Source organism: Anomaloglossus baeobatrachus, chromosome 6 (genome assembly GCF_048569485.1).
Source record: "Anomaloglossus baeobatrachus isolate aAnoBae1 chromosome 6, aAnoBae1.hap1, whole genome shotgun sequence".
Lineage (NCBI taxonomy): Eukaryota > Metazoa > Chordata > Amphibia > Anura > Aromobatidae > Anomaloglossus > Anomaloglossus baeobatrachus.
Window position 1 is genome coordinate 422,460,915 of NC_134358.1, and position 288,358 is coordinate 422,749,272.

General features: G+C 45.6%; 2 protein-coding genes and 1 long non-coding RNA gene across 5 annotated transcripts in view; 2 read left to right on the forward strand and 1 right to left on the reverse strand.

Moving 5' to 3' along the window:
* The first annotated feature begins 27,011 nt into the window (after positions 1-27,011).
* Positions 27,012-125,752, forward strand: ZDHHC3 (zDHHC palmitoyltransferase 3). Of its 3 annotated transcripts, none has more exons than XM_075315166.1 (7): positions 27,012-27,185; positions 51,936-52,266; positions 85,738-85,862; positions 92,304-92,400; positions 100,659-100,740; positions 102,779-102,909; positions 124,550-125,752. In XM_075315166.1, the coding sequence occupies exons 2-7, from the start codon at positions 51,964-51,966 to the stop codon at positions 124,802-124,804; spliced, it is 993 nt and encodes a 330-aa protein (XP_075171281.1). In that variant the 5' UTR covers positions 27,012-27,185; positions 51,936-51,963; the 3' UTR covers positions 124,805-125,752. The 3 variants fall into 3 exon arrangements, with proteins under 3 accessions (XP_075171281.1, XP_075171283.1, XP_075171282.1); XM_075315168.1 differs by lacking the exon at positions 124,550-125,752 and adding an exon at positions 109,645-113,604; XM_075315167.1 differs by lacking the exon at positions 27,012-27,185 and adding an exon at positions 48,771-48,840.
* A 26,264-nt stretch (positions 125,753-152,016) lies between these two features.
* Positions 152,017-219,259, reverse strand: TGM4 (transglutaminase 4). Its single transcript, XM_075315170.1, has 14 exons — positions 219,206-219,259; positions 197,350-197,529; positions 196,728-196,834; positions 196,414-196,546; positions 189,206-189,324; positions 176,195-176,302; positions 175,760-175,934; positions 174,114-174,252; positions 173,052-173,155; positions 164,950-165,201; positions 158,499-158,795; positions 155,202-155,368; positions 154,213-154,349; positions 152,017-152,299 (listed from the first exon to the last, which is right to left on the reverse strand). Exons 2-14 carry the CDS (start codon positions 197,525-197,527, stop codon positions 152,158-152,160), a joined length of 2,058 nt encoding a protein of 685 aa, XP_075171285.1. The 5' UTR covers positions 197,528-197,529; positions 219,206-219,259; the 3' UTR covers positions 152,017-152,157.
* The window catches only part of LOC142243339 (uncharacterized), a 150,628-nt gene continuing 54,822 nt past the window's right edge, over positions 192,553-288,358 (forward strand). The window contains exons 1-2 of the long non-coding RNA XR_012724351.1: positions 192,553-192,702; positions 202,720-202,795. This is a non-coding gene — a long non-coding RNA (uncharacterized LOC142243339). The remainder of the gene's footprint in view (positions 192,703-202,719; positions 202,796-288,358) is intronic.

Consider the following 288,358-nt stretch of genomic DNA (forward strand, 5'->3'; position numbering starts at 1 on the left):
TGCCAGACGCCGGCTCCTGCTCCCTCTGCTCGCTTCATTTCGTCGCTCTCTCGCTCGGGAGAGTGACGACCAAAAAATTAAGCTGGACATTCAGCAACGAGCGGCGACCTCACAGCAGGGGCCAGGTCGTTGCTGGATCTCACACACAGCGACAGCGACGGGACGTCGCTGCAACGTCACAGAAAAATGGTTGACGTAGCAGCGACCTCGTTGTCGTCGCTGTGTGTGACACCAGCTTTACATCCATTCTCGAGGTAAGTCAGATAGCCCCATACACATCATATTGTTGTCTGATCCGGGCAATTTTAGCCCTATGTTTATGGGAGCTTTCATGTAATCTGTATAAGGGCTTATTCAAACATCTATGAACGTCAGTACAATCTCTGAACACAATGCATGGACTGGCTGAGCCGTCCTTATAGACAGTGCTGTGAGCTCAGAAATCATGAACCTCAGTGCAGCAACTCCGCTCTAGTCACCTCTAGTGAGATAGAATGGAGTTACTGTACAGGGGATGTTCCTTACAGACAGTGCTGTGAGATCAGAAATCATGAACCTCAGTGCAGCAACTCCGCTCTAGTCACCTCTAGTGAGATAGAATGGAGTTACTGTACAGGGGGACGTTCCTTACAGACAGTGCTGTGAGCTCAGAAATCATGAACCTCAGTGCAGCAACTCCGCTCTAGTCACCTCTAGTGAGATAGAATGGAGTTACTGTACAGGGGATGTTCCTTACAGACAGTGCTGTGAGATCAGAAATCATGAACCTCAGTGCAGCAACTCCGCTCTAGTCACCTCTAGTGAGATAGAATAGAGTTACTGTACAGGGGACGTTCCTTACAGACAGTGCTGTGAGATAAGAAATCATGAACCTTAGTACAACAACTGTGATCTAGTCACCTCTAGTGAGACAGAATGGAGTTACTGTACAGGGGACGTTCCTTACAGACAGTGCTGTGAGATCAGAAATCATGAACCTTAGTGCAACAACTTTGATCTAGTCATCTCTGTGCTGGGCAGTGTTGTAACTTAGAATTTGATGGGCCCCAATGCAAAATTAGGACCTGCCCCCCCCAACACAGATACACTGGGTACAGGATAATGACACCGACACTCGGGGCATGGGATAAGTGACGCTGACACTCAGGGTGCGGGATAATGAAGTTAACACTTGGCTCTTTCCCTCAGCACTCAGGTTTCCCATGATCTGAAATCCCTCTATCATCATCCAGCTTTCCTATGTTCTGATATCCATCTTGTCCTCAGCACCCAGCTTCCCTAGGCTCTGCTATACATCTTTCCCTCAGCACCCAGCTTTCCCATATCATAGCATCGTAAAGCTGGGTGCTGCGGGTAAGAGCCTCTTTCCATCAGCACAAAACGTTCCCATCCCAAGCTTATGTTTTTGTCCCCCCTCGTATATATAGTTCTCCAAATACTATAATGGCCCCCACATAGCCTTCCATATAGCATATTGGGTCCCACGTAACCCTTCATTTTACTAGAATGCGCCCCATAGTCCTCCTTGTATTATAATGCATTTCCCATAGTCCTCTATGTATAAGGTAACTCTTATAGCCCTCCAATTATTATACTACAACTCCCATAGTCCTCCATGTATTATAATTCACTCCATAGTCCTCCATATATTATACTGCACCCCATAGTCCTCCATATATTATAATGCACCCCCATAGTCCTCCATGTTTTATAATGCACCCCCATAGTCCATGGATAAGGTAGCCCTCATAGGCCTTCATATATTATAATGCAGCCCCCATAGTCATGCATGTATTATAATGCACCCCACAGCTCACCATGTATTATAATGCAGACCTCATAGGCCTCCATGTATAATAATGCAGCCCCTCCATATATTATAATAGTAGCTGTCATATACCGTCCCCCAGGCCCACCCACCCAGTTCCTTGACCACTTTTCAGCCTGGCTGCCGCACTTCATGTCCTCAGAATTACCAACCCTCATCCTAGGAGACTTTAACATACCCATGACCAGCCCCTCCTCCCCATCTGCATCCCAGCTTCTATCTCTCACCACCTCCCTTGGCCTCTCACAGCTCTCATCTTCTGAGACACATGAAGATGGTAACACTCTTGACCTGGTCTTTATCCGCCTCTGCTCAATCTCTGACTTTGACAACTCATCTCTTCCCCTCTCTGACCACAACATCCTCTCCTTCAAGCTCACAAACCCTCGTCCACCCCAGTACACTCCCACCTATCACACATTCAGAAACCTACAGGCCATTGACTTTCAGACCCTTACAGACTCTTTACACTCATCACTGTCCCCTATCTCCTCACTTTCCTGTCCTGATCTGGCTGTAAACCATTACAATGACACACTCAGAAATACCCTAGACCAAGTAGCACCCCTCACCCTCAGAACCTCCAAACACAGAGTAAAACAGCCTTGGCTCACTTCCCAAACTCGATTTCTCCAGTGATGCTCTAGGAGTGCCAAACACATATGGAGGAAAACCCGCACACCAGAAAACTTCATCCACAACAAGTTCATCTTAAGGACCTACAACTCTTCCCTTCACCTCGCCAAACAGACCTACTTCACCACCCTTATTTCCTCACTATCCAACAATCCAAAAAAGCTCTTTGACACCTTTCACTCCCTCCTCAGTCGCAAAGTACATACCCCCATCACAGACCTTCATGCTGATGACCTGGCCTCATATTTCACAGATAAAATAGAAAACATCCGCCAGGAGATCAGCTCCCAGCTACCAAGCGTTGTGAATCCCATCCCTCCATATATCCCATCAAGCTCACTTTCCACATTTGACCCAGTCACAGAGGAGGAAGTCTCCAGGCTCCTCTCTTCTTCTCATCCTACCACTTGCCCTACTGATCCCTTTCCCTCACACCTACTCTGGTTGTCACCACTCACCTAACTAAAATCTTCAATCTCTCTCTCTCTTCGGGTATCTTCCCCTCCTCCCTCAAACACTCTATCATTACTCCATTATTAAAAAAACCCTTCCCTTGATCCGTCCTGCACAAGCAACTACAGACCAGTCTCCAATCTTCCCTTCATCTTCAAACTCTTGGAGCGCCTGGTCTACTCTCGCCTCACCCGCTACCTGTCCTCTCACTCTCCTCTAGATCCTTTACAGTCTGGCTTCCGCCCTTTACACTCAACAGAAACTGCCCTTGTCAAAGTGACCAATGACCTATTGACTGCAAAACATAATGGTGACCACTCTCTGCTTATCCTTCTTGACCTCTCTGCCGCCTTCGACACTGTTGACCACCATCTCCTTCTCTCTATGCTCCATTCTATCGGCCTAAAGGACACTGTGCTCTCGTGGTTCTCTAACTATCTTTCTCGCCGTTCATTCAATGTATCATTTGCTGGCTCCACATCTTCTCCTCTTCCTCTCACTGTTGGGGTCCCTCAAGGTTCAGTCCTCGGCCCTCTTCTTTTCTCCCTCTACACTGCCCCAATTGGAATGACCATCAGCAGATTTGGTTTTCAGTACCATCTTTATGCTGATGACACACAGCTGTACACCTCATCCCCTGAGCTCACCCCCGCTGTACTACAGAACAGAAGTGACTGCCTGACTGCAGTTTGCAATGTCATGTCTGCTCTCTATCTCAAACTTAACCTTTCCAAAACTGCCCGCTCCTGCCGCTTGCACCTCAAGAACATCTCTAGAATCCGCCCCTTTCTCACAATGGAAATGACAAAAACACTCACCGTGGCCCTGATCCACTCTCGCCTTGACTACTGTAACTCTCTATTAATTGGTCTCCCCCCAACTAGACTCTCTCCTCTACAGTCCATCCTTAATGCAGCAGCTAGGGTCATCTATCTGGCTAATTGCTACTCGGATGCCTCTGCTCTGTGCCAGTCATTGCACTGGCTGCCCATATATCACAAGATCCAATTCAAACTGCTTGTTCTCACCCACAAAGCTCTCCACAGTACAGCACCCCCTACATCTCCACCCTCCTCTCTGTCTATCACCACAAAGCTCTCCACAGTGCGGCACCCCCCTACATCTCCACCCTCCTCTCTGTCTGTCTCTGTCTCACCCCACCCGTTCTCTACGCTCTAAAAACGACTTTCGACTAACATCAACACTAATCCGAACCTCCCACTCCCGGATCCAAGACTTCTTCCGAGCTGCACCAATCCTCTGGAACGCTCTACCCCAAGAAGTTATAATGAATCATAACTTACTCTGCTTCAGACGCTCCCTAAAAACGCATCTTTTTAGGGCGGCCTATCACACTCCCTAATCTAATCCAATTCACACAGTGCCTCTACAACTTCTCACAACATAACCTCACGTCAAACTCCATGCCACCCAAATGCATCTCAAGATTCAGGCCCACTGGTCCAGGAAGCCATTATCTATTCCCCATTTCCTTGAAATTGCTGGATTGTCATTGTAAATAAGCACTTGTACCTTGCCCCCCCCCACCCCACCCATATCTCATTGTAGATTGTAAGCTCTCACGAGCAGGGTTGTCTTTTTTTTCCCCTCTAAATATTGCATTTTCTATTACTGTTATTACTGTTACTTGTTTGTATATGATCCTCCTGAATTGTAAAGCGCTGCGGAATATGTTGGCGCTATAGAAATAAAGATTATTATTATTATTATTATTATTAATATTATTAATACAGCTCACATAGTACTCCATGTATTACTGTATAATGCACTCCCCATAGTCATTCATGTATTATAATGCAGCCCTCAAAGTCCTCTGTATATTATACTGAACCCCATTGTCCTACATATACTGCACCCCATAGCCATCTATGTAAAATTCACCCCATAGTACTCCATATATTATACTGCACCACATAGTTCTCCATGTATTATACTGCACCCCATAGTACTACATACAGTTAGGTCCACAAATATTTGGACAGTGACACAATTTTCGCGAGTTGGGCTCTGCATGCCACCACATTGGATTTGAAATGAAACCTCTACAACAGAATTCAAGTGCAGATTGTAACGTTTAATTTGAAGGTTTGAACAAAAATATCTGATAGAAATTGTAGGAATTGTACACATCTCTTTACAAACACTCCACATTTTAGGAGGTCAAAAGTAATTGGACAAATAAACCAAACCCAAACAAAATATTTTTAATTTCAATATTTTGTTGCGAATCCTTTGGAGGCAATCACTGCCTTAAGTCTGGAACCCATGGACATCACCAAACGCTGGGTTTCCTCCTTCTTAATGCTTTGCCAGGCCTTTACAGCCACAGCCTTCAGGTCTTGCTTGTTTGTGGGTCTTTCCGTCTTAAGTCTGGATTTGAGCACGTGAAATGCATGCTCAATTGGGTTAAGATCTGGTGATTGACTTGGCCATTGCAGAATGTTCCACTTTTTTGCACTCATGAACTCCTGGGTAGCTTTGGCTGTATGTTTGGGGTCATTGTCCATCTGTACTATGAAGCGCCGTCCGATCAACTTTGCGGCATTTGGCTGAATCTGGGCTGAAAGTATATCCTGGTACACTTCAGAATTCATCCGGCTACTCTTGTCTGCTGTTATGTCATCAATAAACACAAGTGACCACGTGATCACGTTGCCTCCACCATGTTTTACAGAGGATGTGGTGTGCCTTGGATCATGTGCCGTTCCCTTTCTTCTCCAAACTTTTTTCTTCCCATCATTCTGGTACAGGTTGATCTTTGTCTCATCTGTCCATAGAATACTTTTCCAGAACTGAGCTGGCTTCATGAGGTGTTTTTCAGCAAATTTAACTCTGGCCTGTCTATTTTTGGAATTGATGAATGGTTTCCATCTAGATGTGAACCCTTTGTATTTACTTTCATGGAGTCTTCTCTTTACTGTTGACTTAGAGACAGATACACCTACTTCACTGAGAGTGTTCTGGACTTCAGTTGATGTTGTGAACGGGTTCTTTTTCACCAAAGAAAGTATGCGGCGATCATCCACCACTGTTGTCATCCGTGGATGCCCAGGCCTTTTTGAGTTCCCAAGCTCACCAGTCAATTCCTTTTTCCTCAGAATGTACCCGACTGTTGATTTTGCTACTCCAAGCATGTCTGCTATCTCTCTGATGTATTTTTTCTTTTTTTTCAGCCTCAGGATGTTCTGCTTCACCTCAATTGAGAGTTCCTTAGACCGCATGTTGTCTGGTCACAGCAACAGCTTCCAAATGCAAAACCACACACCTGTAATCAACCCCAGATCTTTTAACTACTTCATTGATTACAGGTTAACGAGGGAGACGCCTTCAGAGTTAATTGCAGCCCTTAGAGTCCCTTGTCCAATTACTTTTGGTCCCTTGAAAAAGAGGAGGCTATGCATTACAGAGCTATGATTCCTAAACCCTTTCTCCGATTTGGATGTGAAAACTCTCATATTGCAGCTGGGAGTGTGCACTTTCAGCCCATATTATATATATAATTGTATTTCTGAACATGTTTTTGTAAACAGCTAAAATAACAAAACTTGTGTCACTGTCCAAATATTTCTGGACCTAACTGTATATTATACTGCACCCCACAGTCCTGCGTATATTATACTGCACCCCATAGTTTTCCATATATTATAATGCACCCCCATAGTCCTATATGTATTAGTAGTTTTCCGTTTGTGAACCCTCCCCATACACACCTATTGCCAATCCACATCGTATATATAGCCTGGGTCTCAGCTTCCCATACACGGTAAGTTTTTTAACTGCATGAGAGGACACACACAAGCTAGGGACCCCCACGTAGAGAAATACTTTGGCATAGTGTTGGGGCTCTATTGCATTGATCAATTCAGTAGCTAAATTTCTCTTCATTCATATATTCATGGCAGTAATGCAGGTTCCATTTTTCACATTTCATTCTTACAAATAGCTATTGGATTTTTCATGTCAGTATTCACACAGCAGTTTCTGCTATTACATGTATTCCCCTTCCATAGTCACTGGTGTGCATGCCTTATCTCCCCATAGTGATGTTTTTTAGGTTTTTGCACCCAGTTCAGACATAGAATGGAGTTCCAAACGTTATTCCTTAATGTTAGGAGGATATCTGTCTGTGCGGGTAACTATTACTGTGCAGAATTATTAGGCAACTTAATAAAAACCAAATCTATTCCCATCTCACTTGTTTATTTTCACCAGGTAAACCAATATAACTGCACAAAATTTAGAAATAAACATTTCTGACATGCAAAAAAAAACACAAAAAATTAGTGACCAATATAGCCCCCTTTATGATGACACTTAACAGCCGACTATACATAGATTCTGTCATAGCTTGATCTGTTTACACTCAACATTGCGTGCAGCAGCCGCCACAGCCTCCAGACACCACAGCCTCCAGCCACCACAGCCTCCAGCCACCACAGCCTCCAGACACCACAGCCTCCAGTCACCACAGCCTCCAGCCACCACAGCCTCCAGACACTGCTCCCAGAGGTGGACTGTTTTCTTTCCCTGTAGATTTCACATTTTATGAGGGACCACAGATTCTCTATGGGGTTCAGATCAGGTGAACAAGGGGGCCATGTCATTATTTTTTCATCTTTTAGACCTTTACTGGCCAGCCACGCTGTGGAGTAGTTGGATGCATGTGATGGAGCAATGTCCTGCATGAAAATCATGTTGTTCTTGAACGATACTGATTTCTTCCTGTACCACTGCTTGAAGAAGTTGTCTTCCAGAAACTGGCAGTAGGTCTGGGAGTTGAGCTTCACTCCATTCTCAACCCGAAAAGGTCCCACAAGTTGATCTTTGATGATCCCAGCCCATACCAGTACCCACCTCCACCTTGCTGGTGTCTGAGTCGGAGCGGAGCTCTCTGCCCTTTACTGATCCAGCCTCTGGCCCATCCATCTGCCCATCAAGAGTCACTCTCATTTCATCAGTCCATAAAACCTTTGAAAAATCAGTCTTAAGATATTTCTTGGCCCAGCCTTGACGTTTTATCTTATGTTTCTTGGTCAGAGGTGGTGGTTTTTCAGCCTTCCTTACCTTGGCCATGTTCCTGAGTATGGCACACCTTGTGCTTTTTGATACTCCAGTAACGTTGCAGCTGTGAAATATGGCCAAACTGGTGGCAAATGGCATCTTGGCAGCTTCACGCTTGATTTTCCTCAATTCATGGGCAGTTATTTTGTGCCTTTTTGTCCCGGAACGCTTCTTGCGACCCTGTTGGCTATTTGACATGAAACGCTTGATTGTTAGGTGATCACGCTTCAAAGGTTTGGCAATTTCAAGACTGCTGCATCCCTCTGCAAGACATCTCACAATTTTAGACTTTTCAGAGCCCGTCAAATCTCTCTTCTGACCCATTTTGTCAAAGGAAAGGAAGTTGCCTAATAATTAAGCACACCTTATATAGGGTGTTGATGTCATTACACCGCACCCCTCCTCATTACACCGCACCCCTCCTCATTACAGAGATGCACATCACCTGATTAACTTAATTGGCAGTTGGCTTTCACTATACAGCTTGGAGTAGGACAACATGTAGAAAAAGTATCATGTGATCAAAATACTAATTTGCCTAATAATTCTGCACACAGTGTATTGTATTATTCACCCCATAGTTCTTAATGTATTCTAATGCAGCCCTATTGTCCATGTATAAGGTAACACCATTAGTCCTCATATAATGCAGCCCCCATAATCCTATATGTATTATAACGCATCCCCATAGTCCTTCATATTGTATTATGCAGCCCTATAATCCTCCATATACAGTGCTTACAAGTAGTATTCAACCCCCTGCAGATTTAGCAGGTTTACACATTCGGAATTAACTTGGCATTGTGACATTTGGACTGTAGATCAGCCTGGAAGTGTGAAATGCAGCAAAAAAGAATGTTATTTCTTTTTTTATTTTTTTTTTTAAATTGTGAAAAGTTTATTCAGAGGGTCATTTATTATTCAACCCCTCAAACCACCAGAATTCTGTTTGGTTCCCCTAAAGTATTAAGAAGTATTTCAGGCACAAAGAACAATGAGCTTCACATGTTTGGATTAATTATCTCTTTTTCCAGCCTTTTCTGACTAATTAAGACCCTCCCCAAACTTGTGAACACCACTCATACATGGTCAACATGGGAAAGACAAAGGAGCATTCCAAGGCCATCAGAGACAAGATCGTGGAGGGTCACAAGGCTGGCAAGGGGTACTAAACCCTTTCCAAGGAGTTGGGCCTACCTGTCTCCACTGTTGGGAGCATCATCCGGAAGTGGAAGGCTTATGGAACTACTGTTAGCCTTCCACGGCCTGGACAGCCTTTGAAAGTTTCCACCCGTGCCGAGGCCAGGCTTGTCCGAAGAGTCAAGGCTAACCCAAGGACAACAAGGAAGGAGCTCCGGGAAGATCTCATGGCAGTGGGGACATTGGTTTCAGTCAATACCATAAGTAACGTACTCCACCGCAATGGTCTCCATTCCAGACGAGCCCGTAAGGTACCTTTACTTTCAAAGCGTCATGTCAAGGCTCGTCTACAGTTTGCTCATGATCACTTGAAGGACTCTGAGACAGACTGGTTCAAGGTTCTCTGGTCTGATGAGACCAAGATCGAGATCTTTGGTGCCAACCACATACGTGACGTTTGGAGACTGGATGGCACTGCATACGACCCCAAGAATACCATCCCTACAGTCAAGCATGGTGGTGGCAGCATCATGCTGTGGGGCTGTTTCTCAGCCAAGGGGCCTGGCCATCTGGTCCGCATCCATGGGAAGATGGATAGCACGGCCTACCTGGAGATTTTGGCCAAGAACCTCCGCTCCTCCATCAAGGATCTTAAGATGGGTCGTCATTTCATCTTCCAACAAGACAACGACCCAAAACTCACAGCCATGAAAACCAAGGCCTGGTTCAAGAGGGAAAAATCAAGGTGTTGCAGTGGCCTAGTCAGTCTCCTGACCTTAACCCAATTGAAAACTTGTGGAAGGAGCTCAAGATTAAAGTCCACATGAGACACCCAAAGAACCTAGATAACTTGGAGAAGATCTGCATGGAGGAGTGGGCCAAGATAACTCCAGAGACCTGTGCTGGCCTGATCAGGTCTTATAAAAGACGATTATTAGCTGTAATTGCAAACAAGGGTTATTCCACAAAATATTAAACCTAGGGGTTGAATAATAATTGACCCACACTTTTATGTTGAAAATGTATTAAAATTTAACTGAGCAACATAACTTGTTGGTTTGTAAGATTTATGCATCTGTTAATAAATCCTGCTCTTGTTTGAAGTTTGCAGGCTCTAACTTATTTGCATCTTATCAAACCTGCTAAATCTGCAGGGGGTTGAATACTACTTGTAGGCACTGTATAATGCACCCCTAAAGTCCATGTATAAGGTAACCCAATTAGTCCTCCATATAATGCAACCCCCTAAGTCCTATATGTATTAAAATGCACCCCATAGTTCTTCATATTGGATTATGTAGCTCCATAGTCCTCCATGTATAATGCACCCCTATATTCCATGTAAAAGGGATCCTTCATATAGTATTATGCACCCCTTATATTCCTGCATATAGTATTATGCACCCCTTATATTCCTGCATATAGTATTATGCTACCCTTATATTCCTTCATATAGTTTAGTACACGCCTTATATTCCTCCATATAGTAGTATGCACCCCTTATATTCTGCCATATACTAGTATGCAGCCCCCATATAGTGCACCACCATATTGTGTGCCCCAATATAATATTGTGCGCCAACATATAGTTATATGTGTCACGCTCCCCGGTGCCCGTGCCATGCTCCCCGGTGCCCGTGCTACGCTCCCCGGTTCCACTGCCACGCTCCCCGGCTCCCCTGCCACGCTCCCCGGCTCCTCTGCCACGCTCCCCGGCTCCTCTGCCACGCTCCCCCACTCCCGGACCTCGCTTCCCCACTCCCGTGCCACGCTCCCCGGTCCCCTGCTCCTCAGCCTCCATGCTCCCTCACCTGCGTCCTCCAGGCAACCCGGTCCCCGGTCCCGGCGCCCGTCTGCTGTCCTGAGCCGGCCCGGCACTCCTGCCTCCTGTACACCGCATCCTGCTCTGGCTTCTGGCACCCGGGCCTCGCGCATGCGCATTAGGGCGTGCGCGCGGTCATTGACCTTTTCTTAAAGGGCCAGCGTCCTCCAACAGGATATTGAAGATGCAGGTACAGGGTATATAGGGGGTTCCTTTCCAAGTGGGCGGGGCCTGTTCTTCGTGTTTGCTAAGCTAGGAGTCAGGTCTCCCTGTGCCATTGTCTCGTACTCACCTATCTCTCTTGTAGAGCCGCTCCTGTCCCGCCAACTGGTCCTGACGGTTCCAAAACCCCGAACGGACTGTCCGCCATCTTCTCAGTCCCTACCGTCTCCGATTCCTGGATCTGTGCGGTGACCGATCTCCCCGTTCCGCTGGTTCTGGACCCTGCCTGACATCATCTCGGCCTCCGAACCTGCGCTCCGTCACCCGGACTACCTTCAGAGACTCCGTGATCCCAGGGACTTCTACACCCACTCCTCTGAACGGACTGTCCTGCTACCCGTAGTGCTTCGGCTACCGGGCACCTTGCCCTCGGTTGGGTGCTCAGTCCAGTGGATCCACCTCCTGGGCCTACCCGTCATCCTGGTCCTAACAATATGCAGCCCCATATACTATTTTGCAACCCCAATAAATGCTTCCCCATAGTCCTCTGGAATTCCTGATTAAATACACAAATATACTCACTTCTCCTCATTCAGCCACTGCCCCAGTCTCCTCAGCGTGTGTCCACTGTTATGCCACTCTGACATTTTAGCACATCAGTGAGCAGTAGTGACGTCACTGCTAGAGATGAGCGATGTTCGAGGTTCACCAATTTCATGTTCGAGTGATTTTTGCTAAAAGCTCGACAGTTCGAGTTACGTTCGAGAACGGTTCGATCACCAAAAAGCCTAGCTAGTTACTAGCTGGCTTTTCACTGTAATAGTGTGAGTCACTCTGTGATTCACACTATTATCAAATTTCAGCTTATAGTGTGCGGGGGGGACGGGGTTTAGATCTGTGCTACTGCAAAGTGCTGAGAGAATGCCGATCACCATTTATTAATTTTTTTTTCCCCTAACCGCGCGTGCAGTGGAGCGTTCCAAGCTGTCAGCAAATCACAGACACAAACACAGCTAAGTTGATTTTTGCCAGACAAGCAAGGGCATGTGTCATAGGCTGTGCATGTCACATGTCCTTAACCTATAAGATACGGCCATTTTCCCCTTCGCCGCTATTATCTGTCTTCTGCGTGTGGGTGACAGTCACCGCTCACGCTGCTGCTGCTGCTGCTGTGTGCGCTATAGAGATACAGTGCAATCTACACAGCGCTTTAGGGATTAGGGACTGCTGGTTATTTCAGCCCTTTTCAGGGCTGATTTACAGGCATTCATAGCCATAGCTGCTAAGCATGTCCGTGCAAATGCGGTGTAGGGCTTTAGATAACAGCGTCTGGCTACCTCAGCTCAGGCAATTCCTTGCTGCATTTTTTTCATTAGCAGGGATAGAAAGTGAGGCTTCCTTTGATGTCCTGCTCCCCAGAGCACCCGTGCATTCTACCCACATGCACATTTTTGCCACGCTATTTTATTTGCCCAAGGAGCTGACACTTTTTGTGCCATCCTAAAAGTGTCTGGAATACTACCTTAGTGTTCCTTTGCTGTCTTGCTACCTACAGCACCCGTGCATTATACCCACCTGCCCTTTTTGCCATGCTATTTTATTTGCCCTAAGAGCTGACACTTTTTGTGACATCCTAAAAGTGTCTGAGATAGTACCTTAGGGCGGCTTTGCACACTACGACATCGCAGGTGCGATGTCGGTGGGGTCAAATTGAAAGTGACGCACATCCGGCATCGCATGCGACATCGTAGTGTGTAAAGCCTAGATGATACGATTAACGAGCGCAAAATCATCGTAATCGTATCATCGGTGCAGCGTCGGCGTAATCCATAATTACACTGACGCGATGGTCCGATGTTGTTCCTCGTTCCTGCGGCAGCACACATCACTGTGTGTGAAGCCGCAGGAGCGAGGAACATCTCCTACCGGCGTCACCGCGGCTTCCGTAGGATATGCGGAAGGAAGGAGGTGGGCAGGATGTTCACATCCTGCTCATCTCCGCCCCTCCGCCGCTATTGGCCGCCTGCCGTGTGACGTCGCTATGACGCCGCACGACCCGCCCCCTTAGGAAGGAGGCGGGTCGCCGGCCAGAGCGACGGTCGCAGGGCAGGTGAGTGCGTGTGAAGCTGGCGTAGCGATAATTTTCGCTACGCCAGCTATCACAAGATATCGTACCTGCGACGGGGGCGGGGACTATCGCGTGCGACATCGCAGCATCGGCTTGCGATGTCACAACGTGCAAAGCCCGCCTTAGTGTTCCTTTGCTGTCCTGCTACCCACAGCACCTGTGCATTATACCCACCTGCCCATTTTTGCCATGCTATTTTATTTGACCAAAGAGCTGACACTTTTTGTGCCATCCTAAAAGTGTCTGGAATACTACGTTAGTGTCCCTTTGCTGTCCTGCTACCCACAGCACCCGGGCATTCTACCCAACTGCCCATTTTTCCCACACAATTCTAATTGCAAACTGTGCTGCCACTGTTAGGGGCATATTAAAATTGTCTGGGATAGTCAGTGTTGGTTCTTCAGCTGTCAATAAAGCTAGACCACCGCTGCAATCTACAGCACCTCTCCATTTTTGCTACCACATTTTAAGTGTCCAATCTTTTCGCTAACAAAATGAGTGGCAAAAGGACAGATGCTGGTGGAAAGGGGAACAGGCGTGTTGGAAAAGGAAAAAAAGTTTGTGTCCGTGTGGTAGGTGGGAAAGCTACATTAACATCTGCTGAAGAAATGCCATCTTCCAGCAAAAGTAAGATGTCTACTACTTTCCGTGGACAATCCGATGTGCTTCCTTTTTTACGGAACCGAACAACTGTAACAAAGGTAGATGATGCACAAAAAAAGAACAAGCTTGAATGGATCTCAAGTGCTTCAACAAGTGGCCTCTCCTCCACCTCAACTTCAACATCCAAAAAACAACAGTCCTCTGAGTTGTCATCCCAATCGCACTTGCTTTCTCCCAGCTCTCAAGTCTCCACCCGCCCTGAAGAGTATGGTGTAACAGAGATGGCTGAGTCTGCAGAGCTGTTCAGTCACACTATAGCCTCTGGGAATCAGAGGTCTGTTGCCAAGCTATAGTGAGTACAGACCAGGAAATGGTCTGCAGTGATGCCCAGAAGCTTTGTGAGTCTGATTCAGGCCTTGATGACCAAGTTTCTGAGCATAATGTAGACCCTCATTCCCAAACTGTAACACCTGTTGGTAGAGACAATGAGGAACATACTGATGACGATGAGACGCAGATACCAGATTGGGATGACAACTTAACTTGATAATGAAGTTCTAGATCCCACTTACTGTCAACCCACAGTCAGGCACTCGAGGAGGACACCAGAGGCGGTGGAGGAGGATGCAACTGATGACGAAGTTACCTTGCGCCTTCCTGGACAGAGTCGGAGAACTGGAAGCACGTCAACAACTGCGTCCTCAGCCACAACTCTGCCTCTGAGCACAAGTCGGGGTGGCTCTGCAGGTCGCATGGCCTCTAAGCCTTGCCTAGCCGGGTCCTTTTTTGACCTTGCAAAGGATCTCCCAAATCATGTGACCTGTAAAATTTGTCACCAATCTATAAGTAAAGGGCAAAACCTCACCAGTTTGACAACTTCTTCCATGAATCGTCACATGAATAACAAGCATAAGTCCCAGTGGGAAGCTCACCGTGCTGCAATGCGGCCTAGCGGAGTGGGCCAACCACCGCCTGCCCCTTCAAATTCCTCCGCGCGCCCTTCATCTTCTATGACTGTGGGGACAGCTGTCACACATGTTTTTCCACGCAGACCTTCCACCTCTTTAACCGCAACAGCCAGTTTGCTTGGCAGGTTGTCAGTTGGTTTGGAAGGGGAAACAAGTGCTGGTGTAGAGCTCTCTCAGACATCGAGAGCATCAACTTTGGATGAAGGCAACATCATGTCTCCGCCTGCACTTTCCTCACAGATCTGCAGTTTTCCAGGGACACCCTACTCACCACCGTCTCCACACAGCAGCCAGATCTCGGTCCCTCAGATGTGGACAAATAAAAGGCCATTTCCTCCGAGCCATGACAAAGCTAAGAGGTTGACTTTCACCCTCTGTAAGCTCTTGGCTACCGAAATGCTGCCTTTCCACCTGGTGGACACAGAGGATTTTCAAGACCTTATATCAGTCGCAGTGCCCCAGTGCCAGATGCCCAGTCGCCACTACTTCTTCAAGAAATGTATGCCTGCGCTACACCAGCATGTCGCACACAACATCGCCGCTTCCTTGAGAAACTCTGTGTGTGACAGGGTGCATTTCCCCACCGATACTTGGACCAGTAAGCATGGACATGGGCGTTACATGTCGCTGACTGGGCACTGGGTAACTATGGTGAGAGATGGTGAGGGGTCTGCTGAACAAGTCTTGCCGTCCCCACGACTTGTGCGTCAATCCTCTGTATGTCGAAGTTCCTCCACTGCTTCTGCCTCCTCAACCTCATCTGGGTCCTCCACCTCCGCCCAAAGCCTGTGTGGTCAGGCCACCCGCGTTGTAACTGTGCACAAGGAATCCCACACACCTCCTTACTATGCTGGCAGTAGAGCTCAACGGCATCAGGCGGTCTTTACGTTGAAATGTCTGGGAAATAAGAGTCACACAGCTGAGGAGTTGTTGTCAGCTCTGCACTCAGAGTTTCGTAAATGGTTGTCTCCACTCAACCTGCAGCCAGGTAAGGCCGTGTGCGACAATGCTGCAAACCTGGGTGCGGCCCCTCGCCGGGGCAAGGTGACACACGTGCCTTGTATGGCTCACATTTTGAACCTTGTTGTCCAGCAATTTTTCACCCACTATCCCGACCTAGATGGGCTTCTGCACAGGGCACGGTCACTCTCTGCTCACTTCCGCCGTTCAACCGCCGCAGCTGACCGACTTGCATCGCTGCAGAGGTCTTTCGGCCTGCTGGTTCATCGCCTGAAATGCGATGTGACGACACGCTGGAATTCGACTCTCCACATGTTACAGCGACTGTGGCAGCACCGCCGAGCCCTGGTGCAATACGTTATGACGTATAGCCTGGGCCAACGAGATGCAGAGGTGGGGCAGATCACGCTGATGGAGTTGTCTCAGATCAAGGACCTATGCACCCTTCTGCACAGCTTCGACATGGCGACGAATATGTTTAGCGCTGACAATGCCATTATTAGCATGACAACGGAAGGGTTAACAAGATCTACAAGGACCAGACGTTCATCATCACCAAGGCGGCAGGCATGGGACAGTGGGGGAGAGGGATTAACAAGGGCGCATGGTAGCAGCCAAACTGTTTAGGAAGGGGCAGGAGCCCATGAAGAAATGGAGGACGAACTGTCGATGGGCATGGAAGACTCAGCTGATGAGGGAGACCTTGGTCAAATTTCGGTTGTTCGAGGTTGGGAGGATATGTCAGAGGAAGGCAGCATGGTTATCACCTCGCCGCCACCAACACAGCAAGGACTTGGTCCGCAGGGATGCGCAAGACACATGAGTGCCTTCTTGCTGCACTACCTTCAACATGACCCTCGGATTGTCCGAATTAGAAGTAATGATGACTACTGGCTTGCCACACTCTTAGATCCCCGGTACAAGTCCAAGTTTTGCAAAATAATTCCAGCCATAGAAAGGGACGCACGTATGCAGGAGTATCAGCAGAAGCTGTTACTCGATCTTAGCTCGGCTTTTCCACCAAACAACCGTGCAGGTGCAGGGAGTGAATCTCCCAGTTGTAACTTGACAAACAGGGGACTGTCTCGTCATCAACAGTCAAACCGTACCAGCAGCACCGTATCTGGTGGTAACAGCAGTTTTATTGAATCGTTCCATAATTTTTTAGACCCTCCTTTGCAAGGCCACCAGAGACAAGAAGTCTGACACATAGTCAACGGCTGGAGAGGATGATACAGGAGTATCTCCAAGTGAACATCGATGCCATGACTTTGCAAATGGAGCCTTGCTCATTTTGGGCTTCAAATCTTGAAAAATGGCCAGAGCTCTCCACTTACGCCTTGGAGATCTTGTCATGTCCCGCGGCCAGCGTTGTCTCTGAATGTGTCTTCAGTGCTGCTGGGTGTGTGCTGACAGATAAGCGCACGCGTCTGTCCAGTGACAATGTGGACAGACTAACGTTCATCAAGATGAACAAGTCATGGATCAGCAAGGACTTTGCTACCTCGGTGTCATCCTGGGGAGAGTAAAGGCTTGTGGATTTGGATTGTGCTTGATGCAAGTCAACATGTGAAGTTTACAACTAGGGCACAAGTGATGCCACTGAAGTGGTGTGTGTGGGGCCCAATTTTTGGAAAAAAGGGAGACTCCGCTTGGAGTCCCCTTGCTGTGTTTTTAAAAATGATCCAAGATGAACAAGTCATAGTTCAGCAAGGACTTTGCTACCTACCCCGGTGTCATCCTGAAGACAGTTAAGGCTGGCGTATTTTTGAATGTGCTTGATGCAAATCAACAGGTCAAGTTTGCAACTGGGGCACAAGTGATGCCACTGAAGGGGTGTGTGTGGCCCAATTTTTGGAAAAAAGGGAGACTCTGCTTAGAGTCCCCTTGCTGTGTTTTACATGATTTTAGAAGGGCGTGCCATGCCTATATCTGTGTCTCCTCCTCTTTTTCCTCGTCCAGCTGTGTTGTTTTCGCATGAGTATATGTCCTTGTCACTTTCCCATGTGTTTGTGGTATGTTGTGAGTTGTTTGTCACCTTTTGGACACCCTTGAAGGTGTTTTCTATGTGTTTTTAGGTGTTTGCCTCCCATTGTTTTCAATGGGGTTCGAGAGGTTCGTCAAACGGTTCGTCGAACGGCACCTCGAACGGAGCCTTCAGAGGCTCGCTCATCTCTAGTAACCGCAGTCCTCCATGCTGAAACATCAGTGTCTCACAGACACATAGTAGTAGAATGATTAGAAATAGAGTGTTCTGCTCCTCCTCGCATTGTTCCTTTCAATTGAATTGGCATCTGTGATGGTGATGCCGATATAAATGAAAGTACGATCGTCGGCAGGAGGTCCACGGGGCCACAGTGACTCACGGGCCCAATCTAGACAGCTCACTAGTGAATCATCTAGAATGGAGTGGCAAAAATGAGGTGCTCAAAATATTCACTCTGATCTAGACGGCTCACTACTGAAGCAGCTAGAACGGAGTGGCTAAAATGAGGTCCTCAAAAAATCCACTCTGATATAGACGGCTCACTACTGAAGCAGCTAGAACGGAGTGGCTAAAATGAGGTCCTCAAAAAATCCACTACGACACAATGTGGATATTATGAGGACTTTCAGCTGCGCTCTGTTACGCTTTTTGCTTTGAGGCTCCTCCAACTCTTCGAAAAAATCCATTGCAGTCACCTCAGTACCAAATGTACCTAATGTAGTGGCTAAAATGAGGTCCTCAAAAAATCCACTCTGATATAGACGGCTCACTACTGAAGCAGCTAGAACGGAGTGGCTTTTTTGAGGTCCTCAAAAAATCCACTACGACACAATGTGGATATTATGAGGACTTTCAGCTGCGCTCTGTTACGCTTTTTGCTTTGAGGCTCCTCCCACTCTTCGAAAAAATCCATTGCAGTCACCTCAGTACCAAATGTACATAATGTAGTGGCTAAAATGAGGTCCTCAAAAAATCCACTCTGATATAGACGGCTCACTACTGAAGCAGCTAGAACGGAGTGGCTAAAATGAGGTCCTCAAAAAATCCACTACGACACAATGTGGATATTAGGAGGACTTTCAGCTGCGCACTGTTACGCTTTTTGCTTTGAGGCTCCTCCCACTCTTCGAAAAAATCCATTGCAGTCACCTCAGTACCAAATGTACATAATGTAGTGGTTAAAATGAGGTCCTCAAAAAATGCACTCTGATATAGACGGCTCACTACTGAAGCAGCTAGAACGGAGTGGCTTTTTTGAGGTCCTCAAAAAATCCACTACGACACAATGTGGATATTATGAGGAGTTTCAGCTGCGCTCTGTTACGCTTTTTGCTTTGAGGCTCCTCCCACTCTTCGAAAAAATCCATTGCAGTCACCTCAGTACCAAATGTACATAATATAGTGGCTAAAATGAGGTCCTCAAAAAATCCACTCTGATATAGACGGCTCACTACTGAAGCAGCTAGAACGGAGTGGCTAAAATGAGGTCCTCAAAAAATCCACTGCGACACAATGTGGATATTAGGAGGACTTTCAGCTGCGCACTGTTACGCTTTTTGCTTTGAGGCTCCTCCCACTCTTCGAAAAAATCCATTGCAGTCACTTCAGTACCAAATGTACATAATGTAGTGGCTAAAATGAGGTCCTCAAAAAATCCACTCTGATATAGACGGCTCACTACTGAAGCAGCTAGAACGGAGTGGCTTTTTTGAGGTCCTCAAAAAATCCACTACGACACAATGTGGATATTATGAGGACTTTCAGCTGCGCACTGTTACGCTTTTTGCTTTGAGGCTCCTCCCACTCTTCGAAAAAATCCATTGCAGTCACCTCAGTACCAAATGTACATAATGTAGTGGCTAAAATGAGGTCCTCAAAAAATCCACTCTGATATAGACGGCTCACTACTGAAGCAGCTAGAACGGAGTGGCTTTTTTGAGGTCCTCAAAAAATCCACTACGACACAATGTGGATATTAGGAGGACTTTCAGCTGCGCACTGTTACGCTTTTTGCTTTGAGGCTCCTCCCACGCTTCGAAAAAATCCATTGCAGTCACCTCAGTACCAAATGTACATAATGTAGTGGCTAAAATGAGGTCCTCAAAAAATCCACTCTGATATAGACGGCTCACTACTGAAGCAGCTAGAACGGAGTGGCTTTTTTGAGGTCCTCAAAAAATCCACTACGACACAATGTGGATATTAGGAGGACTTTCAGCTGCGCACTGTTACGCTTTTTGCTTTGAGGCTCCTCCCACTCTTCGAAAAAATCCATTGCAGTCACCTCAGTACCAAATGTACATAATGTAGTGGCTAAAATGAGGTCCTCAAAAAATCCACTCTGATATAGACGGCTCACTACTGAAGCAGCTAGAACGGAGTGGCTTTTTTGAGGTCCTCAAAAAATCCACTACGACACAATGTGGATATTATGAGGACTTTCAGCTGCGCACTGTTACGCTTTTTGCTTTGAGGCTCCTCCCACTCTTCGAAAAAATCCATTGCAGTCACCTCAGTACCAAATGTACATAATGTAGTGGCTAAAATGAGGTCCTCAAAAAATCCACTCTGATATAGACGGCTCACTACTGAAGCAGCTAGAACGGAGTGGCTTTTTTGAGGTCCTCAAAAAATCCACTACGACACAATGTGGATATTATGAGGACTTTCAGCTGCGCACTGTTACGCTTTTTGCTTTGAGGCTCCTCCCACTCTTCGAAAAAATCCATTGCAGTCACCTCAGTACCAAATGTACATAATGTAGTGGCTAAAATGAGGTCCTCAAAAAATCCACTCTGATATAGACGGCTCACTACTGAAGCAGCTAGAACGGAGTGGCTTTTTTGAGGTCCTCAAAAAATCCACTACGACACAATGTGGATATTATGAGGACTTTCAGCTGCGCACTGTTACGCTTTTTGCTTTGAGGCTCCTCCCACGCTTCGAAAAAATCCATTGCAGTCACCTCAGTACCAAATGTACATAATGTAGTGGCTAAAATGAGGTCCTCAAAAAATCCACTCTGATATAGACGGCTCACTACTGAAGCAGCTAGAACGGAGTGGCTAAAATGAGGTCCTCAAAAAATCCACTACGACACAATGTGGATATTATGAGGACTTTCAGCTGCGCTCTGTTACACTTTTTGCTTTGAGGCTCCTCCTACTCTTCGAAAAAATCCATTGCAGTCACCTCAGTACCAAATGTACATAATGTAGTGGCTAAAATGAGGTCCTCAAAAAATCCACTCTGATATAGACGGCTCACTACTGAAGCAGCTAGAACGGAGTGGCTTTTTTGAGGTCCTCAAAAAATCCACTACGACACAATGTGGATATTATGAGGACTTTCAGCTGCGCTCTGTTACGCTTTTTGCTTTGAGGCTCCTCCCACTCTTCGAAAAAATCCATTGCAGTCACCTCAGTACCAAATGTACATAATGTAGTGGCTAAAATGAGGTCCTCAAAAAATCCACTCTGATATAGACGGCTCACTACTGAAGCAGCTAGAACGGAGTGGCTAAAATGAGGTCCTCAAAAAATCCACTACGACACAATGTGGATATTAGGAGGACTTTCAGCTGCGCACTGTTACGCTTTTTGCTTTGAGGCTCCTCCCACTCTTCGAAAAAATCCATTGCAGTCACCTCAGTACCAAATGTACATAATGTAGTGGTTAAAATGAGGTCCTCAAAAAATGCACTCTGATATAGACGGCTCACTACTGAAGCAGCTAGAACGGAGTGGCTTTTTTGAGGTCCTCAAAAAATCCACTACGACACAATGTGGATATTATGAGGAGTTTCAGCTGCGCTCTGTTACGCTTTTTGCTTTGAGGCTCCTCCCACTCTTCGAAAAAATCCATTGCAGTCACCTCAGTACCAAATGTACATAATATAGTGGCTAAAATGAGGTCCTCAAAAAATCCACTCTGATATAGACGGCTCACTACTGAAGCAGCTAGAACGGAGTGGCTAAAATGAGGTCCTCAAAAAATCCACTGCGACACAATGTGGATATTAGGAGGACTTTCAGCTGCGCACTGTTACGCTTTTTGCTTTGAGGCTCCTCCCACTCTTCGAAAAAATCCATTGCAGTCACTTCAGTACCAAATGTACATAATGTAGTGGCTAAAATGAGGTCCTCAAAAAATCCACTCTGATATAGACGGCTCACTACTGAAGCAGCTAGAACGGAGTGGCTTTTTTGAGGTCCTCAAAAAATCCACTACGACACAATGTGGATATTATGAGGACTTTCAGCTGCGCACTGTTACGCTTTTTGCTTTGAGGCTCCTCCCACTCTTCAAAAAAATCCATTGCAGTCACCTCAGTACCAAATGTACATAATGTAGTGGCTAAAATGAGGTCCTCAAAAAATCCACTCTGATATAGACGGCTCACTACTGAAGCAGCTAGAACGGAGTGGCTTTTTTGAGGTCCTCAAAAAATCCACTACGACACAATGTGGATATTAGGAGGACTTTCAGCTGCGCACTGTTACGCTTTTTGCTTTGAGGCTCCTCCCACGCTTCGAAAAAATCCATTGCAGTCACCTCAGTACCAAATGTACATAATGTAGTGGCTAAAATGAGGTCCTCAAAAAATCCACTCTGATATAGACGGCTCACTACTGAAGCAGCTAGAACGGAGTGGCTTTTTTGAGGTCCTCAAAAAATCCACTACGACACAATGTGGATATTAGGAGGACTTTCAGCTGCGCACTGTTACGCTTTTTGCTTTGAGGCTCCTCCCACTCTTCGAAAAAATCCATTGCAGTCACCTCAGTACCAAATGTACATAATGTAGTGGCTAAAATGAGGTCCTCAAAAAATCCACTCTGATATAGACGGCTCACTACTGAAGCAGCTAGAACGGAGTGGCTTTTTTGAGGTCCTCAAAAAATCCACTACGACACAATGTGGATATTATGAGGACTTTCAGCTGCGCACTGTTACGCTTTTTGCTTTGAGGCTCCTCCCACTCTTCGAAAAAATCCATTGCAGTCACCTCAGTACCAAATGTACATAATGTAGTGGCTAAAATGAGGTCCTCAAAAAATCCACTCTGATATAGACGGCTCACTACTGAAGCAGCTAGAACGGAGTGGCTTTTTTGAGGTCCTCAAAAAATCCACTACGACACAATGTGGATATTATGAGGACTTTCAGCTGCGCACTGTTACGCTTTTTGCTTTGAGGCTCCTCCCACTCTTCGAAAAAATCCATTGCAGTCACCTCAGTACCAAATGTACATAATGTAGTGGCTAAAATGAGGTCCTCAAAAAATCCACTCTGATATAGACGGCTCACTACTGAAGCAGCTAGAACGGAGTGGCTTTTTTGAGGTCCTCAAAAAATCCACTACGACACAATGTGGATATTATGAGGACTTTCAGCTGCGCACTGTTACGCTTTTTGCTTTGAGGCTCCTCCCACGCTTCGAAAAAATCCATTGCAGTCACCTCAGTACCAAATGTACATAATGTAGTGGCTAAAATGAGGTCCTCAAAAAATCCACTCTGATATAGACGGCTCACTACTGAAGCAGCTAGAACGGAGTGGCTAAAATGAGGTCCTCAAAAAATCCACTACGACACAATGTGGATATTATGAGGACTTTCAGCTGCGCTCTGTTACACTTTTTGCTTTGAGGCTCCTCCTACTCTTCGAAAAAATCCATTGCAGTCACCTCAGTACCAAATGTACATAATGTAGTGGCTAAAATGAGGTCCTCAAAAAATCCACTCTGATATAGACGGCTCACTACTGAAGCAGCTAGAACGGAGTGGCTTTTTTGAGGTCCTCAAAAAATCCACTACGACACAATGTGGATATTATGAGGACTTTCAGCTGCGCTCTGTTACGCTTTTTGCTTTGAGGCTCCTCCCACTCTTCGAAAAAATCCATTGCAGTCACCTCAGTACCAAATGTACATAATGTAGTGGCTAAAATGAGGTCCTCAAAAAATCCACTCTGATATAGACGGCTCACTACTGAAGCAGCTAGAACGGAGTGGCTTTTTTGAGGTCCTCAAAAAATCCACTACGACACAATGTGGATATTATGAGGACTTTCAGCTGCGCTCTGTTACGCTTTTTGCTTTGAGGCTCCTCCCACTCTTCGAAAAAATCCATTGCAGTCACCTCAGTACCAAATGTACATAATGTAGTGGCTAAAATGAGGTCCTCAAAAAATCCACTCTGATATAGACGGCTCACTACTGAAGCAGCTAGAACGGAGTGGCTTTTTTGAGGTCCTCAAAAAATCCACTACGACACAATGTAGATATTAGGAGGACTTTCAGCTGCGCACTGTTACGCTTTTTGCTTTGAGGCTCCTCCCACGCTTCGAAAAAATCCATTGCAGTCACCTCAGTACCAAATGTACATAATGTAGTGGCTAAAATGAGGTCCTCAAAAAATCCACTCTGAACGGCTCACTACTGAAGCAGCTAGAACGGAGTGGCTTTTTGAGGTCCTCAAAAAATCCACTACGACACAATGTGGATATTATGAGGACTTTCAGCTGCGCTCTGTTACGGTTTTTGCTTTGAGGCTCCTCCCACGCTTCGAAAAAATCCATTGCAGTCACCTCAGTACCAAATGTACATAATGTAGTGGCTAAAATGAGGTCCTCAAAAAATCCACTCTGATATAGACGGCTCACTACTGAAGCAGCTAGAACGGAGTGGCTAAAATGAGGTCCTCAAAAAATCCACTACGACACAATGTGGATATTATGAGGACTTTCAGCTGCGCTCTGTTACGCTTTTTGCTTTGAGGCTCCTCCCACTCTTCGAAAAAATCCATTGCAGTCACCTCAGTACCAAATGTACATAATGTAGTGGCTAAAATGAGGTCCTCAAAAAATCCACTCTGATATAGACGGCTCACTACTGAAGCAGCTAGAACGGAGTGGCTTTTTTGAGGTCCTCAAAAAATCCACTACGACACAATGTGGATATTAGGAGGACTTTCAGCTGCGCTCTGTTACGCTTTTTGCTTTGAGGCTCCTCCCACTCTTCGAAAAAATCCATTGCAGTCACCTCAGTACCAAATGTACATAATGTAGTGGCTAAAATGAGGTCCTCAAAAAATCCACTCTGATATAGACGGCTCACTACTGAAGCAGCTAGAACGGAGTGGCTAAAATGAGGTCCTCAAAAAATCCACTACGACACAATGTGGATATTATGAGGACTTTCAGCTGCGCTCTGTTACGCTTTTTGCTTTGAGGCTCCTCCCACTCTTCGAAAAAATCCATTGCAGTCACCTCAGTACCAAATGTACATAATGTAGTGGCTAAAATGAGGTCCTCAAAAAATCCACTCTGATATAGACGGCTCACTACTGAAGCAGCTAGAACGGAGTGGCTTTTTTGAGGTCCTCAAAAAATCCACTACGACACAATGTGGATATTAGGAGGACTTTCAGCTGCGCTCTGTTACGCTTTTTGCTTTGAGGCTCCTCCCACTCTTCGAAAAAATCCATTGCAGTCACCTCAGTACCAAATGTACATAATGTAGTGCTAAAATGAGGTCCTCAAAAAATCCACTCTGATATAGACGGCTCACTACTGAAGCAGCTAGAACGGAGTGGCTTTTTTGAGGTCCTCAAAAAATCCACTACGACACAATGTGGATATTAGGAGGACTTTCAGCTGCGCACTGTTACGCTTTTTGCTTTGAGGCTCCTCCCACGCTTCGAAAAAATCCATTGCAGTCAACTCAGTACCAAATGTACATAATGTAGTGGCTAAAATGAGGTCCTCAAAAAATCCACTCTGATATAGACGGCTCACTACTGAAGCAGCTAGAACGGAGTGGCTTTTTTGAGGTCCTCAAAAAATCCACTACGACACAATGTGGATATTAGGAGGACTTTCAGCTGCGCACTGTTACGCTTTTTGCTTTGAGGCTCCTCCCACGCTTCGAAAAAATCCATTGCAGTCACCTCAGTACCAAATGTACATAATGTAGTGGCTAAAATGAGGTCCTCAAAAAATCCACTCTGATATAGACGGCTCACTACTGAAGCAGCTAGAACGGAGTGGCTTTTTTGAGGTCCTCAAAAAATCCACTACGACACAATGTGGATATTATGAGGACTTTCAGCTGCGCACTGTTACGCTTTTTGCTTTGAGGCTCCTCCCACGCTTCGAAAAAATCCATTGCAGTCACCTCAGTACCAAATATACATAATGTAGTGGCTAAAATGAGGTCCTCAAAAAATCCACAACGACACAATGTGTGAAATTATAAGCACTTTCTCGGTTGCGCTCTGTTACGTTTTTCGCCGTGAGGCTCCTCCCACTCTTCAAAAAACTGAATTTCAGTCACCTCAGTACCAAATGTACATAATGAAGGCTACAGAGAGATCCTCAAAAAATCCACTCTGCTCCAATATGGTAAGTTATGAAGACTGTCAGCTGCGCGGTTCCGTTTTTCCTTGTGAGGCTCCGCCCACTCTTTTAATGTCAGTCCTGCGGCCACGACTTGTGGAAATATGGTAAAATTAAAATTCCAGCAAAACTGAACAATCAGCGCTGTGTATGATTATTTATATTGTAAAAAGCAATAATAAAATGTAAGTTATAATAATAAAGAAAATGAAAATTTGCCCTTTGGAAAAAAATAATAAATAAATATAACAGTGTGAGCATCTAATAAATAAAAACATGAAATCATTCCAATTATAAATCTGATTCCAGCCCCTGCTCTGAGGCCTGGAGACCCTGCTGTAGAAACTGAACTGTGTTGTATGGAGAAAAGATCACAGAGATCATCAAAAAATCAACTCTGATCTAGCCACCTCACTAGTGAAGCAGCTAGAACGGAGTGGATAAAATGAGGTGACTAAAAACATGTGACTGCAGCGAGGCCTCAAGAAATCAACTCTGATCTAGTCACTTCAGCAGTGAACCGGCTAGATCAGAGTTGAAAAAATGAGGACCACAAAAAACCCACTCTGATCTAGACACTTCAGTAGTGAGCCGGCTAAATCAGAGTGGAAAAAATGAGGCCTCAAAAAATCAACTCCGATATAGACGGCTCACTACTGAAGCAGCTAGATCAGAGTTGATTTTTTGAGGACCACAAAAAATCAACTCTGATCTAGACGCAACCCAGAAGCCATGCTGCAGCGCTCCCTGCTTCCGCCATCCACGTCAACTACGTCATCAAGGCGCGACTCACGGGCTCTCACACACAAACCCCTAGCAACATGACGTCATCACTTGCTGCCGAGCCTCCTGCTCCACACTCCCCTCCCCTTCTCAGTGCTGTGCGCCGTGGTGGGTGCGGCGGCAGCGGTGCCCTCTGGTCTACCCCTCTCCCCCACCCTCTCAGTGTGGGTGGGGAAACCCCGGGGCTGTCACCGGCCTGTTATAAAGAGGAAGCAGCGGAGACGTTGTGAATGGTAAGGAACGGTAGTGTGACTGGCGGTGTATGGCAGGCTGCAGCGCAGAGGGGGCAGCTGGCACCCACATCTATCTATCTGTCTGCTATATGGCTATTGTTTTCTATTTACTGTCTCATATGTGTCATCTGTTATAGCTGTAATATCTATATATTCACCCAGGAAGAAGGAAAAGTGGCATTATGGACATCACAGATTGGTGGACATGTTAGTGAGGAAAAAATGGAAACTAGATTTTCATAACATCTTGCTATATTCAGTATTGAGTGTGAGCGCCACATGCAGAAATCCCTGCACTTATACCCAGTGTCTGCACCCACTGAGGTTATTAATGGTCATCTGAGGAATGTCCTGCCACAATGAGTGTACTTGGTCACATAAATCATCATGTATAAAGCTCCGGCACTCCTTAGAAGAAATAGCAAAAAAGTCAACGTTTCGGTCTACATCAGACCTTTATCAAGGGATCTATCAGACTGACAAGGTAAACATGAAACAAAAAAAGAAAGAAAAACAATCAATATACATTCAGGGAATATTTCATCATAAAGAATATGGTACAAAAAAGGGGGGGACACAGCATATAGAAATGCAGCATTGTGGTAGCAAGCATATTATGATATACATGTATGCAACGGCACGTTATACCCTGGACAAAAAGAATCAGAATTACATAAAAATACAGACAATGTATGAACATGTAATACAATGTATGGATGTCGTAACTAGTAGGTAATAACCAGCTAATATCTGAACATACCTAGAGTACTGTAGAAATGAATATGCACCAACGGATAATAAGCGTAATCATCAGTTGCGTCTGACAGTAGGATAGGATACTATATGAAAGAGTGAATGGAAAAACTCTAAGGTACTTGAAAATGTCCATGGTAAACAGTGTAAACATTGAATTATGATAAGTACCTGTGATTGTGTAACCCAGGTAGTTTTATCACGTTAATTCATGAGCAATAGGAAGAGACTCGTGTCTTACACCTTGGGGGCAAGATACTGTTTGTAATCTAAGTAAAAAAAGGAAGAGTCAAGAAGGAAAGGTACAAAGCCCTACCAGGAGTCATATGAGGATTATCTAGGATCATACCTGCGCATGTGCTGGCGGGCAAAGAAAGGAGGAGGGGGAAACCCAATTCTATATGTAGGGTATTAAGCCCAAAGAAGTAGCCTGTTGGGAAGGAGAGAGGTGATGAGATGTACTAGTGTTTATCTCCCTACTCAGTCATATGGAGAACTATACGTTAAACAGTAAGATAAAGAGCTAAGGTACCTGAATAATCAGGGTTGAAGTCACAATCACAGTCGTTCTTGGTCAGGGGTAAATCCCATATGTTCCCAATCGAGCAATAAGGGATATTATATGGCTAATGGCAAGGCACCCAAAAAAGGGGGAAAAAATTATAATGAGGTAATGACCCCACAAGGGGTTAATCTGACTAGAGAAGGAACTAACATGTACCAGGGAACTATTGGTGTGTTTGTGTATCCTCTAAATATGTCCGCTGTACACATGCTTAGACAAAGGCTATAAATAATGTACCTGTCATATCGAATGTATGAACTTATTATACTGTGGAAAGGCACAGTGGCAAGTCTTCAATAATATCAGATGAAGAATCTAATAGAAGGAATGGAGAAGATTACACGTGTGTATCAATAAAAAGAGCAGGAGCTGTGGAAGGAGGGGGGAAAAATTACACAATCACAGGTACTTATCATAATTCAATGTTTACACTGTTTACCATGGACATTTTCAAGTACCTTAGAGTTTTTCCATTCACTCTTTCATATAGTATCCTATCCTACTGTCAGACGCAACTGATGATTACGCTTATTATCCGTTGGTGCATATTCATTTCTACAGTACTCTAGGTATGTTCAGATATTAGCTGGTTATTACCTACTAGTTACGACATCCATACATTGTATTACATGTTCATACATTGTCTGTATTTTTATGTAATTCTGATTCTTTTTGTCCAGGGTATAACGTGCCGCTGCATACATGTATATCATAATATGCTTGCTACCACAATGCTGCATTTCTATATGCTGTGTCCCCCCCTTTTTTGTACCATATTCTTTATGATGAAATATTCCCTGAATGTATATTGATTGTTTTTCTTTCTTTTTTTGTTTCATGTTTACCTTGTCAGTCTGATAGATCCCTTGATAAAGGTCTGATGTAGACCGAAACGTTGACTTTTTTGCTATTTCTTCTAAGGAGTGCCGGAGCTTTATATATGTTTCTGAGATTTATTTTTCTCCAGAGCACCCGACTAGATAGTGAGCCAGGCTTATTTTTTCTATTCTACATAAATCATCATGGTCCTCTGCTGGCAGCTGCCTTTGTAATTGCTGACCATTGACATTCTTAATGTTCTGAATGGGAGACAAGTCTGAAGACGCTGCAGGCCATGGTAGCACGTTTAGGGCATGCAGACTGCTCACAGTAAAACAAGCAACATATGGGCTTGTTAAGTCATGTTAAAAAATGGGCTCTTTTGGACAAAATAGTGACTGTACCGCTGGTTCCATGACCAAATCAATGTTACGGCGAGCTCTTTGTCTACCTGGAATGAAGACAAAGGGTCTGGCTACCATACATTATACCACCATACCCCATAAGCCCGGTAGTAGAACAATATAACGGATCCTGTCATGAAGATCTCTTCACTGACCTCACCCAACTGCTCTCAAAGGCTACCAGGGATCAGAGCAAAATATAAATTGATGTCTCTCACATTTGTCTTGGATGCTGTGCTACACAGAGATCGATCTAGTGACCACATGGGCAAAGCTATAAAGAGGCCTTCAAGAGAGAACGTGAGCGTGTCCCAGGAACCTGTTTTCAACATGATAACACATGGCCACATGTTGCTGGTGCTACTGTGAGCAGCTTCCATGGTCTACACATGCTACCTGCAGCATCTCAAAATGTCTATTTCATTGAGCACAACTGGGGTGTCATGAGTCAACAATTTCAAAGGGAGCTGCCAGCAACGGATCTTGATGATTTATGTGCCCATGTGCATTCAGTATGGCAAAACATTCTCAGCCCACTAATAACCTCACAGAGGGCAGTCAAGGTGTGTGAATGCATGTATTGGTGTGAGTGGCGCTCATATTGGGTAATGAATAAATCTAGATATTTTGAACATTTTGCTTCCATTATTTTTATCAATTTGCAAAATCATTAACATGTCTATCCTTCCTGTGATTTCCATAATTGCACGACTTATCCTTCTCAATGTTGCAGTTTCAATGCGGAATAATGTATTTACTTTATGTATATTCCATACATTGTATTTTAGATCTATTTATTGTGGCTGTTATCGATCTCTGTTTTGACCGTTTATTGTATAACAATAATGATATGTGATTTATCATCTATTTTGCATCTTGTCTTAGGTTGTGTGTCCAGGATGAGTTTTTGGTTGGCAAACTCTTTTCAGTTGATGTATCCCCCCATATATAATAGCCTGTATTCGCCAGTTGCCATCTCTGTTCTAGCAACGTCGGAGTCTCGTCTCCTGGGGTTTGCATGATGTTATGACATGTGATCCCTGCTGCCACTTCACTTTCACTTCCTTCAGATTGAGCACAGTAGAAGCTGCCACTTCTTCCAGGTGTCAGTTTTGTTCAAAGGTAGTGCGTGTGAAGCGTCCGCTGATTGGTTGCAAGGCTCACGTGGTATAACTACGTCACGCAAGCCCCAGGAGACCAGGCACCAACGTTGCTGCACTAAAGACTGGCCGTCCACAAATAAAAAAAAATGTGTTCCGTCTGTTGAACAAAATGAACAGAACATGTACGAAAAAATCAAAATGAGCCCTTAGGATGAGTTCAGATGTGGCAGATGTCTTCTGTTGAGAATTGTGCAGCAAATGTGCTGTGATGAGAGAAATCTTTGGTAAAAACTCATAACATTTCAATAAAATAATGACCATACTGCAGGTCAGAAAATACACACCACCTTCGCTTTTCCACTGATTTTACAAATCAGCATTCGTATGTTTTGGAAATGTGGAACGTTCTGTAACCCATCTTATTTTCTGGGTAACTGTGCCCTACACAGGGATAAAGGACTCCTTTCAGGTTATTATTTTGTCTTCCATAATTGAGGCTTCCTTAGGAGATTTTTCTGAATTGTGAGTATATACCCACAATGTTGTTTCACTGAAAGCAGTTCTTTTATTCTTATAAGGTAAGGCGCAAAGTTTTAAGAAAGAAGGTGGCACAGCGCCCAGGGATCAGGTATAAGCTGCAGTATCATTAGGAGATTGGCATGACCGGAAGGCTGCCTGGTATTGCATTACACGATGGTGAAATGTCCTTCCACTTCACAATATAACTGAACAAGCAATATCATTGTCCATTGCTGGGCTGCTTTTCTACTCAAATCTATGACCACAGCAATAAACAGACTGAATGGAATCATCAGTGCAATATTCCTCCAAGAGGAGAGATCTTCTCATGTTATCACCTACTCCATTATCATTTCCTTCAATTCGTCACTATCCTTAGGGTATGTTCACATGAGACTTGTCTATTGAAGTGGGAGCAGTAATAAAATCTGTTTGGGGTACTTCTCACATAGCGATCTCGCTGTGTGTGACACTGAGCAGCGATCTGGCCCCTGCTGTGAAATCGCTGATCGTTACACACTGCTCTGGTTCATTTTTTGGATGTTGCTCTCCCGCTGTGAAGCACACATCGCTGTGTTTGACAGCGAGAGAGCAACGATCTGAATGTGCAGGGAGCAGGAGCCAGCTTCTGACAGCCTGCGGTAAGCTGTAACCAAGGTAAATATCGGGTAACCAAGCGAAGTGCTTTGCTTGGTTACTCGATATTTACCTTGGTTACTAGCGTCCGCCGCTCTCAGGCTGCCAGTGCCGGCTCCCTGCTCCCTGCACACGTAGCCGGAGTACACATCGGGTAAATAAGCAAAGCGGTTTGCTTATTAAAGCGATGTATATTCTGGCTAGGAGTGCAGGGAGCAAGCGCTTGGTTACCCGATATTTACCTTAGTTACCAAGCGCAGCATCGCTTCCATGCGTCGCTGCTGGCTGGGGCTGGTCACTGGTCGCTGGTGAGATCTGCCTGATTAACAGCTCACTAGCGACCATGTAGCGACACACCAGAGATCCTGACCAGGTCAGATCGCTGGAGCGTCGCTAAAGTGTGACGTTACCCTTAGTTTTATGACCACACTGAAGGCAGCAGAAGATAATGCTAGACATGCTGATTTCTGGGGTTTTCTTGTTATATGGTTAAGTCTTGTAGTTTTTTAAATACTTACATTTGCATGTCTTGTGTGGATGGAGTTCATTGTGATGATGAGCACAAGCATTGTCTTTGGTATCATTGTCTTCTCCACCCTCGATGTACAGATTGACCACTTTCTCCCAATGCACAATAAGGGCTTGTGCAGATCACCATATAACTTGGATGAGTGCTATGCCTTGTTTTGACGGATAGGACTCATCCCCATATTAGTCCGAGGAATAGGTCGCATCATGCACGATTTGCCTCCGGTTCGGATGGCACTCACACATTCAACTTGATGGGTCTGTAGCAAAAAATTGAAGCGCACTCATATTATTGTCCACATCTGAGAAAAATGGATCTCACTCTCAGAATGTAATCATAGTCTGATCAGCATAACTGGACCGTTTTTCTCGGATGTGGAGAATCCGGTCGTGTGACCCGAGCCTAATGAGGAGAAAGGGTAAGTAAGGGGAGCAGGGATAGCCTCGTTGCTTTTAAATATGAGGTGTAGATTTTTCCCAGAGATAAAGGACAGACATATGTAATAGATGAAACTCTTAAATCCTCATCATCAGAGAGGGCAGCAGGGGTATATCCATGATATACTTGATCTCCAATATGTATTCCAACTTTAGGGTATGTGCACACAGCGTTATATAGACGTGGGCACAGGTGCCAAATTTTCCAAGGCAAAGCCACTTCACTAATACACCAGCAGTCATTGTCTTAAGGCGGTTCCACCATTGTTCTTGCTGCGGCTTTCACAATATACTGGCTTATATAGCAAGCGGGTGTATAGAGCATCCGTCAGCTAAAGCCGCCGTGTAGATATTTATGGCATATCCAGAGTATATGCCATAAATGTCTGATGTGTGTCCCACCTCTGGGACCAGCATCCCTCTTTAGATCTCCAGACTGACCTCTACGTCCAGGAGGAGAAAATAGACAGGTTGTGGCCCATGTGCATCTATGGGAGTTTAGGAGACTTTTGAGAAAGCATCTCTTTAGTTAACATTGATCACCTACACCGCTGGGTCCATAAGTCTGACAAGGACAGCTTCTGCATGGGAATCCATTCTCTTGTGAATAATCAGCAGAACGTTAGGAAGACATTGAGGTCTGCAAGCATATTAAAGTTAGCAGAACCTACTGATTATATGTAATGTTTGTTGGGGGGCTCTGACTTTCCCCCAACAGGTGTTATCAGGGGAATAACAATTGGGCATCTAGAATTACACCACCGGATCCTTTTGCAGGAGACCGTCTACTACCAGAGTTGTCTGCCAGCTGCTTGCCTCCATACACTATGTACCTTTATTAAAGCCTTACTTTTGTTGACCACATACAAACATTGAAGACTGATAGAAGCAAAGGTAATATATGTTTCTGATTTTCCAAATACATTGGGAAGTTTGTTCCAATCATCTACTACTTTTTGAGGAAAATAATCATTTTTTACATTACTTCTGGTCTCCCCACAACTAGTTTCAGATATTTCTTTTTGTTATAGTATATTCCTGGGCTATAACCGATGGGCCCTTAGGGTAAGCCCAGATATGGCATTCACTTAGCGGATGCATCCGCAGGACGCCTGAGAACATGAGTGGCCCGGTGCTCCTGTGGTTCTCAGATTGGCCTCTAAACAGTTGTTTGATTTTCCATTTTTTTTTTATTCACAAAACCATAGGATTTATTTAATTCATACACACATCAGTTTTAAAAACGGGTCCGTGTCTCCGATCCGTGAGACTCCGAGCTGGTTCTATTTTCTCAGACTCAGCCATTAAAGTCTATGAAGAGCTGTGTAAACCAGATGACGCACACAAGGCGGACTGTACCTCACAGTCACAACTGAATTTCAACCTTTTTAAACGGATCTATCGCTAAAAGTCCATGGATGAAAAAAGTTCAGACAGTCGATCTGCTTTAGGCTACTTTCACACATCCGGTTGTAGCAGTGCGGCACAATCCGGCGCTCTGCTGAAAAAACGAAACCTTTTTTTTTGCCGCCGGTTTCGTTTTTTCCAGCATTGACTTGCATTGGCGCCGCATTGTGCCGCATGGGCTTGCGTTCCGGACGGTTTTTGCCGCATGTGGCAGATTTAGCCGATGCGGCGGCCGGATGGAACATTCCCTGGCATGTTTTTTGCTCCGGCAAAAAACCCGCATCGTGCCGCATCCGGCCACTGCGGCGCATTTTTCAATGCATGCGGATGCGGCGTGATGCGGCAAAAACCGCATCCGTACGCCGCATGCGGTTTCTTCCACTGCGTATGCTCAGTAGTGTGCCGCAACTGGAAAAAAACGGATGGGCCACATGTAAAAACTTATGCAAAGGATGCGGTGTTTTCGCCGCATCCGTTGCATAGGTTTCACAGCAGGATTGAGCCGCAGTGCTCAAACCGGATGTGTGAAAGTAGCCTTAATGAGAATAAAATGGATGAGAAAGGAATGGAGGGAACTAAGATGATAGCTGAGCAAAAAAAAAAAGGTCCATCTCTCTCAGATGGTAACACGCACACGAATCTGTGCATATAGCCTTTGGCGGGGTTCAGATGGGCATATGTTGCAGTCTATATAGAGCCCAGTCTTCAGACCCGCAGTCAGTTCGGACATTGCAATCCTTATACAGACCGAGAAATCCTGTGCCGCCATCGTCTTGTCACCACTGCCCTGCACAAATAATTTGGAAGGGAAACGACTACTTTATCTGTAACTGCACAGCGGGTTGTTTCCTTTTACCTGATTGTGTAGGGAACCAGCGAGAAGCCCATAGCGTAGCTGCTGGAGAATGGGCCTTAGGGGTGCTTCACACACAGCGAGCTCGCTGCCGAGATCGCTGCTGAGTCACGCTTTTTGTGACGCAGCAGTGACCTCATTAGCGATCTCGCTGTGTGTGACACTGAGCAGCGATCTGGCCCCTGCTGCGAGATCGCTGCTCGTTACACACAGCCCTGGTTCGTTTTCTTCAAAGCCGCTCTCCCGCTGTGACACACACATCGCTGTGTGTGACAGCGAGAGAGCGACAAATGAAGCGAGCAGGGAGCAGGAGCCGGCGTCTGACAGCTGAGGTAAGCTTGTAACCAAGATAAACATCGGGTAACCAAGGTGGTTACCCGATATTTACCTTAGTTACCAGCCTCCGCAGCTCTCACGCTGCCTGTGCTGCCGGCTCCGGCTCTCTGCACATGTAGCTGCTGTACACATCGGGTTAATTAACCCGATGTGTATAGCAGCTAGGAGAGCAAGGAGCCAGCGCTAAGCAGTGTGCGCGGCTCCTTGCTCTCTGCACATGTAGCTGCATTACACATCGGGTTAATTAACCCGATGTGTACAGCAGCTAGGAGAGCAAGGAGCCAGCGCTCAGTGTGCGCGGCTCCCTGCTCCCTGCACACAGCGCTGGTAACTAATGTAAACATCGGGTAACCATACCCGATGTTTACCTTAGTTACCAGTCTCCGCAGCTTCCAGTCGGCGGCTCCGTACAAGCGCAGCGTCGCTTGCACGTCGCTGCTGGCTGGGGGCTGTTCAGTGGTCGCTGGTGAGATCTGCCTGTTTGACAGCTCACCAGCGACCATGTAGCGATGCAGCAGCGATCCTGACCAGGTCAGATCGCTGGTCGGATCGCTGCTGCATCGCTAAGTGTGAAGGTACCTTTAGACATTGTCTGACTGTAGATTGAGTTATTGGACACCATTACTAAGTAACCAGCTAAACTCATCTGATCACAAATCTGTCTTGGCTTTGAGGCCTTCCCAGCACAGTCTTACAAGTGTTAGGCTATGTGCGCACTTACCGGATTTTGCCGCGGATTTTTTGCGGTTTTGCTGCATGTTTCGCTGCAGAAAATGTTCATAACATCTCTGCAGTGAATCACCAGCAAAACACACAGCGACGACGACAACGACGTCGCTGCTACGTCACCATTTTCTGTGACGTTGCAGTGACGTCCCGTTGCTGTCGCTGTGTGTGTCACTGAGCAGCGAGCTGGCCCCTGCTGTGAGGTCGTTGCTCGTTGCTGAATGTCCTGCTCCATTTTTTGGTCGTCGCTCTCCCGCTGTGAAGCACACATCGCTGTGTGACAGCGAGAGAGCGACGAAATGAAGCGAGCAGGGAGCAGGAGCCGGCGTCTGGCAGCTGCGGAAAGCTGTAATCACTGTAAACATCGGGTAACCAAGGGAAGACCTTTCCCTGGTTACCCGATATTTACCTTCATTACCAGCCTCCGCCGCTCTCACGCTGCCAGTGCCGGCTCCCTGCTCTCTGCACTGTGACATGTAGCTGCAGTACGCATCGGGTAATTAACCCTATGTGTACTGTAGCTAGGAGAGCAAGGAGCCAGCGCTAAGCAGTGTGCGCGGCTACCTGCTCTCTACACATGTAGCGACGTTATGATCGCTGCTGCGTCGCTGTGTTTGACAGCTAAGCAGCGATCATAACAGCGACTTACAAGGTCGCTGTTACGTCACAGAAAATGATGACGTAACAGCGATGTCGATGTCGTTGTCGCTGTCGCTATGTGTGAACCCAGCTTTAGATGCCACAGATATGTTATTAGAGGAGAGAGTTAATATTTCCTAAAACTAACAAACCCCACCCCCCACCAAAAAGACAAATTAACCTTGTAATTACTGGCAGTCATCTGAAAGCAGGAACCTGATGATGACATCTGATGCTTCTGTGGAGCACAGCGATCAAGCTCCAGAAAGTTCCTGGATTGTTTGCTTCCTCATAAATATTCAGAGCTGTCTCTGTTGGCATCTAAAGACAAAATCTGTAACACAATATGTACAGAAATGTGTAAATGACAAAACCACTGTATAACATAAAACAATAATATTAGGTGATATAGATGTTCTTTCCAGCATTGCACAGAGGCCATGCGTCTCCCCTGTACGGATCTGCACAGAGGCCAGGCGTCTCCCCTTTACAGATCTGCACAGAGGCCATGCTTCTCCCCTTTACAGATCTGCACAGAGGCCATGCTTCTCCCCTTTACAGATCTGCACAGAGGCCATGCGTCTCCCCTTTACAGATCTGCACAGAGGCCATGCGTCTCCCCTGTACGGACCTGCACAGAGGCCATGCGTCTCCCCTGTGCGGATCTGCACAGAGGCCATGCTTCTCCCCTTTACAGATCTGCACAGAGGCCATGCGTCTCCCCTGTACGGATCTGCACAGAGGCCAGGCGTCTCCCCTTTACAGATCTGCACAGAGGCCATGCGTCTCCATTTTACAGATCTGCACAGAGGCCATGCGTCTCCCCTGTACGGATCTGCACAAAGGCCATACGTCTCCCCTGTACGGATCTGCACAGAGGCCAGGCGTCTCCCCTGTACGGATCTGCACAGAGGCCAAGCGTCTCCCCTGTACGGATCTGCACAGAGGCCGGGCGTCTCCCCTGTACGGATCTGCACAGAGGCCGGGCGTCTCCCCTGTACGGATCTGCGCAGAGGCCGGGCGTCTCCCCTGTACGGATCTGCGCAGAGGCCGGGCGTCTCCCCTGTACGGATCTGCGCAGAGGCCGGGCGTCTCCCCTGTACGGATCTGCGCAGAGGCCGGGCGTCTCCCCTGTACGGATCTGCGCAGAGGCCGGGCGTCTCCCCTGTACGGATCTGCGCAGAGGCCGGGCGTCTCCCCTGTACGGATCTGCGCAGAGGCCGGGCGTCTCCCCTGTACGGATCTGCGCAGAGGCCGGGCGTCTCCCCTGTACGGATCTGCGCAGAGGCCGGGCGTCTCCCCTGTACGGATCTGCGCAGAGGCCGGGCGTCTCCCCTGTACGGATCTGCGCAGAGGCCGGGCGTCTCCCCTGTACGGATCTGCGCAGAGGCCGGGCGTCTCCCCTGTACGGATCTGCGCAGAGGCCGGGCGTCTCCCCTGTACGGATCTGCGCAGAGGCCGGGCGTCTCCCCTGTACGGATCTGCGCAGAGGCCGGGCGTCTCCCCTGTACGGATCTGCGCAGAGGCCGGGCGTCTCCCCTGTACGGATCTGCGCAGAGGCCGGGCGTCTCCCCTGTACGGATCTGCGCAGAGGCCGGGCGTCTCCCCTGTACGGATCTGCGCAGAGGCCGGGCGTCTCCCCTGTACGGATCTGCGCAGAGGCCGGGCGTCTCCCCTGTACGGATCTGCGCAGAGGCCGGGCGTCTCCCCTGTACGGATCTGCGCAGAGGCCGGGCGTCTCCCCTGTACGGATCTGCGCAGAGGCCGGGCGTCTCCCCTGTACGGATCTGCGCAGAGGCCGGGCGTCTCCCCTGTACGGATCTGCGCAGAGGCCGGGCGTCTCCCCTGTACGGATCTGCGCAGAGGCCGGGCGTCTCCCCTGTACGGATCTGCGCAGAGGCCGGGCGTCTCCCCTGTACGGATCTGCGCAGAGGCCGGGCGTCTCCCCTGTACGGATCTGCGCAGAGGCCGGGCGTCTCCCCTGTACGGATCTGCGCAGAGGCCGGGCGTCTCCCCTGTACGGATCTGCGCAGAGGCCGGGCGTCTCCCCTGTACGGATCTGCGCAGAGGCCGGGCGTCTCCCCTGTACGGATCTGCGCAGAGGCCGGGCGTCTCCCCTGTACGGATCTGCGCAGAGGCCGGGCGTCTCCCCTGTACGGATCTGCGCAGAGGCCGGGCGTCTCCCCTGTACGGATCTGCGCAGAGGCCGGGCGTCTCCCCTGTACGGATCTGCGCAGAGGCCGGGCGTCTCCCCTGTACGGATCTGCGCAGAGGCCGGGCGTCTCCCCTGTACGGATCTGCGCAGAGGCCGGGCGTCTCCCCTGTACGGATCTGCGCAGAGGCCGGGCGTCTCCCCTGTACGGATCTGCGCAGAGGCCGGGCGTCTCCCCTGTACGGATCTGCGCAGAGGCCGGGCGTCTCCCCTGTACGGATCTGCGCAGAGGCCGGGCGTCTCCCCTGTACGGATCTGCGCAGAGGCCGGGCGTCTCCCCTGTACGGATCTGCGCAGAGGCCGGGCGTCTCCCCTGTACGGATCTGCGCAGAGGCCGGGCGTCTCCCCTGTACGGATCTGCGCAGAGGCCGGGCGTCTCCCCTGTACGGATCTGCGCAGAGGCCGGGCGTCTCCCCTGTACGGATCTGCGCAGAGGCCGGGCGTCTCCCCTGTACGGATCTGCGCAGAGGCCGGGCGTCTCCCCTGTACGGATCTGCGCAGAGGCCGGGCGTCTCCCCTGTACGGATCTGCGCAGAGGCCGGGCGTCTCCCCTGTACGGATCTGCGCAGAGGCCGGGCGTCTCCCCTGTACGGATCTGCGCAGAGGCCGGGCGTCTCCCCTGTACGGATCTGCGCAGAGGCCGGGCGTCTCCCCTGTACGGATCTGCGCAGAGGCCGGGCGTCTCCCCTGTACGGATCTGCGCAGAGGCCGGGCGTCTCCCCTGTACGGATCTGCGCAGAGGCCGGGCGTCTCCCCTGTACGGATCTGCGCAGAGGCCGGGCGTCTCCCCTGTACGGATCTGCGCAGAGGCCGGGCGTCTCCCCTGTACGGATCTGCGCAGAGGCCGGGCGTCTCCCCTGTACGGATCTGCGCAGAGGCCGGGCGTCTCCCCTGTACGGATCTGCGCAGAGGCCGGGCGTCTCCCCTGTACGGATCTGCGCAGAGGCCGGGCGTCTCCCCTGTACGGATCTGCGCAGAGGCCGGGCGTCTCCCCTGTACGGATCTGCGCAGAGGCCGGGCGTCTCCCCTGTACGGATCTGCGCAGAGGCCGGGCGTCTCCCCTGTACGGATCTGCGCAGAGGCCGGGCGTCTCCCCTGTACGGATCTGCGCAGAGGCCGGGCGTCTCCCCTGTACGGATCTGCGCAGAGGCCGGGCGTCTCCCCTGTACGGATCTGCGCAGAGGCCGGGCGTCTCCCCTGTACGGATCTGCGCAGAGGCCGGGCGTCTCCCCTGTACGGATCTGCGCAGAGGCCGGGCGTCTCCCCTGTACGGATCTGCGCAGAGGCCGGGCGTCTCCCCTGTACGGATCTGCGCAGAGGCCGGGCGTCTCCCCTGTACGGATCTGCGCAGAGGCCGGGCGTCTCCCCTGTACGGATCTGCGCAGAGGCCGGGCGTCTCCCCTGTACGGATCTGCGCAGAGGCCGGGCGTCTCCCCTGTACGGATCTGCGCAGAGGCCGGGCGTCTCCCCTGTACGGATCTGCGCAGAGGCCGGGCGTCTCCCCTGTACGGATCTGCGCAGAGGCCGGGCGTCTCCCCTGTACGGATCTGCGCAGAGGCCGGGCGTCTCCCCTGTACGGATCTGCGCAGAGGCCGGGCGTCTCCCCTGTACGGATCTGCGCAGAGGCCGGGCGTCTCCCCTGTACGGATCTGCGCAGAGGCCGGGCGTCTCCCCTGTACGGATCTGCGCAGAGGCCGGGCGTCTCCCCTGTACGGATCTGCGCAGAGGCCGGGCGTCTCCCCTGTACGGATCTGCGCAGAGGCCGGGCGTCTCCCCTGTACGGATCTGCGCAGAGGCCGGGCGTCTCCCCTGTACGGATCTGCGCAGAGGCCGGGCGTCTCCCCTGTACGGATCTGCGCAGAGGCCGGGCGTCTCCCCTGTACGGATCTGCGCAGAGGCCGGGCGTCTCCCCTGTACGGATCTGCGCAGAGGCCGGGCGTCTCCCCTGTACGGATCTGCGCAGAGGCCGGGCGTCTCCCCTGTACGGATCTGCGCAGAGGCCGGGCGTCTCCCCTGTACGGATCTGCGCAGAGGCCGGGCGTCTCCCCTGTACGGATCTGCGCAGAGGCCGGGCGTCTCCCCTGTACGGATCTGCGCAGAGGCCGGGCGTCTCCCCTGTACGGATCTGCGCAGAGGCCGGGCGTCTCCCCTGTACGGATCTGCGCAGAGGCCGGGCGTCTCCCCTGTACGGATCTGCGCAGAGGCCGGGCGTCTCCCCTGTACGGATCTGCGCAGAGGCCGGGCGTCTCCCCTGTACGGATCTGCGCAGAGGCCGGGCGTCTCCCCTGTACGGATCTGCGCAGAGGCCGGGCGTCTCCCCTGTACGGATCTGCGCAGAGGCCGGGCGTCTCCCCTGTACGGATCTGCGCAGAGGCCATGCGTCTCCCCTGTACGGACTTGCACAGTGGGATAGGAGGTACAGTAAGGCCCCATGCTCACGCTGCAGTTTATGATGTGTTTTTGGAACAATTTTGTGGTAACTAAACTGCATCATTTTCCTTCCCCATCAAAGGCTATGAGATTTGCTGTGTGCACATTGCTTTTTTTTTGTGGTGAAAGCAAAACTGCAGCATGTGACTTCTATTTGCGTTTTTCCCTACGTTTTTCACCCAATGGTGTTATAAAACGCATCAAAACCGCATGCGTGTTTTGATGCGTTTTTGTGACTACCGGGTGCAGTTTTCTGGTGAACACAAAACTGCAGCGTGCGGGCATATCCTTAGGCTATGTTCACACACTGTGTTTTTTAACCGCGTTTTTGGTGCACAAATTTCTTGAGAAATTCTTGTAACCTTTCTGCAGACATTCCCCAGCAAAACCTATGGCAAAAAAAAATAGCTGTGCACACTGCGTTTTTTTCCTAAGAAAATTCTTTTGGTAGATTTTCTTAAGAAAAAGAATGAGCATGTTACTTCTTTTCTGCAGCTAACTGCGTTATTCACTCCATTGACTGTAATGTAATCATGAAATCACGCAGGGAATAACGCAGGGAGCAAGTTAGTGTGTTATTCCCGCGTTATTTCGTGTTTTCGAGACATAGTGTACATCCCTGCCCTGCGTTTTGCAAGGAAGTGATGTCACTAGGAGAGGAAGAGGAAGTTCCTCCATTTTCAGTGTTGGCATTAAGTAGTGATCTCACACTCACACACAGACACATACATATATAATGCACACACACATAGAAATCAAACGTACATATTAAAAAAGAAAAACAAAAAAAAAAACGTGGGCTCCGCTGTATTTTTACCGTCCAGCCAGCAGGTAACCCCACACTGGCGGCCTGGTATTCTCAGGCTGGGGAGGACGAGGGACATGGTTAATGCCCCCCCCCTGCCGCAGCCGAGAATATCAGCCCGCAGCTGCCCCGAGAATGTCGCATCCATTATGCGACAGTCCCGGCGTGTTACCGGCTCTTCCTGTTGCCGTGATGCGGTGGCAATCGGCATAATATGTAGTTAATGGCAACCAATAGCTGCCACTAAGGCTGCTTTCACACTACGTTTTTTTAACATGCGTCATGAACGTTTCTTTGCTGTAAAAGTGGATCCTGTTTTTACAAAGAAAAACGCATGCAAACACATGTGTTATTTTGCAGGATCCTGCCACTTGAAGTTTATGGGCAGGCATTGAAGCCATGTGATCGGGAGTGAGGGGAACGTGATAGACTGGGAGCCGGCATCTGACAGCTGCAGACGCTGGTAACCAAGGTACACATCGGGTAATTAAGCGAAGTGCTTTGCTTGGATACCCGATATTTACCTTGGTTACGAGCGTCCGTAGCTGCTAGGAGCCGAGGTGCCTGCTCCCTGCACACGTAACCAAGGTAAACATCGGGTAACTAAGCGAAGTGCTTTGCTTGGTTACCCGATATTTACCTTGGTTACGAGCGTCCGCCGCTCTCAGGCGGGGGAGAGAGAGAGGAGAAAGAGGGAGGAGAGGAGGGAGAGAGAGACTGATCACACCAGGCTGGTTTCTGGGCTGGTTTCTGGGCATGCTCAGTAGAGAAAGCCGGATCCTGCCTATCAGCATGCCAGTGTTCACATGCGTTTGCGTGCAGTATAGTCAGGATCCAGTGAAAAACAGTATTTGGACACAGCTCAAAAACGCTACAAGTAGCGTTTTTGAAAAAAGATAAAAAACTGCAAGTCGCTGGATCCTCACTATAACGCACGCAAACGCATGTGAACGCATGTTGACGCAAGTGCATTGCAAATGCATTGAAATGAAAACGCATTTGCACTGAATCCGTTTTTGCGTTAAAAAAAGTTCATGACGCATGTTAAAAAAAGTAGTGTGAAAGCAGCCTAAGTCCAAGATTAGTAATGGCAGTGTCTATGACACGCCGTCACTAATCTGTAAGTGAAAGTAAAGAAGCACTCACACACACACTGAAAAATCCTTTATTTTGAATAAAATACAAAAAGCCCCTCCTTCTCCACTTTAGTAAACCCCCCTGAACACAGCTCCGACGTAATCCACACCGATGTCCTGCGGCGCTTCCAGCACTGCTCCAGCCGCCTCTGACAGTTCTTCACGCAGCCTCGTTTAGTGAGCGAGTGCTGAATGCGGTTCCCTGAGCGAGGCTGCGGGTAACTCCAGGACATTTCTCACGGCCGGTAATGTGAACACATTACCAGCCGCGAGAACTGCAGTGTTTCCACAAACATCATAAATAAAGCTGGAATATCTATCCCTCTATTATTTATATTTCTATATTATCTATCTATCTGTCTATATTATCTATCTATCTATATTGTCTATCTATATTATCTATCTATCTATATTATCTATCTATCTGTCTATATTACCCATCTATCTATGTTGTCTATCTGTCTATATTACAGTCATATGAAAAAGTTTGGGCACCTCTATTAATGTTAACCTTTTTTCTTTATAACAATTTGGGTTTTTGCAACAGCTATTTCAGTTTCATATATCTAATAACTGATGGACTGAGTAATATTTCTGGATTGAAATGAGGTTTATTATACTAACAGAAAATGTGCAATCCACATTTAAACAAAATTTGACCGGTGCAAAAGTATGGGCACCCTTATCAATTTCTTGATTTGAACACTCCTAACTACTTTTTACTGACTTACTAAAGCACTAAATTGGTTTTGTAACCTCATTGAGCTTTGAACTTCATAGGCAGGTGTATCCAAATCATGAGAAAAGGTATTTAAGGTGGCCACTTGCAAGTTGTTCTCCTATTTGAATCTCCTATGAAGAGTGGCATCATGGGCTCCTCAAAACAACTCTCAAATGATCTGAAAACAAAGATTATTCAACATAGTTGTTCAGGGGAAGGATACAAAAAGTTATATCAGAGATTTAAACTGTCAGTTTCCACTGTGAGGAACATAGTAAGGAAATGGAAGAACACAGGTACAGGTCTTGTTAAGCCCAGAAGTGGCAGGCCAAGAAAAATATCAGAAAGGCAGAGAAGAAGAATGGTGAGAACAGTCAAGGACAATCCACAGACCACCTCCAAAGACCTGCAGCTTCATCTTGCTGCAGATGGTGTCAATGTGCATCAGTCAACAATACAGCGCACGTTGCACAAGGAGAAGCTGTATGGGAGAGTAATGCGAAAGAAGCCGTTTCTGCAAGCACGCCACAAACAGAGTCGCCTGAAGTATGCAAAAGCACATTTGGACAAGCCAGTTACATTTTGGAAGAAGGTCCTGTGGACTGATGAAACAAAGATGAGTTGTTTGGTCATACAAAAAGGTGTTATGCATGATGGAGGCAAAAAAACACGGCATTCCAAGAAAAGCACTTGCTACCCACAGTAAAATTTGGTGGAGGTTCCATCATGCTTTGGGGCTGTGTGGCCAATGCCGGCACCGGGAATCTTGTTAAAGTTGAGGGTCGCATGAATTCAACTCAGTATCAGCAGATTCTTGACAATAATGTGCAAGAATCAGTGACGAACTTGAAGTTACGCAGGGGATGGATATTTCAGCAAGACAATGATCCAAAACACCGCTCCAAATCTACTCAGGCATTCATGCAGAGGAACAATTACAATGTTCTGGAATGGCCATCCTAGTCCCCAGACCTGAATATCATTGAAAATCTGTGGGATGATTTGAAGCGGGCTGTCCATGCTCGGCGACCATCAAACTTAACTGAACTGGAATTGTTTTGTAAACAGGAATGGTCAAATATACCTTCATCCAGGATCCAGGAACTCATTAAAAGCTACAGGAAGCGACTAGAGGCTGTTATTTTTGCAAAAGGAGGATCTACAAAATATTAATGTCACTTTTATGTTGAGGTGCCCATACTTTTGCACCGGTCAAATTTTGTTTAAATGCGGATTGCACATTTTCTGTTAGGACAATAAACCTCATTTCAATCCAGAAATATTACTGAGTCCATCAGTTATTAGATATATGAAACTGAAATAGCTGTTGCAAAAACCCAAATTGGTTTAAAGAAAAAAGGTTAACATTAATAGGGGTGCCCAAAGTTTTTCATATGACTGTATCTATCCCTCTATCTATCTATCTATCTATCTATCTATTCCCCTAAATACCTATCTATCTATTATCTACTTATCTATCTATCCCTCTATTATCTATCTACCTATATATCTATTCCCCTAAATATCTATCTATATCTGTCTATCTATCTATCCATCTACCTATATATCTATTCCCCTAAATATCTATCTATATCTGTCTATCTATCTATCCATCTACCTATATATCTATTCCCCTAAATATCTATCTATTATCTATCTATATCTATCTATCTATCCCTCTATCTATCCCTCTATTATCCCTCTACCTATATATCTATTCCCCTAAATAGCTATCTATTATCTATATCTATTATCTATCTATCTATCTATCCCTCTATATATCATCTAGCTATCTCTCTGTTATCTATCTATATTATCTATCTATTTTTTTATTTATTTTTTTTTTCATTTTCAATGTGCTTTATTGCTGTAAAGGCATTAAAAAATGTAGGGACCAACCTGAAAAAAACGCACCTGCGTTATTGGTGCGTTTTTTAACGCCAGTGCGCTAATCCTTCACTGTCAAGAAATTTCTTAAGAAAAATCATTTTTCCTAGTGTGAACGTAGCCTAATGGCCCCATTTAGTACAGCGGGAGCTCTATTACAGCTCTTTCCAGCAATGCCATAATAAGACTATGTGCAGATTTTTAGGTTGTGCCCACCTAAGCACTCTGTTGCTGGACCAGTAATATAGGTTAGCCATGCTGGGACCTGCTAGCTCATGTGACACCTCTCCCCCTGTGTAAGCAGGAAACATTGTCCCTGTACAGAATGCCAGAGTCATGGTGGACCATGTCTATTTCCAGGGTTATGGCCAATATACCAACACGTTAGAACTTACCAGTATCACCACATCATGGGAATCCTCTATCACACCACATTCCTGAATAAGTAATCCTCAGTTAGGCCCTGTCCCTGGAAAACGGAATTTTCTTAAGAAAATTCCGCAGGGTCTGAAAGATTACCGCGCCCGCGGTAAATAACCGCGGCAAACCGCACCCGAAAACCACATGCGGTTTGCTGCGGTTTTACCGCGGTATTGTTCGCGGTATTGCCGCGGTTTTGCCGCATGCGGGTTGGTACATGTGCTTTAATGCATTCAATGCAATAAAGCACATTGAAAAGAAAAAAAAGAAAAATAAAAGTAATTTCCTTCTGAGATAGACAGCAGACAGATAAATAGACAGAAGAATAGACTGATAGAGGGATAGATAGATAGAGTCCCTGTGAGCACACGCTGCATTTCTCCCGGCGGTAGTGTGTTCATATTACCGCCTGCGGGAAATGACCTGTGGTTTCCTCTCTGCTGTCTCGCTGCGAGGCTGCATTCAGCGCTGTGTCAGTGTCAGTCGCGGCTGGATGCAAGCATCGCAGGGCGTGGATTACGTCGGAGCTTTGTTTTGGGAGGGGTTAATAAAATGGTGAACCAGGGGCTTTTTTGTGTTTTATTTAAAATAAAGGATTTTTCGGTGTGTGTTTTTCACTTTACTTACGGGTTGATCATGTCAACTGTCACTTAGACGCTGCCATGATCAAGCCTGGACTTAGTGGCGGCGATCTAACACCATTAACTCCTTATATTACCTTGATTTGCCACCGCATCACGGCAACAGGAAGAGCCGGGGACACTCCGGTACTGCCGCATAATGGTCCCGGGGCAGCTGCGGGCTGATATTCTCGGCTGCGGGAGGAGGGGGCATTAACCCTGTCCCTCGCCCTCCCCAGCCTGAGAATACCGGGCCGCCGCTGTGTGCTTACCTCGGCTGGACGGTAAAAATACGGCGGAGCCCACGTGTTTTTTTTTTTCTATGTGTCCGTTTGCTTTCTATGTGTATTCTATATGTCTGTGTGTGAGTGTGATCTGTGTGTGTGTTCTATGTCTGTGTCTGTGATCTGTGTGTTTACTCTGCTCCGCTTTCTCTTCCTGTCATAATGACATCACTTCCCTGCAAACCGCAGGCAGTGATGAACATTACCGCAGGTAAACCACGAAATACCGGAGGGAATAACGCAGGAAAACGCAATGATTCGCACAGAATTTGTTGCCTGCGTTATTCCCTGCGGTATTTCACGATTACATTGCAGTCAATGGAGTGAAATCCTGCAGCAACGTGCGGAAAAGAAGTGACATGCAATTGTTTTTGCTGCGGGAATCCTGCAGCAAAACATGCAGCTGTCAAAATCCGCATAGTGCGCACAGCATTTTTGTTTCCCATATGTTTTGCTGGTGATTCACTGCAGAGATGTTATGAACATAACATGCAGCGAAACATGCAGCAAAACCGCAGGTAATCCGCGGCAAAAACCGGCAAGTGCACACAGGGCCTTAGGCGTCGTCTCCACTTGCTTATTGCTTTTGACGCGAGAGCATCGGATGCAATATGGTAATGGCCCTCAGCTCAGGCTCTGCTAGTGCTATTATACTGTGCCCTGATCTGGCAATCAGATCACGGTTGCGGAGAAGAGGGATAGAGTGCCTTCTCCCTCTTCTACGCTGCTTGTCTGTGTGTATATTGCACTGTACTCTGATGACATCCGAGTGCAGTGCGATGTTTCACACGCTCCATTGCCTTGTATGTGTGCATGTGAAGCAAGACTCACCGCCAATAGCAGCATGCTGCGATTCTTTTCTCATATTGATTTTCCATGAGAAAAAAAATAGCAGATGGATACTGCCCCATAGTTTTACACTGGTGCGAGTGCAATCCGATGTTTTATTGCACTGGTCCGTGTAAAACGTAATTGGAACTGAGACCTTAGTTATACTTTCCGTAGGCTTTTTTCTTTTTTTGAATGACAGTGCTTACTTTTTACCCAAATATCAGCAGACAGTGTGAGCCCCTAGTTGCTTGGCTGATGTGGATCAATGTACACAGGTGCAGTGTGGTGCAGCATATAGTACTATTAGGTGTTTGAGTATATAGAGGTGTAGAAATTGTTTCAGCCTAAATACAGTATTAGATTATCCTGACCACAACCTGTTCTCTGCGAGTGGTTCCTTCTAGTAGGTAGAGTGTGTAGCCGGATCATTGTTCCTGGATGTCCCTGTCTGGGGCGGGTGTGAAGGGCTGGGCTGGGACAGGTTTAAGGAAGTGACTTGGAAGGAAGAGCTGCACTTTGTTTCCTGGTTGCCGGCAGCACATTTCTAGTGACAGGCGTCTAAATGGCCACAACTTGGATCTAGGTTGGTGAGGTGCCTTCTGATTTCTCTCTTTTTGTGTCTAATTGATGTATTATCTATATGGACGCGGTTGGATTGCTTGTCTGTCACTTAGTGATACTAATGTATTATGCAGGTTTAGTGTGTAACATGATGATCCCCAAATCCTTCTTGTTTCATGCATTTAGATATGTCAGAGAATATTAGATCAGGATCTTTGTAAGATCCCCTGATAAATTTACACGAATGGGCTTCATGCACCTCCTCCTATGGGAATTTTGAGTAGTGGGCTTCCCGGCTCAGGATCCTCACCTCTTGCCAAATTGTCTCACTGCCCTGCACCACAGTCTTGTGATTCTAGTGGGCTCTGAGGCCTCATTCAGATGACTGTGTGACACGCATTGTATCCTTTTTTTTTTTCCATGGAAACCACACATACCTATTATAACCTATGGGACTATTTACATGGACTGTATATAGGTGTAAAATGCACGGGGATGTCCATTTTTATTGGCAGCACAGATGACAAAGGCCAATACAAATCTATGGGTTCGTGACAAACATGTACCACATATGGATGGCGTTATTGTACAGTCCATGTAATGTACGTGTTTAACATTGAGAAGTATAGGAGAAGCTTTGTGTCAATTGTTTCAGCCTGTTTTTCCACCCATTCAATTGAACAGGATAAAAATGCATGCCAAAAACAAAAAATAGCATTATTTTATTCAGTGGCTTTCCTACCAACACTGGTTTTTGCTACAGAAAAATTTTATGCAAATACTTAGCGTGTGAATATAGTGTTATTCCACAGGGTATACCAGTACTTAGTCTCTGGGGTAACACTTTGTGACCTGCTTATTGACAAGGGTCTCCTCTAACAGTAGGAATTTTCCGATGTGGAAAACCTCTTTAAGGGTTAATCCCAAAATTGTAAGATGTCACCTATCCTATAGTAGGGGATAATTTGCTGATTGCTGGGGGTCGAACCTCTAAAACCCCTTGTGATTCTAAGTTCAGGGCTCTGGAACCCTATAAGTAGGAGATAACGTGGGATTTTGGGAATGACGCTTTAATGTACAGTAGGACCTCAGCACAACCCCTGATGGTGCTGACTCCATTCATTTTCTTTTTCATGTTGTTAGCTTTAAGGTCTGTTTAGTAATTACTCATGGAGTGAAACTACCGTACCTCTATGGCTGTGTGTTGAATCCAGTCATTCAGTGGGGTCTATCAGTACAAATGTTTATGAGGGTCAAAGCATCTTGTTTTGCACTCTCTCCCATTAACAGAAATGACTTGGAGGCTAAGACATTGCTATTGGTAAGTTAGCGGATGGATGACGTAACAGTTCCCGACAATCTCATATCTGTAGGCGCCTATAGGATCCATTACTGTTGTGATTATTGCTTGCTCACATCTGGACATTGGATTTCTCCCACACAGAAGCCTTTATAATCAATACTAAACGTGGGGCTTTGTTCAGTAGAGCAAGCACTAATACCTTGGAGATTGTAGTGTCTATTGTCTGTACTTCATCCTGACCATACTTGAAATTCACAGTCTATACAATATTTGTTAATTGTCATTCTGTAAACTAACCCCCCCCCCAAAAATTGATATTAAATGAGCTGTCACCCCAAACTGACCATTTTTGCTGTCACCCCAAACTGACCATATTTTATTCCTGCTGCTCCCCTTAGTAATTAGTTTTGTTTTTAATTCACCATACGGTTCCAGAGATATGGGCCTATTTTGGTGGCTTTTACCAAGGAAGCGGTGCTTACAGACTAATAACACAGAGCAACCTAAAGACACCCCCCTGGGAATCCTAGAAGACACACCCCCTTCATAAAAAAAACCAACAAATAGTAGTAAACTAGCAAAAAACAATATTCAGGGGAGCGGTGGACACACAATAGGAGCACAAACTGGTCATCTTTGACCTAATGACAGGTCCTCCTTAAAAACTACACGTTTTGGAGAATGGTTAAGGGAAAAGCTTGACCCGCAGAATTGACTCAACCTCACATGGATTTCCCCACATGTCTCAATTTGGACCCAGATTTCAAAGGATCTAAATACATAGCAGAAAATATATTCAAGGTGTTTTAAAAGCCCCCATAGGGATGGCATGACGTTAGGAATATGTTTATTTGCCAATGTATATCACTACTGCCTATCTATGTCTATAGGCACGTTGTGTACAAAGTAGGCTAGGTAATGTCTTATTGTTCTCTGGGAGCTGCACCAATCGGGAAAATGGAGAATTTGTATCCCTGACAGGGCACCATTATTGCCGTTAGAATGGAGCGGCAGCATGCATGCCCAACTGGCCTCCCATTCATGCTATGTGGGGCTGCCAGAGATAGCCGAGTGCAGGGCCGCCCCATAGAGAATGGATGAAGTGACTGTCGGATGTATACTACCGCTCCATTCATTCAGACTCCCACCGATCAATTAGTTATCTCCTATGTTGTGAATGTGTTATAACGTGTTTTCACCAGAGAACCCCTTTAGTATAAATTACTCTGCTCATGGTATGTGTTTTGAGGACAAAATATACTATAGACCTTATGTAAGTACTGACTAGTCCACTAATATTCGGAGAAACTGTTGCATATTCGCCATATGTCAGGGATCCTCCACTACTAACAAGGTAATCTTAATAGGCCTTGAGTGGACTGAGAAGACAAAACTCTATACTCCCCTCCTTGATTGGCTCCATACTATGCCCCCCGCCGGTCTCCTTCTACCAATATCCAACAAAGGTGTCCAATGACCACTGGAGCCAGTCATCACCTGCTGATTGGCTGGAGCCTTGACATTCTGTCCACACACTTTTTTCTTGATTGTCTGCAGAGGTCACTTGACACAGACCACAGAATATATTAATGGCTGGAGCACAGTGGAGGAGCAGGAGGTGAGTATAGTTTTGTTTGTTTTCTTACACCACTCTGGGCCCATTAAGATTAATTTGTTCAGTAATGGACAACCTCTTTAAATGCAGATACGTCTGTACTTTAAGGCTTGGATTGCAGTTATGGAGAAAAGTATCATTCACCACTGGGTGTCTATGATGCCTCATTTCTTGGATATTAATTCTCATTCTCTTGTAGGCTAAAAATATGGACAATAAAGCTTACCATGCCAACCCCAAGCCACCGCTACCGGGATATTGAGAGGACAGCAGAGTACCTCCAGCCAGAGAAGTGTCTCCCACCACCAGTAGACAACTCCATGGCTAAAGTGTGGTTCATCAAGGATGGCTGCGGCATTGCTTGTGCCATAGTTACCTGGTTTCTGGTTTTCTATGCAGAGTTTGTGGTTCTTTTTGTTATGCTGCTGCCATCCAAAGATTTGGTTTATAGCACAATCAATGGGATTATCTTCAACATGCTGGCATTCCTAGCTCTGGCTTCTCATCTACGCGCCATGATCACCGATCCTGTAAGTATGAAATATCAGTTTCTGGCTTCACACTAAGAGTTATGTTATGTAATCTGCACCCATAAATGAGAAAGACACTAAATAATGATAATTGAACCAGATAACGGCTTTGCACGCTGACGGGGATGGCACATAAAATCTCAAGGTGTCCAAATATCCCTTACTTCTATGAACCCAAAAGCAGAATTGCCTTCTCAGCATTGGCATCCCGGTCCCCTCCATGGAGTACATGGTTCACTGCCGACAAAGAGGAGTCTTATAACGCTTAGAAATTGTGTGCAAATGGTTCACATGCAGTAAGGAAAGCGACATGTATTTGACTATTTTCCTCCAGTTTTATCTGTGACTTTTTACATTTGAGATGACAGCTACTGTGTTTCCCCAAAAATAAGCCCCACCCTGAAAATAAGACCTAGCAGGAATTTTCAGCATTTTCAGCGCAAGTCTTAAATGTAAGCCCTACCCCGAAAATAAGACCTAGTCACAAGTTCAATAATGAAGTGTCTATGCAGCTAAAAAGTTAAGGAATCCTGCAGGACACTTCATTGTAGACAGCAGACACCCTCAGAAGAAAGAAGACACCGCAATCATACCCTCCAGACGCCAAACGGAAGGACCTACAGTGGAACGCACACCCACACACGTCAGATCATGCACATCAGATCACACACACATCAGATCACACACATCAGATCGCACACACAATCACACATCAGATTGCAGCCCTAGCTCATATTTCAGGGCAAAAAAAATATATAAGACCGTGTCTTATTTTTGGGCACGCGCAGTATCTGCCACACTATTATTTGCACATTTTACAATAAAAACTATAATTTTTCTAAGAGAGTCAAAGAGTTGGAACTGGATATGCAGGTTCCAAAGTAAATAGTTTGGGGAAAAAAGATTATAAGAAAAGACTTATACCGTGGTACACATTATGCTATCTACTTAAATGGAATCTGTCAGCAGGTTTTTGCTACCTCATCTGACACCAGCATGACGTAGGCATAGAGATCCTGAATACAACGATGTATCACATAGATTACTGAGTGCAGCCGTTCTGACACAATCAGAATTTTTAGCTTTAGTTATGTAGCAGAGCTGAGAGAGCTGTCCCTGCCCACACCAGACTCTCCATAGAGATTGCACATTGACAGTGAGGTGTCAATCAGAGGAGTGGGACAAGTCACTGTCATAGTGTGACGTTCTAGTCCTGTAATGATAAGGTTCCTGCTGCTTAAACATAGCAAATAAACAAAAGATCCTACTGTGATAAGACAGGCATCCCTGAAATTTCTATGTTAACCCTTTCGGCATGCTGTCTTCAGCTTACATAGCAAAAACCTGCTGACAGATTCCCTATGAAAGGAATGTAGTCTCACAAAATCCTCAGAAACTTTTAAATTATTTAATTCAGATGTTTTGTGTAAATTTTATTTCTTTACATTTTGGTAATGTTTATTATTTGTCTGTCCAGAAGGCCACACGGACATTAGTAGCAATAGATTGACTCAGACTCTCTATAGTTTTGTTGGAGAATCTATTGCACATGTTCTAATTAGAGTAATACTCATTGTGAAGGGACGGGAAAGAGGCGAGCTGTGACCATTGCTTATTGTGAATGGTGCACTTTGTGTTACCTTTCATCATAATCCTGTCTGCGATGGTATTGGGACTTCTGAAAAGTCTTTTGTGGTGGACATAAATTAGTTCAAACTTAGGCTTAATGGCCATTGTGAAAATTGTAAAATTCATCAATTTCCTTATCACAATTCTTATTAAAAAAAATGAATTTGAAAATGAAAATCACACCACACTGTGGAAATGTTTTAGGCAGATGTGTAAAAAATGCTGACTCCTACCTTACAACGGAGGGTATGACACCCTAGCTTAGCTTGGCGCCCCCGTTCCGTGTCGACTCACCCTAATTCTGGTGTAGCCCTAGACAAGGTATGGGATAGTGCACTAAAATTAAAAAGCCACAAGGGGCAAAGGAGGGGAAGGAAAAATCAAAGATTCTCTCCACCATTACACCCTTAAGCGGGCTTTACACGCTACGACATCGCTCAAGTGATCGATTTAGCGATGCCGTTGCGTGTGACACCTATGAGCGATTTTGCATTGTTACAAAAACGTGCAAAATCGCTCATCGGTGACATGGGGGTCCATTCTCAAATATCGTTACTGCAGCAGTAATGAAGTTGTTCCTCGTTCCTGCATCAGCACACATCGCTGCGTATGACACCGCAGGAGCAAGGAAGCTCTCCTTACCTGCGTCCCGGCCACAATGCGGAAGGAAGGAGGTGGGCGGGATGTTACGTCCCGCTCATCTCCGCCCCTCCGCTTCCATTGGGCGGCGGTTCAGGGACGCTGCTGTGACGTTGCTGTGACGCTGAACGAACCGCCCCCTTAGAAAGGGGGTGGTTCGCCGGTCACAGCGACGTTGCAGGGAAGGTAAGTCCGTGTGACGGGTCCGGGCGATGTTGTGAGACACGGGCAGCGATTGGCCCGTGTCGCACAACTGTTGGGAGCGGGTACGCATACCGCAGTGTGTAAAGCGGCTTTTAGGCTATGTGCGCACTAGAAAAGTGATTTTTTTTTTTCTCAAGAAATTTTCTTGAGAAACTTCTGGGAGTTGAAGATTACCGCAGCTGTGTTTAAAAAAAACGCATTGCCACGTTTTTTCCGCAGGTTGGTCCCTGCGGTTTTTTATGCTGTAACTGCAATAAATAATATAGATAATAGATAGATAGATAATGGATAGAGGAAAAGATGGATAGATGAATAGATAGATAGATAGATAATAGATGAGAAAGACTTATATAATGTCCCACCTCCCTGCGTATTCTAAGCTGGCACCCTTTAGTGACTTTCATGCGGCACTAAAGGGTGCTTAGTCTTGTATTTAGCCAAAAAATAAATAATAAAAAAAAAAAGACGTGAGGTCCCCCATATCTTTTGTAGCCAGCTAGGATAAAGCAGACTGCTGCAGACCACAGCTGGCAGCTTTACCTTGGCTGGTAATCCAAAACAGAGGGCACCCCACGCTGTTATTTTACATTAAATAAATAATTTAAAACAAAAAACGTGGCGCCCCCCCCCCCCAAATAGGATCACCAGCCAAGGTAAAGCGGACAGCTGTGGTCTGGTATTCTCAGACTAGGGAGGTCCACCGTTATTGGACACTCCCCAGCCTAAAAATAGCAGGCCACAGCCGCCCCAGAAGTGGCGCATCCATTAGACGTGCCAATCCTGGCGCTTTGCCCCGACTCGTCCCATTGCCCTGGTGCGGTGGCAAACGGGGTAATATATGGGATTGATGCCAGATGTGTAATGTCACCTGGCATCAGGCCCTGGGGTTAGTGATGTCAAGCGTCTATCAGATACCCGACATCACAAACCCAGTCAGTAAGAAATAAAAAATAGACAACAAAAAAAGTTTTATTTGAAAAAACACTGCCCAAAACATTCCCTCTTTCACCAATTTAATGAAAAAAACAATCAATTCCAGGTCCATCGTAATCCAATAAGGAGGTCCCACAATGATCCATACCATAGTCACTGTCTCAGTCAATGAAGAACAGAATGTTTCCCATTGGCTGGGAGAGTAGTGCAGTGACCTGAGATTACATCAATAGGTCAGCCCAGGTCACTGCAAGGGATGACGAGCGCTGCTGTCAGGCGGTTAGATGAGATCATTACCTGCTGTGACGATCTCCTGCAGTCCTGACGTCAGCGCTGTCACTGACTTCTATGCCCGCCGCGTTCTCAACAGTATCAAGAGAGCCCGTGACATCAGCGCTAGTCACAGTCTCGGGCCGCCCGTGAGACGGGCATAGAAGGCAGTGACAGCGCTGGCGTCAGGACAGCAGGAGATTGTCACAGCAGGTAATGATCTCATCTAACCTCCTGACAGCAGCGCTCATCATCCCCGCGGCTGCCAGCACTGCAGTGTGAGAAGCTGATACTGCTGTGTGGGCAGCCGCGGGGCTGGCAGGGAGCGGGACACAGACTGCACGGGCACCCGACGGAGGTCACACGGAAGTGCTTCCATGCGGCGTCCAGGGAGTGTGATGTGTGTGTTTACTCTCTGCTCCGCTTCCTCTTCCTGTTATAATGACATCACTTCCCTGCAAACCGCAGGTAGTGAGGGTATACCGCACATCATTTGCTACCTGCGGTATACCCGCGGTATTTCGCGATTACATTACAGTGAATGGAGTGAAATACCGCAGGTACCTGCGGAAAAGAAGTCACATGCACATTTTCTCAAGAAATTTTCTCAAGAAATTCTGCAAAAAGAATTGTCGAGAATAAAACGCAGCGTGCGCACAGCTATTTTTTTTCCCATAGGTTTTGCTGGGAAATGTCTGCAGAAAGATTATAAACATTTCTCAAGAAATTTCTGCAGCAAAACCGCGGGTAAAAACACAGTGTGCGCACAGGGTCTTACACCCTACAGACAGCATAACTTAACTTATAAAGTAAGCTGAAATAGTGCACCACTTCACACACCCAGCCCTCCCGGACTAATACACCTGAACATAACAAATGGCACTTCCTTGAAATGGAGAATATTGTGTAGATGGAAAGGGGTGCACTTAGTAGGTTCCAAAGCCAAGAAACTAAGTATAGACACAAGGCACTCCCAAAATTCTTGATGCTGTGATTTTATTTATCAGTGGATGTGCATAAATAACGTTTTCGATCACAGAAGACCTTCATCAGTTCCACATGGGGAAACTGGATGGTGCTCGTGTCACAGCGCGGAATCCACCGCTGAATGGGGGCTGCATGCGGTGGATTCCGCGCTGTGACACGAGCACCATCCAGTTTCCCCATGTGCAACTGATGAAGGTCTTCTGTGACCGAAAACGTTATTTATGCACATCCACTGATAAATAAAATCACAGCATCAAGAATTTTGGGAGTGCCTTGTGTCTATACTTAATACACCTGAACAGACCATAAACAAGAGGGGTACATCACATGCATATCCGCACCGACAATTAAGGGAAGTGTATCTGCATAGCAGAATGCATTTGGTGATTGTTTTTCATTGTGTACAATTTGCTAAATCCTGCTCCTGATCTGGGGACATCAGCATGCAATGTGCCCCTTTTCTCTATGGTCTGTTCAGGTGTATCAGTCCGGGAGGGCTGGGTGTGTGAAGTGGTGCACTATTTCAGCTTACTTTATAAGTTAAGTTATGCTGTCTGTAGGGTGTAATGGTAGAAAGAACCTTTGATTTTACCTTCCCCCTTTGCCCCTTGTGGCTTTTTGATTTTAGTGCACTATCCCATACCTTGTATAGGGCTACACCAGGGCAAGCTAGAGTGAGTCGACGTGGAACGGGGGCGCCAAGCTAAGTTAGGCCTAAGACACACGACATGAAAATCGGATCGAGTGGAATGCGATAAAACATCACATTCCACTCGGACCAATATTACCCTGTGTGTCAGCACGCATTAGCGATTTTTTTCTCAGCCCTAATCAGACCGAGAAAACAATCGCAGCATTCTGTGAGTTTAATGCGATCCTAGATTGTCTCGCACCCATTCAAGTCTATGGGGCGAGAGAAACATTGCACTGCACTCATGGTACACCTGTGTACCGCGAGTGCAGGTCGAGAATGGCAATAGCCGGCTATGGAGGAGAGAGGGAGATAAATTCCTCCTTCCCCTCCTCAGCACTGGTCCGCCCCCGCAGCTGTTGTCCGATTGCATGATCTTGGGTTGTTTTAATTGACAATAATAATCTTTTAGATTTTAAGGGATTTTTCTGACATTTCTGTTAACCCTATTTATGTAATCCCATACACATTGTACTTGTTAAATGTAATGCAGGGGTCCCCATCCTGTGACTCTGGAGCCACATGTGTCTTGCGAGACCGTGATGTGTGGCTCCCAGCTGTCTGCCAGATTGGGGGATAAGCACTAGGTCTAGTAAATAGCTGAGAAGAGGGTGACTTAGGTGGGTTGCTCCACATAGAAGAGCAGACCTGAATGGGGGTAGGGTAGGAACCCCTGGATCTTAATATACTGCTTTGGTGTGATCTCTATGGAAAAGCTTTGGCTGTAATTATATCAGTAAGGCTGGGGCCACACGGGGCACTACTGCGATGCTCGCATGAGACTCGGCTCGCGCTGGCAGTACAGCAGGAGCCGAGTGTCATACGAGTCTGCCTGCATCTGAGGTCCGATCATGTGAGCAGACCTCAGCTACGGGGGGCGGGCCGGCACGGAGGAGGGGGGGGAGGGATTTCTCTCCCTCTCTCCTCCGTAGTCGCCTATTGTCATTCTCGCACTGCACTGGCGGTACACCAGTGTACCGCCAGTGCAGTGCGATTTTTCTCTCCCATTCACTTGAATGGGTGCAAGAGAAAGAGTCTCAGCTTACAATCGCAGCATGCTGCGATTGTTTTCTCGGTTCGATTAGGGCTGAGAAAATAATCGCTCATGTGTGCTGTCACACAGGCTAGAATTGGTCCGGGGGGAATGCGATGTTTTATCGCACTCCAGTCTCACCGATTTTCTTGCCGTGTGGCTTAGGCCTAAAGGGGGCTCTGGAGCTGGTTGTGGCTCGCGATCCTCTCTGAGCTGAATGTGGCTGTCAATAGTAGAAAGGTTGGGGACCATTGATGTATAAGGGCAGCTTACATGGCTTGTCGAGTGGTTCATGAATTGTACAAAGGTTGTACAAAGGTTGATGCACTTGGCCTCTGCATTAGCCATGATGGAGAAGGAGCTGGCTTCACTAATGTCCTGAACCAGACAACTAGACCCATATCAAACACAAGGAAAATGAGGTAGCTGGGTCTCAAAAGAAACTTAGACTTTTAGGTTGCAGATCCAGGAGAGGAGGCCTGAAAATGCATGATTTTACATGTCATAGCAGTCTTCTAGTTGTAAGTTAGGGAAAGCTGGTTTTACCAGTGACGTCACACAATAGTTTGTAGTCGCAAATGAAAAATCCATATGCTGGTCGTTCTAATGATGTTTATGAAGGATGGGAACAAGGAACAAAGGGAGTATACGGAATATACTTGGCCTTCTGTATCCTGGATGGTACAGTGCATAATGTACATGGTGTAACAGTACACAATGACGTTATACAGCACATTGTACTAATACTAGAACCAGTGCGATACCGGCCCATAGGCTGTACTGAAATGTAACTTCAGCAGTGAATAGAAATGAGCTGCAATAAACCTCTTGGATTGCTCTATGGCATTGGTCACTCATTCTGTAGAAGAAAGCATGCGTTACAGGTAATTAAAAAAAATGTCTTGAGACACCTACACATTATAAGGCTGCTTTCTTTATTAGTCATTACTACATTTAATGCACTTCCAGGTAATTAGAATGGTATGTAGTTGGATGGGTATAATCCGATGCTTTATATAGTGTTGTCCTCGTTTCTACATAGTGTCATAGTGAGTGTCACAGTATCTCGGTTACTCATTACGGTGTTCCTGTCATCCTAGATGACCTCATGTCTGTGGATGTATGATATATGATGGTAATACTAGAACAAACAACTTAGGACTCACAAGTAGTGCTTGTAGTCCTGGGAAAGAAGGTAGTGACTTGTAACACAAAAATTCCAATAATGTAACCATTATTTGCGGTCTGATTCAACAATTTTTTTGGGAATGTTTTATTAGGTTTATAATGGAAAACTACAAGATATGTCCTCTCTTCATCTTGAGACATTTGACAATATGTAGTTTACTGATGCCCCTGCCGCTTCTGTTCCTCCTGGCCGCCATTGATCATGGTTTGACACTGACATGTAAACGTGGCAGCCAAACACTTGATTCAAGGGTGACTTTGCTTGTGTCTGCTGCAGTAGTCTTTAGTCCTCCATGAGCCAATCTTAGGACAGTATCACACATTTGTGTTTTGGACCTCGATGTATGGACCAGCCTGAACTTGACAGTCTCCTAGGCATATATATTATGAAATTGTGGAATTCAGGTCAGGACACCCACAGTCCATGTGTGCATCTTGGTCCAAAACATGTGTGAAACCGAAATTACAGTGCTGATGGTTGTTGTTGTTGTAGCCAAAGGCCTTAGGCTGCGTGCCCACGATCAGTGTTTGCAGCGTTTTGGATGGAGCAAGCTTCAAACACTGCATTGTACAGTACAAGCATAGTGGATGAGATTCCTAGAAATCCCGTGCCCGCTGTGCTTGTTTTTTCCCACAGCAAACACTGACCTGCGGTGAAGCTTTCCAGATCACAGCGTGTCAATTGTTTGCTGCGGATTCGCATCCGTTCTCCGTAGGGAGAACACAAGTGAGAGCGCAGTGCACTGAACCCTTATCGTGGGTACAAGCAGCTGCGGTCTCCTGCGGAGGAGACTCACGGCCTCACAGGATAGGATCCGCTGCATCTAGGACATGGCGAGTCCTGATCGTGGGCACATACCCTTAGAATGTTTTTAAATGATTGTAGCAAAAATCACCTTTTTCAATAAAAAAATAAGTCCTTTATTTTTTCAAGTTGATAAAAAACTATATGCTAATGATATGCAAATGATGACAAATTTGAAACATTTTCAAATCATGTTAATTTAGAAATCATGCACCTACATGCCGTTTTCTATCTGTGAGGTCTGGAGATGCTGCAGGCTTTAGTCGGATACTTGAACCACGTAGGCTGCTCCCTGTAGCAGGGCGGGATTTCCCATTAGGCACAGTAAACACCTAACCTAGGGCCTACGAATTTTATAGGACCACGAACTGTAGAAAAGAAAGATCCTAAGGTAAAAAAAATAATGTGACCTAATATATTTTTATGTGATTTTAACAGGAACTTCCAATAAACTAAAATCATACAATATTGACAACATATTGAAGCGTAAATAGTTCTTAATGTGCTTCAGGTTAGAAAATGACCGTTCTCCTTCAGCATTAGACCCAAGTATCGATAAATAAATTCTGAAAGCAATTGTTACGTCACCACCGGAGTCCGCTCCAGCGACTTCTGCTCCGATCGCCAGGTGACACTGTGTTCCTACCGTGGATGGTGCTGGTGATGGGAGAGGAGTTGATGCCAGCGGCATTGGTGGGCGCAGGCTCCGATCATCCACTGGGCTGGGTTATCTTGGGACCTGCAGTACCACTGACTGACTATAGGTGGCGTGTTTCTTCCAGCTGAAGTTGCCAGTGTTCAGCTACAGCCAATGGGAAGACACCACACTCTTCTTAGTTCCCCTCCTGTCTACTGACCTCTGCCAGAGATAGTTCTGATTTCCTGGCTCCTGATCCACCCTATTCTGTTTAGTGATTCCTGTGTGCTGACTTCTGCGTGTTTTCTGACTACCCTTCTGCCTGCTGTTTTTGTACCTCGCTGCCCGATCCGGATTTGACCTCTGCTACGTTTTCTGATTACGTCTTTGCCTGCCGATTCTGTCCCTGTTCTGCTATTCCTGGTTTGACCCTGCCTGACGACTACTCTCATCGGACTGCAGCCTTCCACAGGTAGTGATCTCCAGGGCCCTGTGTAATTCCAAATCCCTGTAGAGGGGTTAAAGGGTTTCAGGGTTCTGGGGGTACTGCTTGGTGAGTGGCTTCCTTCTAGCCTGTCCATTACATCCCATCTGAGTCTGTTGATTCAGGCAGGCGTTACAGCAATGTGAACATTGGGAAAACTGGAAGTCAGGTTATCTTTAATTTGAGATCTCACCATTTGAAGAACTGACTTTTTGTCCTTCTACAAAGTAGAAAACATTAGAAACTCATCAACAAAATCCTCCTCCGAGTCTCATGGATACATGTTAGGTAAGGATGGTTGACCTTAGGGAGATCAACATCCAGCACCGCAGAGCACCATCACATGATTTCTCAACGCAGTGATTCTAGAGCAATGCCCCCTGGGAAATATGCAAAACAAGGAAGCCGCGGAGACACCATCACATGTTTCTCAACGCTGGCAGGTAACTGACCAGGTCTTTCACCGGGAAGGAAAAACCACGGGAAGGGCAGTCTCCAGTCAAGGAAACCACCTATACCAAAACATGTGATGGTGTCTGTCTTTAGTTTAATTTCATCTCGTGACACGGTCTTGTCTGTGAGGGAACTGAATGTATCACATAATTCACTGTAGGCCAAACGCCTTAAGGCCACTTTACACGCTGCGATATCGTTACCGATATCGCTAGCGTGGGTACCCGCCCACATCTGTTGTGCGACACGGGCAAATCGCTGCCCGTGTCGCACAACATCGCCCAGACCCGTCACACTACTTACCTGCCCGGCGACGTCGCTGTGACCGGCGAGCCGCCTCCTTTCTAAGGGGGTGGTTCGTTCAGCGTCGCAGCTGCGTCACTGAACCGCCGCCCAATAGAAGCAGAGGGGCGGAGATGAGCGGGACGTAACATCCCGCCCACCTCCTTCCGCATAGCGGCCGGGAGGCAGGTAAGGAGAGCTTCCTCGTTCCTGCGGTGTCACACGAAGCAATGTGTGCTGCCGCAGGAACGAGGAACAACTTCGTTACTATTGCAGTAACGATTTTTGAAAATTGGCCCCTATGTCACCGATGAGCGATTTTGCACGTTTTTGCAATGATGCAAAATCGTTCATAGGTGTCACACGCAACGGCATCGCTAATGCGGCCGGATGTGCGTCACCAATTCCGTGACCCCAACGAGTTCGCATTAGCGATGTCGTAGCGTGTAAAGCCCCCTTTATCCTCATCTCTGTCATTAGTACGTCAACAATAGTATAAAATGCTTGGACTCAAAAAGTGTCTCGTGCAGTTATTTCCTTTTCTGTTTCTTCTTCAAACAAGATATTTATTTAGCATTTTCTGTCTAAGCTTTGTTTATACTCTGCATGTAGAAGAAGCTCTTCTGCAGCCTTTTCAAACTCAGAATTTTTCTTCACTTCGAATATTAGCCAAGTATTGCAAAAGTTTGTCATATTAGTTAGCGATTGTGCATAACTCTATACCAGGTTCTTGAACTGCTTTGTTTACCAAGTTGATGTTTCTTAACCACTTAACGACCGCGGGCAATAATGTTACGTCCTAGCGGTCATAGTGTTAATCCCACTGGCTGCCGCGGGTAGTCGTGGGGGATCCACGCACATGTCAGCTGATTTGTACAGCTGACGTATGCCTTGAAGGCACGATTGGAATCACTATCCAGTATCCACCCTTACCTGCTAACCTCTTAAATGTCACTGTCAAAATGGGACAGCACCATTTTAATGGCGATCGCAGTAAAGGTTTACTCACCGCCCGCCACTGGAAGTCACGGGACTTGATCACGTGGATTCAATGGTTGTCATGATAGCACAGGGTCATGTGATGACTTCTGTAGCTCACATGACTCAGGTCCTGTAACCAGCAGGTTGCAAGAGATGAGCATTTCTCCCAGTCTGAGCGGTGCTGCTCTAATCAGGAGAAATAAAATCAGTGATCAGACTGCTGATCCTTATAGCCCCCTAGGGGGGACTAGTAACCAAAAAAAAAAAAGTTTAAAAAAACCTAAAAGTTCAAATCACCCCCCTTTCACACCATTGAAAATTAAAGGGTTTAAATATATACATACATTTGGTATTGACGCGTTTAGAAATGCCCGATCTATCAAAATATAAAATTAATTAATCCGATCAGTAAACAGTGTAGTGGCAAAAAAATTCCAAACAACAAAATTATGTTTTTTTGGTCGCCGCAAATTTTGCGCAAAATGCAATATCAGGAAATCAAAACTTAGCATCTGCGTAAAAATGGTACCGGTAAAAACTTCAGCTCAAGACGCAAAAAATAAGCAGCCACTGAGTCACAGATGCCGAAAAATGGGAACGCTACGGGTTCATAATGTGAAGACCACCTTATGTCTGATAACTTTTTCACTGAAATTGTATTTTCAATTGTTTTAAGTCTAGACCATCTTTGTGGCGAAGCTGCAGAAAAAGAATATAGTGCTTGTGATATGCCGAAAAAGTTAACAGCAGCCAATGAGCTTTCTGTTCCCACTAAATTACTGTTTCCAATGGAGTATGGAAACTTTCCATACATTTTGTATTTAAAGGGAAGCAATCACCAGGATTTTGGTATATAAGCGAAAGCCAGTGCTACACTGGACTATCAGGCTGATTCTCTACATACCTGTAGTGGTCAGCTCGGATGGTTAGGTTTTGAAATCCAAAAAAGTAAAGTTTATAACATTAGCCGCTTGTTGAGTGACAGCTGCACTGGAACAGATCATATATTCCTAGTGCTCCCCTCCCTCTATTAGAATTAGCTTAAGTATTATACAAACAATAATACAAAGTGTTACTTTGGTTTTGGACGCAATGGTAGCCAGAGGAGACCATCTGGGCAATACCAATAAGGCCTAAAACACACTTCCGCAAAAAAACGTCCGTATGATACGGTCCGTTTTTTTTTAGGGTCCGTGTTCCGTTTTTTAGGGGCGTTTCTCCGGTACGTATGGCATCCGTGTGATGGCGTATGCGAGCCGTGTGTGCGTGTGGAATGTCCGTATTGACTAAAAATACGTACGTGTGCTGTCCGTGTGCTGTCCGTTTTTAAAGGCCCGCATTGTTACCCAATTAACGATTTTAATCATTCATCATGAGATCCTGGTGTTGTTGTTTGCTTTCTATTGACCTGATAGATTGGTAACAAGTGTTTCAGATTTTGTGATGAAAAACGGACACGGACGATACGTGCTGAACACGGACATACTCCGTGTGCGGTCCGTGCAGGCACGGACCCATAGACTAAAGCGGGTCCGTGCCTGCGTGCTGCCGGCCAAAAACGGACATGTCGTCCGTGTAGAAAAGCGCACACACGTACTTACGACACGGACACACGTTCCGTGTGATTTTTACGTGTGTGTGCCATCTACCATTGAATAACATGGGTCTCCGTGTGTACGTGTCTCCAGTACGTGCAAATACGTACCGCACACGTACAAAAAAAACGGATGTGTGTTGCGGGTCTAAGAGAGAGTTATGAATGAATATGACAGGTTCCCAGGAGTCTTTTTCTACATGACATCACCAAGCCAAATGCTTTTTGTGCTACTGTGAGCAGCCTGCGTGGCCTAACTGTGCTCCATAGCCTGCAGCTTCTCCAGACTTGTCTGCCATGTAGCACATCTGTGATGTCATTCAGCAGCAATTGCAAAGTGGTATTCCAGCAGCAGATCTTGATGATTTGTGTGTCTTCAGTCTGACAGAACATTTCTCAGATAACCATTGATACCATGCCAAGTATATACAGTGCTGGCCAAAAGTATTGGCACGCCTGCAATTCTGTCAGAAAATACTCAGTTTCTTCTTGAAAATGATTGCAATCACAAATTCTTTGGTATTATTATCTTCATTTAATTTGCCTTCAATGAAAAAAGAAAAAAAAATTTTCATAAAGCCAAATTGGATATAATTCCACACCAAATATAAAAAATGGGGTGGACAAAAGTATTGGCACTGTTTGAAAACTCATGTGATGCTTCTCTAATTTGTGTAATCAACAGCACCTGTAACTTACCTGTGGCACCTAACAGGCGTTGGCAATAACTAAATCACACTTGCAGCCAGTTGACATGGATTAAAGTTGACTCAACCTCTGTCCTGTGTCCTTGTGTGTACCACATTGAGCATGGAGAAAAGAAAGAAAACCAAAGAACTGTCTGAGGACTTGAGAATCCAAATTGTGAGGAAGCATGAGCAATCTCTAGGTCCATCTCCAAAGACCTGAAAGTTCCTGTGTCTACGGTGCGCAGTGTCATCAAGAAGTTTAACCCCTTAACGACCGCGGGCCGTAAAATTACGTCCTAAAGGACATAATCTTACTGCCCGCGGTCCTCCGGCGGCAGCATGCCGCGATCGGCACACATCTCAGCTGATTTTCACAGCTGAGATGTGTGCCTGCTAGGCACGAGCAGAATCGTTATCTGCTCGTGCCGATTAACCCCTTATAATGGCGCTGTCAATACATGACAGCGCCATTATAAGCGCAATCGCGGTAAAGTTTTACTTACCGCCGAAACCGGAAGTCACGTGACGCGATCACGTGACTCCCGATAGTTGTCATGGTAGTACAGGGTCATGTGATGACTCCTGTACTACACATGAATTGGTTTCACTTTCGCTGTGCCCGGGGCACAGCAAAAGAGAAAGACAGCGTATCTGCTGTTTACAGCCTTCCAGCTGTGATCAGCAGATACTGCAGAGCGATCGGAATGCTGATCGCAATAGCCCCCTAGGGGGACTAGTAAAATAAAAAAAAAAAGTAAAAAAAAAAGTTTTAAAAAATTAAAAAAAAACAAAAAAACCTAAAAGTTCAAATCACCCCCCATTCGCCCCATTAAAAATTAAAGGGTTAAAAAAATAAAAAATATACACACATTTGGTATCGCCGCGTTCAGAAACGCCCGATCTATCAAAATATAAAATCAATTAATCTGATCAGTAAACGGCGTAGCGGCAAAAAAATTCCAAACGCCAAAACGACGTTTTTTTGTCGCCACAACTTTTGCGCAAAATGCAATAAGAGGCGATCAAAACGTAGCATCTGCGCAAAAATGGTACCGTTAAAAACGTCAGCTCGAGACGCAAAAAATAAGCCGTCATTGAGCCTAAGATCCCGAAAAATGAGAACGCTACGGGTCACGGAATATGGCGTAAAACGTGCGCCACTTTTTTCGGACAAACTTCCGATTTTTTTTTAACCCCTTATATAAAAGTAAACCTATACATGTTTGGTGTCTACGAACTCGCACTGACCTGAGGCATCACACCCACACATCAGTTTTACCATATAGTGAACACAGTGAATAAAATATCTCAAAAACCATAGTGCTATCGCACTTTTTTTGCAATTTTTCAGCATTTGGAATTTTTTTGCCATTTTCTAGTACACAATATGGTAAAACTGATGGTTTCATTTAAAAGTACAGCTCGTTCCGCAAAAAATGAGCCCTCACATGACCATATTGACTGAAAAATAAAAAAGTTACGTCTCTCAGAAAAAGAATGGCGAAAAAAAAAAACGGAAAGCGAAAAATCGGCCGGTCGTGAAAGGGTTAAAGCCCATGGCACTGTAACATCCAAACAAGTTCAAGCTGCCCTGCAGTCCGAGGGTACAACAGTGTCAGCCCGTACTATCCGTCGGCATCTGAATGAAAAGGGACTGTATGGTAGGATACCCAGGAAGACCCCACTTCTTACCACGAGACATAAAAAAGCCAGGCTGGAGTTTGCCAAAACTTACCTGAGAAAGTCTAAAACGTTTTGGAAGAATGTTCTCTGGTCAGATGAGACAAAAGTAGAGCTTTTTGGGAAAAGCCATCAACATAGAGTTTACAGGAAAAAAAAAAGAGGCATTCAAAGAAAAGAACACGGTCCCTACAGTCAAACATGGCGGAGGTTCCCTGATGTTTTGGAGTTGCTTTGCTGCCTCTAGCACTGGACTTCTTGACCGTGTGCATGCCATTATCAAGTCTGAAGACTACCAACAAATTTTGCAGCATAATGTAGGGCCCAGTGTGAGAAAGCTGGGTCTTCCTCAGAGGTCATGGGTCTTCCAGCAGGACAATGACACAAAACACACTTCAAAAAGCACTAGAAAATGGTTTGATAGAAAGCACTGGAGACTACTAAAGTGGCCAGCAATGAGTCCAGACCTGAATCCCATAGAACACCTGTGGAGAGATCTCAAAATGGCAGTTTGGAGAAGGCACCCTTCAAATCTCAGGGACCTGGAGCAGTTTCCAAAGAAGAATGGTCTAAAATTCCAGGAGAGCATTGTAAGAAACTCATAGATGGTTACCGGAAGTGGTTGTTCGCAGTTATATTGGCTAAAGGTTGTGCAACCAAGTAATAAACTATTTTTTCCTATGTGTGTGTTTTTTTACTTTACACTTACCAGGTTAGTAATGGGGGTATCTGATAGACCTCTCTGCATTACTAACCCCTGGGCTTGATGCCAGCTGACAGTACACAGCTGACATCAACTACATAACCCATTACCCCGATTTCCACCCCACTAGGGCAATCTGGAAGAGCTGGGAGAAAGTGATAGTGTTGACGCATCGAATGTATTCACAACTTTTGGGGCAGCTGCCGGCTGTTATTTTTAGGCTGGGAAGGGCCCAATAATGAAAGACCTTCTCAGCCTGATAATATCAACCCTCAGCTGTCTGCTTTACCTTGGCTGATTATCAAAACTAGGGGGATCCTGTAACAACGTGTCCCTCCCCCGCCTGTGCTCATGGTGTAAGAGTCTGTCTCTCCTTGACTGTCCTGTATGTACTACTGGAGGGGGATTGTTTGTTCCTCTCAGCATGGGACTTCTCCAGTCAGCAACTTGGTAAACAAGACAGAGCCAGGAGTCTAAAGTCCATTCATGTATCAAATGCCATCAAATGTCCGGGCGGAGTTGGGCCCACCTTAGGGGCTGATCCCAGGAGAGAACAATGAGACCCATGTTAGGTTAGTTAGTTGGATCTCGGCTGGAGAAAGGCGAGGATCTGTGCTGAGGGCAGGTCCTTGTGCCTGTGTATGGACTATGGGACATTGAAGATCAGCTGCTACGTGGCATTGTGTTGTGTCCGCCACGCTATCGGATTTAAGGAACACATCTAAGGACTGTTTTGCATCTTCCTTGGCATTGGATTGCTGTGTGGCGCCCCGGATCTGTTTTCATTGTGTGGACTCATTGTGGACTCTAAAGAACCATTTGGATATTGGATGTTTTATGCTGCCTGCCTCATTAAATCTTCTTGGATTGTTCATCGGTCTGGTGTCCCTTACTGCTCTGTCACATACCGCGTCACAGATCCCACGTAATTTTTTTTAAATTATGTAACTCCTATCCACATTTGTTTGCAGGGCAATTGTCCTGTTCTTACCCCCATGTTGTTTCCTGTTGCAGCCCCCTAGCCCTTACTATGAGCATTTTACTGCACCAAAGTTCAGGTCCCCTTGACTTCTATGGAATCCAGGGTCAAGTTGATTCAAGTCCGGGTACCAAAGTTCAGCCATATCCGGCAAACCTGATCATCCACGGGGGTCTGCTTGTCTCTAGTTGCCACAGATAATTCCTGCCTATTATAGTCTATGAGGCTGGTAACATGTCAACATCTGTTATTTTTAACCTCATCTGGGTCATGAAAGTCATAGACAGGTATCAGATGGCCTCCGTGTACAATCCGTGTTCTGTCCGTAATTAACATTGCAAAGGATAGAAGATTTGTAATTTATTTATGCAACATTTATGTGAAAAATAAAGATGGTAAAAACGGACACATGAACCTCAGGGCTCATTCACACTCAGTTTGTCATGTACAAGTGCTATCCGTATTTTTCATGGACAGCACTCATTCTTATGATAGTCCATGGGACTGTTCACACGTCCATGATTTTTTGTGAACCAAATGGTCTTGGCAAAATTGCAGAAACATGTCCAATCCAATCTGAGCTATGGATCCAGCTTGGCAATGAAAGTCTATAGGTCTGTTAAAAAATTGGACAGCACTTTTTTTTTTTTCTCTAATCGGTTAAAAATTGATGAAATTCAGATGAAACTGTACTGTAAATCAGTGATGCAACTTGGTTTGTTTTCTGTTTGTTTTCTATGTGGAAAAAAACCTGATGTCTGAGTCCAAATTGTGATAAAACTTAGGTCCATAACACTGATGACACTCGGACTTTTTTTTTCTATTTTTTTTGCGTAGGTGAAGAATTATGGACGTTCAAGTGAGGCCTTATGGGTCTTTCAATGCAGTATCACTTACAGGAAAAAAATATATTTACGGTATTTTTATTGCACAAAAGGAACAAAACAAAATGACCTGCGAGTAGAATTGTCTCCCTTATGATAGAGAAGATATCTTATTTAAGGATTTGTGCAAATTAGATGAGAATATGTATTCTATCGTACTCCTAAGGCTATGTTCACACACTGCGTCTTTTCTAACCACAAACCTGCAGTGTTTTTGTCCCCAAGAAATGCACCCATGGCAAAAATGCATGCGTTTTTACCGCATTTTGCCCAATGCGTTTTTTAGGTCAAATCTATTGACTGGAAGGGCTCAAAATCGCTGGAAAAACACAAAAAGAATTTTTTAATTATTTATTGTACTGCACAATATAGACCCGCCCACCGGCGGCTGTGATTAGCTGTAGTAAGACAACTGTCACACAGCGTGGGGGCGCGTCTGACTGCAACCAATCATAGGCACTGGTGGGTGGGGGAAGCAGTGAATATGAGATGACCCTAATGAGCGGCCGACGCTTTCAGAAGCAGGAGAGGCCGTGGGAGCAGTGTGACAGCCGCGCCGCATCGGTGAGTATGAGGTAGAGAGAGAGACCGACAGAGAGAGACTGAGAAACCTGCGTTTTTGTTGACAAGAACGGATAAAAAATGCAACCAAACTGCAGTGCAAATGCACAGCTAAACATTTTGGTTGCGTTTTGACACATCTCATTCATTTCAGTGAGTGGAAAATGTTCACAAAACGCAATGAAGAAGTGACTCGCTGCTTTTTTTTACACAATGATTTTGACAAATATTTGTCAAACAAAACGCTGTCTAAAAAAAAAACGTACGAATGGAAATTTCTGATTTATCATAGACTTTGCTGGGGAAGCAAAACACATGCATTTTGTCATTGACCTGGTGCAGTTTAAAACGCAAGAAAAAGACATAGCCTAAGGCTATGTGCGCACTGGAAAATGGAATTTTCTCAAGAAAATTCCGCAGGTATTCAAAGATTACCGCATCCGCGGTAAAAAAACGCGGCAAACCGCACCCAAAAAAACGCATGCGGTTTGACCGCGGTATTGTTCGCGGTTTTTCCGCGTGCGGGTTGGGATGTGCTTTATTGCATTCAATGCAATAAAGCACATTGAAAGAAAAAAAAAAAAGTAATTTCACTCTGAAATAGATAGATAAAGAGACAGAAGAATAGATAGAGGGATGGATAGATAGATAGACAGACAGATAGAGGGATAGATAGATAGATAGATAGATAGATAGATAGATAGATAGAGGACAGATCGCTGCATTTCTCACTGTCGGCAGTGAATTCACATTACCGGCCGTGGGAAATGCCCTGGAGTTACCTCTCTGTTGTCTCGCTGCGAGGCTGCATTCAGCAGTGTCTGTGTCAGTCGCGGCTGGATGTAAGCAGCGCAGGACGCCGGAGCTGTGGATTACGCCGGAGCTTTGTTTCGGGAGGGGTTAATAAAAGGGTAAACGAGGCTTGTTTGTTTTATTTAAAATAAAGTATTTTTCTGTGTGTTTATTCACTTTACTTACGGGTTGATCATGTCAGCTGTCACATAGACGCTGCCATGATCAAGCCTGGAGTTAATGGCGGCGATCCGCCACCATTAACCCCTTGTATTACCCTTACTGCCACTGCTACACAACGGCAGGAAGAGCCGGGGACACTCCGGTAGTGCCGCATAATGCATGCGACAGTCCCGGGGCAGCTGCGGCTGATATTCTCGGCTGCGGGAGGTGGGAGTGAGGCGGGGGACATTAACCCTGCCCCTCTCCCTCCCCAGCCTGAGAATACCGGGCCGCCGCTGTGTGCTTACCTCGGCTGGACGGTAAAAATACAGCGGAGCCCACGTTCTTTGTTTTCTATATTTCCGCTTGCTTTCTATGTGTGTTCTATGTGTGTGTGTGTGTTCTATGTCTGTGATGTCTGTGTGAGTGTGATCTGTGTTTGTTTACTCTCTGCTTTGCTTCCTCTTCCTGTCATAATGACATCACTTCCCGGCAAAACTGCAGGCAAGCGATGTACATTACCGGAGGTAAACCGCGAAATACCGCAGGGAATAACGCAGGAAAACGCAGTGAACCGCACAGAATTTGCTGCCTGCGTTATTCCCTGCGGGATTTTACGATTAATATTGGAGTCAATGTAGTGAAATCCCGCAGCGACGTGCGGAAAAGAATTGACATGCAATTGTTTTTGCTGCGGGAATCCCGCAGCAAAACATGCAGCTGTCAAATTCCGCCTAGTGCGCACAGGATTTTTTTTCCCCATAGGTTTTGCTGGTGATTCACTGCAGAGATGTTCTGAACATTTTCTGTAGCGAAACATGCAGCAAAACCGCAAAAAATCCGCGGCAAAATCCGGTAAGTGCGTACATAGCCTAAAAGATACAGTGTGTGAATATAACCTACAAACATACAATGCTCTGGTACAGTAAGCAGACACTTGTTATATGTGTGGAGCAAGCCTCACTTATCAGGGCACATATTTACCAGCAAGGTGTGTCAGATCCTCGGTAGGAGAAGTGTAGCTGGTGTAAGAGCACTTAGTGATATCTTAGTCCTTTTCTAGAGAAACAAAGTTTGCATCAATGGAAAATAAATATTTGCTAAGTAATTTTGCATACTTTTTTTATGCTTACACCACTTTTCAAAAAAAATGAAAAAAAGAGCCTTAAGATATTGGCTTAAATTGTTACATTATATTGCAGCTATGGCTACAAGAGATGCTTTGCATTATTCAGTTGTGCATCTCGTAAGTCTTTTTATTTGTTTGGGTTTTTTTATAGGACTGTATTCCCCTTCCCCAGTAGTATACTTGCCCACCAGTGTTTTAATCCTTTGTGAGCATCTTGTGCCCGTAACTTCTGACTGCCCGGAAGTCAGAAGTTGCATCACAAGCTCTCAATACAACTCTATGAGAGCGAAAGCTAGGCCCTCATAGACTTGTATTGATTTATTAACTCCGGCGTGTTCCAGCAAACACTGTAGTTGCCAGCAGGACACAAATCACCAGAGACCAACAGGAGCGATGCTGGAAACAGATGAAGACGGCTGTGTATAGTACTGTCTAAAGCGCTACTCCAGAGGGGAAATACATTTAAAAAAAAACCACGCTGCAATGGTGGGTTAAGGTTGGCATTAGTAGTGCAGTCTTACTATAAGGCTATGTGCGCACAGTGCGTTTTTCGTGGCGTTTTTGGCCTCAAAACTGCATGACTTTGCTTCCCCAGCAAAGTCTATGAGTTTTCATTTTTGCTGTCCGCACACAACTGTTTTTTTAAGCTGGGTTTTTTGAGCTTAAAAAAAAAAAATGGACATGTCAATTCTTTCCTGCGTTTTTCTGCGTTTTCCCCCCATGCAATGCATTGGAAAACCGCAGAAAAACACAGAGATCAAAAACGCAGCAAAATGCAGCGAAAACGCACCAAATCGCGGTAAAAACGCATGCGTTTTTTTACGCGTTTTTTCGTCGCGGGTGCGTTTTTGTGCATTTTTAGCGGGCAAAAACGCAGCGTGCGCACATAGCCTAAGGTCTCTTTTCCACTTGCGATTTTCTTGTGCGAGTGTGATACAATAAAACATCGGATTGCACTTGCACCAGTATTAATCAATTAGGCAGTGTCCTTCTGCTATTTCTAATGTCAGCATGCTGCATATGGTTGCGTATATCGCACCAGATATGGGTGCGAGAAAAATATCACACGGCATTACATTCGCATGTCATACAGATCCTTTGTGAGAAAAATCTACACACTCGCACGACACTCGCATGCCATACGGATGCTAGCAGAGAAAAAAACGCACACCATATGCATGACACTCGTCCACGTTTTCGGGATGAGTATTGCAGTGATTATTTTATCGCAAGTGGAAAAGAGCCCTTAATAGTTCCAAAGATCAACTTAAAGGGAACCTGTCAGGTGCAATATGCACCCAGATCCACGAGCAGTACTGGGTGCATGTTGCTAATCTCTGCCTAACCATCCCTGTATACACTAGCATAGATAAAGAGATCTAAACATCCCATATGATATGCTAATGAGCGCAGGAGCTAGTCGCAAAGATGTTAGTTCCCTTGGCTAATCGGCCCCCTTAGCATGTTACTACACCCCTGTGGGCGTGCTAACATGCTAATGAATACGCATTAATCTGCTGCCGTCGTGTCAGGCTCCTGGATTTTGGCTCAATGTGCATGATCCCGGACTTCATATGGCCTTCATAGGCCCCTGGCTGCCGTGGACCCATCAGCACTTTGTGATCACTGTAAAGGCCCATTTACACACTACGATATCGCTAGCGAGCGTTCCCGCCCCCGTCGTTTGTGCGTCACGGGAAAATCGCTGCCCGTGGCGCACAATATCGCTAACACCCATCAACATACTTACCTTCCTAGCGACGTCACTGTGGGTGTCGAACAACCTCTTTGTTAAGGGGGAGGTTCGTGCGCCGTCACAGCGACGTCACACAGCGGCCGACCAATAGAAGCGGAGGGGCGGAGACCAGTCGCATTAACGACACGCTCACCTCGTTGCCGGAGGACGCAGGTACGGTGTTGTTCGTCGTACCCGGGGCTCACACGTAGCGATGTGTGCTGCCTCAGGAACGACGAACAACCTGCGTCTACAACGACCAACGAGATTTTGAAAATGAACGACGTGTGATCAATGATTAGGTGAGTATTTTTGATCGTTAACACTCGTTCGGAGCTGTTAAGGGGGTGTTACACGCAAAAGTGCCTGCCCCCGTCGTTTGTGCATCACGGGCAAATCGCTGCCTGTGGTGCACAAAATCGTTTGGAGCCGTCACACGTACTTACCTGCCTAGCGACGTCGCTGTGGCCGGCGAACCGCCTCCTTTCTAAGGGGGCGGTTCGTGCGGCGTCACAGCGAATTCACTAAGCGGCCGCCCAATAGTAGCGGAGGGGCGGTGATGAGCAGCCGTAACATGCCGCCCTCCTCCTTCCTTTCGTATTGCCGGCGGCCGGAGGTAAGCTGCAGTTCGTCATTCCCGAGGTGTCACACGTAGCGATGTGTGCTGCCTCGTGAACGACGAACAACCTGCATGCTCAATGTGACGACACAGACTTTTTCAATGTGTGTCGTGGGTTAAATTTCTTACATAAAGGCCCCGTCACACTAAGCAACATCGCTAGCAACATCGCTGCTAACGAACAACTTTTGTGACGTAACAGCGATGTTGCTAGTGATGTTGCTTAGTGTGACATCCAGCAACAACCTGGCCCCTGCTGTGAGGTCGTTGGTTGTTGCTGAATGTCCTGGGCCATTTTTTAGTTGTTGCTGTCCCGCTGTGAAGCGCAGATCGCTGTGTGTGACAGCGAGACAGCAACAACTAAATGTGCAGGCAGCAGGAGCCGGCTTCTGCGGACACTGGTAACCACGGTAAACATCGAGTAACCAAGAAGCCCTGTCCTTGGTTACCCGATATTTACCTTCGTTACCAGCCTCCTCCGCTCTCACTGTCAGTGCCGGCTCCCGCTCCTTGCACGTGTAGCAGAGTACACATCGGTAATTAACCCCATGTGTACTGTAGCTAGGAGAGCAGGGAGCCAGCGCTAAGCATTGTGCGCTGCTCCCTGCTCTGTGCACATTTAGCTGCAGTACACATCGGGTAATTAACCCGATGTGTGCTGTAACTAGGAGAGCAGGGAGCCAGCACTAAGTGGTGTGCGCTGCTCCCTGCTCTGTGCACATGTAGCTGCAGCACACATCGGGTAATTAACCCGATGTGTGCTGTAATTAGGAGAGCAGGGAGACAGCGCTAAGCGGTGTGCGCTGCTCTCTGCACGTGTAGCTGCGTGCGCTGGTAACCAAGGTAAATATCGGGTTGGTTACCCGATATTTACCTTAGTTACCAAGCGCAGCATCTTCCACGCGGCGCTGGGGGCTGGTCACTGGTTGCTGGTGAGCTCACCAGCAACTCGTGTAGCCACGCTCCAGCGATCCCTGCCAGGTCAGGTTGCTGGTGGGATCGCTGGAGCGTCGCAGTGTGACATCTCACCAGCAACCTCCTAGCAACTTACCAGCGATCCCTATCAGGTTGGATCGTTGTTGGGATTGCTGGTAAGTTGTTTAGTGTGACTGGGCCTTTAGCCAGACGTATTGTTCTTCTGTGTGTTAATTCATGCTTGCTAAACTATTGTTTCTGCTAGACCCCTCTGAGCGTCCATTGTAATGTAGTTGTGTATTGCTAATCTAATGTAAATTACCTCAGTGGCCATTGTCAGTTTGTGGATTGCAGACTCCATGTAAATATCCTCAATCTTTCTGTCCACATCATTTAAATGAACATTATCCATGCAGCTTGAAATTCATCCATTAAAGGTCCAGTCACACTAAGCAACTTACCAGCGATCCCAACAACGATAGGGATCGCTGGTAAGTTGCTAGGAGGTTGCTGGTGAGATGTCACACTGCGACGCTCCAGCGATCCCACCAGCAACCTGACCTGGCAGGGATCGCTGGAGCGTCGCTACACGAGTTGCTGGTGAGCTCACCAGCAACCAGTGACCAGCCCCCAGCCCCGCGTGGAAGATGCTGCGCTTGGTAACTAAGGTAAATATCGGGTAACCAACCCGATATTTACCTTGGTTACCAGCGCACGGAGCTACACGTGCAGAGAACAGGGAGCAGCGCACACTGAGCGCTGGCTCCCTGCTCTCCTAGTTACAGCACACATCGGGTTAATTACCCGATGTGTGCTGCAGCTACATGTGCACAGAGCAGGGAGCAGCGCACAATGCTTAGCGCTGGCTCCCTGCTCTGCTAGCTACAGCACACATCGGGTTAATTAACCCGATGTGTCCTGCAGCTACATGTGCACAGAGCAGGAGCCGGCACTGACAGTGAGAGCGGCGGAGGCTGGTAACAAAGGTAAATATCGGGTAACCAAGGACAGGGCTTCTTGGTTACCCGATGTTTACTGTGGTTACCAGCCTCCGCAGAAGCCGGCTCCTGCTGCCTGCACATTTAGTTGTTGCTCTGTCTCTGTCACACACAGCGATCTGTGCTTCACAGCGGGACAGCAACAACTAAAAAATGGCCCAGGACATTCAGCAACAACCAACGACCTCACAGCAGGGGCCAGGTTGTTGCTGGATGTCACACACAGCAACATCGCTAGCAACGTCACAAAAGTTGTTCGTTAGTAGCGATGTTGCTAGCGATGTTGCTTAGTGTGACGGGGCCTTAAGAGAAGCAACCTTGTACAACCAATCCGATAAGGGCACAGTATATCCTAAGGGAAGACTCTGGCTATGAAAGGGGACTTCTTAAGGGGGCTTTACACGCTACAATATTGTTAATGTTTTGTCGTCGGGGTCAAGTTGTTAGTGATGCACATCTGGAGTCATTAACGATATCGCAGCGTGTGACACTGAGTAGCGACCTTAAGCGACCTCAAAAATGGTGAAAATCGTTCACCATGGAGAGGTCGTCCCAAACTCAAAAATCGGTAAGGGTTGTTTATCCAGGTGGTTCATCGCTCATGCGGCAGCACACATTGCTGTGTGTGACACCGCAGGAGCGAGGATCGTCTCCTTACCTGCCGCCGGCCACAATGCGGAAGGAAGGAGGTGGGCGGGATGTTACGTCCTGCTCATCTCCGCCCCTCCGCTTTGATTGGCCAACCGCTTAGTGACGTTGTGGTGACGTCGCTGTGATGCCGAACGTCCCTCCCCCTTGAAGGAGGGATTGTTCGGCAGTCACAGCGACGGTGCCGACCAGGTAAGTATGTGTGACGCTGCCGTAGCGATAATGTTCGCTGCGGCAGCGATCACAAACAATCGCATGCGCGACGGGGGCGGGTACTTACACTACAAATTGCTAGCGATATCGCTACCGTGTAAAGCTCCTTTTAGAGTCACCAGTCGTTGATGGATGTTGCACGATCCAGTCTAAGCTCTTAGGAGCTGGCTAGGGGATCAGAACCAGGATGCCTTGTGGACTCGGTCTAGGGACTTTGGCTCCGACTAGAGGATCACTTGTCTACATGACTTCAATCTAGGGACTCTGATTCTGATTGGAGACCATAACCACAGTCTAGGGATTTCGACTCTGGCTGCCAAGATTATATCATATCATCATACCAGAGACTACTTAAGGAAGAAACCCAGGTTGGGACAATTTGGTCACCTGGCTGCAGACTTTGCAGACCTCAGCCAGCTTCCTAAATCTGGCGTTATTCCATTCTCGGTGGGTGCTCGCCAAAACCGGGGTGCTGCTGGATTAGAGTAAGTAGCCCTGGAAGCTCTGAGGCACGGACAATCTAATCCCTTGTGAGCTAGCGGAAGGGTGAGACTCTGTTGCCTGTTACATTTGTGTGTTTTTCTGGTTATGTGCTATGTGCCGTTAATTGTTTGGGGATCCAATAAAGTCTTAATATTGTGATTCCCTCACCCTGTGTTGTCTGAGTAGTGTTCCCCCCACGGTTAAGGAGGTCGGGCGTTCAGTTGCGATGAGCCCTGGGCCATGCTGTCTTTCTAAAGGTGGCTGGCCCAGCGGACGAGAGCACCCACTGACCCCGTGTCTCCACAATTGGTGGCAGCAGTGGGATACTACTCAGCCTTGTTTATCCAGGGGAGTTGCAGAGGACTAGTGTTCTCAGACACCGTCCAGGGCTCAACAAACAGGAAGACACAAAAGTATACCCAGCAGGCCATAGGGGAGGCATTCAGGTTTCGGACACTGCCATGTCCAACCCCACCAGCTCAGCCATGGGACAAGGACCAGAGAGGAATTAAGACCGCAGCAGTAAATTGATGCTACAGGTTCTGTGCCAGATGCAAAAGATTGACTGCAGGAACGCTGACACTCTGTCAGACTTGATCCGGAAATTAGTCCGTTGGGATGCCCAGAATGATGTAGAGGACGATGAGGATCCCGCCGATATTGACCCAGAGGATTTAAACTATGTGCCACATCATGGATCTAGTAACAATCGGGAATCAACTTGGTCCCATGTAGCCCGAGCCACAGAGTTGTTGGCCGCATTGGGGCCTAAATCCTCAAGAGAAGAGAGGGCTTGTGTTCTGGAATTTGTTTATGGGGTTCCAGCTGCCGTACTGCTAAGGGGCACTTTGCACACAACGACATCGCAAGCCGATGCTTGCAATGCCGAGCACGATAGTCCCCGCCCCCGTCGCAGCAGCGATATCTTGTGATAGCAGCCGTAGCGAACATTATCGCTACGGCAGCTTCACATGGACTCACCTGCCTTGCGACGTCGATCTGGCCGGCGACCCGCCTCCTTATTAAGGGGGTGGGTTGTGCGGCGTCATAGCGACGTCACACGGCAGGCGGCCAATAGAAGCGGAGGGGCGGAGATGAGCGGGACGTAAACATCCCGCCCACCTCTGTCCTTCCACATAGCCGGCGTGAGCTGCAGGACGCAGGTAGGAGATGTTCCTCGCTCCTGCGGCTTCACACACAGCGATGTGTGCTGCCGCAGGAACGAGGAACAACATCGTACCTGTCGCAGTCGCGTAATTATGGAATTCCCAGACACTACACCGATGATACGATTACGACAATTTTGCGCTCGTTAATCGTATCATCTAGGATTTACACACTACGATGTCGAGTGCGATGCTGGAAGTGCGTCACTTTCGACATGACCCCTCCGACATCGCACCTGCGATATCTTAGTGTGCAAAGTGCCCCTAACACCAGCCGCTCTAGAAGGATGGTCCCGCTACCCAGCAGAAGCTGCACCAAAACAAAGACCTACAAACAGGGCCTGTAACTTGCCCAATCTACGGCACTGTTATACATGTGGGCGCATTGGACATATGGATAAAGATTGTCTCCAAAACCGAGGCGTCATGCTTGGAGCCCATCTGCCAGCTCAGCCGGACAAGGTCTGTGATATACAGAGCCAGGGACTACGAGACACTGATTCCTCCATTACCCTGGTAAGCCCAGTAATTGTTTCCCCAGAAGACCATTTACCAGATTCCCAATTATCCATCTCCCTGGCTTGTTTCTGCCAGACCCCTCTGAGCGTCCATTGTAATGTAGTTGTGTATTGCTAATCTAATGTAAATTACCTAAGTGGCCATTGTCAGTTTGTGGATTGCAGACTACATGTAAATATCCTCAGTCTTTCTGTCCACATCATTTAAATGAACATTATCCATGCAGCTTGAATTTCATCCAAGAAGAGAAGCAACCTTGTACAACCAATCCGAAAGCGGCACAGTATAGTTGCTGGTTATGTGTTATGTGCCGTTAATTGTTTGGGGATCCTATAAATGCTTAATATTGTGATTCCCTCACCCTGTGTTGTCTGAGTAGTGTTCCGCCCACGGTTAAGGAGGTCGGGCGTTCAGTTGGAATGAGCCCTGGGCCATGCTGTCTTTCTAAGGGCGGCCAGGCCAGCAGACGAGAGCACCCACTGACCCCCGTGTCTCCACACTCAACATTCAACGATTTTTTAAAAAGGAACGACGTGTCAACGATGGACGATAAGGTGAGTATTTTCCATCATTAACAGTCGTTCCTTGCTGTCACACGCAACGACATCACTAACGATGACAGATGTGCGTCACGGAATCCATGACCCCGGCAATATATCGTTAGATCCGTCGTTGCGTGTAATGGGGCCTTAACACGCAACGACGTCACTGACGCCGAATGTGCGTCACGAATTCCGTGACTCTGACGACATATCGTTAGCGATATCGTTGTGTGTAAATGGGCCTTTAGCCCTGGAACGTTGACAGCCATGTTGGATCTCTTTAGTTATTGTTGAATGGCAGCTATGTAATAAAGCTAAAACATGGTCTGTAGATTGATGGCCATAAATATGTGGGAGCTCTTCCTAAGAGATTAGAATAAATCAGAAGTCTTGCAATTTTCATACTGATCACTAGGCCTAATCATTGCCTCTACTTCCTGTTCTGTACAGATCGGGATTTTTCACCAGTCTCATTATCATCACAGGCAGGATTATAATGAACAGTAACCTTTCTATATACAGTAGATTACACAGCATCCTCCAATCACACTGTAAAGTCATAGATTACCTCCTGACAATGACCTTTGCCGCCCAGTTTTGAGTTTAAGATTAGTATCTCAGAGGCATCTATATATAATGTCCATGTGCCCATCAGGAAGTAGAAGTCTAAGGCCCTGTGCGCATGCTGCGTTTTTTACCGCGGTTTTGCTGCATGTTTTGCTGCAGAAAATGTTCAGAACCTTGCTGCAGTCCTACCCCAGAAAAACCTATGGTAAAAAAAAAATGCTGTGCGCACACTGCAGTTTTTCCGCAGTAAAAAGAATGTGCATGTCACTTCTTTTCCGCATGTACCTGCGGTATTTTACCCCATTGATTGTAATGTAATCATGAAATACCGCAGGGAATAACGCAGGTTGCAAATTATTTGTGTTTTCCTGCGTTATTCTCACGGTATTTCACGTTTTTCGGGACATAGTGATCATCACTACCCTGCATTTTGCAAGAAAGTGATGTCACTAGGAGAAGATGAGGAAATAGAGCACAGAGAAAATACACACATATCATACACACACTCACACACACACACACACACACACACACAGACACATACATATATAATGCACAGACACATAGAAAACAGCAACGTATGTTCGGAGGGCTGGTATTTGGCCAGATACAGCTCCCCATATAAAGTCTATAGGGACCAGAATCGGGCACAAAGGGGTAGGAGCAAGCACTTCATACTCGCCGATCACCGGGCGGCTGTCACATTGCTGCTGCGGCAGCTCTTTCATCTTCCAGAGCCGCCGCTCATTAGGCTCTTAACATATTCACGCTTTCCCTGCTCACCGGTGGCTGTGATTGGTTGCATTCAGACGAGCCCCCACGCTGAGTGACAGCTGTCTCACTGCAACCAATAACAGCCGCCGGTGGGTGGGTCTATAACGTGCAGTACAATATATAAATACCAGCCAAGATAAAGCCACACGGCTGAAGGCTGGTATTCTCAGGATAGGGAACCCCATGTTATGGGGAGCTGCCCAGCCTAAAAAGATCAGCCAGCAGCCACCCGGAATTGCCGCATCTGTTAGATGCGACAGTCCCGGGACTCTACCCGGCTGATCTTGATTGCCGTGATGCAGTGGAGTTAATGAATAAGGAGTTAATGGCAGCCCATGGCTGCCACTAAGTCCAAGATTAGTAATAGCAGCGTCTATGACACGCCGTCATTAATCTTTAAGTGACAGTAAATAAACACGTACCCCCAAAAATCCTTTATTTGAAATAAAAGACAAAAAATCCCCCTCTTTCACCACTTTATTAATTTCCGAAAAGCCCTCCAGGTCCGACGTAATCCACACAAGGTCCCACGATGCTTGCATACTGATCCAGCGGCGTCTGAGGCTCAGTGCAGCCTCATTCCGTGAACGAGATTGCAGGGGTAACTCCAGGTCATTTCTCACAGTCGGTGATTGATATAAACACATTACCGCTCACGAGAACTTTAGGGCCTCACAAGCGGTAATAGAGTGACGTCACCGACCGGCAGTGACCCTGTGAGAACCCAGATCCAAGCTCCCGCAGGGTCACTGCTGTATCACAAATACTGTTGGCGGTGGAGGGGAATGCATACATCAGAAATAAAAGCTATAATATCTATCAACCTATCCATCATCTATCTATCTATCCATCTATTTATCGATCTATCCATCCATCATCTATCTATCCCTCTATCTGTCCATCCATCCATTATCCATCCATTTATCTATCCCTCTATATATCCCTCTATCTATCCCTCTATCTATCCATCCATCCATTATCTATCCCTCTATCTATCTATCCCTCTATCCATCCATCGATTATCTATCCATGTATCAATTATCCATCTATCTATCTATCCCTCTATCTATTCATCCATCTATCTATCCCTCTATCTATCTATCCATCTATCCATCCATTATCTATCTATCTATCCATGTATCCATTATCCATCTATCTATCTAGCCATTATTTATCCCTATTATTATTATTATTATATTATTATTATTTATTATATTATCCCTCTTTCTATCCCTTTATCTATCTATCTATTCATTATCCATCTATCTAAGAAGGAAATGACAACACAACCGCAGCGGTTATCGGGTGCGGTTTCCTGTGTTTTTTTGCCGCGGGTGGGGTAATCTTTCAGAGGGTGTGGAAATTTCTTAAGAAAATTCCATTTTCTAGTGTGCACAGGGCCGTAAAGTGGCTGCCCCACCATTCTCCTAGTCTAGTAATGGTGGATTATTGACAATGTATAGAATTCATGTGGTATTATATATGCTATGGATTTCTTTATGTATTGCAGATAGCTGATTTATATATACATGTTACTTCAGTGATCGCTGCTTATCTCTATTCTTCTCGTTCACATGGTCACTTTTTCAGTTCAGGAGCTACTTTACAGATTTTTTTAGCAAATACAACCTGTTTGCATAATAGGTCCCAAGTACAGGATTTGTAAAGCAAATTTCTTGCCTGATGTCAGTGGTTGGGTTGTGAGCGGTCTTGGTTTCAAAGCCAAGTCACAAAAATGTGTAATACATAAAAGCTGGAACAGTTCACAATCGGAATCCAGAAATCTGAGATAAAAACAAGGAGAATTGTTGTATTTTACATTCTGTGTGTAATTTCAAGGCATCACATCAAACTGGAGCATGTATTCACAAGGGAGTGAAATAAATATTCATAGTATGAAAATCCTTCACCAGTGCCTGCTTTTGATGGTTTTATGAGGAATTGAAGCAATGGCATGTTGACACTGTACGTGGCAGAAACATGTGGCCATCAGTAGTGCAGCTTCTGGCTTTAGGGGTACTTTGCACACTACGACATCGGAGGTGCAATGTCGGTGGGGTCAAATCGAAAGTGACGCACATCCGGCGTCGCTATCGACATCGCAGTATGTGAATCCATTTACATACGATTAACAAGCGCAAAAGCGTCATTATCATATGATCGGTGTAGGGTCCGACATTTCCATAATTTGGCATCAACGACGGTACGATGTTGTTCCTCGTTCCAGCAGGCAGCACACATCGCTGTGTGTGAAGCCGTAGGAACGAGGAACATCACCTTACCTGTGTCCACCGGCTATGCGGAAGGAAGGAGGTAGGCGGAATGTTACGTCCCGCTCATCTCCGCCCCTCCGCTTCTATTAGCCGCCTGCCGTGTGACGTCGCTGTGAAGCCGCACGACCCGCCCCCTTAGAAAGGAGGCGGTTCGCCGGCCAGAGCGATGTCGCAGGGCAGGTAAGTACATGTGAAGCTGCCGTAGCGATAATGTTCGCTACGGCAGCTATCGCAAGATACCGCTGCTGCGACGGGGGTGGGGACTATCGTGCACGGCATCGCAGCATCGGCTTGCGATGTCGTAGTGTGCAAAGTACCCCTTAGTCCTGGACCCGTAACAATAATTTTACACTATCTTGCCAGTAGGACTATGGGATGTTGATAACTTGCTGATCGGCGGAGCTGCTCCGATCGGCACAAAAGGTCACTTATAAATCACAAAATAGACCAGCAAATGTGACGCTTGATTGTTACTCCATTCTCTTTGGGGCTGCTGGAAAAAGCTGAGCACAGCGATCAGCAGCCCCATAGGAAATGAATGGAGCGCAGGTCACACATGCGTACTGCCGCTCCATTCTCAACTTTCCTGTTCTGCCAATGTATGCAGCTCTGAGGAGTTGGACCCGCACCAATCAACAAATTATAACCTGTCCAGATAACCCCTTTAAGGTCCTTTTAAAATGGCTGCAATAACCTGTTTTCCGGTGGAAATATGGCAGCACTCGGCTGAGAAATGAGCCGATCACATCTTTTATGAGAGCTAAAAAATTGTCTTCGGCAGCACATCTACTAATGTAAGCAGAGGATGTGCTGCTGTCAATATACATAGAGTATGGGGCCAACCAAACAAAATAAACAATTGTCCGTTCCTATGCAGTTTGTATCAGTTTATGAAAAAGGGTCTTAAGGCTATGTGCGCATTGAGTGTTTTTCGCGGCATTTTTGCAAGTTTTTTGGGTGCGTTTTTGCCCATTTTGGGGCTCAACACTGCATGATTTTGCTTCCCCAGCAAAGTGTGTGACTTTTCATTTTTGCTGTCCACACACAACTTTTTTTTTGCTACGTTTTTGAGCTAAAAATAACAAAAAATGGACATGTCAATTCTTTCCTGCGTTTTACTGCGTTTTTCACCCATGCAATGCATTGGAAAGGTTTTGGTAGTCCAGTTGTGCCAGTTTCTTCAGAAGATCTTTTAGTTCCAAAGTTGTGCGGTACATTCTGGTATCCTCCATTTTTAGTTACAAGTGAACCAAAACCAAACCAAAACCAAACCCTTTTCACTTGTAACTAATATGCATTGGAAAAATGCGAAGAACAAAAACACAGCCAAAAACGCACCAAAACACTGGAAAAACGTATCCAGTCTTTTTCCGGTGTGTTTTTGCAGCGGGTGTTTTTTTGTGGCCAAAAACGCTGTGTGCACACATAGGCTTAATAGGCACCGTTTGACTTTATGTTGTTGATTGATGTTCATTACATGCATAAATCTGTATAGGTGGCTCGGGAAGTCGTAGAAAAAAAAAGTTTGATTGTACAGTAAAGGACATTTTTTTCCGCTTTCCTACTTTTCTCCTTCTAGGTATTTTTAATATTAAAATAACGTTTTTCTGGTTTTTATTTTTTTGCACAGGGTGCTGTTCCTAAAGGAAATGCCACAAAGGAATTCATTGAAAGCCTACAACTCAAGCCAGGACAGGTGGTTTACAAATGCCCGAAATGCTGCAGTATAAAGCCCGATCGGGCTCACCATTGCAGGTAGTAACAATGGGAATAGATTGTGCTGATCTCCTTATGTAAAGCCTGTCATACAAGACATTCAGAGGGTCTGATAATCGGTGAATGACGAGTAGTCCTCCTAACCACTCCTTAACCGTGTCCAACCCACGGCACAGGCTGGCTATCAATGCTGCCCAACACAAAATCATACATTTACTGAAAACATTGCGCTTATTTTGGGACTATATTTCTCCATGTCGCATATAGTAAACATTCGTACCATCTCGCTATTTGTATGAATGACTGGTTTCAGTTCTACCCTGCTGGGCGGCTTCCAGGGTTTTATCCTCTAAGAGCAGAGGGTAGAATTACTACCATCAGGTTTTACATGTACTCAAGTCAGCTATTATTCATAAGATGTCAACCCAATAATGTGCCATTAGGTATTTAATGTCATTTGCAAGTCAGTTAAGCATACTTATTTGATTAATAAGGGTACTTCAACACCTCAGTGCTTCACACATTCCCTGCTGGGCTTTTCAATTAGGCCTCCTCCTTGCCCGGCCTTTGCAGCTGGGAGGGTTCTGGAATTGCCCAAATAGGCACAGACTGGCTATCTGCCCATCTGAGAAGAGTCGGCAGCTTTTCATTTTTCTGCAGAGAAGCACTGTTTTGCGTACATAGTGTTCAGTACCAAATGCTGCTGCAGTGAGCGCACACTAGGCTTTATAAAACCCGTTGCTAGCTAGTGTCAGGACATTCTTTGTGGGCAGGGTTAGTGGTCTGCTCTCCTGTCCCGCACCCACCATTTCAGCTGTGCAGCAACAATTTGAGCCTAATCTGTTTTTGCTTGTGTAAGGCATGTTGCAGCCTGTAATTTCCCCCATGTGCAAGGGTATGGGTGAAGTAGTGAGATACTACCTATATGATATCTACAGCAGAGTGTTAGTATATCATGTGTGGTGTATACAGCAGTCTCAATGCATCCTATGTGATTTATACAGCAGTCTCAGTGTAGCCTATGGGATGCATACAGCAGTCTCAGTGTATCCTATGGGATGTATACAGCAGTCTCAGTTTATCCTATGTGATGTATACAGCAGTCTCAGTGTAGCCTATGTGATGTGTACAGCAGTCTCCGTGTATCCTATGTGATGTATACAGCAGTCTCAGTGTATCCTATGTGATGTATACAGCAGTATCAGTGTATCCTATGTGATGTATACAGCAGTCTCAGTGTAGCCTATGGGATGTATACAGCAGTCTCAGTGTATCCTATGGGATGTATACAGCAGTCTCAGTTTATCCTATGTGATGTATACAGCAGTCTCAGTGTAGCCTATGGGATGTATACAGCAGTCTCAGTGTATCCTATGGGATGTATACAGCAGTCTCAGTTTATCCTATGTGATGTATACAGCAGTCTCAGTGTATCCTATGTGATGTATACAGCAGTCTTAGTGCCAATACATCAATGGTGTGTTTATTATCGTCTATGTCTGCAAGCATATGGAAAAATAAGAATAAGTCCAAGACAAACTGTTTGATGGGGCAGAGAACTTACTGAGAATTGTAACTACTTCCAGCAAGACAGATATTGATTCATCAGTTTCTCAAATACAATGTCAAATATCTCACTAGAGGATGCCAAAAAGTTGGATATCCCTGCATTACACTAAAGTAGCACTAAAAGTCTGCTGGAATGATGACCCTGGGGCTTGCCTTCCTCCTTACTTCTCATGATTAACGTCTGTACAAGCCTCCTGTGTATTTTCTATGTAGTGTTTGGTTGCTGTTGGATATTATTGAGGGCAAGGGGGTAACAATTTCATGGTTGATATCGTTAAAAAAAAAAAAAACTGGCCCATCTTGTCCAAGCTAAAATTTAACTGTGTTTATGCAGAGGATGACAGATGCCCTACGGGGCTAATGCTAAATATCTATTATGCAAACAACTTCCTGCTCAACTCTAATTATTGCAATTAGGATAAATCTCTGGATCAACAGCCCAACTGGAAATATCTAGTAGATGTGACAGGCGACTCTATTACTGTCACATAGGCTGTATGCCTCTTATGAACTATTGGTGCTGGTATGTATGAGTTAGTCTCTTGTGGTGTTTGGCGGCTCTGTGGAGCTGTGATGATATTGCTTAGTCATTTTATTAGCAGATATGCTTTAATTGGGGGAATAGCGATTAGCCCTATGTCATCAAATCTGGGTGAGGTGAGATTAAGTGGGATTTACCAAATTGAAGCTTTGGAGCCAGATGTAAAACCTCGCTAGATAATCGAACTCTATTAAATACCTACATTCAGAGGAGTAACATGGCAGGCAATCCTCAGTGGTCCTGACAATAGTGATTATTGCAGGCGTGGGGCAGAACATCATTTTACAATTTGGATATGGCAAATGGAAAATCAGCTTTTTTTAATTTCCTAATATTTAATTTGGTAAAAAAGGGGGTGATTTTAACTTATATATTTTTTTCATACTTGTAAAAAAAAAATAAAATAAAAAATGTGTAACTGTATTAAATAGTCCCCTTAGGGGACTAGAGCCTGCAATGGGCTGATCACTTGTTTTATATACAGCAGTGCAACAGCATTGCTGTACATAGAAGAAATCACAGTCTCCTATGAACGCCAGCCATGGGCTGGTTTTCACACTAGTAGTGTGATGACAGACATAGGGATGTTCTGCAGACCCCTGACTGTCATGACAACACGTCGCAGGAACGCTGATGAGAGATCAGAACTATGTGTCCCCCCCAATGAAGGCGAGGGTTAAATGTTGCTGTCAGAGATTGACGTCGGCATATACCACCCGCACCTGAAGGCTGAATAATTCAAGGAAAGATGCGGGCTCAGTGTGCAAGAGAAACAACTAATGACATAATTAAGGGGTTAAAGAGAATTTAAATCATGTTTTTATTCATAGCACTTATCATTACCGATGAATGAAGCGTTTCGATGCAAATTAAAAAAATTGGCAATCGATTTTCAGAAATCTAAAAAACAATGACTTCTGCCATTTTACACATTGCAGAAGATCCATCAGTCACAGAAGGCTGACATGATCCCACGCTGACTTCCCCATAATGCCTTGGAGCTATCACATAACCTAGTATAGCACCACGATTCAGTCACAGTAGGATGATGTTGCCTCTAAGGCTATGTGCACACGTTGCATTTTTTTTGCTGCATTTAAACCTGCAGCGTGTCATTGTCAAAATGCATGCGTTCTGTTTCCCCAGCAAAGTCTATGAGAAGTCAGAAAATTCAGTGCACATATTGCTTTTTTAAATGCAACGTTTTGGATGCCAAATATTTGACAAAATCGATGCATTTAGAAAAGCAGCATGTCACTTCTTTTATGCATTTTGGTTGCATTTTTTATGTAAAGCGCTGTGGAATTAATAGCGCTATATAAATGAATAAAATTATTATTATTATCCACCCATTGAAATCAATGAGGTGTGTCAAAACGCAACCAAAATGTTTAGCTGTGCGCTTGCACTGCATTTTTGTTGCGTTCTGCATGCTTTTTTGACAAACAAAACAGGTCTTTTGGTCTCTCTCTCTCTCTCGCTCTCTCTGTCTGTCAGTCGGTCTCTCCCTCCCTCTCTCATACTCACCGATCACCGGCACGGCGCTGCACAGCTGTCACACTGCGGCAGCTTCTCCAGCTTTTGAAAATGCCGGCCGCTCACTATTCCATCTCATATTCCCTGCTTCCCCCGCCCACCAACACCTATGATTGCATTCAGATGAGCCCCCACGTAGAGTGACAGCTGTCTCACTGCAACCAATCACAGCCGCTGGTGGGCGGGTCTATATCGTGCAGTAAAATAAATTAAAAAAAAAACAACAACGTGCGGTTCCCCCTATTTTGATACCAGCCAAGGTAAAGCCACACAGCTGAAAGCTGGTATTCTCAGGATGGGGAGCCCCCCAGCCTAAAAATATCAGCCAGCAGCCGCCCGGAATTGCCGCATCCATTAAATGCGACAGTCCCGGGACTCTACCCGGGTCATCCCGAATTGCCTTGGTGCGGTGGTAATCTGGATAATAAGGAGTTAATGGCAGCCCATAGCTGCCACTAAGTCCTAGGTTAATCATGGCAGGCGTCAATGAGACACCCCCCATGATTAATCTGTAAGTAAGAGAAAATAAACATATACACCCAAAAAATCCTTTATTTGGAATAAAAGACAAAAAAATCCCACCCTCTTTCACCACTTTATTAATCCCCAAACACCCCTCCAGGTCCGACGTAATCCACACGAGGTCCCACAACGCATCCAGCTCTGCTACATGAAGCTGACAGGAGCCGCTGTAGAGCACCGCCACTTCTGTGAGTTCCACAGGGCAAATGAAGTGAGCCGCGCTATCAGCGATGGCGTCACTCAGGTTACCCGCGGCCACAGCTCTCAGGTGGAGGACTGCAGCTGGCCGTGGGTAACCTGAGTGACGGCACCGCTGATCGCGCGGCTCACTTCAGTCACTCAGGGGATTTGTGGTCATCGGTGAGTCCTTCACCTGTGATCGCAAATCAGGCTGCGGCACACAGACAGAGCCGCGGGATGACAATGAAGTCGGGTGAAGTTCATCAGAGTTCATTCTGATCGCGCGGCTATGTCTCGCAGCCAGCCATGCTCTATGGAGATGTAGCAGAGCCGAGTGGGACCGCACTGTCAAAAATGCACCCAAAATGCATTCAAAACGCATTCAAAATGCATGTGTTTTGGATGCATTTTTTTGTCAAACGCAGTGTTTACAGTTGTCCAGTCTGCCAGAGGGTGAGTTTTTTTCTGCACTTGACAGAACGCAGCGTGCGCACATACCCTAACAGTGACACCATCTCACTGAGTCATTGTGCTGTACAAAACACTCTGACATCAGGAGGGACCATTTTTTATATATTTGTTAGTTTAAAAGAAAAAAAAAACATGAAAAGCAGTGTGACATTAATGGCAATATTTAGCCAAGTAGATAAAAGTTTATAAGTACACTCCGGTATTAAATGAGCTGTTGGTTACTTCCAGTTACCATCTGTTTCAATGGTGAGGTCACGCTCACATTACTAAGGCTGTCCTTGCCTTAAAGAGATTGAAGGGTGTTGGATATAACCATAGGAGACCTCAGACTTTTATACACGTCTTTTGAGGGGATTTAGAGTACCCGCTAATTTATTTGCCACATATTGAATTTTTGGGAACAATTAGCTGAACCTATCCATATTTTGAAAATATTTGATCATCTATACTATCTATAATATAAACTTCAAAAGTTTCCCAAATTTCACCCTTACCCCAAGGCCAAATAATATTCGTCTATTGCTGTTCTTTTCAGCAGACGCATGGACATTAGCAACAGTGGACTGACTTTGATCCTTTTTGTTTGTATACAGTGCCTTGCAAAAGTATTCATCCACCTTGGAATTTTTTGTATTTTGCAATCTCACAGCCTGGAATTTCCATGGTTTTTTAGGGTTTGCATCAATTCATTTAAAGAATATGCTTGCAAATGTAAACATTTGGTTATCATTTTACTGGGTAGCAAACAAAAAATAGGACAAAATAACTGAAATCTTCAGTGTGCCTAAGTATTCACGCCCCTAAAGTCAGTACTTTGTGGCAATTACATCCTCAAGTCACTTTGGATAAGTCTCCATGAGCTTTCCACATCTTACCACTGAGATTTTTGCCCACTCCTCAAGGCAAAACTGCTCCAGCTCCTTTAAAGGGAACCAACCAGCAGGATTTTACTATATGAAGTAAAGACAGTGCCATACTCGCACTAAGATGCTGAATGCAGGCATACTTGTTGTAGAAAGATCGGACGCTGGGATGAGGAAATATCTTTAAAGTTGCAGAAATGCACTGCACTGTGACTGATGGGTGCAATGGGGGGTGGCTCTTTGTGGGTTTGGTCCTCGGCTTTAATCCCTTCTCCGGCATCCTCCTATCTTGCCCCCTTTTCTTTTTGATTATCGCACCACCATCGCTGTTATTGGCGGCGCATGCGCATTGCCACAGTAATTATGACTCTGTATAACCCAGTCCACTCCACTCATTGGCAGATTTAGCCTGTGCACAGTGTACACAGAGAGCTGGCAATCACTGGTATGGTGGGGTTATATAAAGCTCATGACTGTTTCACTTCCCGGCAGCATTTTACTAATCGTCTGGTGATAATCTCCTGCTGATAAAACAGTGATTCTATCAAAACTACACTAAGTAGCCCAGTAAGTGACACATCACTGGATGTCTCTGTCACTGTTACGGTGCTCTTAGAATAAGTGGCAAAAACCTGCTGACAGATTCCCTTTAACATGAAAAACATAGTGATTTTGTCATGGCTTCATTAGACAACGGTAGTTTAGCATAGAGGAAATCTCTTCCACCTCTAAATGTCTTTAAATATATATGAATCTTTTAATTCTTTATCATTTTATCGTTTCACTCTCTTTCCCTAGTGTATGTAAAAGATGCATTAAGAAGATGGATCACCATTGTCCATGGGTTAATAACTGCGTGGGAGAAAACAACCAGAAATTTTTTGTTTTGTTTACTGTGAGTATCTGATACTAGACGCTAAAACTATTGATATGCCAATAATATGTCAGTTTTTCAATGGGGTTTTATACATCAGCACTTTTAAAGGTATTGTCTCACTAACAAAGTACATTTTAATCAGTACATCTTGCAATAAAAATAAATTTCATAATTGGGCATGGTAGATAATCCTATATACAACCATGGCCAAAAGTGTTGGCACCATTGGAATAGTTCCATAAAGTTGAGTAGTTCTCCCAGAAAATTATTGCAATTACACATATTTTGTTATACACATGTTTATTTATTTTGTGTGTATTAGAACAACACAAAAAAAAGGCAGCGAAAAAGGGTAAATTGGACATAATTTCACACACAACCCACAAAATGGGCTGGACAAAATTATTGGCAGCTTTAAAAAATTGTGTGGGTAATATAAAAATCACACCTGAAACCAGATAAAAAGGGGAGGCGCTGACTCAATCTTTGCATAGTGTGTCTGGGTGTGCCACCCTAACCATGGAGAGCCGAAGGAGAAGAAAAGAACTGTCTAAGGATTTGAGCACCAAAATTGTTGAAAAATATCAATAATCTCAAGGTTAAAAGTCCATCTCCAGAGATCTTAATGTTCCTTTGTCCATGGTGAACAACATAATCAAGAACTTTACAACCCATGGCACTGTAGCTAATATCTCTGGATGGGGATGGGAGAGAAAAATTGATGAAAAGTTACAACGCAGGATAATCCGTCCGGATGGTGGATAAGTAGTCCCTATGAAGTTCCAAAGAAATTCAAGCTGTCCTGCAGGCTCACAGTGCATCAGTGTCAGCGCAAACTATAAGTCCACATTTGACGGAAATGAAACGCTGAAATGGCAGGAAACCCAGGAGGATCCCACTGCTGACACATATACATAAAAAAGCTACACTGCAGTTAGCTAAAATGTACGTGACTAACACAAAATCCTTCTGGGAAATCGTCTTGCGGACAGATGGGATGAAGGTAGAGCTTTTTGGTAAAGAACATCATTCTACTGTTTACTGAAACCATAATGAGGCCTATAAAAAGAACACAATACCTACAGTCAAATATGGTGGAGGTTCAAAGATGCTTTGGGGTTTTTTGCTGCCTCTGGCACTGGATGCCTTGACTGTGTGCAGGGCATCATGAAATCTAAAGACCACCAAAGGAGTTTGGGTCTCAATATAGTGCGCAGTGTCAGAAAGCTGGGTTTGCAGCCTAGGTCATGGGTCTTCCAACAGGACAATAACCCCAAACATACTTAAAGAAGCCCTCAAAAATGGATGGAAACAAAGCACAGGAGAGTTTTGAAGTGGCAGTAATCTAAATCCCATTGAAAACCTGTGGAAAGATATTAAAATTGCTGTTGGGAGAAGGCAATCTTCATATATGAGAGACCTGGAGCAGTTTGGAGAAGAGTGGTCCAAAACTCCAGTTGAGAGGTGGAAGAAGCTTGTTGATGGTTTTAAGGAGCAATTGATTCCAGTTAAATTCTTTGCAACCAAATATTAAGTCGAGAGTGCCAATAAGTTTGTCCTGCCCATTTTTGGGGGTTTGTCTGAAATTATGTTCAATTTGCTTTTTTTTTTACTCAGGTTTTTTTTGTGTTGTTCCAATACTCTCAATAGATAAACAAGTGTATAACAAAATGTGTAATTGCAATAATTTGCTGTGAGAAATACTTCATTTTCTGGAACAATTTCAATGATGCCAACACTTTTGACCATGACTGTATGTGCCTCTGTTATGTGCTGTGTAATGGCTGTGTCTGACCGTACAGGAACATGGTCTGAATGTAACACAGCTCCTGGGCAGGGGAAGACACAGGAGACTATACAGATAGGTCAGCATATGTTCAGAGCTGATTTTTTTCTGTGAGGTAAAACAATTCCCTGCCTTATTTTAAACAGCATTTCTGAGGAAATTCCTCATGGGCAATGGCATCCAGTATACCCCATAGCCTATAATTAAACGGGTTTTCCCACATCAAAGTACTTTTTATTCAGTAGATCTTGGAATAATAAGTATCACCTTTGGATGTGGATTTTATTTCTGTGAGGTAAAACAATTCCCTGTCTGTTTTCAAACTGTTTCTGACCATTCTAGGCAAAAACAGTCCTTGTGTTCAAAACTACAATTGGGAGAAATGAGATCAAATCTGACATGTACAGTAAATGCATATTTCTTTGTCGCTCCATTGGGAGACCCAGACAATTGGGTGTATAGCTTCTGCCTCCGGAGGCCACACAAAGTATTACACTTTAAAAAGTGTAACCCCTCCCCTCTACCTATACACCCTCCCGTGCATCACGGGCTCATCAGTTTTATGCTTTGTGTTGAAGGAGGCACACATTCACTCAAGCTCCCATTTTAGTCAGCAGCAGCTGCTGATTGTATCGGATGGAAGAAAAGAGGGCCCCCAACAGGGCCCCCGGCATGCTCCCTTCTCACCCCACTAAGTCGGCGCTGCTGTTAAGGTTGAGGTACCCATTGCGGGTACAAAGGCTGGAGCCACATGCCGTTTTTCCTTCCCCATCCCTTAGAGGCTCTGGGAGAAGTGGGATCCTAACCGGTCACCATTCACTGGGACCGGGCTCCCTCCGCAGCCCCTGGGGGAATCTGCTGGACAGGAGACTGGGTATCATCAGGGACAAGCCCTGCATCTAAAAGGTACTCTGTGTCCCCTTGGGGACGGTGCATGGAGCGCCTGTGTTACAGACGCTGCAGCGGCTGCTGTTTTTTTGTGACGACCGGGACTACCGCGCCGACCGCGCCTGTTTGCCGGCCGCGTTATTAAATTTAGTCCCCGGCTTCTGCGGCCTAGTACCATAACTCCCGCCCCCGGGCCTGCCAGTCAGGGGTAAGGGCGGGACGGTCGACTGGACGTCGGCAGTAAGGGCTGGAGCATACTTAGGTGTCCCCCCCCCCCTCACTGAGCACTGTGGGGCACCAGATTCCCGCACTTTATTAGTCACCGCCCACGGCTCCCTCCTCCCCTGAGAGCTCTGGCAGCCATTTTTACAATCACTTCTGCCGGTGGAGGATTTCAGAACGAGCTCTGCAGCTCTGGGAGGCCCAGGCAGGGAATCTGGTGGACACACAACCGCTTTGGGCGGTCGGTAAGCCACACCGGTTACCCGGTGCTGGCCCCCCTAGGGTGCCGAAGTGTATATATATATATATATATTTGTATACATTTTCTCTGTTCGGTCGCATTGTTTTGCTTTTGGCTATATACCCTCACTGATCACTCTCAGAGGAGACAACAGCATGTCGTCCGCAAAGAGCAAGGGTGCCAAGGCACAGGCTTATTTTGCAACCTGTACCTCTTGTGCGGCTATGTTACCTGCAGGTTCCACCTACCCTCACTGTGTGCAATGCTCGGCCCCTGTGGCACTCACTCAGCCGGAGCCTCGGGCACTGGTGGGACCCTCGGCTCAGGTAGAACCGCCGGCTTCCACTGTCCAGGTGGCAGGGACAGAGTTTGCAGTTTTGGCTAAGAAACTCTCTGAGTCGCTTTCACAATCCATGGCTCAGTCTATGGACAGATGGTCTGCTAAGATACTAGAAGCCTTGCAGTCCAGATCGGTAACACAGGCCCCGGGCACTGTGAGTTCATCGCCCCCAGGCACCTCTCGGTCGGCGCACAGAGTGCTCCTGGGGTGACACCTAGGTCCCACGGGGAGGACTCCGACACGGACCGCAGTCCCAGACCGGCTAAGCGGGCTCGCTGGGAACCTTCCCCGACTTCATCACGCTGTTCGGGGTCTCAGCATGAGGACTCTCTGGAGGATGAAGCGGAGGTCGCAGCTCAGGGCTCTGATCCTGACGTTGCTCTCAATCTTGATACACCTGAAGGGGACGCCATAGTAAATGACCTTATAGCGTCCATCAACCAGGTGCTAGATCTTTCTCCCCCAACTCCACCTATAGAGGAGTCGGCTTCGCAACGGGAGAAACACCAGTTTAGGTTTCCCAAACGTACACGGAGTGCGTTTTTCGATCACTCTAACTTCAGAGATGCTGTCCAGAAGCCCAGAGCATTTCCGGACAAGCGCTTTACTAAGCGCCTTAATGACACGCGTTACCCCTTCCCCCCTGACGTAGTTAAGGGTTGGGCTCAGTGTCCCAAGGTGGATCCTCCAGTCTCTAGACTGGCGGCTAGATCCGTAGTATCAGTGGCAGATGGTTCATCGCTCAAGGATGCCACTGACAGGCAAATAGAGCTCCTGATGAAATCCATCTATGAAGCCATAGGCGCGTCTTTTGCTCCGGCCTTTGCAGCCGTGTGGGCACTCCAAGCTATCTCAGCTTGTCTGTCTGAGATTAATGCGGTCACACGTACCTCTGCTCCGCAAGTTGTGTCTTTGACTTCTCAGGCGTTGGCCTTTGCGTCCTACGCCATGAACGCCGTCCTGGACTCTGCGAGCCGTACAGCGGTAGCGTCCGCCAATTCGGTGGCAGTCCGCAGGGCCATGTGGCTACGCGAATGGAAGGCAGATTCTGCTTCTAAGAAGTTCTTAACCGGTTTGCCATTTTCTGGCGACCGTTAGTTTGGCGAGCAATTGGACGAAATTATTAAACAATCCAAGGGAAAGGACTCGTCCTTACCCCAGTCCAAACCAAACAGACCTCAGCAACGAAAAATTCAATCGAGGTTTCGGTCCTTTCGGCCCTCAGCCAGGTCCCAACCCTCCACGTCCAACAGGTCAGAGAAGGGCCAGAGGAACTCTTCTGCATGGCGGTCTAAGTCACGTCCTCCAAAGACCGCCGGAGGAACCGCCTCCAAGGCGGCCTCCTCATGACTTTCGGCCTCCCCAAACAGCATCCTCGGTCGGTGGCAGGCTCTCCCGCTTTTGCGACGCCTGGTGGCCACATGTCAAGACCGATGGGTGAGAGACATTCTGTCTCACGGTTACAGGATAGAGCTCAGCTCTCGTCCTCCGACTCGTTTCTTCAGAACATCTCCACCCCCCGAGCGAGCCGATGCACTTTTTCAGTTCGTGGCACTGCCTTTCGGCCTGGCGACAGCCCCACGGGTCTTCACCAAGGTCATGGCATCCGTGGTGGCGGTCCTACACTCTCAGGCCACTCGGTGATCCCTTACTTAGACGATCTCCTAGTCAAGGCACCCTCCCGGGTGGCATGTCAACACAGCCTGACCATTGCTCTGGAGACTCTCCAGAGGTTCAGGTGGATCATCAATTTCCCAAAGTCAAAATTGACACCGACCCAATCACTGACTTACCTCGGGATGGAGTTTCATACTCTCTCAGCGATAGTGAAGCTTCCGCTGGACAAACAGCGTTCGCTGCAGACAGGGGTGCACTCTCTACTTCAGGCCCAGTCACACCCCTTGAGGCGCCTCATGCACTTCCTAGGGAAGATGGTGGCAGCAATGGAGGCAGTTCCCTTTGCGCAGTTTCATCTGCGTCCACTTCAATGGGACATTCTCCGCAAATGGGACAGGAGGTCGACGTCCCTAGACAGGAACATCTCTCTTTCACTGGCAGCCAAAACCTCTCTTCAGTGCTGGCTTCTTCCCACTTCTTTGTCGAAGGGAAAATCCTTCCTGCCCCCATCCTGGGCTGTGGTCACGACGGACGCGAGCCGGTCAGGGTGGGGAGCGGTCTTCCTCCACCACAGGGCTCAGGGAACCTGGACTCCGACAGAGTCCTCCCTTCAGATCAACGTTCTGGAGATAAGGGCAGTGTATCTAGCCCTAAAGGCGTTCCATCGGTGGCTGGAGGGCAGGCAGATCCGAATACAGTCGGACAACGCCACGGCGGTCGCGTACATCAACCACCAGGGCGGCACACGCAGTCGTCAAGCCTTCCAAGAAGTTCGGCGGATTCTGCTGTGGGCGGAAGCAACAGCCTCCACCATCTCCGCAGTTCACATTCCGGGCGTAGAAAACTGGGAAGCAGACTTTCTCAGTCGCCAGGGCATGGACGCAGGGGAATGGTCTCTTCACCCGGACGTGTTTCAAGAGATCTGTTGCCGCTGGGGAACGCCGGACGTCGACCTCATGGCGTCTCTGCACAGCAACAAAGTCCCGGCATTCATGGCACGGTCTCAAGATCACAGAGCTCTGGCGGCAGACGCGTTAGTTCAGGATTGGTCGCAGTTTCGACTGCCTTATGTATTTCCTCCTCTGGCACTGCTGCCCAGAGTGTTACGCAAGATCAGGTCCGACTGCCGCCGCGCCATCCTCGTCGCTCCAGACTGGCCGAGGAGGTCGTGGTACCCGGACCTGTGGCACCTCACGGTGGGTCAACCGTGGGCACTCCCAGACCGACCAGACTTGCTGTCTCAAGGGCCATTTTTCCATCTGAATTCTGCGGCCCTCAACCTGACTGTGTGGCCATTGAGTCCTGGCTCCTAGCGTCCTCAGGGTTATCTCAAGATGTCATTGCCACTATGAGACAGGCCAGGAAACCAACGTCCGCCAAGATCTATCACAGGGCTTGGAGGATCTTCTTATCCTGGTGCGCTGATCAGGGTTTTACCCCCTGGCCGTTTGCCTTACCCACTTTTCTTTCTTTCCTTCAATCCGGAATGGACAAGGGTTTGTCTCTCGGCTCTCTCAAGGGACAAGTATCGGCGCTTTCCGTGTTTTTTCAAAAGCGTCTAGCCAGGCTTCCGCAGGTCCGCACGTTCCTGCAGGGAGTTTGCCACATAGTCCCACCTTACAAGCGTCCGCTGGAACCCTGGGATCTTAACAGGGTGCTAACGGGTCTTCAGAATCCACCTTTCGAGCCGATGCGGGATGTCTCTCTATCACGCCTTTCGCAGAAGGTGGCCTTCCTAGTGGCAGTCACATCACTTCGGAGAGTGTCTGAGCTAGCAGCGTTGTCATGCAAAGCCCCCTTTTTGGTGTTTCACCAGGATAAGGTGGTTCTGCGTCCGGTCCTGGAATTTCTCCCTAAGGTGGTATCCCCTTTTCATCTCAATCAGGATATCTCCTTACCTTCTTTTTGCCCTCATCCAGTTCACCAATGTGAAAAGGATTTGCACTTGTTAGATCTCGTGAGAGCACTCCGGCTCTACATTTATCGCACGGCGCCCCTGCGCCGTTCTGATGCGCTCTTTGTCCTTGTCGCTGGCCAGCGTAAGGGGTCGCAGGCTTCCAAGTCAACCTTGGCTCGGTGGATCAAGGAACCGATTCTCGAAGCCTACCGTTCTTCTGGGCTTCCGATTCCTTCAGGGCTGAAAGCCCATTCTACCAGAGCCGTAGGTGCATCCTGGGCATTGCGGCACCAGGCTATGGCTCAGCAGGTGTGTCAGGCGGCTACCTGGTCGAGTCTGCACACTTTCACGAAACACTATCAGGTGCATGCCTATGCTTCGGCAGATGCCAGCCTAGGTAGGCGAGTCCTTCAGGCGGCGGTTGCCCACCTGTAAGAGGGGGCCGTTTTCGGCTCTTTTTATCGAGGTATTCTTTTACCCACCCAGGGACTGCTTTTGGACGTCCCAATTGTCTGGGTCTCCCAATGGAGCGACAAAGAAGAAGGGAATTTTGTTTACTTACCGTAAATTCCTTTTCTTCTAGCTCCTATTGGGAGACCCAGCACCCGCCCCTGTTCCCTTCGGGCTGTTGTTCTTTTGTGTACACATGTTGTTTATGTTGAATTGTTCTTTTGGTTCATGGTTTCAGTTCTCCGAACATCCTTCGGATTGAATTTACCTTAGACCAATTTATAAGTTTCCTCCTTCCTGCTTTTGCACCAAAACTGATGAGCCCGTGATGCACGGGAGGGTGTATAGGCAGAGGGGAGGGGTTACACTTTTTAAAGTGTAATACTTTGTGTGGCCTCCGGAGGCAGAAGCTATACACCCAATTGTCTGGGTCTCCCAATAGGAGCTAGAAGAAAAGGAATTTACGGTAAGTAAACAAAATTCCCTTCTATATAGTTGTGGTGTGGTTATAGTGCAGCTTTCAACTGGACCATTTCTCCAGGTGAACCCATCCTTATCGGGTCTGCATACCTTATCGCGTTTTCATATATCTCAGGGATATACAGGAACATAATCGGCGGGGTTCTAATTTCTGGAACCACCTCCGATCACATAGGAATGCTAGCATCTGTCCAGCTTCTTCCTCCCTATCTGAGTATGTCTTGTCCATGCCTGTACATCAGGTCTTTCATTAAAGTGCAGGACCATAGAGGTGAAGAACTAATAATGTAGAGCATCTTGTGAGATATAATTTTGGTTTGTGGATGTCTTAGGGTTGATATTTTCTCTTTTTCAGATGTACATAGCCCTGATTTCCCTGCATGCCCTCATCATGGTAGGGTTTCATTTCCTGTACTGTTTTGAAGAAGACTGGACAAGTGAGTAAATATGCAGTGAAAAATGGCATTGTAACCTGGCACAAACTCGGTATATTCGGGGTGAAGCTCTATTCTAGTCACCTTTTGGTATGACCTCCCCAATGCCTACAGAAGCCTTTATCGCTTCGGTGGACTTTCCACGGAAGCTTTATTAATGGGCTTGGCAAACATTCTAGAAATGTTTTCATAAGGGTTATTCTGGAATCATTAAGTGATGGCATATTGATAAGATCTGACCGGTGAGTAAAGCGAGGGCAGTGCTGCATCCTTTTCTGTTCTTCTACATAGCGGCATTCCCAGCCACGAATTGCAGCACAGCCTCACTTACCTGAGCAGCTGGGTGGTTAGTCGCACCACAGTGCAGGAACAAACTGTGAATGGGGGGGGGGGTCACAATCATTGTAGGGGTGTTCTCAAGTTTAAAAGTTATCATCTATCCACGGGATAGGGGATAACATTCAGATTGCTGGGGGTCCGACCTTCATGGCCCCCCACCAATCCCTAGACCAGGCCTGGAGGGAGCAGAGGTTGCTCATGTGCACTTCCGCTCCATTCATCTTTAATGGGAGTGCTGAAGATAGCCAAGCACAGTGCATATCCTATCAATATGGCATCACCCATTGTGATGGAATATCCCTTTTAAGTATATTTTGAAAGTGTTACCTACATTTTTATTTTATAAATCAATAGTACACATGAAAATAAGCAACTTTGTAATGTATGTTATCAGACAAATCTGCTTATTTCTCTGCCAGAATAGATCAATCACTATCAGATTTCTCAATTCTGGGGTAAAATCTGTATTCAGTGAAAACTTTCCCATCACTGAGATAGGAGATGGCAGTTGGTGCTGATGAGATTCTATAGAGATAGAAGAGGGAGGACTGGGCGGAGCTTTGCCTCTAGCTCCTCCCTCTTCCTCTAGCTCCACCCTCTGCCTCTAGCTTCACCCCTAATGACTGATCAGTTCTGGCAGAGAAAGAAGCAGATGTGTCTGATAAGATATATTACACAGTTGCTTATTTTCATGTGCACTATAGATTTATGACAAAAAAAAAAATTAAAACAACGGTTACACTTTAACACTAGAACTACTGAGGTAGTCATTTTGACTACTTTGCACTATGTATTTCTATATAGGTGTCACGAGTCCAGTAGTTCTAGTGTTAAATATATGTAAAATAATTGATGAATACCTTTCCACATTCTGTCTATTTTAGTTGAAAGCATTCAGTGTGATGACACCATTAGGGTCTGTGCGCAGTGAGAAATTTGTGTTTCTTAAGTAAAATCCGCATTATCTGGCAGAATTCCGCACCTGCATCAAAAAAAATGCACCCAAAATCTGCATGAGGTTTTACCGCGGTTTTGGTGCAGTTTTTTCGCGGGTTGGTCCCTGCGGTTTTTAACCATTATCATTGGCAAAACCACAAGTACCTGCGGAAGAGAAGTGACATGCTGCTTCTTTTTGCTGCAGAAATTCTGCAGCAAAACCTGTAGGGAAAAAAACCGCAGTGTGCACACAGGGCCTAACTTTGGTTTGATAGATGGTGTGAATATGTGTACAGTGTAGATCCGAGGACTCTCCGTTCAGTTAGGGAGCCAGATGTTGCAGTTGGTACCTCTATGACAGAGTATTAGCTCTCCTGACATTAACATCTCCTCAAAGCCCAGATCTCTAATACTACTCAGTGACACATAAGTAATGTCAGGCTTTCTCCTGACCCACAGTATATATCGGCTGCTACAGGTAGATCTGGTCACTTCTTCTGGACAGTGGGTGATGAGATAAAGGGGTAAATGAGACCCTCCCTATTTCTGCTGGGATTCACACATTTGGAATATATTTTTCTTTACTGAAATATATCTTTACCTTTTAATAATTGAAATGCGTTTTCCTTGGGAGGATTTCCATTGTTAGATCATCACACAAATACACGTCGATAAGTAAAATCCTTCCTACTATGATGTAAGAACCTACGCTCACACGTAGTGGACTACCCATCCTCTAATCTCTGCTCCGGTCTTGTTCCCATAGAGTGCAGCTCCTTCTCTCCACCTACCACAGTCATCCTCCTTATTCTGCTCTGCTTTGAAGGTTTACTGTTCCTCATCTTCACTGCTGTGATGTTTGGCACCCAAGTACACTCCATCTGTACTGATGAAACGGTGAGTACCTCTTCTGTCCTTGTCTCTGCTCTTTTATACGAGCGTTGTTCAATGAAATCCTGTTATATACTTTATTAGTATCAGGATAACGTTGTCATCAGGAAACCTCAGTTAGTCACAAACACGTTTTAGGCTCGGATCACATTTCCTCTCTTGTGATCCCTTCAGGAAGCATAAAAACATAAACGGAACATTCAGCTGTAGCGCCCATTGCATGGGTTTTCATGTTTCTTAAAAGGATATCAAATTGCAACCCTTCCATCCACTATACATTTTTGGATGGACCAATAAGTCTGCACAACTTTTTTTGTCCTTCCCTAAAAAATGGATAGCTGGCCTTATGTCCTTGGGAAATGAATCATAATGCATGGACACTCCTTATGTCATCAGTATAAAAGATCAATTATTTAGCACAGTAAAAATGGATCCACACAAAATGCAACAAAAACAGAAATGGAAACCAAAGTTGATGGAATATGTTTAAAAATGGAAACTTTGGCTCCAGTTTGGTATCCGTTTGCATCCTTTCTTTGCTTTGTTTTTTTTTTTTTTACGTCAATTTTTTTTCCACTAGATCCATTAACAGATGGACCCCAATGGTCTTGTAATCAGTTTTCAGATGCCCATACACATTAGTGTAGAGTTTTACAAAATAGACCTAATCTATGTTGATCAGCTCAAAAATCGATCGCTCAGTGGGTGAAATTTGTAACGTACAGCTTGTAATCGCCTAGAGAGAAATTGGACATGTTCAACTTTTCTTCAAGTTAATTTGAATAACTCTTCAAGTTTATTTTAATGTTTATTTTAATCATTAGATCTTGGAATAATAATAATTTCCACAATTAGATGTGTTTAATAAAAGTGTTCCTGTGCTGAGATAATCCTTTTTTTTTTTCTTTTATAAATTTGTTTTATTGAAAACTGTCACACAACAATAATACCAAGAGATGTCTTCAGAAGTAGTAACAATAATAATAAAACTATAAAACTTTTTGCTGCCCTAGGTTTTAGAGGAGGAAAATGTGACACTGTTATGAGGGTAATGTCCCCCAATTCTGTATTAATGTCTCCCATTCTGGGCCCCTATCAGGTATATATGTCCCCAATTCTAATATATATGATCCCCCATCCTGGTATATACGATCCTCACCCTGGGCCCATCCTGGTATATATGTTCCCCATCCTAGTATATATGTCCCCCATCATGGGCCCAACCTGGTTTATATGCCGCTTTTTTAACACAAAAATAAAATATTCTACTCACCTTCCCTCCACTCCCTTGTGCGCGACGTGCTCTACAGATGCCGACAACTGACTTCGGCGTGTAAGCTATGAGCAGTACATGACGTCACTGCTATACGCCCCCAGATACACACTGACGTCAGTTGCCAACTAATCCAGAATGAATATCCACGCTCCACACCCTCGTAATCCTGCCCGCCTCTCGGCCCTTGCTTTTGTGAAAATTAACACATTTTCATGAGTATGCTTGTGAACTTGTCTCCAATACGTGTGATAATGGAAACCACTCATACTGGAAAGATGGATCCGTGAAGAGGCCTAAGGAATGTTTTGGTCTACAGGAGGTCAGGGAAAAGATAAAACCCTCTGGATGGCATTCAGGATAGCAGGAGCTACACTCCAACACGTTTGCTTACAGCATGCGCATACCCACATCCCCATGCTGAGATAATCTTATACATACAGTATGCCCCCGCTATGTACTGTGTAATGGCCGATTGTGACCATACAGGGACATAGTCTGATCATACCACATCTGCTGGGCAGGGGAGGAAGCAAAATAGAGCATTCAGATAGTAGAGCATGGGATCACAGCTGATTCATGATGTGAGGTAAAGCATTTCCCTGCCTATTTTAAAAAAATGTTTTACTTCAAAGAAAGAATTATTTGCAGTCCCGTGCTGTAATGTCTGTATACTTTTTTACGTCCTGCTTGGCCCAGGAGCTGCGGTATGATCAGACCACGTCCCTGTACGGTCAGACACGGCCATTACACAGAACATAACAGGGGCATATATAAAATTATCTCAGCACAGGAAAAAATTGATAAACCCATCCAATTGTGTAAATTATTATTATTCCAAGGTTTATTGATTAAAATGAACTTTGTTTGCGAGAAAACACTTTTATGTAATAAAAGTCTGTATGGCTGCTTTGTAACTATTCCTCCCCAGACAACCATACATTCAACCAACCAGTATTCTGCCTCTCTATAATGTATATGGCTAAAAACCAAAAAGTTGACCAGCACCTTAGAACAGAATAAAGCAATTGTGAATAGGTGTAAGATGCTATGTCTGCATAAATGCATAAGAGTACAGCTGCACTCTGTAAGCACTGATATATGTAAACATGGAATATATAACATTTGGACTGAATTACTGCTAAATAAAATATGCTTATTCTTATAAAATAAGGTACTTCACACACACATAGGCCAATTCATGAGACCCTACCAATGTGACAAGGCGTAACATCCTTTGATTATCTAATTTTTATGGTCTTTGCCAAGTGGGCATTACTTACCGGATTCCCTGGGGTGTGTCTCTAGATTCCTTGGTAAAGACCATAAAAATTAGCATTACGTAAAAAGCCCATATCTCTGGATTTCAACGTATTTTGCTGCAGATGAATTGATAACTCAGCCCTCTGACTATTAATCTCAGGGTGACCAGATATCCGCCTCCTTTCTGCTGGCTTCTCCCAGTTCACAGACACTAATGTTTGGTACAAGCCTACCTATATTTGCTGTTTATTATAGGATGCATAATTATAGTAATAAGCACACACTAAAGCTAAAGACACTGTTTTATTGGCTTTTAACTATCACAGATGATGGCAGTGGTTTCTAATTCCTCACTGTGTTTCCTAACGTCTCTACTTTTGCATTTAACTTTATTCTTGGTGTTGGATCCTTATTTCCAATATGGTGGCTCCATTCTATTCACCTTTTATGTGTGGCATTGCATCCTTTACATGGCACTCTTATAATATTACTGTTACTTAGGTTGATAACAGTTGATCACTTTGTTCAGGGCACTAATGCTCCAGCGATATGCTAATATAGAATAAGAGTACCGTATTTTTCGCTTTATAAGACGCACATGATTATAAGACACACCCTCAAATTTGGTTACGGAAAAGAGAATTTTTTTTTTAATGTTAAATGGGGTCCATCTTATAATGCCAGTGCCAGTCTAACAAATCATATAGGGTATATGTCCCTCATAGCCCCCCATCCTAAAATTAGACCCCTTAATCTGGATATGGCCCCCTTAATCTGGATATGGCCCCCTTATATTGAATATAGCCCCCTTGTGCTGGCACACGTTCCCCTGTGCTGCCTATGGCCCCTTATGGATTGCACACGTTCCCTGTGCTGCCTATGCCCCCCTATGGATTGCACACTTCCCTCTGTGCTGCCTATCAGCCCCTATGGATTGCACACGTTTCCCTGTGCTGCCTATGGCCCCCTATGGATTGCACACGTTCTCCTGTGCTGCCTATGGCCCCCTATGGATTGCACACGTTCCCCTGTGCTGCCTATGGCCCCCTATGGATTGTACACGTTCCCCTGTGCTGCATATGGCCCCCTATGGATTGCACACATTCCCCCTTTTCATGCCTATGGCCCCCTATGGATTGCACCTGTTCCCCTGTGCTGCCTATGGCCCCCTATGGATTGCACATGTTCCCCTGTGCTGCCTATGGCCCCCTATGGATTGCACATGTTCCCCTGTGCTGCCTATGGCCCCCTATGGATTGCACATGTTCCCCTGTGCTGCCTATGGCCGCCTATGGATTGCACCTGTTCCCCTGTGCTGCCTATGGCCCCCTATGGATTGCACACATTCCCCTGTGCTGCCTATGGCCCCCTATGGATTGCACGCATTCCCCTGTGCTGCCTATGGCCCCCTATGGATTGCACACATTCCCCTGTGCTGCCTATGGCCCCCTATGGATTGCACGCATTCCCCTGTGCTGCCTATGGCCCCCTATGGATTGCACATGTTCCCTGTGCTGCCTATGGCCCCTTATGGATTGCACACGTCCCTCTGTGCTGCCTATCAGCCCCTATGGATTGCACACGTTCCCTGTGCTGCCTATGCCCCCCTATGGATTGCACACGTCCCTCTGTGCTGCCTATCAGCCCCTATGGATTGCACACGTTTCCCTGTGCTGCCTATGGCCCCCTATGGATTGCACACGTTCCCCTGTGCTGCCTATGGCCCCCTATGGATTGCACACGTTCCCCTGTGCTGCCTATGGCCCCCTATGGATTGTACACATTCCCCTGTGCGGCATATGGCCCCCTATGGATTGTACACGTTCCCCTGTGCTGCCTATGGCCCCGTATGGATTGCACACATTCCGCCTTTTCATGCCTATGGCCCCCTATGGATTGCACCTGTTCCCCTGTGCTGCCTATGGCCCCCTATGGATTGCACATGTTCCCCTGTGCTGCCTATGGCCCCTTATGGATTGCACACGTTCCCCTGTGCTGCCTATGGCCCCCTATGGATTGCACACGTTCCCCTGTGCTGCCTATGGCCGCCTATGGATTGCACCTGTTCCCCTGTGCTGCCTATGGCCCCCTATGGATTGCACACATTCCCCTGTGCTGCCTATGGCCCCCTATGGATTGCACGCATTCCCCTGTGCTGCCTATGGCCCCCTATGGATTGCATACGTTCCCCTGTGCTGCCCCTGGCCCCCTATGGATTCCACATGTTCCCCTGTGTTAGATATGGCCCCCATGCTGCTGCCCATAGTAAAATAAAACATTCTTTCCTTGCCTCCTCCAGCGCTGTCCTCCCTCCTGTCTACTTCCGTGCTTCTGTTCTTCCACTTCCTGGGTCTCAGTGACGGTCATGTGATCAGCACAGCAGAGTGATATCCTCTCTGCGTGCCTGATCACAGTGGAAGCAGAGACACCGGGAGACACGCTGGAGGGGGTAAGTAAAGCTTTTTTATTTTAGGATGAACAGCAGCATGGGGGCCATATCTAACACAGGGGGGGCATGTACCACCACAGGGGGGCGCAGGCTCATATAATATGCACCGCTCCCCCAGCCTGTCACTGCGGTGCGGTTTCAGCACCACAGTGATGGACAGCGGCTGTGCATATTATATGAGCGGGAGCAGGAGATCTAAGGCTGCCGCCCGCAGCGTTCACCTGCCCCAGCAGCGCTCCAGAGCGGACCCTGCAGTGAGTATGTATGTATATGTATATATATAATATATATATATATATACACACACCCCCCCGTATATTCGGCTTATAAGACGCACCCCCTATCCCCCAAAGTTTGGGGGAACAAAAGTGCGTCTTATAAAGCGAAAAATACGGTAACTTAGACTCTAGCTCAAAGAGGATAATATAAAACAAACAAGTGCTTACTTGTTAAATTAATTCCCGTCATTGAAATGATGCAGCTCTAATCCTCCCTGCTAGTAAATATTTACTTGGCTGCATCAATGATGTGCCATCTGCCACATAAGACTACGGCAGCAAATAATTGGCTTTAGCAATGTACTGGTGGGGGGGGGGGGGAGATGGAGCAATAGGACACCCCACCCCTTAGACAGATTTCATGGTTTGTATTCCTGTGAGTCTGTTGAGTTTGAGTCAGGAGACCCTCAACCATTTTGATGATTGTGGTCTGTACACAGACCCTAACAATCAGACATATGAAATTGGCCTAAGACAAATTTTGCCCTATTGGTTTGTTATCTGTAGTGATTTCAGGGCTCTAAGTACTGAGCACTGTGCCTCTAGATCCTGTGGCTTATCTTGGAGAGCTGACTACAGATCGTGCAATGTACAGCCTACATAATTGGTGCTCCAAGGAAAAGCAAAAAGAGCCAAAGGGATATGATGCTCAATGGGGTGCCACAAATCTTTTTAGCAATTTTGTAGGTTTGGTGTCCACACCAGTGCCAATAATCATTTCTGTTAACAGAAGTATGTGCTGGAACCGATGAAGGTTTATCTTTGGCTTCTGATCTACACTTGAACACGCACTACAATGAAAGCATTAACGGAGATACATTTAGAGTTGAAATGTTACCACAAGTGATGAGCGAGCACTACCATGGTCAGGTTTTCGGTACTCGAAACAAGCAGGTCGAACACTCAGACGGGCTTGGCTCATGTATGAAGTATAATGGAAGTCAATAGGAAGCTTGAGCATTTTTACGAAAGATCTCCTAGAAAAATGCTTGTTTTCCATTATACTCAGTACTCAAGTCGAACCCGTCCAAGCATCTGACCTGCTCATTTTGAGTACCAAGTACCCGTGCATGGTAGTGCTTGCTCATAACGACTTACCCCATCTATTCCATAATGTATTAATACTGAGGTTGCGGTAGATGTATGTTCTATGCACATAAGCTTGTGATGTCTGATGCTTTCTGTAACATTTTATTCTCTATACTAAAACTATAATCCTCTCAAACATATATTTTATGACTGCTCTGTGGTGTTGGTGGCCTAGATTTTTGCACTAAGTATTTGATAAAGATACAGTATTCCTAGACTTTACATACAATCTACCAATTTCTTGTCCTTTTGTTTTGGAGCTCTAAACGGCTCCTCCAACTTGACCCATTTCATAGGACTACCAAGAACTCATTATCATTATATAGCCCTGTGACATTGAGCCGTAGTCCTCCATCTTTACTGAAAGTTTGTGATCTTTTTATTTTCAGGGAATAGAACAGTTGAAAAAGGAAGAGAGAAGATGGGCTAAAAAAACAAAATGGATGAACCTGAAGGCAGTATTTGGCCATCCGTTCTCAATAGCATGGCTTAGCCCCCTCGCCACACCAGACCAGGGAAAAGCAGATCCCTACCAGTATGTGGTATGAGGATTTCTGTGCCAGCTTTGCCGCACAGAAAGGCATCACAATTACTTCCATTTACCAGCTTGACATTGAATGTTTCACAAAAATACAACTCTATTTTTGAAATGGCCAAGAGGTCCTGCTGAGAAGAAGCCGCCAACATACAGCAGTTTTGTTTGCTCCTGTTTTCTGGAACCTTTTGTTCATTATTATTTCTTTGATTCTCTGCTTCACAATAACAGAATGATTGTCTCTTCTCTTTACTACTTCCAGCTCTGCTAACCAACCTGACCTAACTTTGTCTGCCATCATTTGCCATAGCTGACTGTGCCAACTAACCACTAACTTGTTCTGGACCTAGTCATTAGGATGAATTGTTTCTGAGGAAAACTTGAATTTGGTGATGATTGCAAATCTCGAAAATCTTGTATCGATGGAGGATGAAGACACATCTGTTATCGCAGACACTATTATCACTTGCAGTAGTATTATGGGTTTGGAAGATTCTGGGACATTTTTATAGCAGCTATATATCCATTCTCTTGTGAGAAGATCATAAACTATTGACATTAGAAAAGGTTCTTTACAATGTCCACCTAAGCTAAATAATGCTGGGGTGGAAGGAGGAATGGTGAGTCCACATATAACAGATGAAAATCACACCAGAATGTAGATTTACAGTAAATCCACACAGTTTTTACATCAGTTGGTAATGGTTGCACAGTTTAACAGATTTATCCATGCCACCATTAACATTGGTATGAAAACCACAACGATTTGCAGTAAAACTCCATTTAGGTGGGATTTTCAACCATATTGTGCTGCACTTGTTCAATGTATTATTCTAAGTGCTCTTTTATCAAGTATATATTTGGATTTTAAATGTGTTGTCATCAAGATGGGCTGTATGGACTTAAAATATATTAATTACCACATTTTTAATACACTCTATTTATCAATTTTGCACTCTGCACGTATTGCCAGTCGATTTGGTCACTGACATGATTGGGTTGGGTTGTCTGCAAAGCTTGGCCATGGAGCAAGCAAACCAACAATATAGAAACTGGTAAATAATTTACACTTATATTATATTCCCATCCATACAGCCCAACTTTAAGAAGTCGTAAAACACCTTAATTATTGATATCTATTTTACCATCTTAGCATCACATTTCTGAAATAGACCTTTTTTTGAGCCATGGTCTTGTGACCTAAGCCTTGCCCAGATTTTAAAAAAATGGAATAAAAATGGCAGATGGAAATGAATCATTGTGGAATTGAATCAGAATTTATTTGCGCTTCTCCAAGAAGCTCAGATAAAGCGTTACTATAACTTTGGTCCGCTCAGGCTTCTGCTCCGTCTTGTGAGTGACCAATAATAATGTAAATTAATTTTACTTTTTTAACACATTTCCGTATGTAAAGTCCTGTCATCTCCCACATCTAGGAGATTATGTCGATTTATGTGACAACTGGAATTTTCTTTGTGCAATTCAAGCATAAACTATAAATTTAGCTTTTCCCTTTTTGCAATTCTATGTGTCTACATAGTCCCAAGTACTAGAATGGTGCCAATCTGGAGTTCCCCTACTGTTCCAATCAACACTACAGTTATAGACGGAGTTGTCCATGATCTACATAATAACCGAGCAGCGCTGTTATGGTCTGCCTGGCAGCTTTTATAGGGAAGGGAAGGAAATTCACTTCTAGGGAAGTCCACTGAAGTTTAAATATTTCATATGCTGATCTCCAAATGGCTCACAACAGTCCAGCTTCATTATCGTGGGCAGCTCAGACCTCAACTGCAGGATAATAGAGAACAGAAAACCTCCAAGTTGTACTAATATAGGAAAAAGACACTTTCAGCCCATGTAGATTTTAACAATTGATCAAAAACTTAAAGGACTTTGTCAGCTGGATTTCACTCCCCAAACTATTTGTAAGTGCATGTAGCTCTTTCAAAGACCACTCCAAAAATACCTTTACATGACCAGTCCGTTCCTGAGAAATCAGTGTTTTAATTGATATGTAAATGGCTATGCTACATCTGAAGTCTGTCACTCCAGCTCTATTTTCAGCTTAGCATTGTCTTCTGTTAAGACTACTGGGAATAGAGGTGGAGTGACAGAGACTTCAAATCTATAAGCTTTATTTTCTTATCACATCAAACGTTGAGTTGTCAGTAATGGAGGAACAGACTGGTCATGTAAAGGTATTGCTGATCTTATCTTTGAAAGAGCTTGCATGCATCATAAATAGATTGGGGGGTGAAATCCTGCTGACAGATTCCCTTTAATGAGTGTTAGACTTTAGGCATCATGTTATGTCATAGTACTAGTCCAATACTGGCTGTACGTCATATATCCGTTATTATCATATGCACTTATAGCTTTTCATGACATTGCATACAAGTTTGTCAGATAGAAACATGTAATCTATGTGCATGCATCCCCTTCCATCTCTTATTACGTATACATGGCATATGGTCTTTACAGTGAGTTCACATGCCATTCGTATTCATACAGGTCACCCTTTCATGTTCACTTTTACAAGTCGTGTAACGATAGTCATGCTGTTAAGCATTTGGAGTATTACCAGACAACACACTATGATAACAGAACTTGTAGCTCCATCTGCATAGAAAATCTCTTTGTACGTTTGCATCAGTAACCCTTTATGCTCTGTATTTATGACTTCACACTTGGAGATTTTCTATAGCTTCTCATATTTAATCCTTATCCCCTGGTTTAGGTAGTATAATTTATGGGTGCCTCTAGATTTTTTTTTTTTCTGAATGATCTATTGTCATAACTACATGTGGTGTTGTTTTGTGTTGTGCATTTTCTTCTCCTTCTTTTGAATGTAATGTATTGGTTTGTCGTGCCTGCGTGGCGCTCTTAGTTGCCACTTTGCCAATCTTTGAAGCTAATCTTCCAAAGATACAAATGTTATACTAGACCAGTTGAGCCCTGATATTCTTATACATTGACCTTTCTTAGAAATACCACAGGAAAATGTCTTTGGGTGCTGCTATTTACAAAATAGTTTGACACAAGGGGATCTTGTACGCTAAGTTCCCAAGATGAGCATTTGGTATACTTGTCTGCTGAGCATGTTCATGGGCAAAAACACAGTATTTAAATCTCATGCCCCCTGTGCTTTTTTTTTTTTTTTTCTCCGTAAACCCTTAAGAAATTTACCTGCTGTGCATTTGTGAATCTGCAGCATGTCAATTTCTCTTACATAAAAATGTGTGTTTTATTTGCGGATTTTCATCATAGACTTGAATGAAATGCAGAAAATCTGTTTAAAGGGAACCTGTCAGCAGAAATTTCGCAATAAACCTAAAAGATTCTAGAAAGGTTACTGTTGCTATTGTGTCCCCTTTGAGACCTAAATAAATACTTTATAAAGTCTTACCTTTTTGTATGCAAATGTTTTTTTATGGTCACGGGGGCGGGCTGTCTTGCGTCCGTTATTCGCCTCCTGCCGCTTTACGCCGTCCACCATTGCTCATTTCCATACATGAGGATGCCGCCCAGTGCTCCCGAGGTCTCGGTAATAGGTGACGTGGGTTCATATGGCCAGTGCTTGCGCATAACGGTGGAGACAGAGGGAAAAGCGTGGGCACGAGATTATGGGCGGGTGCTTGGATGACACTGCTAATGACAATCACAGCGCCGCCCATAATCTCGCGCCTGCGCAGTCACCTCACCAGCGGTCACGCTTTACACAGTGCTGTCCCGCGATAGTGCCACTGGGCATGCGCGAGACCTCAGGAGCACTGGGCGGCGTCCTCATGTATGGAAATGAGCAATGGGGGACGATGGCATAAAGCAGCAGGAGGAGAATAACGGGCGCAAGACAGCCCGCCCCCGTGACCATAAAAAACATTTGCATACAAAAAGGTAAGACTTTATAAAGTATTTATTTAGGTCTCAAAGGGGGCACAATAGCAACAGGAGTCTTTCTAGAATGCAGCCCAGGAGCTGCAGAAGGGGAATCTTTTAGGTTTATTGCGAAATTTCTGCTGACAGGTTCCCTTTAAAAAAAAAAGGCCTGTAATCTGCACATGACTTTATCAATAACGTTTTATCAAAACTAGGTAATTACTAGGGATGATCGAAGACCTCAAATATTCGGCTTTGGGAATATTTTCCGAATACCTCGCCGCTATTCGATTATTCGATGCGCAATGTAAGTCTATGGGAAGCCCGAATAGTACCGAAAAGTTGTTATTCGGGTTTTCCCTAGACTTACATTGCGCATTGAATATTCGCAAATAGTCGAATAGCGGCGAGGTATTCGGAAAATATTTGTGAAGCCGAATAATCGAAGTATTCGATCATCCCTAGTAATTTCATGAATGGTAAGATTCCAAAACAAAATAGTTTACATAAAACGTGACTAAAAGGAAACAAAAACCTGAAATAAAAAACACACAATAAAAACACATATCTAATACAGACTCAAAAACACTATGAAAAAACACCACCTAAATGGGTAGATCATCCAAAACGCACCAAATACTCATCATGGGAACTTGGTCTTAGTCCTGTTTCACATGTCAGTGAAAAACAAACGTATTTCACTGAGGTGTAAAAAACGCATGTCCGTCTGTGAGATGTGATCCGTCATCCGTGATTGCACATAAAGATAAACTCACCTGTCCCCGCTCCTGCAGTCTGTGGTGCTGAACTCTTCAGCTCTTCTGTGTTTCCGCCCCCGCTGAAGCTACTTCCGGGTCGTCTGTGGCTGCATACATAAATATGCATGACACTAGCCGGCTCTGAAGCAGAAGCCAGAGACAAGCAGTGCTGAAGAAGGTGAGTTAAAAATGCTTTTTATTTTCAATGTCCGTGTTTTTCTGGTACATGTCTCATGGATCACATCATAGTGTGGTCCGTGGGACATCAGTGATGCCAGAAAAAATGGACCTGTCTCCGTGTGGCAATCACAGACACGCATGTACGCCACGCAGAGACACGGTTAGTGAAAAATCACTGATATGTGCGCAGACCCATTGATTATAATGCGTCTGCGTATGACAGTGATTCTGATACTTATAAAAACTGACGTGCGAAAGAAGCCTAAGGCGGGGTTTGCACACTACGACATCGCAGGTGCGATGTCGGTGGAGTCAAATTGAAAGTGCCGCACTTCCGGTGTCGCATTCGATATCGTAGTGTGCAAATCCTTTTTGATAGATTAACGAGCGCAAAAGCGTCGTTATCGTATCATCGGTGTGGGGTCCGACATTTCCATAATGCCGGTGCAGCAACAGGTACGATGTTGTTTCTCGTTCCTGCGGCAGCACACATCGCTGTGTATGAAGCCGCAGGAGCGAGGAACTTCTCCTACCTGCGTCCCGGCTGCCATGTGGAAGGACAGAGGTGGGCAGGATGTTTACATCCTGCTCATCTCCGCCCCTCTGCTGCTATTGGCCGCCTGCCGTGTGACGTCGCTGTGACGCCGCACGACCAGCCCCCTTAGGAAGGAGGTGGGTCGCCGGCCAGAGCGACCTCGCGGGGCAGGTGAGTGCTTATGAAGCTGGCTTAGCGATAATGTTCGCTACGGCAGCTATCACAAGATATCGCTGCTGCGACGGGGGCGGGGACGATCACGCTCGGCATCGCAGCATCGGCTTGCGATGTAGCAGCGTGCAAAGTACCCCTAAGAGAAAGTTTATTGGTGACTTGTGTTAACCCATTGTTTATCTATAAGACCTAAATACGATGGCATAGTCCATCATGTATTCACATACCTTTAAGCACTGAACTATTAAATTTGTTTTAATTGACAACAAAAATGAAAATGCCTGCAATTTCTTACATCCATGATATAAAAAGTCATAATTACACACAGACCCTAAATTGCCCACAATACACTGCCTAGATATTGTTAGGTATACCTGGTTACAGTTGGTCCTGCTTCAGATCCATTAGTTATCTCCTGCAGGACGCCCTTAAGCTTCCCATCTGTGCATAACGGCCTGACATCATATTCTATTTCGGTATATCTCATACTGAAGCACAGTGGAGAAGGCTGCACAGATCTGGGCTTCAGCGCATACGTTACACTTATTTTTCATGTGACATGTACAGCTATAAATAATTTCATGTATATTCAGGACACATTCCATTCCTAAAACTTTGCAGAATATTTTGTAATTATTTTTGGGCAATAACTTGTACCATATGTCTTTTTTGCTTATTTAATTTTCCATTTTTAGAGGTTGTTATGACCTGAATTTCATGCTGGATATTATAAGGGCCTCTATAACTGGGCTTCCCAAATCTTAGGAACACTTTGCTAGGTTGTGACAGACTAAATGGTGTTTTTGTTTTCAGTTTAAATGTGAACGTTGCATCTCATTTAGCTCTGTACAGTATATGCTTCCATACTAAAAAGAAAAATGTTAATGCAATAAAACTTTTCATATAAAATAAGTGTGCGGCTTGTCTATTGTGTATCGTATTGCTACAGTTGTTACAGTGACTGTGCTTCCATTTTTGGAAAAAAGAAACAGTCGCAAGAAAAAATATGTTCTCTTGTTGGATCAGTTTTTTTTGTTTATAAAAATGGAAGAATGAAGTTAAAGGTAACCTGTCAGGTGCAATATGCACCGAGAACCACAAGCAGTTCTGGGTGCATATTGCTAATTCCTGCCTAACTGTCCCTGTATCTAGTAGCATAGATAAAGGGATCTTTAGAAAAGGTATTTCTAAAGATCCTTTATGATATGCTAATGAGCGCAGGCACTAGTCACAATAGCATTAGTTCCTGTGCTCATTCCACCCTCTAAGCATTTTACCATGCCCACAGAGTGTCATCATCAGCAGTGACGCGTGTACCTGTGTCCATTGCACAGTATTTCTAAAGATCATTTTTTGTATGCTAATGAGTCCCACAACTGTTCGCAAGGACATGCGTTCCCTTGGTTAGCCGGCCCACATAGCATGGTAGCATGCCCCTGTGGGTGTACTAACATGCTAATGAATGTGCAGCTTTGCCGCACATATATCACTCTTCATGGCTGCTGGCGGGGGATGGATGCGCACTGTGCATGATCCGGACTCTCCGGGACTTCTGGTCATGTGCACTAAATTGATGCCGGGTGTAAGCTTCCCGGTTTCAGTGAGGTACAGTGCACATGACAGGAAATGCTGGGAACTCCAGATCATGCGCAGTGCGCATCTGTCCTCCGCCTCATTTACCATATAATAAACAATCTTTAGAAATACTTTTTCTAAACATCTGTTTATCTTTGCTAGTGTATACAGGGATGGTTAGGCAGGGATTACTAATATGCACCCAGAACTGCTCGTGGTTCTGAGTGCATATTGCACCTGATGTTCATATAAATGCAATATGTAGGTGCATGTTCACACTGTGTCCATTTAATGGACAAAACCTAAGATAAATAAAAAAAAATGAACAAATACACTGCAGTAAGGGCGGCGTCACACGCTACGATATATCGGGCGATATGTCGTCTGGGTCACGGATTCTGTGACGCACATCCGGCATCGTTAGAGATATTGTAGCGTGTGATAGCTACGAACGGCTCTGAACGAGCAAAAATACTCACCTTATCGTTGCTCGTTGACACGTCGTTCATTTTCATAAAGTCATTCCTCCTTCTGCGTGCCGGTAGTTCGTCGTTCCCGAGGCAGCACACATCGCTCCGTGTGACACCCCGGGAACGACGAACACAGCTTACCTGCGCCCCGCCGGCAATGAGGACGGAATGAGGTGGGCGGGATGTTACGTCCCACTCATCTCCGCCCCTCCGCTTCTATTGGGCGGCCGCTGTGTGTGAGGATGTTCGCCGCCCACAGCGAGGTCTTTCGGGAGGTAAGTACGTGTGACTGGGGTTAACGACTTTGTGCGCCACGGGCAACAAATTGCCCGTGACGCACAAACGACGGGGGCAGGTGCGATCGCACGATATATCGTCCCATGTAACGCCGGCCTAAGTAAAGATGCCGCAATAATGCATGTAAACATACAAAGCAGGCTGGAAGGCACGTGAAACAGTAGGAGCTGGACAACTGGTTGTGCTAGGTGGCAGACAAAGAAGAGGAACGGGACACATTAGCCAACTAGTAAAATATAATAATAATAATAATAATTTTATTCATTTATATAGCGCTATTAATTCCACAGCACTTTACATACATTGGCAAAATATGATGTAAAACACCAGAAAGGGCGGTGACCACAGAGGTAGTGAGCGGAGCCCAGGCCTTCTGAGGCAGGTGCTTAACAGTTTTAGGGCCGCTCCAGAAAAAAATTGTAATAGAAGTAAAAGGATGCTTGGCATTAAGTCTAAACATTTTGGGTACTCTGCATCGCTCATACAGACCGTATGCCTTTCAGTCTATTAAGAAGAGATGAAATCAGTTGCTGAGTGCCCACAACCTATTTCTATGCAAGACAGACGGGAACGATGATTGAGAATGCATCATAGTATTATCCTGCTCCCATAATGCTGCAGCCCACACTAAAATATCTCAAATGAACAAATAAAAACTGTATGCCACGTTTGACCAGCCAAAAAGATATAAAATATGGAGACTTTCTCCAAGCAATGTCCCAGGTTATAATTGGGCTGTATCAGGTCTTGAGAAGCTAGTGATGAAACCAAAGGAGGCTGAGGCAAGGTATCCATAAGGACTGAAAGATGAGTCACAGCCTAGACTAGTTACTCAGAGCAAGTTACAAAACCAGTCCCAAAAAATCCTTTGTATTCCAAGTCAACAGTGTTGTTGCCGCTGCACATTTTGAATCTATGGTCTGTGTGTTCTTTTAGGCTCACCTGTTGAACTGTATTAATGAAATCAGGGTAAACACACAGACCACGGGCATTGGCACAGCAGTCCGGAAGGAACGTAGAATAGTAGAACCCCCTACAACTGGTTATGCTGAACACATAGCTGGAGCAGAACATACTAGAAGCTACAGATCCAGTAAGACAGAAGGAGAAGATAATGACAGGTCTGAAGAAGTACACAGATGCGGGTGGTAGAGTTGCTAATGGGAGCAGTCTCTAATAGCACCAGAAGACTATAGCGCTCACAAACCGAGGTAGTACATACTAGTAATAAGTAACATGTGCGGGGTAAAATGGAGATCAATTGACTTGCCTGGAAGATGCACCAGACTAGGTGAGTAAATGAATGCGTGTCCTCATCTGGAGGTTCGTAGTAGGTTGCAGAGGTTACCTTGGGACTGGCAGCAAGTGCAGAGTATGGAGGTGTTCTGCGAGGCGGGCTTCAAAGGGTGAATGCAAATCATACTCCGTAGGATGAACGGTGTGCGTTAAGGAGCTGGTGTCTGTATCTAGGAGCCTCGGCCGGCAGCTTCCCTGGATACCCGAACGCACGCGTGAAGAGAGCGTGTGACATCACAGGACTCAAAATAGGCTACGGATCAGGGGAGCTGATGAAGGAGGCACGTTTGAACCTCTGAAACGCGTTGGGACACTTTTGCCCCCCACAGATTTCCGTAGCATGTCTTGAGTACTGTGACGTCACATGCTCTCTTCACGCTTGCGTTCAGGTATTCAGGGAAGCCGCCGGCGATGGTCGTAGATAAAGACGCCAGCTCCTTATCGTACACCGTTCATCCTACGGGGTATGACACATTGCAGTGCCGGCATATGCGGACACACTGCAGTGCGAGCAGCTGCGGGGCTGGCAGGGAGTGGGACACAGACTGCGCGGGCACCCGACGGAAGTCACACGGAAGTGCTTCCGTGTGGCTTTCGGGGATTTTGTGGACCCATTGACTTGTATTGAATCACGGTCCGTTATTATGGAACAGAATAGGACATGTTCTATAATAACAGAACGGACATACGGCTTCCAATATGCTTTTTTGTAGGATCGGATGCACACAGAAGTGCTACCGTTTACCATCCGATCCTACACAAAAGACATTGAAAAGATGGTCCTGTCCGTGGGTCCGCAAAAAAACAGGAACTGAATAGGACAAATGGAACGGTCATGTGAATGAGCCCTAAGACACAGGGGTATGTCCATCAGGGTCTTAGAAGACCTGGGCAGATGATGTGAATGAGACACACCAGGCAACTAGTACAACTCAGAGTGGAGCACAGCAAAGGGCCGTGGCCATAGAGGAAGGGAGCTGAGGTCAACCCTGCTGAGATATATAGGTAGCATATAATCTTAAAAACGAAAAATTGGTGAAAAATGAAGAGTAGACGACGTATAATAGCCATAATTAGTGCTATTCCTTTTATGTGCACATACAGTAGCATCTTATTCTGAACAATCGCCGGAAATGACAGGTATAATTTAATTGTCCTTTTACAATATTTTAATCATTTTCTTGAATGTGCATTTGACCTTTCATGGCAAGGTGTTTTATAAAGATTTTTTTTTTTGCTTTGTTAATACATTTTGTAGTTTTTAAAAGTTACAGATGAGATTTTCCTAAAGAACTGCTCTAGAATTAGGCTTTTTGTTTTAAAGTGAACCTGTCAAGGTGCAATATGCACTCAGAAGCACGAGCAGTTCTGGGTGCTTATTGCTAATCCCTGCCTAACTGTCCCTGTATACACTAGCATAAATAAAGGGATCTTTAGAAAAAGTATTTCTAAAGATCTTTTATGATATGCTAATGAGCACGGGACCTAGTCACAAGGGCGTTAGTTCCTGAGCTCATTCTGCCCTCTAAGCATGTTACCACACCCACAGAGCCCAGCATCATCATCAGCAGTGACAAATGTACCTGTGTCCGTTACACAGCCTCAGATGCCGGGCTTAGGGTCCATGCGCATGGATCAGAAGTCACTGTGCTTCCATGCACACTAGATCTCTCTGAAGCTGGGATGCGTACACCCAGCTTCATAGTGCGCATGACCGGGAGTGCCCGGCATTCTAATTCATGCGCACTGACACTAAAGGGGGCTTCACATGCAACGACATCGCTAACGAGATGTCGTTGGGGTCACGGAATTCGTGACGCACATGCGGCCTCGTTAGCGACGGCGATTCGTGTGAAACGTACGAACGACCGCTAACGATCAAAAATACTCACCTAATCGTTGATCGTTGACACGTCATTCAAATCCCAAATATTGTTGATGGTGCTGGATGCAGGTTGTTCGTCGTTCCTGAGGCAGCACATATCGCTACATATGACACCCCAGGAACCCCAGCGATTTGCCCGTGACGCACAACCGAAGGGGGCGGGTGCGAACGCTAGCGAGATCGCTAGCGTTGTTGCAGCGTGTAAAGTGCCCTTAAGGGTGGTTTCACATATCTGGCATTTCGCCGGATTGCCGGATCCGGCACACTCCAGTACAGTGCAATACAGTAAAATGGCATCGCAGCAACCTCCGGTCACATGCTGCAGTGTACTGGAGTGTGCCAGATCCGGCAATCCAATGAAATGCCGGATGTGTGAAACCACCCTAACTCCGGTGTCTGAGGCGGTGCAACGGACACCGATGATGACACTGGGCCATGAGCATTGAATATCATGTTAGCACACCCCTGTAGGTGTGCTAACATGCTTAAAGGACGGAATGAGCGCTGGAACAAATGCCCTTGTGAGGGGTCCTGGCCTCATTAGCATATCATAAAGAATCTATAGAAATACTTTTTCTGAAGATCTCTTTATCTATGCTACTCAATACAGGGACGGTTAGGCAGGGATTAGCAATATACACCCAGAACTGCTCGTGGTTCTGGGTGCATATTGGACCTGACAAGTTCCTTTTACGTATTATCCATCTAATAAGCCTTAAGAAAATATACCAATCTGAGATGATATTAAAACCATTGATAGGTGAAATGAGACAAAAATCTGGTGAAATGTGACAAGATCCTGACAAGGGCTAGTATATATTAAGCGGAGAGTGAACAGTCAGTTCTTGCACAAAAAATGAACTAGGACCTGAGCAAGCGTGAATCCATAATAAAAGATATGCTGGTCACACAGATGGTTCAGGTAATATTTGTTTTGTGAAATGAAAGGAAGAATACGAAAAAAACGTAAAGAAGAGACGAACAGACCAGGAATCAGTTTAAAATAATGCAATGCCGTAAGGCGTAAAAGCGGTCCTAAAGGGGGCTTTACACGCTGCGACATCGCTAATGCGGAGTCGTTGGGGTCACGGAATTTGTGACGCACATCCGGCCGCATTAGCGATGTTGCTGCGTGTGACACCGATGAGCGATTTTGCATCGTTGCAAAAACGTGCAAAATCGCTCATCGGTGACATGGGGATCTATTCTCGATTATCGTTACTGCAGCAGTAACGATGTAGTTCGTCGCTCCTGCGGCAGCACACATCGCTATGTGTGACGCCGCAGGAACGAGGAAGCTCTCCTTACCTGCCTCTCGGCCGCTATGAGGAAGGAAGGAGGTGGGCGGGATGTTACGTCCCGCTCATCTCCGCCCTTCCGCTGCTATTGGGCGGCCGCTCAGTGACGTCGCTGTGACGCCGCACGGACCGCCCCCTTAGAAAGGAGGTGGATCGCCGGTCACAGCGACGTCGCCGGGCAGGTAAGTAGTGTGACGGGTCTGGGCGATGTTGTGCGGCACGGGCAGCGATTTGCCCGAGTCGCGCAACAAATGGGGGCGGGTACCCACACTAGCGATATCGGGACCGATATCGCAGTGTGTAAAGTAGCCTTAAAAGGATTAATCCGGAGGCTGTTATCTTACTACACTGGAATAACAAGAGAATGAGAGCAATGTTCATCTAAACTCATTTATATATACAATTACATAAATATTTTTAACAAATTTAACCCCTTGGTGACCACCAATACGAATTAAAATTGACATAAGAGAATAGCATCCCCAATGAAATGCAGCATCTGTCAGGTGTCCACTATAGCTGACCCCCTGCTGCATCAGCCACAATCAGTGTTGGCACCGACCAGGACCGTTTAACCCCTTAGATGCTGGTGTCAATAACGGCTACGACATCTGGATGGTTAACAGAGTTTGGGGGCTCCCTCTTTAACCCCACCAGCAACTTGAGATCATGCTTGTGTGGTCCTGATGATTATCATGGCAGTTCATGGCCAAATAACAGCCTTACAGTCTGCCGGCTATAGTGACTTGTTCAGATATTACCAACATTTAGGTATTAAAAATCACATTTTTCTTTCCTGTCCTGCCACTTTGCATTAATCCTGAAAAGCAGCTGAAGGGTTAATAATCCACTTGACAGCAGTTTTACATACTGTATGTTGAGAGGTGCTGTTGTAAAAATGGTATCATTTTGGGGGACCTATATGTTGGAAAAACCTCAAAAGTCACTTCAAAACTTCAAAATAGGTCCATAAAAAAAAAAACATAAGTTTTGTAAATTTCCTTGAAAAAAATTTACAAATTTCTACTACAATTTTAAAGCTTTTAACATCCTAACGAAATAAAAGAACATATTATCTAATGCACACATGAACTAAATAATATTTATTAACTATTTTGTGTGATGTGACTGGATCAAAAGGATAATCATACAAAGTTTGAAAATTGCACATTTTTTGAAATTTGCCAAACTTCTGATATTTTTATATAGTAAAGCAAGACAAAATCAACCTAAATTTACCATTATCACAAAATATAATGTGTAGTCTAATAAATGTACCGCTGCGCAAACAGCTCTGCCAACAGTAAGCCAATAACATGGGTTAAAGTATACAGACACAGAACGCACAGAGGAAAGATGGGTGACGTCACAACTGAGTACGGCTGCCTGCAGGGGCCAATCCAATGTGTTTCGAAACGACTTGTTTCTTCATCAGCGCTGATGAAGAAACAAGTAATTTCAAAACGTGTTGGATTGACTCCTGCAGGCAGCTGTACTCAGTGGTGACGTCACCCATCTTGCCTCAGCGCGTTCTGTGCTTTGCTGTGTTTGGGATGCCGACGGCCAAGGCGTCCAGCAGCAGCATCGCACCTAGCAGACCGGGGACTGCTCTGCTGTGTTGGGATAGACCCTCACAGTACCCCGCACCTGGAGTGCTTCTTAGGTTGGTGCAACACACAGTGGACTTACCACCTCCCTGGCACTCCGTAACTGGTGTTTCCTCGAACTCTGTTCTATCCAGGATCACGTACCTTCAAGATAATTATCTGCAACCAGCTTCAGGATGGAGTCCGTTTGTCTTTGACCCCCGGCTTCCATTTGGGTACATCCACAACGGTTTGCCTGCGGTCACAGTGAGTGCCTTTACTGGCGGTAATACACACGCTTATTTGGAATACTTTTCCTCTTGTTTTTAACGGTTTTATACTTTAACCCGTGTTATTGGCTTACTATTGGCAGAGCTGTATGCGCAGTGGTACATTTATTAGACTACACATTATTTCTTGACACTGTGTGGGGGTGATCAGTTACTGCTTGCAGCATTCTTATTGCTCTCCACGTATTGTATAAATAGGGGCGCAGATACTTACTTTCTGTTTCTTACCAAAATATAATGTGTCACAAAAAAAACAATCTCAAAATCACTGTGATATGTTGAAATATTGCTTAGCTTTAGCCACATAAATTGACACTGGTCAGATTTGAAAAATGTGGTCTTCATTTTATATTGTAACTCCAAAAAGTTAGAAAAAGGAAAAATTATAGCAAGACCCTAAAATATGCGAAAACTACTGTTCGCTCCTTTATGCCATCCTAACGTCCCAATGACTTTATTATTACTTAGATTACTTGGATTTCCTTGCTTTTGTTGATGGTAATGTTGCTACTGTCCACCTTTTTCTATTTCATCAGGGGATTGAACGACTGAAGAAGGAAAATCCAACTTGGGTGAAGACCAGCAGTTGGGATGGAATGAAACAAGCTTTTGGTGGTGGTTTTTCTCCCGCATGGTTCAGTCCTTTCGCAGGAACTCTCTACCAGAAGGTGCCAACAGATATTGAAAGTGATCAAGGAGGAAAGGACAGTGAAATAGTGATGGGCAGGTTGGAGGGACATGTTGAGGTCATTGAAATAGGAGGTGGAATTGGCCACTGTACTAATTCGTAAAACCAAAAATATCTTTAAAAAGAAACCAGGATGGAAATATGTTGATTAAACTAACCATTAAGTATCAGCAGTGACTGTCAGCTCTTCGATTTCAGTCATTACAGTATATTAATATGTTGAGATGTTTTAATTTATTTGGTTTTTCTTATTTTAATTTTTCACAACCTAGTGATGTCTTACATTACACTATACCAACTCAAAACCTCATCATGCTATTTTTCGATTGTATATTTCATAGAAGCCAAACCAAATGTTATGTTGTACAAGTGTCCATCAGAAGACTCGTATACATGCAGGTGAACTACACAAAGACTTGGTTTTGGTTCTGTTGTGCTGTGAAGAGTTGAATCCATCTCTTTGACATTCAGGTTGCCATCTCTGCCATCTATTACTTGGCAAAGCCTCCATAGCTAATGTTAATTTGCCTCTGTTGTTTTCCTTTTTATACATGTGGAACATATCTATTCTGTCATATAACTTATCTAACATTTATTGATAAAGGAAAATACCATTTTAATTGGGGAAAAATAGATAGTAATTAATAAAAGTAATAGTTTTAATAATGAACCAAAATGTAGTAAGAACGGACTATAAAAGAAACAGAAAAATGACACTAGATGAGTTTCCATTAACCAAGAAAAGGTGTTTACTAGACACTCCAGTATCCAGGACAGATTCCTGAATAATATACATTGAGGAAGATAAAATTATTTGGATAGGTGACTACATGCTCATCACTGCAGGGTTTTCTACAGGGACCCTAATTGATCTTGAAAATGGGGCTCTGAAGTGCCGTGTTGGAAGATCATGCATACTCCATTCATTGTCTATAGGGCTGCTAGAGTTAGGCTGGAGTCAAATTTGTGAGTGACTAGCGCGTAATCCACGCGAGTCTCGCATCGTGTCACCTGGCACGGCCTGCCGCTCTTTGGAAAGTAGCGGGTCAACTGCCTAGAAATACATGGAGCTGACCTGCTCCTGTCCAGAGAGCAGCAGGCCATGCCAGGTGATGTTGATGCGAGACTCACGCGGGTTACACAGGATTCACTCGCAATTGTGATTCTGGCCGTAGTCAAATACACCACTATGCCATCGGCAGCAGTCCATAAGCAATGAATAGTGTGGTCAATGCTCCATTCCAAAATGTGTGAGATATGTATTACCAGAGGAAACGCTTTTGGCTTATGGTTAGATAGTCTATGGGCACATTGATATATATATTGGTGGCACTTTGAGACATACACCAAATATACTGTATATCCCAAGTAAAGCACAACTGGAGCCTTATGGACTATTGACTTCATAGCAATCGGTTACATTTCAGGTTTGACTTCTGTATCATAAGTTAACATGAAGGCAGAAAAAGAGACATTTCTTACTGTTATTTACAACTTTAAAATCTTTGTGTAAAATAAAAAAAAATAAAAAAAAAATTTCATATTTTACCCAAAACTGTTCAGTGGATAAATGACAAATGCTTTTTGGCAAAATACTCCTTTAGTGGTATTTTAATTCCTCTCCAAAATAGGATGTACTAGTATGGGTTCCCACTTGGTGGTAATGGAAGTTCGTTGTCTGTGGGGTCTCGATCAGTTGACCCTACTGCTGTCTGAGTCTAAGCTTTATTGGAGGATGTCATTTTCTCTGTAGACTACAATACTGTAGTCAGGGTCAGCTTTAGTGGGTGTAGTGACCTGGAAAATATCCTAGGGCCCATACTCCCTTGGGGGTCCCCAGGGTCTACAGTAGGAGTTACACTGATAATAACATTAAAACAATTTAAAAAAAACAAATAAACACATGTATAGTATTGGTTCGTTCATAGAAATCCATATTATCTAGCAATAATTCTATAATACAAGAGAATCGGATGCATTATGTAAATGACACTCGGCTCACACTTGGAGAAGAGTTTGAGACAAGTATCATTTACTGTGACCCGATTCTCTCGCATGCGGGAATCATAGCACAGGTTAAGAGAAGATGGAGAACTTAAAGGGGTATTCCCATCTCCAAGATCCTATCACTATATGTGGTAGGTGTAAAGTAATGGTAATAGCAAATACCTAAAATTAGAAATGTGGTATAGTTCTACTGATTAGCTATGTCTGTTACCTCATGTGCAGGACATTCCAACTTTGGTATCCATGGGTACAACTATTCATGTAGGGACAGTTCGTTAGTTGCTCGTGGTCATAAATATGGATACCTATGCTACTGCAATACACTGCACATGAGGTAAGAGACACAGCTAATCAGGAGAACTATACTACATTCATAATTGGAGGTATTTGCTAATATTATTATTATTATTATTATTATTATTATTATTATACCTATTACATATTGGGATAGGATTTTGAAGATGGACTACCTCTTTAATTTCTCCATCTTCTCCTTTTTGTGTCAGCATATATTGGACTGCACTCAGATGTCATCCAAGTACAGTCTGATGATTTGTACCCACCCATAGACTTGAATGGGTTTGCACCATCTGATATACGCTGCTTATTTCAACATACAGTGATTTTTTTTCTCATACTGGATTGGCATGAGAAAAAAGTGTTTGTGGGCACTGCCCCATAGTATAACATTGGAGTGAGTGCTATCTGATAAAAAAAACGGATAGTGCTCGTCCGTTGTATCCACCAGTGTGAGCAAACACTAAAACTGAAGATTTTTTTTTTAATGATCGTTAAATTAACCTTACTTTCATGTTATGTGTTGAATAAAATGTTTTATGAATCTCAGTCTTGTCAAAATTTTGGACATTTTTCTTGCTTTCAGTGAGACATTGAATAAAATCTTACTATTCAAATAGGGTGTACTCCATGTATGCTGAGCACTGTATATATATATATATATATATATATATATATATATATAGGTTTGAAGTCAGGTTAGTACCAGCATGGGAAACAGGTAAGATATATATATATATATATATATATATATATATATATATGCACTAGCTGTACTACCCGGCTTCGCCCGGGTTAATAATAACAAAATAGAGTGTATAAACAAAAATGTATTCTGCACACAAAAACCGCAAAACATATAGATAGAAATGTAATTATTAAAAGGCAAAAGCTAAGCTAATAGAAGCATTTCACAACATATATTTCAACGCAGATTTAACTAAATTGACCAAGTAATGTGCTCCGTCTGTCTCTTTCCCCGTCTGTCTCTTTCCCAGTCTGTCTCTTTCCCCATCTGTCTCTTTCTCCGTCTGCCTGTCTCTGTCTCTTTTTTTGTCTGTCTCTATCTTTATTTCTTTCCCCATCTGTCTCTTTCCCAGGTCTGTCTCTTTCCCCGTCTGTCTCCCCGTCTCTTTGTCTGTCTCTTTCCCTGTCTGCCTGTCTCTGTCTGTCTCTTTCCTTCTCTGTCTCTATTTCTCTGTCTCTTTCCCCGTGTGTCTCTATCAAGGTCTGTGTCTTTCCCCATCTATCTTTGTCTGTCTCTCTGGCTGTCTCATCCTTCCCTATCTGCCTGTCTATGTCCCTGTCTGCATGTCTGTCTGTCTCTTTCCCCATCTGTCTCTTTCCCCATCTGTCTCTTTCCCCATCTGTCTCTTTCCCCGTCTGTCTCTTTCCCCGTCTGTCTTTTTCCCCGTCTGTCTCTTTCCCCGTCTGTCTCTTTCCCCGTCTCCCCACCAACATCTTATTACCTCACATATAAGCTTCTTATACTAACAATGTCTTTTGTTCCTATAGCAACCAATCACAGCTCCTACTAATAACCTGTAGTTCCAGGCTCCATTTACTTTAATGAAGGCATGTTGTTTGGAGAGTAACTGTAAAGCGCGGGGTTAAATTTTCCTGTCAAAACATAGTCTACGACGTTCCCTGGGTCACATGAGGTATCTGTGCAAAATTTCGTGATTGTAAAAGCGACGGTGCGGATACACTTTTCGTTTCACTTTTTCCCCATTATGTAGATAGGGGCAAAATTGATTGGTAAATTGGAACGCGCAGGGTTAAAATTCCGTCTCACAACATAGCCTATGGCGCTCTCGGGATCCAGATGTGTGAGTGTGCAAAATTATGTGGCTGTAGCTGCGACGGTGCAGATACCAATCCCGGTCACACACACATACACACATTCAGCTTTATATATTAGATACAGTTAGGTCCAGAAATATTTGGACAGTGACACAATTTTCGCGAGTTGGGCTCTGCATGCCACCACATTGGATTTGAAATGAAACCTCTACAACAGAATTCAAGTGCACATTGTAACGTTTAATTTGAAGGTTTGAACAAAAATATCTGATAGAAATTGTAGGAATTGTACACATTTCTTTACAAACACTCCACATTTTAGGAGGTCAAAAGTAATTGGACAAATAAACCCAACCCAAAAAAAAAAATTTTATTTTCAATATTTTGTTGCGAATCCTTTGGAGGCAATCACTGCCTTAAGTCTGGAACTCATGGACATCACCAAACGCTGGGTTTCCTCCTTCTTAATGCTTTGCCAGGCCTTTACAGCCGCAGCCTTCAGGTCTTGCTTGCTTGTGGGTCTTTCCGTCTTAAGTCTGGTATTGAGCAAGTGAAATGCATGCTCAATTGGGTTAAGATCTGGTGATTGACTTGGCCATTGCAGAATGTTCCACTTTTTTGCACTCATGAACTCCTGGGTAGCTTTGGCTGTATGCTTGGGGTCATTGTCCATCTGTACTATGAAGCGCCGTCCGATCAACTTTGCGGCATTTGGCTGAATCTGGGCTGAAAGTATATCCTGGTACACTTCAGAATTCATCCGGCTACTCTTGTCTGCTGTTATGTCATCAATAAACACAAGTGACCCAGTGCCATTGAAAGCCATGCATGCCCATGCCATCACGTTGCCTCCACCATGTTTTACAGAGGATGTGGTGTGCCTTGGATCATGTGCCGTTCCCTTTCTTCTCCAAACTTTTTTCTTCCCATCATTCTGGTACAGGTTGATCTTGGTCTCATCTGTCCATAGAATACTTTTCCAGAACTGAGCTGGCTTCATGAGGTGTTTTTCAGCAAATTTAACTCTGGCCTGTCTATTTTTGGAATTGATGAATGGTTTGCATCTAGATGTGAACCCTTTGTATTTGCTTTCATGGAGTTTTCTCTTTACTGTTGACTTAGAGACAGATACACCTACTTCACTGAGAGTGTTCTGGACTTCAGTTGATGTTGTGAACGGGTTCTTCTTCACCAAAGAAAGTATGTGGCGATCATCCACCACTGTTGTCATCCGTGGACGCCCAGGCCTTTTTGAGTTCCCAAGCTCACCAGTCAATTCCTTTTTTCTCAGAATGTACCCGACTGTTGATTTTGCTACTCCAAGCATGTCTGCTATCTCTCTGATGGATTTTTTCTTTTTTTTCAGCCTCAGGATGTTCTGCTTCACCTCAATTGAGAGTTCCTTAGACTGCATGTTGTCTGGTCACAGCAACAGCTTCCAAATGCAAAACCACACACCTGTAATCAACCCCAGACCTTTTAACTACTTCATTGATTACAGGTTAACGAGGGAGACGCCTTCAGAGTTAATTGCAGCCCTTAGAGTCCCTTGTCCAATTACTTTTGGTCCCTTGAAAAAGAGGAGGCTATGCATTACAGAGCTATGATTCCTAAACCCTTTCTCCGATTTGGATGTGAAAACTCTCATATTGCAGCTGGGAGTGTGCACTTTCAGCCCATATTATATATATAATTGTATTTCTGAACATGTTTTTGTAAACAGCTAAAATAACAAAACTTGTGTCACTGTCCAAATATTTCTGGACCTAACTGTATATATTAGATATATATATATATATATATATATATATATATATATATATATATATATATGTGTGTGTGTATATATATATATATATATATGTTTAAAAGTTATATTTTATCCATGTTACTAAGAACAGCCGGTTGTGGAGGAATGTATTTCTAGTTAAAATTCATTTAACATGAAAAGAAATAATGTAAGAAATTAATAAATGAATCTGAAGACATTAAACAACTTTACAGGTAATCTTAATTGATATTTCTTTGCATCTGCAGCTTGTATACAGGATATTTTTTTAAACATAGGTTGTTAACAGAATTTTAATTTTTATCTACTGGAACAAAAAAAAAAGTTAACACATATTTTAAAAATCAAAAAGTATTTGTATATGTTCCTGAACCACCCTTTATAAAGACTTTTCCCTCATAGGATTTCAAGCATCAATTCTTTGTAATTCTTTGTAAGTGACTGCACTGACATGCAGTGCAGGTTGTTGAATTAGGCTTTTGTTTTATTATTCTTGCGCATTTCACACATTTTCTATTTAATATTTTATAATACTTTGTGAAGTAATAAAAGCCAGGAATCTGCAGATAAATATTCCAAATCACGGGAAATGGTGCCACCTAGTGGCTGATGCAGTATTAGCCGTTACCTGTCGTTACAGTTTTCAAATTACGCATCTCTGATCAGTAAATGTTAAGTCTCTGAAAATCTGGAATCTTGTTTGCACATTTTTTTTTACTAGTTAAATCTTCCTGGCTGGGAGTTTTATACTATTGGCAATCCTTAAAGGGGTATTTCCAGGGTGGTAAAAATAGTTCTAGAATATAGCACCACGAACTGAATGGTGGGCTACTAACTGCCATGGCCAAAATGAAGGTACTGCTCCTTTCCAGGAGGCTTCAGGTCTCCCTCTATACAGTGAACTCTGCCTCCTTTACATGAATGGTTTCACTGCACAGTGGATGTCTGAGAACACGGCTGTGCAGGTGACGATTAGGCATAGGAACTGCAGTTCTTTCATTCAGATGTGATCCTAGTGATATGCGATGGCCATGCCACTTAAAGTGGACAAAAAAACATGAAATCAATGGCTACAATTTTCATTAAGACATAGAGGCGCGAGTATGTGTTCATGAATAAACAGTGAGACCCAGTGAGTATTCCTAAATTATCCCAGCTCCCTACGAGTGCAGGTTTTCTTAAATCATCCCAGTTATTTGTTTATCCAGTTTCCGCTTGAAGTCAGCAAACTGATAAGTAGTGATTTTGCTCTCTCACATCTTTTTCATGTATATGATTCAGACACTTTTTCTATGGCCTGATTTCTGACCAACCTACAAGTGCATCTCGATAAATTAGAATATCATCAAAAAGTTAACTTACTGTATTTCAGTAATTCAGTCCAAAAAGTGAAATGCATATATTATATAGAGTGATTACACACAGACTGATCTATTTCAAGTGTTTATTTCTGTTAATGTTGATTATGGCTTCCAGCCATTGAAAACTCAAAAGTCATTATCTCGGAAAGTTAGAATAATTACCACAAAACAGCTGCAAAGGCTTCCTAAGCATTTAAAATGGTCCCTTAGTCTGGTTCAGTAGGCTACACAATCATGGAAAAGACTGCTGACTTGACAGATGTCCAGAAGGCAGTCATTGACACACTCCACAAGGAGGGTAAGACACAAAAGGTCATTGCTAAAGACGCTGGCTGTTCACAGACTGCTGTATCCAAGCATATTAATGGAAAGTTGAGTGGAAGGAAAAAGTGTGGTAGGAAAAAGGTGCACAAGCAACTGGGATAACCACAGACTTGATAGCATTGTTAAGAAAAGCCCATTCAAAAATCACGGGGAGATTCATCAGGAGTAAACTGCTGCTGAAGTTAGTACTTAAAGAGCCACCACACACAGACATATCCAGGATATGGGCTACAACTGTCGCATTCCTTGTGTCAAGCTACTTCATGGCCAATAGACAACACCAGAAGCGTCTTACCTGAGCCAAGAAGAAAAAGAATTGGACTGTTCTCAGTGGTCCAAGGTGTTGTTTTCAGATGAAAGTAAATTTTGCATTTCATTTGGAAATCGCGGTCCCAGAGTCTGGAGGAAGAGTGGAGAGGCCACAATCCAAGGTGCTTGAGGTCTAGTGAGAAGTTTCCACAATCAGTGATGGTTTGGGGAGCCATGTCATCTGCTGGTGTAGGTCCACAATGTTTTATCAAGACCAAAGTCAGCGTAGCCGTCTACCAGGAAATTTTAGAGCACTTCATGCTTTCCTCTGCCGACAAGCTTTTTGGAGATAAAATTTCATTTTCCAGCAGGACGTGGCACCTGTCCACACTGCCAAAAGTACCAATACCTGGTTTAATAACCACAGCATCACTGCAAACTCGCCTGACCTAAACCCCATATAGAATCTAAGCGGTATTGTCTAGAGGAAGATGAGAGACACCAGCCCAAGAATGCAGATAAGCTGAAGGCTGCTATCAAAGCAACTTGGGCTTCTATAACACCTCAGCAGTGTCAGTCTGATCGCCACCATGTCACGCCGCATTGATGCAGTAATTCATGCAAAAGCAGCCTCAAGCAAGTATTGTGTGCATTTACTGTACAGACTTATCAGTAGGCGCCAACATTTCTGAGTTTAAAATCATTTTTTCAGTTGGTTAGTTGGTTCACTTATATAATCTTATTTTCTAAGATAATGACTTTTGGGTTTCATTGGCTGTAAGCCAGGGCCGTATTTACCATTAGGCACCCGTGGTCCGGTGCCTAGGGCGGCAGATTGTGAGGGGCGGCACCTTCTGGCAGCAAAAAAAAAAAAAAAATTTTTTTTTTTTTTTTTTTTTTACATTTTTTTTTTTGTGGCCGCCGAGCACAGGGAGCTGATTGACCCCGGAACTGCCGGCGCCTGCACTTCCGGGGTCACAGGCGCGCGCCAATCAGCTCCTTCCTCTGTGCTGCGTCCACTGCTGTGTGGACGTCACATGCAGAGCTCACAGCAGGACGCCGCGGAGGACGCCGTGATGGAATCCGGTGTCAGAAGAGGATACTCACGTGAGCCAGGAAGATGGCGGCGGGCACTGGAGCAGGTAAGTGGATTCATAAGGAGCGTGGGAGTGTCTCTAATGCAGACCGGAGATCTGCGCATGCGGGGGGGGAGGCGGCAAAGGCAGATACTGGAGGGAGGCAGAGGCTGAGACTGGGGGGAGGCTGGAGGGAGGCAGAAGCTGAGACTGGGGGGAGGCTGGAGGGAGGCAGAGGCTGAGACTGGGGGGAGGCTGGAGGGAGGCAGAGGCTGAGACTGGAGGGAGGCAGAGGCTGAGACTGGAGGGAGGCTGGAGGGAGGCAGAGGCTGAGACTGGAGAGAGGCAGAGGCTGAGACTGGGGGGAGGCTGGAGGGAGGCAGAGGCTGAGACTGGAGGGAGGCAGAGGCTGAGACTGTGGGGAGGCTGGAGGGAGGCAGAGGCTGAGACTGGGGGAGGCTGGAGGGAGGCAGAGGCAGAGACGGGGGAGGCTGGAGGGAGGCAGAGGCAGAGACTGGAGGGAGGCAGAGGCTGAGACTGGGGGGAGGCTGGAGAGAGGCAGAGGCTGAGACTGGGGGGAGGCTGGAGGGAGGCAGAGGCTGAGACTGGGGGGAGGCTGGAGGGAGGCAGAGGCTGAGACTGGGGGGAGGCTGGAGGGAGGCAGAGGCTGAGACTGGGGAGGCTGGAGGGAGGCAGAGACTGTGGGGAGGCTGGAGGGAGGCAGAGGCAGAGACTGGGGGGAGGCTGGAGGGAGGCAGAGGCAGAGACTGGGGGGAGGCTGGAGGGAGGCAGAGGCTGAGACTGGGGGGAGGCTGGAGGGAGGCAGAGGCTGAGACTGGGGGAGGCTGGAGGGAGGCAGAGGCAGAGACTGGGGGGAGGCTGGAGGGAGGCAGAGGAAGAGACTGGGGGGAGGCTGGAGGGAGGCAGAGGCTGAGACTGGGGGGAGGCTGGAGGGAGGCAGAGGCTGAGACTGGGGGGAGGCTGGAGGGAGACAGAGGCAGAGACTGGGGGGAGGCTGGAGGGAGGCAGAGGCAGAGACTGGGGGGAGGCTGGAGGGAGGCAGAGGCAGAGACTGGGGGGAGGCTGGAGGGACGCAGAGGCAGAGACTGGAGGGAGGCTGGAGGGAGGCAGAGGCAGAGACTGGAGGGAGGCTGGAGGGAGGCAGAGGCAGAGACTGGGGGGAGGCTGGAGGGAGGCAGAGGCTGAGACTGGGGGGAGGCTTGAGGGAGGCAGAGGCTGAGACTGGGGGGAGGCTGGAGGGAGACAGAGGCAGAGACTGGGGGAGGCTGGAGGGTGGCAGAGGCAGAGACTGGGGAGAGGCTGGAGGGAGGCAGAGGCAGAGACTGGGGGGAGGCTGGAGGGAGGCAGAGGCAGAGACTGGGGGGAGGCTGGAGAGAGGCAGAGGCTGAGACTGGGGGGAGGCTGGAGGGAGGCAGAGGCAGAGACTGGGGGGTGGCTGGAGGGAGGCAGAGGCAGAGACTGTGGGGAGGCTGGAGGGAGGCAGAGGCAGAGACTGGGGGGAGGCTGGAGGGAGGCAGAGGCAGAGACTGGGGGGAGGCTGGAGAGAGGCAGAGGCTGAGACTGGGGGGAGGCTGGAGGGAGGCAGAGGCAGAGACTGGGGGGAGGCTGGAGGGAAGCAGAGGCAGAGACTGGGGGGAGGCTGGAGGGAGGCAGAGGCAGAGACTGGGGGGAGGCTGGAGTGAGGCAGAGACTGGGGGGAGGCTGGAGGGAGGCAGAGGCAGAGACTGGGGGGAGGCTGGAGGGAGGCAGAGGCAGAGACTGGGGGGAGGCTGGAGGGAGGCAGAGGCAGAGACTGGGGGGAGGCTGGAGGGAGGCAGAGGCAGAGACTGGGGGGAGTCTGGAGGGAGGCAGAGGCTGAGACTTGGGGGAGGCTGGAGGGAGGCAGAGGCTGGGACTGGGGGGAGGCTGGAAGGAGGCTGAGACTGGGGTGAGGCTGGAGGGAGGCTGAGACTGGGGTGAGGCTGGAGGGAGGCTGAGACTGGGGTGAGGCTGGAGGGAGGCTGAGACTGGAGGGAGGCTGGAGGGAGGCAGAGGCTGGGACTGGGGGGAGGCTGGAAGGAGGCTGAGACTGGGGTGAGGCTGGAGGGAGGCTGAGACTGGGGTGAGGCTGGAGGGAGGCTGAGACTTGGGGGAGGCTGGAGGGAGGCAGAGGCTGGGACTGGGGGGAGGCTGGAAGGAGGCTGAGACTGGGGTGAGGCTGGAGGGAGGCTGAGACTGGGGTGAGGCTGGAGGGAGGCTGAGACTGGGGTGAGGCTGGAGGGAGGCTGAGACTGGAGGGAGGCTGGAGGGAGGCTGAGACTGGGGGGAGGCTGGAGGGAGGCAGAAGCTGAGACTGGAGGGAGGCTGAGACTGGGGGGAGGCTGGAGGGAGACTGAGGCTGAGACTGGGGGGAGGCTGGAGGCTGAGGCTGAGACTGGAGGGAGGCTGAGGCTGAGACTGGGGGGAGGCTGGAGGGAGGCTGAGGCTGAGACTGGAGGGAGGCTGAGACTTGAGGGAGGCTGAGGCTGAGACTGGAGGGAGGTTGGAGGGAGGCTGAGGCGGAGACTGGGGCAGGCTGAGGCTGGAGGGAGGCAAAGGCTGAGACTGGGGGAGAGAGGCTGATGCTGAGGGAAGATAGAGGCTGATGCTGGGGGAGAGAGGCTGATGCTGGGGGAGTGGGAGAGAGGGGCTAATGCTAGAGACAGAGGACAAGGGATGAGGGATAGGGCAATGACAAAATCGATTGGGTGGGGGGAGTGTAAGGACTCAGAATAAGAGGGGGCAGCATTGGGAGCTCATTGTGAAGAAGGGGCAGCATGTGTGGGATCAGTATGGAGTGGAGCAATGTAGGGGAGTCAATATCAAGAGTGGGGTAGTGTGTGTGTGTGGGGGTCTCAGCATAAGCGTTAGTGTGGTGGTCTTAGCATGAGTGGGGCAACATGAAGGTCTCATTATGGAAAAGAGGAAGGCAGCATTAGGAGCTCATGGAGAGGGACAGCATGCATGGGACATTGTGAGAAGGGGGCAGCATGCATGGGACACTGAGGAGGGGGCAGCATGCATGAGACATTGTGAGGAGGGGGCAGCATGCATGGGACATTGTGAGAAGGGGGCAGCATGCATGGGACACTGAGGAGGGGGCAGCATGCATGAGACATTGTGAGGAGGGGGCAGCATGCATGGGACATTGTGAGGAGGGAGCAGCATGCATGGGACACTGTGAGGAGGGAGCATCAAGCATGAGACATTGTGCTGAGGGAGCAGCATGCATGGGACATTGTGAGGCGGGAGCAGCATACATGAGACATTGTGAGGAGGGAGCAGCATGCATGAGACATTGTGAGGAGGGAGCAGCATTCATGGGATATTGTGAGGAGGGAGCAGCATGCATGGGACATTGTGAGGAGGGGCAGCATGCATGGGACATTGTGAGGAGGGAGCAGCATGCATGGGACATTGTGAAGAGGGGGCAGCATGCATGGGACATTGTGAGAAGAGAGCAGCATGCATGGGACATTGTGAGGAGGGGGCAGCATGCATGGGACATTGTGAGGAGGGGGCAGCATGCATGGGACATTGTGAGGAGGGAGCAGCATGCATGGGACATTGTGAAGAGGGCGCAGCATGCATGGGACATTGTGAGAAGGGAGCAGCATGCATGGGACATTGTGAGAAGAGAGCAGCATGCATGGGACACTGAGGAGGGAGCATCAAGCATGAGACATTGTGCTGAGGGAGCAGCATGCATGGGACATTGTGAGGCGGGAGCAGCATACATGAGACATTGTGAGGAGGGAGCAGCATGCATGAGACATTGTGAGGAGGGAGCAGCATTCATGGGATATTGTGAGGAGGGAGCAGCATGCATGGGACATTGTGAAGAGGGGGCAGCATGCATGGGACATTGTGAGAAGAGAGCAGCATGCATGGGACACTGAGGAGGGAGCATCAAGCATGAGACATTGTGCTGAGGGAGCAGCATGCATGGGACATTGTGAGGCGGGAGCAGCATACATGAGACATTGTGAGGAGGGAGCAGCATGCATGAGACATTGTGAGGAGGGAGCAGCATTCATGGGATATTGTGAGGAGGGAGCAGCATGCATGGGACATTGTGAAGAGGGGGCAGCATGCATGGGACATTGTGAGGAGGGGGCAGCATGCATGGGACATTGTGAGGAGGGGGCAGCATGCATGGGACATTGTGAGGAGGGAGCAGCATGCATGGGACATTGTGAAGAGGGCGCAGCATGCATGGGACATTGTGAAGAGGGAGCAGCATGCATGGGACATTGTGAGGAGGGGGCAGCATGCAAGGGACATTGTGAGGAGGGAGCAGCATGCATGGGACATTGTGAAGAGGGGGCAGCATGCATGGGACATTGTGAGGAGGGAGCAGCATGCATGGGACATTGTGAGGAGGGGGCAGCATGCATGGGACATTGTGAGGAGGGGGCAGCATGCATGGGACATTGTCCTCACATCATGCTGCTCCCTCCTCACAGTGTACAGATCATATTTCATAATCGAGGAAGGTGTGGTGCATATACAGTAGTTTATAAGGGAGGGCAGTGTGGTGTTTTAGTTTATTAGGGGCAGTGTCACAGTCACAGTATATAAGTGGGGACGGTGTGGTGGGAATATTTTATACTCATGCTATGTTTTGATGTGCCTGTGGTGATCCCCATTGGGGGGGGGGTTCGTTTCTCATTGATACTTTTTAAAGTGTGCTACAGAGTAGATCTGCCTTAAACAGATGTCGTGTGCGAAAACTCAGTTTTACGTTGTCACTAAGGGGCGCGACCACTTAAAGTGCCTAGGGCAGCATGAAGGCAAAATACAGCCCTGCTGTAAGCCAAAATCATCAACATTAACAGAAATAAACACTTGAAATAGATATCTGTGTGTAATGACTCTATATAATGTTTTTCCCTTTTTGTATTGAATTATCAAAATAAGTTAACTTTTTGGTGATATTCTAATTTATTGAGATGCACTTGTAATCCATTTCAATTAATGGGTCCATGATGTGAATTGGCAGCATAAAGTTATCTTCTGTGAGCTGTCCATTTGAAACTCAGATGTGATTTGGCCTTGGTTGACAATGTTACTTTGGACATGGGAAATGTGTATGATCTTCTTGAAGGAGTTGTCTTGTCTCTCCAGCTGTGGTGTGCATGGACAGCAGCTTAGGCATGGTGGGAATTGTAGTTTCCCCCCTGGTGGTAAGCTAAAGGTTGGAGACCCCTGTTGTAGATGTTCCCCTGCATAAAGTAACAAATCTCTGTGTAACCAGACCATAGAACCACTAAAATAATCTTCATATCAAATTATTAAGAAATCTTCTTAGTTTGTGAAATCCTAGAGCTATCACTCTATGTATATACAGTGTGTCCACCCATATCCTGTCCACCGCCATTAACTTGAGAACGGCAGCAGCTATAGGCATAGAAGTGATGTCTAGGTATAGTAAAGTAGCGTCCGCAGCCTTGTGAGTGTTACACGTTCTAATCATAGCATTTATGTATGCAAGGTGTCGATTCGTATTGAATTAATGATGCCCTACAACTTTGTAATTCACTTTTTTTCTCTATCTCGTTCCGTTTTTGATTTAAAAATGCTAACTCCATTGTTTTCCACCAGGTGACGCTATAGGTGGTTTCATTGCGTAGCACATGGCTACTTTACTATACCTAGACACAACTTCTATGCCTATAGCTGCTGCCGTACTCAAGTTAATGGCGGTGGACAGGATATGGGTGGACACACTGTATATGTGACAGGCAATGTATGAAAGCCCAGCATTCTATAGAATACCTAGGCAATGTATACAATCCCTGTTGTTTTAAAGCAAGGTATGAAATATCTGCGTTGTTCTATACTTTCCCTAGGCATTACATAAAATGTCTAGATATTATAAAGAATTGCAAGAACTGCTCAGGCAAGGCATGAAATATCTGCGTTATTCTATAATTTTCAGGGGCATTACATAAAATGTCTAGGTATTATAAAGAATGACAAGAACTGCTCAGGTCAAAGTCTGATATAATGCCCAGATTGGAAAAGTCTTTAGTAACAAACAGTTAAAAAACTAATAAAAGAAGAAATCCTAAATGAACAACGGGATATCTTTACTGGAAAAAAACAAAGAAACAGAAGTGTCATTCCTGACTATTAGTCTTTAGTAACAAACAGTCAAAAACATGAAAGAAGAAATGCAAAATGAACAACAGGATATCTTTGCTGGGAAAAAAAAAAAGGAACCAGAAGTGTCATTTCTGACTATATGTTGCAGCACGGGAAGCTAGAATGGCATTTTAATGCTAAGGGCAACTGAGCCAGTTTCACAGATCTGCTGCTGCCTGCTCTGTCCACCTACTTTTGGACAGACCAACCCTGTAGTATTCTACACTCCGCCTGTTTGTCATTTAGGTATTCTATAGAATGACTAGGAAATGTATGAACGAACATCTTATGTATTTCACACTTTGACGACCCATTTCCGGCATTGTATACATTGCCTAGGTATTCTATAGAATGCTTGTCATTACACATTGCCGGTAACATATATATATATTAAAGCTAAATAATGCCAAAGAATCGGTTAAGCCTTAACCAAATAAACTATATTTATGAATGTGAACAATGAATACCAGTAACAGTATTATTTTTATAACTAAATGCCGCTTTACACGCTGCAATCTCGCTAGCGAGATCGCTAGCGAGCGTACTTGCCCCCGTCGGTTGTGCGTCACTGGCAAATCGCTGCCCGTGGCGCACAACATCGCTCGGACCCGTCACACTACTTGCCTAGCGACGTCGCTGTGACCGGCGAACCGCCTCCTTTCAAAGGGGGCGGTTCGTTCGGCGTCACAGCGACGTCACTAAGCAGCCTCCCAATAGAAATGGAGGGGCAGAGATGAGCGGGACGAACATCTCTACCACCTCCTTGCTTCCTCATTGCGGGCGGCCGCAGGTAAGGTGAGGTTCCTCGTTCCTGCGGTGTCACACGTAGCGATGTGTGCTGCCGCAGGAACGAGGAACAGCCTGCGTTTGGCAACAGCAACGATAATCGGGAATAGAGCACCGTGTCAATGAGTAACGATAAGGTGAGTATTTTTGCTCATTAGCGGTCGCTCGTACGTTTCACACGCAACGACATTGCTAACGAGGCCGGATGTGCGTCACGAATACCGTGACCCCAACGACATCTCGTTAGCGATGTCGCTGCGTGTAAAGCAGCCTTAAGGGTTTATTCACACTGAATTTTTTTTTGCTGAGTTATCAGAGCAGAAACGCCAAAAACCTCACAAAATTTAAAAACCAGACGCTTTTATTAGAGAGTTGGAATGTTTCTGTAACATTTAGATGTTTTCATTTGTCCCACTAATTTTATTTCAAGAAAAAGACAAATAATCAAAAAATAAAGCTTTTAAATGATCGTTCAGTTCATTGAAAATAAAGATTTATTCAAAGTTATATTACCTATGGAAAAAGAAAATAAATGGCTCCTAAATATAATAACTGGTTGTAACATCTTTGGCAGTAACAATTGCAATCAAACATTTGCGATAGCTTTTGTTCAGGCTTTTAAGTTTTTAATGTCACCGTGGAGGAAATTCGGACATCTTTTGTTTGCAGAATTGTTTTTTAATTCTGCTACATCAGAGTTTTTCAAGTGGCATCTGACTATTTAGGCACTATCTTCTTCAACATTTTCAAAAGAGAAGAATTCATGGCTCCTCTAGTTAGATTACTTTGCCTGAGCCCAGATGTACTGGGACCCAGGTTTTCCAAAAAGTTACACCTTTGACTCATGAATAGAGATGAGCAGACCCATGGAAGTTTGGTTTGCTTCGGTTCGGTGGGTGCAGCTGGACTTTAGATAAAGTTCGGTTGGGGACCTGGACTTGGTCTGAAGCCCAATGGAAGTCACTAATTGGGGAGTTCGGGTCTCCGCCTGCACGCAGCCAGCCATAAACAGATCACTTCCGAGGGGTGGTCAGGGTTTTTCTTTTTTTTTTGTTTGTTTGGTGCACACTACATCCGATCACGCTGTTGTTACCCCCAGTACTATCCGTTAAAAAACTTCAAGTGGCTCGCACTGGGCTGAGCACCAAGCATACCCGAGCACAGCGATGCTCACCCAAGTGGTCAGCATACATAAAACGCCAGAAATCCGAACAAAGTCTGTGTTTGCTATGAACACCGAACTTCAAATTTACTCATCTCTAGTCATGAGTCAACAGAATATTATCTCTATAACTTTTTGGAGTTATCTAGATCTTTCTTGGGAAAAGTAATATTTTTACCTTTATGTTTTTTCTTTTTTTCTCTTGTTGTCAGCAGTGGTTTGTACTCTGCAACTATTTCATTGCAAGCCATTTTTGGCCTCTGTTTTTCTTAGGGCTCAGTCAGATGTTTGTACACATGGGACCGATCATTGACGGCATTGCATGGACTGGCCACGGGTCTCATTAAGGAAACTCAGCAGCTTCAGAAGCATAAATATGGCTGTTGAGTTCGGATCAGAAGACCTGCAGCTTGTCCATAAATTGCGGTCCACAATCAAATCGATGTACGTACATGGACTTCTGGATGAGCCCTAATTGTGTGATTAGACCTTATTTGAGTTCTTTAAGATTTTGGCTCTTTGAGGATATGTCATCATTGTGCTCTTAGATAAACTCTGGTAAGGCATCCTTTTTGGAAACTTCACCAGTGTTCCAGGGTTTTCTCCATTTGTGGATAATGGCCATTACTGTGGTTCACAGGAATCCCAGGGCCCCTAAGCGATGGCAATGTAACCCTTTCCAGATTGGTAGATTTTAATTACTTAAGCCTGCTTTACACGTGTCGATATGTCGTGCGATCGCATTTACGATCGCACCCGTCCCCATCGTTTGTGCGGCACGGGCAATTTGTTGCCCGTGTCACACAAAGTCGTAAACCCCCATCACACGTACTTACCTTCCAAACAACCTTGCTGTGGGTGGCGAACATCCTCTTCCGGAAGGGGGACGGACGTTCGGCATCACAGCGACGTCACACAGCGGCCGGCCAATAGAAGCGGAGGGGCTGAGATGAGCAGGACGTAAACATCCCGCCCACCTCCTTCCTTCTGCATTGCCGGAGGATGCAGGTAAGCTGCAGTTCATCGTTCCCGAGGTGTCACACCGAGCGATGTGTGCTGCCTTGGGAACGATGAACAACCGGAGCACAGAAGGTCGTTTGATTTTTAGAAAATGAGCGACGTGTCAACGAGCAATGATAAGTTGAGTATTTTTGCTCGTTAACAGCCGCTCGTAGCTGTTACACGCTACGATATGTCAAACTATGCCGGATGTGCGTCACCAACGACGTGACCCTGACGGCATATCGTTAGATATATTGTAGTGTGTAAAGCGGCCTTTAGTCTTGTCTCTTTACTTGAATCTCTTCAGAATGCGGCATCGGGTTCAATTTAATTGGTGCTTCTATTCAACCAGGTCTGGCAGTAAGTAATCATGGCTGGGGTGCAGTACATGACTCACATAATGCCAGGTAGGGCTGAACAATATATAATTTTTAATGAATGAAATAATCTTTTAAAAAATAGTATTTTACGTTTACTGCTGTAATTTGGTGATTTGAAATATTGTGTGGTAAAAGCTGAAGAAGCAGACAAAGGCAAATATTTTTTCTCAGCAGTCATAGGTAAATTTAAAAACCTAATAAATATTAACTTGCTTCCAAAGAAGTATATGTAATATTAATTGATATTGAGATGACAGACTTATTTCTTGGCTATTTTCTGCATATTTCAGTGTATGGCTGTACAATATTAGTTGGCAGTTATTTCTATGCACAAAGATGTATATTAAAGGGCTGTCACGGTCGTTTCTCTGTTGCAGAGTTTTGTGACAGGTTCTGGGTCTGAGTCTCACTTTACCTTGTTGGACTCTGTTTATTAAATGGATTCTCTTTCCTTCGGCGAGGAGAGGGTTAATGTCAGTTTACCTTCCAGCAGCTCCTGACTCCTGGTCAGGTGTTTCTTGTTTGGACCACGCCGAGGTCCTATAAATACCCTCTACGTCCACCAGAAGGTTTGGAAGCTTGGCCAGGAGGAGAAAGGAGCTGGAGAAGCCCTCTCTGAGACTTGCATTGTGGACTGCAGCATTGATGCTTGCTGCAGCTGTTCTCGGTGTTTGTACGGTATGGATGTTACCCAGTAGTCTGTTTTCTACCCCCCCCCTTTATGTTGTTGCCCCTTGTGCACTTTTAGTGGCTCCTTTGTGTGTGGTTGACGCATGTACAAGTTCTTGTCGTTGTTACCCCTGTTTTGTCCGTATTTGTCAAAGGGGTGTTTACTTCTGTTCTTGTCCCTTCCCCTCGGGTGGTGGGTTGTAGAGGGGAGTCTGACCATCAGGGACTAGAACAGGTGATAGGGCTAGGTTGGGGACCCGGACCTCCCTACCTTCAAGGATACCTCCGGGTGTTAGGGTGAGCGCAGAGGCCCCAGCCTTAGGGCCACTATAGGCTTCCCCATGTTCCCCAGTTCACCTGTGACAGGCTTGTGCAGGCTGTTTAGATTGATGACCAATCCATAGGTTAAGTTATCAATATCAGATCATCGGAAGGCAAACACCACCACCGATTAGCTGTTTTCAACTACAGCACTGATCTGAAGTATACATTGAATGTAGACGAGCAGCACGGCTTCACCTATTCTGTGGTGGCCATTGTTTTGTTTTATGCGGTAATTCAGCCAAATCGAAGCAAATTGGTGCAACTACACAAAGAATGAAGCTGTGCTGTTCTGTCTCCATTGACTGTTTACATCCAGCCACCACTGAAGCTCAAAAGAGTTGATCGGCAGGGGGATCGGGTGCCAGACTCTCACCACCCTGATATTGATGACTTGGGGTGATCAATTTTGTTATCTGATATTTTCTTTAGGAGTAGTTCACAGATGCTTTTCACTCTGTACATTCAAATAGCACTGGGCAAAATGTGTATATTTACATTATATTCCATGTTTGTATTGGTTAAAATGTCATCCAGCGCAAATCTCAAAAATCTTTGTCAATCCTTTGTGGTTTTCGTCCTCTTGCATTTGTATTGCAGGGAATGTGGAGGGTTTACACATGACCTGACCCGTAGTGCGAGGTAATACCAGAATGGTGTGGAAAGAATAGTGGAAGAGAACACAGTTGGGGATATGCACACATTGATCACATATGGCTGAACCAACACTAATTCTGAGATTCTTTATATTATAAACTGGGATAACACTGTGCTGCTTCTGTTTGGTTTCACATTGCCTTTTTACTTATGAATAACATTCTACTGGAAAGTTGTGTTTTAATAATTGATCATTTTCTAATGGATTTTAATGTTGAGCTGCTCAGATGTGATACAATAAAGCTTGGGATGGTAATGAGGCGTTGTGCGGTCGTGATTAATGCGCCATATAAACTCCTATCACAGAACAGACTTCCACAGAAAAGTCACTGCACTTAAGATCTAAATTTCTCTTCCGAAGCTGACATTTAGCTTAAATAATTCAAAGGAAAGTCTAGGAACATTGGTAGCAGATGTATCACCTTACTCTGGTGGAAAATATGATTGGCTATAAAGTGAGGTGCAGTAGAATTGGCCACTTTTGGCGAAATGAGTCATAAGTAGAAAGTTCAAATATTTGCCATAGATCATTGTGTTTTTCAACATTTCTTTCCACTTTATGTCAAATGTATCTATTGTATCTAAGGTTGGTTTTAAAACATTTTAGAAACTTGATAACAAAATAGGCACATTGGTTTCAGAACATTCTAGAATGAAGTAGAAAGAGATCCGATGAATGTCACATTCCACAGCAATGTAAAAACACTTTATTGAAATTACATCTAATGGGTGAACAATATGATCAATTTATTGTCATGTATGGCGATTAGCTTAACACAATGTGTACTGTGTGCCATTATCCAGCAACATGTGGTTCACACCCACATAATTGGTATTTACAGGCCTAATGTGTGGGGGGAAAAAACTCAATTCACCACGAATAGTCTAAATTATTGAAAAAGAACAGGATGAATTCATGGATTCAGGTGGTTTGCAATAATAACTAATCCTATTGGTTATCTGGAAAAAAAAGTTACACGTGTAGGGGCTGAATGTATATATTCAATATTCTGGTATTGTCATCTCTCTCATTTAATCCGGAAGCCTCCAGTGCTGTGTTTCCCCTCTCCACTGAGCCATAGTCTGGTTCAGTCGCTGTCCTAGTTCTGAACACTTTGTTTGTGTGTTCATTGCCTTTCTGCCAACAAGTGTTTTCAATGCTGTAATTCAGTCTGCCCTATAACCTGGCTGGTGTAATTATTTACAGCTTTCCAAGACTTAAATTTTCTCGTTGGTGTTATTTCTGAAGTGATCCCTGCTTGGAACTACATCCTACCTGCCTAGTCTTTCTTTTGACAGGTTATTACTTTTGGCTTACCTTATTTTTACTCTGTGCCTTCCCCTTGGATTATTAATGAGATATGTGAAACCCTCGATGGCCGCTTAGGAAGTAAAGGTCTGAGTCATCCAGTTAGGGCTCTTTCAGTCTACGTAGGGGCCTTTAGGGACTGCGCAGCTGAGACCTCTAGTCTATACAAGAAGTAGGTACGTCAGGTGTAGTAGTTTTAAGATAGAAAATATTGTAAAATAAGCTCTAAGTGTGCACGTCAGTGCGTATAACAGGTATATGTTTCTTGGGTGAGTATTGTGAGAGTAAAGCAATCAGAAATTATTGTATTGCCAGATATGTAAACCAGGGTTGGCAATCAATCTGGCAGGGCAAGCAATAGGCAGGAATAATGCACTGGAGAAGCTAATGAAAACAAATGAAGAACGTTTTATTGAAATACCATGCCAGCTATTCTGACCTGAAAGGGTTAGGAATCTTTTTTGAGAAACACAGTATTAAGGGCTGCTTTCAGTTATGTGGACTATGATTGTAGGGATTTGTTCAATTACCTCAAGGCAACCTATAAAAATGCAACAACTGTAGGAGAGATAGCAAATGGCTATCATGTCTAACTCTAGAATATTATACTAAACCAAAAAAACCCAGTTCAGATTACAAAGGTAGATATCTTTATTAATTAATAATAATAATAATAATAGAAGGTATAGTAAAAAGAGTAAATAATATAAAAATAGTAAATTGTATATACTTTCATTGTCCGAATAGTTTTTTTTGGTTTAGTACAATTGCCTCATGGCATCAAGATTAATTTTTTTAGCTTTATTGGCAATTTGTTGATTACATTCAAGCTTGGGTTTTTTCCCTTTCTCTGGATCACTTGGGGTAACTCGTCACAAGACCAGATGATATTATATTATAGCTGTGTGTACAGTAATGGCTAGAAATTTGTGGGTAGAACCATGCACAAATAAAGCCAATTACTTTACTCTGCAAATAATTGTATATGGAAATCTTTTCTGCACTCAAACTTATCTTAAGATACTTGCACAGTAAAGACTACGTCTCACTAAGCGACATCGCTAGCGACATCGCTGCTGAGTCACGGTTTTTGTGACGCAACAGAGATCTTGCTAGCGATGTCGCTATGTGTGACATCCAGCAATAACGAATAACGTTTGGAACACCATTCTAAGTCCGAACTGGGTGCAAAAAAGGGACCCCAACGTAGAGAAATACTTTGGCGTAGTGTTGGGGCTCTATTGCATTGATCAATTCAGTAGCTAAATTTCTCTTGATTCATATGTTCATGGCAGTAATGCAGATTCCATTTTTCACATTTTCACTCTTACATGTAGCTATTGGATTTTTCAAGTCAGTATTCACACAGCAGTTTCTGCTATTTCATGTATTCCCCTTACATAGTCACTGGTGTGCATAACTTATCTCCCCATAGTGATGTTTTTTTAGGTTTTTTGCACCCAGTTCAGACATAGAATGGAGTTCCAAACGTTATTCGTTATTGTTAGTAGTTTTTCGTTTGTGAACCCTCCCCACCACACCTATTGCCAATCCACATTATACGCATATATAGCCTGGGTCTCAGCTTCCCATACACGGTAAGTTTTTTAACTGCATGAGAGGACACACACAAGCTAGGGACCCCAACGTAGAGAAATACTTTGGCGTAGTGTTGGGGCTCTATTGCATTGATCAATTCAGTAGCTAAATTTCTCTTGATTCATATGTTCATGGCAGTAATGCAGATTCCATTTTTCACATTTTCACTCTTACATGTAGCTATTGGATTTTTCAAGTCAGTATTCACACAGCAGTTTCTGCTATTTCATGTATTCCCCTTACATAGTCACTGGTGTGCATACCTTATCTCCCCATAGTGACATCCAGCAATGACCTGGCCCCTGCTGTGAGGTTGCTGGTCGTTGCTGAATGTCCTGGACCATTTTTTGGTCGTTGCTCTCCTGCTGTGAAGCACACATCTCTGTGTTTGACAGCGAGAGAGCAACGGATCTGAATGTGCAGGGAGCAGGGAGCCGGCTTTTCCGGACACTGGTCACCAAGGTACACATTGGATAACCCGATATTTACCTTGGTTACCAGCGTCCGCAGATTCTAGAAGCCAGCTCCCTGCACACGTAGCCAAGGTACACATCAGGTAACTATAAGCAAAGTGCTTTGCTTAGTAACCCGATGTAACCATGGTATGCAAAATCTGCCTGTATGAATGGTCAGATCGCTGGTGGGATCGCTGGTAGGATCGCTGGAGCGTCGCTTAGTGTGACGGTACCTTAAGTCAGTATAGTAGATTTCTATTTATCTTGATGCTTGTACTCCTTAATGTCCAGGTGATAAACTGATACTTGTTTATTTTAATAATCATATGAACTGTACTCATATTGGGGACTGGCATATATGCCAAGCTTCTCCTAGAGGCACGATTTTCTCTCTTGGTGCTCAAAGTTGTGGTTTAAGAGTGTTTCCCATTACCCTTAAGACTCCATACACATTAGACCGAAGTTGTATTAAATGGTTTGTTTCAACCACTTCATCCTTTGGTTCTTTGGGTAGCAAACTCTCAACTTTAGGGACAGTTGTCTGAAGGATCTATCGGGCATGGCTGATATCTTTGTACAGCTATCATCCATGGCATATTTAGTATATGCTGATCATTGGGAAAAGGACGATCTATTATTTCTAGCTCCATCTTTGGATGTATCAAGTTAATATTATCAAACATTTTCCTTCACTGTACATCAAAAATGTATGGCTTCATCTTAAAAGTATTTGTACAATGTAATCACATGTATGGTGCGGTTGTGTAAATGACGTTTCATATGAACGATGATTAATCATTCCTTTTTTCGATCGTCATTTTGTGTATATGGGGCCCTTAGGGTACCATTTTTTGCATCAGTGTTTGTATGCCAGAGCCAGGAATTGAACTTACACAGGAAAACTATACTTCAAAGATTGACACCTGTTCTGTGTTTTGGAGACACTGTGTTTAGCATATAAATACGGATCAAAAATACTGATGCATGTATAAGGCCTAAAGCACAATCATTCATTTAATTGACCTTGCCCTTCATTTAACAATACAGTGGAACCTTGGTTAACGAGAACAATCCGTTCTGGTAGTGTGCTTGTTAACCAAGTTACTCGTTCAGCAAAGCAAGATTTCCCATAGGAAATCATTGCAATGCAGACAATTCGTTCCATAACTTGTTAAATGTCCCATCCTGGTGCCCTATTGTGCCATTCCACACACGTACAAACATGTACAAACACACGCACACACACATACACATATTATGCATATTATTCCCTCGACGGTCTCCTGGAACTTGCAGTTCGCCCGTACAAGACGTGTATCGTGTAACCAAGGCGACCGATGCCGGACCTTCCACACTCAGCGCACTGACGTCAAAGGCAGGAGCCGCTTGCCTCTGATTGGCCTTTTGAGTAGCGCCTGACAGGGGAAGTTCCTCCCTCATCACGATGGTTACCGGATACACGTCCTGTGGAGGAACGACCTTCCCCTGTCAGCCGCTAATCAAAGGCAGCGTGCTGGCCAATCAGAGGCAAGCGGCTCCTGCCTTTAACGTCAGGGCGCTGGGACCTGAAGGTCCGGCATCGGTTGCCTTGGTTACCCGTTACTTGCAAGTTCCAGGAAGCCGGCGAGGGAACGGAAGGTAAGGTGCACATAATATGTGTATGTGTGTGCGTGCGTGTTTGTTTGTGTGTTTGTGTGTGCTTGTATGTGTTTGTGTGGACTGCAACAGCGGGTTAGAGCACGTTGGATGTACGGAATGGGAAGTGTGTGCGGTGAGTTTTTTGCTCGTACAGCAAGGCTTTCTCGTAAACCGAGTTACGAATTTACAGAAAGCCTTGCTCGTTATGCGAAATACTCACTAACTGGGTTACTCGTTAAGCGAGGTTCCGCTGTATAATACATAATCCCATCTTTTCTTCAGGTCATCACAAATACAATGCTCACTCCAGTAAGCTATTCTACCTTCCATCTGTAGTGTGGTCTATTCACTCCTCTACTAACCTCATCCTTCTCTCAATTACAGTTAGGTTCAGAAGTATTTGGACAGTGACGCAAGTTTTGGCATTTTAGCTGTTTACCAAAACATATTCAAGATAAAGTTATGTAATTAATATTAGCTTAAAGTACAGACTGTCAGCTTTACTTTGAGGGTATTCACATCCTCATAGAGTAAGAGTTTAGGAATTACAGCTCTTAATATGTAGCTGCTTCTTTTTCAAGGGACCAAAAGTAATTGGACAGTTATCTCAAAAGCTATTTAATGGGCTGCATGGGCTATTGCCTCATTAATCCATCATCAATTAAGCAGGAAAAAAGGCCTGGAGCTTGGAGCCAGCCAATAGAAGCGGAGGGGCGGAGCTGAGCGGGACGTAAACATCCCGCCCACCTCCTTCCTTCCGCATTGCTGGCCGGGAGCCGCAGGACGCAGGTAAGATCTGTTCATCGTTCCCGGGGTGTCACACACTGCAATGTGTGCTACTCCGGGTACGATGAACAATCTGACGTGCAATTCTAGAGAAATGAACGATGTGCGTGCAATGAACGTTTTACCGTTCAATCGCACGTACCTGTCACACACTGCAATGTACCTTAGGATGCCGGATGTGCGTCACTTACGACATGACCCCGCCGACACATTGTAAGATACATTGCAGCGTGTAAAGCGGGCTTAAGACAAAACATAAGACAGAAAGACCCACAAACAAGCAACAAGTGAAGTCATCTGTAGTAAAGGCCGGCAAAGTATCACACAGGAGGAAACTCAGCGTTTGGTGCTGTCCATGGCTTCTAGACTCCAGGCTCTCTGCAAAGCATTAAAAATGAACATTATATTTATAGTAAAGTACATTTGTCCAATTTTGAGCCCTTAAATTAAGGAGCCTTTGTAGAAAGACTGTTGCAATTCATAAATGTATTACAAGATAGTTTTGTTCAACCCCTTTCATTAATCCTCAATTTCTGCATTTCAATTGCATCTAAGTAGTTTAATTGTAAATAAAAAATAGTAACATGCAAAGGCCAAATCACGAAGATTCAGTCACTGTCCAAATATTTCTGGATCATCATCTATCGTTTGTGCTCTTGCATCCCTCATCTCACCATTTCTTCACAACAAATAAATGCTTACTGGATCCCTACAATCATAGCACAGCGTGTATCTTAGACAAGGCCTCCAGTTGGTATACACAAAAATAATAGCTGTGTTGTGGGGGGGGGGGGTTACCTATAGATTGCACTGTCACCCTACAAGTGCACTAGGCAGCTGCCACATATCAATTGTCCTAAGCTTTTGCACATAACCTCAATGTAATATCATGAACATTTTTTACCCCAACGTTTGAAGAACACCATGTCTGCTACTGACTGCTGTGATGTAAATTTCCATTGCATATGAATGGCTTGTATATATTCATCCCTTTAGCGCGTTCACTCTTCGATCAATCAGTTTTTCTCATACGCTGGCTGCATTACGCCTGGACTTGTGAAAATAAGTCAACCACATTCTTTTACGTTCAACTTGTCATTATTGTATTTTATAGATTTGGTATATAAACTGTATAGATTGGCACCTGCTGTTCTGAACACTCACCATTATATTGCACCATCCTGTACACATTAATATCATCCAAACCCTCTGAATTCGGGTGGGACCAACAGTCTAAAGTACATGGGGTCCTTCCTCCTCTCCGATTTCTAACTGCCGATACTTTATACAATATAAGCCGAGTCTGGCAGCTGCTCTCTGACAGAACACGTGCACTTATTTATGGAGGAGTTGGGAGAGATAGCTGCCATTCGTCTGACACCTATTGTTTATGGGGTCATTTACAACTTTTTCTAGCCAAAAAAAAATAAAAAATCCATGAAAACCAGATGCAGGATGATTTATCAGAATTCTTATAGTTTTATTTTGTATTCTTCTTATGGTTTTATTTTATTCATGGTAAGTGCTTTGTCAAAACCTTGTGCACCAAAGGCAACAAGGCATTAATTTTACCGTACATTAAAATACATCTTGTTAGGATTTAATTAGTGATGTTAATAATCTTCTCTGCATGAACTCCTTTAATTTGCTTGGAAATTAGCTCCGCAACAATTTTCTTTTCTCCAGCTTTCTTAGGGGCACATATAATCTTCGAACGAAAGATTCCTCCTGGTCTAACATCCCTAAGTGTGAAATGAGAAAACAAATATTGAAACAAGCACAAACATACAAACAGAGAAACACCTCAAGGTCTTCCTACAGTTTCTGTGTTTCTAGTGCTAGTTATTTAGAAGCTGAAATACAACCAACCAGAAGCAAGATAACTATTAAATATGGGTCCTGCAGTGTACATATCTATATACTCAGGGGAAGGACTATCACTCTTGGAGCTCAAGGATATGTGCACATGACGTCTTATATACTTGGGTGCTGCCATGAAAACCGCCTGAAAAACCTATCAAAAAATGCTCGATAGAATGAACACATGCATCTCTATGTAAAAACAACTTTCTGTTCATATTTTTAGGCTTTTAAAAGAAGTGACCTGACCATTCTTCTGAAGTTTTCCACTTTGAAGACACGCTGTATGTTACAAAACAAGTCAATGGAAAAGCGCAAAAGATGCACTGATGTCTTTTGGAACATTTTGCAACCATTTTTGATTGGAAGAAAAAACGGTAGGGTTTCTTTATTATTCAATGGAATGAAAAAAAAACAACCAGAAAGCAACAATAAAAAATCTTAACAAAAAACACAGACAAAGCCTAAAAAAAACACTTGTGGCAAAAAAACAACTGAAAAATGCTTGGGGAAATTATAAAAAAAAAAATGGCACAAAAAAAACCTCTTGAATAACATTAAAAAAAACAGTTTTGCCTGAAGTGACTTCTGGTTGAAAAACGTGGTGAGTTTGCCTGAGTTCAAATGATGTCATGAGCATATAACTAAGGCTATGTGCACTAAGTGTCATTTTTAGGCTATGTGCGCATGTTGCGTCATGTCCATGCTGCAAATTTTGCAGCGATTTGGCAGTGCATGTGCGCTTCAAATCACTGCAGAAACACTGCTTAATGGATGCAGTGTGTCTGCAGAATAGATGCCGACTTCATGCGCTCTGGATGCTGCCTCTCCCATAGACAGAGTAGGAGCAGCATCCAAAGCGCACGAAAGAAGTGACATGCTGCATTTTTGAACGCAGAGATTTTGTCAAATTTTTGACTCTCAAAAAATTGTGTTCAAAAAAGCATCGTGCACACGGACTATGCACAATCTTCATAGGGACGCAGGACGCATGCATTTACGCTGCAGTGCTAGATTCAGCATAAATGCATGAAATTCTGCAACGTGCGCACATAGCCAGATTCTACCTGGAATCCACTTGAAAAAGTGCCACATAAGCACCTCACAAAACAAAACGCACAGTAATATCAAAATAACATTGCTGTGCACATGTTCCATCCTATATTGCTTCTCTTAATCATTTAATCAGAGTTTGGAAGCCTTGAAACAATTTAAAGAAGTAACGTGCTCAGTTTTTGCATGGCTTCCAATAGGAAGCCTCCCACTCTTTGTACTTGAAGATATAGAGTAAAACAGGCTGACGAAAGAAAGACAGCATTTTCGCTTCAGGAAAATGAATGCCGGTGTTTTTCTGAAGCGGCTTCACCTGGGGAAATTTGGTAGCTGCGCCAGCTTCTATGAGACGCCATGTGCACATAGCCTAAAGATGTGGTTCACAAAGCCACAAACCTTTTTCAATGAAGTTCAGAATAACAATACTCAGTCTGACAATCATTCATTGAATTGATCCTTGTGACCTCGTAATACAGCTTGCCCTTGTCTTCACCAAAACATACTGAGTCATAAAAGTTTGAATCACTGATATTAACTATCTGTTGTCCTCAGATGGTTTTTCTCGAATATATCCTTTGTACTTTGCAGATGTAATATCTAACTATACATTCTCAATGACACCAGGCAATGTCCAACAAGGGCTAAAATCGGAAACACAATCTTTCACCAGAAGATCATTCGTTCAATAACTGTTCAGCTTTCGGCCTACTTTTATCTATTATGTATGGCCACCTTTACTTACCCTTGATCAAACTTTTCCAGTCGGAAGATGCCAAGTCCTTCCACGTGTAGCTCACACTTCTCTAAGGGAATACTTAGAGTGTTCTTAAACGTGAAGGTACAGGTAAAATCTTCATTGATCTTCCCAGTTTCTGGCATCTGTAATGAAAATATAAGATATATATAGAGGCATTGATCACGGGCATTCACTGCACCAAATAATTATTGCATTAGAGAGTGTAGATGATGCAGTTTCTTTGCTGCTTTTTATCCACATTTTCTGCATTTGTCAGCATCAAAATAAGTGATGACAATCTTCTCAGATTATTGTTTTTGTAGTCTTTTTTTAAGGTGTTTGCCCCTTTATTTGATGCATTTTAGGGCAGATTTAAAGCAGTGTTTTTTTCTAGCAGTTTTTTGGTTTAGACCAGCATGAATTTTCTTGATCTTAAATCCACTTTGCTTAGATATGTAAAAACAGCAGATTTTCTGCATAAGTAAACACACAGGGAAAAAACACAGCTGAACGTTTGTACATTTTGCTATAAAACCTAATTTGCAATGGGGCTTGAATAATTTCACCTGTATGACACAGAAATATTAGAGCAGTACATCAGGTACATATAATGAATTGCACAGTGACTAAATGCATAGCACATAGTGCAGTATTTCTCAACTCCAGTTCTCAAGACCCATCAACAGATCATGTTTTCAGGTTTTCCTTAATATTAGACAAGGAATAATTCCATCACCTGTGCAACATTAATGAAAGCCTGAAAACCTGATTGAGGAAAACCTGAAAACATGATCTGTTGGTGGGTCTTGAGGACTGGAGTTGAGAAACACTGGCAGAGTATAGAACCAACAAAGTACTAAACAAAAAAGTGACAAGTTCATATGTCAATCAATCTTAAGTACCAATCCAGTAGGTTCTTTGCACCCCAATGTAGGTTTCACTTATTGCATTTGACCACATAAACTAGATTATAATTACATGTGATTAAAACTTACCTCCACTTTAATTGGTGGGTATTGAAACGCTGTGATCAGGCACTCACTATTTTTTTCTTGTTCTTTAGTTTCTGTTATGACATTAAGTCTGATCATGAGCTCATCATCGACTGTAGTCATACACTTCATGTATTGGTCGGCAGCAACATTCATGGGAATAGTAGCAACTACGTTTGTGATGCAACAAGAAAGGCAAAATAGGAAAATGAATACGCAGAATATTGTTGCTACATCATTAGTTATAATGAGGAGGTGTCAGGTCTCATGATTTGTCGCAGTACATAATTTAAATCTCCTTAAAATAACAATTTCTAAAACGATATATTGAGGTAATTCTCCTTTATTCCCGCCTGGAAATGAAGTTGACATACTATTTTGATTGGGAAGAGTAAAAGCTAGTTATTTATTTATTTCTACATTACCATGAGGAATAAGCAGGAAACAGCAAAATGCAGAATTTTAAGATAAGATGCTCCAGATTTGTAAATTTATGAGGAATACAAGTACTTGCTAATACAGATGTGTCACTAGAGTCCTCTCTAAAGATAACCTGTCATGTAAAAACTGCTATTGAATTTCTGGTATGGGGTTGATCTGCAGGTTATTGCATTCTGAAACCATGTGGGCCCAGCTGCAGGAAGGAAATGAACTTTATCCCTCCTGGCAGCCTGGGGCTTTCAGTCATAGGGTTGTAGCTGGTGCAGCTTCAGTTACCCCTCAGTGCATACTGAGATGCGGCTGTTACCGCTCCCTTGGCACTGACTGACAGCTGGCTCTAATGCCAAGCCAGTGAGTCAGCACCAGGGGTGACAAACCATGCTGGCACCACCCTAATGACTGAAAGCCTGAGGCTGCCTGGAGGAATAAAGTTAATTTCCTCTCGGCATAATACAATGTGCATTGAAAAAGCTTATACAGTACTTAAGATAGACATTTCCCTTTTAAAGGGAATCTGTCAGCAATATTTCACACCTAAACTATTTATATGTCAATGTAGCTCTTTCAAAGATAAGTCCAGCAATATCTTTACATGGCTGGTCTATTCCTCCATTACTGAGAAATCACTGTTTGAATTCATATGCAAATGAGTAAAAATCAGGACGGAACAGACAAGCCATGTTAATGTATTCCTGGACTGGTTTTTGAAAGAGCTATATACACATATAACTAGTTGGGGTGAAATCCTGCTGATAGATTAACTTTAAAGACGCACTCCCAATAAAAATGTAATTAACTAAAACTTTCTACATGTATGTGTAGTGTAGTGTAAGTTTTTTAATAAACTCATTGATCGCCATCTTCCCTGGTTTCCAGCACCGCTCCGATCCTCACATGACTTCAAATCCGACTTGCCAGATCACACCTGATCAGACTGAGGTTTGTCCGTAAATTGGAAGTCACTGTTACAATGTGAGTTTATGGACAAAGTGACTTCCAGTCCACACGTAAACATTAGTGTGATCCAGGAGTCAGATCTGAAGTCACGGGGGTCAGAAGAGGGCTGATGCAATGCAGGAAATGGTAAGTATATTAACGCACTAAGGGTACCTTCACACTTTAGCAATGCAGCAGCGATCCGACCAGCGATCTGACCTGGTCAGGATCGCTGCTGCATCGCTACATGGTCGCTGGTGAGCTGTCAAACAGGCAGATCTCACCAGCGACCAGTGACCAGCCCCCAGCCAGCAGCGACGTGCAAGCGACGCTGCACTTGCACGGAGCCGGCGTCTGGAAGCTCCGGACACTGGTAACTAAGGTAAACATCGGGTATGGTTACCCGATGTTTACCTTAGTTACCAGCGCACTCCGCTTAGCTTAGCGTGTGCAGGGAGCAGGAGCCGGCACTGGCAGCGTGAGAGCTGCGGAGGCTGGTAACGAAGGTAAATATCGGGTAACCACCTTGGTTACCCGATGTTTACCTTGGTTACAGCTTACCGCAGGCTGCCAGACGCCGGCTCCTGCTCCCTGCACATTCAGGATTGTTGCTCTCTCGCTGTCACACACAGCGATGTGTGCTTATCAGCGGGAGAGCAACAATAAAAAAACGAACCAGCACTGTATGTAACGAGCAGCGATCTCACAGCAGGGGCCAGATCACTGCTCAGTGTCACACACAGCGAGATCGCTAATGAGGTCACAAAAAACGTGACTCAGCAGCGATCTCAGTAGCGATCTCGCTGTGTGTGAAGTACCCCTTACACTACCCTACACACACATTTAGAAAGGGGGTTTTTTAAAGGCTTTATTTTCCATTTTTCTGTTTTTAAAACAGTGAGAATGTTAACACTAGAACTACTGAGGTAGTCATTTTGACTACTTTGCACCATGTATTTCTATATAGGTGTCACGAGTCCAGTAGTTCTAGTGTTAACAATAGCAACCATTAAAATCAATAAGCATTATCAATGTCTGACTTTAGATTTATATAATGCAGTTGCTTAGAAAAGAATTAACAACAACTAAAGAACTAAATCCATACAGTCAATAAATACAACTTCATACACAACACCTAATCATACAGGTCCTCATACCTATCACCACCTTCCCCAAAATGTCATTAAGTATTTAGAGAGGTTTAGAGGAGAAAAGTTTATTTGGCTTATTGTGAGTGTTTCTTTAAGTAATATAGACCTAGGCCTCAGTTCCAGTTGTGTTTTGCATAAGTGCAATTTGTTAAAACATCCATCTGCAATTGATTTCTCATGGCATATCAGCATGAGAAATAAATCGCTGTATGCTACGTTTGGCAGCGAGTCTTGGCTCACACACACCCATACAAGTCTATGCATGCATGGGAAACATCGCTCTGCACTCAGATGTCATCCAACTGCAGTGCGATGTATGCAGAGACAGGCTGCAGAGGAGAGGAAGAAAGTGTTCTCTCCCTCTTCTCCGTAGCGGTGATCCGATCGCAAGATTGGATCACAGTCACATGACCCTCGGCTGACGCTCACAGTAGAGGCTGACCTGAGGGTCATTAGCATATTGCTTCAGTTGCGCTTGCATTGGAAGTGAAGCGCTAATATGACCAAGGCCATAAAGCGGGTCCAGCATCAGGTGAGCACTAGAGTGATCACTTAAAGACCCACTCTAGAAAAAGCAACCAGGAGACAGACGAGGGACACCAACAGCAATGCAGAGGAGCGTCAGTGGTGCAGGAGGTATGCACTTATTTTATTAATTCATCACCACTATGCAGTGAACTAATATGTTCAAGGGTAATAGTATGAAAAGGCGGATTTTTCTGTTGCGGACAGTAGAAACAGCTGTTATCAGTCAAGTTAGTGTTGTAAATACCTTGTTTCCCTGCCACATCCACGGTCTGTATGATGGATGCCAGTGAGGCTACAATTTTGCCTGTGTACGCTTGCAGCTGACACCCAGCAGTGACCATCACTGTTTGTGACTGATTTGATTCATTTTCAATCACTATATTAAAGGACAAGGGGTTTCCGGGAGGTATCTCCTTTTCTCCTGTGATCTGTATCCTGATGCCAGGTGGTGGGGCCGCTGGAGGAGCGGCAAACACTAAACAAGTGTCTGACTTCAAGTAAGAGCAGGCGGTTCGGAAAGTCTCCCTTTCCTCTGAAGAATCTGGAAAGTAAAGATGGGTTTATATGTTTATTACATTTCTACTGCTGAAACACCTTATGTTATAGGTTTTCACTTGCCTTCTAAGGCATTATCCCAGACACAACATTTATCATGTTCCCTCAGAAGAGGAGGTTAGATGTAATACTGCTAGAGGAGCTCAGTTTTGAGATCCTCAGTGTTGACTTATCTTGGCAACACTCGTGATAAGGGTTGATTTACAGGACAAGCATGTATGGAGTTACTTATCAGTGCCTACAGTTAAGGCCCCTTTACACACAGACTTTCTAGCGATCCCACCAGCGATCCCAACCTAGTCGGGATCGCTACAAAGTCTCTGGTCAGTCGCTGGTGAGCTGTCAAACAGGCAGACCTGGCCAACGACGCAACAGCGATCTGGACCTGCAGAACGACCTAGCTAGTCATTGGGGACGTTGTAAAGCAGCTTTTTGAAAGGGAATTCGCTGTAAAGTCCCCTTTACACACTGAGACTTTCTAGCGATCATGCTGCACAGCGGGAAACAAAGGACCAAAGAATGGTCCTGAACGATTTGTAGCGATCAGCAACTTCACAGCAGGGGCCAGGTCGCTGATGTGTTTCACACACTGCAATGTCGCTGGGGAGGTCGCTATTATGTCACAAAACCGGTGACGTTACAGCAATGTCGTTTGCGATGTTGCAGTGTGTAAAGCCACCTTTACATCAGAGCTCTCAACTGTTTCTGTGACTCCCATAGACTTGTGTGAAGCAGAGACGCCTTATACAATCTAACAGACATAAGTAAGCAGGGATCTTGGCTTGTGTTTAACTCTCAGTAGAAATTGCAATTGAATTAGAAGACCAAACGTATCATATGTATTTGCCAATTACATACCTCCCAAATTCTGAAGAACAGAAAAAGGGCCAAATCCCTCAAATTTTGACCAAGCTCCTAGCCACACCCTGTCACACGTATTTACAATTTCTTTCTACCCTGGCAGGAGGAGAGTCAGATAGGCGGTGGCAATGATGTACATTCAGCAGATGCCCAAGACTTCAGGGTGTAGACCCAAATCCGGGACTGTTCGCTGTATCCAGGAAGATGTGGACTAGAGATGAGCAGATCAATTCATGGAACTCCTGTCCAGTGTCCAGGTCAGTGCTCCCTGGGGGCTGGACAGGAGGCCGTGAATCTCTTACCTTCCGGTGTCCCCAATGTGGCTTTCAATTAGCCAGGGCTGGTGTGACGTTATCTGTGTGTCATGCTCATCTCGATGTGGGACCAATAGATTTATTTTTTGTTCATTCACAGTTGTAGCAGCCAGAACTTTCTCACCTTGTAAGCCTCATTATATGACATTTGGCTTATTTCTATCTGTAAAGCCGTGTTCACACATAAATACTATGGGTTTTTTTTGTTTTCTGCAGGTGTTCACACCAAACTACACAATAGCAATCATCTCCCTTATTTGATGTGTTTTTGGTGCAGATGTGAAGCTGCGTTTTAAAAGTGTTTTTATATTACAGAAAATATTTGATTCTGCACGTAAAAAAGTAAGTGCAGTTTTTTCCATGCATGTTTTTAGACTTCACATAGAAGTCTCAAAAGAAAAAAAAACAGCAAAACTGTAAAGTTCAGCAGCATCTTTAGTGCTCATGCACACGTTGTGGGTTTTTTTTGCGTTTCTACAGCGTTTTGAGCAGCAGCGTCACATTGTCAAAATGCATGCGTTCTGGTTCCCCTGCAAAGTCTATGAGAATCATGCAAAATCTGTGCGCACGATGCATTTTGAAACATTTTGATTGTCAAAACTTTGACAAAATCTCTGCGTTTATAAAAGCAGCATGTCAATTCTTCTGTCCGTTTTGGCAGCGTTCTACACCCATTGAACTCAATGAGTTGTAGAAAAACGCTGCCAAAATGTTAAGCAATGCGTTTGCACTGCATTTTTGTTGCGATCCGCATGTTTTTTTGACATAACAAAGGCTGTCTCTCTCTGTCTATGTCGGTTTCCCTCCCTCCCACCCCATCTCTCATACTCACCGATCCACGGCACGGTGCTGCACGGCGTTCACACTGTGGCGGCTTCTCCTCTTTTGAAAATGCTGACCGCTCATTAATCCATCTCGTATTCCCTGTTTCCCCCACCCACCAGCGCCTATGATTGGTTGCAGTCAGACATGCCCCCACGCTGAGTGACAGCTGTCTCACTGCAACCAATCACAGCCGCCGGTGGACGTGTCTATATCGAGCAGTAAAAAAAATGAATAACTGATTAAAAAAAACGACATGTGGTCCCCCCCAATTTGGATACCAGCCAGGGTAAAGCCACATGGCTGAAGGCTGGTATTCTCAGGATGGGGAGCTCCACGTTATTGGGAGCCCCCCAACCTAACAATATCAGCCAGCAGCCGTCCGGAATTGCCGCATCCATTAGATGTGACAGTCCCGGGACTCTACCCGACTCATCCCGAATTGCCCTGGTGCAGTGAACGGGGTAATAAGGAGTTAATGGCAGCAGCCCATAGCTGCCACTAAGTCCTAGGTTAATCATGGCAGGCATCTCCCCGAGATACCTTCCATGATTAACCTGTAAATTAAAGAAAATAAACAAACACATCCAAAAAATCCTTTTTTGTAATGAAAGACAAAAAAAACCACCCTTTTTCACCACTTTACTAACCCCTAAAAACACAACCAAGTCCGACGTAATCCATGCAAGGTCCCACGACGCTTTCAGCTCTGCTACATTGGAAGCTGACAGGAGTGGCAAAATACCGCCGATCTTGTGAGCTCCATGCAGCAACTGAAGTGAGTCGCGTGATCAGCTATGCTGTCACTGAGGTTACTCGCGGCCACCGCTCTTAGGTGGAGGACTGCAGCTGTGGCCGCGAGTAACCTAAGTGAAACCCACAGCTGATTGCGTGGCTCACTGCAGTCACTCAGGGGTTTTGCGATCACAGGTGAGTACTCCACGTGTGACCGCAAATCAGGCTGTGACACAAAGAGAGAGACACGCGATATCAGTGAACTCGAGTGAAGCTCTGACGTCACTGCTGCGGTCTCCTATGTCCTAGCACTGACCTCGGAGGTTCATCTGAGTTCATGACAGTACACAGAGACAGAGCCGAGGGATGACAATGAAGTCGGGTGCAGTTCATCCGAGTTCATTCTCATCGCCCGACTCGGTCTGTGTCTGCTGTCAGCGGGCATGTAGCAGAGCTGAATTGCCAGGGGAATGCACTGACAAAAATGCATCCAAAACGCATCCAAAATGTTTCCAAAATGCATGCGTTTTGGATGCATTCTTTTTGTCAACACGCAGCTTCAAGTCTGCCAGAGGGTGCATTTATTTCTGAACTGGTCAGGACTCAACGTGCGGACAGAGCCTTAGACACACTGTGGGTGCAGTTTTCACGAAAATAAATCCAATTTGCTTGGATTAATTAATTAAATAAATTAATTGAATTAAACGCAGCATTTATGCTACATGTGAACACAGCTTGAATTTCCAAGTAAAGTGGATGTGGTTTCATTAAAACTGAGCATCTAAAAACTCTGCTGAACTCTGCTGCTTTGGTGCTTTTTATCTTTGTAGGCTTCTATGTGTTCGCTTGAAAAAAATATGAAAAAAAAGTTGCATTTTTAAACTGAATCAAAGGTTTTCTGTACTATTAAAAAAGCACTAAAAACACAGCTTCACATCTGCACCAAAAATGAATCAAAGAAGGGGGAAACGCATAAAATAAGTACAGCAAAACACAATAATCAGAAAAGATTGTTACTGAGTGGTGCGGACAGCTGAAGAAAACATGCTGAAAAAATCAGTGGAAAAACATTTACACTTCATGTGAACACTGTCTTAGCATTACATCTTTATTACATTTTTATTGCTTTATAGTAAAAAAATCAATTGCCTTTTTTTACAACATTAACAGATTACTGTAAATAATCTGATCACTATGTTGTGCGTGTCGTTACAATTACAGTGAGAACGAATATATCTTATTTGCTTGTGATGTTTATTTATTTATACATTTTTTTTTTAAACTCCAAAAATAACATTTATGTAATTGTTCTCCATTGGTTTTAGTAATCTTATCTGGAAAAAATCTTTTATTTTCCATCTAGAATATAGGTACAAAGGTGCCATGTACAGATATAGCTCTAGGTATATGTATATTCTGTGAATTTACAGTCTGCACTCAGTTTCACATATAGAAAACCTCCTATACCTATAAGTACAGGCTGTGGCTCAAAGCTATTGCTGCTGCCTGCAATGATATAGGTTGAAGGTTCGATTTCCAGGGAGATGAGATTTTTGTAATTGTTTTTCAAACAATTTTTAAGTAGTTACTCCATATAAGAACAAATAAATCTCCCTTTTTCACCTCCAGAATACAGGTACATAGAAATGCACTGGAATGTACAGATGCATCTCTTTGTACCAGTATAATCTGTCTGTGAGTTCAGAGCCTGAAATGCAGCTTCAATGATAAAAATCCACCGATGATTGCCAGTGGAGGTTGTGGTTCATAGCTTTAGCAGCTGCCTGCAAAGATAGAAGTTGTGGATTTGATTTCCGAGCAGCCTAAATTATTAATAGAAAATATAATTGTTTATTCAATTAACGTCAGTTGGTGCAAAGCGGAGAAATGAAGTCCCCTTCCACCCCTCCCCCAGAGGAGGAAGAGCTATGGAATAATGAAGATGGAAGTGGAGAAGTCGAGACAAAGCCCTGACGTGCGGTGGCAGACAGCAGTACTGACCTCTCAAATTGGGACAGTGCCATTGAATCCGGGAAGGATGTGAGTTATACTAATACAGTCACTGCATCACTAAGCTTTGCTTACATCACAAATATGGTTTACATTCTGCACATACTCTGGGAAAACTCACAAAGAATGTAAATGAATACATCATGCACAGACTGCCATGTTAAAAACAAAGATATATATTTTTTTCAAGTGATTGGCTGTATAGTTAAACACTATTGATGGGAGAATAGTAACTATTCGTGTTTGGATTATTCGTAACGAATCCCAAAGTAATATTAACGAACCTAATGCAAGTTAACGGGGAACCCGAGCATTATTCTTGTAATGATGAATACTGGAATAGTACTCCGTATTCGGTAACCATTATCTGAACACGAATAGTTACTATTTACCCATCACTATTAAACACAAGCAACATGCTCTTTTAAAGGGGTTTGTCTAGAATTCTCATATTGATTACCTATCCTAAGGGGCCCTTTGCACACTACGACATCGCAAGCCAATGCTGCAATGCCAAGCACGATAGTCCCCGCCCCCGTCGCAGCTGCAATATCTTGTGATAGCTGCCGTAGCGATAATTATCGACATTATCGCTACGGCAGCTTCACATGCATTTACCTGCCCTGCGACGACGCTCTGGCCGGCGACCCGCCTCCTTCCTAAGGGGGCGGGTCGTGTGGCGTCACAGCGACGTCACATGGCAGGCGGCCAATAGAAACGGAGGGGCGGAGATGAGCGGGACGTAAACATCCCGCTCACCTCTTTCCTTCCGCATTGCAGACAGGACGCAGGTAGGAGATGTTCCTCGCACCTGCGACTTCATACACAGCGATCTGTGCTGCCGCAGGAACGAGGAACAACATCATACTGTCGCTGCAGCCAAAATAATGAAAATGACCGACACTACACCGATCATACGATATCTTTTGCGCTCGGTAATCGTAGTTAAAACGATTTACATACTACGATGTCGAGAGCGACGCTGGAAGTGCGTCACTTTCGATTTGACCCCACCGACATCGCACCTGCGATCAGTTGTGGAGCAGAACAGCACAGCTCCGTCATATGTATGGTGGCGCACCAGGGTACTGCAGATCCACCCATATTAATTTGAATAGGGGCAGATGTGAAGTACCTAGCTACAACCAATATGCAGTTGAAGACGCTGTGCTGTTCCAATATAACAGTACTGGACAACCCCTTTAATTGCTGAGCAGCAATCATAACATCACTGAGTACATTTATTTTCTTTCTTTTTGCTAACTACACTAAGTTCTTTAGTCTTGAGGACTCAGTCCTGAATATGCACACAAGATATTAATTACAACACATATATACGGTAATTTTTCTTGTTGTATGAGGATATATAGCGCACACAAGTCCCACATAGCTACTTACCCTCCTTGTGCTTGTACTGCAATGTAATATCTTCTCTCAGGTTCTTATTGACAGCCTTAGTACTGATGAATTTGCCAATGCTTTTTTTCTCCTCTTTTAACACGGTGAGCTGCTCATCTCCATTCATATCTTTCACCATCCATTCTATCTTGTCAGCATTTACTTCAGCAAACACAAACTTGGCATCATATGGCAGATACACCACTCCCTTTTTTATAGCAGTCAGAGAACACGGACCACACTGGAAAATCCCTAAATAATATAGAGGAAAGTGAGCATTGGTGCAAATAGCCTTGCGTTCTTCATAAAAAAAACATTAGCGGGAGAAATTTGCCATATTTTTTCAGCATTTTTTGGTGGTGCAACTCTCTTCAGCATCACTATGGATTTGTGTGAGTGTAAACTTAAAGGATTATTCTTATCACATTTATAATAATAATAATAAAGTTTATTTATATAGTGCCAACATATTCCGAAGCACTTTACAATCCGGTGGGGGGGTTGTATAGACAAAAACAAAACAAAATAGTACATAATTCAACAGCTACAGTAGGAATGAGGGCCCTGCTCGAAAGCTTACAATCTATGGGAAAATGGGGGGCACAAAAGGTGAAGCACACTTGTAGATCTGGCCAGCCATCGTTATGCTAGTTTATTGGTTACATATAAATATGAATGATCTGGTCTTTAGACAGTAACCTTTTGGGTGCCCTTACGTGCTTTTGGTTGTATGTAGGATGTGAGGACAGAAATAGGAGAGAGAAGGTTATGAGTAGCATTTAGACGGTGGGACGGGGGAGAGTTAGGTTAGTAAGTTGTTATGATAAGCTTGTCTGAAGAGATGTGTTTTTAAGGTACGCTTAAAAACTTGGGGGCTGGATATTAGTCACATTCTTTTGGGTAGTGCATTCCAGAAAACTGGCGCGGCACGAGAAAAGTCTTGGATACGGAGGTGTGAGGTTCGTATTATGGAGGATGTTAGTCTAAGATCATTTGCAGAACGATGGGGACGGGTAGGATGATAGACAGAGATGAGGGATGAGATATATGGTGGTGCAGAGCTGTGGAGAGCTTTGTGGGTGAGGGATATGAGTTTGTATTGTATTTTGTGGAGTTAAAGTAGCCCTGGCACACCGTTTATTTCCCAATTGTAATAACGAAGAAAATGAAAATCTCTTTTGTATTTTTATTGAAGAAGATGATACAGATGCAGAAAGTCCGCCTATGACAACGTTTCGGCCTTCATTTCGGCCTTCATCTGGTCGGACAGACTGACTGGACAAGTGATGATTCCCAGAAGGGCGAAGAAAAATTACAGTACTGGTGGGGATGGTAAGTAATGAGAACACGTGAATCGTCTATTTGTGGATAGATTTGTAAAATCCTAGGATAATCGCGGAGTCCCGTCAATATTTCAGATTATACTTATAGACCTATTCTGTGATACAGAAGTAATACTTCGCTCTATGCGAGCGTCTGACCAATATGTGTGGCCGGATGTATACACAATCTTTAGACAGGGCTGCTGTGTGGCAGATGGCTATCCAAGGAAATATAAGTATCAAAGAACTTGGTTTTAGTTCTTAGTTCATTTCTACATAGTAGAGAAGAAGGGTAGTGGTGCCACAAGTTACATATAGCATGAGATCCGGGGTACTATGTCTAAGACTTAGTTTATATGCATAAGGCAGAAAGAGTGAATGATTGGAGTCCACAGGTGCCTGGGAACAGGAGCTCTATGCCTCAGAAATCCGGTTTGTTTAGTTGCCAATGGGGCTTGGGGATACAGCGGTGAGGCAGGTAAGGAAATCAGTGTGTGTGAAGACCGCTTGCGTGCCTTGTGCGTCCGGTGACTCCGCGATTATCCTAGGATTTTACAAATCTATCCACAAATAGACGTGTTCTCATTACTTACCATCCCCACCAGTACTGTAATTTTTCTTCGCCCTTCTGGGAATCATCACTTGTCCAGTCAGTCTGTCCGACCAGATGAAGGCCGAAATGAAGGCCGAAACGTTGTCATAGGCGGACTTTCTGCATCTGTATCATCTTCTTCAATAAAAATACAAAAGAGATTTTCATTTTCTTTGTTATTACAATTGGGAAATAAACGGTGTGCCAGGGCTACTTTAACTCCACAAAAAAATTTTTTCCTGAGCACCTGTGAAGATGACGCTAGGTCCTTTTTGTTCTTGTATTGTATTTTGTAGCTGATAGGTAGCCAGTGTAGTGACTGGCACAAGGTGGAGGCATTGGTGAAACGGCTGGACAGCAATATGACCCTGGCTGCTGCATTCAAGATAAGATTGGAGAGGGGAGAGTTTGGTCTGAGGGAGACCAATCAATAAAGAGTTGCAGTAATCCAGGCGGGAAAGAATAAGAGTGACAGTAAGGGTTTTTGCAGTTTCAAAAGTAAGAAATGGTTGGAATCTGGAGATGTTTTTGAGATGCAGGTGACATGTGTGAGTGAGTGATTGTATATGGAGAATGAAGGAGAGTTCTGAGTCAAATATGACCCCAAGACAGTGAGCATGCTGCTTGGGAATAATGATTAATTCATCGAAGGTAATTGAGATGTCAGGTATAGGTTGGTTGGTAGAGGGAGGAAACACAAGAAACTCAGTTTTGGAGAGATTCAATTTCAGATAGAGGGAGGACATGCTTTGAGAGACAGCAGACAGACAATCTCTGGTATTTTGTAACAAAGCAGGGGTGAAGATTGGAGATGATGTATATAATTGGGTGTCATCAGCATAGAAATGGTATTGGAGACTGAATCTGCTGATGGTTTGTCCAATAGGGGCGGTGTATAGAGAGAAAAGGAGAGGGCCCAAGACTGAGCCTTGAGGAACCCCGAAGGTGAGGGGGAGAGGAGTGGAGTAAGAGCCAGCAAAGGAAACAGTGAAGGAGCGGCTGGAGAGATAGGAGGAGAACCAGGCGAGAGCAGTGTCCTTGAGGCCAATAGAGCGAAGCATGTTGAGGAGAAGTTGGTGATCCACAGTGTCAAAAGCAGCTGAGAGATCCAAGAGAAACAATAGGGAATAGTGGCCTTTAGATTTTACTGTTAATAGATCATTTGAGACTTTGGTGAGGGCCGTTTCAGTGGAGAGTAAAGAGCGGAAACCAGATTGAGAGGGATCAAGAAGTGAGTTTTCGGATAAATAGTGGATTAGCCGAGAGTGGACCAAGCGTTCAAGGAGCTTAGAGATAAAGGGAAGGTTAGAGACTGGTCTGTAGTTAGCGGTACAGTTCTGATTGAGGGAAGGTTTTTTTAAGTAGAGGGGTTATTATAGCATGTTTAAATGATGAAGGAAAGATACCTGATGAAAGAGAGAGGTTAAACATTTTGGTTAGATAGGTAGTGACAGCTGGGGAGAGAGCCTGAAGGAGATGTGAGGGAAGAGGGTCACTGGTGCATGTTGTTGGGCGGGAAGAGGCATGGAGACGCGCCACTTCTTCTTCTGTGACAGGCTCGAATATTGATCGTGAGCTTGAGGTGAGGGAGAGAAGGAGATCCAGGCTCTGAGGGGATTTTTCAAAGATTTCTTTGCGGATGTCGTTGATCTTTTATATGAGAGGAGGAGCTGTGGAGAAAATAAAGCGCAATAGGGTCTTACCCTTATAGGCACAGGGCGATAGGCAGGGGAGCAAATATACTCATCAACTGTAGTTGTGACAGTCACAACTACTGTAATCGCATAGACAAATAGATCCAGGCAGCGGCAACCCCAGGTAACTTGATAACAGAGAACAATTGTAGAAAAAGGGTTTTCTATACGCGGTATAGAAAACCCTTTTTCTACAATTGTTCTCTGTTGATCTTTTATAAGAAGAAAGTGGCCAGATCATCAGAGCTTAGGTTAGTGACCGTGGTCTGTGCTTTAGGGCTCAGGAGGAAGTGGAAGGTTTCAAAGAGTTGTTTAGGATTGTTAGCTAGTGAAGTGATGAGAGTGGTAAAGTATACTTGTTTAGCCAGATGGAGAGCAGAGTTATAGGTTTTGAGCATGAACTTATAGTGGATGAAGTCTTCAGCTGAAAGGGTTTTTCTCCACAGACGCTCAGCACACCTAGAACAGCGCTGTAGGAAACGTGTTTGAAGCGTGTGCCAGGGCTGCCGCTGCCTGTGTGTTTTTTTTCTGCATGTAGCTGGTGCAGCTTCATCCAGGGCACTCTGCAAAGTCTTATTATAATATGACACTGCAGAGTCTGCACAGGAGAGGGAGGAGATGGGAGCCAAGGATGACTGCAAATTGTTCATTAGGAGCTGGGTATTGGTGGCGCTTAGATTTCTGTATGGGTGATAAGTGGGGGCATCCCGGGTTTGAAGACAGTTTGTGATGGAAAAGGAGAGAAGGTTGTGGTCAGAGAGTGGGAGAGGGGAATTGGTGAAGTCATGAAGAGTGCAGAGGCGGGAGAAGACCAGGTCCAGCGTATTCCCATCCTCATGTGTAGGAGACTAAAGGGGGCTTTACACGCTACGATATCGTTAATGTTTTATCGTCGGGGTCACGTTGTTAGTGACGCACATCCGGCGTCATTAACGATATCGCAGTGTGTAACGCTTACCAGCGACCTTAAGCCACCTCAAAAATGGTGAAAATCGTTCACCATGGAGAGGTCGTCCTAAAACCAAAAATCGGTAATGGTTAATTATCGATGTTGTCCGTCGCTCCTGTGGCAGCACACATCGCTGTGTGTTACACCGCAGGAGCGAGGAACGTCTCCTTACCTGCCGCTGGCCGCAATGCCGAAAGAAGGAGGTGGGCGGGATGTTACGTCCCGCTCATCTCCGCCCCTCCACTTTGATTGGCCGGCCGCTTAGTGACGTCGCGGTGACGTCATGGTGATGCCGAACGTCCCTCCCCCTTGAGGGAGGGATTGTTCGGCAGTCACAGCGACGCCACCGACCAGGTAAGTGTGTGTGACGCTGCCGTAGTGATAATGTTTGCTGCGGCAGCGATCACACGATATCGCACACACGTCGGGGGCGGGTGCTTACACGCTCGATATGGCTAGCAATTGCTAGCGATGTCGTAGCGTGTAAAGCCCGCTTTAGTGAACTGTGAGAGGCTGAAGGATAAGGTTAGAGAAAAAAATGAGTGACAGATGGGGAGAGTGGGTCGTCCATAGGGATGTTGAAATCCCCCATGATGAGAGTGGGAAGGTCACAGGATAAAAAGTGTGGAAGCCAAGCGGCAAAATGATATTTATTGAATGGTTACAGCACATTATGCATCATATGTTGATCAGTGGATGTCGGACCACTGCGGACCACAGTAATTCTGATAATGAAATCGGGCAGAGATTATTTAGGGTTTACTGTTATTCACTGCAGGTAAAATTTGATACAGATGCAGCTTTAGATCGGTATGGCAGTTACTTCATTGTTTTGATTGTGGATATATCAGAGGTTGGAAAATGTGTCTGGATGTGTAGAAGGGTTGATAATCACTTGTGGTGGTGCAGCATAATGGAGCTAAGCTTATACATACTGTTTTCTTTTTCTTTTCAATATTCTTTTTATTATATAGAAAGACATTTAACAGCCTAACAATCAAAATAAAAAAAATAAAAAAATTCAACTACAGCAGATGATTTTTAGGAATGTGATATGATGAATCAGGGGAAAAAAAAAACCTGTTACATGTACAAAAGATAACTGCCATCTAGGCACAGCTGAATAATGGATGCATAACATTTCCTCCAGCTAAGAAACAAAGTTAACATAATACTGGCTCCAATCTGGAACATAACTTCCAAAAAAAAAAAAAAAAAAGAAAGAAATGAGTCTGTTTTCTGTAAAGAAAAAGCAATTACACAGAAGGAAGAAGAGAAAAAGAACAGATTAGAAGTATTAGAGGGTCACATGTCAGTGCTTTTTTTGTAAAAAAAATATTTGCTGGTACGCATCACTGAGGTGAGGAGCGGGGGGGGGGGGGTGCTGTGTCAGGCGCCAGCGGTCGAGATTGAGGAGAGGGGGGGTGGACTGTGAGCCGGCGGCAGAGATTGAGGAGCGGGGAAGGGTTGCTGTTATGCAGTCGGGAGATCCTGTGCACGGTTTACCTGTTGAGGCACTGGGCTCCTAGCCTGGACCCCATGCTGGTATATGGGCCCCCAGCCTTGGTATACATGTCCCCTGTTCTGCATTTTACAAAAAAAAAAAATCATATACTCACCTGCTCCATCAGGTCTTGAGCGGTGCAGTGCAGGCAGAACATCGCGCGCACAAGACAACAGAGTCCCAGCGCTGAGCGATGATATCACCACGCTGGGACTCTGTGTCCGGCATGTGCACTGTCATCAGCAGCAGTGCAGAGAGATCATGACACCTTCACACTGCCAGGGAATCTGTCACCTCCAATATACGATCTGACATATTAGCAGACGCATATTTGCCCTAATAGCAGCTCCCTACCCATCCTTGTGCTGTAAATTTGTGTAATATGAAAGTAATAAAAAATGTTTTATTACTTTCTTATTTCCTATGTAGATTACAGAGTCGCTGGCCCCATGGGCGGTGCCTTGCCCTATGGGCGTCTGCATACTTTCCATGGTATCACGCCTGTGGGTGTGATACCATGGAGTCACAAGAGCGACGTCCCCATCGCTCATTCTATCCTGCGCACGTTTATACTTACCATTGCGGCAGGCTTCTTTTCCGGGTGTTCACTGACCGGCTTCAGATGCGCACTGCGCAGTGCGCGTCTGAAACTAACAAGGAGAACCCGGAAGAGAAGCCTGCCGCAATGGTAAGTATAAACGCACGCAGGATAGAATGAGCGACGGGGACGTCGCTCATGTGACTCCATGGTATCACGCCCACAGGGGCGTGATACCATGGAATGTATGCAGACGCCCATAGGGCCAGCGGCTCTGTAATCTACATAGGAAATATGAAAGTAATAAAATGTTTTTTTATTACTTTCATATTACACAATTTTACAGCACAGGGATGGGTAGGGAGTTGCTATTAGGGCAAATATGCGTCTGCTAATATGTCACATCGCATATTGGAGGTGAGAGGTTCCCTTTCCTTTAACTATATCAGTGCGCTGTGCACACTGATATAGTTAATGGTATCGCAGCTCTCGGTGGGCCCCCTCTGAGCACGGGGCCCGGGGCAGCCACACCCTCTGCCCGCCCGCTAGCTACACTACTGCCCCTGCTCCTTCCATCCTCCATCCCCCTCGTTTCTCAATTCTCCATGTCCCTGATCTCACTCTATTCCCCCTGCACAGCCTGCCGCCCTCTGCACCCTCTCTCACATACCCTGCACTCCTCCATCTTCTCCTTCATCTTTCCCGCTGGGCAAAACTCCATGGCCCTGCGCACCAGAGTCACATGTACGTGACATCATCGCAGGTCCTGCAGCTCCAATAGCTGCTCTATTTGTGCCTCCGCTCCACACATGGCTAATTTGCATAGTTTACAAATTAGCCATGTGGACAGAGCCAGAGGTGCTTTCCCTCAGCGCTCTTCGGATTTTCCAGTACGCCGTACCAGCACATACTGTCGCATAAAAAAGCACTGCATGTTGTAGAGGAGGAAGTCATAATGGGAAAGGTAGGGTCTTGGGGGAGGGGTATAGAAAGTGTCGAAACCTAATTGATGTGAAGAGAAGAAATTTAGAAAAGGAGGGTCTGAGACGCAACATCAGGGCATCATGATGGCAAGATATTGGTTGGATATCCTAAAAGTTTCCCAGGAGGCCAAAATCTTAATAAATTTCGATTGATTATGGTATGCCAACACTACAAGTTTTTCAATATAACTATTGTTCTGGTGTATTCTGGCCCTAAAGTGGACTATAGTGTGTGTGTGTGTGTGTGTGTGTGTGTGTGTGTGTGTGTGTGTGTGTGTGTGTGTGTGTGTGTGTGTGTGTGTGTGTGTGTGTATACATATACATAAACTCAGCGGGTATGCCTGACTGAAAAAGACATCGGGTGCACATAAGTTGAATTATTTTTCCTTACACTTGCATATTATTTCTTATATTCTCATATAATCCTTTGTTTCCCATGTGGTTGAACAAAAACTGCTCTTCTGGTCCAAGACTTTACTAATCAAATCAGAAGTCTTTCATCTTACTCCACACAAATTACCTTCACTTGGTTCCTGTGGGGTTGCATCAATTGCTTGCCAGCCATCATATCCACTGGGAAGGTCTGGCCGTTTCATCCATACATCATTCCACACATGGAAGTTCCTAAAATAGAAAAATTGCCTATGAATTCAGATATATTCTGTAATTATAAATAAATGTGTGTAAAATGGAAGATGATCCATCCCTATATATTTAATTTTATAATTGTATATGTACAGTATATTTCATAGACATATCAAACACTTTGCCAGCAATTTGATACCTAATGATTAGAAAACCAACCAACTAAAACTATTTCAAGAGATTTTGCAGGGCTCTAATATTAATGGCTACATTTTAGGATAGGTCATTAAATCTTGGTAGGTGGAGGTTGTGATTCCTGTCTGATTACAGTTTACACATTTTTTTTTTACACTGAATGCACATTATGGGCTCAAGGTTTAAAGAAACATTCCCATCAAAGTTTTAATCCTTTATGGCAATCATGATATTATATAGCACTGTATACTTACAATTGCTCATTTTGCTTTTTTACCCAGTAAATTCCCAGTAAATTCTTCTCTTTTCTCTGCTCTATGTAGAAACAAGAAGTCTCCTGTCCCTGCATGAATCATTCCCTCCTAACAACTCCTGACCCACCTGTTCCCTCCTGCCCCTTGCCATTGACTATTGCTGTCACTCATGACTCCGGCAGGCAAAAAAAGACTGTTTCTACAAAGAGCATAGAAGGATTCAGCTAGCCAGTTTTTAATCATGTGATGTCATAGAAATATTAGAAAATAAATAGGAATTAACTGGGTAGAAGGACAAAATGAACAATCGTAAGTACACAGTGCTATATAATATGATGACTGCAATATAATAAGAGGATTAAAACTTTGATGGGAGTGCTTCTTTAAGCACATCATGTAGCAATTAGAAGATCATTTTAAAACGCTTCAGCAGTACTGTATGTTATCATATGTACCTGTCATAGATACCATAAGATATGTAGACATATAAGAGTATAAAGAGTATACAGGTGCGATGTGTGTCAGCATTTTAGAAGCACTTTTCTCACCAAACGGAATCACTGCAGTAGTCCTCTATCTTTTCTCCTTTCTCATTCATGTAAGAATCAATCTTAAGATTCTCCTCAGTATCATGAGCTGATGAAAAGTTAGTAACACTTCTTGCTGGAATCCCTATGCAGCGCATAACTATTTCAGGGAAAAAGAAAAAAAAAAAAAAACAGATAAAAGATAAAATGGACATATTCTGTTAATTTTATCCAAGCCCCAGAAATAATTGTAAGGAAGTGGACTGGCTGCTGCTGCGTTCCTTCCCTTGAAAACACCAATCATGTTATTGCATTGTCGTGTAGTGTAACTGTGATTATAATGTGATGTATTGTAATGTAAGTTATACTGTCCAGTAAGTTTATATATGTTAATGTATTGCATAGCACTTGTATAGGTAGTTACCAGACAGTGGGGTACTAGATAGGTAATTGTTGGGACTAGCCCACAATGGGAGGCGTTAATTGATAGGGAAAGAGACGGTTAATTCTAGAAGAGTTAGAGGAGACCCAGTGTTATGCCTGTATTCACTCATATACGGGTACAGGTTGAGCGGGGAAATAAAGCCTAAACCACTGAAACTGCACCAGTGGGAGAATTTTTCCAAACGGAGGAAGGAGACTGGAACGGATATAGCATGTGTGTTGAGTGTTAACGGAGACACAGAATGAGAATATAATTGAAGTAAGAGACCGACCCTTGAACAGAGCGGACCCAGACAATAGGAGCCAGAGGACAGGACTTTGTTAGCCAGGCCCCTAACTGTTAAGATAACGGGTTAATACTAACTGGCAGGTGAACAAAGTGGGCTTACCCTGGCAGATTCTCTCCAAGTGTCCAAAGGCACAAGATTCTATCTGGCACTAGTGGTTACCCCTTAACTCACTCCTCTAGGAGGAAAATAGATGAAGATATGGAAGTGTCTGGGAGCACAAGGCTCTACTCTGGCTATGGTGAGAGTACATCTCACTTCTACTCTACAAGGAGATGAGATGTGGAGCCGCTGGAAGGGAAGGTGACTGTTACGAGTTGTGTTAAAGCATTAAGCTGGTTTGTGTTGGGACTCACAGGACCAGCAAGAGTGGAAACAGCCCAGTGGGAATTGAAAATGTGTCTTGATATGTACAATAAAATGCGCTGGAACATATGTGTCTCTATCTGGTCTATGAAATTGTTGATGAAGATGAACTGTTGAGTAAAGTACTATTGTTTCAAATTAACTGGTTGTCTTCTTGTTGAAACAAGTTGCCATTTGGTCCATTATTCATAGTCTGAGTACAGACTGTGATTTTTTGACTGGTCCCAGGTCTCCTAATCATTACCCAACAGTTTTATATATATATATATATATATATATATATGAGTCTTTTAGGTTAGAGTAAGGAGAAGTGGTCAGTTCTCACATCGCATTCTGTAAAACACAGATGTGTGAAACCGGCCTTGGTCCTACCTAAACTAATGTTTTATGAGTTCAACAATGTATGTCTTTTACAGATAGAACTGCTACTTTTAAAAAAGCCATATCTAAGACAAATTTAAGTCGTCTCCTAATAATCTGAAGTGTCCCCTACTGTGCACCTTTGTGGTCCATACTCCATTAGGACTAACATGAAATAAATAAATGACTTCTTTCATGTTTTTGACTTACTTGTTGTTATTACTCCAGAGAACACCCAACACTGACCAAACAGAACAGGCCTTTTAGTTTTGTAATAATTCTGCAGAATGGCACTGCTTCCGGTCCACGTAGTGGGAGAACATCCTGCTGAATAATTTCCTGACCAATTTCCTGTCAGGACTCCACTATCATCATTGGAATTAACCTAAGGAAAGCATACGGCCGATCAGTTCTGGAAAGGCATGTCCATAATGATTACAGTGATGCATGAATGTCTACTACATGTGGATCCAACGTCTCTCTCCAGTAGGGTCATCATGGCACATGTGCAAAAACCTCACAGGTACCATTCTTAAACCATTATACATGTAAAATATAATAAATAATAAAATAAAAGTGTTCTGTGCGTTTTTTTTAAATACACAATAAGGTTCTACAAAATTTCAAATCTGGTGTAAAACATACCAAAGCTGAGAATTTCCTTGACAAAATCACAGGGTCCCTCCTTGCTGCTGGTTTGAGTCCACTACGGTCAAGAAGTAGGAAGCAACAGTCCAATACGTCTTGCTCATACTAATCATAGAAAAAAATATAAAATGGATAAACATTGTGGATAAAACTCAATTCTCATTCTGCACTATTAATTATGGTACTTTCTTAAAGTCATTTAGTGCCCTGTGTATTATATTAGGCTCTATTTGTGCTTGCATTAGATACTTTGTCTGGAGCCTCCATCAGAGATGCCAACATTTTTACCTGGAATTACAGCACTGTTTGCAGCTTGTCAAAACACATTTAAAGGGAATGTGGCAGCAGGTTTTTGCTATGTAAGCTGAAGACAGCATGCTGCAAGGATTAAAAGATAGAACTCAGGGATGCCTGTCTTGTCAAGGTCCGATCTGTGGTTTATTTGCTAAGTTTGTTTGAGCAGCAGGATCCTTATCATTGCTCAGACTACAAGGCCACGTACACAGCAGTCTGACACACCCCCTCCTCTGATTGACACCTCACAGTCAATTTACACTCTTTATTGAGAGCCTGGTGTGGGTGGGGACAGCGCTCTCAGCTCTGCTACATAGCTAAAGCTAAAAATTCTGATTGTGTCAGAACGGCTGCATCCAGTAATCTAACTTGTTTTATTTACTGCTCCATTCTATGTTATATTGTGTATAAATACAGTACAGACCAAAAGTTTGGACACACCTTCTCATTCAAAGAGTTTTCTTTATTTTCATGACTCTAAAAATTGTAGATTCACATTGAAGGCATAAAAACTATGAATTAAAACATGTGGAATGAAATACTTAAAAAAGTGTGAAACAACTGAAAATATGTCTTATATTCTAGGTTCTTCAAAGTAGCCACTTTTTGCTTTCACTACTACTTTGCACACTCTTGGCATTCTCTTGATGAGCTTCAAGAGGTAGTCACCGGAAATGGTCTTCCAACAGTCTTGAAGGAGTTCCCAGAGATGCTAAGCACTTATTGGCCCTTTTGCCTTCACTCTGCGATCCAGCTCACCCCAAACAATCTCGATTGGGTTCAGGTCTGGTGACTGTGGAGACCAGGTCATCTGGCGTAGCACCCCATCACTCTCCTTCTTAGTCAAATAGCCCTTATACAGCCTGGAGGTGTGTTTGGGGTCATTGTCCTGTTGAAAAATAAATGATGGTCCAACTAAATGCAAACCGGATGGAATAGCACGCCGCTGCAAGATGCTGTGGTAGCCATGCTGGTTCAGTATGCCTTCAATTTTTTAATAAATCCCCAACAGTGTCACCAGCAAAGCACCCCCACACCATCACACCTCCTCCTCCATGCTTCATGGTGGGAATCGGGTATGTAGAGTCCATCCGTTCACCTTTTCTACAAAGACACGGTGGTTGGATCCAAAGAACTCAAATTTGGACTCATCAGACCAAAGCACAGATTTCCACTGGTCTAATGTCCATTCATTGTGTTCTTTAGCCCAAAAAAGTCTCTTCTGCTTGTTGCCTGTCCTTAGTAGTGGTTTCCTAGCAGCTATTTTACCATTAAGGCCTCCTGCACAAAGTCTCCTCTTAAGGCTGGACTCACACGAGCGTATGGCATCCGATGCAAGAGCATCGGATGCGATATGCTAATGTCCCCCGGCTCAGGCTCTGCTGCGAGTGTGAGCAGAGTGTCATGCGACTGTAACCCGATCTTGCGATCGGGTCACAGCTGTGAAGCTGAGTGCAGGCGCTGCGGAGGAGAGGGAGGGGTTAATCCTCCCATCTCCTCCACTGTCAGCCTGTGCGTAGATCGCACTGCACTGGGATAACATCCGAGTGCAGTCCGATGTATCTCTCGCATCCATTCACTTGAATGGGTGTGAGAGATACGGCGGTAGCAGAAAAACGCAGCATGCTGACGCTTTTCTCGCATCCAGAATCTCGATGCGAGAAAAGCTGACCAACAGCTCGCACTCATAGAATAACATTGGTCCGAGTGTAATGCGAGAATTTCTCGCATTGCTTTTGTCCGTATTTGTCGCTCGTGTGAGCGTACCCTTATAGTTGTTCTAGAGATGAGAAGGTGTGTCCAAACTTTTGGTCAGTACTGTATGTGACTCTTCAGATTTTGTGTTATACTGAGCCTGAAGAAGAGACCTGCGTAGTGTCGAAAGCTTGCTATTATTACCATCTTTTCAGTTAGCCATTAAAAGGTATCAACCACTGAGGACTCTCAGTTCTTTTAAACATTTTTTTTTATCTCTACTGGCTAACACAATACAAAGATATATTATACCCAGTAATCTAAGTGATACATCGTTGGATTCAGGATCTCTTTTCCTATAACATGCTGCTCTCAAATGAGGTAGCAAAAACTTGCCGACATTCTCTGGAAAGTCAACAGATCTAACACCAAATTTTGGCTTTCATGAAAACCATAACACTGATAACAAAGCCCTATGGGAATATTTCTTCATTGCAGAATATTATCCTGCAGAATAAGACAAATTTTTCAAAAACAATTGTAAAAGACAGGGGTTTTTTACAATCCCATGTGTGTAGCTATATGCATTACAGAGAGAATAGTCCAAAATCACAAATTGTTTTAGCCAATTTTATAATCAGTACTTGTCTGATCGGGGCACTGTCACCAGTTTTGTACTGGGGTTCCTAATGGAGCTAGTATGATAGGTAACCCTGTATGCCTTCTTTTGGGATCATCAAATATGCAGCTAAACTCTTCTTATGCTGTATCTATGCATGGATGCTGACATATTGGATAATGTTATGAGGTAGAGTGTATAATATCATTCTTCAACCTCAATTACAAAGCTTGTCTAATTGCTATTTAAATAGATGTAGCTTACACATAATGGATAATTAAATCCCTAGGATTTCCCCAGGGTCCAACATATTCTTAGCATCACAATCCGTAAAGAATGTTCTGCTCCGCTGCTACATTAGAATGAAAGTACAGTTTTTTCTATGCTGTGTAAAAAGCCACTATCATGTTCTTGACTAAAATTCCTAACCATTACTCAAGTCTATAAGTTAAATCAGAAAGGCGGCCTTCTCCAGCGCGCAAGACGCTGTGCTATACTGCGCCATCACATCTATATATTCCAGGAGCATGTTTATCTATATATTGCACAGTGATTATTGACAGTATCACCGTTTTAAAGGCATATCCCTGTACAACAGTCTATTGTTTCTGACGAAGGCCCAAATATAGGGGCCGAAATGTTACATTTTTTGGACTGCCTGTACGATAAAGTCCTTATATTCATTTTGGTGTGCCGGGTTTTCCTTTTATCTATATTTACCGGTTTGAACCCTTCTTGAGCTCCCTTATTGTCAAGTGAGCCATAAACCTTATTCTACTTGTCAAATCAGAAATGTTTTTTTTTACTCAAGTAAAAATAAAAATAAAACAGGGCCATTAAAATATCAGGACACAAGGGCAGCTTCTGCCTACGGTGTATAGAAGTCTACAGGCTGCTTTATATGACTAAAGAATTACCAATGATCATGAGTTTACTATCCCTCTCCCACTAGAGGACACAATTCCAACAACAATATTATATTACTGATATAATATAAGACGGCTTATATGATTTCTGAAGATGTTGTCCTCTTTGCACACTCCATTTGTTTTATAAGGACCCCTCCAATATGCTGATCACAGAGTATCTCACTGCTAGGTCTTACACTATCCATCCTAAATGGGAATCTGTCATCTAATCTGAGAGAAACATGTTGCAGAAGCAGAGACCCTGATTCCAAAAATATATCACTTCCTGGGCTACGTTCTGTAGTTTTGATAAAATAATTGTTTTATCATAAGGAGATTTTCACTAGAGCACTAGTAAACCTAGTGCCATGTAATCCTCATGAACTTTATATAACTCCGCCTACACGAATGATTGGCAGCGTGCGGCCTATGTGCACTGTACACAGAAAGCTGACAATCAGTGATGTGGGTGGGGATATACAAATCCCAGCTCAGATCTTCAGAAGATAAAAGAGTAATTTTATCAAAACTGCAGCAAGCAGCCCAGTATTGACACATTGCTTGAATCAGGGTCTCTTGCTCCTACATTATGCTGCTCTCAAATGGTTTAGCAAAAATCTGATGACAGATTCTCTTTAATCAGTGTAAAAAACAGAAGCAAGCATTTAAACTAAACATGTCATCTGAAAAAACACTATTAACCTGTAGATATGGGGTTAATCTGCAGGTTAATATTGTTCTAAAGCTGTGAAGCTGCCGCACTGAGAGCCCGACTCATGGGAGGAAATAAACTTTATTCCACCCGGCAGCCTCCAGATTTCAGTCATTGAGGAGCGACTTCAGTCAACGGTCAATAAACAGTGAGGGGCACCTATCACCACGCCCCAGCACTGACTGACAGCCGACTAATGTCAGGCATGGTTAAAGCCACCAGTCAGGAAACCGTGAAGGGCACCTGTAACCATGCCCCATCACTGTGTGACAGCGTGGTTAAAGTCATCACTTACTGTGTACGGAACGGTGGCTGAAAAGCTGTGCTGGCTGTGCCTTTATGACAGAGTCAGAGGCTGCAGGGAGGAATAAACAAAATTTCCTCCAGGTACCCTGGCTTTAAATGCGACGGGTGCACAGATTTAGAATGCTACTATCCTGAAGTTTAACCCCTATATCTGCAGATTAATAACGTTTAGATTAGGGATGAGCGAGTATACCCGTTACTACTCGTTACCCGCCGAGTAGTACGGTATTCGGGCTACTCGTTACTCCGCAAATATCCTTGTAATTACTCGTTAGGAGTAGCGACTCCTATGTAAGTTAATGGGAAATGTAATTGTCTGCTGGACCCTACAAAGCAGTCTGGGGGTTGAGTAAAAGGCTGAAATGGATGCATGATTGTTTAAAAGCCGGGTGGTAAAAAGCAGGCGGCTTTTTTAAACAATCAGCTGATGCACGCTCCCTGCCCGGGTCCTTTGCTTCCCGCTGCCTCGCTCCCCCGCCTGGTGCTTCTCTCCGCGCTGCCCGGTGCTTCGCTATCCCGCCGCCTCCCTGCCCACTCCTAAGAAGCACAGTGCAGCGGGGAGTGCAGCACCAGGGAGCGAAGGACCCAGGCGGGGAGCGTGCATCAGCTGATTGTTTAAAAAAAGCCGTCGGCTTTTTACCGCCCGGCTTTTAAACAATCATGCATCCATTTCAGCCTTTTACTCAGCCCCCAGCCCGCTTTGTAGGGTCCAGCAGACAATTACTCGCATTTCCCATTGACTTGCATTGGACTCGCTACTTGTAACGAGTACCCGAGTATTAGGACCTACTCATTACGAGTATAGCGAGCCCGAGTATTTCACTACTCGCTCATCCCTAGTTTAGATATGCCAAGATCCCTTTAATTCATCTGAAACATAATCTCAGGAGAAATTAGGTAGTAAATGTTTTTCGCTGTGAGCAATGGGCTATCTGTGTAATGCCGGGTCATAAGGAGCAACAAGGAGCCTTTAGTACTAAGCTCAGACTTCCCTAATAAAGTATTTAAATTGTTTTTCTAGCCGAGCTTATATACCTATTTAGTTATGTCTTGTGCCTGGTTTTATAATGATGGATACTCTGATTTTAATCTGTTTTAATATTTTATAAGCTGTTCATGTTCAGCAATGTTTCTTGTTTATGTTGCTACATCCAATGGTTCGCTTTTATGCTAAAATTTGACCAAATTCTGACAAATGTTCCAGTATCTTTTCAACCAAATATAAGTTAAGGTATATTTGTATATAAAAAAAATCCTCTGAAATAGTTATTAGATTTGCTCTAAAGTAGAAAACACTGGTGTTTGTATAAAGCATTGTCTTAAGCCATAGCAACATGCAACAATTAAGGAACATCGAGAGATAAATTTGTCAACCGATGGAATCATTTTCATTAATTCTTTTTACCATCACAGTTGCATTGATATATGAAAAAAAGAAACAACAAAGAGCCAGCACCAGTGTGCACCAAGGCATCAAATATTCCAAACCGCATTACATAAATTTTTTTTTTTTTTTTTTTTTTTTGAGATTTTTGGCAAAAAAAAAGTCATGGCTGTGGGCGGGACAGGTCCAAGCAAATGCTGCATGAAGTATATATATAGCCTGTGGACAAAGCCTGATGACCCAATGTGAACAGTCACCAAACGCCAAAATCTATACAGATGGAATACATCCCAAATTGGGGTGCATAGCAAGGTGGAGGTCAACCACCGACCAATTCAACAAAGAAACAACAAAGAGCCAGCACCAATGTGCACTAAGGCATCAAATATTCCAAACTGCATTATAAAAATTTTTTTTTTTTTTTTGAGATTTTTGGCAAAAAATTGCAATTTCTTGAGCTGCTTCGCCACGTCACGGCAAATCTCATTTGAAGCAGTCCTACACTAAAATATTTTTATAAAATGTGCCATGCGGCCTCACATATAAATAGCAGAACTGCTCTCAGCAGCACTCACCTGGTCTATTGCAGTCCCGTACCCATGACTGAGTCATGGCTGTGGGCGGGACAGGTCCAAGCAAATGCTGCATGAAGTATATATATAGCCTGTGGACAAAGCCTGATGACCCAATGTGAACAGTCACCAAACGCCAAAATCTATACAGATGGAATACATCCCAAATTGGGGTGCATAGCAAGGTGGAGGTCAACCACCGACCAATTCAACAAAGAAACAACAAAGAGCCAGCACCAATGTGCACTAAGGCATCAAATATTCCAAACTGCATTATAAAAATTTTTTTTTTTTTTTTGAGATTTTTGGCAAAAAATTGCAATTTCTTGAGCTGCTTCGCCACGTCACGGCAAATCTCATTTGAAGCAGTCCTACACTAAAATATTTTTATAAAATGTGCCATGCGGCCTCACATATAAATAGCAGAACTGCTCTCAGCAGCACTCACCTGGTCTATTGCAGTCCCGTACCCATGACTGAGTCATGGCTGTGGGCGGGACAGGTCCAAGCAAATGCTGCATGAAGTATATATATAGCCTGTGGACAAAGCCTGATGACCCAATGTGAACAGTCACCAAACGCCAAAATCTATACAGATGGAATACATCCCAAATTGGGGTGCATAGCAAGGTGGAGGTCAACCACCGACCAATTCAACAAAGAAACAACAAAGAGCCAGCACCAATGTGCACTAAGGCATCAAATATTCCAAACTGCATTATAAAAATTTTTTTTTTTTTTTTGAGATTTTTGGCAAAAAATTGCAATTTCTTGAGCTGCTTCGCCACGTCACGGCAAATCTCATTTGAAGCAGTCCTACACTAAAATATTTTTATAAAATGTGCCATGCGGCCTCACATATAAATAGCAGAACTGCTCTCAGCAGCACTCACCTGGTCTATTGCAGTCCCGTACCCATGACTGAGTCATGGCTGTGGGCGGGACAGGTCCAAGCAAATGCTGCATGAAGTATATATATAGCCTGTGGACAAAGCCTGATGACCCAATGTGAACAGTCACCAAACGCCAAAATCTATACAGATGGAATACATCCCAAATTGGGGTGCATAGCAAGGTGGAGGTCAACCACCGACCAATTCAACAAAGAAACAACAAAGAGCCAGCACCAATGTGCACTAAGGCATCAAATATTCCAAACTGCATTATAAAAATTTTTTTTTTTTTTTTGAGATTTTTGGCAAAAAATTGCAATTTCTTGAGCTGCTTCGCCACGTCACGGCAAATCTCATTTGAAGCAGTCCTACACTAAAATATTTTTATAAAATGTGCCATGCGGCCTCACATATAAATAGCAGAACTGCTCTCAGCAGCACTCACCTGGTCTATTGCAGTCCCGTACCCATGACTGAGTCATGGCTGTGGGCGGGACAGGTCCAAGCAAATGCTGCATGAAGTATATATATAGCCTGTGGACAAAGCCTGATGACCCAATGTGAACAGTCACCAAACGCCAAAATCTATACAGATGGAATACATCCCAAATTGGGGTGCATAGCAAGGTGGAGGTCAACCACCGACCAATTCAACAAAGAAACAACAAAGAGCCAGCACCAATGTGCACTAAGGCATCAAATATTCCAAACTGCATTATAAAAATTTTTTTTTTTTTGAGATTTTTGGCAAAAAATTGCAATTTCTTGAGCTGCTTCGCCACGTCACGGCAAATCTCATTTGAAGCAGTCCTACACTAAAATATTTTTATAAAATGTGCCATGCGGCCTCACATATAAATAGCAGAACTGCTCTCAGCAGCACTCACCTGGTCTATTGCAGTCCCGTACCCATGACTGAGTCATGGCTGTGGGCGGGACAGGTCCAAGCAAATGCTGCATGAAGTATATATATAGCCTGTGGACAAAGCCTGATGACCCAATGTGAACAGTCACCAAACGCCAAAATCTATACAGATGGAATACATCCCAAATTGGGGTGCATAGCAAGGTGGAGGTCAACCACCGACCAATTCAACAAAGAAACAACAAAGAGCCAGCACCAATGTGCACTAAGGCATCAAATATTCCAAACTGCATTATAAAAATTTTTTTTTTTTTGAGATTTTTGGCAAAAAATTGCAATTTCTTGAGCTGCTTCGCCACGTCACGGCAAATCTCATTTGAAGCAGTCCTACACTAAAATATTTTTATAAAATGTGCCATGCGGCCTCACATATAAATAGCAGAACTGCTCTCAGCAGCACTCACCTGGTCTATTGCAGTCCCGTACCCATGACTGAGTCATGGCTGTGGGCGGGACAGGTCCAAGCAAATGCTGCATGAAGTATATATATAGCCTGTGGACAAAGCCTGATGACCCAATGTGAACAGTCACCAAACGCCAAAATCTATACAGATGGAATACATCCCAAATTGGGGTGCATAGCAAGGTGGAGGTCAACCACCGACCAATTCAACAAAGAAACAACAAAGAGCCAGCACCAATGTGCACTAAGGCATCAAATATTCCAAACTGCATTATAAAAATTTTTTTTTTTTTTTTTTTTTTGAGATTTTTGGCAAAAAATTGCAATTTCTTGAGCTGCTTCGCCACGTCACGGCAAATCTCATTTGAAGCAGTCCTACACTAAAATATTTTTATAAAATGTGCCATGCGGCCTCACATATAAATAGCAGAACTGCTCTCAGCAGCACTCACCTGGTCTATTGCAGTCCCGTACCCATGACTGAGTCATGGCTGTGGGCGGGACAGGTCCAAGCAAATGCTGCATGAAGTATATATATAGCCTGTGGACAAAGCCTGATGACCCAATGTGAACAGTCACCAAACGCCAAAATCTATACAGATGGAATACATCCCAAATTGGGGTGCATAGCAAGGTGGAGGTCAACCACCGACCAATTCAACAAAGAAACAACAAAGAGCCAGCACCAATGTGCACTAAGGCATCAAATATTCCAAACTGCATTATAAAAATTTTTTTTTTTTTTTTTTGAGATTTTTGGCAAAAAATTGCAATTTCTTGAGCTGCTTCGCCACGTCACGGCAAATCTCATTTGAAGCAGTCCTACACTAAAATATTTTTATAAAATGTGCCATGCGGCCTCACATATAAATAGCAGAACTGCTCTCAGCAGCACTCACCTGGTCTATTGCAGTCCCGTACCCATGACTGAGTCATGGCTGTGGGCGGGACAGGTCCAAGCAAATGCTGCATGAAGTATATATATAGCCTGTGGACAAAGCCTGATGACCCAATGTGAACAGTCACCAAACGCCAAAATCTATACAGATGGAATACATCCCAAATTGGGGTGCATAGCAAGGTGGAGGTCAACCACCGACCAATTCAACAAAGAAACAACAAAGAGCCAGCACCAATGTGCACTAAGGCATCAAATATTCCAAACTGCATTATAAAAATTTTTTTTTTTTTTTTTTTGAGATTTTTGGCAAAAAATTGCAATTTCTTGAGCTGCTTCGCCACGTCACGGCAAATCTCATTTGAAGCAGTCCTACACTAAAATATTTTTATAAAATGTGCCATGCGGCCTCACATATAAATAGCAGAACTGCTCTCAGCAGCACTCACCTGGTCTATTGCAGTCCCGTACCCATGACTGAGTCATGGCTGTGGGCGGGACAGGTCCAAGCAAATGCTGCATGAAGTATATATATAGCCTGTGGACAAAGCCTGATGACCCAATGTGAACAGTCACCAAACGCCAAAATCTATACAGATGGAATACATCCCAAATTGGGGTGCATAGCAAGGTGGAGGTCAACCACCGACCAATTCAACAAAGAAACAACAAAGAGCCAGCACCAATGTGCACTAAGGCATCAAATATTCCAAACTGCATTATAAAAATTTTTTTTTTTTTTTTTTTGAGATTTTTGGCAAAAAATTGCAATTTCTTGAGCTGCTTCGCCACGTCACGGCAAATCTCATTTGAAGCAGTCCTACACTAAAATATTTTTATAAAATGTGCCATGCGGCCTCACATATAAATAGCAGAACTGCTCTCAGCAGCACTCACCTGGTCTATTGCAGTCCCGTACCCATGACTGAGTCATGGCTGTGGGCGGGACAGGTCCAAGCAAATGCTGCATGAAGTATATATATAGCCTGTGGACAAAGCCTGATGACCCAATGTGAACAGTCACCAAACGCCAAAATCTATACAGATGGAATACATCCCAAATTGGGGTGCATAGCAAGGTGGAGGTCAACCACCGACCAATTCAACAAAGAAACAACAAAGAGCCAGCACCAATGTGCACTAAGGCATCAAATATTCCAAACTGCATTATAAAAATTTTTTTTTTTTTTTTTTTTGAGATTTTTGGCAAAAAATTGCAATTTCTTGAGCTGCTTCGCCACGTCACGGCAAATCTCATTTGAAGCAGTCCTACACTAAAATATTTTTATAAAATGTGCCATGCGGCCTCACATATAAATAGCAGAACTGCTCTCAGCAGCACTCACCTGGTCTATTGCAGTCCCGTACCCATGACTGAGTCATGGCTGTGGGCGGGACAGGTCCAAGCAAATGCTGCATGAAGTATATATATAGCCTGTGGACAAAGCCTGATGACCCAATGTGAACAGTCACCAAACGCCAAAATCTGGGATGTATTCCATCTGTATAGATTTTGGCGTTTGGTGACTGTTCACATTGGGTCATCAGGCTTTGTCCACAGGCTATATATATACTTCATGCAGCATTTGCTTGGACCTGTCCCGCCCACAGCCATGACTCAGTCATGGGTACGGGACTGCAATAGACCAGGTGAGTGCTGCTGAGAGCAGTTCTGCTATTTATATGTGAGGCCGCATGGCACATTTTATAAAAATATTTTAGTGTAGGACTGCTTCAAATGAGATTTGCCGTGACGTGGCGAAGCAGCTCAAGAAATTGCAATTTTTTGCCAAAAATCTCAAAAAAAAAAAAAAAAAAAAATTTTTATAATGCAGTTTGGAATATTTGATGCCTTAGTGCACATTGGTGCTGGCTCTTTGTTGTTTCTTTGTTGAATTGGTCGGTGGTTGACCTCCACCTTGCTATGCACCCCAATTTGGGATGTATTCCATCTGTATAGATTTTGGCGTTTGGTGACTGTTCACATTGGGTCATCAGGCTTTGTCCACAGGCTATATATATACTTCATGCAGCATTTGCTTGGACCTGTCCCGCCCACAGCCATGACTCAGTCATGGGTACGGGACTGCAATAGACCAGGTGAGTGCTGCTGAGAGCAGTTCTGCTATTTATATGTGAGGCCGCATGGCACATTTTATAAAAATATTTTAGTGTAGGACTGCTTCAAATGAGATTTGCCGTGACGTGGCGAAGCAGCTCAAGAAATTGCAATTTTTTGCCAAAAATCTCAAAAAAAAAAAAAAATTTTTATAATGCAGTTTGGAATATTTGATGCCTTAGTGCACATTGGTGCTGGCTCTTTGTTGTTTCTTTGTTGAATTGGTCGGTGGTTGACCTCCACCTTGCTATGCACCCCAATTTGGGATGTATTCCATCTGTATAGATTTTGGCGTTTGGTGACTGTTCACATTGGGTCATCAGGCTTTGTCCACAGGCTATATATATACTTCATGCAGCATTTGCTTGGACCTGTCCCGCCCACAGCCATGACTCAGTCATGGGTACGGGACTGCAATAGACCAGGTGAGTGCTGCTGAGAGCAGTTCTGCTATTTATATGTGAGGCCGCATGGCACATTTTATAAAAATATTTTAGTGTAGGACTGCTTCAAATGAGATTTGCCGTGACGTGGCGAAGCAGCTCAAGAAATTGCAATTTTTTGCCAAAAATCTCAAAAAAAAAAAAAAAATTTTAGAATGCAGTTTGGAATATTTGATGCCTTAGTGCACATTGGTGCTGGCTCTTTGTTGTTTCTTTGTTGAATTGGTCGGTGGTTGACCTCCACCTTGCTATGCACCCCAATTTGGGATGTATTCCATCTGTATAGATTTTGGCGTTTGGTGACTGTTCACATTGGGTCATCAGGCTTTGTCCACAGGCTATATATATACTTCATGCAGCATTTGCTTGGACCTGTCCCGCCCACAGCCATGACTCAGTCATGGGTACGGGACTGCAATAGACCAGGTGAGTGCTGCTGAGAGCAGTTCTGCTATTTATATGTGAGGCCGCATGGCACATTTTATAAAAATATTTTAGTGTAGGACTGCTTCAAATGAGATTTGCCGTGACGTGGCGAAGCAGCTCAAGAAATTGCAATTTTTTGCCAAAAATCTCAAAAAAAAAAAAAAAATTTTTATAATGCAGTTTGGAATATTTGATGCCTTAGTGCACATTGGTGCTGGCTCTTTGTTGTTTCTTTTCTGCATTGATATATGAGCCTGATTTTTTTGCCTTGGTTTTTTATTTTTACCACGAATGGAGAGATTGTTTTAACAATTCTGGGAGGATCCCATCCGATCCTTCGTATTCAATACACAGACTCTGCACACAACTATAGTTTGCCTATATTGAATGTGGCAGTAAGAGGATACAGACCTGCCCAAAATTCCATGGCCTTGATTTGATGTTGTTTTGTGATCCCACATAAATGTAACCGGTGTCGTTCAGAACATATTCTTTCCTCTCATCCTCGTTTGGCATGTAAACGTTGTCATCTAAAAACAAACATAATTACACAAATTAAATCAGAGTAAGGTTGGTATCAGAGATTAGTAAATAATAAAAAATTGGAAAACCTGTTGTGACCACCGGGTCTCCTGACCTGAACTACAAGTGCATCTCAATAAATTAGAATATCCTAAAAGTTAAATTATTTCAGTAATTCAATACAAAAAGGAAACGCATATAATATATAGAGGCATTACAAACAGAGTGATCTATTTTAAGTGTTTATTTCTGTTAATGTTGATGATTATGACATTTTACATCTTCCATTGTAAAGTATATCCTTACAGAATTAAGACAAAAATCAGAGTTCAAGTTGTATACAGTATCACTTATAGTCAATATGAATATACAACACCCAATCCCACCCTTACAAAAACCCGAACAATCCAGAGAAATCCATTCTACCATATCTTCCAACTATGTGGAGAGCATCATTATTGACACATATGGAATCAAGTGTAAGACAGTATTATAGCTATTGTTTCGTCAAGTAATAGGTTTGATGATAACCCTGGAGTGTCCATCCAAGGGCCCCATATTTTCTCGAACTTGCTTAATGAATTCCGTTGGGTATAGACACCCTTCTCTAACCTGATTATCTTATTTTCCAGGAGTTTACAAGCCTGATACCATATGAGTCAAATAGCCCAGGACATAACAGGCCTAATTTTTAGTTTTACTCTAGAACTAATGGACTTTAAGTTTTCAGAATTATGGCATACCGACACTTCCACCAGGGTTACAACTGTATTGCATAGAAAATGTTAATACTTTACTGTTAGCAATTAAGCTACTTGAGGGACTTGGGGACTTGAGCATAGTACTTGAGCACCCACAATGCTCGAGAGAGTAATGAGTATGCCCAAGCACTCCGATGCTCGATCAAGTATCGAGCAGTGCCGAGCACATTCGCTTGTCGCTAGTTAGGATACATAAGCTTGGTTTTATAGTCTGAGTTAAATACATGATTAGTATGTCCAGTAATGGACACATAATGGGTTAAAAACCCACAGGAAATCTGTAACTAATGTGCGAAATATCAGTTCAGGTGGTAAATAGTGCATTAAGGGGTTGACTAGTTAATACAAGTTATCACCTATCTGTTGAATAGATGATAACTTTTTGATGGGTGAAGAAAAGGCACTTTTATATCGAAGTGCCAATCACCATTTTATTAATTATTTATGAGGCTGCTGAAAAAAGCCAAGTGCAGTGCTCAACAGCGCCACTGGGACTGAAAGAGTGGTTGAGCATTCTAACGGGAAAAAAGTTCCCCCATTCTTTCCAGAGGTCGGACCTCCACAATCAACTAGTTATCAAATATCCTATAGATTGGTGATCATTTGTTTTCATAAGCAAAATGGTAGAAGTGCTCCTGGAATATGTAAGTCTCACACATACCCTGTGTTGATGAAGGAATACATATAGCGCAATGTTAAAGGTCAGCAGGAGCGTTATTTCTTAATGAAGCAGCCAAACTTGATGCTGGGAATCAGAAATCTGGAGCATGTGCAATAAAAGAAACAAGTCTGGATGTTGGTATTATCCATGCATCACAACCCGGTATATAAATAATGTAGAATGTGATAGCAAAAACATAACTGCTATATTCTAGTGTTCAAAGGACAATACTCCAGGCATGAGACTTACAGTAGGAAGAAAGCAAAGTAAGTGGGATGTGGCAATGTTATAGAAGACATGTCTGGAGCACAGCAGGAATGTGTTGGAGTGATATGAAGAATGTCGAGATGATAGGAATAGGATTGAGAACTAGGACAAATGTGGGGGAATGACAAAATGAGAATATATGACGCTTTAATGAGTGTGAGAGGAGATGAAATCCAGTAGAAATATATAAAAGAGTAAAGGAAAATAAATCAGTAAGACAATCGAGGAACAAAAGGAAAGAGATAGAGAATGAAAACCTAGTTGAGGCACTTCTACCTGATTGTTGCCATCTGTCTGTAATTAAGAACTTTATAAAAAAAAATACCCATGCTAAACTCAGAGTCCAAACCTCATATTAATGTATCAGGGATTTACTCATCACTACATAAGCCCCAGATCTTCCCCAGGTAGCATCTCTTCCTTTTCCACGCTTTTGGAAAAAAGATTGACTTCCTTTATCAAAGACATGTTGATCTTTTATCCTAGATACCAATCATTTTCTTTGGAACCTAAAAACTTGTATAATATACATCCTAAAATTATTCTTTACATTACATGTTAAAAGCCTGTAGACCTCTATCAACCAAGACAAGAGAATGAGCTCTTTAAAGAGCACCTTAAAGATCCTAGTCCTGAGAGATCACGTAGGAAGTAGTACAACAAATCTATAAACAAAACTTACTGACTAGAATTGTCTCCTATTTATTAGTTGCTGACTCAAAGCTACCAAGGATTCATTACCCAGGTCACAACAACACTAAATATTTTGCATAGTCATAGACCCAACCCCAACAGTGGGTCTTTGACAGGAGCATGAATACTAACTTCAGCCAAACTCACTCCTTCTATTGGACATGCAATTAATCATGTGGAATATCATGATTCATGTCATGAACTCCATAGCCTGTTTGGCATATTCCTCCGGATACAAAGCAGGCATTTTGGCTCACCCACCAAATTAAACTAAGTGTGCCCCCTCATCACCACAAGAACTTTGTCAAGCCGAGGATGGGAGGACCCCCGGCGAGCGACGCAACATAAAGGGAAACAATACAACGGATTGCACTAGCAATGGGGCAGAGGCATATCTAGGGGGGGCTGGCGGGGCATCTGCCCCAGGCGCAACTCTCAGGGGGGCGCTGTCAGGCTCCCTGATCCAGTGGCTCTGAGAGTCTTCCCCGCGGCTGTGTTTTCTGCCCTCTATAGTGGGAGCCGCTGTTCTCCAGCCGTCAAGCTGACAGCCGGAGTCAGAGGAAGTGTGGAGCGCAGCTCCTGTGATCAACTGCATGGCCAGCGGCAGCTTTGTGCGATCTGTGCAGCGGCACCAGCCGGCAGATATCACTGAGGGGAGAACTCCACACCTGCACGATCTCCTAGCAGATTGCAGTTGGAAGCAGTGAGATGGGGGAGGGGCATGCACAGCACTTTTGGAGGCTGCATAGGGCCATGTGCTTAGCCTCTCACCCTCCCGTCCTGTGCACTCAGGCCTGTGTGCACCGCAGAGGAGACAGAAGACCAGAAAGATGGCAGCTCTGATTGGCCACACATTAAACACTCAGTGCCCGGCTGCTTTCTCCTGTAACCCATGGACTGAGCCGCTGCATCAGTCTGACATGAGGAAGGAGTGTCAGTCAGGAACGTCTGCTGCACCTGATCTTACAGTGCAACTAAGCAGCAGGAACTTATATCTGAGCTAAGTGTGTTTATATCTGATATATGCCATCATATATCTAATGTATTAATAACTTTAATGTTCAATGTACATGTGCAGTATATGTCTAGTGTGTGAGTGCTGTATGCGGTCCGTGTGTGTGCCATATACGGGGTGTGTGTGTGCTATATACGGGACGTGTGTGTCGTATACGGGCGTGTGTGCGCCGTATACGTGGCGTGTGTGTGCCGTATACGGGGCGTGTGTGTGCCGTATTCGGGGTGTCAGTGCTGTTTACGGAGCATGTGTGCTGTATACGGGGCGTGTGTGCTGTATACGGGGCGTGTGTGCTGTATACGGGGCGTGTGTGTGCTGTATACATGGCATGTGTGCTGTATATGGGGCGTGCTGTATATGGGGCGTGTGTGCTGTATATGGGGCGTGCTGTATACGGGGCGTGTGTGTGTGCTGTATACGGGGCATGTGTGCTGTATATGGCGCGTGTGTGTGTGCTGTATATCGGGCGTGTGTGCTGTATATGGGGCATGTGTGCTGTATACGGGCGTGTGTGTGTGCTGTATACGGGGCGTGTGTGCTGTATACAGTGTGTGTGTGCTGTATACATGGCGTGTGTGTTGTATACGGTGTGTGAATGCTATATACCAGGTGTAAGTGCTGTGTACAGCATGTGAGTACTGTATACGGCGTGTGTAAGTTCCGTATTTGGGGTGTGACTGCTGTGTATGTGGAGTGAGTGCTGTATACAGTATGTCCAATGCATGTGTACTGTATATGGCCAATGGGTGTCGTGTGCAGTATACAATATGATCAGTGTGTTAAGACTGTGTGCAGTATACACCCATTGTGTGAATACAATGTGCGGTTTACAACCAGTGTGTCAGGGCAGTGTGCTGTATACTGCCAGTGTCAAAAACAAAAAACAATACTCCGGTACACTAAAATAGAAATTGTGAAAGAATCCAATATGGTGCTTCAAAAGCACCATAGCTCCAAAGCTGAGCCAGGTTTATTCTACTAAATGTTTACTGACAGTGTGTCAGAGCTGTGTGCGGTATATGGCCAGTGTGTCATGGCTATGTGCGGTATACGATCAGTGTGTCAGAGCTGTGTGTGGTATACAATCAGTGTGTCATGGCTGTGTGCGGCATATGGCCAGTGTGTCTGAACGGCCAGGGTTCAGCACCTGGCACCCTCGCCAATTGGCTGTTTTAAAGGGAACCTGTCACGTCCAATATACACCCAGGACCACGAGCAGTTCTGGGTTCATATTGCTAATCCCTGCCTAACTGTCCCTGTATGCACTAGCATAGATAGAGATCTATAGAAAAAGTATTTCTAAATATCTTTTATCGTATGCTAATGAGCGAGGGGACTAGTCCCAAGGGTGTTACTTCCGTTGCTAGTCGGCACCATTAGCATGTTAGTACACCCCTGTGGACATGCTAATGAATGTGCAGCGTCAGAGGATGATCTCACTCATCTCTCCGCCGCCATCGCCGCCCGACACTGGATTTCGGCTCAGTGCGCATGACCCCGGAGTTTGTCATGTGCTCTACTTCAGTTTGAAGCTGGGATGCGTAGATCTGGCTTCATAGTGCGCATGACTGAAACTCCGGGATCATGCGCACTGAGCCGAAATCCAGTGTCAGGCAGCGATGGTGGCATCTCATATGATAAAACATCTTTAGAAATACTTTTTCTATAGATTCCTTTATCTATGCTAGTGTATACAGGGACGGTTAGGCAGGGATTAGCAATATACACCCAGAACTGCTCGTGGTTCTCTCTGCATATTGCACCGGACAGGTTCACTTTAAATATCGACGACAGCAGCAGACGGCCAGAGTGTGCAATTCCAGATCTGCTCTGTCTTCTGATAGTGGCCGCAGCTGTGGTTCTGCATATCTGTTCCCGTGCTAATCAATGAGGCGGATGTGCAGTAACTTTTATACTTGTGCTCACGTAACCGTCAACTCTTGCCACTGGCATGGGAGAATCCTAAAAGTGTGCAGAGCATGCGTTGTGAGAATTCAGAAGCCTGCAGTCACCTAGAGTCACTGTCGACTTTCATCATAAAAAATAAAAATTAAGCAGTGTAGCCCAATCCTAACAGCGTATAATATACTCACTCTCAGGATTCAGCTCCGCTCGCTGTTTCCTGCCGTCATCACATGGCTGCTCCTCTCATATGCAAGTCTCATATTTAGTTATGTGACAATTAGCTTTTTTTTCTACTTCTATTTTTCAGTGAAGATTGAGAGAGTTAGGGTATGTGGCCATGATCAGGACTCGCTACGTTCAGAACGTCAGAATGCAGCGAGTCTTGACTGGCGGGGCCGTGTGTCTCCTCCACAGGCGAACACAGGAGACCGCAGGAGACCGCAGCTGCTTGTACCCACGATCAGGGTTCCGTGCGCTGCGGTCTTTTGCTTGTGTTCTCTCTACGGAGGACGCATGCGAATCCGCAGCAAACAATTAACATTCTGCGGTCTGGAAAGACGCACAGCAGATCAGTGTTTGCTGCGGAAAAAACAAGCATAGTGGGTACAAGGTTTCTAGAAATCCATCCAGTGTTCTTGTACTGTACAACACAGTGTTTTGGACACAGCTAATGTATGCTGCGTCCAAAAAACTGCAAACACTGATCGTGGGCACGGAGCCTTATGAAGAGCAGCTGGTCAGCAAATGACTAAGTGTGCAAATCATATATGAATTATCAGTCACATGACGACTACGCAAACCGTGGGGCTGGGGGGGCTCGCCTGCCAGGATTCTTGCCCCAGGTGCCAGAAAGCCTAGATACACCTCTGCAATAAGGAGAGGGGAGTATAGTCACCTCCTAACACTCACCAAAGGCTGATCCCTGCACTGCCTAACATACCAAGACCGGTCCTTCCTCCTGTGTGCCATTAGACCTTCGCTGGCCCTGAACTCACCCTGACTAATGCAAAGGCCAGCGAGACGCTAGTCTCACCACTACAATAAAACAACACGAGGAAGGTAAGACAAACAAGGGAAAGACTCAACAAATAGTTCTCCACAGCAGCTCAGGCAGGAAGCTACACAGCTGCAAAAATAACAACAACTCAGCACCTCCAGAGCCAGGCTCCTACAAAGTGGTGAGTTATAGAATGAGCTATAGCCGGCATAGGAGAGAGGGAAGAATGAGTTTATATAATAGAAGGGCATGGCTGCAGCAGAGATTTAATAGCTACAAGTCAATTTTAGCAGGTATGAAAAGAAACCTTTACCCCTTTAGCACAGAATGGAATAAAATATGCTCCTACTCAGGATAAGTGATTCTAAAACAGTATGTGATCAACCAAACGTTGAGACCTTCTGATCCCTGATTCCCCCAAGGTCACAGCATTGCACAACACACTTGTGACACCCTTTTGTTGTTGCACAATTATTGCACTCTCTGATAACGTTCGGAGAGTGATACAGTGGGGAAAATAAATATTTGATACACTGCTGATTTTGCAGGTTTTCCCACCTACAAAGAATGGAGAGGTCTGTAATTTATATCGTAGGCACACTTCAACTCTGACAGACAGAATCCCACCAAAGAGTCACATTCCTACTGATTTGCTGTAAAAAAAAATTGGCTGCAACATTTTTTCTTAAACAAAACATAGGAAGAAAAACCTCAGATAATATTAATTCTAAACATCACAAATATGTAGTTATGAGCATGAAAAATGGAATATAAAAAAATTAAATGAAAACCTGTTACCTTTGCACCACGGGTTGCACAGGACATAAACGGGAGAATCTCCTGCCATGAAAACAATTCCTCTTCCTGTTATTATATTTAGTAGGTATTTTCCAATGATCGCATTGGCTGGAGGATTCACAGCTACTAGACACTAAGAATACCAATAACAATTGTTAGCACAACCAGTAGGAGATTGTAAACAGATTCATACATCAAGTATCTAAAGTAAAGGGTTAATGTTAGTATGTTAATGTCATTTATAATATCTGTGGCAAAGAAAACATGGCATAGGGAAAAATGAAAAAGACACCATGGTACGATTTATTATTCACCTCTCTCCCATGACATTCTTGGGTCTTAGCACTCCATTCATTAGGAAGGCATGAAGAGTTGAGTTCAATAGCTATAAGGGTTCCATTTGGTTTTGATGGGCGAGACCCTGGAATTAACCAAAGACTGTATTAAATGCATATACAAATACCCTTTATGTGGTTTTAGTCACAGTTCTTTCTCTCATCGTATTTTGGTAATGCTTCAAACTTTCCCTTTTTCTCTGATATATACTGCATATATATATATATATATATATATATATATATATATATATATATATGTATACTGCATATATATACTGCATATATATATATATATATATATATATATATATATATATATATATATATATATATATATATATATATATATATATATATATATATATAAAATGTATTTATTTATTTATTTTTCTTGTGTGCTAACTTACTGTTTTTCCACCATAAAGTCTATCAGGACTGCCATTCATTTTTCACACTTGATTTCAGCAGTTCATTTGTATCTGACTCTTATTTCAGATCAGGTTCAATTAAAAAGAATCTAACTTTCTAATTGATACATCATCATCTTCTATAGAGATAGTGTGGGGTATTTTAGAATGATTTTATCCTGTATTCTTACCAGTTGTAAATTGGAAGGTTACTTTATCTCTTTGATTCAGTTCCCTGTCAAAGGTAACCTTCAATTTGAAAGGTTGTCCGCGTCTCACGAGTAGGTGTGAGTTGTCATACTCCGACGTATTGTGCTGACAGGCATTCTCCTGCTTGAGGAAGTCCACTTTTAATGCTCTCAAAGCCATTTCTGCAAATCAAACCAAAGAAAAGAAGTTTAAATGTATGATCTACAGGGGTCTCAAACTCAGCTGGGAGTATAAAAAAAGAAATTGAGAGGGGCCGCATTCAAAATAATTCATGCTTTGATTTTGTTTTTTACATTTTATCACCTTCTTGTGATATTGTTTTACAATTAACAGCATCATGTAGTAATCTTAGCCAACATCTTGTAGTAATTTCCCCGTGCTGCAGTAATGTCCCCATCCTGTAGTATTGTGCTCAATAGAACAGTAGTATTGTACCCATCCTTGTAGTATTGTGCCCATCCTTTTGCCCTGTAGTATTGTGCTCATCCTTGTGCCCTGCAGTATTGTGCCCATTCTTGTGCCCTGTAATATTGTGCCCATCCTTGTAGTATTGTGCTCATCCTTGTAGTATTGTGCCCATCCTTGCAGTATTGTGCCCAGTAGTATTGTGCTCATCCTCGTAGTATTGTGCCCAGTAGTACTGTGCCTATCCTGTAGCATTGTGCTCATCCTTGTGCCCAGTAGCATTGTGCTCAGCCTGTGGTATTGTGCTCAACCTTTAGTAATACACACAAAAAAAAAATAATCTCACCTTTTCTCCGTTCCCTCTTATTAGGCTCCGTGCCCACGATCAGTATTTGCAGCGTTTTGGATGCAGCTTGTTTCAGCTGTGTCTAAAACGCTGCGATGTGCAGTACAAGTAGAGTGGACAGGATTCCTAGAAATCACATGCCACTGTGTGTGTACTGCCCACAGCAAACACTGACCTGCGGTGCGGCTTTCAAAGGCCGCAGCATGTCAGTTCTTTGCTGCGAAGTCGCATGTGTGCTCCCTAGGGAGAACACAAGGAGGAGACCCCAACGGCCCGAACCCTAAACTCAGGCAGCTGCGGTCTTCTGCAGAGGAGACTTGCGGGTGGCCCCGCAGGTCAGGACCCGCCACGTCTAGGACGCGAGTCCTGATAGTGGGCATGTACCTTACTTGCTTGTTGCAGCCAGCAGACACGGTGACGATCGCAGCTCTGCAGTGGGCGGGCGCCGGCACAGTTTTACAACAGTTGAATCATTTGCGGTGCCGTGCAGAGGAGCTCTGTGCACTATAGCACTGGCTGCGTCAGCCAATTAGATGCAAGGAGGTGACGTCATACAGAGACGTCACTTCCTTGCATCCGATTGGTGGGCAGGAGCCATAGGTATAGTGCTTACAGCTCCTCTGTGCGGCGGCACCGCAAATGAATCAACTGTAGAAAAGCCATGCCGGTGCCGGCCCACTGCAGAGCTGTGATCGTCAGGGGGTCTGCGGGTTGCAACAAGCAGCCTCAGGGGCCGCATGCGACCCGCAGGCCGCGTGTTTGAGACCCCTGATCTACAGTAATAATAGTTTTCTATTTGCCAATGTATGTAAAGTGCTGTGGAATTAATGGCACTATATAAGTGAATACATATTATTTGTTTTCTGCAGACTCCATCTGGATTTATAGCTCTAATGCTGCATTTTATTCCTCTATGCATTTACACATCATCATTTGGGCACCTAGACCTGGCCCATCTGCCAATTGTGGGAACAGGGTGATTATCATTATCCCTATATGCTACAAAATATATTAAAGGCTAAACTATGATATCTTTTACAATATCTTTGGGATGCAAAATATCTAGTCATCATCAGTGTCTGCGATAGAAGTTTCTGTTCCCCTTTGTGAAGAATATCAGCGATACAATTTATGCAGTTTCAGTATACACACAATTCTGATGTCTGAAATGATGACTTCCTTCTGAGAACATAAAGACATGTAATTTCCAAGGGGTCAACTATCCAACGGTACTTTTACTAACTTATGCAATTCCCTAATATACCATCAATGATATTTGGAGATGGGAAAACGTGTTGGAAATTAGTAAGTGGAGAATAATCTATTAGAAATATGGGTAAATAGGGATATAGTGTGTTAAATATGGACATAATAAGAAAGCCTTTCAAATATCTTGACTATTACCTCCAACTATATAATAAATGCATAATACATTGAAGCAAAATGGAGAAATCTTTTGAAAAAGATGTTTTTATATAAATGATATTAAAACTTTTAGGCTTTTTGTTTGATGTGATATTAAAGACTCATGAAGGCTTTACTGTATATAGCAGATTTTGTGCATGACAAATTTCCACAAGATTGCCATATTACAAAGGTATTGTCTCCTAGTAACATTGCTTCCAGAGAGAGTATTGTGCTTGATGGAGGCAGCATATGATAGTATTCCAAGTGCCTTGAGTTGCATACTTAATAGTAAAATCTATCTACTGTGCTATGGATCCATAGAAACATTGCCAAATCTGACACAACAGCCTAAGATCTCTGACGGGGGTTGGAATGGACTTTTGTTTGTCTAGTAACTGAAAACTATGATTCCAATTCATTAAAGCAACTTTGCCAGAATTCTGGGATAAATTGTTTTGAAAAGGCGCTAAATTTTGTCCCTACTCAAAGTGTTGCACAAAAATATATAATTTTTTGCATTTTCACGCTAGTTTCTCCTAACTATGTGTAAAATCACGGAAAAAAAAAGGTAGGTTGGAGATACCAAACACAAAAAAAATTACAGAGAAAGTTTACTCCTAACATACATAGTTTATTTAGTACAAAAGTTAAAAAAAACACACACAAAAACCCCAAACGGTATCATATATAGAGCACAAACTATCCCAGGTGGATAAAGGGGTATAGAAAACAACCAACTGGTTAGAAGTGAACCGGCAGGGGATATGTCTAAAGTTAGATAATTATATCACAATGCCGGTTAACTTAATATACCATCCATCCTGCATATAAAGCCACAATCAGTTCATAATTGTTTCCTAGTATGTATCAGTATCACTCGCACAGAGTTAGCGAGAGCGGAATGATACTGTGACCTGATGTGTGTGTGTGTGTGTGTGTGTGTGTGTGTGTGTGTGTGTGCAGTGATACTGCGATCGGATGTGTGTGTGAGAGAGCGGAGTGATACTGGGACCCGATGTGTGTGTGTGTGTGTGTGTGTGTAACGGCGAGGGACCTGACAGGGATGTAGATCACTGTGGGAGAGCCACTTAATTATTGAACTGCAACTAGGGCTTGTTTTTGGAGTAAAAAAAGCAGAAAATACCTTATATATACCTTATATTTTCGTGGTAGGTCTTATTTTCAGGGAGACACGCTACGTGCATAAATACCTGCATTTACATGCAGTCTACTAATGGATGTTATACACTAACCATGTCTGCTCATGGGCTGTAAAGAAACTAATGGGAATCTGAATTTTTCACAGCAAAAAGAAATGATAAATAACATTGCACTAGGGGTTATGTGTCATAGTGGTCGCTCAGCATTAAGAAACTTGTGACAGGTTCTGGTCTGGAGTCTCACAGTGCTCTGATACTCTTAATATTAACAATGGGAAAAAGGCTCCTTACGGGTTCCTAGGATCCACCGGTGAGTCCCAACCGGTTAGGAACGCCAAGAAAAATAGAGGAAGGATCCAGCACGATTTTTCTTTTTCAGTAAAAACATCAAAGCTTTATTGTAAATAGTTAAAAATAGTCATAAAGTGAAGACCGAGGTGTTGCAATGGCAAGGGGGAACTTAACGCGTTTCGGACTTCATTTTTAAAAGCATACAGAGTCCTTAATCATAAGTAAAGCTTATACTAAGTACTTATGATTAAGGACTCTGTATGCTTTTAAAAATGAAGTCCTAAACGCGTTAAGTTCCCCCTTGCCATTGCAACACCTCGGTCTTCACGTTATGACTATTTTTAACTATTTACAATAAAGCTTTGATGTTTTTACTGAAAAAGAAAAATCGTGCTGGATCCTTCCTCTATTTTTCTTTGCACTCTTAATATTAAACATATTTTCCTTTCCTTTCGTGTATTAATAGTTAATGTTAGTTTTGTTGCCAGCAGTCCATTTCAGGTGCAGTCACTCTGTGACCACGTCCTTCTCCTTCAAATAGTTGCATTCCTCTTCAACCTTTGCTGGTGATAGAATTCCATTCTATTCAGGCCATCTGAGTGGAAGGAGCTTCTGGGGTCTGACTGGCGCCCAGCCGTCTGCAGAATTGGAGTATGGCTGCAGCTGTGAAGTTTTTTGTTGGTATTCTTTTTCCCGTCTAACTTCCTTCCTTCATGTTGATTAGTATAGCGGTGGGACTAGGGCTCTTGCTGCCCATCTCATTAGTAAGGGTTAGTGAGATTTCTAGGTATCCTGCTCGGTGATGTGGTTAAAGATGCCGTAAAGGGCTTGCTAGGGAGTGCAGGATACAGCTGCAGGTAAGTGCAGGAGGTGTCCCATCTTCCCCCTCCCTTTCGCCAGGACCCACTTTTGTTAAAGTGTCCCCCGGTGTCTTCCTTGTATGCTGTTTGTTGTGTAGTTCCCCGCACGTCTGTAGGTCTGAGCGCAACTGTCACACTGTGAATTCGTACATTCGCCAGTCCGAGTGTGAATATTTGCTGTTAATACTTTCCTTCAGATTTATACTAGTACCAAAAATGGAAATGATAAAAATGCTGTTCAGAGTTTTGCATCTTGTTAAAAGAATGGAGCCACAAGAACAGTGATCTTAATTAAAAATATTGGTAATAATGAACATTATCACCAGACAGAGCCTCTAGTATTAGAGGATCATTGAAGCTCAATAACAACTACAAGCTGTTGGTGCTTATAGGAAAATCCCAGGCCTACTGTATGTACTTTAGTAAGTTGAAGATGACCTCAAGTGATTCACCTTCTTAATGTGTGAGCAACATGTCAGGACATGAGCGAATGTAGAAGTACAGATTTAATGTGACATTACAATCTTGTTACTGTCTTTCTATTTTTCTCTGGAGACCAATATTTGTTGGCCTAACTGAGATAACGTGCATTAGTAAGTATGCCAACACAAACAAAACTGGTAATGCAAACTAAACACACATTGAAAGGAACTGATAGATTAGTACCATGGTCAGTACAAATCCACTTCAGCTTTGTTCTTAAAGAAGTCTTATAATTTTCTGTAAATAAAGCATAATCCTGCATAATGGAAAGTTCTGCAACTCTCTAATACACGGAGGGGGCTATTTATCAAGCAACATGTGTCAGATACTGGTATCATTTGCGCCAAAATTAAAGTTTTCATACTTTGACTTACAGTATATATATATTATATGTTTTAGGCACTTTCTACACCTTGCCTGACAAGAGGGAACCTAAGGCGACTGTCACATGTCGCTGTGGAACAAGATTGCTAAGGTAATGTAAAAAGAGAATGGCATGGGACTGCTGATTCACTACATTGGAGCAACAGAGGATTTATTATTCAACTCAACAGCTTATAGTATCATTAGAGTCCATGAACTCCTTTAATCTTTTCATATATATTCTTTTTAAAGTGGATCGGTCACCAGATTTCACAATACAAACTTCATAGATTATTAAATGGATCTCTTATACTTGATGAGGCTTGTGAGCTTACATTAGATATCCCTGTTAGAATGACTATAAAATCCTTTTTGAAAGTTTCTCTAATATTATTTGTGTGACTCATAAAATACTAATTTTTCTTTCAGGTACATCAATTTTGACTTTGATTTGCAAAGTAAGTCCCCCAACCTCATCAGGTATAAAATATTTAAAGGGAACCTGTTATCAGAAATTTGGCTTTCAACCTAAATGTTTCCCCCTCTGCAGCTCGTGGGCTGCATTCTAGTAAGGTTTCTATACTTTTTGTGCCCCCTTTTAAACCAAAATAAATACTTTATAAAACTGTACCTTTCGGTTTAAAAATCTTGTAAATTATCCATGGGGGCGGGCCGTCTGGCGTCCATTGCTGTATCTTACGCCGTCCCCTATGCTCCAAATCATCCCTCAGGACGCCGCCCACTGCGCCCGAGGTCCCGTGCACGCCAGGACACCTGGTGACGTGGTCGCAGGCACGAGAGTATGGGCGGCGCTCTGATTGCATCGCAAGTGACCGCCCATACTCTCGTGGGCGCGCACTCCCCTCTGTACGTCGCTCAGATCCTCCGCTTCTCCTGTAGTGGCCTGCTCCGCTCCTCCCATCTATTTCCTGCTGCAGGGTATGATGGGAAGGAGGTGACGACGGGCCGGTGCAGAACGCTGGAGGCAGTGGGGAAAGGGCGGGCACGAGAGTATGGGCGGGCACTTGCGATGCAATCACAGCGCCGCCAATACTCGTGCCTGCGAGCACGTCACCAGGTGTCCCGGTGTGCACGGACCTCGGGCGCAGTGGGCGGCATCCTGAGGGATGATTTGGAGCATGGGGGACGGCGTAAGATACAGCAACGGATGCCACACGGCCCGCCCCCATGGAGAATTTACAAGATTTTCAAACCGAAAGGTACAGTTTTATAAAGTATTGGTTTAAAAGGGGGCACAATAAGTATAGAAACCTTACTAGAATGCAGCCCAGGAGCTGCAGAGGGGGAAACATTTAGGTTGAAAGCCAAATTTCTGATGACAGGTTCCCTTTAATAAAGTATGATGTATGCAGTTTGTATTGTGAAATCAGATGACAGATTTAAGTAGAAGTAATACAGTGAGTCAAATATTGAACATGTCACCAATTTTCTAAGTAAATATGTTTCTAAACGTGCTTTTTTACAAGAATTTCTCATAAGATGTTGGTAACACCCATCCAATCCACACAAGAAAAGAAATCAAACAATTTTTTTTTTAACAGCTTTCAGCTCCATCTTAAGCCACGGCGACTTGATGGATGAATACTCTGTAGGAAGATAGATCATGTGTAAGCCTAGATAGGTCCGCTAGTGTCTTCTTCTTGATTGTATCAAGCCATCGAGTTGCTGGTCTTCCTCTTTGCCTTGTTCTTTCTATTCTTTTAACCATGCAGTACTTTGTCAATAATTGCTCTCTTCGTATGAGGAGTCCAAAGTAGGAAAGCCGTAGATTGGTGATCCTTGCTTCGAGTGACATGTTTGGGTTGATTTGTTCCAAAATTGACTTTTTTGTTCTTCTTGCCATCCATAGTATTGATACCCTCCTTTTCGATCACCACATTTCGAAGGAGTTGATTCTTCTTCTGTCTTGTTTCTTTATCGTCCAGGATTCACATCCATTGTTACTACAAAAAAGACCTGATTATGTAAGAGTCGTGTATTTTCACCAGTGAAACGTTCCTCGATTTGAGGACTTTGTCCATTGACTTCATAGCTGATTTGCCCATAGCTATTCTCTTCTTGACCTCTGCTATCTTCGCTGCATCTTTATTGATCATTGATCCAAATAGTTTGAAGTCCTGTACAACTTCCAGTTTGTTGCTGTACATCTCAAATGTTTTCCAGTTGTAGCTGGAAGTGATCAATATCATTGTTTTCTTTGTATCGACTAAGAGTCCCATGTTTGAGCTTTCCATCTTGACACATAGATGTCCACATATTTAGTGATGTGTAATAAAGAGAAATAACACAGGGAAAAAGTATTAAACACGCTTACTGAAATATAGTTAATACTTCGTACAAAAGCCTTTGTGATAGCTTCAAGACACCTCCTGTATGGAGAAACTAGTCGAATTCTTTGTTAGGTGTAATTTTGTCCCATTCAACCACACAAAGACTCTTCAATCCTAAAGGCTCTATGACTTCTAAGCTTTAATTCCTTCCATAAATTTTCTATTGGATTCAGGTCAGGTGATTGGCTGGGCCATTCTAGCAGCTTTATGTTCTGTCTCGGAAACCAATTAAGAGCTTCCTTGGCTGTGTGTTTGGCAGGGCTGCCATCAGGGCATTACTGTCCTTACTCCTGTGTGGGGCTCGGTGAGCAGAAGCAAGGAGGTGGGCCCGGACACACTGGCAGCCCAGGCCCCTCCATTTTCATTCTTCTGCTACCCAGGCCCCAGGGGCAGGAGTTGAGGCTCAGAGGCGTATCTAGAGGGGCGCAGAATGGCGCAACAGGTAGGGGGGTGCTTCTGGGCAACCTGATGTGGCGGTCCGTTTTGTCTCCCCAGCGGCTGCATGAAAGTCGCACCTTCTCTAAGTGGCTGTCAAGCTGACAGCGGCTCACAGAAGGTGTTCCACCGACATCCACTGATCAACTATATTAGTGTCTTTTAGACGTGATTACAATCACAGCTCTGACCCAGCACTTATAGGTCAGAACGATGTCAACAATGTGATCAGGTCAGCTGATCACAGCTCTGATATCACTCCTCAGCGCCACAGAGGCATTGCTGGAAAGTGTTCCAGTGGAGCTGAATACACTGACGATTTATTGTAATTAGGGGAAGATATAAGGGTAAAGGGAGGGTGATTGGAGAACCTAGAATGGGGAGCAAGGGGGAGGGGTCGAGTGCAGACACAGCATGGGGAGAAAATGGAGGGGGCAGAAGAGGAAGCAAGGGAGGAAGTATGGTTTGTGAGGGGAAAAGTATGGGAAGCCATGGGTTAAATTGAAAGACAGTATGGGGAGCAAGAGATCAGAATGGGTGTTGACACACTATGGGAAGTGAGGGGGATGGGTGCGTATACAATTTGGGAAGTGAGGGGGATAGGTGCAGACATAGTATGGAAATGAGAGGTAGATGGGTGCAGACACAGTTTGGGGAGTGAATGGGAGATGGGTGCAGACACATTATGAGGAAAGGGGGATGGGTGTGGACACAGTATGGGAAGTGAAGGAGATGGGTGCGGATACAGTATGAAAAGGTAGAGGGAAATGGTTGCGTACACAGTATGGTGAGTGAGGGGAGATGGGTGCAGACACAGTATGAAGAGAAAGGGTGGATGCGGGCAAAGTATGAACAGTGAGAGGGAGATGGGTGCGGACACAATATGGGAAGTGAGGGGGATAGGTGTGGACACAGTATGGGAAATGAGAGGTAGATGGGTGCAGACACAGTTTGAGGAGTGACGAGGAGATGGGTGCAGACACAATATGAGGAGAGGGGGGGATGGTTGTGGACACAGTATGGGAAGTAAGGGGAATGGGTGGGGACACAGTATGAAAAGTGAGAGGAAAATAGTTGATGACACAGTATGGGGAGTGAGGGGGAGATGGGTGCAGACACAGTTTGAGGAGAGGAGGGTGGGTGCTGACACAGTATGAAAAGTGAGAGGAAGATGGGTGCAGACACAGTATGGGGAGTGAGAGGGAGATGGGTGCAGACATATTACGAAGAGAAAGAGGGAGATGAGTGTGACGACATGGACTCTCATGGGTTAAGCTGGTGTCACACATAACGACGACGACAACGACGTCGCTGCTACGTCACCATTTTCTGTGACGTTGCAGCGACGTCCCGTCGCTGTCGCTGTGTGTGACATCCAGCAACGACCTGGCCCCTGCTGTGAGGTCGCCGGTCGTTGCTGAATGTCCAGCTTCATTTTTTGGTCGTCACTCTCCCGCTGTGACACACACATCGCTGTGTGTGACAGCGAGAGAGCGACGAAATGAAGCGATCAGGAGCCGGCACTGGCAGCTGCGGTAAGCTGTAACCAGCGTAAACATCGGGTAACCAAGGGAAGACCTTTCCCTGGTTACCCGATGTTTACGCTGGTTACCAGCCTCCGCTCTTGCTGCCAGTGCCGGCTCCTGCACTGTGACATGTGGCTGCAGTATGCATCGGGTAATTAACCCGATGCATACTGTAGCTAGGAGAGCAAGGAGCCAGCGCTAAGCAGTGTGCGTGGCTCCTTGCTCTCTGCACTGTGACATGTGGCTGCAGTATGCATCGGGTAATTAACCCGATGTATACTGTAGCAAGGAGAGCAAGGAGCCAGCGCTAAGCAGTGTGCGCGGCTCCTTGCTCTCTGCACTGTGACATGTAGCTGCAGCACACATCGGGTTAATTAACCCGATGTGTACTGTACCTAGGAGAGCAAGGAGCCAGCGCTAAGCGCGGCTCCCTGCTCTCTGCACATGTAGCACAGCGACGTTATGATCGCTGCTTCTGCTGTGTTTGACAGCTAAGCAGCGATCATAACAGCGACTTACAAGGTCGCTGTTACGTCACCGAAAATGGTGACGTAACAGCGACGTCGTTGTCGCTGTCGCTTAGTGTGACACCAGCTTTAAAGTTTCTTAATATCCAGCCAGACAGCATGATAGATTGTCTATAGATGGGGGAGAAGTCCCTCATTGTTTTTACAAGACTCTTGTTGACTCATGTAATTGTGTTGGCCACTGAAAGCCAGACGTATTGTTTCTACAGACTTTTCCAGTAATCATTGTATTGTAGTTGTGTATTGATAATGTAATTACCTTAGTAGCCATTGTCTAGTCGGTGACTTGCTGACTCCATGTAGATATACTGAGTCTTTCTATGCACATCATTTAAATGAACATTATCCATGCAGCTTGAAATTCATCCAATGGGAGAAGCAATCTTGTCCAACCAATCGATGAGGAAGCAGTGTGCCCAGAGGGAGGGCTGTGGCTATAAGAGAGGACTTCTTTAAGCCACCAGATGGTTGAAGGTTGATGGATGCTGATGGATCCAGTCTAAGCTCTTTGGAGCTGACTAGAGGATCAGGATATCTTATGGCTTCAATCTAGGGACTCCAGATCTGGTTGGAGACCATATCCACAGCCTAGGGATTTCGACTCCGGCTGCCAGGATTTTAACATCAAACCAGGACTACCTAAGGAGGACACTCAGGTTGGGACAGTTCAGTCACCTGTTACAGACTTTGCAGACCTCAGACAGCTTGGAACCTGTGAGGCATGGACATTCTAAATCCCTGGTGAGCCAGCGGAAGGGTGAGACTCTGTTGCCTTTTACATTTGTGTGTTTTGCTGGTTATGTGCTATGTGCCGTTAATTGTTTGGGGATCCAATAAAGTCTAATTATTATGATTCCCTCATCCTGTGTTGTCTGAGTAGTGTTACGCCCATGGTTAAGGAGGCCGGCGTTCAGTTGGGATGAGCCCTGAGCCACGCTGTCTTTCTAAAGGCGGCGGGTTTTAGTGGACGAGATCACCCACTGAGCCCCGTGTCTCCACAATTGGTGGCAGCGGTGGGATACTACTCAGCCTGGTTTACCCAGGGGAGCTGCAGTGGACTGGTGTTTTCGGACACCGTCCAGGGCTCAACAACCAGGGAGGCACATAAGCATACCCAGCAGGCCATAAGGGAGGCATTCAGGTTTCGGACGCTGCCATGTCCAACCCCACCAGCTCAGCCATGGGACAAGGACAAGAGAGGAGTTACGACCGCTGCAGTAAATGGATGCTACAGGATCTGTGCCAGAGGCGAAAGATTATCTACTGGAATGCTGAGACTCGGTCAGACTTGATCTGGAAATTAGTACGTTGGGATGCCCAGAATGATGCAGAGGACGATGAGGATCCCGCCGATATTGACCCAGAGGATTTAAACTATGTGCCACATCATGGAGCTAGTGACAATCGAGAATCAACTTTGTCCAAAATGGCCCAAGCCACAGCGTTGTTGGATGCATTGGGGCCTAGATCCTCAAGAGAAGAGAGGGCTTATGTTCTGGAATATGTTTATGGGATTCCAGCTGCAGTACTGCTAACACCAGCCGGTCGAGAAGGATGGTCCCGCTACTCAGCAGAAGCTGCGCCAAAACAAAGGCCTACAAACAGGGCCTGTGACTCGCCCAATCTATGGCGCTGTCATACATGTGGGCGCAATGGACATATAGATAAAGATTGTCTCCAAAACCGAGGCCGCATGCTTGGAGCCCGTCTGCCACTCCAACCAGTCAACATATGCCGAGATGAACCAACGAGACCTGAGGAATGCTACTCCCAAGAAACACCAATAGCTGAGGAAGTGGTTTATCCAGTCCACACCCTACGGCAGGCCAGACACCGGACACCGGACACCGTACACCAACCAACCTCCATCCCCACATCCAGACGGTCAAGGTCGGTGATATACAGGCTCAGGGACTTCGAGACATTGGATCTTCTATCACTCTGGTAAGCCCAGTTATTGTTTCTCCAGAAGACCCTGTACCAGATTCCCAATTATCCATCTCCCTGGCTGAGGGCCAGCGCTCAGACGTCCCTCTGGCATGTGTGCAGTTGGACCTAAAAACCGACCAGGGAGAGGTCGAGGTGGAGCTTGTGGATAGCCTCCCCACACCTGGTATTTTGGGGACCATCCAGGAAGTGATCGATGTGGGGATTGTGAACAGCCTCCCCATACCTGACATTGTGGAGACTGACCAGAGCAAGGCTGATGTGGAGCTTATGGACACCGTCCCCACACCAGTTATTTCGGGAAAGGACCAGGGAGAGGTTGATGTGAGACTTGTGAACAGCCTCCCCACACCTGTCACTGTGGAGACTAATCAGAGCAAGGCTGATGTGGAGCTTATGGACACCGTCCCCACACCAGTTACTTTGGGGTCTGACCAGGAAGAGGTCCATATGGAGTTTATGGACAGCCTCCCCACACCTGTTGTTTCGGGGACTAGCCAGGAGGAAGTTGAAGTGGGGTTCATAGATGGCCCCACCAAGCCTGTTGTTTCGGATACCACTCAAAGGGAAGTGAAAGTGGGGCTTGTGAATTACCTGCTCACACCAGTCATTTTGGAGAATGACCTAGGACAAGGACTATCCAGTCAGTTTGAAGAAGCCATCACCCACCTCCAAGCCAAGCAGGACCCTGATGTGGATCTTTCTAACATCTTTTCCAGGGATGGTTTGCATTCCCGGTCTCCATCATCCACTTCTGAGCCAAGAACCATGAGTAAGCCTAACCACACTGTGGCTATTGACTGGGGCAGGATTGATAGTGGGAGATTTGTGCAGGCCCAACTCATGGACCCCACCTTAGTGCTTGTCCACAATATGGCTGCTCAACTTGGGGGAGGTAATCAGGGGGAGGTGTATAGATGCAAGCCTCTGTTGCTGACCTCACCATTAAAAAGGACAATGCCGTCAAGAGGAGAAGGATGATCGGAAGCCTATCATGTCTGGCTAATATTAAGAAGGGGGAGGAATGTGACGACATGGACTCTCATGGGTTAAAGTTTCTTAAAATCCAGCCAGACAGCATGATAGATTGTCTATAGACGGGGGAGAAGTCCCTCATTGTTTTTACAAGACTCTTGTTGACTCATGTAATTGTGTTGGCCACTGAAAGCCAGACGTATTGTTTCTACAGACTTTTCCAGTAATCATTGTATTGATAATGTAATTACCTTAGTAGCCATTGTCTAGTCGGTGACTTGCTGACCATGTAGATATACTGAATCTTTCTATGCACATCATTTAAATGAACATTATCCATGCAGCTTGAAATTCATCCAATGGGAGAAGCAATCTTGTCCAACCAATCGATGAGGACGCAGTGTGCCCAGAGGGAGGGCTGTGGCTATAAGAGAGGACTTCTTTAAGCCACCAGATGGTTGAAGGTTGATGGATGCTGATGGATCCAGTCTAAGCTCTTTGGAGTTGACTAGAGGATCAGGATATCTTATGGCTTCAATCTAGGGACTCCGGATCCGGTTGGAGACCATATCCACAGCCTAGGGATTTCGACTCCGGCTGCCAGGATTTTAACATCAAAACAGGACTACCTAAGGAGGACACTCAGGTTGGGACAGTTCAGTCACCTGTTACAGACTTTGCAGACCTCAGACAGCTTGGAACCTGTGAGGCATGGACATTCTAAATCCCTGGTGAGCCAGCGGAAGGGTGAGACTCTGTTGCCCGTTACATTTGTGTGTTTTGCTGGTTATGTGTTATGTGCCATTAATTGTTTGGGGATCCAATAAAGTCCAATTATTGTGGTTCCCTCATCCTGTGTTGTCTGAGTAGTGTTACGCCCACGGTTAAGGAGGCCGGCGTTCAGTTGGGATGAGCCCTGAGCCACGCTGTCTTTCTAAAGGCGGCGGGTTTTAGTGGACGAGAGCACCCACTGAGCCCCGTGTCTCCACAATGAGTGTGCACACAGTATGTCAAAATGTGAACAACATGATGAGGATGACTATTTAAATATCATTTCTAATTGAACCCTGAAATTTATTGGGTGATTCATGGATCAAACACCTGTTGTAAATTTTGCTATTAAGCTCCTTGTTATAGAACAGCAAGTTGTGCAAAAAGCACCGAAACACTGAAAAGTTGGATATGTGCATTCAAAAGTTTAAAGAAGGTCACATTTATTTCACCTGAAAAGGTTAGTGTGCATTTTAGGCTTGTGCGCACTGGAAAATGGAATTTTCTCAAGAAAATTCCGCAAGCACTGAAAGATTACCGCACCCGCAGTAAAAAACCGCGACAAACCGCACACGAAAACCGCATGCGGTTTGCTGCGGTTTTACCGCGGTATTGTTCGCGGTATTGCCGCATGCGGGTTGGTACATGTGCTTTAATGCATTCAATGCAATAAAGCACATTGAAAAAAAAATTAAAAATTTCCTTCTTAGATAGCAGATAGATAAATAGATAGATAGAAGAATAGATAGAGAGATAGCTAGATAGTTAGATAGAGGGATAGATAGACAGAGTCCCTGTGAGCACACGCTGCATTTCTCACGGTCGGTAGTGAGTTCATATTACCGGCCGTGGGAAATGCCCTGTGGTTACCTCTGTTGTCTCGCTGCGAGGCTGCATTCAGCGCTGTGTCAGTGTCAGTCGCGGCTGGAAGCAAGCATCGGAGGACATGGATTACGCCGGAGCTGTGGATTACGCCGGAGCTATGTGTTTGGGAGGGGTTAATAAACGGGTGAACCAGGAGATTTTTCGGTGTGTGTGTTTTTTCACTTTACTTACGGGTTGATCATGTCAGCTGTCACATAGACGCTGCCATGATCAAGCCTGGACTTAGTGGCGGCGATCCGCCGCCATTAACTCCTTATATTACCTTGACTGCCACTGCATCACGGCAGCAGGAAGAGCTGGGGACACTCCGGTACTGCCGCATAATGGATGCGACAGTCCCGGGGCAGCTGCGGCTGATATTCTCGGCTGCGGGAGGTGGGAGGGAGGCGGGGGGGGGCATTAACCCTGTCCCTCGCCCTCCCCAGCCTGAGAATACCGGGCCGTCACTGTGTGTTTACCTCGGCTGGAAGGTAAAAAATACGGCTGAGCCCACGTGTTTTTTTTTTCTATATTTCCGTTTGTTTTCTATGTGTATTCTTTATGTCTGTGTCTGTGTTCTATGTCTGTGATGTCTGTGTGTGTCTGTGATCTGTGTGTGTGTTTACTCTCTGCTCTGCTTCCTCTTCCTGTCATAATGACATCACTTCCCTGCAAACCACAGGCAAGCGATGTACATTACCGCAGGTAAACCACGAAATACCGGAGGGAATAACGCAGGAAAACGCAATGAACCGCACAGAATTTGCTGCCTGCGTTATTCCCTACGGGATTTCACGATTACATTGCAGTCAATGGAGTGAAATCCCGCAGCAACGTGCGGAAAAGGAGTGACATGCAATTGTTTTTGCTGCGGGAATCCCGTAGCAAAACATGCAGCTGTCCAAATCCGCATACTGCGCACAACATTTTTTTTTTCCATAGGTTTTGCTGGTGATTCCCTGCAGAGATGTTATGAACATTTTCTGCAGTGAAACATGCAGCAAAACCACAGGAAATCCGCGGGAAAAACCGGTAAGTGCGCACAGGGCCTTAGAGTCATCCTGAAATGTCACCCGAGAGTCAAATATCCCATACCTTTTGTGAGTAGTGTATATATAAATCCAGAAAACCAGTAGCACTGCCATAATTCAGCGAGAAACTCTCCCAAGGAAGGTGGCAAAGCTTCCTGTTAAGGAAGTAAACCCCTCCCAAAAAAAAATTACTTATATCACACAGTATTACAGTATATCACAAAAGTGAGTACACCTTTTATATTTTTGTAAATATTTTATAATGTCTTTGCATGGGACAACACTGATGATATACATTTTGGTAAAATGTAACTTAGTCAGTGTACATGTGACGCCCTGGCCTATCAGGTCATCACAAGGGTGCCGTGCAAACTGCACTTCTGCATGGTACCCGGTCTTCCTTGGTTACGGGTCCTGTCAATTTAGTGTTGCTACCAACAGGGTCCGAGCAGCCCGTCGGCTGTCGCGGGGGTGCCACACCTTGGCGTCACGAACAGGATGCGAGCAGGACCTACTAACCTGGGTGACGTGCGCCTTGAGAAGTAAAAATCGGAATCCAAAATCCCGTTTTCTGCGACGTCCGCCATTTTTTGGCAGTTTTCGCTCCAAAAACGCCATCTTCTTGGAAAAGGGCGCAAAGCCAAAGCCCCGCCCTTCGTCTTCAGCCTGAAACAGGAACCGGAAGTTCCCAGAAGGCCACAGCGCGTAAAAGAGTGCTGGGAGAAAACCGAGGGGGCATGCCCAAATGTAGCGAAAGCAGAAAAGAAGCAGGGATGCCAGGACCCTGCCATACTGTTCCTGGACAACGCAGAGGCAAGATGGCGGAGCGGAGCTGGTCACCGGAACGTGCTGTTCCCGGGACCGCGACCTGGATTGAAGAAGAAACCGAGCAGCTGTGCAGGAGAATTCCGACGCAGTTCCTGTTCATACTATACCACTGGAGGGAAGAGATGAGGAGTCTGGCGGTGGCGTGCGAGCCCGTGAGATTGAAATCCCACATGAAGAAAGGGTAAGCGGTTACCCAGTCACTACTGATTTGTATAATCTGGCCATTGCGCCTGAGGGATACGGTCTGCCCCCGCTTGCGGCAACCACTCCACTGTCACCTACAGCGTCCTCGGCGGACGCCGAGCTGCCATTATCCATCCCGGCAGCGGAACCTGCAGTCTGTTTTATGAAGCTCCAGCAGCAGCCCCAAGGTCCATCATCATCCCCGCCATGACAGCGGTCGTCCGGACACCGGCCAGACTAGACCCGGTCGCATCACCGGGCCCGTCCTTAGAGGCGGAGCACCCGGACCCTGCAACCCTGGCTGCGGAGCAGTCGGGCCCACTACTTCCAGCAGCGGGAGTGGAACCCTCCAGTTCTTCGGTTCCATTACCGCGCAGCATCCCGACGGCTGTTGGGGCCGCATGGGTCCAATTCAAGCCAGAACCAGCTAGGGAGCTGAGGCCGGACGCCGACACCCCCTACTGGGAGCGACACAGTCAGGAATTGCAACAAGAAATTGCTACCAGAAAACAGCGACGGCAGGAGCTGGCTGCTCGTAACAGAGCGGAGAAGGAGCAGGTGAGGAGCGCTGCTTCACGTGTCAAAGGGCCACGGTGCCGCGATCTGGTGGATCGCTTTGACCACGAGCAGGGATGGAGTTTCATCCGTGAAGCAGACCTCACAGCAGGGGTATTTGTGTCCCGGCGGGGCGTGTCCCCACACCTTCCTTGGAAGCATCCTGGCCGCAACCTGGAGCCTGAAGAAATGGTCAGCTACACCCGGCATTGCGGGGAGAGGGGCTGGTATGCCCTGGAAGTGACCAAACATGTCATGTACGAAGAAGGGTACGTGTCTGCAGAGGTAGCACGCCGTCGGAAAGAAGTGTGGCTACGGGACCCGACAATATATTACTAACAAGAATGTTGACATAGCAAAAATGTGATACTGTAAAACCGTTAGGTATCTGTGTTTTCCGTTTGTTATTTTCCACAGTTTGTTATTTTCCATATAGAAAATGTTAGAAAATTAGAGAATTAATGAAAAGCTAATTGCATGGGAAAGTAACCTGATTTTCTCCTAGATAGACAGCAGTTGTACTATGGTACAGGGACTCTTGATATGTTTTTACAAAGACTTCCATGTTCTTATAGTTAATTAGAAATGGACCATGGTCACAGGACTGGTGTGAACAACACAAACTTATGTCTTGTAAAAAAACTGCACCTGTTGTGCCTACCAGAGTCGTCTGAAATACCCTGGAACCTTAACTCGGCCCAAGGACCCATCTAGGTTTCCAGGGTAACCAGGTTGTTTAAGTGGGGGGTTGTTGGGATCTGAGACGTTGGGACTGCACTGTCGCAGGGAGGGACCGCAACGTGGAAGGTTGGGTCCCCGCTGCCACTAAAACCGGTGGCGTCCCCTGTGGCAGACGAACTCTAAATACAAAAGTTAGCAACGGTTTAAAAAAATGCCTTCTCTGTGTGGGATGGACCTGTTTAAATAAATGTTCATGTTAACTCTTTCCCTTCTTTAAAAAAAAAAAATAAAATGCTTGTTGTTCTGTAGCTCGCGGGCGAGCTATGTTTAACCAAGGGGGAATGTGACGCCCTGGCCTATCAGGTCATCACAAGGGTGCTGTGCAATCTGCCCTTCTGCATGGTACCCGCTCCTCCTTGGTTACGGGTCCTGTCAATTTAGTGTTGCTACCAACAGGTATACCTAAATCCTGAGGAACACTCTGCACCACACCCACCAAACACCCATTGGGCAGCCTGAGAGGAATAGGGCCATCCAGATGGAGGGATGGAAGAGGGAGGGCAGAGATGTCAGTTGAGTAGTAGTTGAGCAGTGAGACAGCGGTGACAGGACAGGTCACGCTGTGGAGCTGGGCTCCTGTACCCGTCCCAGGTGCCAGACGTTGGCTTGGCCAGAAGGAGCTGGAACCCCGGTCACAGGGGTAGTGACAGGGGGCATGGTGCTGCTACAGAGAGCGGGACGGCTGCTTTGTGCTACAACCGGGCAGGGGCCAGGGCACGACGGGGTACGCGGACCCTAGGCTGGGAAGAAGCTTCACGCAGCCCAGTAATTCACCCGACGGGAACGGAGTCTTCAGGAACCGTTCCCCACCCGCTCCAGAATCGCGGTACTAGCGCAACGAGGGGGATAGGACTTCCCACAACCGTCCAGAAAATCCCCAGCGTGAACCCTGAGAGCAAGCTCACCCTGCTAGCCACGCAGGTGAGCGGGACTCATGTAGTTTTAAGTGAAAGGGATCCATACGAAGGACACACAGTGCCAAGAGACAAGGCTTCAGACCAACCAGCAACACCAAAGGGGCACGGACCCAGCGTGCTCGACCAATTGAGACGGAGCATTCAAGAGTTTGGTTTACCTGGTGTCAGCATCAGTGACTTTGGACTGTGTGAGTACCCGATATCCCTTCACCCCCGACGGGTTCCCCACTCCATCCATCACCGAGTCCCGGGACACCACTCCCCCTGCCCACGGAGGGGTTAACATCTCGAGCTGCCACGCCATCGTCCCCGGGCTCCCCCCCAAATGGCAGCGGTGGTCCCTCACGTTACCACACACCGTGGGTGGTGTCACGAACATTATCCCATTTACCACCCAAAACATTCCCCCTTTTTATTCCGGGTAGCCGCGCGACCCCACCTCGGATCCGGAGACCCCTCGAGCCACTGTGGATCTGGGTCCGAGCAGCCCGTCGGCTGTCGCGGGGGCGGCACATACATCTTGTATGACAGTGTCTACCGGCAGCCAAGTCCAAGCTCATCATTAGAAGCTCTGGTGAATACCCAGTAGGCACTTAGTCATGCCCCTCCAGGGTAATCCCAGGCTACATGACCGAGTGGGTCCACACCCATTTCGGCCATTATTTGCAGTGCCCCTCCAGCCCTATCACATGCACAAGAAATCCTGTAAACAGTTTGTTGAAGACAAAGTAAGGACATTGATTACTGTTGATTACTGGAACCATGTCCTTTGGTCTGATGTGACAAAGATTAACTTATTTGGTTCAGATGGTGTCAAGCATGTGTGACAGCAACTAGATGAGGAGTAGAGATGAGCGGACCCGTTGAAGTTTGGTTCAGCGGGGTCAGCCGAACTTTAAATTAAGGTTGGTTTGGGCTTGAACTTGACTTGAACCCCAATGGAAGTCACTAATTGGGCAGTTCGGCTTTCCGCCCACATGCACCAGTCATAAACAGATCACTTTCCTTTTCTTTTTTTTTTTTGGTGAAGACTACAAGCATCCGATCACACTGTTGTTACCTCCAGGGTGAGCCATTTAAACACCGCAAGCGACTTGCACTGGGATAAGCACCGAGCACAGCCAAGCACAGCGATGCTCATGCGAGTGACGTTCATATGTAAAATACCCGAACTCATTTTTTTCATAAAAGTCAGAACAAAGAATTTCGCTCATCTCTAATTTGGAGTACAAAGACAATTGTGTCTTGCCTGTAGTCAAGCATGGAGATGTGAGTGTCATGATTTGGGTCTGCATGAGTGCTGACAGCTGTGGGAAGCTACAGTTCATTAAAGGAATCATGAATGCCAACATGTACTGTGACATTCTGAAGAAGAGCATGATCCCCTGCCTTCGTAAACTGGGTCACAGTGGAGTATTTTAACATGATAATGGCCACAAACACACCTCCAAAACGACTACTGCCTTGCTAAAGAAACTGAGGGTAACGGTGCTGGGCTGGCCAACCATATCCCCAGACATAAAACCTATTGAGCATCTGTGGGGCATCCTCAAATGGAAGCTGGAGGAGCGTGAGGACTCTAACATCCTCCAGCTCCGTGATGTCATCATGGAGGAGTGGAAAAGGATTCCAGTGAGTCCTGTGAAGCTCTAGTGAATTTGGCCATTTTCACTTAGGGGTGTACACACTTCTGTTGCCAGGGGTTTAGACATTTTATATATATATATATATATATATATATATAATATAAATATATATATATATATATATATATATATATATGTGTGTGTGTCAAAGACTATGCTGTTATTATATTCCTCTGACACAAATACAATTTAAGCTACTTTCACACATCCGGTTGTAGCAGTGCGGCACAATCTGGCGCTCTGCTGAAAAAACTGAACCCTTTTTTTTTTTTGCCGCCAGTTTCGTTTTTTCCAGCATTGACTTGCATTGGCGCCGCATTGTGCCGCATGGGCTTGCGTTCCGTCCGGTTTTTGCCGCATGCAGCAGATTTAGCTGATGCGGCGGCTGGATGGAACGTTCCCTGGCACGTTTTTTGTTCCGGCAAAAAAACGCATTGCGCCGCATCCGGCCGCTGCGGCGCATTTTTCAATGCATGCCTATGGATGCCGGATGCGGCGTGATGCGGCAAAAAACGCATCCGGCCGCCGCATGCGGTTTCTTTTACTGCGCATGCTCAGTAGCATGCCGCAACCGGAAAAAAACGGACGGGCCGCATGTAAAAACTTATGCAAAGGATGCGGTGTTTTCTCCGCATCCGTTGCATAGGTTTCACAGCCGGATTGAGCCGCAGTGCTCAAACCGGATGTGTGAAAGTAGCCTAAGACTGAAAAGAACTGAAAGACAAAAGCGCCAAATGGTTCTTACCCGGGTGGGAAACAAGGGGTGAAACACTTTAAGGGCTCACCTTTTCAGGTTGTGAGAGTCATAACCATTTGCAAGCATGCATAGGACATGGCTGCTGCAGCCCCACGTGGATTTAGACTGTAAAGCGGCAATGTAAAGGGTTAATGCCGTGAAGGAAAGAACAATCCAAGGTACCTCAATGGTGATTTATTGGACAATGCGTTTCAGAGATTCCACCTCCTTGATCAGGCCAAAATCACAAGCCATTAACCCTTTTCATTACCACATAAATACAATTCATACAATGAAAATATAAAATTCAGAAGTAAAACACTGTACTAAGGTTACTCACAAGTAGAGAACAAGTGCTGAGATAATTTAGCAATGAAACTCACTGTGAATGTTCTTTGTTTAGCATACATACACTATATAATTAGTTCAGATCAACAGGGAAAATGTGAGATTCTCTCTAAGATACTAATATTAACATGTATCACTCACCGATAGTTTTTCTGATCCTTCTACTAGGCTGCTCAGGGGTCAGATGTTGGGTGTAAAGACTACAGCCTTTATATGTAATCTGAGAAACTTAGAAGAAGAAATTCACCAATGAGACAATATTTATCTAACATTTACTATACTACTGGGGAAAACAAAGGATAGCAAGGTAATAAGAGGAGGAGCGGTTCAGTGGTTATGGTGATTTCTGTATAGCTGTAATCAAAGGGAGAAATCATAGAGCACAGGTAATGGTATCCTGTCCAAAACATGAAGAGTATGCTTTAGGCCCCCTTCACACGTCCGTGAAAAACACGCACGTGTGTTACGGGCCGTTTTTCGGGTCCGTGTCCCGTTTTTGTGTCCGTTTTTATGGTCCGTGTGGCACCTGTGTGAATTGCGTATGCTAGCCGTGTTTGTGTGCAGAACGTCCGTGTGTGCGTGTGGAATTAACGTGTATGTGTACGTGTAATGTCCGTGTGTAATGTGCGTGTGTGTGATGCACAATGTCGTTTATAAACGTCGGCTGACAGCAGACAGAGTTGCGCGATGAGAATGAACTCGGGTGAACTTCACCCGACTTCATCCTCATACCGCGGCTCTGTCTGTGCCGAGTACTGATTAGCGGTCACCTGTCAAGGATTCACCGGTGACCGCTAATCCCCCGAGTAACTGAAGTTTCCCCCCCTCTCTCATACTCAGCGTTCCTCGATCCCCGGCGCGGCCCTGCACGGCATTCACACGGCTGCGGCGGCTTTTACTACTACGCGGCCCATAGCTGCCAATAAGTCCTAGATTAATCATGTCAGGCGTCTATGAGACACCCTCCATGATTAATCTGTAAATTACAGTAAATAAACACACACACACCAGAAAAAATCCTTTATTAGAAATAAAAACACACACATATACCCTGGTTCACCACTTTAATCAGCCCCGAAAAAGCCCTCCATGTCCGGCGTACTCCAGGATGGTCCAGCGTCGCATCCAGCGCTGCTGCATGGAGGTGACAGGAGCTGCAGCAGACACCGCCGCTCCGATCACCTCCACGCAGCTAATGAAGACAGCCGTGCGATCAGCTGAGTTGTCACTGAGGTTACCCGCTGTCACTGGATCCAGCTATGGGCTGCCAATAACTCCTTATTACCCCGATTTGCCAAAGCACCAGGGTAAATCGGGAAGAGCCGGGTACAGCCCCAGAACTGTCGCATATAATGTATGCGGCAATTCTGGGCGGCTGCTGACTGATATTGTTAGGGTGGGGGGCTCCCCATAACGTGGAGCTCCCCATCCTGAGAATACCAGCCTTCAGCCGTATGGCTTTATCTGGCTGGCATTAAAATTGGGGGGAACCGCACGCCGTTTTTTTTTAATTATTTATTTATTTATTTTACTGCACAGTATAGACACGCCCACCGGCTGCTGTGATTGGGTGCAGTGTGACACCTGTCACTCAGCGTGGGGGCGTATCTCACTGCAACCAATCATAGGCGCCGGTGGGCGGGGAAAGCAGGGAATAGGAGATTGTTTAATGAGCGGCCGGCTTTTTCAAAATAGTAAAAGCCGCCGCAGCCGTGTGAATGCCGTGCAGCGCTGCGCCGGAGATCGGGGAACGGTAAGTATGAGAGAGGGGGGGAAACTGACCGACAGACTGTGAGAGAGGGACAGACAGACAGAGAGACCGACAGAGAGACAGAGAGATTGACCGACATACACAGAAATAGAAAGAATAGCCGACATCACTAGAAATAAAAACACCAAACGGACACGGACTATAGGTAGATGCATACGTGTTTACTAACGTGTGTGCACATACCCATAGACTTTCATTGTGTCCACGTGTGCGTGCTCCGTGCAGATAACGGACATGCATCCGTGCAAAACGCATACACATACGGATCACGGACACGCACACACGGACATAATGAAATAACGGACGTGTGACCACAATCATAGATTAACATTGGTGCACGTTTGGCCGTGTCTCCGAAATATACGGAAACGGACCAAACACGCACGTGTATCACGGACGTGTGAAGGGGGCCTTAGACGGGTGATTGCTTAAAAGCCCTGATTTACCAGTTCTCTAGACATGGTTATGATTGCTCATGGAGGAGAGCTAATACAATGGCTCACTGAGTCACTAAAACTGGGTTCACACATAGCGACAGCGACAACGACGTCGCTGTTACGTCACCATTTTCTGTGACGCAACAGCGACCTTGTAAGTCGCTGTTATGATCGCTGCTTAGCTGTCAAACACAGCAGAAACAGCAGCGATCATAACGACACGCGTCGTTGTGCTACATGTGCAGAGAGAAGGGAGCCGGGCTTAGCGCTGGCTCCCTGCACTCCTAGCTACAGTACACATCGGGTTAATTACCCGATGTGTACTGCAGCTACATGTGCAGAGAGCAGGGAGCTGTGCACACTGCTTAGCGCTGGCTCCCTGCACTTCTAGCTACAGTACACATCGGGTTAACTACCCGATGTGTACTGCAGCTACATGTGCAGAGAGCAGGAGCTGGCACTGGCAGCGAGAGCGGCAGACGCTGGTAACGAAGGTAAATATCGGGTAACCAGGGAAAGGTCTGCCCTTGGTTACCCGATGTTTACCGTGGTTACAGCTTACCGCAGCTGCCAGACGCCAGCTCCTGCTCCCTGCTCGCTTGATTTCGTCGCTCTCTTGCTGTCACACACAGTGATGTGTGCGTCACAGCGGGAGAGCGACAACCAAAAAATGAAGCTGGACATTCAGCAACGACCGGCGACCTCACAGCAGGGGCCAGGTCGTTGCTGGATGGCACACACAGCGACAGCGACGGGACAGCGCTGCAACGTGACAGAAAATTTTGACGTAGCAGCGACGTCGTTGTCGTCGTCGCTGTGTGTGACACCATTAGTAGCACAATGTCTTCCACCTACAATAATGCCACTTCATAAATGCCACTTCTATTTAAGCAGGTGCACTTTTCACTTCTTACTCAGTTTCCTTAGGTTGTTACTTTGGAAATTAAGGTGTTGATGCCCATTTTATTTGGAACTTTCTTGCTTCCTATCCCCTGTAGGAGTGTATGGTATCACTACTCTGGCCATGTTTTTCACCTTTGTGCAACACTATAAAAGTGTTGGAACGGAGGAACGGAGACCCTAGTTTAAAAGGCCTACATTAATGGACCTGGCTGTGTGTCGCCCTGGACAAGCCAGGGGCCACAGAGAACAACACCAACACACCCCACACTCCCTGCAGGCACATCAAGGTCAGACACAAAACCCTTGTTGCCTTCCTCCAGGGGCTGATGTCCACACCAGGGGGTGGAGCCAGGCGGTTGGTCTCCACCCACCAAGGAGTTCCCAGTCCTGGAGGAGGGAAAAGAGTCAGATGAGTTTGGACAGTGAAAGTGGAAGGAGTGGAGAGTTAGAGTGGAAAGAGATTAGTTCAGGAGTTGGAGGAGTGAGGAAGTGAAGTGGTACTAGAGCAAACAAACAGTCTGAAGAGCGTCCGGGTGTGTGGCCCGGGCGAGACAGCAGGGTTGGCAGACGGTGGTGACCGTCTGCAGGAGTGGCCGATTGGAGTCTACCGTAAGGACCGAGGATGGGTGGTGGCCCGGGGGTACCGGACCGGTACACAAAGAGAAGCCAGCACCAGTGGCAGGGGCCTTTCGGACCCCGGCAAGGCTAGGAGTCTCCGTGAAGTTGCCGAATCCGTTAGTGAAGGGGACCTCCGGGTTTACAAACAGTCAAGTCCCAATAGAAGGCAACAGTCCAACCCAGTGAGAGAGACACCGCCACCGCCAAGGCAACCGTTTCTCAGGGCCAGCGCCTTCGGGCAAAAGGGGCTCCCCAGCTCACATCCAAGTCGGGGAGTGGGTTACCGGTGGGAACCCATTGAAACCATAAAGACAGAGTAGGTGCAGGGAAAAGACAGTCACCGCTAACCTGCAGAGAACTACAACACCGCAGCCGTCCGAGGGACCCGTCCATCCAGCCGCTTGTTTTACCGTGAACTGTGTCATCATCATTGGGCTGAGTGAGTACCTCCGTGCCGTGCGGCACAGCGCTGCCCCTGCGACCCTGCACCTCAACAGGCCTCGCAACCCGCCTGTCATCAACCCTTACCCCATCACCGGGCCCCGGGACAACCAACCCCCTACCCACGGAGGGGAGGATTAACAACAAAGCTGCTCCCTGTCACCGCCCCGGGATCCCCGTCCAGAGCAGCGGTGGTGTCCACAAAATCACCACAACCGTGGGTGGTGTCACGGACAATATCCCCAAAACCACCCCTTTTCACTCACGGGCGAGGAGCGCCGCTCGAGTCCCCGGGATCCGGCCCACCGCTCGAGCCACCACCGAGCAGCAGCAGCCGGAGTGGCAGCGGCAGCCGGACCCGAGCAGTGGGAGAGCGCAGCGTCCCCTCCTCCGCCCGCGACAGCTGTATCCTGTATAAAGATATAAGTGCAAAATATATATATGATAAATATATATGAGGTATTAGTTGATATTTTGGCCAAAATACAGATTCTCACAACCCAACGTCAATGGTCCTCATGCTTGTGAATCCCTACACTAACTTTAAAAGCTAAAATACAAAAAGAGGAATTACATTTTCCACAAAAAATCAGAAAAATTCACAGCAAGAAAGTGCAACAATTTGTACCTGCCCAGGCCTCAGAAAGAAATGCACTCACAGGATGCAGCAAAACCCCTAAATCCTCCATCTTTATAAAGGAGTTTTGCTGCATCCTGTGAGTGAATTTGTTACTGTGACCTGTGCAGGTAAAAATTGTTGCCTTTGTAGGCGCAATCATCAATAGCTCGCTGGAAATATTGTCAGTCTTTTCAGAATTTTACCAAGATTTATACAGTACTAAAGTGCTTTGCACTATAGACCAAACTAAAGGCCACTTTACGCACAGCGACATCACTAGCGATGTCGCTGCCAATTGCACCCGCCCCCGTTGTTTGTGCGTCACGGGCAAATTGCTGCCCGTGGCGCACAATATCGCTAGGCCCCATCACACGGACTTACCTTCCCTGCAACGTCGATGTGGCCGGCGAACAGCCTCTTTTCTAAGGGGGGCGGTTCGTGCGACGTCACACGGCAGGCTTCCAATAGAAGCGGAGGGGCGGAGAGCAGCCAAAGGAAAGACACGCCCACCTTGTTGCCGGAGGACCCAGGTACAGTGCTGTTCGTCGTTCCTGGGGTGTCACACGTAGCGATGTGTGCTGCCTCAGGAACGACAAACAACCTGCGTCCAAAAGCAGCAACGATATTTGGGATTGAAACGACGTGTCAACGATCAACGATTAGGTGAGTATTTTTGATCATTAGCGGTCGCTCGTACGTGTCACACGCAATGAAGTCGGTAATGAGGCCGGATGTGCGTCACGAATTCCTTGACCCCCAACGACATCTCATTAGCAATGTTGTTGCGTGTAAAGCGGCCTTAAGGTGTATGTAGATGCAATACAATTACCCACGATCTCTGCAGCTGACTGGGCTTATTTAAATGGCCCTATAATACTTGATGAATTACAATTAGCGGTGGAGTCTATGGCCAATAATAAGTCCCCATGTTTAGATGGTTTCCCTATGGAAAGTTATAAGAAATTTGGGAATGTTCTGTTGCCACACCTGCTTGCCACCCTCCAGAGGGCTTTTACCGAGGGGTCCTTGCTGAGGTCCATCAAAGAAGCAGTGATAGTCGTAATTCCAAAACCAGGCAAGGACCCTTTGCTCCCAGACTCATATCGGCCTATGCTGACTACTGATATAAAGATCATTGCTAAGGTCCTTGGTTCAAGGCTCAGTAAGGTAATAATTAAGGTGGTACATGTGGATTAGTCAGGATTTATGCCCGCTAGGTCCACCGCAACAAATATCAGACGGCTATTCCTTAATCTTCAGTTACCAGTGAATAACCCGGGCGACAGAGTCATATGTTCGCTGGATGCGGCCAAAGCATTTGATTCAAAAGAATGGGAGTATTTGTGGAAGGTCATGAATAAATTTAGTTTGGGCACGGATTTCATCTCATGGGTCAAAATGTTATATGGAAACCTGACGGCCAGAACGAGGATAAATGGAGGGTTATCAGCACCTTTTGAATTGCATCAAGGCACACATCAGTGGTGTCCTCTATTCCCTTTATACTTCGCACTGTCCATTAAGCCCCTTGCTATAATTATTACAGCCCATGTGGATATGCGGGGTTTCAGAGGGGACCGATCAAGGAGAAAATTGCACTTTATGTGGACAACGCCCTATTATTTTTAGCAGAGGCTTCATCGTCCCTGAAGGCGATGTAGGTTATTGGTGATTTTGGCTGTTATTTGGGATTAGTGATCAACTGGAACAAGTCGACACTGCTTTCAGTAGATGGGAATAGAGGCAATGAGCACATTTATGCTAGGTCTGGGCTAAGGGTACGCTCACACGAGCGTGAAAATCGGACGAGTGCAATGCGAGAAATTCTCGCATTGCACTCTGACCAATGTTAGGCAATGAGGTTGAGCTGTTGGTCAGCTTTTCTCGCATCCAGATTCTGGATGCGAGAAAAGCGGCAGCATGCTGCGTTTTGCTGCTACCGCCGTATCTCTCGCACCCATTCAAGTGAATGGATGCGAGAGATACATCGGACTGCACTCGGATGTTATCCCAGTGCAGTGCGATATACGCACAGGCTGACAGTGGAGGAGATGGGGGGATTAACCCCTCCCTCTCCTCCGCAGCGCCCGCACTCAGCTTCACAGCTGTGACCCGATCGCAAGATCGGGTTACAGTCGCATGACACTCGGCTCAGGCTCGCAGCAGAGCCTGAGCCAGGGGGCATTAGCATATCGCATCCGATGCCCTCGCATTGGATGCCATACGCTCGTGTGAGTCCAGCCTAAAAGTGATTTTGGAGTTTTTATACCTTAGCATTAATATAACAGGGAAGGTGGATGACTATGGGAAATTAAATCTTATCCCGGTTTTGGAAAAGTTTCATTAAGTCATTTATAACCAATAATGTTGTGTGTAGTGAGGAAATCATCCAGCCCTTTTTTTAAAAGCTGTTATAGTATCTGCCATTACTACCTCTTGTGGTAGGACATTCCACAATCTGACTGCTCTAACTGTAAAGAACCCTTTTCTATTTAGCTGCCGGAATTGCTTTTCTTGCACTCAAAATGAATGCCCCCTGGTCCTTAGTATTTTGAAGGAATAAGTAATGTGCCAGTCCTTTATATTGACCACACATGTATTTATACATATAAATGAGATCTTCTCTCAGACATCTTTTTTCTAAGCTAAACAAATCAAATTCCAACCTTTCATCATATGTGTGAGGTCTTCCATTCCTTGTAATAGTCTAGTTAACTGCATTTGAACTGACTCTTAACTTCTCAATATCCTTTTTAAAATGTGGGGCCCAAAACTGTATCCCATATTCCAGATGTGGCCTTACAAGTGATTTATAGAGGGGTAACAATACGTTGGGATCACAGGATCTAATTCCAAACTTCTGTATGGATTTTTGTTTATTTCTACCATTATGCTAGAGAAAGGCTGTTTGTTACGTTTTATGAACGTTAATAAAACCTCTTGTTTGCACCAAGAGACTTTTTGTCTGTACGGTATCAACGCTAGCAGCTGCCTGAATGCAAGTGCTGGCGGCACAGGACTGGAGCAATGCAAAAAAAGGGTGAAGACGCCAGAGGGTGAGTATAATACTACAGCCAGGGACCTTAGATTAAAAGCACTACTCCAGTAATGAAAAATAAAATGCTGGAGTAGTGCTGGAAAGGTATAAAACATATATAACATGTACAGTTTATGTTTTATGTAATGATAATGCTAAAACATTAAAATAAATAGGATAAGTAACCTGAAAAATAAACTATAGCAGAACTGCATTTTTCCTATTTATCTTATTCATTACCTCTTTTATTTGCAAAGCAAAGTTTTAGATAAATATAAGTTTGAAACAAACAATTGCCCAAACCAACCTGGCAAGCAATAGAATCAACTGTAAAACACACGGGCCACACCAAAAACAAGCACAAGTGTTGTGCAAACTCAAAGGGTGGCGAAAAGATTAGTGGAAATGAGTTATTCAATATTGATTCTTAGACTTAATATGGGATTTTGTATTACTGAGAATCATAACAACACATATGTTTAAGTGCCACCCAAACTGTAAGCATTAGTGCCTGCTTTTCCAGTCATACACCATAAAGACTCGTACAGACAACTGTAGTTTCAGTCCAAGCGTGATCCAACGAAACCTCGGACCAATATCATTCAATGAAACAATGCACGTCTGATTTTAATCTGAGTGGTCAGAGGAAAATGATCGCAGTGTGCACAATCAGTCTCCGTGAATCGGATCTATAAAGTCTATAGTTCACAAAAAAAGATAGGTCCGCACCCAGATGTCTTTCACAGACTGACAAAATGGAGAAATGTATTTTTTTTTATTATTTTCCATGACCACTGAGGAAGGATTCTCCGGTCGTGATGGTTAGTATACCCAAATTAACCTAATAAATAATACACCGACTGCATGCGACTTGGTTAAACAAATTGGCCACAGCAGCCTTTATTACCTATTATTAACATTCTAACACAAGGGGGCGCCGTCCAACGGGCGACCCCAAACCAATAATAGGTAACACATAAATAATAACTGTACATGTAACCCCATGTAGGCCCGGTCCAGAAACCACTTCCTCCACCAATATCCCTGGCCGCAACACTCCGACCCAGAGATGAGGTATTAATCACCCCGTGGATTAATACCCCCCAAACTTTGCAGAACCCCGTGCCTGCAATTTACCGGAACCCGGAGACACCATACCAAGACAGTGCCTCTCAGTCCAGCCACCAATCCCTTACAACCGCCTCTGGACCAGACCTACCCCCGCTGCTGCGACAGAACATACGACTCTTTCTAACCTGTATTCCTTTTTTTTTTTTTTTTTTTAAAACTGCATCATATTCCATTTTCTCATTTTGTTTTCTTTGTTTTTTTTTTGTTTTTTTTTTTTTTTTTGTAAAAAAACAACCAAAACATAGCCAAACGAACTCGCAAAACACAAGGGCGGGTGGGCGGGAATCCTTTGCTGTCCGGAGTCACAAGGAAGGTAAGACCCCTCCCCTATAGTTTATATACTAGCCCCCTCCCCACCCTACAGTGACCCTATTCCACCAATCCCCTAAAAGGGCCCATAATGCCCTTTAATTCACTTTATTAACCCCTCACTCCCTCCCTTCCCTCTGGTCATGTCGCCCCTCCCCCCTATGGGGTCCATGGCTTTCTCATCCAGGAAAAACAGATCCCACTGTGATCAAACTCAGATCAGTCTTATTAGCATAATCAAACAGATTTTCTTGGATGGAGAAAATGTGTTTATGCGACCCTACCCTAAAGGTCCAGTCACACTAAGCAACTTACCAGCGATCCCAACAACAATAGGGATCGCTGGTAAGTTGCTAGGAGGTTGCTGGTGAGATGTCACACTGCGACGCTCCAGCGATCCCACCAGCAACCTGACCTGGCAGGGATCGCTGGAGCGTCGCTACACGAGTTGCTGGTGAGCTCACCAGCAACCAGTGACCAGCCCCCAGCGCCGCGTGGAAGATGCTGCGCTTGGTAACTAAGGTAAATATCAGGTAACCAACCCGATATTTACCTTGGTTACCAGCGCACGGAGCTACACGTGCAGAGAGCAGGGAGCAGCGCACACTGAGCGCTGGCTCCTTGCTCTCCTAGTTACAGCACACATCGGGTTAATTACCCGATGTGTGCTGCAGCTACATGTGCACAGAGCAGGGAGCAGCGCACACCGCTTAGCGCTGGCTCCTTGCTCTCCTAGTTACAGCACACATCGGGTTAATTACCCGATGTGTACTGCAGCTACATGTGCACAGAGCAGGAGCCGGCACTGACAGTGAGAGCGGCGGAGGCTGGTAACAAAGGTAAATATCGGGTAACCAAGGACAGGGCTTCTTGGTTACCCGATGTTTACTGTGGTTACCAGCCTCCGCAGAAGCCGGCTCCTGCTGCCTGCACATTTAGTTGTTGCTGTCTCGCTGTCACACACAGCGATCTGTGCTTCACAGCAGGACAGCAACAACTAAAAAATGGCCCAGGACATTCAGCAACAACCAACGACCTCACAGCAGGGGCCAGGTTGTTGCTGGATGTCACACACAGCAACATCGCTAGCAACGTCACAAAAGTTGTTCGTTAGCAGCGATGTTGCTTAGTGTGACGGGGCCTTAACATTGGGCCAAACATTCATAATATAGATAACTATATCTAGATCTGAGTTATAACAAGCAAGGGGTACAAAAATAATTTTCTGTTTTAATATAGCTGGTATACCCTAACCATTAAACAATGCCAATTTAAATGGCATAATCCCAGTTTCCTATAGTTTATGTTCCCTCTAATATGCCTCATAAGGCACAAAATTATATTTTTGTGCTATTTCAGCTCTATCTGGGGTGGTATAAGTCAAGATGACATCTACATTCTTCAGCGCTTACTCCTTCTCCATTAACCCTTTCATTATTCATTATCCATTATGGATATATCCATCATGGAAAGTGTCAAGCAGTTTGGAGTGGTCTCAGAAGCAAAGTACTTCCCTCTGTACTAGTCGACAGAGGACAGATGACAGTTATATTATATAGCTGACACCTTCCTCTAACAGTGGCCATCCGCGTACCTACTGATCAATGCTTATATCCCACTTAAATGCTGCTGTATAGGGGCATAATGATCGCGGTCGCAGAGAACACGAGTGCGATCGGGTCCCGGGGTGAAAGGTGCCCACCTGCTTACTTCAGCTGGATGTTCATCCAAGCATGCCCATCAATTTAAAATCCAGGGACTTGTTGGAGTACATAAATAGAGGCTGGCAATTGACATTAGCGTGATTTGGGGCGCTTGACATTGACGTCATGCGTCGCCATCACAGTCACATCAATATCAGGTTCTGGACAGTGAGCTAGCTACAGAGGAAGGTGCCGTGCAACGTTGGAGTTAGGGAACGTAAGTAAAATGTTGTTTTTTTTTTTTGCTAAGTGGAAGATGCAGAATGGGGACTATAAATACCATGAACGTGCCCAGTATAAGGACATATATACCAGGATAAGGACATATATGCAATGATAGACCAGGATGTGGAACATACAGTTAGGTCCAGAAATATTTGGACAGTGACACAAGTTTTGTTATTTTAGCTGTTTACAAAAACATGTTCAGAAATACAATTATATATATAATATGGGCTGAAAGTGCACACTCCCAGCTGCAATATGAGAGTTTTCACATCCAAATCGGAGAAAGGGTTTAGGAATCATAGCTCTGTAATGCATAGCCTCCTCTTTTTAAAGGGACCAAAAGTAATTGGACAAGGGACTCTAAGGGCTGCAATTAACTCTGAAGGCGTCTCCCTCGTTAACCTGTAATCAATGAAGTAGTTAAAAGGTCTGGGGTTGATTACAGGTGTGTGGTTTTGCATTTGGAAGCTGTTGCTGTGACCAGACAACATGCGGTCTAAGGAACTCTCAATTGAGGTGAAGCAGAACATCCTGAGGCTGAAAAAAAAGAAAAAATCCATCAGAGAGATAGCAGACATGCTTGGAGTAGCAAAATCAACAGTCGGGTACATTCTGAGAAAAAAGGAATTGACTGGTGAGCTTGGGAACTCAAAAAGGCCTGGGCGTCCACGGATGACAACAGTGGTGGATGATCGCCGCATACTTTCTTTGGTGAAGAAGAACCCATTCACAACATCAACTGAAGTCCAGAACACTCTCAGTGAAGTAGGTGTATCTGTCTCTAAGTCAACAGTAAAGAGAAGACTCCATGAAAGTAAATACAAAGGGTTCACATCTAGATGCAAACCATTCATCAATTCCAAAAATAGACAGGCCAGAGTTAAATTTGCTGGAAAACACCTCATGAAGCCATCTCAGTTCTGGAAAAGTATTCTATGGACAAATGAGACAAAGATCAACCTGTACCAGAATGATGGGAAGAAAAAAGTTTGGAGAAGAAAGGGAACGGCACATGATCCAAGGCACACCACATCCTCTGTAAAACATGGTGGAGGCAACGTGATGGCATGGGCATGCATGGCTTTCAATGGCACTGGGTCACTTGTGTTTATTGATGACATAACAGCAGACAAGAGTAGCCGGATGAATTCTGAAGTGTACCGGGATATACTTTCAGCCCAGATTCATCCAAATGCCGCAAAGTTGATCGGACGGCGCTTCATATTACAGATGGACAATGACCCCAAGCATACAGCCAAAGCTACCCAGGAGTTCATGAGTGCAAAAAAGTGGAACATTCTGCAATGGCCAAGTCAATCACCAGATCTTAACCCAACTGAGCATGCATTTCACTTGCTCAAATCCAGACTTAAGACGGAAAGACCCACAAACAAGCAAGACCTGAAGGCTGCGGCTGTAAAGGCCTGGCAAAGTATTAAGAGGAGGAAACCCAGCGTTTGGTGATGTCCATGGGTTCCAGACTTAAGGCAGTGATTGCCTCCAAAGGATTCGCAACAAAATATTGAAAATAAAAATATTTTGTTTGGGTTTGGTTTATTTGTCCAATTACTTTTGACCTCCTAAAATGTGGAGTGTTTGTAAAGAAATGTGTACAATTCCTACAATTTCTATCAGATATTTTTGTTCAAACCTTCAAATTAAACGTTACAATCTGCACTTGAATTCTGTTGTAGAGGTTTCATTTCAAATCCAATGTGGTGGCATGCAGAGCCCAACTCGCGAAAATTGTGTCCCTGTCCAAATATTTCTGGACCTAACTGTATATACAAGGATGGGGGACATATTTACCAGGATGGGAATTATATATACCAGGATGAGGAACATATTTACCTGGATGGGAGATCTGGTTACTCGGATGGGTGGCATATTTACCAGATAGGGGCTCAGGATAGGTGACATATTTACTAGGAAGGGGCTTGGGATGGGAAATATATATACCAGGATAGGGACATATATACCAGGATGAGTCCAGGATGGGGGAAATATTTACCAGCATGAGGCCCAAAATGGGGGACATCTATGCTAGGATAGGAGACATATTTACTAGGATTTGGAACACATTTACCAGGAAGGTGCCTGGGATGGGATACATATACACCAGGATGGGGGACATATATGCCAAGATAAGGACATACATGCCAGGATGAGGGACATATATATCAGGAAGGGGGACATATTCACCAGGAAGGGGACCAAGATCGGGGACATATAGACAGGGATGGGGATATATATACCAGGATGAGGGACATTATTACATAATGAAGGGGGAGGGGGGCAACACTTATGTCTCTAGTTACGCCACTGTTGCTGTCAGTTGCCGACAGCGGCATTTAGGCCCCACAATCCGGTCTGGATGTCAGTTAGGAGGCCATCATCTTCCTTATGACGACATCACAGGAAACCAATGAGTTGCTGTAACAGCCGGGGGCAGCTGACAGCACCCATGCCTGTCATGTCATCCCTCTTGTGACATCCATCCTGTAGCTGGCATCATAGAAGACAGTGTTTTTACTATACAGTGCCTACAAGTAGTATTCAACCCCCCTGCAGATTTAGCAGGTTTGATAAGATGCAAATAAGCTAGAGCCTGCAAACTTCAAACAAGAGCAGGATTTATTAACAGATGCATAAATCTTACAAACCAACAAGTTATGTTGCTCAGTTAAATTTTAATAAATTTTCAACATAAAAGTGTGGGTCAATTATTATTCAACCCCTAAGTTTAATATTTTGTGGAATAACCCTTGTTTGCAATTACAGCTAATAATCGTCTTTTATAAGACCTGATCAGGCCGGCACAGGTCTCTGGAGTTATCTTGGCCCACTCCTCCATGCAGATATTCTCCAAGTTATCTAGGTTCTTTGGGTGTCTCATGTGGACTTTAATCTTGAGCTCCTTCCACAAGTTTTCAATTGGGTTAAGGTCAGGAGACTGACTAGGCCACTGCAACACCTTGATTTTTTTCCCTCTTGAACCAGGCCTTGGTTTTCTTGGCTGTGTGCTTTGGGTCGATGTCTTGTTGGAAGATGAAATGACGACCCATCTTAAGATCCTTGATGGAGGAGCGGAGGTTCTTGGCCAAAATCTCCATGTAGGCCGTGCTATCCATCTTCCCATGGATGCGGACCAGATGGCCAGGCCCATTGGCTGAGAAACAGCCCCACAGCATGATGCTGCCACCACTATGCTTGACTGTAGGGATGGTATTCTTGGGGTCGTATGCAGTGCCATCCAGTCTCCAAACGTCACGTGTGTGGTCGGCACCAAAGATCTCGATCTTGGTCTCATCAGACCAGAAAACCTTGAACCAGTCTGTCTCAGAGTCCTCCAAGTGATCATGAGCAAACTGTAGACGAGCCTTGACATGACACTTTGAAAGTAAAGGTACCTTACGGGCTCGTCTGGAACGGAGACCATTGCGGTGGAGTACGTTACTTATGGTATTGACTGAAACCAATGTCCCCACTGCCATGAGATCTTCCCGGAGCTCCTTCCTTGTTGTCCTTGGGTTAGCCTTGACTCTTCGGACAAGCCTGGCCTCGACACGGGTGGAAACTTTCAAAGACTGTCCAGGCCGTGGAAGGCTAACAGTAGTTCCATAAGCCTTCCACTTCCGAATGATGCTCCCAACAATGGAGACAGGTAGGCCCAACTCCTTGGAAAGGGTTTTGTACCCCTTGCCAGCCTTTTGACCCTCCACGATCTTGCCTCTGATGGCCTTGGAATGCTCCTTTGTCTTTCCCATGTTGACCAAGTATGAGTGCTGTTCACAAGTTTGGGGATGGTCTTAATTAGTCAGAAAAGTCTGGAAAAAGAGATAATTAATCCAAACATGTGAAGCTCATTGTTCTTTGTGCCTGAAATACTTCTTAATACTTTAGGGGAACCAAACAGAATTCTGGTTGATTGAGGGGTTGAATAATAAATTACACTCTGAATAAACTTTTCACAATTTAAAAAAAAAAAAGAAATAACATTCTTTTTTGCTGCAGTGCATTTCACACTTCCAGGCTGATCTACAGTCCAAATGTCACAATGCCAAGTTAATTCCGAATGTGTAAACCTGCTAAATCTGCAGGGGGTTGAATACTACTTGTAGGCACTGTATATAGAAGTACTGTGCTATTGCAATATATAGTAGAAGCCGTAAGATGATCACAGGTTCGAGTAGCCTAATCGAAGTACCAAATAAAGTAAAAAATAGAAAGTCTATATATATATATATATATATATATATACCGTATATATATATATATATGTATATATATATATATATATATATATACACACAGAAATAAAAATTACATAAAATGTTGAATCAAGGGGGGACAAGGAAGGCTGGCCATTTCACATATAGGGGCACCTGCCAACTAAATTATGGATGACGAATGCATGACTAATTCTAATTTCAAACGATCAACTCATCTCTACTTAAGAAAACAACAGAATTGTGTATAACTGGAAAACAATTATATAAATACCAAACTTTTGAAAATTAATCTGCACATGTATATTCTATATGCAACATCTGGGAAAAATGTGAGCTATTCTTTATTTGCTACTAATGCATTGGCTTGAAAATGAATACAAATACAGTATTAAGGTTTCACAAAAGGTGTCAAATGGGTCACTGCATTCATTGGAGAACACCCTTAACACATGTTAAACAGAGCAGCGTAGCCAAGTGTCACATGTATGATTTATGTGCATATGTGAACTTATGCCAAAACCCAGGACGAAACATTTGGGAGCTTTGCAGCTTCTGCAGTAAACACCAGTCTAGAGCTCTAAACTTCAGTTTTCAATTATCCCAAACAGGCAAAGTTTTTATTAATTTTCCAGCATCACACAACTGCAAAATGAGAATAGTTGTTTGTATCTGTATTATATATCCTGAAATTATGGGTAGTTAGAGGTACTGAAAACAATAAGTTAGGAAATAATAATATAGAAAATTAACCATTTTTGGCCTTCTGACCCTTTTGATTTCCTAAAACATAAGGAGCAGGGACTCTGAATTTGTAAATAATAAAGGTCTCCTGACTAGTGATAGGCAAACTCGCATACATCCAGAAACGGCGAGTCCAACCAGTTTTGAAAAAAAAAACCCCACAAAAAAAACCCCCAACCCAGTTTGGGCCCAGAATTGATCCCGGGTATCTGCCCAATCCCCATAAAAGTCTATAGGGACCCGAATGATGCACCTTAAAATGGTGGTAGGAAGGTTAGGGGGATTAGAACAGGCGCATTATACTTACCAGTCTTCCACGTAGTAGAACACGACTTCAGGGACCGCTCATTAATTTCACTGCTTTCCCCGCCCCCTAGCAGTTCTGGCATCTGTGATTAGTTGCAGTCAGACCGTGCTACCACCCTGTGTGACAGCATATTTGACTGCTTGCAATTGCACATACTGTGTGTGTCCCTATCGTGGTGAAAAAATAATCAAATGAATAAAAAATTGGCAGCCAACAGCCATGTGCTTATCTTGGCTGTATATTAAAATAATGTGGCTTTTATAGAAATTATTTAAAAAATAATTAAAAAAAAATGTTGTGCTTCCCCCCCCTAATTTTGATACCCAGCCATGATCAAACCGACAGCTGGTATTCTCAGACTGGGGAGGCCCATGGTTATTGGACTCCCCTAGCCTAGAAAGAGAAGCCTGCAGTTGCCCAGAATTGCCTCATTTATTAGGTGCGACAATCCCAGCACTTTGCCCAGCTCATCCTCATTGCCCTGGTGTGAAAAATGAGCGGCCCCGGAAGTAGTGTCACACGCCTGCAAGAGACTCGTAAGTATAATGCATCTGCTCTCTCTATTTTCTTCCTTTTTCCTTTGTTTTTTTTTTTTTTTTTCAATTACCGTATTTTTCGGATTATAAGACGCACTTTTCCTCCCAAAACTTTTTGGAGGAAAATGCTTTGATGGTGCTGGGGTGGCTGTGCAGTGTCTGCAGCGGCTGTGCGGGGTCTCCAGCGACTGCAGCGGCTGTGCGGTGTCTGCGTAGGGTCTCTGGCGGCTGAGGCTGGGGCTGCTGTGCGGGGTATCTGGCGGTTGGACTGCCGCAGCGCGTCGGGCGGTGAGGACTTAAAATAATGCTGCCCAGAGTCGGTGCGTGCGCAGATGGAGCTCTCGGCTCAAGCTCTCATCTGCGCAGGTGCTGTCTCCAGCCCATTGATCTCCCTCCAGCAGACTTCAGGAAAATGGTGCCCAGAGGTGGTGCTTGCACAGATAAGATCTCGGCTTGCCATTGAGCCTAGAGCTCAATCTGTGCTGACTCTAGGCACAATTTCTTTGAAGCCCTCACCACCCGCAGCAGCAGCTGCCCCAGCATGGCAAACCAAGCCTCTACCACAGCCCCAGTCTCCGCCGCAGCCCCAGGGACACCTGGGACACCCACCGCCCCTGCCTCCTGTGACTTCTCCACCACCGCTACTGCCCCCTTTGATAAGACACCATCGGATTACAAGACGGACCTCATTTTTTTCACCTTTTTTGCTCTGAATTTGGGGTGCGTCTTCTAATCCAGTGCGTCTTACAAAACGAAAAATACGGAATCTGGGTGGCAGGATCCGGCTAGTTACCCGGAGTTCCCTGTAAGCCCAATGCCCGGGATCGGCGCACGGGTACTAGGTTACCTGCGTGTATCTAGACTTTTACAGTCCAGGTTCACCCATCACTATTCCTGACCTTTCCTACTTAGGTCACTTCTGATGATATTAGTAAAACACTCTAAATGTGCTGTAGTACGTTTACTGGTCAGCTCTTGATAGGCTACAATCAGTGTTTGAGTTTCTGACCGTGCTGAATTTCCGCATTAATCTCGTACCTACAAGTGCATCTCAATAAATTAGAAAATCATCAAAAAGTTAATTTATTTCAGTAATTCAATACAAAAAGGGAAACACATATATTATATAGTCATTACACACAGAGTAATCTATTTCAAGTGTTTATTTCTGTTAATGTTGATGATTATGGCTTACAGCCACTGAAAATCCAGAAATCATTATCTCAAGAAAATTAGAATATTATATAAGTGTAGCGCCCCTGAAACCATCAGGGTGCTACAAGGTTCTGCATCCCCACCAGGACCCAGAACTCCAGTGTGGTAACATCAAAACCCCAGGTAATCCCAGTTTTCCCCAACATTCCCCCATACAATGGTACTTAGCTAGGGTGGGACCAATGGATGGCCGCCTAGAGGTGGAGCCACTCCAGTCCACTAGTTTACCAGGTGGGAGGGGCAGACTGTGGAGAGTCAGTCAGTCTAGAGTTAACAGTGAAGGTGTGACTGAGCAACGTCCTGACTCGGGTTGATGGTGACCTGGTACCCAGGAGAAGTGGTTGCTGGTGGAGTACAGTGGAAATACACACTGACGGGGTACAGGACCCTAGAACAGGAAAGAGCGTCAAGCCAACCGGTTAACACCTGCACAGCAATGGGGACCATCGAGGACCTTGCTGACCCTAAAGAATCCGATGATTCAGTAGCAAAGGGAGAACTGGGGACAGGACCAGAGACTCCAACCCCACAGGGTTCATGCTACTGTCAGGTGGACAGAAGTGGACAAACCACATAACGGGGACCCACAGTGTTCCATACCATGGGGACCCACTTACCAGAGAAAGGTGCAGGGAAGGAAGCTACCAGAGAACCAGACTGGCACTGAGACGGAGGGGACCTGGAAGCGAAACCAGTTGGCCTCGGGCAACCACTTAACATTCCAAGTGAGTAAACCAGCACTGAATTCCTGTCTGGACTCCTTCTTCCGACGCCCACTGCACCATATACTCGCTGGGGCAAAACCCTACTTGCGAAGGGACTACCATACTAGCTGCTAATACCACCAGCCCCAGTAGACATTCTGCAGTGGCGGCTGCCTACACTTAGCCGCAACACCGCAAGTGGCGCCACAAATAAACTTTATTCACAAATCCCCTGTAAATATCCCCATTACAAAAAGGGCCCATGGCACAGAACCGTGTAACGGCCACCATCGTGACATTCCCAAGATGTACACTGCCCGCAACCGAGTACCCCAAGTCCTTGGGTGCTTCAAGCCTTTTTCCTGGCGTCATAAACAGGATTGAACTGGACCTGATCAAACCGGGTGACGTGTGCCTTAAAAGTTGTATTATATGGGGAGGGCGTGGCCTAGCTCAGTATGTGAATGGAAGCAGATCATAAAGCTCCTGCCAAGCATCTAGGAAATCCCTAGGGAAGAAACCCAAAAAAACACTCTCAGAAGTCACAGGCTGCAGCTGGACGACCCTCTGACCCCCCTGACCTGATTGCAGTTCTTACTGGCACAGATATGACAAGGAGGGGGCCGAAAAAGCCGGTGGGAGAAGTGGAGAAGCAGAATCAAGATGGTGCCGTGGGCAGCATGGAGCAGAGAAAAGATAATGGTGCAGACGCTGAGGAGATCATAAGACAGGCTGTAACACGGCTGGAGCATTTTGCCAGGCAGGAGAGCAGCGGCCATCACAGAGAGACAGTGAGAGGTGAGCTGCAGATGAATAAGGGACTTGCAGACAGCATGGTGCTGAGTGAAGGAGGGGTGAAGGGTGAGAGCAGCGAGGGAGCTCAGGCCTGCATGGCAGAGACAAATCCCAGATCTCAGTCAGCACAGCTAGGGGAGCTGACAGGCACACAGAATATCCCTGAAGAGCCCACACTGAGAGACATCCTCACAGCAGTAATGCTATGCAGAGCATCTATTACTGAGGTGACCCAGCAGCTGGGGAGCCTCAGGAAAGACATGGCATCCATGCGGCACAAGCTTCATGAAGTGAAAGAGAGAACAGGAGAAGTTGAGCAGAGAGTCAGTATCATGGAGGACCGCATGGCAGGATCTGACAGAGACGGACAGCATGCAGCACAGCAAATAGCAGCACTCCTAGCAAAAACGGATGACCTTGAAAATAGATCAAGGTGTAACAACCTGAGATTAATTGGCATCCCAGAGAAAGTGGAAGGTACATCCCCAACTGAATTTTTTCAGGAATGGCTGAAAAGTAAAATTGGATCTGAGCATCTCACCCCTCTATATTCAGTGGAAAGAGCCCATAGGGTTCCCACCCGCCCCCTGCTTCCTGGACACCCACCGCGACCTGTCCTGGCCAAAATATTGCATTAAAGAGACAGGGATAATATCCTGAAGCATGCCAGAGGACACCCGGACTTGATCATCAATGGCTCCAAGATATCCATTTTTCCAGACTACTCCATAGAAGTGCAAAAGCAAAGAGGCAAGTTCATTGACATCAAGAGAAGGCTGAGAAAACTAAATCTGGTATACTCCATGATGTACCCAGCGAAGTTCAGAGTGGTAGCGGGAGGAACAGTGCACTTTTTCCTGGATCCTAAGGAAGCGCTAAGATGGCTGGATGGCAATGAACAACGCTTGCGGCGGGAAGGTCATGAAGGGGAAGTTGGAGTCTGACTTTTGGGGACGCCCTATGTTAAGGCCCAGTCACACTAAACAACTTACCAGCGATCCCAACAACGATACAACCTGATAGGGATCGCTGGTAAGTTGCTAGGAGGTCGCTGGTGAGATGTCACACTAAGCGACACTCCAGTGATCCCACCAGCAACCTGACCTGGCAGGGATCGCTGGAGCATCACTACACGTGGAAGCATGCTGCGCTTGGTAACTAAGGTAAATACCGGGTAACCAACCCGATATTTACCTTGGTTACCAGCGCACACCTGTTAGCGCTGGCTCCCTGCACACCTAGCCACAGTACACATTGGGTTAATTACCTGATGTGTATTCTGCTACGTGTGCAGGGAGCTGGCTTCTACGGACGCTGGTAACCACGGTAAACATCGGGTAACCAAGAAGCCCTTCCCTTGGTTACCCGATATTTACCTTCGTTACCAGCATCCGCCGCTCTCACACTGCCAGTGCCGGCTCCCTGTTCAGTGCACACATAGCCACAGTACACATCGGGTTAATTACCCGATGTGTACTCCGGCTACGTGTGCAGAGAGCAGGGAGACGGCACTGACAGCTGAGAGCGGCGGACACTGGTAACGAAGGTAAATATCGGGTAACCAAGGGAAGGGCTTCTTAGTTACCCGATGTTTACCGTGGTTACCAGCGTCCGCAGAAGGCGGCTCCTGCTGCCTACACATTTAGTTGTTGCTCTGTCGCTGTCACACACAGCGATGTGTGCTTCACAGCGGGAGAGCAACAACTAAAAAATGGCCCAGGACATTCAGCAACAACCAACGACCTCACAGCAGGGGCCAGGTTGTTGCTGGATGTCACACTAAGCAACATCGTTAGCAAGTTGTGCCTCAGCAGCGATGTTGCTAGCGATGTTGCTTAGTGTGACGCTACCTTTATGGTTGTCGAGGAGGAGTTCCTGTTTGAAAATTTAAAAAAAAATATATTTTTTTTTGTTTACCCCGGCAATCTAAATTTAAATCTACATTTAATGGACTATAGAGGAAAGGGGTCTCCAAACACCACTGAGGATGGGAGGAAATGGAATCCTGGCTATGGAAAGGGACTTTCCAACTCATACTGGACTTGCAATGCATAGATACTGAATTAATTTTTATTCCCCCCCCCCTTTTTTTGTTTTTCTTTTTCTCATATCTCTCTCTCTCTCTCTCCTCTTATTCCACCCTCTTTCTTCTTCTTATACTACTTTTCTCTTTCTATTCTTTGTTTTACCCACTACCCCTCCCCCTTTCTTTTTTTTCCTTTTTCCTTCTTCTTTCCCATAACTTGCTTTCATTCTTCCCCCTTAATATTAAAAAAAAAAAGGGGGGGGCATTGCGAGAATATGGCAGGACTGCAATACTGATCAGATGGACAGCCGGATACCGTGCACGACAAACAGGCGGGGTACGCCCCTCCTTCTGGAGGTCCTGGTTCTGGTGTTATTGATGGTTGATTGGGCCCTGTCCGTCGTAAAAAAGGAAACGCAACAAAAGATGGACACGGTATCTGGCAGACTTGCCAAGGCAAACATATGCCCTCCATCCCTGATACAAAGGGGACTGGTGGCAACGATGTGTTACTATGTTTATTGTTGGGGGGGGTTTATATTGGGGGGTAGAGGCAGGGTGGGCCGGTCGACAGTCTCATTTGGCCTATTAAGGAGCTCTGGGAGAATGAGAATTTGTCAATTAATCATATGGCGGGACGCATTAAGCTAATTAGTTGGAATGTTAGGGGCTTAGCCTCTAGCATCAAAAGGCAAGCAGTATTTCAATTTTTACGCACAGAAACACCTGACCTAATTTGTTTGCAGGAAACACACATGATACCGGAGAAGCTGCATCTACTGGATAGAAGGTGGCTCTGGGTGGGGTATCATTCTACATATTCTGCATACTCCAGAGGGGCCAGTATTCTATTCCGGTCAGGCGCATGGTTTGAATTTTTAAATGTCATCATGGATAAAGATGGGCGGTTATATGTCTTTCCTGTAGGCTGGGGACAAGAGCCATAGTAATTATATCCCTATACATACCTCCGCCATATTGCAGCAAACTACTTCACAGTCTGATAAATTTATTAGCATACTTTCCGGGGGTTCCCTTTATGAGAATGGGAGATTTTAATAATATTCTGAATTCACATTTGGGACAAAGGGAGACATGAGGTACGAAAAATGGGGGGTAACTGTACACCATTCGGTAATTTACTTAAAGAAATGGCGCAGATTGACCTGTGGAGGACTCGGCATCCAGAAGTGTATCAATACTCCTGTTATTCGGCTACGTTCTCATCCCTTTTGCGCATTGATCTGGCCTTGGGCAATGAAGCAATGCAAAGTTTTGTAGTGGGTACTAAATACTTCCCCACGACGGTATCAGATCATTTGCCCCTGTGTGTAGAAATAGACCTGGGGGAACAACAAAACCAAAATAGACCTTTATGGAAATTAAATCCCTTTTGGTTACAATTAGTGGAAGAAGGGTGGGGTATTAGTGATAGTTTAAGGGAATACCTTAGGTTCAATGAAGGATCAGCATCTATTGGAATGGTTTGGGAGGCAATGAAGGCGTACTTGAGGGGATTGTATATAAGGGGTATATCTAAGGTAAAGTCGGAGGCAAGAAGGCAGAATCAGTTTGCGTTTCAGGAATTGGGGGAGGCGGAAGATGCTTTAATATCAAACCCCACGCCAACGGCAAAAGCTAGGATGAAGGCAGCTCAAAAGATGGTTCATAGATTGACCATACAGGCAGCGGAGAGAAAGAAAATGTTCCAGACCATGCAGTCCTTTGAGAATGGAGAATGGGCGGGTCACCTATTATCAGTGATAGCTGCGGCACAGAGGGAATCGACATATATTGCACGGTTACAGTCAGTAGATGGGGCAGTTGTCACGGACAACTCGGGGATCCTAAAAGTACTAGAAACATTCGCTATCGAACCACTGGCGGCGGTGATTCGGCGGGATCCTGATGTAGTGGGTTACCGATATGGGAGTGTGGAGGAGAAAGTGGCCTTATATGCGGACAATTTATTATTGTTTCTGGGAGATGCAGGGAGTTCCTTGGAGGCGGTAATGAGGGTCATATCTAACTTTAGAAGGATATCAGGGCTCACGATAAATTGGGACAAATCGGTTTTGATGCCACTAGATGAAACACCCTCCAATGTAGTGGTGACTTGGGCTCCGGTTCAGGTGGTGTCAGAGTTTAAATATCTGGGAATTATGATATCCAATAAACTGACTGAGTATGAATGTCTTAATCTTGCCCCCTTTTACTTAAGTTCAAACAAAAGATTCTGGCCTGTTCCAAACTGTACCTTACATTGGTGGGGAGAGTCAACTTAGCTAAAATGATACTAATGCCCCAACTGCTCTTTGTGCTCCATAACGCCCCGGTGTGGCTACCACAAAATAGGTTTTATAAAAATAAATTCTATTTTCCGAGGCTTAATCTGGGGAAGGAAGAGCCCACGGATGAGGTTAGAATATTTACAGAGACCAAAAGACGAAGGGGGACTGGCTCTACCTAATCCTTGGTGCTATTACTTAGCTGCCCAGAGTCAACACATGGTGGGGTGGGGTGTGACAGGTTTGGAGACCTCGGCGGGGAAAATATTACAGTATGTGATCGGAAAAGGTCCTCTGCTGGCAAGTCTGAAGGCGGGAAAGTTTCGTCCACACTCTGCATCATATCCTACTATACAGTTGATAGATAAAGTATGGGGTAAGATCAAACAGGTGAGACAGGTAACCGGGTTCACTAGATATACCCCCATGTGGGACAACCCCAACATTCCGGAATTTTTATCCCTTAAAGAATTTGGGCAATGGAATAGAATTGGTATGTGGTACCTCTCCCAAGTGATGGATGGAAACATATTTAAGACTTTTGAAGTACTGCTAAAAGACTTCCCACTGGGACATAGTATGTTTTCTAAATACCTGCAGCTACGTCACGCATTTGAATCGCAGAACAGAATAACACCAATTGTTATACAATCAGATAGTGTAATTAATATATTAGGGACGCAGAGAGGGACAGCAGGATGTATATCGATGGTCTACGGGGGACTTCTGTCCATGTCAGTTGGGAGGCAACAAATTGGGGCATATGCAAGGTGGGTGGAAGATTTGGGAGAAATTGGGGAGGAGAAATGGGAGTCTATTTGCAATACGTCATCAAAATATCTCTGAGCGAGGAAAAACGGCTATCACAATTATATGTTATATACAGAGTGTGGAGACACGGGGCTCAGTGGGTGTTCTCGTCCACTAAAACCCGCCGCCTTTAGAAAGACAGCGTGGCTCAGGGCTCATCCCAACTGAACGCCGGCCTCCTTAACCGTGGGCGGAACACTACTCAGACAACACAGGGTGAGGGAACCACAATAATTAGACTTTATTGGATCTCCAAACAATTAACGGCACATAACACATAACCAGCAAAACACAAATGTAACAGGCAACAGAGTCTCACCCTTCCGCTGGCTCACCAGGGATTTAGAATGTCCATGCCTCAGAGGTTCCAGGGCTATTTACTCCAATCCAGCAGCACCCCGCTTTTGGCGGGCACCCACCGAGAAAGAAATAATGCCAGATTCAGGAAGCTGTGTGAGGTCTGCAAAGTCTGTAACAGGTGACTGAACTGCCCCAACCTGAGTGTCCTCCTTAGGTAGTCCTGGTATGATGTTACAATCCTGGCAGCCGGAGTCGAAATCCCTAGGCTGTGGATATGGTCTCTAACCGGAACCGGAGTCCCTAGATTGAAGCCATAAGATATCCTGATCCTCTAGTCAGCTCCAAAGAGCTAAGACTGGATCCATTAGCATCCAACAACCTGGTGGCTTAAAGAATTCCCTTTTTATAGCCACAGCCTTCCACTTAGATACACTGCGTCCTCATCGATTGGTTGGACAAAAGCGCCTCTCCCATTGGATGAATCTCAAGCTGCATGGACAATGTTCATCCAAATAATGTCTACAGAAAGACTGAAGATTTCTACATGGAGTCTGCAAGTCACAGACTTGGCTACTAAGGTAATCACATTAGCAATACACAACTACAATACAATGGTTACTGGAAAAGTCTGGAGAACAATACGTCTGGCTTTCAGTGGCCAACACAATTACATTGAGTCAACAAGAGTCTTGTAAAAACAATGAGGGACTTCTCCCCGTCTATAAACAATCTATCATGCTGTCTAGCTGAATTTTAAGAAACTTTAACCCATGAGAGTCCATGTCGTCACACAGAGTATATAGAACCCCCGTGTGGATGAAGAAAGTGGGACTGAGAACGGATTCCAAATGTCGAAAATGTACTGTGGAGGAAGCAGGAATCATGCACATGTTGTGGGAATGCCCTTGTTTACAAGGGTTTTGGATCACAGTGCTAAATTTAATTCAATCAGTGATGCAAGTGGACCTACCCAGAAACCCGCTGGTGTATGTGGATGAAGTGGGGGTGGATGAACAAGTGAAACTTGCAGTGGCACGATTGTTGTATGCAGCAAGGAAACTAATTGCCTTGTATTGGCTATCGGAATAAGCACGGACACGTAAGGAATTTGTTGAAAAAGTGAATTATATTATTTATATGGAGAAAAATGTTTATATTAAAAGGGGAAGGAGAACTCAATATGAGAAGATCTGGAGCAGGTGGCTGGACTTTCCAGGATTAGCGTCATTTGATCTACTGAAAGATAAGATATTTAGACTATAGGTAGGAAAGGAAAGATTGCAGTGGCTGAGAAATAAGGAGGGAAGGTCATTATGTGAATAAAGAGGAATGTAGAGAGTGGAGGGGTGAGACTGTCGACCGGAAGAGGGTGAGGGGAGGGGGAGGGAGTATGTGTGAGGACTACCCTCACAATTTGTTGTTATGTTTATGAAAGTTTTAAAATGCAATAAAAATATATCTGATTTAAAAAAAAGTTGTATTATATGGACTGAACTTTATTGTTTGAAAAACCGCTGCCATTTTGCTGTGAAAAATAACTGTGTCACAGCAGACCAAAAGGCGAGAAAAGAAACCCCGCCCACGACTCCTGTAAGCGCGGGCGGAAGAAGGCAGTAACCTGACTCGAAAGTTCCCAGAGGTGCTCGAGTCCCAAGAGAGAGTGGTGAGGAATACCAAGTGGAGCGTCCAGGATGTGAGAGCGGATGCTGGTGCAGTGACGCCAGAACTTTGCAACAAAGTTTTTGGACATTAGGAAAAACAGGATGGCTGCTCCAGAGGATGTTTTTGGACATTAGGAAAAACAGGATGGCTGCTCCAGAGGATCGGGAGTCCAGCTGTCCTGTACCAGGAACCGCTGCCTGGCTGGAAGGAGAATTAGCCCGGTTTTGTATCTGGGTGCGGGTACAGTCCCTTCAACAGATCGTGGACTGGAAAGAAGAGGTGCGGAGAATGGTGGCAGCAGTGTGGGCCCACGAGAACCGGGTCGTACATGCAGAGCAGTGCCAGGAGGTAGGAACGCAGACCCTCTTAACTTTACTGACCCGCCCAGAGGCAGGAACCATATCCAATCCGGTCGTGGAGCACCAGCCAGCCCGGATTCCTGAGGCCATACCATCGCTGGCAACACCGCTTCCATCCCTGCTTGTGGACCAGACTCCCAGGATGTGTTGTGTTTGCTCCTGGAGTGCTGATCCCAGGAGGCCAAGTGAACCTGATGGCCCCTACCCAGCACCATGGTAGCCATGACCTGCTAAGCTACCAGTTAAATTGTTTACTGTTTACTTAAAAAATTGCCATTTGAATATTGTTGGTGTTTGAACATTGGACTGTTCCTGAAAAAGTTACCAGTTTTTGAAATGTTTTGGAAAAAAAAAATGGACCCAGGCTGCAAGACTGGCAGCAGCCAACACAAACTTGTGTTCCTGTAAATAATTGCACCAGTTGTGCCCAACCAGGGTACACCCATCCAGTGGTCATTGCTATGAGCACCGCCACCAGGAGAGGCTAGGTGCAGGAAAGGTCTGCGGCAGAGGCGGCCGAGACCTGGTCACTAATGAAACCGGTGACCTGCCTCCTTAGAAGGGTTCTGGGACCAGGATCTTTGAGTGGTGGGTGCAGGGAGGAATACCCCAGGTTTGCAACATTAATGTGATGAACCTCCCCTGCGCGGGATGAACCAGTTATATTTTCCATGTAAATAAAAAGAAAAAAATGTCTTACCAGTTTTACCTTGCAGCCCGAGGATGTGCTGGAATTAACCAGGGGGGAATGTAGCGCCCCTGAAACCATCAGGATGCTACAAGGTTCTGCATCCCCACCAGGATGCCGGACCTACCCCCTTAGGGACCCAGAACCCCAGTGCCGGTAACATCAAAAACCCATGTAATCCCAGTTTTCTCCAACATTCCCCCATACAATGGTACTTAGCTAGGGTGGGACCAATGGATGGCCGCCTAGAGGTGGAGCCAATCGAGTCCACTAGTTGACCAGGTGGGAGGGGCAGACTGTGGAGAGTCAGTCAGTCTAGAACTAGGGTGGGACTCAGTAGTAAAAAGAGAACCGGGGACAGGGCCAGAGACTCCAACCCCACAGGGTTCATGCTACCGTCAGGTGGACAGAAGTGGACAAACCACAGAACAGGGACCCCCAGTGTTCCATACGTACCAGAGAAGCAGACTGGCACTGGGACGAAGGGGACCTAGAGGCAAAACCAGCCGGCCTCGGGCAACCACTTAACATCCCAAGTGAGTAAACCAGTTGCACTGAATACTTGTCTGGACTCCTCCTTTCGACGCCCACTGCACCACACACCCACTGAGGCAAAACCCTAATTGCGGAGGGACTACCATACTAGCTGCTAATACCACCAGCCCCAGTAGAGACATTCTGCAGCGGTGGCTGCCTACACTTAGCCGCAACACCGCAAGTGGCGCCACGAATAAACTTTATTCACCAATCCCCTGTAAAAATCCCCATTACAAAAAGGGCCCAGGGCATGGAACCAGGTAACGGCCATCATCGTGACATTCCCAAGACGTACACTGCCTGTAACCGAGTACCCCATATCCCTGGGTGCTACATAAGACCAAATGAAAAATTGATTTTAAACTCAGAAATGTTGGCGCTAACTGAAAAGTCTGTACAGTAAATACACTCAATACTTGGTCAGGGCTCCTTTTGCATGAATTGCTTCGTCAATGCGGCGTGACATGGAGGTGATCAGCCTGTGGCATTGCTGAGGTGTTTTGGAAGCTCAAGTGGCTTTGATAGCAGCCTTCAGCTCGTCTGCATTATTGGGTCTGGTGTCTCTCATCTTCCTCTTGACAATATCCCATAGATTCTCTATGAGGTTTAGGTCAGGTGAATTTGCTGGCCAATCAAGCACAGTGATCCTGTGGTTATTAAACCAGCTATTGGTACTTTTGGCAGTGTGGACAGGTGCCAAGTCCTGCTGGAAAATGAAATTTCAATCTCCAAAAAGCTTGTTGGCAGTGGGAAGCATGACGTGCTCTACAATTTCCTGGTAGACAGCTGCACTGACTTTGTCTTGATAAAACACAGTGGACCTACACCAGCAGATGACATGGCTCTCCAAACCATCACTGATTGTGGAAACGTCACACTAGACCTCAAGCAGCTTGGATTGTGGCCTCTCCACTCTTCCTCCAGACTCTGGGACCTTGATTTCCAAATGAAATGCAAAATTTACGTTCATCTGAAAACAACACCTTGGACCACTGAGTCCAGTTCTTTTTCTCCTTGGCCCAGGTAAGACACTTCTGGTGTTGTCTATTGGTCATGAGTGGCTTGACACAAGGAATGCAACAGTTGTAGCCCATGTCCTGGATACATCTATGTGTGGTGGCTCTTGAAGCACTAACTCCAGTAGCAGTTCACTCCTTGTGAATCTCCCTCAAATTTGTGAATGGCCTTTTCTTAACAATCCTATCAAGGCTGCGGTTATCCTGATTGCTTGTGCACCTTTTTCTACTACACTTTTTACTTCCACTCAACTTTCCATTAATAAGCTTGGATACAGCACTCTGTAAACGGCCAGCTTCTTTAGCAATTACCTTTTGTGGCTTACCCTCCTTGTGGAGTGTGTAAATGACTGCCTTCTGGACATCTGTCAAGTCAACAGTCTTCCCCATGATTGTGTAACCTACTGAACCAGACTAAGGGACCGTTTTAAATGCTTAGGAAGCCTTTGCAGGTGTTTTGTGGTAATTATACTAATTTTCTGAGATAATGACTTTTGGGTTTTCATTGGCTGTAAGCCATAATCATCAACATTTACAGAAATAAACACTTGAAATAGATCACTCTGTGTGTAATGACTCTATATAATATATGAGTTTCCCTTTTTGTATTAACTTACTGAAATAAATGAACTATTTGATGATATTCTAATTTACTGAGATGCACTTGGAAGTTCAGTTGCGGCTTTCCTTGCCTTTTTGTATGCGTTTTTTTAAGCATATGTTTTTTTATGTGTATTTGACACATACTTTTTTGTCTCAATAAAGTGGCTTGAAACACAGGTAGCAGAGTAAACAGGAAGTTGCTCAAAGCAAAGAAACAAGTTTATTATTACAGATTATAGTTGGAAAAAATTATGCATAATTATAACCTTCACCATCTCAGAAGAAATACCATAACCGCCCACGTCCCAATACACACAATGACACATACAAAAACTATAAAGATATAGATCAGGGGTCTCAAACTCGGCTGGGGCCACACATAGAATAAAATTCAATTTGAGGGGCTGCATTCTTCGCAGGACGAAGTGAATTTTTAGCAATAACCTATTTTTCTTTTACGCCTTTGGTTCACTTTTTTAAACATTTTGTGTTGGTTTATTTTTTTTAAATGGCATTCATCATATGGGTTATTGTACGGTTTTATAGCTTGGTTCCTTATGGATGTGGCGTTAACAAACTTGTACTTTTTTTCTTTATATATAAAAAGCCATTTTTAATTGTAAAAAAAAAAATTAAAAAAAAAAATCACTTTTTTACATTTTATCCCCTTCTTGTTAGTAATATCATATTACAATTAGCACCACATAGTAATTTTGGCCAACATCTTGTAGTAGTGTGGCCCATCCTGGTCCCCATCTTGTAGTAATATACCCTACCCTGGGCCTCATCTTGTAGTAATGTCATCATGATTGTCCTCTTATTGAAGTAATGTTCCTGTGCTGGAAAAATGTATTTTTCATTTTCACTGCTCAACGTGATACAACTCTGTGAAGCACCTGTGGGTTCAAAAAGCTCACTACACCTCTAAAGTAATTCCTTGAGATGTGTAGTTTCCAAAATGGGGTGACAATTATTAGGCACATCAGTGGCTCTGCGAACGCGACATGGCCTCCGCTATCTATTCCAGCCAATTTTTGCACTCCAGAATTCAAATAGTGCTCCTTCCCTGCTGTGTGCCGAAACAGTAGTTTTTCACCACATATGGAGTATCCCTTGCACAACAAATTGTATGGTCTGTTTTCTAATGTTACCCTTGCGAAAATGAAAAAAATTGGGATTAGAACAACATTTTTGTGGTAAAAATTAATTTCTTCAATTTCACAGTCCGTTATAAAATTTTGTGATGTCACTTCGGGTTCAAGGTGCTCACCACACATCTATAAAAATTCCTTAAGGTGTGTAGATTCCAAAATGAGGTGACTTTTAGGGGCTTTCCACTATTTAGGCACATCAGGGCTCTGCAAACACGACATGGCTTTATTTTATTCCAGACAATTTTGCACTCCAAGTTCAAGTAGCGCTCCTTCTCTTCCGAGCCTTGTCATCCACCATAACAGTTGTTTCCCCACCACAGATATTGTATCCCCATAGTTAGGGAAAATTGAGCATCAAACTCATTGCAAAAATGAGAAATTTGGCACTAAAGCAACATTTTTATGGGAAAAAGAAAAATTTGCATTTTTTCCTTCTACTATGATTTTGTTCCAGTGAAGCATCTAAAGGGTTAATAAACTTTTTGGATGTGGTTTTGAGCACTTTGAATGGTGCAATTTTTAAAATGGTGTCACTTTTAGGTATTTTCTGTTACATAGTTACATAGATCTTCAAAGTCACTTCAAATATGATGAGGTCCCTAAAAAATTGTTAATGTTATAGTAATGTGCCCATCCTTTTCCTCATCCTGTAGTAATGTACCCATCCTTGTCCCCATCCTATAGTAATGTGTCCATCCTTGTCCCCATCCTACACTGTGTGTAGAATTGTTAGGCAAGTTGTATTTTAGAGCATTTTTTTTATTATTGATCAACAACTATGTTCTCAATCAACCCAAAAGACTCAAATATTATTATTATTATTATTATTATTATTATTATTTATTTATAGAGCACCATTGATTCCATGGTGCTGTACATGAGAAGGGGGTTACATACAGAACACATATACAAGTTACAATAGACAGACTAGTACAGGGGGAAGAGGGCCCTGCCCTTGCGGGCTTACATTCTATAGGATTTTGGGGAGGAGACAGTAGGTAAATATCAAAGCTTAATATTTTTGGAAGTTGGAGTGGTTTTTTTTTAGCTTTGGCTATCTTAGGAAGACATCTTGTTTGTGCAGGTAACTATTACTGTGCAGAATTATTAGGCAACTTAATAAAAACCAAATATATTCCCATGTCACTTGTTTATTTTCACCAGTAAATCAATATAACTGCACAAAATTTAGAAATAAACATTTCTAACATGCACAAACAAAACCCCCCCAAAAAGTGACCAATATAGCCACCTTTCTTTTTGATGACACTCAACAGCCTATCATCAATAGATTCTGTCAGTTGCTTGATCTGTTTATGATCGACATTGCGTGCAGCAGCCACCACAGCCTCCCAGACACTGTTCCGAGAGGTGTACTGTTTCCCCTCCCTGTAGATCTTACATTTTATGAGGGACCACAGGTTCTCTATGGGGTTCAGATCAGATGAACAGGTGGGCTATGTCATTATTTTTACATCTTTTAGACCATAACTGGCCAGCCACACTGTAGAGTAGTTGGATGCATGTAATGGAGCATTGTCCTGCATGAAAATCATGTATTTGTTGAACGATACCGACTTCTTCCTGTACCACTGTTTGAAGAAGTTGTCTTCCAGAAACTAGCAATTGGTCTGGGAGTTGAGGTTGTCCTTGAAACGTGTGTGTTTTATGTTTCTCCTTTTGTAACACAGGCGCGCCCAGTTTTTCCTTTTGTAATGTAGTGGTTACATCTTTTGTAACCCAGACGTTGCATACTAGTAGAGTTGAGCGCGGTTCGCGGTTCTCCAGTTCGCGTCTCGAGTGATTTTGGGGGCTGTTCTAGATTGAACTAGAACTCGAGCTTTTTTGCTAAAGCTCGATAGTTCTAGATACGTTCGAGAACGGTTCTAGCAGCAAAAAAAACAGCTAATTCCTAGCTGACTTTCCGCTGTAATAGTGTAAGTCACTCTGTGACTCACACTATTATGAAATTTCAGTGTATAGTGTGCGGGAACAGCGCATTCAGACCACTGCTGTATGTATAATGGCGATCGCCATTTTTTTCTTTTTCCTTGTCTTCCTTCCCTAAGCGCGCGCGTGTAGTGGGGAGGGCCAACATGTCAGCCAATCCCAGACACACACACACAGCTAAGTGGACTTTTAGCCAGAGAAGCAATGGCATGTGTGATAGGATGTCCATGTCACATGTCCCTGCATTATAAAACCGGATATTTTCCTCCAGCACGCCATTATCTGCCTTCTGCGTCCTTGGTGTCAGACATCACTGGTGCAGCTCCTATCGCCGATACTGCTGTATACGCTCCATACACAGTGCTGGACAACTTAGGGATAGCACTTTCTATCAGTACTTTTAAGGGCTCATACCGGCAGGGTCAGAGCCATAGGTGACAGGTCCTGAAAACAGAGTTTAACAGCTACACAAGATGACAGCGTCTGTGTAGCTAAAGTCAGGGATTTCCTCGCTGCATTTCCCCATTAGGAGGGATAGAAAGGCAGGCTTCCATTCCTCTACCCAGAGACCCACAACCCTGCCACTGTACCCTCCTGCCCTTTGCACACTCCAGCTCATTGTTACTAAGCCATTATACTAGCAAACACTGAGTGAACTTAGTGGCATCCTAAACGTGGCTGTTGGACTGCTGTATTGCCCCAGTAGTGCAAAGATATTTGCAGCACGTCTGCCTGCATTGCACACTAAAACTCATTGTTACTAAGCCATTATACTAGCAAACACTGAGTGAACTTAGTGGCATCCTAAACGTGGCTGTTGGACTGCTGTATTGCCCTAGTAGTGCAAAGATATTTGCAGCACGTCTGCCTGCATTGCACACTCCAACTCATTGTTACTAAGCCATTATACTAGCAAACACTGAGTGAACTTAGTGGCATCCTAAACGTGGCTATTGGACTTCTGTATAGTCCCACTAGTGCAAAGATATTTGCAGCACGTCTGCCTGCATTGCACACTCCAACTCACTGTTACTAAGCCATTATACTAGCAAACACTGAGTGAACTTAGTGGCATCCTAAACGTGGCTATTGGACTTCTGTATAGTCCCACTAGTGCAAAGATATTTGCAGCACGTCTGCCTGCATTGCACACTCAAACTCATTATAACTAAGCCATTATACTAGCAAACACTGAGTGAACTTAGTGGCATCCTAAACGTGGCTATTGGACTTCTGTATAGTCCCACTAGTGCAAAGATATTTGCAGCACGTCTGCCTGCATTGCACACTCCAACTCATTGTTACTAAGCCATTATACTAGCAAACACTGAGTGAACTTCGTTGCATCCTAAACGTGGCTATTGGACTTCTGTATAGTCCCACTAGTGCAAAGATATTTGCAGCACGTCTGCCTGCATTACACACTCAAACTCATTATAACTAAGCCATTATACTAGCAAACACTGAGTGAACTTAGTGGCATCCTAAACATGGCTATTGGACTTCTGTATAGTCCCACTAGTGCAAAGATATTTGCAGCACGTCTGCCTGCATTGCACACTCCAACTCATTGTTACTAAGCCATTATACTAGCAAACACTGAGTGAACTTAGTGGCATCCTAAACGTGGCTATTGGACTTCTGTATAGTCCCACTAGTGCAAAGATATTTGCAGCACATCTGCCTGCATTGCACACTCCAACTCATTGTTACTAAGCCATTATACTAGCAAACACTGAGTGAACTTAGTGGCAACCTAAACGTGGCTATTGGACTTCTGTATAGTCCCACTAGTGCAAAGATATTTGCAGCACGTCTGCCTGCATTGCACACTCCAACTCATTGTTACTAAGCCATTATACTAGCAAACACTGAGTGAACTTAGTGGCATCCTAAACGTGGCTATTGGACTTCTGTATAGTCCCACTAGTGCAAAGATATTTGCAGCACGTCTGCCTGCATTGCACACTCAAACTCATTATAACTAAGCCATTATACTAGCAAACACTGAGTGAACTTAGCGGCATCCTAAACGTGGCTATTGGACTTCTGTATAGTCCCACTAGTGCAAAGATATTTGCAGCACGTCTGCCTGCATTGCACACTCAAACTCATTATAACTAAGCCATTATACTAGCAAACACTGAGTGAACTTATTGGCATCCTAAACGTGGCTATTGGACTTCTGTATAGTCCCACTAGTGCAAAGATATTTGCAGCACGTCTGCCTGCATTGCACACTCCAACTCATTGTTACTAAGCCATTATACTAGCAAACACTGAGTGAACTTAGTGGCATCCTAAACGTGGCTATTGGACGTCTGTATAGTCCCACTAGTGCAAAGATATTTGCAGCACGTCTGCCTGCATTGCACACTCCAACTCATTGTTACTAAGCCATTATACTAGCAAACACTGAGTGAACTTAGTGGCATCCTAAACGTGGCTATTGGACTTCTGTATAGTCCCACTAGTGCAAAGATATTTGCAGCATGTCTGCCTGCATTGCACACTCCAACTCATTGTTACTAAGCCATTATACTAGCAAACACTGAGTGAACTTAGTGGCATCCTAAACGTGGCTATTGGACTTCTGTATAGTCCCACTAGTGCAAAGATATTTGCAGCACGTCTGCCTGCATTGCACACTCAAACTCATTATAACTAAGCCATTATACTAGCAAACACTGAGTGAACTTAGTGGCATCCTAAACGTGGCTATTGGACTTCTGTATAGTCCCACTAGTGCAAAGATATTTGCAGCACGTCTGCCTGCATTGCACACTCCAACTCATTGTTACTAAGCCATTATACTAGCAAACACTGAGTGAACTTAGTGGCATCCTAACCGTGGCTATTGGACTTCTGTATTGTCCCACTAGTGCGAAGATATTTGCAGCACGTCTGCCTGCATTGCACACTCAAACTCATTATAACTAAGCCATTATACTAGCAAACACTGAGTGAACTTAGTGGCATCCTAAACGTGGCTATTGGACTTCTGTATTGTCCCACTAGTGCGAAGATATTTGCAGCACGTCTGCCTGCATTGCACACTCAAACTCATTATAACTAAGCCATTATACTAGCAAACACTGAGTGAACTTAGTGGCATCCTAAACGTGGCTATTGGACTTCTGTATAGTCCCACTAGTGCAAAGATATTTGCAGCACGTCTGCCTGCATTGCACACTCCAACTCATTGTTACTAAGCCATTATACTAGCAATTTATGCTGCCAGTTTAAGGGCCGTAGTTGCATTGTCAGGGATAATTATTCTTTTTTATTCTGCTGTTAATAAAGCTAGACCACCGCTGCAATCTACACCACCTCTCAATTTTTACTACCACATTTTAAGTGCACAATCTTGTCGCAATCAACATGAGTGGCAAAATGACAGATGCTGGTGGAAAGGGCAAGAGGCGTGTTGGAAAAGGAAAAAAAGGGTTTGTCCGTGGGGAAGGTGGCAAAGCTCCATTAACATCTGCTGAAGATAGACCATCTACCAGCAAAAGTAAGATGTCTACTACTTACCGTGGACAATCCGATGTGCTCCCTTTTTTACGGACACGAACAACAGGAACAAAGGTAGATGATGGCCAAAAAAGGAAAATGCTTGAATGGATCTCAAGTGGTCCAACAAGTGCCCTCTCAGCCACCTCAACTACCGCATCCAAAAAACACCAGTCCTCTGAGTTGTCATCCCAATCAAACTTGCTTTCTCCCAGCTCTGAAGTCTCCATCAGCCCTGCACAGTATGGTGGAACTGAGATGGCTGAGTCTGCAGAGCTGTTCAGTCACACTATAGCCTGGGAATCAGAGGTCTGCTCCCAAGCTACAGTGAGTACAGACCAGGAAATGGTCTGCAGTGATGCCCAGAACCTTTTTGACTCTGATTCAGGCCGAGAGGACCAAGTTTCTGAGCATAATGTTGACCCTTTGTCACAAACTGTAACACCTGTGGTTATAGACAATGAAGAACATACTGATGACGATGAGACGCAGATACCAGATTGGGATGACAACTTAAATATTCGGTCAGGGCAAGAAGAGGCTCGGTCTGAGGGTGAGGGGAGTGCAAACACAACAATTGATGAGGAAGTTCTAGATCCCACCTACTGTCAACCCACAGTCAGGCACTCGAGGAGGTCAACAGAGGCGGTGGAGGAGGATGCAACCGACGACGAAGTTACGTTGCGCCTTCCTGGACAGAGTCGGAGCACTGGTAGCACGTCTACAACTGCATCATCAGCCACCACTCTGCCTCTGAGCACTAGTCGGAGGGGTTCAGCAGGTCGCATGCCCTCTAAGCCTTGCCTAGCCTGGTCCTTTTTTGACATAGAAAAAGATCGCCCAAATTATGTCATGTGTAAAATTTGTCGTGATTCTGTTAGTAGAGGTCAAAACCTCAGCAGTTTGACAACTTCTTCCATGAATCGTCACATGAATAAATATCATAGGTCCCAGTGGGAAGCTCACCGTGCTGCAATGCGGCCTAGCGGAGCGAACCATCCACGGCCTGCCCCTTCCAGTGCATCCGCGCGCTCTTCATCTTCTAGGACTGTGGGGAGAGCTGTCACACCTGGTTTTCCACGCACAACTTCCACCACTGTAACCGCAACAGGCAGTTTGCTTGGTAGGTCGTCAGTTGGTTTGGAAGGGGAAACAAGTGCGTGTGTACAGCTCTCTCAGACATCTATAGCACCAATGTTGGATGAATGCAACATCATGTCTCCGACTGCACTTTCCTCACAAACCTGCATTTTTCCAGGGACACCCTACTCAACACCGTCTACACACAGCAGCCAGATCTCTGTCCCTCAGATGTGGACAAATAAAAGGCCATTTCCTGCGACCCATGACAAAGCTAAGAGGTTGACTTTATCCCTCTGTAAGCTCTTGGCTACCGAAATGCTGCCTTTCCGCCTGGTGGACACACAGGATTTTAGAGACCTTATGTCTGTCGCTGTGCCCCAGTACCAGATGCCCAGTCGCCACTACTTCTCTAAGAAAGGTGTGCCCACGCTACACCAGCATGTCGCACACAACATCACCGCTTCCTTGAGAAACTCTGTGTGTGAACGGGTGCATTTCACCACCGATACTTGGACCAGTAAGCATGGACAGGGACGTTACATGTCGCTGACTGGGCACTGGGTAACTATGGTGATAGATGGTGAAGGGTCTGCTGCACAAGTCTTGCCGTCCCCACGACTTGTGTGTCAATCCTCTGTCTGTCCAAGTTCCGCCACTGCTTCTGCCTCCTCCACCTCATCTGTGTCCTCCACCTCCGCCCCAAGCCTGCCTGGTCAGGCCACCAGCATTCTCACTGCGCAGAAAGAATCACGCACCCCCTCATTACTATGCTGGCAGCAGAGCGCAATGTCATCAGGCGGTCTTTAGCTTGACATGTCTTGGGAATAAGAGTCACACAGCTGAGGAGTTGTGGTCAGCTCTGCGGTCCGAGTTTAATAAATGGTTGTCTCCACTCAACCTGCAGCCTGGTAAGGCCGTGTGCGACAATGCTGCAAACCTGGGTGCGGCCCTTCGCCTGGGCAAGGTGACACACGTACCTTGTATGGCTCACGTGTTGAACCTTGTTGTCCAGCAATTTTTAACACACTATCCCGGCCTAGATGGCCTTCTGACCAGGGCACGAAAACTGTCTGCTCACTTCCGCCGTTCAAGCACTGCAGCTGAGCGACTTGCATCGCTCCAGAAGTCTTTCGGCCTGCCGGTTCATCGCCTGAAATGCGATGTGGCGACACGCTGGAATTCGACTCTCCACATGTTACAGCGACTGTGGCAGCACCGCCGAGCCCTGGTGCAATACGTCATGACGTATAGCCTGGGCCAACGAGATGCAGAGGTGGGGCAGATCACCCTGATGGAGTGGTCTCAGATCAAGGACCTATGCACCCTTCTGCACAGTTTCGACATGGCGACGAATATGTTTAGCGCTGACAATGCCATTATCAGCATGACAATTCCAGTCATTTACATGCTGGAGCACACGCTAAACACTATTCGGAGTCAGGGGGAGGGACAACAGGAAGGGGAGGAACTACATGAGGATTCATATGCGCAAGACATAACATCTCCAAGGTCCAGACGTTCATCATCACCAACGCGGCAGGCATAGGACCATGGGGGACAGGGATCAACAAGGGCGCATGGTAGCAGGCGAAATGTTGAGGAAGGTGCAGGAGAACATGAAGAAATGGAGGACGAACTGTCCATGGACATGGAAGACTCAGCGGATGAGGGAGACCTTGGTCAAATTTCAGTTGAAAGAGGTTGGGGGGAGATGTCAGAGGAAGAAAGAACGGTTAGCACCTCTATGCCACAAACACAGCGTGGACTTGGTCCGCATGGCTGCGCAAGACACAGGAGTGCCTTCTTGCTGCACTACCTCCAACATGACCCTCGTATTGTCAAAATTAGAAGTGATGATGACTACTGGCTTGCCACACTATTAGATCCCCGGTACAAGTCTAAATTTTGTGACATAATTCCAGCCATAGAAAGGGACGCACGTATGCAGGAGTATCAGCAGAAGCTGTTACTCGATCTTAGCTCGGCTTTTCCACCAAACAACCATGCAGGTGCAGGGAGTAAATCTCCCAGTTGTAACTTGACAAACATGGGACGGTCTCGTCATCTTCAACAGTCTACCCGTACCAGTAGGACTGTATCTGGTGCTGGAAACAGCAATTTTATGGAATCTTTTCATAATTTTTTTAGACCCTCCTTTGCAAGGCCAACAGAGACAACAAGTCTAACACATAGTCAACGGCTGGAGAGGATGATACAGGAGTATCTCCAAATGAACATCGATGCCATGACTTTGCAAATGGAGCCTTGCTCATTTTGGGCTTCAAATCTTGAAAAATGGCCAGAGCTCTCCACTTACGCCTTGGATATTTTGTCGTGTCCAGCTGCCAGCGTTGTCTCTGAACGTGTCTTCAGTGCTACTGGGTGTGTGCTGACAGATAAGCGCACGCGTCTGTCCAGTGACAATGTGGACAGACTAACGTTCATCAAAATGAACAAGTCATGGATCCACAAGGAATTTACTACCCCTGTGTCATCCTGGGGAGAGTAAATGCTTGTGGATTTGGAATGTGCTTGATGCAAATCAAAACATCCTGTTTGCAACTAGGACACAAGTGCTGCCACTGATGGGGTGTCTGTGTTGCCCAATTGTTTGAAAAAAGGGAGACTCTGCTTGGAGTAACCCTTACTTACATTGTTTTTAAAAATGATCCAAGATGAACAGAGCTGGGATCAGGAAAGACTTTGCTACCTACCCCGGTTTCATCCTGGGGACGGTTAAGAATGGTGTATTTTTGAATGTGCTTGATGCAAATCTAGCTGTGAAGTGTACAACTAGGCCACAAGTGCTGCCACTGAATGGGTGGGTGTGTGTGGGGCACAATTTTTAGAAAAAAGGGAGACTCTGCTTGGAGTAACCCTTACTTACATTGTTTTTAAAAATGATCCAAGATGAACAGAGCTGGGATCAGGAAAGACTTTGCTACCTACCCCCGGTGTCATTCTGGGGACGGTTAAGAATGGCGTATTTTTGAATGTGCTTGATGCAAATCTAGCTGTGAAGTGTACAACTAGGGCACAAGTGCTGCCACTGAATGGGTGGGTGTGTGTGGGGCACAATTTTTGGAAAAAAAGGAGACTCTGCTTGGAGTAACCCTTGCTTACATTGTTTTTAAAAGGAGCCAAAATGAACAAGTCATGGTTCAGCAAAGACTTTACTACCTACCCCGGTGTCATCCTGGGGACGGTTAAGAATGGCGTATTTTTTAATGTGCTTGATGCAAATCTAGCTGTGAAGTGTACAACTGGGGCACAAGTGCTGCCACTGAATGGGTGGGTGTGTGTGGGGCACAATTTTTGGAAAAAAAAGGGAGACTCCGCTTGGAGTAACCCTTGCTTGCTGTGTTTTTTTAAAAATGATCCAAGATGAACAGAGCTGGGATCAGGAAAGACTTTGCTACCTACCCCGGTGTCATCCTGGGGACAGTTAATTATGGCGTATTTTTGAATGTGCTTGATGCAAATCAAAACATCCTGTTTGCAACTAGGGCACAAGTGCTGCCACTGATGGGGTGTCTGTGTGGCCCAATTTTTTGAAAAAAGGGAGACTCCGCTTGGAGTAACCCTTGCTTACATTGTTTTTAAAAGGAGCCAAAATGAACAAGTCATGGTTCAGCAAAGACTTTGCTACCTACCCCGGTGTCATCCTGGGGACGGTTAAGAATGGCGTATTTTTGAATGTGCTTGATGCAAATCTAGCTGTGAAGTGTACAACTAGGGCACAAGTGCTGCCACTGAATTTGTGCGTGTGTGTGTGGGGCACAATTTTTGTAAAAAAGGGAGACTCTGCTTGGAGTAACCCTTACTTACATTGTTTTTAAAAATGATCCAAGATGAACAGAGCTGGGATCAGGAAAGACTTTGCTACCTTCCCCGGTGTCATCCTGGTGACGGTTAAGAATGGCGTATTTTTGAATGTGCTTGATGCAAATCTAGCTGTGAAGTGTACAACTAGGGCACAAGTGCTGCCACTGAATGGGTGGGTGTGTGTGGGGCACAATTTTTGGAAAAAAAAGGGAGACTCCGCTTGGAGTAACCCTTGCTTGCTGTGTATTTTAAAAATGATCCAAGATGAACAGAGCTGGGATCAGGAAAGACTTTGCTACCTACCCCGGAGTCATCCTGGGGACGGTTAAGAATGGCGTATTTTTGAATGTGCTTGATGCAAATCAAAACATCCTGTTTGCAACTAGGGCACAAGTGCTGCCACTGATGGGGTGTCTGTGTGGCCCAATTTTTTGAAAAAAGGGAGACTCCGCTTGGAGTAACCCTTGCTTACATTGTTTTTAAAAGGAGCCAAAATGAACAAGTCATGGTTCAGCAAAGACTTTGCTACCTACCCCGGTGTCATCCTGGGGACGGTTAAGAATGGCGTATTTTTGAATGTGCTTGATGCAAATCTAGCTGTGAAGTGTACAACTAGGGCACAACTGCTGCCACTGAAGGGATGGGTGTGTGTGGGGTCCAATTTTTGGAAAAAAGGGAGACTCTGCTTGGAGTAACCCTTACTTACATTGTTTTTAAAAATGATCCAAGATGAACAGAGCTGGGATCAGGAAAGACTTTGCTACCTTCCCCGGTGTCATCCTGGTGACGGTTAAGAATGGCGTATTTTTTAATGTGCTTGATGCAAATCTAGCTGTGAAGTGTACAACTAGGGCACAAGTGCTGCCACTGAATGGGTGGGTGTGTGTGGGGCACAATTTTTGGAAAAAAAAGGGAGACTCTGCTTGGAGTAACCCTTGCTTGCTGTGTTTTTTAAAAATGATCCAAGATGAACAGAGCTGGGATCAGGAAAGACTTTGCTACCTACCCCGGAGTCATCCTGGGGACGGTTAAGAATGGCGTATTTTTGAATGTGCTTGATGCAAATCTAGCTGTGAAGTGTACAACTAGGGCACAAGTGCTGCCACTCAATGGGTGGGTGTGTATGGGGCAAAATTTTTGGAAAAAAAAGGGAGACTCCACTTGGAGTAACCCTTGCTTGCTGTGTTTTTTAAAAATGATCCAAGATGAACAGAGCTGGGATCAGGAAAGACTTTGCTACCTACCCCGGAGTCATCCTGGGGACGGTTAAGAATGGCGTATTTTTGAATGTGCTTGATGCAAATCTAGCTGTAAAGTGTACAACTAGGGCACAAGTGCTGCCACTGAATGGGTGGGTGTGTGTGGGGCCCAATTTTTGGAAAAAAGGGAGACTCCGCTTGGAGTCACCTTGCGATGTTTTACATGATTTTAGAAGGGCGTGACATGCCTATATCTGTGTCTCGTCCTCTTTTTCCTCGTTACGCTCTTTTGTTTTCGCATGAGAATTTGTTCTTGTCACTTTCCCATGTGTTTGTGTTGTGTTGTGAGTTGTTTGTCACCTTTTGGACACCTTTGAGGGTGTTTTCTAGGTGTTTTTATGTGTTTGTGAATGCCTGCCATTGTTTTCTATGCGGTTCGAGTTCGGTTCGTCGAACGTTCGACGAACCGAACTCGAACGGGACCTCCGTTCGGCGAACCGACCTCGAGCCGAACCGCGAACGGTTCGCTTATCTCTACATACTAGCTACAAGTTTTTTTCCTTGTCTGTTTTTACAGCTCTGAGTATCCAGGTGATATATCGGTGTTTTGAGTGCCCCGGGATGCCCCTAAATCAGTCAGAAGTGGGGGTGACTGAGTTTCATGTTTAACCTCTCGTCACCCCCTGGTTGCTAAATCTTCTTTTCCTCACACACTTGAAATTTGTGTTTCAAATGAATTTATTACCTATTTGGATTTATTCTCTTTTATCTGGTATTGGGGTACCACATCTGTTCCACCTGAATGTCCTGGTGACATATCTGTCTTTGGCACATCATGGGGTACCCCAAAATCAGTGAAAAGATTCTAATATTGCATTTATTTTGTGTTCACCATTTGGGGTGTCTATGTGAAACTGGGTAAACCATTGGGGTACCCAAATTTAAGAGCTACGCATTACCTTTTTTGGATTTACTCTCTTTTATCTGGTATTGGGGTGCTATGTCTTTTGCACTTGAATGTCCTGGTGACATGTCTTTCTTTGGAGCGCCCTGGGATACCCCATAATCAGTGAAAGGATTCTAATATTGCATACATTCAGAGCAGAAATGAATGTGTCACATGGATTTATGTCTTTGTCCATCATTTAAGAAGCCCTAATTTTTGAGTGGTGCCTTGACTTTCTAGCTTCCGTGGCCTCGGAGTTAGAAGGGGATGAAAGACCTGTGCAGGTTCCGTATGAGTCAGAGGTCGGATCGACAACCAACAAAGATGTTTGTAGAGGGGGCTTTGGGCTTCCTGGGGACACTGCGACCCATTCTCTCTAGCTTTTACCATCAGAAAAGGAAACCTGGGCCCCAGAGTGCATATTTATTTTAGGATGTGGCCCCTGAAGTCTGGACCCAGAAGAGCACATCCAATAATAAATGTAAACTGTGGGTAGTCAATAACAATATGCTTACATAACAAAATTACACCATAAAAATAACTGAAAAAAGATTTATTAACCCCTTCACGACCGCGGGCAGAAAAATTACGTCCTATTTTAACGTGACTTAACGAACAGGGACGTAATTTTACTGCCTAAACTTCATTCGATTGCCGTGACCATAGCAACGGCTTTCAAATGATGTCCCCTGCTGTTTCTTACAGCAGGGGACCTTTGCTTGACCCCAGGGGGGGTGGCATCGCCACCCCCCATAGGCGATTGATGTGATTGGCTGTTCAAATCTGAACCGCCAACCACATCGTTCGCACTAATTTCAGCAAAAATAATGCCCGAATTAGTGCGATACTGTGAGATCCTGCTATGATCTATTGTAGCAGCTACAACAGATCATAGATGGATCTCAAACATGTCGCCCCCAGCCCCTGCAGCACTGATTGGAGCGATCGTGCTATGACGCGCAATCGCTTCAATCAGTGTGAAGTGGGGCGGTGTGATCTGCAGGTGGCCGCCCTCCCCAGGCCTGTGCTGGTTTGGGGACCCTCCCCCAACATGTGTGCAGCGTGCACTGGCTGGTACTTTTGGTACCACGTCACCGCTGCTGCTGCCGCCGCCGCCTCTGATGTCACCGCTCCTGCTCCAATGCTAAGTATTCCGCTCCCTGCGTGCTCCCGTGAAGGCCCCTGCGCGCTCCCGTGAAGGCCCCTGCCCGTGTCCCCCCCGATCTGCCCCCCGGCATCCCGATCTGCTCCCCACGCGCTCTGCCTGCCTCCTCTGTCATCTCTTTTCTGCTTCCAAAGTTCCTTCCTTCTGCCTTTGCTTCTCCGCCCCCTCTGCTCTCCCTCTCTGCCCCCCCCCTCCCCATCCCCTCCTGACGTCCTCTTACCTGCCTTCACGGGTCGTCCGAGGTCTTCACTGGTCCGATCACATCTGCCTCCATCGCTGGGTCCTTCTGCTGATCTGTCCAACATCCTGCCTGCTGCTCGTGTAAAGCTGTCCATCTCACTGCCTTCTTGTTCCTCTGCAGTTCCTCTGGTCAGTGATCCTCTTGGTACTGTGAGTATAACTTTTTTTTCTTGTATCCTGTCCATTTTTACACCTCATCTGTCCATGCGTCCCGCCAAGCGCTGATCAGGGATGCAGATAACGGATCTGCATCCGTGGTCAGTTTTCAGCGGGACTTTTTTTTCCCATATCCCCGACGCTTCTTGTACTTCATCTATCCGTGCGTCCCGCCGAGCGCTGATCAGGGATGCACATAACGTATCTGCATCCGTGGTCAATTTTTGGCGTGACTTTTTTCCGTATTTGTGACGCTTTTTGTATCGCAGCCGTCTGTGCGTCCCGCCGAGCGCTGATCATAGATGCACATAACGGATCGGCATCCCTGCTCAATTTTTGGCGTGACTTTTTTCCGTATTCACGACGCTTTTTGTATCGCAGCCGTCTGTGCATCCCGCGAGCGCTGATCATGGATGCACATAACGGATCGGCATCCCTGCTCAATTTTTGGCGTGACTTTTTTCCGTATTCGCGATGCTTTTTGTATCTCACCCGTCCGTGCGTCCCGCCGAGCGCTGATCAGGGATGCACATAACGTATCTGCATCCGTGGTCAATTTTTGGCGTGACTATTTTCCGTATTCGCGACGCTTTTTGTATCGCAGCCATCTGTGCGTCCCGCCGAGCGCTGATCATGGATGCACATAACGGATCGGCATCCCTGCTCAATTTTTGGCGTGACTTTTTTCCGTATTCGCAACGCTTTTTGTATCGCAGCCATCTGTGCGTCCCGCCGAGCGCTGATCATGGATGCACATAACGGATCGGCATCCCTGCTCAATTTTTGGCGTGACTTTTTTTTTTTCCCGTATCCCCAACGCTTTTTGTATCTCATCCGCAGCAGCGGCCGATCAGTGCACCGCGTCTGTGCGTTTGAAAAGTTAAATGGCGTTCCTTCTCTTCTGAGCCCCACCATGTGCCCAAACAATTACTTTCCACCACATATGAGGTATCTACGTACTCAGGAAAAATTGCACAATACGTTTTATGGTGCATTTTTTCCTGATACCGTTGTAAAAAAAAAAAAAGCTACCTGGTTGATACAAAAATTTTGTGGTTAAAAAAAAAATAATAATTTTCACGGTTCAACGTTATCAACTTCTGTGGAGCCCCTGGGGCTACAAGGGGCTCACCAAATATCTATATAAATTCCTTGAGGGGGTCTAGTTCCAAAATGGGGTAATTTTTGGGGGAGCTCCACTGTTTAGGCACCATAGGTTGTCTCCAAACGTGACATGGTCTCCAAACGTGACATGGCGTCCGCTAATGATTCCAACCAATTTTGCTGTCAAATGGCGCTCCTTCTCTTCTGAGCCCCGCCATGCGCCCAAACAATTACTTTCCACCACATATGAGGTATCGTCGTACTCAGGAAAAAATGCACTATAAATTTTATGGTGAATTTTTTGCTGATACCCTTGTGAAAAAAAAGCTACCTAGTTGAAGCAACAGTTTTGTGGTAAAAAAAAATGTTTTTCTTTTCACAGCTCAACGTTATAAACTTCTGTGAAGCACCCAGATGTTCAAAGTGCTCACCAAACATCTAGAAAAATGATTTGAGGGCTCTAGTTTCCAAAATGGGGTCACTTGTGGGGGAGCTCCATTGTTTAGGCACCTCAGGGGGTCATCAAACCCGACATGGCGTCCGCTAATGAGTGCAGCTAATTTTGCACTCAAAAATTCAAATGGCGCTCCTTGCCTTCCGAGCCGTGCCGTGTGTCCAAACATTTGATTTCCACCACATATGAGGTATCTGCGTACTCAGGAGAAAATGCACAATACATTTTATGGTGCATTTTTTCTTGTTACCCTTGTGAAAAAAAAAGCTACCTAGTTGAAACAACAGTTTTGTGGTAAAAAAAATTTTTTTCTTTTCACAGCTCAACGTTATAAACTTCTGTGAAGCCCCCAGGTGTTCAAAGTGCTCACCAAACATCTAGAAAAATTATTTGAGGGCTCTAGTTTCCAAAATGGGGTCACTTGTGTGGGAGCTCCATTGTTTAGGTACCTTAGGGGGTCTTCAAACCCGACATGGCGTCCGCTAATGAGTGCAACTAATTTTGCGTTCAAAAATTCAAATGGTGCGCCTTCCCTTTCGAGCTCCGCTGTGCACCCAAACAATTGATTTTTACCACATATGGGGTATCAGCGTACTCAGGAAAAAATGCACAATAAATTGTAGGGTGCACTTTCTCTTTTCTCCCTTGTGAAAATGAAAATTTTATGGCTAAAGTAACATTTTTGTGTTAAAAAGTAAAATTTTCATTTTTTTCCTTCCACATTGCTTTGGTTCCTGTGAAGCACCTAAAGGGTTAATAAACTTCTTGGAAGTGGTTTTGAGCAGAGTGAGGGGTGCAGTTTTTAGAATGGGGTCACTTTTGGGTATTTTCTGTCACCTAGGTCTCTCAAAGTCACTTCAAATGTGATGTGGTCCCTAAAAAAAATTATTTTCTAAATTTTGTTGGAAAAATGAGAAATTGCTGATGACCTTTGACCCCTTCTAACTTCCTAACGAAAAAAAATTTTGTTTCGAAAATTGCACTGATGTAAAGTAGACAAGTGGGAAATGTTATTTAGTAACTATTATGTGTGACATATCTCTCAGATTTATGGGCATAAATTTTCAAAGTTTGAAAATTGCGAAATACTCAAAATTTTTGCTAAATTTCCTAAATTTTCACAAATAAACGCAAAAATTATCGGTTTAAATTTACCACTGACATGAAGTACAATATGTCACGAAAAAACAATCTCAGAATCGCCAGGATCCGTTGAAGCGTTCCAGAGTTATAACCTGTCAAAGTGACACTGGTCAGAATTGCACAAAATGGCCCGGTCATTGGGGTGTTTTAGTGGCGAAGGGGTTAATATCCTTACTATAATATTAACACACAGCTCTATGTATGCACCAGCCAGTCCACCTGTGCTTTATCTTGCATATACAGTGCTTACAAGTAGTATTCAACCCCCTGCAGATTCGGAATTAACTTGGCATTGTGACATTTGGACTGTAGATCAGCCTGGAAGTGTGAAATGCACTGCAGCAAAAAAGAATGTTATTTCTTTTTTTATTTTTTTTTTTTAAATTGTGAAAAGTTTATTCAGAGGGTCATTTATTATTCAACCCCTCAAACCACCAGAATTCTGTTTGGTTCCCCTAAAGTATTAAGAAGTATTTCAGGCACAAAGAACAATGAGCTTCACATGTTTGGATTAATTATCTCTTTTTCCAGCCTTTTCTGACTAATTAAGACCCTCCCCAAACTTGTGAACAGCACTCATACTTGGTCAACATGGGAAAGACAAAGGAGCATTCCAAGGCCATCAGAGACAAGATCGTGGAGGGTCACAAGGCTGGCAAGGGGTACAAAACCCTTTCCAAGGAGTTGGGCCTACCTGTCTCCACTGTTGGGAGCATCATCCGGAAGTGGAAGGCTTATGGAACAATTGTTAGCCTTCCACGGCCTGGACAGCCTTTGAAAGTTTCCACCCGTGCCGAGGCCAGGCTTGTCCGAAGAGTCAAGGCTAACCCAAGGACAACAAGGAAGGAGCTCCGGGAATATCTCATGGCAGTGGGGACATTGGTTTCACCGCAATGGTCTCCGTTCCAGACGAGCCCGTAAGGTACCTTTACTTTCAAAGCGTCATGTCAAGGCTCATCTACAGTTTGCTCATGATCACTTGGAGGACTCTGAGACAGACTGGTTCAAGGTTCTCTGGTCTGATGAGACCAAGATCGAGATCTTTGGTGCCAACCACACATGTGACGTTTGGAGACTGGATGGCACTGCATACGACCCCATCCCTACAGTCAAGCATGGTGGTGGCAGCATCATGCTGTGGGGCTGTTTCTCAGCCAAGGGGCCTGGCCATCTGGTCCGCATCCATGGGAAGATGGATAGCACGGCCTACCTGGAGATTTTGGCTAAGAACCTCCGCTCCTCCATCAAGGATCTTAAGATGGGTCGTTATTTCATCTTCCAACAAGACAACGACCCAAAGCACACAGCCAAAAAAACCAAGGCCTGGTTCAAGAGGGAAAAAATCAAGGTGTTGCAGTGGCCTAGTCAGTCTCCTGACCTTAACCCATTTGAAAACTTGTGGAAGGAGCTCAAGATTAAAGTCCACATGAGACACCCAAAGAACCTAGATAACTTGGAGAAGATCTGCATGGAGGAGTGGGCCAAGATAACTCCAGAGACCTGTGCCGGCCTGATCAGGTCTTATAAAAGACGATTATTAGCTGTAATTGCAAACAAGGGTTATTCCACAAACTATTAAACCTAGGGGTTGAATAATAATTGACCCACACTTTTATGTTGAAAATTTATTAAAATTTAACTGAGCAACATAACTTGTTGGTTTGTAAGATTTATTCATCTGTTAATAAATCCTGCTCTTGTTTGAAGTTTGCAGGCTCTAACTTATTTGCATCTTATCAAACCTGCTAAATCTGCAGGGGGTTGAATACTACTTGTAGGCACTGTACACAACTGACTGTATATTTTCACTTAAATTTTGTATTTTGAGCTGTATATTGAAGTGTGAACAGATGGTGACGTGGAAATAAATCTGCTATAGTGAAAGTTTAAAAATGACTAGTTGATAGTATTGAGCGAGTATGCTTGTCACTACTCGGTACTCGCACGAGTATCACTGTACTCGGGCTACTCGGCGGGGACTGAGTAATCTCACGATACTCGTGCTGTACTTGTGGTCTTCATCCCTGCATGTTGGCGCTCTTTTGAGAGCCAGCCCTCATGCAGGGATTGGCTGGCAGACCACTGCAATGCCACAGCCCTGTTAGTTGTGGAATTGCAGTGATTGGCCGGCCCGCACAGCGTGACCGAGCCTTTATACCGGCGGGCGCGCTGTGCTCTGCACACAGCCATCCAGACAGTTAGTGAAGGGAGAGTGTTGCTGCTTCAGGGAAAGGTTTGCGGCCCTTTATAGTTATTTCCGTAGCAGGGCTGCAAACAGTGTGACCAGAAGTCCTTCTCAGGACTATTGTAGTTGTATACAGGCAGGCAGGGTATAGCCAGGTCGGAGTACAGGAGAAGAATCCTTCTCAGGACTATTGTTGCTGTATACAGGCAGGGCAGGCAGGGTATAGCCAGGTCGGAATTAGAGTTGAGCGCGGTTCGCGGTTCTCCAGTTCTAGGCTCGAGTGATTTTGGGGCCTGTTCTAGATCAAACTAGAACTCGAGCTTTTTGCAAAAGCTCGATAGTTCTAGAAACGTTCGAGAACGGTTCTAGCAGCAAAAAAACAACTAATTCCTAGCTGGCTTTCCGCTGTAATAGTGTAAGTCACTCTGTGACTCACACTATTATGACATTTCAGTGTATAGTGTGCGGGAACAGCGCCTTCAGATCACTGCTGTTTGTATAATGCTGTTTGATCGCCATTTTTTTTTTTTTTTCCTTGTCTTCCTTCCCTAAGCGCGCGCGTCTTGTGGGGCGGGCCAGCATGTCAGCCAATCCCAGACACACACACAGCTAAGTGGACTTTTAGCCAGAGAAGCAACGGCATGTGTGATAGGATGTCCATGTCACATGTCCCTGCATTATAAAAACGAGTATCTGCCCGTCCGGACGCCATTATCTCTTCTGCGTCATGGGTGTCAGACATCACTGTCGCAGCTCCGTCCTTTGTCCTATCGCCGATACAGCTGTATGCGTTCCATACACAGCGCTAGACAGCTTAGGGAGAGCACTTTCTATCAGTCCTTTTAAGGGCTCAAACCGGCAGGGTCAGAGCCATAGGTGACAGGTCCTGAAAACAGAGACAGCGTCTGTGTAGCCAAGGTCAGGGATTTCGTCGCTGCATTTCCCCATTAGGAGGGAATAGAAAGGCAGGCTTCCATTCCTCTACCCAGAGCCCCACAATCCTGGCACTGTACCCTCCTGTCCTCTGCATACTCCAACTTTTTTTAACTAAGCCATTATACTAGCAAACAGTCAGTGTACCTAGTGGCATCCTAAACGTGGCTATTGGACTTTTGTGTAGTCACACTAGTGCAAAGATATTTGCAGCACGTCTGCCTGCATTGCACACTCAAACTCTTTTTAACTAAGCCATTATACTAGCAAACAGTCAGTGTACCTAGTGGCATCCTAAACGTGGCTATTGTACTTTTGTGTAGTCACACTAGTGGAAAGATATTTGCAGCACCTCTGCCTGCATTGCACACTCAAACTCATTGTTACTAAGCCATTATACTAGCAAACACTGAGTGAACTTAGTGGCATCCTAAACGTGACTATTGGACTTTTGTCTAGTCACACTAGTGCAAATCTATGTGCAGCACCTGTGCATGACACCCTCCTGCTCTGTTTTTAATAAGCTATAATGATAGCAAAAAATACTGCCATTTAGTGGCATCATAGAACTGGCTGTTGTATTCCATTAGTGCCCCACTGGTGCCAAGCTATTTCTAGCACCTCTACATGACACCCTCATGCACATTTTGCTACGCTAATGTTATAGCAAACTCAGGGAATTCATTGCTGCATTTGATAATTCGGAGGGATAGAAAGTGAGGCTTCCTTTAGCTTTTCCTTCTGTTCATAGACAGCATCTCCAAGTTCACACCCGAAGAGCAATTTCTCCTCCACGTCTAAGTGTGGAGAGGCAGCTAGTGCGCATGCGTGTGCCGATTTACCCCAGCTGCAGCCTAACTACAGTGTTTCGCCTAGTGAGTATGCTCAGCCTGACTGTGCCATTACTGACGCTAAGTCTTCATTTCGGGATACAGCGCATGCTCCCACACTAAGTGTCAAAAGCCTCTTTGCACAGGTACTTGCATTCCGTGCCGGGTCTAAGTCCTGTTTTGTGCCTAGACACCATGCTAAAGCTGATAGTCTTTTTTCAGAGACTGTATTTCATGCTACTGAGCATGCTCAGGCACTTACTGCATCAGAGACTAGGTCCGGTAATGAACTCTTTGGCCCTGCCCCTGATGTGGGGGTCCCATATAGACCACAGGGCATCAGGTGTCCTCCCAAATGGCTTGCAGAGGCCCACCCCTATGACTTGTCACCGCATTATTGATGGTCAGACGATGACTGGTGAGGTGTTTGGGTCATGGCAGCCATGAGGTCATCATTGAAGTTGCGGTTCCAAATAGGACGCTAGTTATGCCACTCATGACGTGTCACTCTACTTTTGTCTCCAGGAGGTTCATTGTGGTTCACCCTGGTTTGGGGCGGACCCAGGTTATAAAAGGGGCTGGAGCCAACAAGGAGGTGCGCAGTCTTCTATTATGCTGCGAAAGAGCACACCTCCATGTGTTGAACCCATTGCGGCTTTAGGCCAGAGGTAGGCAGGGATAGGGTGTCGATGCAGGCCACCACCACAGTTGGTAACGCAGAACGGTTAAGACCAGCTCCTGTCCTACCAGTCCTGCTTGTGCAGCCCAGTGGCATTAACAGTCCTGCTGCTGCTGATGCGCCTGCTGTCCACAGGTGTGGCCCCTACGCACACGGTCAGCGTACTCAATGGCTCCTGTGTTGTTAACAGGGAGTTCCTGGGCTGGGTGGGCATGTGGACCCTGTGACGTTAACAGGGCTCCCAGTCTCCAGATCCGAATGGTGTCTAACTCGGTTCAGGCTACTATTAGTTTCATAGCCACACAGCTCTGTATCCTCCACCAAACCTTCCAGTTGCCAACCTCTCCTTTTCCAACTGGGAGCACGGTGGACACTGACTGCTGATGGGGATATATACCTTTCTCTTTCTTTTCTTATTAATTTTCGTTATATAGCGGTAACATAGTATATACCACCTTATCCAAATCTGCCAGTCCCACTGTAACAGATGGTGTTTCTTCATCAAATGTTACTTTTGCTTAACCACCAAATCCACGGACCAAAACTTTTTTCCCCTTTCCAACACACCTGTTCCCCTTTCCACCAGCATCTGTCCTTTTTTAACTCATTTTGGTATATGACCAAAAGTGCAACTCTGCAGGGACACCGTACTCAACGCCATCTCAGCACAGCAGCCATCCCTCGGTCCCTCCGATGTGGACAAGGAAAAGACAATTTCCTCCTATCCATGACAAAGCGTTGAGATTCACTCTGTGCAGCACGGGTGTTTAGTGGAAAAGCAGATCTAAGATTGCGTACCACATTCTGCAGATACTCCTGTATACGTGCGTCCATTTCTATGGCAGGAATTATTTCGCCAAATTTTGTCTTGTATCGGGGATCTAACAGTGTGGCAACCCAGTATTCAGGATTACTTCGAATTCGTACAATCCGAGGGTCATGTAGGTAGTGCAGCAAGAAGGCATTCATGTGTCTTGTGCATCCAGGAGGACCAAGTCCTTGGTGTGTTGGTGGCAGAGAGGTGAGAATCGTGCCTCCTTCCTCTGCCCTCTCCCCACAACCTCGCACAACCGAAATGTGAGCAAGCTCTCACTCATCTGCTGAGTCTTCCATGCCCATCGCCAGTTCGTCCTCCATTTCTTCATGGGCTCCTGCACTTTCCTCAACATTTTTTGCTGATACTATGCGCCCTTGTTAATCCCTCTCCCTCACCATGACTGCCGCATAGGTGCCGCTGACCATCTGGACCTCGTAGATCTTGTTATCCCTTCCACATATGACTCCTCCTGTACTTCCTCCCCTTCCTCTTGTCCCAACACCTGACTCCGAATAATAATTACAGTGTGCTCCATCATGTAGATGACCAGAATTGTCACGCTGAGAATGACATTGCCAGTGCTAAACATCTTCGTCGACATTTGTAAACTGTGTAGCAGGGTGCATAGGTCCTTGATCTGACACCACTCCAGCAGCGTGATCTGCACCACCTCTGGATCAAGTTATCCCAGGCTATATGTCATACCGTATTTCAGCAGGGCTCTGCGGTGCTGCCACACACGCTGCAACATGTGCAGATTCCAATTCCTGCGTGTCGGAACATCGCATTTCTGGCGTTTAACTGCCAGACCCTAAGACTTCCGGAGTGATGAAAGTTGTTGAGCTGCTGTGTGCGCATGATGGAAGTGAGCACATAGCGAGCGTGCCCGCTGCACAAGGCCATGTAGGCCGGGATGGTGTTTTAAAAATTGCTGGAGAATTAGGTTCAACACGTGAGCCATACAAGGCACGTGTGTCACATTGCCCTGACGATGGCCCGCAGCCAGGTTTGCATCATTGCCGCACACGGCTGTTAAGTCACCAACGGAGTACGCTCCGTCAATTTGTACTCCGGTCGCCAGGTGACAACGTGTTCCTTTCATGCATTGTGCTGATGATGGGAGAGGAGTCGATGCCAGCAGCGCAGGTGGACGCAGGTTATGCTCACCCACTGGGCTGCATTACCTTGACAGATGCAGAATCTCTGGCTGAATGTAGCTGGTGGGTATCTCACAGATGAAATACCATCATTCAGCTACAACCAATGGGAAGACACCACACCCTTTTTTATGCCCATCCTGTCTGCAGACCACTGCCAGACATAGCTATGAACCTCTGGTTAATTTTACCCCCAGTTCAGTTTTATGATTTTGTGTGCTTGTTACCTGACTACTTTTCCTGCTTGCTGTTTATGTACCTTGTTGGCCGATCCGCATTTCACCTCTGCTTGTTTTCTGATTAAGTCCTGGCCGTCCCATTCTGTTCCTGTTCCTCAATTAATGTTTTGACCCTGCCTGACTACTATTCTCTGGAACTGCAGCCTTCCACAGGTATTAATCACCTTGGGCCCTGTGTAATTCCTAATCCCTGTATAGGGGTTAAAGGGTTTCAGGGTTCTAGGGGTCCTGCTTGGTGAGTGGCTTCCCTCTAGCCAATCATTTACAGCCCATCTGAGTGTGTGGATCAAGGAAGGCGTTACACCGTGCTCTCTGCAGAAGGCCATGTGGGCCAGGATAGTGCTTTAAAAATTGCTGGACAACCAGGTTCAACACGTGAACCACACAAGGCACGTGTGTCACATTGTCACAGCGAAGGGCCGCACCCATGTTTGCATCATTGTCGCACCCGGCCTTCCCTGGCTGCTGGTTGAGTGGAGACAACCATTGATGAAACTCGGTCTCCAGAGCTAACCGTCCACAACTTCTCAGCGGTGTGACTCACATTTCCCATACATTTCAAAGTAAACCTTTGACCGCCTGATGGCATTGAGCTCTGCTGCCAGCATAGTAAGGAGGTGTGTGGTAGTCCTTGTGCGCAGTTACAAGGAAGGGTGGCCTGACCACACAGGGTTTGCGCCAAGGTGGAGGACCCACACGAGGTTGAAGAGGCAGAAGCAGTGTATTAACTTCTACATACAGAAGAAGGATTGACACAACTCGTGGGGACGGCAAGACTTGTACAGCAGACCCTTCTCCATCTCTCCCCACAGTAACCCATTGCCCAGTCAGCGACATGTAACGCCCCTGTCCATGCTTACTGGGCCAATTATCTGTGGTGAAATGCACCCTGTCACACAGAGTTTCTCAAGGAATCAGTGATGTTTAGTGCGACATGCTGGTGTAGCGCGTGCACGCCTTTGTTGGAGAAGGAGTGGCGCCTGGGCATCGGCTCTTGGGGCACTGCGATGGGCATAAGGTCTCGAAAATCCTCGGTTAAAAAGGTTGGAAAGGCAGCATTTTGGTAGCCAACAGTTTCCAGATGCTGAAAGTCAACCTCTAAGCCATGTCATGCCCTTCTAAAAGCATGTAAAACACAGTAAGGGGACTCCAACCACAGTCTCCCTCGTTGCCACTAATTGGGCCACACACACCCCACTTGACTGGCATCAGTTGACCTTCCCTTTTGAAAAAGAAAAAGATGCTTGGCATGAAGCACTCTCAAAAATACGCGTGTCTTTCCCGTCCCCTGGCTGACCCAGGGGAAGAAAAGTCCTCTGAGAGCCATGACTTGTTCATCTTGGTTCTAAACACAGCGAGGGGACTCCAACCACAGTCTCCCTCGTTTCCACTAACTGGGCCACACACACCCCACTTGACTGGCATCAGTTGACCTTCCCTTTTGAAAAAGAAAAAGATGCTTGGCATGAAGCACTCTCAAAAATACGCGTGCCTTTCCCGTCCCCTGGCTGACCCAGGGGAAGAAAAGTCCTCTGAGAGCCATGACTTGTTCATCTTGGTTCTTTTAGAAACACAGCGAGGGGACTCCAACCACAGTCTCCCTCGTTTCCACTAACTGGGCCACACACACCCCACTTGACTGGCATCAGTTGACCTTCCCTTTTGAAAAAGAAAAAGATGCTTGGCATGAAGCACTCTCAAAAATACGCGTGCCTTTCCCGTCCCCTGGCTGACCCAGGGGAAGAAAAGTCCTCTGAGAGCCATGTCCACATTGTCAGTGGACAGACACATGTGCTTATCTGCCAGCAGACCCCCAGCAGCACTGAAGACAGGTTCCGAGAGAACGCTGGCTGCAGGACACGACAAGATCCCCAAGGCGTACGTGGCGAGCTCAGGCAATTTATCAAGATTGGAAGCCTAAAATGAGCAGGGCTCAAGTTGCACAATAATGGAATCGATGTTTCCTTGCATATACTCATATATCTGTGTGTCCTCCTCTTTTTCCTTGTCCAGCTGTTTTGTTTTCGCATGAGTATATGTCCTTGTCACTTTCCCATGTGTTTGTGCTGTGTTGTGAGTTGTTTGTCACCTTTTGGACACCTTTGAGGGTGTTTTCTAGGTGTTTTTCTGTGTTTGTGATTGCCTGCCATTGTTTCCTATGCAGTTCGAGTTCGGTTCGTCAAACGTTCGACGAGCCGAACTCGAACGGGAGCTCCGTTCGGCGAACCGACCTCGAGCCGAACCGGGACCGCTTCGCTCATCTCTAGTCGGAATACAGGCTAGTGACCTGAAGAGTCCTTCTCAGGACTATTTTTGCTGTATACAGGCAGGCAGGGTATATAGCCATTCCCAGTGGTGACCGTATACCAGCCTTCATCATATCTGGGGCTGGTGTACACAGTCTAAAACAGTCCTGATAGTGTCAGACTTCTCAGTAATTGTCGCTCCTAAAAACCTGTTAGGTTCTTATTGCGTCCGTGCTTGCATTTAAAAACCACACGTGTGTGGCAGTCGGTGGCAGCGTACAGGTGCACTTAATTGCGTTTTGCACAAACTAGTATATAACGCACAAGTCTAGTGAATAATACACGTCAGCAGTGTCTGATAGTTTCAAACTTCTCAGTAATTGTCGCTCCTAAAAACCTGTTAGGTTCTTATTGCGTCCGTGCTTGCATTTAAAAAATGCACGTGTGTGGCAGTCGGTGGCAGCGTACAGGTGCACCTAATTGCGTTTTGCACAAACTAGGATATAACGCACAAGTCTAGTGAATAATACACGTCAGCACAGCATTGCAATATGCGCAAGGGCGTTGGCAACGAACAAGGAAGTGGACGTGATGGTGGTGCAGGCAGAGGCCGAGGTCGTGTGCAAAGCTCTAATTTCGCCACAACAAAGGGCCACATCTACTCGCTGTCACGCTCCCCGGTGCCACGCTCTCCGGTTCCCCTGCCACGCTCCCCGGCTCCCCTGCCACGCTCCCCGGCACCTCTGCCACGCTCCCGGACCTCGCTTCCCCGCTCCCGTGCCACGCTCCCCGGTCCCCCGCTCCTCAGCCTCCATGCTCCCTCACCTGCGTCCTCCAGGCAACCCGGTCCCCGGTCACGGCGCACGTCTGCTGTCCTGAGACGGCCCGGCACTCCTGCCTCCTGCACATCGCATCCTGCTCTGGCTTCTGGCACCCGGGCCTCGCGCATGCGCATTAGGGCGCCCGTGCGGTCATTGACCTTTTCTTAAAGGGCCAGCGTCCTCCAACAGGATATTGAAGAATCAGGTACAGGGTATATAGGGGGTTCCTTTCCAAGTGGGCGGGGCCTGTTCTTCGTGTTTGCTAAGCTAGGAGTCAGGTCTCCCTGTGCCTTGTTCCGTACTTACCTATCTCTCTTGTAGAGTCGCTCCTGTCCCGCCAACCGGTCCTGACGATTCCAGAACCCCGAACGGTGACTGTCCGCCATCTCGTCAGTCCCTACCATCTCCGAACCCTGGATCCGTGTGGTGACCCACCTCCTCGCTCCGTTGGTTCCGGATTCTGCCTGACATCACCTCGGCCTCCGAACCTGAGCTCCGTCACCCGGACTACCTTCAGAGACTTCGTGGTCCCAGGGACTTCTTCACTCCACTCCTCTGAACGGACTGTCCTGCTACCCGTAGTGCTCCGGCTACCGGGCACCTTGCCCTCGGTGAGGTGTTCAGCCCAGTGGATCCACCTCCTGGGCCTACCCGTCCTCCTGGTCCTAACAGTAAGAACAGGCCATGGATCCCGCCGAAGCACTAGCGGCCCAGCTGGGCAACTTGCAGCAGGAACTCGGACGACAGCGCGAGACTCAGTCCCGCATGCTGGCCTTCTTGTCCTCGGTGGATACCCGCCTGAACACGCTACAAGCAACTGCCACGTCCCTGGCATCTCAGGCTTCTACAGCACAGTCCACGGCCGCGGTTCCCGTGGCGGCTTCCTCGGAAGCCTCTAAACTCCGCTTGGCCTCTCCACCCTGATATGCCGGAGATCCTAAGACCTGCAGAGGATTCTTGAATCAGTACTCCCTCCACTTTAAGCTGCTTCCGCACCTGTTTGCCTCCGACCAATGGCCAGTGCCTCACCGACATCTAGAGGGTGAGGCACTGGCCTGGATGAACCCCTTGTGGGAGAGGGAGGACCCTGTAACTACTAACATCCAGGAATTCCTGCAGGCGTTTAGAACCACCTTTGACGAACCCGGACGTGCCGCCGCGTCCGCCTCATTACTTCTCAGGCTACGTCAGGGGACCTTGACGGTGGGCCAATATGCCATCCGCTTTCGCACCTTGGCCTCAGAATTGGGGTGGAACAATGAGGCCCTCACCGCCGCCTTCTGGGAAGGACTCTCCAGTCGTATTAAGGACGAGCTGGCAGGCCGCGATGTTCCTTCCACTCTGGATGCCCTGATTGCACTAGCCACCCGCGTTGACCTCCGTTTTCAGGAATGGTCCAAAGAGGTGTTCCACGAGAGACGTCCGATACGGCATTCCTCTCCTCCGCAGAAGTCCGTCGTACCTCAGTTGGCATCGCCTGGCGTCTCTGTCCACGAACCCATGCAGATTGATCGTTTGCGGCTGTCGAGCAGAACGGCTCGCCAAGGGTCTCTGCTTCTACTGCGGAGAGGGCACACACCTGCTACGTTCCTGTCCAGAGAGGCCGGGAAACTCCAAAGCCTAGGGTTGGTAGGAGAGGCCACCCTAGGTGCTGGGACTCTCTCAGACCCGGTTACGTGGACTGTTCAAGTGACAACGGGAGAGACGCGGTTCACGGCAGAGGCGTACCTCGATTCCGGGGCAGCAGGCAATTTCATCCAGCAGGCCACGGTGGACAAGTACCAGGTGCCGGTTACTCCACTCGACAAACCCCTCGTGATTGCCTCTGTAGATGGGAGACCCCTCTCTGACACCATCTCGTGGATCACCAAGCCAGTAGAACTACGTATCGGTGCCCTGCACACCGAGAACATCACTCTCTACGTCCTCCCACACATGTCTCATCAAATCCTGCTGGGACTCCCCTGGTTACGGACACACAAACCGTTGGTCAGCTGGCGTACTGGTGAAATTACCCGATGGGGCTCTTCTTGCCACGAGAACTGCCTGAAGTCCATACAGCCCATCCGACGACCTCCGGTTCCGGAGTTCCTACCAGGACTGCCTTCGGCCTATTGGTCCTTCGCAGACGTCTTTGATAAAAAGGAGTCAGAGGTACTGCCGCCACATCGTCCTTACGACTGTGCCATCGACCTACTCCCGGGAACTACACCACCTCGAGGACGGATATATCCTTTGTCCCCTGCTGAAACAAGAGCCATGTCTGCCTACATCACTGAGAACCTGGCAAGGGGATTCATCCGGAGATCCTCCTCTCCTGCTGGAGCAGGCTTCTTCTTCGTTAAGAAAGAGGGCAACCTGCGCCCATGCATTGACTACCGGGGATTGAACCAAATGACCGTAAAGAATAAATACCCCCTGCCGCTCATCCCCGAATTGTTTGATCGGCTTAGAGGAGCTCGTGTGTTTACCAAGTTGGATCTTCGTGGTGCCTACAACCTGGTCCGCATCCGCTCTGGGGACGAATGGAAGACCGCATTTAACACCCGCGATGGGCACTACGAGTATTGTGTGATGCCCTTCGGCCTGTGTAACGCACCGGCAGTCTTTCAAGAATTAGTGAACGACGTGTTCCGGGACCTTCTCTACGTCTGTGTGGTGGTATATCTGGATGACATCCTGGTCTTCTCTCCGGACCTCCCAACCCACAGAGAGAACGTGCAGCTGGTACTACAAAGACTGAGAGAGAATCGTCTGTACGCCAAGTACGAGAAGTGTGTCTTCGAGCATTCTTCTCTTCCCTTCCTGGGTTACGTAATCTCCGATACCGGCCTGCAGATGGACCCAGAGAAGGTCTCTTCCATTCTCAACTGGACCCCTCCGTCCGGACTGAAGGCAATTCAACGGTTTCTTGGATTTGCGAACTATTACCGTCAGTTCATCCCTCACGTCTCTGCCTTGACTGCGCCTCTCTCTGCCTTGACCAAGAAGGGGGCTAATCCAAAGGACTGGTTACCTGCGGCCGACGCCGCGTTTGGCTCCCTGAAACGGGCATTTGCTTCCTCTACTGTGCTCCACCGTCCTGAGTTAAACCGACAGTTCACCTTGGAGGTTGATGCCTCCTCCTCTGGAGCCGGAGCAGTGCTCATGCAGAAGTCCTCCTCCGGAAAGATGGTTACTTGCGGTTTCTTCTCCAAGAGCTTCTCAGCGCCTGAACGCAACTACACCATCGGTGACCGAGAGCTATTAGCAGTCAAACTGGCTCTGGACGAATGGCGCTACCTTCTGGAGGGAGCAGTGTACCCCGTGATCATTTACACGGACCACAAGAACCTGGAATACCTGCGGTCTGCTCAGCGACTGAACCCACGACAAGCCAGGTGGTCCTTGTTCTTTGCCAGGTTCGACTTTGAGCTCCATTTTCGGCCTGCGGATAAGAATGTGCGAGCAGATGCCTTGTCCAGGTCATTCGTGCCCATGGAACAGGAGGAGGAGACATCCCAGCCCATCATCTGCCCAAGTAAAATCATTCCGGTGGCTCCTGTCACTCTGGCCCAGATACCGCCCGGGAAGAAATATGTCTCTGAAACTGACAGACAAAAAGTGTTGCACTGGGGCCATGCCTCGAAAATAGCCGGCCATGCTGGTCAGAAGAGAACATGGAGTACAATTGTACGTCACTACTGGTGGCCATCCCTTCGCACGGACATCGCGTCTTTTGTCTCAGCCTGCTCCTCCTGTGCCCGGAACAAGACGCCCAAACACCTGCCATATGGTCGCCTTCTGCCGCTGCCAATTCCCTCCGTTCCGTGGCAACATATTGCAATGGACTTTATTACAGACTTGCCCTTGTCCGCCGGACACACAGTCATATGGGTCGTGGTGGACCGGTTCTCCAAAATGGCTCATTTCGTCCCTATGGCTGGACTCCCCTCTGCCCAGGAACTCGCTGACGCCTATATACAGCACATCTTCCGGTTGCAAGGCTTTACCTCACACATTGTGTCCGACAGAGGAACTCAGTTTACCTCCCGCTTCTGGAGGGCCCTCTGCAAACATCTGGGAGTGGCTCTGGACTTTTCTTCAGCCTACCATCCTCAGTCGAATGGCCAAGTGGAATGAGTCAATCAGATCCTGACCTCCTTCTTGCGTCACTACGTTAACACCCATCACGACGACTGGTCCACGCTCCTTCCTTGGGCTGAATTCTCTCATAACCATCACATCAGTGAGTCCTCCTCCAGCTCTCCCTTCCGTGTCGTTTACGGACTTCAGCCTTCCGTCCCATTGCCTGTATCTTCTTCCTCAGATGTCCCTGCTGCTGATACCGTAGTCCGTGACTTTTCAACAATTTGGGACTCTGTCAAGACGTCCCTTGAACGTGCTTCCCTGCGGATGAAGAGACACGCGGACAAAAGGCGTCTTGCTTCCAAATATGTCCGATTGAAGCTACCATCATACAAGCTGGGTCCTCGCTACATCGGGCCATTTAAAGTCATCGGCAAGATAAATGAGGTCTCCTACAAGCTGCAGCTCCCGGCCACGATGAGGATACCCAACTCCTTCCATGTCTCCCTGCTAAAGCCGGTTGTCCTTGGTCCCTTCTCCGCTGCTGCTAGTTCTGCTCCTCCTATTGTTGACGATGACATCTATGCGGTAAGAGATATCGTGGCCATAAGACCGTGCGGGGCCGACAGTTCTTCCTGGTGGACTGGGCTGGGTATGGTCCTGAGGATAGGTCCTGGGAACCCCGGGAGAATGTGGGTACTCCTCTGATACGTGCCTTCCTGTCCCGGTTGCGGGGAGGGGGGCGTGGGGGAGGGGGTACTGTCACGCTCCCCGGTGCTCGTGCCACACTCTCCGGTTCCCCTGCTCGCTCACCGGCTCCCCTGCCACGCTCCCCGGCTCCTCTGCCACGCTCCCCCGCTCCCGGACCTCGCTTCCCCGCTCCCATGCCACGCTCCCCGGTCCCCCGCTCCTCAGCCTCTATGCTCCCTCACCTGCGTCCTCCAGGCAACCCGGTCCCCGGTCCCGGCGCCCATCTGCTGTCCTGAGCCGGCCCGGCACTCCTGCCTCCTGCACACCGCATCCTGCTCTGGCTTCTGGCACCCGGGCCTCGCGCATACGCATTAGGGCGCACGCGCGGTCATTGACCTTTTCTTAAAGGGCCAGCGTCCTCCAACAGGATATTGAAGAATCAGGTACAGGGTATATAGGGGGTTCCTTTCCAAGTGGGCGGGGCCTGTTCTTCGTGTTTGCTAAGCTAGGAGTCAGGTCTCCCTGTGCCTTGTTCCGTACTTACCTATCTCTCTTGTAGAGTCGCTCCTGTCCCGCCAACCGGTCCTGACGATTCCAGAACCCCGAATGGTGACTGTCCGCCATCTCGTCAGTCCTTACCATCTCCGATCCCTGGATCCGTGTGGTGACCCACCTCCTCGCTCCGTTGGTTCCTGATTCTGCCTGACATCACCTCGGCCTCCGAACCTGAGCTCCGTCACCCGGACTACCTTCAGAGACTCCATGGTCCCAGGGACTTCTTCACTCCACTCCTCTGAACGGACTGTCCTGCTACCCGTAGTGCTCCGGCTACCAGGCACCTTGCCCTCGGTGAGGTGTTCAGCCCAGTGGATCCACCTCCTGGGCCTACCCGTCCTCCTGGTCCTAACACTCGCTCGCACGTCCTGTCCAAAATTCTTGGGGACCGCAGCAGTACACCGCTCTTGAACCAAGACCAGTGTCAAGAGGTTGTTGGTTGGATAGCGGATAATGCTTCCAGTCAGATTGGCACCACCACAAACACTCTGTCTTCCACACGGTCAAGTGTCAGTAGCCGTGATACTGCACCGCACATTTCAGAACCTGATCCTCCTTCCTACCACCAGGCCGAGTACACGTCTACGGACATTACTGATCCCACACTTGGACACTCGGAAGAGCTGTTCACGTTTCCATTCGCACATTCTGGCCTCTCGCAAGCTCCTGTTGAAGTGGGTCATGAGGAGATCGTATGTACAGATGCCCAAATATTTGAGCAGCCACGTTCTCACGAAGTTGGCAACGTGTCTCAACAAGGGGTGGACGTTGATGAGACACAATTGTCAGGAAGTCAGGAGGAGGAGCAGGGTGCGGAAGAGGAAGACGACGTGGTGGATGATCCAGTAACTGACCCAACCTGGCAGGAGGATATGCAGAGCGAGGACAGCAGTGCACAGGGGGAAGGAGGCGTAGCATCCCAACAGGCAGTAAGAAGCAGGGTGGTGGCCCCAGGCAGAAGTCAGGCAACCGTTCCCCGGAACAACAACACGACACAAGGTGCCTGTACAAATGTTAGGTCTTCTCGAGTCTGGCAGTTTTTTAAGTTGGCTCCAGATGATTCTAAAAAGGCCATTTGCAACACCTGCCATGCCAGTATCAGCAGGGGTACCAAAACTAGCAGCCTGACCACCACCAGCATGATCAGGCACATGTCAGCCAAGCACCCGACTTTGTCGGATCTACAACAGAGTCGAGGAGCAGTGATTGCTGATGTCACTGCTACGTCTTCGCTTGTTGTGCATGCGAGCCAATCCCCTGTCCATGATGCCTGCGAACAAGCTTCCTCCAGCCCTGCACCTGCAGTTGCCCACGCAGAAATAACACCATCATCATGCACGTCCTTGTCCCAGCGCAGCTTTCAGTTATCCATTCAGCAAACCTTTGAACGCAGGCGCAAATACACTGCCAACGCCCCACATGCCACACTTCTAAATGCTAACCTTTCGCGACTGCTTGCGCTGGAAATGTTGCCTTTTAGGCGGGTGGAGACGGAAGCATTCCGCGACCTGATGGCGGGAGCTGTCCCACGTTACTCGGTCCCCAGCCACCACACTATTTCTCCCGGTGTGCCGTCCTCGCATTGCATAACCACGTGTCACAAAACATCACACGTGCCCTGAACAACGCTGTTTCACACCAAGTCCACCTAACCACAGACACGTGGACAAGTGCTTGTGGGCAAGGCCGCTACATCTCGTTGACGGCACACTGGGTTAATATTGTGGAAGCTGGGACCCAGTCTGAGCGAGGGACGGAACACGTCCTTCCCACACCAAGGTTTGCAGGCCCTACCTCAGTCAGGGTTTCACCCACACTCTACAGCTCCGGAATGTCATGCTCTTCAGCCTCCTCCTCCTCCTTCGCATCCTCATCCACTTTACTCTCCACACCAGTCCCAAGCTGGAAGCACTGCAGCACTGCCTCGGCGAAGCGGCAACAGGCTGTGCTGAAGCTAATCTGCATAGGTGACAAACCCCACAATGCAGAAGAGGTGTGGACAGCTCTGACTTAGCAGGCATATCACTGGCTCACACCTCTGAACCTAAAGCCAGGAAAGGTCGTGTGTGACAATGGCCGGAACCTGGTGGCGGCTTTGAGGCGAGGCCAGCTGACACATGTTCCATGTGTGGCCCATGTGCTCAACCTCGAGGTTCAGCGGTTTCTAAAGTCATACCCAGAGCTGTCTGATCTGCTGGTAAAAGTTCGCCGCCTGTCTGAACATTTTCGAAAGTCACCTACTGCTTCAGCCGGCCTTGCCGGCATTCAGCGTCGTTTGCATCTTCCGGCTCACAGACTGGTGTGTGATGTCCCCACACGTTGGAATTCAACTCTGCACATGTTGGTCAGGATATGTGAGCAGAAGAGGGCAGTTGTTGAGTACCTGCATCACCTAAGCCGTCGGGAAATGGGTCAAACTCCACACATAACAAATGAGGAGTGGAGATGGATGTCCGACCTATGTACCATCCTCCAAAACTTTGAGGACTCCGCCATTATTAGCATCACCATACCGCTTCTCTGCCTTCTAAAACGGTCTCTGCTCAAAAACAAACATGATGCATTGCAGGCGGAGCGTGATGAGTTGGAGCAAGAAACAGTAGTGGGTGTGGGTGACAACACACAGCCCAGCCTCGTCTCATCACAACGTGCAGTGGAGGACTATGACGAGGAGGATAATGAAGACATGGAGCAACTCTCCGGCCAAATTGAGGATATGACATGCACACCAGTCATATCCTCGGTTCAGCATGGCTGGCCAGAGGACAGGGTAGATGATGAGGAGGAGGAGGAGGAGGAGGACAGCATGTTCAGTTATCGTGTTGGTCAGGATACTGAAGTGATGACTGTTAAGAGTCTGGCGCACATGGCTGACTTCATGGTAAGCTGCCTGTCTCGTGACCCTCGCGTTAAGAACATCTTGGCCGACAATCATTACTGGTTGGTAACACTGTTAGACCCACGCTACAAGGAGAACTTTATGTCTCTTATTCCCGAGGCGGAGAGGTCAGACAAAATGCAGCAATTCCAGAAGGCCATAGTCACGGAAGTAGGCAAAGCAGTCCCCTCACAAAACGCTAGCTTCATAGGTCAGGAATCAGTGGACAACCAAGGCGTACAGCCGAGAGGGGCACAAGTCCAATCCGCCAGAGGCAGGGGAACAGTCTTTAAAATGTGGGACAGTTTTCTCAGCCCCTCACGTACCACAGCCCCTGAGGTGCGGGGTAGTGCCACAAGAAATCCTAAGTTTGCCCAGATGCTCAAGGAGTACCTTGCAGATCGAACAACTGTACTCCGACATTCCTCTGTGCCTTACAATTATTGGGTATCCAAGCTGGACACGTGGCATGAATTGGCTCTCTACGCCTTGGAAGTCCTGGCCTGCCCTGCTGCTAGCGTTTTGTCAGAGCGTGTTTTTAGTGCCGCAGGTGGAATCATTACAGATAAACGCACCCGCCTGTCAACTGAAAATGCTGACAAGCTGACTCTGATCAAGATGAACAAGGGTTGGATTGGGCCAGACTTCACCACACCACCAGCAAATGAGAGTGGAATTTAAGTTTTGTAACGGGAATTTGCCATGTACCTCCACTCACCCATGGGTACACACTTCTGGACTTTGGATAATCGCTGGACTGCTCCTCCTTCTCCTCATGCGCCACCATGATGACCATTACAATACTTAGGCCGTTGTTTCAGGTATACCCCCGGTGGTAAATTTTTTTGCCCATTCTTTCAGAATGGACATTACAACGACAGGAGATCCACTCCTTTGCAATGGGAACAATGTTTTGAGGCCCTCATGCACGTCTCTATCCAGGGACAATGTGGAGCCTCCCAATTTTTGGCTGCCCTACCAAAAGGCTATACTACAATAGACCCATTTCCTTACAATGGGCACTTCAGGTTTACAGGCCCTCATGCACGTCTCTATCCAGGGACAATGTGGAGCTTCCCAATTTTTGGCTGCCCTGCCAAAAGGCTATACTACAATAGACCCACTTCCTTACAATGGGCACTTCAGGTTTACAGGCCCTCATGCATGTCTCTATCCAGGGACAATGTGGAGCTTCAAATTATATACCAATATCAATTGCTAAAGTAGATATTGTATTCAACCAATTATTTTTCACTACTTTTTATAAAAACCATGTACTTTATTATAACAAATGCACATACATACATGAATTAAATTAAAAACAGGGAGGAAAGGAAAATGAGGATAATTGGCCCTATCCTTTTCCTACCTCAAAGACTGGGGTCGGCGTCCTAATTGAAAAGACGCCCCCGTTCCACGACGACTGACCCTCAGTGTGCCCTCCCTAATGATTTTAGAGTGCAATCCCTCTTAAGAATGAAATACCCCAACAGTAGTAACACCACAGTGAGGAAGAGGTGCTCAGTCAATAATGGCTAATTTGTCTGTATCACCAGTATGACCTGTAGGGATTAGGGGCCTTAGGATCAGAAGCTGTCAATGGGTCTGTGTGCTCAGTAATAGATATAGAGAGATAGATATTAATTAGTAATTAGCTATTTAAGAAATGCTATTTAAGAATTAAGCCATGAAGATTCCATGGCCTTGTAGTCCATTTTAAGTACACCAATATCTGTGCAAAACACAGTGAAAAGAGACAGTATCAATAGCGGCATAAACATTCGCATATTCATAGGGATATATCTATATACCATATATATATCATAAATGCAAGAGAGGACTACTATATATGGACCAAATCGCTAAGGAATTACAGAACAAGCAAGAAGGAGAGGCGATCAATTGGTACCAAAAATGTTTTTATTATCAATAATTGCAAACAGGTGAAGGGGTAGAGGGCAAAAAACGTGTCTTTCCCCACCTGGTTGTGTGGTCCACGCATGCGTCGCCGGCCTTGGATTTCCTTGTCTCTCGGGCGCGTCTCTATGGCTACGGGGACGCTGGTTTTCTTACCCGGCGCCCTCTGTGGCCATGACGCGTCTGTGAGGCGGGACTTCCGCCCGGCCGGCTTCGGATGCGTCACAATGACTGCCCAATCAGCTGGGGATTGAGGCCTTTTTATCGGCACCCCCTCTCCTTTCCGGTCACGCCCCCTGACGAAGGTACACACCGAAATGCGCATCGGGCGCATAACCACCACAGTGTCTACCATCTTTTAGGTAACGTAATTTATGCTGGCTTGCGGTTAGCAGTGCAGTTTATTTCTATTTTTGCACCATTGCATGAGTACCTTTTGGCATATGGCTGTGTCTATGGCACCTTGGCGCCACATGTGCTGTAGTCTGACTGCGTCCTTGTTGGACATGTAGGGATATATGTTGGCCCCTTATCTGATCGCAATTACTTGCTGGAATGCCTGTTAGACATCTGCTGTGACTTTATGGTGGATAGATTTCCTTAGGATATATCTCCATCAGTATATATTTGTATGGTGATGTCTTATATGCACTCCACCATGTGTTATGGGGTCTATTGACACATGGGCATGTGATTTCTGAGTTCCCTTGTGGTTGACTCTCGTGCCCATGGAATAATTAATAATCCCTGACATATGTGCACATGGAGGGATATATGCTGGTCCCTTATTTGACTGCAATTATGTGCTGGAGTGCCGATTAGACATCTGCTGTGATTCTACAGTGGACAACTCCCTTAGGATATATTTCCATTATTATATATATGTACGGTGATGTCTTATATGCATTCCACCATATGTTATGGGGATTGTTGCACGCACATTTGACATGTGATTGCTGGGTTCCTTTATGGTTGATTCTCGTGCCTATGGAGTAATTTAGTAATCCCTGACATATGTGATTTTATGTTGCACTAGGATATATCTTATGATCAACCTATTTGACCATAGAACAATGAATATTTCATGATATAGACATAGCTGTATTGAATTGGTATGAATATATGTTTATCATTGTCTACTCTTGAATGGTATGCACTATAATTAATGGACAATCTTAGATACAATTGTATCCATGATGTTAACCCTATGTTATTGATGTGATAATGACATGTTTATATGTTATATTTATCAATCAATTCTAACCACGGTAATTATCGGATGGTTTACACATTAACATGGGTTTAACATACATATTCTCTATGCACTGCTT

Bases quoted from the DNA above. Each gene is read 5' to 3' on its own strand.
- TGM4 (XM_075315170.1), bottom strand. From the start codon at position 197,527: ATGGCTTTGAGAGCATTAAAAGTGGACTTCCTCAAGCAGGAGAATGCC. The intron at 189,325-196,413 runs GTAACAGGTTTT...GTTTGTTTTTAG, and splicing joins GTGCAACCCGTGGTGCAAAG to ATGACAACGTTTACATGCCA. The intron at 152,300-154,212 runs GTAAGTAAAGGT...TTTCACACTTAG, and splicing joins CTGGAAAAGTTTGATCAAGG to GGATGTTAGACCAGGAGGAA.
- ZDHHC3 (XM_075315166.1), top strand. From the start codon at position 51,964: ATGCCAACCCCAAGCCACCGCTACCGGGATATTGAGAGGACAGCAGAG. The intron at 85,863-92,303 runs GTAGTAACAATG...CTCTTTCCCTAG, and splicing joins GATCGGGCTCACCATTGCAG to TGTATGTAAAAGATGCATTA. The intron at 92,401-100,658 runs GTGAGTATCTGA...TCTCTTTTTCAG, and splicing joins AATTTTTTGTTTTGTTTACT to ATGTACATAGCCCTGATTTC.